The sequence below is a fragment of the Heteronotia binoei genome, chromosome 12 (genome assembly GCF_032191835.1).
Source record: "Heteronotia binoei isolate CCM8104 ecotype False Entrance Well chromosome 12, APGP_CSIRO_Hbin_v1, whole genome shotgun sequence".
Classification (NCBI taxonomy): Eukaryota; Metazoa; Chordata; class Lepidosauria; order Squamata; family Gekkonidae; genus Heteronotia; species Heteronotia binoei.
In genome coordinates, this window is record NC_083234.1 from 54,203,391 (window position 1) to 54,489,647 (window position 286,257).

Sequence of the window (286,257 nt, forward strand, 5' to 3'; positions counted from 1 at the left end):
TTAGACTTGTATCTTAAAGATGGTAAAATATAAGGGGAAAACTTAATACTAACGGGTAGAAAGAATTGGGTATTTCATTTGGAGGTAGAAATGTAACTGATATATTTGCATTTTTCTTTGTTTCTGATTTCCCACTTTGTATCCACCCTCCCCCTCATTAATGTTTCTGTATCTACGCTTATGCTTTTTCTTTTGGTACTTAAAATCAATAAAAAATATAAAACTAAAAAAAATTAAATGCCTTCCTTCCATAGGAAATAATGGATAGGGGCACCTTCTTTTGGGGCTCATAGAACTGGACCCCCTGGTCCAATCTTTTTGAAACCTACGGGGTATTTTGAGGAGAGGTACTGCATGCTATACTGAAAATTTGGTGCCTCTGCCTCAAAAACAGGCCTCCCCCAGAGCCCCAAATACCCACAGATCAATTCTCCATTATTTTCTATGGGAATAAGTCTCCATAGGGGATAATAAGAATTCCCAACAGACATTTCCCTCCCCTCCCGCTGCTTTCTGATTACCCTGAAGTGGGGGGAGGGCCTCCAAACCAGGGGATCCCCTGCCCCCACCTGGGGATTGGCAACCCTATCTCCAGCCCCCCCCCCGAAGAAAATGGCAGCTTTGGAGGGTGTACTGTATGCATGGCATTATACCTTGCTAAGGTCCTCCTCTGCAAACCGTGCCCTCCCTCGGCTCCACCCTCAAAATCTCTTAACTCAGAGTTGGCAACCAGTGTAAATAAGATAGATAAAGCAAACTTTCTTGTGCACGTTTTTAAAAAATACTTTTGGCATAATAAAGTTATTCATTTACTTATTTGGATAATGTCTACTGCCACTTAGTCTTTGAGAGAAGCCCATAGTTCTAGAATCCATGCAAACTATAAAATTACCGTCCTCAACAATTACTTTCTTCTAAGTCCACTGATTTAAAAGCACATAGAAGGGATTGTATGGGTGGTTTTGGGCCCTGGCCATCCTTCTTAACCTCTGCACAGTGTTTGGCCATAAGGATGAGATGGGTCTTAGAGAAGAGGTGGAACAAAACGTAATAAACTGTCTGCCTCTCAGTATATTGCAATTTGCCAACTAAAGTGTTTCAATTGCTGGAAACCTCTACCTACAGGTAGAGGTTTCCAGCAAAGGTTGTCTTGCATAGTATAATTCAAATGCTTGATTTGCGCTCAACTCCGGAAAATGTTCCCATCTACATTGGTGACATTGCTAGCTGTGCTGATCATGTCAGAGGAAAGGCAGAACAGAAATCTAACATAAAAACTTATGGCAGCAGTGACTTTCTTAAAGATTGTCAGTGGGTGTGTTGGTCCAATAGAACAATCCAAAACTTGACAGAGGGCAAGCCAAAGACTGGATTACCAAAAACCTAATAGGTATATGTGAGAGAAAAACACCCCCTCTGGCAGTTTGTAGTAGTCTGAAATACAGAATCACAGGCATTACAATTACTGGACAGGAGTGGTGTTGTGCATAGGAGACACTTTGTGGGCTGCTATGATTGAGCGGCCAGCAAAAGCTGGGAATTCACATATCCTCCAGCCAGGGCCAGTGCATGGGAGTAGGCAAAGTAGGCAGTCGCCTAGGGCGCCACCTGGCCTAGGGGGCACCACTGGGTGCCCCCTTCCAGATGCATTACGCTGGTTCCTGACCACTGTCACCTTGTCTTCTCCCATCACCAAGCTGCCCTCAACAAAGCCAAGCCTCCCCCCTCTCCCTGATGTGCGACTTGGCCTCCCACCTCATCCTATCCCACCACCCCCTTTCCTGGTGTGGCCAGCAAGCACTTAGTCTCACAATTTTTAAATAACATATCACATTTTTTAAAAAATAAATAAATAAAAATCAGTAAATTAAAAATGTGAAAAGTTTCAAGTTTGGCGCTCTTCATTTTCCCTATATTTTTTAATAATGGGGGGGCACTAATGGGTGATTTGCCTAGGGCGCCAGAAAGCCTAGCACTGGCCCTGCCTCCAGCTCTACATAAAGCTACCCATTGGCGTCTGTTGATTCTTTACCAAGTTCTGTTATTACAAGGACTACCATGCTGCAGAGTCTGGGGGTTTTCTGTCAAGCACTGGACAATTATAATCAACATGTAGCCCACCTGACAAAAGGGGATGGGGGGAATTGAGACTTTGCTCATACCCTGCAAAAATTTGGTTGGTTTCATTACAAGTTATTATACTACTGTACTTTTAGATTTTATTTCCACCATAGATAGATAGATAATTTTATTTATATCCCGCCCTCCCCGCCGGAGCAGGCTCAGGGCGGCTAACAACATCATTCAATTTCCCTTATACAAAAGACAAGGTTACATTAACATTAAACATTAAAAATTCTGATAAGTTTAAAATCACTTAATTAAGTTGATAAAAGTGCTAATGCTAATTGTGCTTTTATAATGGCGGTAATCATTAGCAATTTCTTTCTTCGTCAGCGAAAGCCAGTCGGAAGAGGAAGGTCTTGCAGGCCATAAATGTATTTCAACATACTGTCATCTTTGGTACAGTCATGTTCACTGTGCTTCCATACACATGCATGCAGACGCACACACCCTGGCGAAAGGTTAATCGAATACATTGTGAGGCTAATTCCCTACACACAAACATGCATAGGATCAAGCTCCAGGTATTAAATTGCATCCAAACCTTCCAGCTAACCAAAAGAGAGACCAACTGTTTGGTAATCTCTGCAGTCCAAGATGCAAATTGTTAGTTATGTGAATTTAGAAGCCCTGAACTGTTTTGTCATTCTTGCCCTAGATGGCAATTGAGGAAGATGGACTCGGCCCAGGAAAACAGGATGGCTGGGTTCCTCAAAGCCTTACATGCCAGCAGTCCCTCACTTGTTTCATAATGTTTAGAAAAATAAAGTGAAAAAGAAATTGCGACAATATTCATTGTACACCTTCCCCTCTAGGTACCAGAAAATATGGCTGCATTTCCACTGATGTTTTGTCATATACTTCTGCCATTCAATATGTAAACAAATGCTGCAAGTCCAGATGGCATATCTGGAGCATCATCTGGCCCTCTAGCCCAGGTACAGTGAAAAGAGAATGGCTGTTTCACCCCGCAAATATATATTGCATCATCTTATTTTCCATGGAAAGGTAAAGGCAGGAACCTATTGCTTTACTGTTTTATTCTTGTGATCTGCAAGTGCCTTTATCCATTCACAACATCATCAATGCAGGAGTTGCACATTTCAAAGTGATCTGCATAATGCAAAAGAATCAAAGATATTCCAGTACTTAAGAAGTTCCATGTAATCTCTGATCACTGCAGTTTTAATACACAAAAAAATCCAGAATATAGCCTCCTTTTTACCCTCGCTGTAAATGGATGTCAAGGAAACCCCTCCCTGAAAAACCCATATATAGCCTTCAAAAGCATTCAGACCAAGGCAAGAGTAGTGGAAATCTCCTATCACTCTGGATACCATTTTTATAAATGTAAAAGTACATTTCTAGTGTATATGAGAACAAAAAACTGTATGCAAATAGCCACTTCTTGATACTTCAGAAACCTGAAGCATCAGAATATTTATTACAAATAAATCTTAATGAATCCTGTATTTTGATCAACTTTCTTCTAAGAATCAAATCACACACACCTCCTTTTAGCACAAAGGAAACACATCTGTTGCTTTGCTTCTCACTAGCAGAATTCAGAAGATGACAGAGGGTGCAGAATTTGTTTAGCCTCTTCTAACTTTCACCTTTCATTTTTTTATTAAAATGCTTATGGCCAGGAAAATACACTTGGCAAATATGTAAGCTATGCCTACTGAAATCTCAGAAGCTGGAGCAGTGGCTGAACAGTATTTTAAACAACTGAGATGGTTTCATGCTCCTTATACAAGCAAAAGCATACTTACACACAAAAAAGTACAGAATACATTAAGCTACACACAATCATGCAAATGTGCTCAGACTGCATAAAATATACAAAATCAGGCCAGTTTTTCTTGTTACAGGATTTCTTTCTCACTGGATAAAGAATTAGAAAGGGTACCCAACCCTGTGTACCCATCAAGGTTTCAACAATCTGGGGGAGAGAAAACCCCCCCGATATCAAACTGCCAGCTTTCTAATGCCTTTCATTGTATTTTCTTAAGGCATCACTGCTGTCATCAAGCTGCTGTTTTTTGACAGGTTTTTTTTAAGGTACAAGTGTCAGCCCTGCTTTTAAAGCTCTTTTAAGATAGCACGTGCCAAATAGGCATAAGTATTTCTCTCCCTCCCTCCCCCCCCAACCCGCCAGCACATGCAGCATCTTCAGGGTAAATGGCACTTTTCCAACAAGCTGCAAAGAACACAGCATATTATTGTCTGGCGTCAAGATTTAGGAAAAGAAAAATTTATGTTCAGGCACCAAAATGCTTGCTTGGTAGTTGTGTGCAGACAGGATGTGTGCCAGTCATGTTGGTCCTGAGGCAGTTCTTCACCAGCCAAAATATAACAACAGCCTCATCAGTCTTAATAGCGCATCTCCGATCAAGCCAGCAATGCAAGTTAGACATTGACTTCCTGGGACTTTAGATGTCCAGTCTTCTTAGAGACTGGTTTCTCTTAAGATAACAAAGAACTACAACACCTCCTCATATTCTAGGGGTGGTGTCCTCTATTGCCTTCTTCAGCCTCATAGGAAGCTGTTTTTAAATGTTGAAACAGGCCACTCTCTCACACAACCATCTCCAGTGAAGCCGCTGCAAGTCCTCCTCTATGAGAGAATGGCTTCTATCTCAATTGGCGATTTCCAGTTTTATTATCACAGCTTCTAGTTTTTAATAAAGCTATTTAGCAACCAGGGGCAGAAATATAGAACTTCATATCCCGATACAAAACACAGTGAGGTAATTATGCTAGTTTCAGCCCTACCAAAAATATAGTAAGTGTTTGGCTCTAAATTAATGACAATAGAATGCATTGCTAGTGTCTGCCACTGAAGAACTTGCTACCATAAGAAATAAGTAGGGCTGCCAAGCCCCCAGGCCAGGCGGTGGTTCTCCCTCCCCCAACATCACCATCCACTCTAGGCATTTCCAGGAAAACTCTATGGTTTTCCCAGACGCTCTAGCAATTTGGGAGGGAAAACTCTATGGTACAATGTCCCCCGTCAGAGGCCTCAGGGGACTTGGCAACCCTAGAAATAAGGTTAAGAATTATATGAAAGAAACTTGAAAATAAGCAACTCCCCAGAAAAGAATGGTTGCCAGAGTTTATCTCCTGAAAGAGGTCTCCATCATTCATGCTGTGCCATGAATTTCACATCTTCATCCAGAAGAAAAGGCGACTGAAGTTTTTTTGCTTTCAGGTATGTCTCTAGACCCTTTAAAAAACAAAAAAAGAAAAGAAGGGGAAGATGGATAATGTAAATTATTTTGGAAGCACTCCCTAGTTCTGCCATGGTTATTGATCAGCAGGCCAACCCTGTGTCTCCTCTCAGAATTCAGTAAGGATACATAAATTAATTTTCCTATCAAAATACAAACATTTCTATAATATTGGTTACTATTACCTATTGTTTCCTAAATTTAATTTAATCTGATGCAGTGGGAAATGTTTCCAGCTGCAGAATTTCAGTGTTGCTTCATAACTCCAGATCCCCTTCTGACCACTTAAACTCACCTGCCTTGATTTTCCCTAGAACCATTTGCCATTGGACCAACAATAATTAGTGGAAATTCTGCAACAAGAAAAGACCTGTCCACACAAGTCTCTTCTGTTACAAGGTCTGTTTGACTGTGACTATTAGAAGGCTTCAATGACAGTTTAACATATCAAAGATTTCAGGTTTTCACGGCTGGTAACATCATTAGGGTTTGTAGAATCTTTCGGGCTCAAGTGCCGTGTTCTACTGGAGAAAGTTTTCTTTCCAGACGTTTCGTTCTCAGCTGCGGAGAACATCCTCAGTGGCGTTGCAGCCAGAGCAGGCGCTCTGACCTTCTTGGCTGCTGTGCATTGAGTCTCATTGAGTCTCATTGAGCCCGAAAGATTCTACAAACCCTAATGACAGTTTAACATATCTTGATACATCCTGACTTTCTCCCTTTCCTCCAACATCATTAAACCAGACCACCAGGCACCAGAAATACAAATTAAAAATCATTCTTTTATCCATCAGCGTCCTCATTCACATAATGAATGGTGCTTCTTTCGTTTGTTTTCCATGTTATTTTTCAGCCCCCTCTTCATCCATTGGTAGTTGGTGAAAAGCAGAAATACTTAAAAAAAAAAACCTCTAAAGAGGATGGAACTCCTTACTACATTTTATATTTGGATGCAACCAATTTTTATTAACACAATTCTAATCAACTATGCCTTTAATATCAATATTTTAAATAATTATTGTGCTGGTGTTCTAAAGATTTTAAAGTGTTTCATGATGCCCTAATGTCTTTTCAGAAGCATTGCAGAGGATGCAACTCAAGTTTGTTTGTTTTTTTAAAAAGCCAGAAATTAAAAAACAAATATTTTGTGTTCTGCTGTGTTCGGTAGGGGGATAATGAAATCTTCAGGAAATTTCAGGGAACCACACCAACTGCACCAGTGCAAAAGTGCATGTTTAAGCACAGAAACCTTAACATGGTCAGCCCTGACCTGGATAGTCCAGGCAAGCCTGATCTCATCAGATCTCAGAAGCTAAGCATGGCCAACCCTGGCAAGTATTTAGGAGGGAGACATCCAAGGAATATCAGGGTCGGGATGCATAGGTAGGCAATACAAACCACCTCTCTGAAAAATGTCCTAGCCCCTCTCAGGATTGGCCAGAAGTCACCATGACTTCCAGGCATACAAGTGCATGCACAAACACAAATACTATTTTAAAAAGTGAAATCTTAACATGGTCTACAAAAAAAAATCTATTCTTACCTCCCCAAAGTAAGATACTAGAGGTGAAATCTCACACACAACAGGTGACTCTTTATCTCCTGTTAAACTGAAAGAGAGAAAAATTCAGTTAATGTTTTTCTGCAAATATGGGTGCAATAAAACAGAAGCAGTACAGTCTGTACAGTGTGCCTTTCCCTCAGTGCAGGAGGAATCACAAGAAGCCCATACATATCTGGGATTGGGAGAAAGAGATTATGGATCACAAAGGGAAACATCACAGCAAGCTTCAACTTCCAAGCTTTTGCTTTAGAAGTCAGTTGCTGTATTCACACCAGTGAAGCTTCTTTCTTTCTCCCCCAATGTATAAGACCAGGATTGTCGAACTCATTTATTACGAAGGCTGGATCTGACATAAATGGGACTTTGTGGGGCCTGGCCATGCGTATCATGAAATGTAATGCCAGGCAGTGGAGACATAAAGGATACAGAGAAACACAAATATATAATTTTTTACTTAAAATACAAACATGCTTTTTACTTAATACAAAACTCTTGTGATGTCTTATTTAAAATGGAAACGCGGGGGAATAGTGGGATTTGACAATTCCATTTTAAAAATAAAACATCAAGAAAAAGGACAAGGATTGCAGTAGAAACTCAAAAAAATACACCAAAAATATAAAATGCTCTGGGTTTAGGAAAACATGAAACGGCTGGGCACTGCAAGCTCTTCCCCCTGCCCCCAGGTCTACTCAGACTGGCGATGGCTCTTCAGCGTAATATCTCCCTTTGGTTGTGGGTTCCTGAGACAGAGCACTGACTAGGCACCAGTTCTAAGGTTCATTCAGCAGAGACATGCTAGCTCAAAGCATCAGCCCTTTATTTGCAAAGCCACACAATTCCAACAAGGAATAGCTTCTAACTGGCCATATAAACACTGAAAAGTGAAACTGAGCTCCGCTCCATTAAAATACATTGCAGCACTGACAAAGGTCCAAGGAAAACGTGGAATGGATTTTCCATTAAGATCTTTGTGCCCAGATAAATTACTCCAAAAGTAGTTTATCTGGGCACAGAGACCTAAATGGAAAGTCCATTCTACATTTTCTTTGCAGCTTTGCAAGCCCAGAAATTGCTTCCTGTTTTAGCCTTTAAAGACAAGGAAGGATGAGCTGGGAACTTCTCCGAGCTTCAAAGGGTGAAGACAGGAGGAGGAGAAAAGAGCCCTGTGGGCCTGATTAAAGTCCTGGGCAGGCTGGTTCTGGCCCACGGGCTGGACATTTGACACCCCTGTTAATTAGACCATTTCTCAGAAGCTACAAAACATACTGGAAACATTTAGCACTGGAGACTGCAGTTTTCCAGTCCTCCTGCTCCAGAACTGCTTTACTGAACAACAGTTTCCAGAACTCCACTGCTGCAGGGTGGGTGGAGAACAGGAGAAGCAGCCACACCTACCTATATTTCTCAGGTATTCTTTGGCCATTGGCATCAACAAAGGTTGCTCCAGTCTTCACAGCCCAGCGGTAGTGCTGGGACAGAAGTGCCTGCCGTGCTGTGGTAGGCGTATCTTTGTCAGCGGTGTCGGCATTTTTCAGTGGGGAGAATTCGTCTTCTCTTGGGACTTCAAAGGCCACAAAATTCCTATCAATAGGGGGAAACTTACAGGCTTAAAATTGGCTGCCAAAAGTCAATGACATGCTTCAGAAGAGAGAGAAAATGTTAATACAGAATAGATGCAAAAACAAGAGATCAGAAAGGAAGCTTGGCTGTCATGATCTTGGATCTTCCCCTAACCCAGTTCCTTGGCAACAACTGGTTTGGGCTCCAGCTACTAATTTCTTGCTAGCCAGACTGAAGTCCCCGCCCCCCCCCCCCAAAAAAAAAAAAGGTCTGAAATGAATTTTGCAGAGACTTGGGGTTCTAACAGGATGCAGACAATGAAAAATGTAAGTGAAGGAAAACCGAAAACAGAGACGGGCTTTAAATTATTTTAAATGTTCCACTGGAAAAAAATGTAATGAAATAACCAAAATATTTAATGAAATATTTAATGAAATAACTTTATGCTTCCTTTCCTTTGTACCCTTAAGAGCTCATTGATTCACAGATCTTGAGCAGCAGAAGACACATTTCTTATTTTTTTGATGCAAGGACTAAAAGGACTGAGGCAAATTTCAATGCATTCAGCTACTTTCCAAGCCATTCGTCATGAAGTACTGATTAAGTAAAAGCCCCCTTGAAGCCCAAACACCCATTTACAGAAAAGGCTACCCCCTCCAACGTAATTTGGTCTTTGAATCAAGTACAATGGTGTTGAATGATCCCCAATAGAGCCACACAACCAAATTATTTCTCTTCTGTCTCTACATGAGTTACATCTCTGAACAGGCTTCCTTCCAATCAGAAGACACCTCCAGATCTGTGATTCACAAAGGAAAAGAGCCAGTTGGGGGTAGGGGTAGGGGTTAATCACTTTATAATTTTGCAAAGCAATTTTTTAAGAGGAGTCTTAGCTTTCTTCTGGTTTTTAATTCAGATAAATAAGTTATCTAAGGCATTGATCAACTGAAAGAAGTTTGCATCAGTTATCAGAAGCCACTCTTTCCAGCTGCTACTTGTCTCAAAAGATACCAGCTAATTCAACCTCTCCCATCAAAGAATTTTTTGTTGTTGTTGCCATCAAATCACAGCTGACTCATGGGGACCCCAGAGGGTTTTTGAGGTAAGAGATATTCAAAGATTGTTTGCCACCTCCTGTCTTTGCATCATGACCTGGGTATTCCTTGGTGGTCTCCCATCCCAATACTGACCATTGCCAGCCCTACTTAGCTTCTGAGATCTGATGAGATGAGGCTCGCCTGGATACAGAAGAAGAAAAAAGAAAGGGAGGGAGAGGTCTGCCACTAACTTAGAAAACTGGAACACATCAAACACAAACTTCTCCAGCTTTATCCCGTTGGGTTTTAGAGGCTTTACCAGATTGCCCTCCTGGTCGACAAATGGCACCTTCTTGATAGCCACATGGTGCTTCAGCTGGGGTTCGAATTTCCTAGTGGGGTGGAAGAAAGGAACCATGAGCAAATGTGAGCCCTCCTGCCCCCCTCAGCATTCTGAGGTTTCCACAGTACAAGCAATGCCAGACAAGTATTCTCAACAAAACGATTGTGCTTGTCATTACCCATCTTCCCCTCCAACATGCAGAGATGCAGCCACATTCTGGGACTGGTTGAAGCCCCATGGGACTCAAGAATGTAGCTTAAGAGTTTGTTTTGTAAACTTCTGCAATATGCCTAAACACTGGGACAAGAGCTGGCATGGTCTAACAGACTGCCTATCCTTGACTGGGCTAGGGTTGCCAGCCTCCAGGAAGTAGCTGGAGATCTGCCACTATTACAATTGATCTCCAGATGACAGAGGTCAGTTCACCTGGAGAAAATGGCTGCTGGGGAAAGTGGATTAGACAGCATTACACCCCACTGAAGTCCCTCCCTTCCACAAACCCTGCCCTCCTGAGGCTCCACCCCCAAAATCTCCCAACCCAGAGTAAGCAACCCTAGGCTGGTCTCATCCATGCCCAGCAAGCAACAGGGCCATCTCCCATTTCCTGCTGCAACACTGCAAGAGAAGGCCACTCTCGTAATCCTCTAAGCCCTGCTAGTATCTTGGAGGGCTGACTCAGCACAAGGGGACCACTGCCTCCCAATGTGAATCTCCCAGCAGCTGTAGACAGCTGAGCATGACTTCTGGCAGCTGAGTTTGACTCATTTTTTCTCCCGCAAGCCCCATCATTACTGGCAGGACAGAAAAGAGCCACAGTCCTCCTGTCAGAGGGAAAAGTGTGTATCTCTCTCTCTCTCTCTCTCTCTGTGGCAACGAAGTGCATTGAAAGGCATTTTGCACAGGGCTCCTCAAAACCTGCAGCTAGTACAGATTAGGACGGAGGCGGCCACTGTGAGCAGCTGGGCAGGGGTTCCTTGGTGAACTAACTGGTGTGGGAAGGGTGCCCATAGGCAAAGCATTCAAGCACACTGACCTAAAGAGGCAAACAAAGGGAAGGTACATTCCATTCCAGACCAAGCAAAACAATGCCCAGAGAGGCAAATGGAAGAAAGGTACACTCCATTCCAGACAACATGCAAAACAACTGACTGATCTGGACCTGTCAGTTCAGGTGCTTAGGATAAGCAGAATTCTTTACAATAACTAAATGTGCAGTTATGATAAGGTGCCAAAGAGCTACAGGAATTGGGGTGGTGGTTTATTTCAATAGAGCCTGAGACCAGGCTTTCAAACAAAAACTGTAGCCTTTTCTGAACCTCCCCTTATGCGGTAATGTAGGTCTGTCCTACAGCCTATATAAAAGTTGCTGGACAGGTCAAATTTCTCCCCTTTTCAGATGTCTGGCCAACAGCCACAGAAATACACCAGAAATTACACAGAGAAACTTTCTACATCTAAACTTATCTAGACTGCATTGTTCATCATAGAGCTCTGGAATTAGTGCATTTTGTTTTCTTCATATAATACAGGGGTAGGGAACGTCAGGCCCGAGGGCCATTTACAGCCCTCGAGATCACTTGGTCTGGCCCTTGGGGATCGCTGGGTTGAGCCTCCCCCTCCCTCTCTAGTGGGCATTGTGAAGGACTGCTGCTGGGGTATGTGGGTGCCTTTCAAGGTCTGCTGGGAGCAGCTGAAGGGGGGGGGGGGTTGCAGGGGTGAGGGGGTGGGTGCCAGCTATCACCAGTTCAATTGGTAAGTGATTATCCCAGATGGTGTGGCCTAATATGCTAATGAGTGTGTGACCTAATATGCTAACATTAGGGGATGTGGTCTAATATGCCTGAACCTAGGCATTTGCCCAGGGTGGCAGGCCAGGCTGTGTGTGTGTATGTGTGCTGAATTAGGCTCTCCCCACGTGACTTCAAATAGAAAAACAATTATTTGCATTAATTTTGCTGGCCTGAATCATTCTCCCTTGGTGCAGCACTGTTTGAAGTTGATAATTCTGTATGGCCCACAAATGATGTTATAAATATCCAAATGGCCCTTTGCAGAAAAAAGGTTCCCCACCCCTGATATAACAGCTAGAAAGCTGTTTAAGTTGCCGTCTTCTGACCCTAACAGCCCTCCCTCCCTGTTACAGCAACAGGCTTCTAATCAAAGGACTGAAATCGCATATATTTATTTACTTTGATTTTTATCCCGCCCTCCCTGCAATATGCCACAACACAACTTGCAAAACCTGACCTAAGGTGGCAAGCTCTTTTTGAATCCAGTGTTTTGCAACACTGCAGTTCCTGCCAAGTTTTGTGTCCCTTTCAAATATATATTCTCCACCTCCTGAGCCTTGAAGTTATCCATCAGGAATACACACACACCAGGACTCACTCTGCTATCTCCTGAAGGAAGCCACGGGTGAAGAAGTGATTGCAGATATTACCAGCACTGAATGTCAAGCGGCCATCGGGGTTCCGCATCTGTGCAGTTTCCAAGGTGATCTCACTGTATTCCACCACCTGACACACTCCATCCACACGACACACCACCCCAACAGGCTCTGTGGGGTAGGCTTTCTCCACTACCTGCAAGGAAAGGATTGACACTGGATCAGGAACTTAGCAAAGAAAGGGATGGCCCAAAATTCAGGATGGCTACGGATCAAAGCGAACTCTACGTCCAAGTGAACAAAACCAGCCTACTTCAAGTGTGCATCTGTCTGCTTATTGTGTATAAAATTCTTTAACTTGTGAAAACCATTGTGTAAACCACACAGAACGACAATGAGTTTTGCAAAATACCAAATACAACCACCTCCTTAGCATTTTTGCCATCACTTCCATGAAGCCCAGAAATTCACTTTTCATTTTTAAAGGGAGGACAAAATATACCCCATCCCCAAGATGTTCTGTCCTGGATGCCAAAGCTATAGACTTTTGAAGGACAAAGTTCCATGTGTGCAACTTTTTTTTTATTTGTCTGTGCATGTGCATGCATGTGAGTGCATGTGTGCACCTGGAGGTCATGGCAACTTGTGGTGACTGACCCCCTACTGGAGGAGATTCAGAGAGATGGCTGAATAAAGCCTGTCCCTGTCCTCCTGTCTGCTGGTATTCCAAGGAGGTCTCCCATTCAAATACTTACCAGAGCCAGCCCTGCTTAGCTTCTGAGATGTGGTGAGATGGGGCTTGCCTGGGCTATCCAGGTCAAGGCTCCAACATTTCTGAAAACCCCTCTCCCCCCGCCACCTTGCAGCAAATACATGAATTCATGTGTTAAAATAAAATAAATACACAGACTTTTAAATTGCACATAACTCTTCCGTAGATGTTTAGAGCAAAAAAAAAAAGCATACACACAAGCTATTATGTATAATCACTATCTCTACCATATTGAATAGTAAAGAAAATGAGTCATGCCAGCTCTACCAGAAAAAAAAAACACACCTCCCACAAACAAGGTATACGTTCCACAGGAATCCACTTCCCCAAAGTATACAGAAAAAAAGAACTGTAAATTATCCAGAGCCTCCTCAAATGGTGATATGATTGACCACAGAATGTTTGAGTTTCAGTCCCCCCACCAGGAGTAATTTCTGGGCACCCAGCATGTGCCTTGTAATAGAAAACTTGATGGTCAAGAGCCTATTCATAGGGCAGCCAAACAGGGCTATCCACACATAGGATTTTTGTATATTCAGTTGACTCCCCAGATTCATGGGCGGGGGGTGGTGGTGGTGGTGGAACAGATGGTCAATAAACCACACACACACAAAAACCAAGACAGTTTGGCCTCCTTCACCTTAGCACCACAATCGGCCCCTTTCAAGACACAGAAGCCAATGAAGACTGGATCTGCCATTTTGACAAGGATGTTGTCCACACAATACACGTGGATGTACTGAATGCCACGCTGATCCATATCTTCCAAGATCTTGTTGTCCACCAGAGCACGGTACAAGCCGCCATTGCCATCTGTAAAATGCGAGAAACGCAGAACCATTGTCACCTTTATCTATCCACATAAGGGTTAAGACAAATATAACATCTGTAGAGATGGCCTCGCCTCATTCAGGACCAAAATCTCTATCCTTCTCCAGGATTGAGGGCTACTTGTGAATAGTACCTGTTGACTAGTACCCATGATGTCACCAATTCCCAAAGTGGCTTTGCACTTTTAAAAATTATTAACACGAAAGGACAATATACGTATGGTATCAAAAATAAAATAAAATGGACAGGCAGCTTCCCCGAAATATGAGAGGGAAGGGAGAAATTGCAAAACTGTGGTCTCACCCTCCTAGTGAACCTCTAAGCCTCCCCCGCTCCCAGCCCCAAAAATTCAAAGCAAAGTACAGGCAGAGCATAGCCATACACACGAAAGGAAAACCCGCCTGCATCACAGAGCAACTTAAAAGTTATTAAGAAGCAGCAGGGCAGGAAAACCATCAATGAAGAGTAGTCCAAATCATTATTTTCCTTCTGTGCTTAACTGCAACCTGGCTCTACAACTATTGGAGCAGTGGGGAGTTCGTATTGCACACAAGACAAGCATAGACTCAGGAGACTACAGAATCAGCAAAACAAACTTATTACTGATATCATCAAGAAATTGATCTCTTTAATCACACTACCCCTGATTAGCAAGGGACAGGCTGAGTGAGAACGCTCGGCCTGCCCCTTGCCCAGCCCTCTCCTTTGCTTCAGAGGGAGCTGGCTGAGCAGTGACCACTTCCTTCTTCCTTCGCTTTGATTGCTCGGAGTGAAGAAAGGCCCGCCCCTTGCCCCAGCCCTCTTTTGCTTCAGAGGGAGCAAGGCAGGGGCTGTGTCCTTCTTTCTTCACTCTGTTCAAAACGAAGAATGAATGACATGGAACATCAGGGTCAGTGCAAGTGGGGACAGGGTGCCGGCCCCCGCAACGAGATGACACCCTAGGTAGCCGCCTACCTCGCCTACTCCCAAGCACCGGCCCTGAGTACAGGCATGTGTTTGTACCAAGAAAAATTTAATCACATGAACCTCCAAGAGACACAACCCAGCCTCTAGCTGCTCACCACAACCACTGCCTAAGGGAACTGAACTTGAGTTCTGCCATACAACAGTTCCACTGGTTCTGATGAGAAATTCATCCAGCCTTGTGTCTTGTTTCCTACCGGGCTATTCAAAGAAGCAACAGAACAACCCGAGAGGCACCAGCCCTCCCAGGGTTCAAGAACATTTGCATCCAGTCCCTGCTACAGCACAAAAGATCCACCTGTGGCACATAAAACAGCATACCTGGAGCCATGGCAACCTTGCCCTTCTCTTCTAGGATTGCCTTCCCATCAAATGTGACAGCAGGAAGCATCCTCTGCTCAAACATGATGATGTTTGACTTCTTCAAGTTAAAATAGTTGTGCTCCTGGAAGAACTTCTCAGTTGGCCTCAGTGTGAACTCACTTGTCATAATATACCTGCAGAGAAGAAAATAAAAAACTTCTGTATGGCGACGACACTATTAACCACATTGCAGGAAGATGCATTCAACTCAAAAAAGCATAATTCTGGCTCAGCTTTTTCCTTTTCTGGTAACTGGGCATGCCTAACATGTGATGGGCGAAACCTAAACACTTTTTTAAATCCAGGTAAAACTGCCTTATGTTAAGTCAGACCAATGGCCCATCTAGCTGTCGACTGTGAATGGCAGTGGCTCCCCAGAATCTTGGGCAGAAACACCTTTCCCATCAATTGTTACCTGGGATTCTTTTAAACAGAGACACCAAGAACCTTCTCCATGAAAAGACAGCACTCAACCACTGAGTTATAGCCCTATGAAGCTGCCTTATACTTAATATGAACATTAATCCATTGAACTCTTTATAGACAAACAGGCAGTGGCTTTCCAGGGTCCCAGGCAGAAAAAAGCTCTTTCCCATCCCCTGACAACAGAGTGTGTTTAAATGGAGGTGCCTGGGATTGAACCACAGACCTTCTGCCTGCAAAGGAAATGTTCTAACACTAAGCCCTGGTCTCTCCCACTATGAGAAGACGCTTTTTCCCTGAACCCTCATTTCATCCACTGCTTACTTTATGTGCAAGCTGTTCAAGGCAGAGACCTCTTTATTTTGTTTTAAACAGTTTATTGATAACATATGGTTACAATATTTAATTATATCCTTTCTATCTCTAACCCATATGTTATTTTCGATCCCCCCTCCCTCCATTACTAGACTTCCCCCGAAGTTATATATTTAAGTTCAATTATAAAGGTACCCCTAGCCAATCAAAGTTCAATGTCTTTCTCTTCCCATTCATACAAAAAAATTGTCCAATGTCTTTTTACGTTCCACTCTTGCTCTATATATCCTTTAAATTTCTTCCACTCATTTTTAAACACTTCTAAATCATAATCTCTTAAAGTTCTTGTTAACTTATCCATCTCACTCCACGATAAAACTTTCACAATCCAATCCCATTTCTCTGGTATTTTTTCTTGCTTCCACAACTGCGCATACAATGTCCTAGCAGAGACCTCTTTATTATAACCTTCTGTATAGCTCATTCTATATTCCCACCTCTGTTAATGGCTTTTAACGTATCCCATGCCATTAGATGCCTTTTAGATATTTTGGTCGGTCTGGAAGCAAAGCAGAACTCAGGAGCATCACCCCATATAACTTCACAGAGTAGTTTCCAATTGCTGGGAGTTACACTTAACAGACCTGAGAACCAGGCTACCCACCATGGGACGGTGCACTGTGTGGCAAAACGCTCGCCAGCCAGCTGCTCCACCCTGCGGATCCTCTCCGCCTGGATCTGATAAAGGGTCTTGTGGCTGGGCAGCCCCACATCATACATGCCCTTGGGATAAGGCACCCCCAGGCGCGTTCCTTGTCCCCCTGCCAGAAGAAGCACCGCCACCTTGTCCTGAGAGATCTGATGGAGCCCTGGGGGGAGGCAGAGAAAGACTGATTCATGGCTGGAAGAAACCTTGTCAGGAAAGGAAGCAGAAGCGGAGAGCTGCTGAGTTAAATGAAAGCATTTGCTGCTTGCCCATTCACAAGACATTTCTTCAGTTAAGTCAGTTTTTTTCCAGTTTTTTTTAATGCGTTGATTTTATTAAAACAAAGTGATACACCAGGGGGTGCCATACTGTGGCTTGGGAGCCGCCTGTGGCTCTTTCATACATAGTGTGTGGCTCCTGAAGCCCCCACTGTCCTGTTGCTGGTTTGGAGAAGACGTTTCTCTCTAAATCACTTTTCCAAGCCAAGCCAGTCGATGGCTTGGAGAATGCATTTAAAGTTGCTTTATTTCCACCTCTCTCTCCCTCCTCTCCATCTATTTGCCTGCCTGCCTTCCTTCTTGTCTTGTGGCTCTCAAACATCTGATGTTTATTCTATGTGGCTCAGCTCTTACATAAAGCAAGTTTGGCCGCCCCTCTGATTCATCAGCACATTCATCATACTTATCCTAATTTCAAACACAAATCAGCTGTTCTTGTGAAAAAGAGAGACTGATTAGAACCCTGTAATGAATTTTTTTTTAACTTCCAAAAATACTTGGTAAGGTTTCTGTTAATTCCATTCTACCATCAGAGGCGGAGCACACACGGAATTAAACCGCTCTGCCCTGGATTCATTATGCCCGGAAGGATTGGAAACCGACTGGCTCTGTCCATAGAAAGTCAATTTTAGCCCTCCCAGCGTTCAAGTAACAAAATTAAACAGGATCTTTCAGCTGCCGACGGGCACATCCAGCCCCGCGAGGGCGCCATCCCAAACCAGAGCACCGCCTACCTTCTTCCTCCCACCTCTCCAGCGTCGCCCTGTCGCTCCTGCAGACGCTGCCCAAGAACTGGGACGGGATGGGCTCCAGATTGCCCTCCAGCTTCCCTTGGCCACAGCCTCCTTGCTCCCGAGCGCAGGCCTCCGCTGCCCGCTTGCAGTGCTCGCTCAGCTCTTCGGCGTCCAGCTGCACCAGCGTCTCCCAGAGAGAGTTCCGCTGGGCCGGTTCCAACTCAGCCCAAAAGCGCAGCAGGTGAGCCTGGCCGATGCGCTGCAGGCGCGTCCGGAGCTCCTCTTCCCGGGGCCCCATGGTGGCCCTTTCCTACACTGCCCGCTGCTTGCAGCTCCCGCAGTAAAGTGGAAGAGATACAGCAAGCGTGCAAAGTCGCTTTTTCTTGACGCCGCGCAACCGAGTCCAGCGGATGGGACTTTGCTCGGGAGCGCGCGTGGGCCGTTGGTTTCTCGGCCGCCTGCAGAAATGTGGTTTTTCCGTCTTTCCCCTTGCACCTTGGCCTCCTCCTGCCCACCGAACTGCCTCCGTCCAATCAGACGGATGTCCCAGTCAGGCGGCCAAGAGTCACTGAAGGAAGGGGGAGGGATGCAACCGATCTGCAGGAAAAGCAGTAGGTGGAGAGGGCGAGAAGAGGACGGAGGAACTGCCGCTGCTCGCTCGCCTCTGACGGGTGAAACGCCCCCTTCCAACATCCTGTTTTCCGCCAGGACTCAAAGACAGCTCTTGTCCCCTAACGACGTGTCCAGAAAACTTTTTTTAAAAAACGGGGTGGGGGGTTTGGGTGGGCGTGGTGGAGTTGAGTAAAACCGCGGTGGACATCTGTAAACATCTGTCATCCTTCATTGTCAATGCACACAGGTGAGTCAGACCCAAAAGGATTTATTTATTTATTTATTTGATTTATATCCGGCCCTCCCCACTGAGGCAGGCTCAGGGCGGCTCACACAATGTAACTGTGTGGTCAAATAAAATAAAACAACAATAAAAACATAAAACATAATTTCTAAAAACATCTACTTATACTGGTATCAAGGTTTCAGACAGTGATCTGAATGGTAGTTAGCCATTCTAAGAGCTGCTAGGATCGCAATAACATAAAGAGGTAGACCATCGGTGATTTTTTTATGGGCCAATCCCTCTGCAGCAGATGTTATCATTATAGAAATCCTTGGCGGAAGAGTGCCATTTTGCAGGCCCTGCGGAACTGTGAAAACTCTCGCAGGGCCCTGATCTCTTCCGACAGCTCATTCCACCAGCTAGGGGCAGCAATGGAAAAGGCCCTGGCTCTTGTTGATTTGAGCCTCACTTCTCTGATGCTGGGGACTGTCAACAGGTTTTGAGACCCAGACCAAAGTGCTCACTGGGGCATATGCAGGGAAAGGTGGTCCCTCAGGTATGCAGGACCCTGACTATATAGGGCTTTAAAGGTAATAACCAGCACCTTGAAACGAATCCAGTACATTATCGGTAGCCAGTGCAGTGCTTTCAGTTTCAGCACAGGCTGAATCAACTCCCATAGAGGAACTCCCATTAACAGCCTGGCTGCAGCATTCTGCACTAGCTGGAGTTGCCGGATTTGGGACAAGGACAGCCCCATGTAGAGGGCATTACAGTAATCCAGTCTCGAGGTGACCATAGCATGGATCACTGTTGCCAAGTCATCGTGTTCAAGAAAGGGGACCAACTGCCTTGAAATCTGCAGCTGGTAAAAAGCTGACTTGGTAGTGGCAGCTACCTGGGCCTCTATTGTTAAAGAGGAATCCAAGAGCACCCCTAAGCTTTTAACCTTGGGCGCTAGTGTGAGCTGTGCTCCATCAAAGGTCGATAAGCAGACCTCTGGTCCCAAACCACGATGGCTCAGATACAGGACCTCTGTCTTCATCGGATTTAATTTCAGTCCACTCAGCCTGAGCCACCCCACCATAGCTTGCAATGCTGCAGACAGATCTTCCGGGGTGGAGTTGGACTGACCACCCATCAGCAGATAGAGCTGGGTGTCATCAGCATACTGGTGACAACCCAGCCCATACCTCTGGGTGAGGGGGCACATGTAGATGTTGAATAACATTGGAGAAAGAACCACTCCCTGCGGCACACCACAGATAAGTGGGTGTCGTCAGGACAGTTCATCTCCTAGTGCCACCCTCTGCCCCTGACCCTGGAGAAAAGAGGAAAGCCACTTCAAGGCCAACCCCTGAATCCCAGCATCGGCGAGGCAACAGGTCAATAGCTGATGGTCGACCATGTCGAATGCCGCCAACAGGGTCTAGCAACATCAGCACTGCCGAGCCACCTCTACCCAGGTGCCTCTGGAGGTCATATGTGAGGACAACCAGAACCCTCTCCATCCCGTGACCCGGACGAAAACCGGATTTATGTGGGTTGAGCACAGAAGCATCATCCAGAAAACTCTGAAGCTGCACCACCACAGCCCTTTCAATCATCTTGCCTAAAATCGGCGACTGAGACACCGGCCGGTAATTTACCAATTCAGCCGGGTCTAAAGATGACTTTTTTAGAAGAGGGCGAACCATGGCCTCTTTAAGAGGCTGAGGGAAGGTTCCTTCCAGAAGGCACCTGTTGACAATTTCCCTTAGGGGGACCCGTAGCTCCTCTTGGCCAGCTTTTATTAGCCAGGAGGGGCATGGGTCCGACCTACAAGTGGTTGGGCGCACAGTGGAGAATTCTGTCAACTTCATCCAGGCTGACTAGATCTACCAACAAAAGGATCTACCAACAACTCCCCCAATGAACCACTAAATGTTGGGGTGGGGGGCAGAATCCATGATTCCTGGGCCGGATGTAGACGGCAGGAGACAAAAGCCAGTGGGTGAAAGATAAAAGGCTTGCTTGCACTATATTGTACTTTATTTAGCTAAATTTCAAGATAAGCATATGTCAAACTGTACACATATTTATCAATAATAAAGAGATATCTTGGATGCCAAAATGGAGGGCCCAACAGACAGTCAGAAATGGCAATCCCAAGCCTTTAAAAATTTCTACCCTTTTGTTGCTAAGCATTTCCATGGTGGGTGTCACAAAGAATGTCATATCAGTAACAATATACAGGCCCTTCCTGCTAACAACATCATAGACCGCACACCACTGTGGGACTGATCAAACGTCATTTGGATAGCACTGGTCGGCCTGTCCTTAATCTATAACAGTTTACATTTGATGATGGTACACTCTATTCTTGAGGAATATAAACAATCTGGAGGGTACAGTTGGGCTAGTTACAGGGTGTTCATGAGACGCAGGCAGAGCTGGACTGCAATGCCATTGGGCAGAACCAGAGACCATTCTTACTTGAATATGGGCCTTAGCATCTTTAGAGAGTATATTGAGAGGAACAGAAATTCTCATGTCTCCACCTAAGCTAAAATTCTGCCATACTAAACAAAGGGACAGCTCTCCTTTTCAGACTTCTCCCCATGTGGACTCTTGGACCTTAGCCAGTCTGGGTGCCAGGATTTGGGGATCAAGCCCACCAGAACATGGACCATCCAATCATGATGTGTTAACACATCAAAGCGTTAGCATGTTTTCCCTGTCACTTCTAAAGGATGCTCTCCATCCAGAGAAGAGCACCTTTCCCACATTTTCCCAGTCACAGAGATGCCACTGTGCCCTTCCACCACCATAACAGTCACAACATATTTTGCTCCTCTGCCTCACCCACACCACACACTGTTAGAACCAACTCAGGAAAAGGCCCTCTAAAAAATATACATGACAGTGCTGCCTGAAGTGGATGAGAGACAAGGCAGTCCTGACTTCAACTGACCACTGCAGAAGGCATTCTAGCCCTGGCAGTCACAGATCTCACCTCTTCTAAGGAAGGAAAGGAGTGTAAACTCTGCATGTGTGTGTTTGTGTAGGTCTTAGACCAATCTGTGTGGCCTGTTCCACTTTCACCGCCTATGCAGTCCCTCACTCTTTCCCCTGTGCCTGCCAGCTCATTGTGGGGAGGCATTCACTGATGCAGCAGCAACTTCCGCCTGCTTTTCAGACCCCAGTGGTGCAAGGTGCTTCTGGGACATAAATAGCCAGGAGTTTGGATTCTGAGGGCCACACTATGGATGTCCTAAGCTGAGCCAGAAGCCCCAAACCAAGGATGCTCAAGTCTGTAAAAAAAATGACTTCAATGTTAACTTTTGTACAAAATTTGAATCCAGTGACACTTTTAAGATCAACAAATTTTATTCTGGGTACACACATTTGCGCTTATACCCAAAGCTTATACGAATTCAAAAGCTTATACCCAAAAGAAAACTTTATTGGTTTAAAGGTGCCACTTGCTCTTTTGCTTTAGATTAACATGACTGCCCACCTGAAAGTACACAAAGGACAGAAGGAAGTTCCTGAGAAACAAAGGTGCTTCCTAATATAATCACGGCCTTGCTGGATCAGACCAAGGCATGTCCCTCTAATCCAGCATCCTGTTTCATAGGGCGAATGTCCCCAGAAGGGCTACAGACAGAGGCCTATGCTCCCCATTGCTTAACCCCTAAGAACTGTTGTTCACACAAGCACTACCTCTGAATATAGTTTACATCACTACCTCTGAATATAGTTCACTCAATGCCTAAACTGCTTTCTCCCCTCACCCCAAATTCCTCAAGCAACTCACAACTTTTGGGAAATGAAAGTGGTTTCCTTTTTAAAAATAATAATTCCCTTTACAAATTAAAATCATACAAAAATGGATTAAGAGATGAAACGAGGAAAGAGAAAAACACTAATTTTAAAATGTTGAATTTCAAAGGCAAACAAAAGCAGCAGAAACGACTCTCCTAGGTGTCTATATTTAATTCTGCACATGTGAGAAGTTCAAGTGTTGACTTAGAGCTTGGGCAGGGATATAATGGTGAATTCACCTTCCGCCAGTGCACTCCTGAATCTCTAGTAAGAAGCAGTTGGCTTTGCAGAACTGTCATAAAGGATTCAGTGAACCTGCGGATTTCCCATCTGAGACCTCCATAAACTAAAGGCGCTTGCTGCAGCTTGTGATTGGGACCAGTAATTTATGTGAAAAAGCAATTTAATCTGTCAGTTCTGATTAATTCCATTTACCCTTTCCCGTAGCAGTGACAAGGAGGGAGGGCTCAAGCAGACATAGCCGGGCCTGAGGGAGCTCAGGGGCCTCTCAGTTTTTTTGCCCGGAGTTTAAGACTAACAAAAACTTTTTCCACACGGTATGGCAAAAACTACCCCGGGAAAAATCAAACCGGCTCGATGGTCCCTCGGCCAATCCGTTTGGAGGGCACTCCCACACCAGCCAATGAGGGAGAAGTAGATGCAAATAGCGTCGACGTCACAAAGGGAGGTCCCATTCATTCCTTTGGAACGTTCGGAAAACTTTTGGAGTCGGGATTTTGTGTAACAATTTTCGGAACTTTCCCCAGGACTCCGGAGACGAAGGAAGCGCGCGCCGTGCTGGCTACCATGGCGCCGGAGCGCGGCAGTGATGGGCGCTCGCTGCTCCCAGAGGAGCCGGCTTGCAGCACCGAGGGGCTACCAAAAGCTTTCCTACAAAGTTTGCGGACCCTCTTCGACATCCTGGACGATCGCCGGAGGGGCTATGTGCACCTGCGGGAGATCGAGTCCCGCTGGCTGCAGCAAGGAACTGAGGCCAGGGAGTTGCCGCGGGGCGTCTTAGAGGGGCTCCGCCGAGCCGCCCCGGCCAGCGGCTACCTCACCTTCGAGAGGTTTGTGCTGGGATTGCGAGCGTCTCTGCTCACCTCGGACAAAAGCCCCAGTCCGACGATCGGTAGCAACAGCAAGGGTCCAGGGCTCAGAGAAGAAGTCAGAGAGCCCGTTACAGAGAACCGACTGGGAAGAAGCGGAGGCGCTTCTCGAAGCCTGGAAAAGATTCCCAACCCTCGGGTGGAACCGAATCAATGCAAGAGAGAGGGTGAGTGAGGGAGAAAGGAGGAAGAGGCGATACTGAACAGGAACCGAGGCTCAGCCCCGGAAGAGCCCTGAACGCCTAAGCCTAGCTTCTAAGGACACACGCCATAGTTATTTCTTACTGTCGATGAGAGTGTCTTCTACCAAGTTCAGAGTTGCCTCTATACATTGGAGCTAATCTTTACATTAATTGTTCTCTCTCAGCCTGTCCTGCTTCACAAAAACGGGAGGGGCGTCGCTCCCTATAAGACGTGTGGGGGATGTTAATAAATTCGCCCTCACATACCCAGCATTAAACGCACCAGAACCTCTCTTTTTGTAGAGGAGACCGGGATTTCAAAAAGACCTGTTTTGAGATTGCTGGCAGTTCAACTGGGATCAGCATGTGTGAAGACTCTTTCGTTTCCATATATTTCCTTGGGTGTAATGCAGGAATCAAAAGAAATACTTCCTTCATGCTGGAATTGATCTGAGAAACAGACTGAGGGGCGTGGTGGTAGGGGGGAGAGAGTAGTATGTGGAAACAGCGAGATCCTCATAGATTCCTTCTCAGTGCATTCATGGTTCATTCCCAAGATCACCTTAACTAGATTACTTCTCTTGTAATGCTTTTAACATCTCTCACTTGCTGTCCATCCACAGCAGGAGATGCTGGGTGGAAGCTGTCACAAAACGAGACTGCCTCGAAGGGCCTGGGGGAGGCCCGAAGACAGCAGCGGGGCCGCTGTGGACACAGGAGACACACCCTCACGAATGGCGTGGACTATGGCATGGTAGGCAGGCCCTTCTGTCCAACGTTCTAGCACAAGAGATGGAAAATCTACTTGGACTTTCTTCCTGTTTCATGACATAAATGACAGCTAGGATCTGTAGGCTGCGTCAAGTCTGCTTGGACTGCCCTTGGTGCATTTCTGATTCTTCCCTCCCTGCTTCCAACCTCAGCCCCTTGTGCTGTGTTGCATAAAGATGCTTTTTGAAAATCCGCTCTGTTGCAAAAGCGGTTTTGCCATGTGCTGTGGCAGCCTGCTGCTGTTGGAGAGACATACGCTCAAAGCCCCCTTTGGTGCCAGTTGCCTAATCCAGGTTTAATCTGGATTGTGGGTGTCTTTTACAGTGCAGGTGTGTTCAGACTAGTACAGCGTTGCTAGGAAGATAAGTTTGGCACCAAGCTTCTCTTGCAGGTATCCTTATTGTGCGTGTTGTGGGTGCATCTCTGGTACCAATCATGTATTTCTTTGGATTACAGTCACAAAAACAACTGATCATTTAGGATCCCCATAGTCAGTGGTAGAGCAGTGATGCTAGGTGATGGACAAGAATGTGCAAATCCATCCTGACAGCAGTGTCATAAGCTTGGCTAATTTCTGGACTCACATATCCTTCTTATGGACACCCTCCTTGCCATCCCTTTGTTCTGCCAAATGTGCCTATCAGTGTGCTGGATGCATTGTGGGCAAAAGTATGCCAAGTGGCTACCCCAGAACTGTGGAACTCCCTTCCTCTTAAGACTTGCCAAAGTCCAAGACTGGGCATTTTCCCACCTTTGGGGTTGACTTTTTAGCTGGCTGGGATTAAACTGGAATGAGATAAACTTAATTAGATTAATTTTGGCCCAATCACATTGGTGGATTTTAAAAGGATATTTAAGCCCAAATAAAAGGAACTCAGCCTTTCTTTATCCCAGAATGTGAGTCTCTTGTTTCTCTCCCCCTCTTCAACGTGGAATATATTTCTCACTCCATTAGTGTGTTTCTGTGTGTTTGCTCTCAGCTAACAGCAGGCTTACTCACTCATCCCTCACTGATCCGGATTGATCGGCCTAGTGGGGTCTCTTGTGGCTTGCCGCAGCTGGGATGTGGCCTTTTGCTGGAGTCTGTTCACTCAGGTGGCCTCTTTTCCCCCTTCCTCCCTCCCTCCTCCTGTAGTGGGTACAAGCTCCTCTCCCCATCTCTCTATTTTCTCTGTGCCGCCACCTCCTCCCACATCCCCAGGATCTTCGATCAGCTGCAGACAGGATGCCCTCTGTCTCTGGCGGGATGCTGGCCTTTTCTCCTGTCACCATGGTAACAGGTCAGCCCTGGGCAGGAGGAGCCCGGGGAGGTCATTCGGTTGTGGATGGCCAAGGGAGCTGGATGGGGGTCCTTGTGGCATACAGCACCCTCTTTGTGCCTCTGACCAACAGCCTGCACAGCCGCAAAGCGCTCAGGTTTTTCCTCTGGGTACGTCCTTCTGTGGGTTGGGTGTGCAAGGGTGGTGTTGTGGTAATTTGCACACTTTAATTCTAGACTTTTGAGGGTTTATGTATACTTTGGGGCAAAGGGATAGGAAGGTGGTTGGCTGAAGAGTAGAGAATAGAAAGGAGCTATGGGTTGACACAGCCAGAGTGGTTAGAGCAGCTGGAGTTTTGGGTGGGAACTAGACAGATCTGGATTCTTCAAATCTCCACTTAGTCACAAAACTCCTTAATCTTGAGCCCATCACACTTTCTCAGCCTAACTTGCATGGTTGCTGTGAGGACAAAATAGAGGTAGGGAGCACTGTGGTTGTTGCCCTGAGCTACTTGTGGGGAGGGGAGGAATAAAAATGTGACAGATATATTTCTGTGGCTAACTTCCAAAAAGAGAGACTACTGAATATACTCGGATCTGTGTGTACATTGTGGGGCTATGGGAAGAAGCTCAGTGTGGTGATGGCCACATACTCAGCTTCACAAGACTTTCTGCTTTGGTGTTTTCTTGAGTTTGTTTTAATCCAAGCTTCTAGTCCTCTTGGTTGCCAGGGGACGCTTGAAAGTCTTTCAGCAATGGCATTTCAAAAGATGGGCACATTGCTGAAATAAGATCTGCAATTATCAGAGGTTTTAGCTCCAGACTTTGTTTGCACAACAAACTCGAGCTATTCCACATGATGTAAGTAACAAATCCTGATTCATGTGTAAACTACAAGGTTTTGTTCCTGCTTCGTGCCTCCTTCCCAATAGAGAGGACAACCCTCCCTGTGCTGCTGTCTCTGTGGCCAGGCAGCCATGAGTCAAGGCTCTGCTCAACAAACTGGTTTGTAAATTCAGATGTCATTAATAAACATAATTAGTACACATTTGTGGTTAAGAAATCAGCTACAAACTTGGATATTCTGCATTCAGAAGTCACAACTAACTAGGTGCAGTCAAGAAGACTCTTCCTCCATAGACCTTTGAAGGAAATGGCAGGTTGGTCGGGCTTCTTTCCTTTTGACTGAGACTGCTTTTCCTGTCTGAATTTTGGTTCTTGTGTCATTTGAATATATGTGTGTGCACATAGAGATGTTATGTCTCTTCCTTTATGAACTTTCTTGTGCATGAAGATCTTCGTTGGTGCTCCTCTGTTTTCCAATAGAGTATAGGTAGGTGGTGAGCAGAAACTGGGAGCTTTTCAGTGGCACCACTCTGCACCACTGGAACACTCTTCCCTGGGACGTAGCTTGTCGCCTTTGCTTCTGAGAGTCAGGTGCCAGACAAAGGGGTGGATGGGTGTGTGTCTCATTCTGATTGGGACCACATTCTGGTTTGGGCTCTTTGCTTTTGGTTCTGATTTTGATGGAAGGTCCTCTTCGTTTTCTGATGAATTTCATTTTGTTTTGGCATGCTTGGTGATGATTTCCTGCTGAGATTATTTTGACCATGAGGTTTGGTTGCTGCTTTACTGCTCCACCATCTCCAGCCATATGTGGCTCTTTCACACATATTATATCACTCTCAAAGCCCCCATCATCACCCCATTGGCCGGCTTGGAGAAGGCATTTCTCTCTTTAAATCACTTCTCAAAGCCAAGCCAGCCAGCAGTTTGGAGAATGCATTTAAAGTTAAAGTTGCTTTCTTCCCATCTCTCCCTCCCTCTCCCATTTGTTTTTCTCCCTTCCCTCATGTCTTTCAGCTCTCAAACATCTGACGGTCATATCTTGTGGCTCTCGAACATCTGACATTTATTCTATGTGGCTCTTACATTGAGCAAGTTTGACCACCTCTGATCTAGAGCAAGAGGGACAAAAAGTTTGATCTTAAAAAAAGATAAAGGAAGTGATAGAAACACTGTTGGGCCTCTGGCTCCCAAATCCCCAAGGGGTGATGAGTGAGAATTTAGCCCAGGCCTGAAATAATGGAGTCTCCAAGGGGCTTTTGGCCTTGGGAATAATTGTGGGTTTGAAAACACATAAAGAAGTAGATAGAAGGCAAACTGTCTCCTTGGACATGCAAATGCACACAATGCTGCTTCTGTGCTGTGATTGTGGGTGGGCACCTGAAACATCTTTGGCTTTGTGTCTTGGCAGCTGCAGCAAATGAAGGAGCTAGAAAAAGAGAAGGATTTTCTGCTGCAAGGGCTGGAGATGGTGGAGCAGGCCCGGGAGTGGTACCGCCAGGAGATCCGCATTCTGCAAGAACGCCAGAAGCAACTGGGCAAAAGCAAAGTTCACAGTGTGAGTAAAAAGGCTGCTGTTTAGTTGGGGTGTTTCCTGCAAGTAGGAGCAGCTTGCAAGGGATTTGTTGCCCTTTGACTTACCTCCTCATGGTTTGGCAAGTAGCTCCCCACAGTGTGACTTCATCCAATTGTGTGGCGTGGGTGGAGCCTGAAGGCCCGTTTGGGTGTGGCATGCCATTAGCACTTTCCCTGTTTCTGCTGGGGAGAGCTAACTGCAGAAAGCCAACAGGGTGCTGGTGCTAGTTTGTTTTGTTATTCCGTATGGCCATTGTTGGTTTACCCAATCCAATACCTGCTGCAGTACTAATGTGACTCCTCCCCACCCAGTCCCCTGCTTTTGAAAAAGAATGCAGGGAGAGGCTTGGGCTGGCCAAAGAGCAAAGTCTAGGAGCAGGAGACAGACTTCTTGGGAGTTATGACAGGCTCCAGCCAATCCTGCAGGAGTTCAGCCGCAGAATGTTGAAGGAGCCTCTGAGAAGGGAAATGAAGCATGCTGGAAGGTGCATGCTGGGACAGGAGTGGCACACTCCACCCCCTCCAGTGGAAAACAAGCAACCAGCATGGCAGCATGGCTCTTGCCTTGAAACTTCTCCTGTCCCAGACTCTGTGACTTGCATAAATGATGTACATTGAGCACATATGTGTGATTTATTATTCCTCATTGGTTCTGCTTTTGCTAGTCACAAGGAAGGCGAAAACTGATGTGCAGCAGTCTGATGGAATCAGGGCTTACCTGGTAATGTTGTTAACTCCTTGTCCTCCCTCCCTGCCTTCTCACCCAGGGCTTGCTTGCTGAAGGCAATCTGAGCCAGCTGAGCCACCTCCTGCCCAAGCTGCAAGAACTGAACCGCTGTCTCTGTGAACTGTGGTCTCTTTCAGCCAAGGTGAGGGGTTCAATTTCAGGGTAGACATAGGGGGAAACAGTGGAGCTTCTGAGATGGTGCCTCTTGCCACTGCCAGGCATTTTCTTTCAGTGACCCCTATGGCTTCTGAAATTTCGGTGGACTAGAAATCTAGAGAGCCAATTTGGTGTAGTGGTCAAGAGCAGCAAGCTCTATTCTGGAGAAATGGGTCTGATTCCCCATTCCACCTCACGAAGCCTGCTAGGTGACCTTGGGCCAGTCGCTCTCAGAACTCTCTCAGCCCCACCTGCCTCACAGGGTGCCTGTTGTGGGGAGAGGAAGAGAAGGTGATTGTAAGCTGCTCTGAGACTCCAAGTAGTGAACGGTCGGGTATAAAACCAACTTCTCCTCCTTCCTCTTCTTCCTCCATTCTAAGGGTCCTGAGCCCAGTGCCAATATCTTTGGCTGTGCAGAACAGATACAATTTTTTAATAAGCTGCCTTCCTTTCCCCTCTTCCAGCCTCCTAATGCCTGTTCTGCAGCTGTGAATAGCCCCGAATGTGCAGCCGTGTCCTCCCCTCCACTGGCAGGGCCCCAGCAGACCATCAATATGTTGAAAGAACAGAATCGGCTTCTTACCAAGGTGAGCCAGTGGTGGGCGAGGGGCTTGTGCTCTTTGTACAAAGCAGAAAATCCAGCTAATTCCAAGTTGATTTCTGCTGCCCTAGGCCAGTTGTGGATGGGTAACTGGCTCTTTGTTTGCTCTGCAGGAGGTGACAGATAAGAGCAAGCGCATCACTCAGCTGGAGCAGGAGAAATCAGCCCTCATCAAGCAGCTGTTTGAAGCTCGGGCCCAGAACAACCGTGAAACCAGCCAGTTGGATTCCACCTTCATCTAGATTGGGCCTTTGGCTTTGCTCTTTGGGGGTGGGGGGCGGCTTTTTGATAACCTCAGCCCTGGGTGTCAACTGCTTGCAGTGTCTGAGGTTGTAATTCACACCTGACTCTCATTCTGGGCCTTGAGACATTAGCTCTGTATCTTTGATACAGCTGGACATCTTAACAAGGCATGCCCATGTGCTTTTCTGGTCCATGAAACAGGAGTGCGGGACTGCGTTTCTCCATTCAGCTGACCCCCTGGATCCACCTTTTGTTTATTCCCCCCAAAACAAAGGTGTTCTCTTTTATCCTTTCTCTGACACTGTTCCACTGTGTGTGGTCACATAGCAGATCCTTTGCCCCAGTTTTGATGCACTGATTCTCTTCCTTGGTGCTGAAGTCCTCTCCTTCCTCTTTCCAGCAGCATAGCTTCCACTTTGTTGTGGAAAAAGAGCCTGCAATATTTCAGGAATATCAGGGACTCACCCCAAAGTTCCTAATCTGATTGCAAGACCCACACTTCAGATGAAACTCCGGAACATATTTCCAAAGTAGCTCCAATCCTAGAATAACAATTGTCATACAACATTGTGTGTAGTATAGGCAGGAGATCCTGAGAGAGTTTGGCAGCCGGAAGTTGTAGATCTTTTAGCATTATGCACCACTAGGTGGTGAGCTAGACTTGTTTTTAAGGCAAGAGAGGTTTCGGAGGTGGTCTGCCATTGCCTGCCTCTGCATCACACCCCTTGGAGGTCGCCCTTCCAAATAGTAGCCAAGGCTAACCCTGCTTAGTTTCCAAAATCTGACAAGATCAGGCTAGCCTGGGCTATCCAGAAATGAAGTCTCCTTTGCTAACAGGCTTTCCCTGCGTGCTAGACACAAGAGCTCCTGAGCCTATGCAGAGCAGCCTTCCTCAAAACAGTCCTTCCTGTAACTGGCTGCCTTGAACCACTTTCTCCAAACTTCCCCTACTATTTCTTTTCTTGTCTTTTTTTCACCAAATGCCCCTCAGACAGCATCAGACCCACAATATGAATGGACCTGCCTATAGCATGGTGGCTTGAAAGACTTGAAACTCAAAGAAGGAGGTGGGCTCAGAAGTGACTCAGCATTTCCCTTCTGCCCCCTTCAGCCAAGGATGGACTCTCAGCTCTGAGGGGAGGCTGAACAGAGAAGCACGCCCACCTTTACTGAATCAGAGCAAGAAGAAGAAACCAAGCACCATCCTCCGAGTCTTTTGCTCCTTAGACTCCAGGCCAAGAAATGATATCTTGACCCAGGATCATCAGTTCGACTGAGGACACTCTTGTCTTCTTGCACTGCTCCAGCTGAAGAAGTTGGCAATCGGAGGCCTAAATCCTGCACATGGCTGAAAATCAGCTCCATTGTTAATCTTCTTTTTTCTTCTAAAGTGCATGCAGCCTTTTCATTAAGCAAGCCTTTGCAAAATCCATGGTGGGGAAGCTGGGATTCTGAACTCCAGAGGGCCAATCTGACACCCTCCCCACCCCAGTGTTGGCAGCTCCTGTCATCACAGCCACAGTTTCCTTTCTTCCCCTCTATTTGCTGCTTCTTAGCTAACCAATGGCATGGTCTGGTAAAAGGGAGGCCACACCATGTTGCTGACCCTCTTGTCCAGTTTCCTTGGGGAGGGCTTGCAAACAGCTGATGAGCCAGTCCATTTAAACCCTTCCCCCAGCTGTTATCCAAAGAGGACAGAACTTCCCACTGCTGGAAGATAGGATACTGTGTGTATTGGCTTATTGGCCTGAGCCAGACTCACGCTACTTAAGGTCAGGTCTTTTGGTAACTGTGCTCTTTGCTTCAGCTTTGTAGTTCTCAATAGGCCCAAGAAAAGCCAAGTACAGAATGGCACAAGAATGTCCTTATGTTAAAATTCTGTGTACATAGGGCATATCTCTGCTGCAAACTAAATGCTCACTGGCACTGCAATACAGGTCCTAGCTTTTAATCCAAGCTGCATCTTTCTCTTGGTTCCTGGTGCCAGCAGGGGGTGCTGTGGAACTACATTAAAATTCAAACATGTTCTAACTTCTGGAACTGTTTTGAAAGCACAAATGAAGACAGGGTTCCTCCAGGCTCAGAAATAATTACAGGCAAAGTCTGGATCTCCTCCATCCTTGGATTCACCTATAAGTACTTAGAAACTGCTGGTATGTTTAGGTGCAGTTGATACAGTGGCAGTTGCTTAGAAATACAAAACATAAGGGCAGCAGGGTTGCCAATCCCCAGGTGGAGGCAGGGGACTCCCCCGCTTCTGGGTCATCAGAAAGCGTGGGGGGGGGAGTGTTTGCTGGACACTCCATTATTCCCTATGGAGACCAATGGAGAATTGATCTGCAGGTATCTGGGGCTTGAGGGGGGTGCTGTTTTTTTTTTAGATAGAGGCACCAAATTTTCAGCATAGCATCCAGTGTCCTCTCCCCAAAATACCCTCCAAGTTTCAAAAAGATTGGACCAGGGGGTCCAATTTTATGAGCCCCCAGAGAAGGTGCCCCTATCCATTATTTTCAATGGAGGGAAGGCATTTTAATGGTGTGTGGTCCCTTTAAATGTGATGGCTAGAACTCCCTTTGGAGTTCAATCATACTTGTCACAACCTTGCTCCTGGCTCCACCTCCAAAGTCCCCAGATATTTCTTGAACTGGACGTGGCAACCCTAGAGGGCAGGCAGAGAGAGAATGGGAGTTTCTGGGGCAGGAAGATTTGGCACATCTTGCTGCAGCCTTGCAGGAACAGTTATCATTGTTTGGTTCAAACTGGTGTGCAAATATCCATGCTTCCTCTACCTCCCCTTCCCAGATGAAAATCCAAGGGTGCATGCTGAGCTGTGTATCTCATGCAGACTAATTGGTTTGTTTATTTGTTTAAAACTGATAAATGTTTCCTGCCTCTTCAGCTGGACCTTCAGAAAGCTTGGTTGCAGAATGTTTTGATTGCTTCTGTAGCTGTGACTTTGTATATCTTTATAGAGTCTCCTGGGTGAAATCCTTTACCCACGTCATCCCTTCTTTTGTCCACCTACCCATCCTCCCATGGATCATTCAAGCTAAGGTCAGGGAGGAGGGTGCAAACAGGTAAGGCACTGCCCATATTGGAAAAGTGTAGGGCCAAGCCCATTTGAAAGAATCAGGTAGTATATTTTCTGATGCAGGCAGGTGATCTTGCATCTGTCAAGGTTATGATGTAATCCTCATCTTGAAGAGCCAAACCTTCTAGTCCTCATGAGGTAGATAGTTTGGCATGGGCTCTTTTAACTGTTATTAATCCTTCCCATTACTGGTGCAGTCTTCCTTCCTGGTTTTGGCTCCTATACACCTATCTCTCCTGCTTACTGCTTTTCGATACACTGTCTGAACTACCCCTCATCCTGCAACATTCTGCCTTTTCCATTCTCTCCCTCTGTTTTTCATTCTTTCAGCTTCCTTGCCAGTTTCCTGTTTTTTTTCTTTACCCTGCCAAACTGGCTTGTACCACGTCTCACCACTGACACTTTAACTGAACAGTTGGAATGTTTATGAACAGTTGGAATGTTTATGAGCATTATGAACATAGCACCTCAGCTATTAAGCTAAGGTCATTGAGGAGGGGGCTCAAGGACCACTCCTAATTTGTGTGTGTATGTATGTATGTAGAATAACATTTTCCCATGGTTGATATTTTTATATGTTTTGTTGTGTTGTTTTACAATATTCATGTACAGGACTGAGAATTTTCTTAAGAGATGGGCATCTATTGCCTTTAGATGTTTGGTTCAGATTCTCGTTGTGCAAAGACAAACTTGAGCTGCTTCACTGTATGATTCCTCAGTCTACACACAGCTGTATTGTACCTTAGCACTAAGATACTGTACAGATACTTTCCCTTCTTTCTCTTTGATCCATGGTACACTCCTACCTAATGTGTTTACAGTCTGAACTCCTGTATGTAGCTGTGATCTTATATGTAGTGTTTTTAACTGTTGTCTTTGGGTTTTTTAAAAAAATACTTGTGTATAAATGTGACTGTGGAGGGTTATGTCCCTACCCCGCAATAAAAACAGAAGGGAATCTTAGCATATTTTTCTGGATAAACAGAGACTGAACGAGAGATTGGATTTGAGCAGAATGTGTGAGACCACGAGCCAAAGGGCTGGATTCTGCAGTTGAATCTGGGCCAGCCTGATCTCTGGGATACGATTTGTTCTTGTCTTTTTTTTTTTTTGTATATGTAAATTGTATTTTTATCGTCTTTTTACTTGTTGTCACTTGCTTTGGGAGAAAAGCAACCAATAAATATAACTAGTGAACTAGTAAATATACTAATTGATGCAAGGTTTTTTTTCCTCCCTTCCAGTTGGACAACTGAGGTTGCCAAGGAAAAGATCCTCTTTCAGGCCACCAGAAGGAACTGCAGTCGCAACGAGATGAAATGGCCGTTTGCAGAATAAATTATATGAAGGTAGATGGCACAACCACCTGGGCACTTCCACCTGGAGTCTGCCCAGCTAATGACTCACACAGCTTTCCTAAACAAAAGTTTTAACTAAGCTTGCTATCAAATTTTGCAAACTTGCTGATTCCGTTCACAGATCCCTGTTTCAATTTGGCTTCTCCCTTAGGTGAATCAAACCCAGGAGTTTTTGATTTCACTGTTTTCCTCTTTTTTCACCATGAATCCATACAGCAAGAGATAGATACTTTCCCCAGTATTATCTGCACATCAGTAAATGTGCACTTTACATATATAATGTATATAAATGATATGCATTATGACATATGCGTATGCACACACACTTTGAAACACCGCTGCTATCTATGAAAAAGGGTAGACTGAAACCATTCATAATGACATCTGGAATTAAAAAGAAACAGAGCACATTCACCTCCTCCCTCAATTTACAAAAAACAACAACCAGGTGCCAAGTAAGCTTTACAGGCCAGGGAGTTTTGCAGTCTAGGGCCTACCACCAAAGAAAACCCTGTTTTGTGTATCTGCTCTCAGACTTTTCTGGGTGGGGGAATGTGAAGCAAAGCCTTTCTAGCAGATGAGCATACTTTATTAGACATTATTAGTATTTGCCCTGCTAGGTCAGTACACTTCTATTTCTCTATAACTTCCTAGTGAGATAGTTAATATTACTCAATGTGTTGATTATCATAATTCCTGCAATTTGATCCATTATGCAATTAAATATTCTGTTTTCTGGAAAGGGAAATGATTATGTCCAGGTTGCAAACACACTGCAAGCCAGGTTCTTGCACAAGAAATAGACCATTTTAGTAGCATTGTTTAAAATTGCTATAGATTTGTACAGGCCTCAGATTTAGTGGGAGCTCACAGGAGTGCAGCTCCTGAACCTTTCTGAGAGTTCCATCTCCTTGTCCATTGAATAGTATGTGCAGCTGCATAACAATCCCTGGATGAGCTCCACCACCTATTTTTCTACAAAATGACCCCTGTATTTGTGTCTTCTTGTTTCCTGCTTTGGCTGCTGATGACTGTCAGGAGAAAGACAAGCATGTAAATATTTTAAAGTACCCAAAGATGACTTTGAATATTCTCAGCATCTCTCTGTTTAGCGTATGTGCTGCCGAAGCAAGCACTGCCTCTCTCTGTTGAAGGCAGAATTGTGTTGACTCATCTGTTCTTTCCAAGAATGTCCTTGCCATTCTTTCGATACATGCATGCACACACACATACTTCTAGGATCTCAAGTAAAGGACTTTCACATCACTCATGGGAACTGAACCTGGGATCTTCTACATGCAATGCTGATGCTCCACCTCCGAGACACAGCTTCATCCAATAACCCCACTTACCTGAACACTGCTATTGTCTGTGCTCTGTCTTACTCCTGATATATATTTTAAAGCAAGTTCATAAATTACCTGTGTCATGCTGTAAGGCGTGAGCATGGAATTCTGCAGATTAAGTGCTGGCTCTCCTCCCATGAAATGTAGGTGAGATGAAGGAATTGCAGCTATATCAAGCTGTGACTTGTAAAGTAGACCAGAATGCTCTTGGCCTGGGAAGTCAGGTAACAGCAGACAGCCAGTCCCACGTCTCTGCTGGATTTAAATCTTACGCACCCAAATATTTTCTGCAGTGCTGCTGAATGAGACTACCAGGCCTTTGCCATTTGCCATGTCAGGTCACTGCCACCTCACCACTTGTCTGTTGACCTTCCTCTTTTTCTGCCAAGTGGTAGTTTTCTATCTGTTGTGAAGGCATTTGTTGATTATTTTAATCCTGGGTGGTGTATTAAAGCGAAAATGCAGAGGAGTCTTGGGGCTCTTCCAAGTCCAATTTTAACTGTAGCATTAAGCATTCATGGACTACAGTTCACTTTTGGCAGACATATATATGGGGTTATTATTTTGGATATCTCTGTGAATGAGGCTCCAGAATTATTATACTTGAAGGAGGCCCTGCTCTGTGTTGCCCTGTCTTTTGAAGTGAGGCAAGTGATCCACAAGACAACGGGGTCTTCGGTGCTGTGGCACCAGAATTCTGGAACTCGCAACCATGTTTTGGTTTGTCATTAATTTTTAAGCATCTTTCATCACCTCTGTGACTTGTTGAGATGATCTTGATGTTGGCTTTGTTGATACAGATCACTTCTTTTAAGCCATGTTTCTGTTGCTTATCAATATGGTTTTTAGGGGGTGGGGAAGACTTGTTTATATGAAGCTGGGGAGTGTTTTGTTGGTGATCATAACTAGGGCTTTGTCAAAGGCTGCAGGACCTATTGGCTGAATGGCTGGGCTGCAAATATTTGCAACAAATGGATCGCTCAAATGAGAAGCCTGCCTCTGAGCAGCTCTCTGGCAGGACTTGGGCTTCAGAAGTACAAAGACTCCTCTGCCATTCTCTCCCAGCTGGAGTGTACTTCCTGTTTCAGTCCTCTGAACATACATTTCCTCTCTTCGCAAAATTGGACGATCTTGTTCGCGGAATTTTCACTTCCTTTTGTGAAGCCCTTGTTTTCAACCACAAGAAGTTCCTGCTGCCCTGTGACAAACTAGTTGCTCAAGCCTGCAGGGTGACTCCTCCGCCTACAAATACAAGAATGAGCATCCTTTGTGTCTTCCCATCCAGATCCCCCTCCCTTGGGATGCTGTTGAGACCTAAATTCATTTCCTGTCCCCCACACACATTTCTACTTCCCTTAACAGTCTGTGCCTCCCAGAGGGCACGGAGTTCACTCAGAACTTCTCAAGCTATTTTGGGGAGGGAGGAGTTACTCCTGTATTTAACTGACTGTAGAGAGGCAATTCCCACCCCCTCCAAGCCTGCAGAGCTCCCCACTTTCTTGGTGGGTGACTCTATTCTGTTGCCCCATCAATAAGAGTTCAAGCGCTAAGCTGCAGCAATAATAAAGCTGTGGGGAAAGGGGGGGGGGCATAAGGAACACTGATATGACCTCAGTGGATTCTGCTTAGGACTCCACAGCCAGTGAGGTTGTAGCAAAGGCAGCATTTGAACCCAGGCCTTTGGGGTTTCCAGCTGCCATGAGGGTTTCCCCACAGAAAAGCTGTTAGCAAGGGCAGAGTCTTGACTCTCTTTTCTCAGTGCCTTCCTATCTGTGACTCACTCAATGCCAATCTGCATGAGATATGGAAATGCATGAGTGATCCAGCTGATTGGGAACTTCTTCCACTTCCCAGACAAACTGAGTAAGCTATTTCCAAATCATTCTGTATGGATTTTGGTCCACTTCCTCCCCCTTTCCCACTCCTTTGGGATCCATATCAGGACAGATGCTGTTTAATTGGTTCATAAATTATCTTGAAGTTGGTGGTGGGGGGGAGCAGTTCAAAGGTCAAGTTGGTGCTGGGCCTCAGAAGAAGACCACAGATTTATACCCCGCCCTTCTCCCTGAATCAGAGTCTCAGAGAAGTTTACAATCTCCTTTATTTTCTTCCCCACAACAGACACCCTGCGAAGTAGGTGGGGCTGAGAGAGCTCTCACAGAAAACTGCCCTTTCAAGGGCAACCTCTATGATAGCTATGGCTAACCCAAGGCCATTCCAGCAGCTGCAAGTGGAGGAGTGGGGAATCAAACTCCTCACAGTAAGGATGGTGCAAATTGTGAGAAACTGGGGCAGGAGGCAGCAACACAGCAAATTAAGAGTAGCAGCAGTCAATGCAATGCAAAACATTGCACACTGAAATCCTAATGGCATTTACATAGCTGGCTGCGGGCCTTGAATTCAGCAGGAGCTCACAGGAGCACAGCTCCTGAACATTTCTGAGGGTTCCCCCTCCTCCTTCCCACCTTGCACATTGAATAGTTGGTGCAGCTGCATAACAATCCCTGGATGAGCTCCACCACCTATTTTTCTACAAAACAATCCCTGGCTGGCAGCTATCCAAGTTAAAGGACCTCAGCCTCAGTTAAAACATTGGTGGGGAAAGAAACTCCAGGAAAAAAGCACAGGGAACAACCTTCATCCCTGCTTTTGCTGGCTGAGTGGTAGGGTTATCATATCTGTGTTGGAAAATACCTAGAGACTTTGGGGGTAGATCCAGGAGAAGGTGGGGTTTGGGGAGGGGAGGAGATTCAGCAGCCATTTTCTCCAGGACAGCTGATCTCTGCCGGCTGGAGATCAGTTGTAAAAGTGGGAGATCTCCAGGTCCCACCTGGAGGCTGACAACCCTACCCGAGGGGTGATCCCAGAGTTATGTGGCTTATCAGTATTGCAAAAAAGACTGCTGGACTAGGTGATTCTGACCCAGCAAGATTCTTACAGTTTTCATCCATATTCCCTGCCTTGCTGTTGGGAAGGTCCAGGACTCTGCTGGCAGCTGTCCACATCTCCCTCCCGAGGGGATTTTGCACAGGTCAGGAACTAAGCATGGACTGGAAAGAGCAGGAAAGGGCCTCATTCATCAGTCGGTCTGCAGGGACATGCTCAGCTTCAGCCTGGGGCCTGAAACAAGATCTTCTTTTCCCAGAACTGTTCTTCCAGATGCCTGTCCAATCTTCTTCTTATTTGCAAAGTTCCTCAGGGAAGATTTCACAAGCCTTTCTTGGCTGAGAGGTTGTTAGCATGTGGAAGTGGAGATGCTGTCGCCAGCTTACCCCCCCCCCCCCCCCCGCTGCTTTGAAAACTGCAGCTTTCCTCAATGGAGTGGCTACACAGCTCCCTCCCTGCCTCTGACAGCCTTTCCACTAGAAGCTTAGCTACAAACCTGTCAAATTTCTTCTCTGAACTGAGCATCCAGGACTTCTGCAGCCTGTCATCATAGGACTAAGATCCCTGGAAGACAGGGAAAGGCTGTGTCTTAGTGGAGAAGTGCCTGCACTTTGCACACAGAAGATCAGTCCTGAGCAATTCTGGTTATGGTCTTAGTCAGCAGCTGCTGCAGTCACAGAAGACCACAGAGACCTTTGATGTGGCATAATGGTGGCCAAACTGCGGCTTGGGAACCACAAGTGGCTCTTTCACATATATTATGTGGCTCTCAAAGCCCCCACAGCTTCATTGACTAGCATGGAGAAAGCGTTTCTCTCTTTAAATCACGTCTCCAAGTCAAGCCAGGCACCGGCTTGGAGAATGCAGTTAAAGTCAGGGCTGGATCGGGGGGGGGGGGGGGGCAGAAGGGGGTGCTTGCCCTGGGCACCACTGGAGCGGGGGGGGGGGGGTTTGCCAAATTGAGTATGGAGTCCATTATATTCTATGAGCCCATAAGGTAGAATGGGCCCATAAGGGGGTGCCATTTTTTTTAAATGTTGCCCCCCCTCAAAAAACATGTAGCTCCGGTCCTGGTTAAAGTTGCTTTCTTTCTACCTCTCCTCCCTCTTCCCTCCCCATCTATTTGTTTTCCTTCCTTCCTTCCCTCCCTCCCTTCCCTCAAACATCTGATGGTCATGTCTTGGAGCTCTCAAACATCTGACATTTATTCCATGTGGCTCTTACATTAGGCAATTTCAGCCACCACTCAGTTAGATTATCAGACTAGGGAGTCAAGAGACCAGGCTGTAAATCCAAATGCAGCCATGGAGCTTGAAGGGTGACCTTGGGCCAGTCACTCTTTCTCTCAACCTTGCCTACCTCCTAGGGTTGTTGTGAACATAAGACAAGCTGTGCCAATCATGTTTGCCACTGTGAGATTCAAGTTAATAAAATGCTAGATCATTTTTTTAAAAGTAATAGAAAAGGAGAAGGAGGGAGAAAGAAGCTACAAATACAGCCAATGAAGAAGAATATTCTTTCTGTTCTGTCGTTCCTTTTGACTTGCTAGAAAAAGTTAATGCTGGCTGGAAGTAGAGTGGGAAATGAAACAGAAGAGAATCCCTGAATATGTACTAAGTCCTCTTGAGTTATTGTGCTTTATAACAATATGATTGCCCTGCTGGAGCATGTCAAAGGTCCAGAATTCTGTTTTCATCACAGACCAATCAAATGTCTCTGAGCAGGCCACATGCAAATCACTACAGAGAGGTCTCCCTGTTTTCCCATAAAGAATTTGATGCTTATTTTTGTTTTGTTTATTTTGTATGTCTTCAATAACTTTCTTATATGGGATGAGGGTTTCTTCTTCAAAAGCCTTGTAAAATTCAATAGGAAGGCCATCTGGTCCTGGTGCTTTATTTGGTTTTTGTTGGTTCATCGCCTCTACAATTTCATGCATAGTAATTGAAACTTCCATTTTCTCTCTTTGTTCTTCTGTTAACTGTTTTAATTTGGACTTCAGAGTATATTCTTGCTGTAGCTGGTTGGGGATCTCTTGACCTTTATATAGATTTTGATAGAAATTTTGAATTATTATTTTCATCTGATTCATTTGTGTTGTCTCCTTCCCTTCTCCATCTCTAAGAGACTTTATGATTTTTTTACTTCTTTCCTTTTTTAGCTTATATGCTAGCCATCTACTAGCTTTGTTCGCACTCTCGAAGTGGGCTTGCTTCATCCACTTCATCTTCTTTTCCACTTCATCCATAAGTAATAGATTAATTTGGTGTTGGATGGCCAAGATCTTAAGTTTTGTCTCCTTCATGTTCTTTATCTTTAACTGTTTTTCTTGTTCGTTTAATTTTTGAACTAAATCTTTATAGGACTTCAGGCGTTCTTTTTTCCTGCCCGCTGTGTATCTTATTGCAATCCCACGAAGGAAGGCTTTAAAGGCATCCCATATAGTAAACATACTAGTATCCTTAGTTGAATTCAATTGGAAAAATTCTTTTATTTCCCTCTTAGTTGTTTCCAGAAACTTTGTCTCTTTCAAAATTTGCAGGTTTAGAGTCCAACGAAAATTTTTCGGAGGTCCTAATAAGTTGATCTGAATTGGGCTATGATCCGCGAAGGTTCTAGGCAAGATGTCCGCTTGTACAACTGACCGCATTGACTCAGCAGATAGCCAACACATGTCAATCCTCGACCAGCATTTGTGTACCGAAGAATAATAGGTGTAATCTTTCGTTGATGGATTCTTAGTCCTCCATACATCCAGCAAGTTAAACTCATCTGCTAATTTCAAAAATTCTTTCGGTAATCCACTTTGCAACTTCCTTTTTTTAATTTCTTCAAATTTCTTATCTTTTTCTACGTCGAACACCGCATTAAAGTCCCCAATAATACAACAATTCTTTGGTTCAATTTCCATCAATTTTTCGTGCAGAGTTTTATAAAATTTTCCCAAATTTTCATTAGGGGCATAGATGTTCACTAATATCAGCTTATTGCCCCAATGATCTATCTCTACTATTAGCATTCTTCCCTTGTTATCTGAATATAGACAATTTGATTGAATAGATTTGGATACATATATGGCAACCCCTTTCCTTTTTCTTTCCGGATCAGATGAGTGGTATAGAGTGCCTAGCTTCGCATTTTGTAGATATTTTGCATCTTTTTCTTGAATGTGCGTCTCCTGTAGACAAGTTATTGCAGGGGCAGTCTTTTTCAGTTGGTGGAAAATCCTTCTTCTCTTGCCCGGTTCATTTAGTCCGTTAACATTAACTGATATTATCTGTACTTCGGTCTTGGTTTTCATTTTGACAGGTCTATACTATCTGCCTTTACTTTTGAAACTTTTTTGGTTTGCGTCCTTGTCTTTATTCCTTTATTCTGGAACTTCTGCCCAATTCCCTCCTCAGCTTTACTTGAAGCCTCTTCTTCTTCTTGGTCTTCTTGCTCATCCCCCGTTTCGGATTCCCGGCTGCTTGGGTCCACATACTGATCCCAGAATTCCTCTAGTTTTTCCAGTGAAGTTATATTCTGTCTTCTTGCGTGGTATGTAAAGAACATCCCTTCCGGCACCAACCATTTAAATTGCACTGAATGTCGCGTCAGCCACGTTGCTAATTTTCGGTATTTGACCCTACGTTGCCGAACTTCCCAGGGAACTTCCTTCAGCACCTTGATACTAGTCTCCTTCCACTTCAGTTCCTGATCTTTGGTTTTTTTAAGGATTCTTTCGCATGTTGCGAGGTGGGTAAATTTAACTTGTACCTCTCTTGCCAGTTTATGTTTCCTCGTGTAGTTGGAAGAGACTCTTTTCGCCCACTCAATATCTCTCTTTCCCTCTTCCAGCCACTCTTCATCTTCAAAAGTCAACAGTTCCATGATCTTCTCTGTTAATTTTTCACCTTTTTCTTCTGGCAAATTTTGAAAGCGTAATATATACGCTGCCTTCTCTACCTCAAGTTTTATTACCCTTTCCTCTAATTGAGCCACCCTTTCTTCGTTTCCTCTCGCAATATTGGATACTTCTTTCTCTTTTTCTGCAATTTTATCTACTTTGGCAGTCAACCAGTGAATCTGTTGGGTATTCCCTAATAATTGTTTTTGAAATTCTTCAAGTTGTTTGTTTGTTTTTGTTATCTGTCCCATTAAGTCAGTTTTCATATTTTCTAGTGCCTCTTGGTTTTGCCTAAAACCATCCATCACAATGCTCTGTAGTTTTTCAATAGCTTCTTGATTTGTTACCTCTGGTGTTTTTTTGCCCCCTCCTGCCGCTGGGGTAGGAGAAGGGGTACCTTGCCCAATTTTTTTTGGACCCATTTCCGTTTCGTAAAGGTTTTCGGGGTTGTTAACGTAATTATTAAATACTAAGCAATATTAGTTAAATAATTGATCTAACCAGATTCTCTAAATCTTATATAAAATACAACCGTTCAATTCATTAATTCATTAATTAATCCCAACAATCTATCTACACCTTAAATAATTATCAACCCCTCAACTCATTACATTGGACAATCAGAATTTTAAGTTAATTGGTATAGTTCTCTTGGTTTCCTACTATATGGTTTTCTAATACAATAAAGTTTTCAGTAAGTAATACAATGCCTTAGTCTCTCAGAGGCTCTATTCAATGACAAATTACTTCCCTTGATGCACCAGTTATATATTGTCTTTCTTACCACTATTCAGCAGATTTACTAACAACAACAATCTTCAGTTCTTTATCAATCAGTTCAATTTCTTGACTATAATTTGTCCTACAGTCTTGCAGTCAGGTCCTCTTTCAATTCACTCCAGTCACTCTCTCTCTCCACCTCCTCTCTCTTCCTCTTCCCTCGTTCTTCTTCTTTTTCCACACCACAGCTCCTTCTTCTGCACTTCCTTTATTCCTTCTTCTTTTCTTCTTCTTCCCCTCTACTGTTTGGTGTTAGTTTTTATTATTTCTCAGTCAGCAAGTTAATCCAGGAAGCTTCCCAGCAGCTTTCAAAAGCCCATCTTCAGTGGGGAGACAGCCGCAGCGCAACCGCTGCTAAGAACTCTCTCCCCACCCTTTACAAATTATATGCCTCCAAGATCTTGTGTATAAATTCTCTTAACACCGTTTTAAACTGTTCGCCAGGTATCAAAACCTATACCTATTCACTCTCCGTACAAAGCGCCATTCTTCCCCCTTCTCTTACTTTCACTTTCAAACCACGTGGCAGTTCCAAACGACTTCCCTTTTTCTTTCTCTTTCTCTCTTCTCTTTATACCTTCTTTCCACTTCGACCACTGCTATTAATACTATGTTGTTCACTGCAAGCTTTTCCCCTCATTACTATAGTCCAAATTATTTGCTCAATCAAAATTCCAGCCTCTCGGGCTCCACAGTTCAGTCTCTCCTGTCACAGCCGCAACCGCGGCCGCTGTCCGCCATTAATTTTCTCTCAGCTCGTCTTCTCTTCAACTTGCCCGCTCCCCCTTTACTATAAACGTCTCAATTTCCCTCCTTCTTTCAATCTTTTAATTTCTTCTCCTCAGTTCAGTTTATCATAGACTTCCCTCCGACCTCTACCCATCGCAGTCTCGTACCTGCCATGTTTCATGCTGTTATTTTCTTACTGTTCACCCGCTTCCCTCCGCTTCTCTCCGCTCTCCGCCGCTGTCCGTTCTCTGTGTCTTCTTTGACCGTCGCCAGCAACTAAGACTCCAGTGTCCGTACAAGTCAACAGGAGCAGGGATTTCAGTTTGGTTCTTTCCTTTGTTATTTAAGAGGAATGAAGCTGTTGTCTCTTTTCACTCCCCTGTCCGGTGGCCCGGTTAATCGCTAGAGCGTTGCTGAGCATCGGCTGCGGGGACAGCTGAGGTTGAAAGAGGAGCCTCCGCTCCCCCCCCAATCCCCAGAAGCTCCCCAAACTTCGATGTGACTTCCGTCACTTCTTAAGGCGGTGCTCCCCGATGGAGAGCCCCCCTCAAATGCTCAGCAAACTGAGTCGTCTCCCGAGACTCGGGAAAAGCCGCTCAGCCGCACCACGCCATCACATGAAATCCCAATATCCTGGAAAGAGGCCCTTATCACACTGATACATAAAGAAGGTACCGATTCAACGGAAATTAGAAATTACAGACCTATTTCTTTACTAAATAGCGACTATAAAATTTTCGCTACGGTATTGGCGAACAGGCTAAAAAAAGTTATCAGTGCGGTTATACATGAAGACCAAACTGGATTTGTCCCAGGGAGACAAATGAGGCAAAACGTAAGATTTTTAATGAATGTCGTTGAATATTATAAAGAACACCCTGAGAAGCAAGTGGCATTTATATTCGTGGACGCTGAAAAAGCCTTCGATAATGTGAATTGGAAGTTTATTTTGAAATCATTGGAAGCGGTAGGTTGTGGAAGAAATTTTTGCAAATTGGTAGAATCTATATATACGGCACAAAATGCAAAGATTAGTTTTAATAGCACCAAAACAGAATTGATTGATATAGCTCAAGGTACAAGACAAGGCTGCCCCTTATCGCCACTACTATTTATTTTAACATTAGAGCTCTTACTGCAAAGAATAAGAGAGGAGGATAGAATAAAGGGTATTCGAATTAGGGGAGAGGAGTTGAAGATCCGAGCCTTTGCGGATGATCTGCTATGTATTCTAGAAGATCCTAATTCATCTATTGGTCAATTCAAAGAAACACTTAAACAGTACGGGCAAGTATCGGGTTTTAAAATTAACGTGCAGAAAACGAAATTTTTTACGAAAAATATGAATAAAGAACAGATGAACCAATTTGAAACCCAATCAGAATTCGTGTATGGAAAGAAAGTTAGATATCTGGGAATCCAAATGACGAACGAACTCAAAAATTTATACCGAGACAACTATGAGAAACTGATAAAAGAAATTCAAGAGGACTTAAACAGATGGCAAGACCTGCATATCTCACTCCTGGGCAGGATAGCAACTATAAAAATGAACATACTGCCAAGAATCTTGTTTCTGTTCCAGATGATTCCTATAATGCTTTCGAAGTCTTTTTTTCAACGGATCAATAAAATCATCTCATTTTTTATCTGGCAGAAAAAAAAGCCTAGAATCCGACTAAAAGTTCTCCAAGACAGTAAACTCAGAGGTGGTTTTGCCTTACCAGAATGGAATTTATATCATAAGGCCTGTCGTATTGTCTGGTTGAAAGATTGGTTTGCATTGGAGGACAAGAGAATGTTGGTTATCGAGGGGGCAGGGTTGGGAAAAGGATGGCACGGATATCTTTGGTATCAAAACCCTCCCCCCAACAGTCCATTCTGGAGGCATGAGATAAGAAAATCGCTTTATAGAGTCTGGATGGAAATTAGGAAATTCTATATTTATACCCCACTATGGGTCTCACCAGTTGAGGCTCATACCCATCCCAACATCTACGACTGGAACAAATTAACTGATTACCAAAGTCTACTAGATAAACAAAATAATCTAAGAATGGAAGAAATGACCTCAATAGATTGGTGGCTGAAGTGTCAAATACAATCTTGTTATCAAAAAGATAAAGAAAGAGGATTTCCCAAGAAACTGAATGACCTGGATCAAATTATTCAGACAGACCAAAAATTAATCTCTAAAATATATGAATGGTTATTGGGAGAAAAAATGCAGGAGGAGGTGGTCAAAGAATCATGGATAAAATGGCTAAGAGATATTGACCTTAACATGAGCTTAGATGATTGGGAGAAAATTTGGAAACGGAACGTTAAGCTGACCTTGCCGGCCCTGTACAAAGAAAACTTGTACAAAATGATCCACCGCTGGTACCTAACGCCTGATCGCCTAGCCAAAATATATCCCAGTTATTCCAACAAATGCTGGAAATGTAAAAAGACTAAAGGTTCTTTAATTCATATCTGGTGGAGATGTGAGTATGCAAAAAAATACTGGGCATTAATTAATATTTGGGCTCAAAAAATCTTAAAAGTTAAGATACCTCATTCACCAGAATTATACCTTTTAAATGTGTGCAGAGAAGATTTTCCTCTTAAAATAATTAAGATACTAATGTATATTGTTACCACCGCGAGAATATTGTTTGCTAAATATTGGAAAACACCCCAAACCCCCTCCAGGGAAGAATTTATGGCTAAACTTATTGAGGCTGCCGAATTAGACCTTATGACTACTAGAATAAGAAATGGAAACTTGTTGAAATGTAAAGAGAGCTGGGAACCAATCTATTGTTGGGTTAAAAGTAAAGGACTGACATGGGAATAACTGAAAAGGAAACAGTCTGTCTCTGATCACCCCAGGGGTGATTGAGAGTATGCAAGGGAGGTGGAGGGAACTAGGATGTGTGACTGGTATGATATGTGTAGGTGTCGGTGTTAGTTCTTTTTCTTTTTTGTGTGTTTATGTGTATTGTTTGTTTATTTTCACTTGGGTGCAATAAACTATTAAAATTAAAAAAAAAAAAAGAATTTGATGCCCGGGTTAAACTGCCCGTGACTGTGGATGTTTTACCATGCTTTATAACCTTTGACATAAAAGCATTAAAAGAGCCCTGTTGAATCCAGCTAAGATGAAGTTGTTCTGCGTTGACTGTATTGAACAGCTGTGCTAACAGTTCAACCAGCCATTCCTCTTGCAAGGGTTGTTGGCTTATTCTGGAGTTCTGCTCCTGGGCTTCGAATGGCAGACTGACACACTGAGAGGTGATGGAAAGAGGTTCAGCTCTTTCCCATCTGTATGTCTTGAATCTGGACCCAGTTAAAAGCACTGGAGCCAGTCTGGCAGAGGAGACTGGCAAACCTCAGTTGTTGCGGCTTCTTATTTGTCTATGCAGGTACATCTTTACTTCTACATAAATAAACAAAGCCAACCTGCAATTCATCTATAAATCCTCCCCCACCCTTTACTGCAAGATGACCTTTGTCTTTTCCTGTTGCGGTTGTGTCCTTAAAAGTACAGGCACATCATGGGCAAAGACCCAGATTATTAACAAACAGTGCTTTGGGCATAAGAGATCAGTGAGGCATATTTTCCATGGCTCTGTTCTCCTGTTTCTTTATTCACAACTGTGAGAAAATCAACGTATAAAACGGAGCAGGCAGAGGGGAGGGAACAACCCATAATGAAGCCTGGATGTTATTTTGCAAACTTTCCAAAATCTGTATTCTTCACAAAGTGTTCCAATTAAACATAACAGTTCAGCCTTGCTTGGAAAAAGAATAGATCACTTTGTTTTCCAAGAAAATACGGGTGTGGCCCAAGACGGTTTCTATATAAAATGCCTATGTGTTGAGCTTTTAACACGCTTGCAAAAATCATGCAACAAGCTTGAATTCCATTTAACACAGAGATGAACTGCTTAAAGCTTTCATTGATGACTTTGTGGGGTCAAATGTTAATGAGAGATGGCAAATTCAAATGGGTGATGCTGATTCTTGGGAGAGTATCCCTTGCAGGGAGGTGTCACAACTTCAATTGCTGGAGCAGCAGGTTGGGGTATGGATTTGTTGGCCCCACAACTGGACTTGCATAACTGTGATTCAGGGGTGAGCATCTGCTTGTTGCATTTTTATCCCACCCTTCCACTGTAAAGCTCGGAGCAGCTTACGTCTTGCTCCTTCCCTCTCCTAAGAGCTAGTGGCTAGCCATAGGTCACCTGGTGAACTTCTTGGCCTTTGCAGGGATTTTGACCCAACCCAAGCCCAGGAAGACAGCCCTGCTGGATCAGACCAAAGGCCTATCTAGGGCAGCGTAGTGGTGAGGGTGTCAGACCAGGATCTGGGGAAACCAGGTTCGAACCTGCATTCTACCATGGAAGCTTGCTGGGTAATCTTGGACCAGTTCATCTCTTCCAGCCTAATCTATCTCATGGCATCATGATGATAAAATGTAGGAGTGAATAAGGTCAGCTGCTTTAGGTACCCACTGGGGAGAAAGGTGGGGGAGGAATGAAATAAGTAAATATCCTCTTTCTCACCATAATACTGAGCAACACACCCAGCAACTAATATTTAGAGGTATAAGAGTGTAAGATGGACCCTTCTGGATCAAATGCACTAAAAATTGTCACGCACAGGTGAAAGAGCTGGAACATGAAGCCCCAAGGGGCAGCGGGAGAATGACTGGAGGGTTACTAATCTTCCCAGCAGTGAGCCAGGCTGGCTGGGAGAAATCTTTCCTTGTTTGCTTTCCATGGAGGCCATGCAGAAATGTCACTAAGCCAGAAGGGTGGCCTCTTTTTTGTTAAGAAGCAAAACACTGATCCATTCTCTTTCTGCCTTGCTAGCTCCCTCACTATTTATGGCTGCAATCACACCCACAATCCATTCTCAGTGCACTTTCCAACTGGATTTTACTGTTTGAACGGGCAAAATCCAGTTGGGAAGTGTATTGAAAGTGCATTATTTTAGTGTGTGTGATTGCAGTCTATGTTTCTCCTTCCTTCCCATTCTCCTTCAGAGCCCCACAGAGGGCCGAAAGACCTCACCGTAATCAAAGATAGGCTTATCAAAAGGGGCCTGGTGTGGAGAAACTGGATGGAAAGATTTCCTCTCCAAATACTTGAACATAGTGGCACCCACCAAAGTTGATAAGTCATGGCAGGCTGAAGGAAGAACATTCATAACATAATTAACCTGTGGCAATGACTGCAACAGATTTAGCAGTGCTGGTCAGTAGCTAAACCAAACAAGATGCTGGGAGGAATTCCATATATGAAGTTCCCAGTGCTTGCTTTCATTTAAATATCTGATATCTTTGGCCCTGATTTGGACCAAGACAATGTTGTGTGTATGGGGAGGAGTTATGCTTATCCTGCATGCTATTTGCCCACCCTTAAATAACCCCATGGGGTTATTTGTCCCTCTGGGAAAGCTAACATACAAGTCCTGTATCCCAGGACCTCCTTGACTTGGACACCCCTGGCTAGTCTGCTCTTGTCAGATCTTGGAAGCTAAGCAGGGTCAATCTTTGGTAGTACTTGGATGAGAGACCTCCAGGAAGCCCGGGGTTGTGACATGGAGGCAGGCAAGGGCAAACCACCTCTGGATGTCTCTTGCCCTGAAAGCCCCACGGGGTTGCCATAAGTCAGATTTTTTGACAGCAAAAAATCTCAGAACTTTTTAGCTGAGGGGCAGGATGTTCATCTTCTGGATTGACAGTTTAATAAGCAAACACCATCTATTGTTGTAGGAAAGCCATTTTTGAAATTTTCACCATAACTTACAATAGCCTAGAACAAAGTTAGAGTCCAGCGGCACCTTTAAGACCCAAACAGTTTTATTCAGGTGAGCTTTCATGTGCAAGCACACTTCATTGTCAGATAACAGCCTGGACCACCTTGACAAAAGAAGCTGCTGTCCCTTCACCTTACTAACAGGCCAGAGGAAATCTGCACTGCTGGACGGATCAAGGGAAGCAGGTCTTCTGCACTGCAAGTGCACCCTCTGCCAGCCTTGCAGTCTCAAGTGGACTCCAGAACAGGAGCTCAGAGAGGCTGCAAGGGCAAGAGTTGAGCAGCCTCAGCGGCTGATCGGATGCAGAGGGCTGGAGGTTGCCCAAGGCCTCGGTTGGCACAGGCTGGTAGAAAACAAAGGTCCGTGCAAAGGAAGGCAGTGCTGCAAAGCGGGCGTGGAAGGCTATGCTGAGCCCTGGCCAGCTCCTGCATGTGCAGCCCCTTTTGTGCACTCTCCCCCCCCAACATTCCTCACTCTTGTTCATGTATTTCTTTGCAGAACTTTAATGACCTGCTCACTCATCACCTCCCATTCAGATCATCCTGTTGACCTTGGCTGGGGGGGAGGGCATGCATCCTGCTGTTTGGGACAGGGGCAGGAAGGCCCCAGGAATGGGTCTTGGGTGGGGTAGGCTAGGGCGAAAGAAGCAAAATGGAACAGAAGGCAGGACCATGATCTGGAGTCTTCAGCTTGCCATTCCACCCCCCCCCCCCCGCCCCCAAGTTAATAATGGATTCAGCCAAGCTCTGGAAAATGTTTAAGTGTGTTTGTGAGACGTGTTGTTTATGCTACTTGCATGACAACTTCAGAAGTTTACTACTGCTTCTTCTGTGTGCCTGAAAGACATCCTGGCACCCCCGTAACCACCATTGGGCTTCCCTGAGGTCTCTGGCTGGTCACCAGAATGTGGTCTTCACATGCACAAAATTATTTTTATTTATTTAATTCGATTTATATATCCCACCCTTCCTGCAAAGCTTGGGGCAAGTTCCATCAGAAATGCACTTTCAATGCACTTTGCAACTGGATTTTACTGTGTGAAATGGCAAAATCCACTTGCCAATGGTTGCATTATGTAGCATGTGTGAAAGCTCCCTAATAAATGAACCATTGGCTTGATTCGGCAGGGCTTTTCTGGCATTCACCTTCCCTGAATTCTGAAGTCAGAGGAGAGGGCCAAGTGTATTCTAGGGTGCAGATTAGATTTCACTACAGCACCTCAGTTAAACTCAGAGCACATCCTGGAAGACTCCCTTAGAATCCATTGCTATGTGTGGTGGTTGTGGGTGTGTCGGTTCCAAAGAGCTGACAATCTGAAATCTGACATAAAAGAGACAGCAAGTGGGGGACATTCATTCCAATCACATGCACCAGGCTCAGACAGGAATCCTAAACAGGTCCACTCAGAAGTAAATCCCAGTTTAAGGAATTTTTTTTTTTTAAGGATTGCAGCCTTAGCTTCAGTATGGAGCTAGTGTGGCATAGAAGGTATAGTGCTGGACTAGGCTCTAGGACAGGGTGGGGAACCTTTTTCTGCCAAGGGCCATAAGGATATTTATAACATCATTCACGGGCCATAAAAAATTATCAACTTAAAAAACAGTGCTGTGCCGAGGGAGAATGATTCAGGCCAGCAAAATTAATGCAAATAATTGTTTTTCTATTTGAAGTCGTGGGGAGAGCTTAATCTGGCACACACACACACACACCCAGCCGGCCGCCCTAGGCAAATGCATAGGTCCAGGGCTTTTTTGTAGAAAAAGCCCAGCAGGACTCAGTAGCATATTAGACCACATCCCCTAACATTAGCATATTAGGTCACACACTCATTAGCATATTAGGCCACACCATCTGGGATAATCAAGTGCAAACTGAACTGTGACAGTAACTTTTCCAGGCTCTGCAGCAATTCTGGCCGGCCAGCCAGGCTCCAGGGAGGCTGCCGCACAGTACATCTGGGCCCCACGATCCCTGCCTGGCCCTGGGGAGGCTGCTGCATGGCGTGGCTGGGCCCCACAATCCTCGCTGGCCAGCCAGGTCCCAGGGAGGCTGCCACATGGCAATCTGTCTAGCCACCCCTGAGGGCCACACCAAGTGACCTTGAGAGGGCCGTATACGGTCCTTGGGATGGAGGTTCCCCACCCCTGCTCTAGGAGATCTGAAGTCAAATCCCAGTTCTGCCATGAAACTCACTGAATAACCGTCAGTCAGTCACTCTGTAGCTGTGTGTTTTAGCCATTCTGTAAGCCACCTTGAGCGCTCTAAGGAAAAAAGGCTGCTAATCAACGCTTTAAATTAAAAAAAACCAGCTCATCTACCTCACAAGGCTGTTGTGCCAATGAGAATCGTGCATGCTATGCAGAACTCCTTGGAGGGAGAGAGGCTAAAAATGAGATATGAACAGAGCGGCTGTGCAAATGCCTCCACAGAAAAGGAGGGGTCTGATGGAAGCAAAGGAGGAGGAGACCTAAGGCGGGTGCTCTGGGGCATAGTGCCAGGCAAAAGTGGCAGCAAGGGAGAATGGGCAGAGTCATCCAAAGGAGCAGAAGGTGGCAGAGCTGGAGGAGTGAGCAGGGCAGGTGTGTATCAAGACATGAGAGCAGAGAATAAGGGCCACACAGGACTTTAAAGGGATGGACAAGGAGTTTGGACTGGACTGCTATGCTTTTTTTGGGTCGCTAGTGGGCCTGACCTAGATAGCCCAGGCTAGCCAGATCTCAGCGGGGTTGGCCATGGCTAGTATTTGAATGGGCAGCCTCCAAGGAATACCTGGGCTGGGATGCAGAGGCAGGCAATGGCCAATCAGCTCTGAATGTCTCTTGCCTCGAGAACTCCACGGGGCTGCCATAAGTCAGCTGCGCCTTGACGGCACTTTCCACCACCACTCATAGGCCTGGAGAAAAATGGGCAACTGAAACTCTTCATATCATGGAAGTAAATAATATCCCGTTAAACCTCCATCAAAGGGACAAGATTTTTTCTCTCTCTACGCAGCTGGCAATCCTACGCTACTTTGGATCACAAAAGCATAGGCCAAATCTGCAATGGGCAGCAGGGGCTGAATTCCAAACAAGGAACTTGACCCCTGAACCTAAAGGGAAGCAGCGAGCGCATCAGTAATGTACGGCAAATCCTCTATTTAGGAGGCAGTGTCAACTCCCCCTGCTCTCAGTTTCTACCCTACTTCTTACTTGCACCTGGATCTGATCCTGCTCAGCCACACCCCACACCCTGCCCCTATATCCTGGCTGCTAGAAATTCATTCTGTGTGGAGGTGGCCTCTTCCTTCTATCCCATTTTAATCTCCCCTTCCTCCAAGGCATCCATTGTTCTTCTTTCAGAGGGTCCTGGCTGCCAGCAGGGGGCAGGGTGGGCGGGCTGCCAGCTCCAGGTTGGGGAACGCCTGGATATTTAGGGGCTGAGCCTGGGGAGGACAGGGAGGGACCTCAGTGGACAAGGTTGGCCTTGTCACTAGCCAAACTGGGTGATTGCCTAGGACGCTGGCTTTCTGGGGGTGCCAAACTGGGCTTTTCATTTTTCCCCACAATTCATCTGTTTCTGAAATCAGTGTGTGGGAGAGGCACCAGAAGTTAGCCTTGCCTAGTGTGCCAGACAGTCTACAGCCGGCCCTGTCAGTGGGGTACAATGCCATAGAATACACCCTCCAAAGCAGCCATTTTCTGCAGAGGAACTGATCTCTGTAGTCTGTGGATGAGATGATTCGAGGGGATCCCCCAGTCCCCTGGAGGCTGGCATCCCTAGAAGTAAGCTAGTCAGAGAGAATGTAACTGGCCAAAGGGCACTCACTCAGCTTCATAATCAAGTGGGGGTATGAACGTGGGTCTCACCCAGGGCGTTTTTTGAGCAGGAATGCACAGGAACACAGTTCCATCTGGCTTGGCATCAGGGGGTGTGGCCTAATATGTGAATGAGTTCCTGCTGGGCTTTTTCTCTCCAAAGAAGCCCTGGTCTCACCAATCCTAGCCTTATGTGCTAACAATACCCTGTAGTGTTTGAGAGCTGAGATCTTTTGGATCCTATCCGTATGGGGGATTAAGCGATGCAAGAATTTGTGTGTACACTGGTTCACTCTGGGAACAACCCTTTCTATTTTGCTGTGTTCCTTCTCCTCCTACAGTTTGAAGCAACAGAGGCCCCACTGAGAATTCAACATTTCTTATATATATAAACCTTTCTTCCGATGGAAACTGACCTCGTATTTAGGGAAGGAGCAAAACAATGTGTTTTGAAACCGTAAGGGAAAATTCTGTTGCTGTGATGATGGGAGCAAAGCCAAGAAAAGGAAAGAGGAAAATGGACAGCAAGGTTGTGCATGCCTTCTCTCTCACACACACACACACACACACACACACCACTTTGCCAAAGACACCACCAGGGCTTTTTTTGAGCAGGAACAGACAGGAACGCAGTCCCAGCTGGCTTGGTGTCACGGGGTGTGGCCTAGTATGCAAATGAGTTCCTGCTGGGCTTTTCCTACAAAAAAGCCCCATGTGAAACAATGGTGGTGTCAGGGGGTGTGACCTAATATGCAAATGAGTTCCTGCTGGGCTTGGACATCACACAACCACAATCATTTCACAGGTACGTACATGCAGTCCCCCCAGTTTTTATCCGGAGGATTACTGTACCCCAGATCCTCACACTCTGTCAAGCACTCTATTCGGTCTTTTGTCTATTGTATTCCAGGACTCTACCTTTTCCAGTCTCCAGGGACAGTCTTAGGAATTCTGGGGCCCTAGCAAAAAGTCCAGAATAGGGCCTCAGACTCACTGGCCCCAAGCAAGAGTTGGTCAGGCCCTCTTGGGATGCAGCTATGATCTAGACTCTAGGGTTGCCAACCTCCAGGTGATGCCTGGGGATCTCCTGATATGGCAACTGATTTCCAGATGCCAGAGATCGGCTCCCAGGAGAAAATGGCAGCTTTGGCAGGAGGATTCTACAAGGGCATTATACCCTGCAGAGGCCTCTCCCCTCCCCAAACTCTACCCTCTCCAGGCTCCACCCTCCAAAATCTCCAGGTATTTCCCAACCTGGAACTGGCAACCGTTTTGGTCTCAGCCACTGTGAGTGGGGGTGGCCAGAGTCTCCAGAGGGGCCCATCTCAATTATATGGTGAGTGGATGAAGTGCTGCCTGGGTGAACAGGCCAGTGGGCAAGGAGCTTGCTGGGCAGCTGGCTCTCCAGGGGAGTGGGCAGGAAGGGTACTTGCTGCCAGAAGAGCAAATCAGCCATCTCAAACCTGTGGGAGCCTGTTTGTCTCTCTCCTTGTTCTCCCCTCTATGCAGGCTGGGAGGCAGAGGCCTTTTCAGACCCATTTTTGCCTCTCTGTATTGTTTGAGAGCAGGTCCGACGGCTGCTGCTCTGAGGCCACCTCTGCTCACTGTGTCTCCAAAGAGGCCAGGCGTAGCTGTGCTACGGTGGGTTGCTGGCTGGTGCCCCTCCAAGTGTGGGGCCCAGGGCAGTTCCCCTGGTTACCCTTTGGCTAAGCCCACCACTGCCCATCCTGTACTGTTTCCAAATTCAAGAAAGAAGGTATTTGTTCTGTAGACTGAAGATACCTGAGGAACACCACTGCCCTACAATCTGTTATTGACAGGCCAATCAACAGGTCTCCTTGGTGATGCAGTATGTGAAATGACAGGTTGGGTGTGCCCTGGATGGCACCTTCCTGCCCATGTGCATTAGAGACAAGAGGCTTCCATTCCTCATTTCAGAGAGCTAATAAGACCTCCAAAGAGGCAGCTGGACCCTGACAAATGACTGTGCTAGGAATTTATGCTAACAAACCTGTAACAAATGTAAGGACCACTGCCAGATTAAACCCTGTGGAAGCCCCTAGGCAGTCAAAATCTGGGGGGGGCACCTTGCAAATTAACTCAGATTTGGAGTGTCCATCCTGCCACCTGCAGCCCCCACTGCAGCCTGCAGGCACTTCCGCAAAAACCCCTTTGACAAAGCTGCAGGGGAGAGGCGGAGAGAGGCAAACTTGGTGACCACGCCAGCAGCAGCCACACCAGGCAAGCTGGACAAGGAGTGGCTCAGTTGCTGCCTGCACGTGCAGGCTGGGAGCGCTGCAAGCAGGGAGAAAACTGGGGCGGGGAGCCAGCTTGGGGCCCCTAAAGCTGAAGGGGCCCATAGGCCAGTGCCTACTTGGCCTAATTGTTAATCTGGCCCTGGTAGGGACACATTCAGGACAGTGATTTATAGGGGGAGAGACCAGACAATGGGGTGTGTCCCACCACAGACTGATAACGTTGCTACAGTGAAAGAGGGAGAAGAAAATTCCGCACCAAGGAAAATAGGGTTCTGCAACCTGAATAATTATGAGCGGCATGAAGAAAACAGCCTCTTAAAATTGTAGAGCTGGATTTGGAGCTGTGGCTGATAAGAGAAGCAGGAAGCAGCATGGAGGAGAACATTTTGAAACACTTGGGTACTTGAGTCTACTATACATTTTTTTCTACTTGTGGTCCAGAACAAGTCTGATCAGACTAGCAGCACAGAGTGGAAGTAGCAGAGGCTCCAGACAGACAGGCTGTTGCTGGGACTTTTGTTTATGCATTTCTTTTTTTAAAAAAATCTGGGATTTGCAAGCAGGCAGCTCTCCCCTCTTCTAGGCACAACTTTTCTAACTTTTGTTATAAAGGTGTCTGTAAAAAGAGCCCCATGACGCAGAGTGGTAAGCTGCAGTACTGCAGTCCAAGCTCTGCTCACGACCTGAGTCTGATCCCAGCAGAAGCTGGGTTCAGGTAGCTGGCTCCGGGTTGACTCAGCCTTCCATCCTTCCGAGGTCAGTAAGATGAGTACCCAGCTTGCTGGAGGAGAAGTGTAGATGACTGAAGAAAGCAGGGCTTTTTTTGAGCAGGAATGCACAGGAATGCAGTTCTGGCTGGCTTGGTATCAGGGGGTGTGGCCTAAGATACAAATGAGTTCCTGCTGGACTTTTTCTACCAAAAAAGTCCTAAGGGAGACAATGGCAAATCACCCTGTGAAAAGTCTGCCATGAAAATGTTGTGAAAGCAATGTCACCCCAGAGTTGGAAACGACTGGTGCTTGCACAGGGGATTACCTTTGCCTTTAAAATGACTGTGCGCCCCATAATTCTGATGAAGTGAGATCTGATTTATGGAAGCTTATGCTGGAATATGTTTTGTTAATCATTAAGGTGCTACTAGGCGTCAGTGCAATTTTGCTGGAAGACACTAACATGGTTTCCCCTCTGAAATTATTATAGATTAGCCCATGGCAGCCATATGAATCCTCCATGAACACAGAGGACTAGGTTTCTGCCTCCAGGCCTGCCCCACAGGTCTCTTGGAGGCATCTGGAGGCCAGTTGTTGTTTCTCTCCTCCCCCCCCCCCCCGCCACCGCCCTCTTGATCCCCCTCAGGGAGATTCTGATGTTCTTATGGTGGAAAAAGTCTCCACATGACAAAGCCTTCCCGGGCTCTGCCATCTTTGCTGCAGGGCACAGTTTGCCAGATGCCTCTTCTGTTTTCTGTGTGGTGGATACATTGAGACTCATTGTCTTCCTGGCCTCGACAGTCATGCCCCCCTGGACTTTTGTCCAAGGCAAGAAGCCAACTGTGGGGCAGACTGTACAAGACAGGAGGAGCTTTCGTCAGCCAGTGACAAATTCTTTCCACAAGAGCCAAATCCTGTGAATTGGGGATATGTGGTTGGTAAGCTAATTATGGAAGATCAAACAAAAAAAATCCAAGATATGATGGAGACATTGCTATAATTTGCCATTTCCTTACCCATCAACCACGAAAGAAATTTTAATTTGTACAATGACAACTCTGTTCTCTTTCCCTGTTGGGCAGAGTTGGGCCGGCTCTTTGGTATTGTTTGGATATCTTGTGTTCCAATTTGACATGCTGCAGAAAATGCTGGGGCCTGAAGGTTAAACAAGTCCTTGAAAAGAGGTCCTTAACAGATTATCTGGACTGCAAAAGGTTCATGTTCTGCTCAGGTTATCACAGGAGGTTCTGCTTCTCAGTTTCCATTGAAGTGCAACAGGCTGCTGTAACAAGCAGGGCCTTCTTAGTTGTAGCACCCTCCTTAGATAATTCTCTATCCAAAGAGGATCAAAAGGGGCTTGGAATGTGCTCCCCCTGTTCTGTTCTTTTCAATATCCCTGTAGGTGTTGTTGGAGTGCAGGTAGTTTATGATGGTTTAAAAAAATGTAGCTGTAATCTGGGAGGTTTCCATTTCAAATGCTGTTTCTGACACCAGCGGACTAGGTGGTCCACAACAAGACCACTCGCTCTAAGCCTCTTATGTCTAGAATAAGGAGATACTGATATTTTACAGGGCTGTGGAGGGAAACAAACTGGAGATGAATCCAGATAAGACAGGAACAATGCCAGTTGGATTATACACAGCTTTAAACAGAAGAAGAAGATGATATTGGATTTATATCCCGCCCTCCACTCCGAAAAGTCTCAGAGCGGCTCACAATCTCCTTTACCTTCCTCCCCCACAACAGACACCCTGTGAGGTGGGTGGGGCTGGAGAGGGCTCTCACAGCAGCTGCCCTTTCAAGGACAACCTCTGCCAGAGCTATGGCTGACCCAAGGCCATGCTAGCAGGTGCAAGTGGAGGAGTGGGGAATCAAACCCGGTTCTCCCAGATAAGAGTCCGCACACTTAACCACTACACCAAACTGGCTCTTAGGATTGTTCTTCCTACTACGGTGTGTAGCTTTCACTGAAAGACTGTGCTTAGAGTTCTTGTTGGAGAAAAAAGTTTCCATGATAGCCAAAATTGCCCCCCTCCCTAGCTACATCTGGTCAGGAAGCTGGCTCCCTATTTGCAGATGTCCAATCTGGCTACGATCAGGGCTTGAATTCAGCAGGAGGTCACAGGAGCACAGCTTCTGAACCTCCGGCCAGGGTCTGCATGCAGTGGGGAGTTCTCTCCCTGCTGCACACAGATCCCGGGGCACATGCAAATGAGATATGCTACCGAGTTCCCGCACCTTTTTCCCTACAAAATGACACCTGGCTAAGCTGATCCATGCTTCGGTCACATCAAGGCTAGATTACTGTGCCCTGACCTGGGTAGCCCAGGCAAGCCTGATCTTGTCACTCCTTGGAAGCCATGCAGGGTCAACCCTGGTGAGTACTTGGATGGGAGACCTCCCTGGAATAGCAGGGTCAGGATGCAGAGGCAGACAGCAAGCCACCTCTCTGAACATCCTTGCCTCCCAGCCCCACTAGGTCAGCCGTGACTTCCAGGCACACACATCCCCCTCCTGTAACACACTCTACATTGGGCTGCCCTGGGAGATGATCTGGAAGCTGCAGCTGGTGCAGGGATGCCTGGGAGAAAAGCAGGTATATAAATATTGTTAAGAAATGCGTGCAAAGCACTTTTGAACCCTGAAACTGCTAGGAAAATGCTAAGCGTTCTGAACTTTTCCTCTCTGACGTAACTCTTCTCAGCTGTCCTATCATATCTGGGTGGGAAACGTGTTTTCAAGGCAGTTTCAAACATTCTGGAACCTGGATCCTGGCTCAAGGGAGGGCCTGGGGAGAATCAATGGGGAAAGAAGAGGAAACCAGCTGCACTGAAGCCTGCCAAGGGAGTGACCAAGGGCTAACAGTAACATTTCTCCAGAGATGCTCTCCTCATCCAGTGATAGTTGGATATCCGAAAAGCCTGTGCTTGTAAGTTATTATAGCGCTGGTTTACTTCCCCTCCCCTGCCTCTTCTTCCAAGAACCTTAATACACTGTAACTGCGACGAGGGTGCTATAGTGGTTAGCCTGGGAGACCTAGGTTCAGGTCCCCATTCTGCCTTGGAAACTTGCTGGGCATCCTTGGGCCAGCCATCCTCACAGGGTTGTTGTGAGGGTAAACTGGAGGAGGGGAGAACCAGGTACCTTGCCCTGAGCTCCTTGGGAGGAGAGGGGTGCAAAAAAAGTAGTCAGGGCTGGTCCTGCCACTAGGCAAACTAGGCAATTGCCTAGGGCACTGGCCTTCTGGGGGTGCCGAATTTGGCACCCCATGTGACTTGGTGAAATTATCAGTGTGAAGGGGTTGCCGGAAGTTAGCCTTGCCTAGGGTGCCAGACAGTCTAGGGCCAGCCCTGAAGAGGCCAGATCTAGGGAGGAGCAGAGGGAGCGCTTGTCCCAGGCGCCACCAGAGGGGGGGCTGGCAATTGGGTAGGGAGTCCAATCTATTTTATGGGCCCATAAGATAGAATGGGTCCATAAGGGGGCGTAATTTTTTAATTTTGCCCCCCCCCCCCAAAAAAAAAACACACGTAGATCCAGTCCTGGCCCTGAATGCAGTAAATGACCGTTAACAGGACAAAGACCCTGCAGGAGAGGTTAGTCTGAGCCAAGCTGACTGGCACAAGGTCTCCTAGGGAGCTTGGAGGCTGAGTGGTGATTTGAGTGCTGGTCTTTAAATCCAAGATGCTTTGCCATGTTTATATTTCCCCCTCATTGTCCCTCCAGGAAGCTCAGGGAGGAGACAGGGTAGGTGAGGCTGAGAGAGGGAGGGAAGAGGCTGGCCCCAGATCACTTGGACAGAATCTGAACCCGGATTTCCCTTCGCTGTCCCACATTCTGTCTCTGGGGGCAGACAGGGAAGCTGAAAAGGCCTAGAAGCGACCAAGCTCTGCAGCCCTTGCAGAGGAGGAGGAAGAGGAGGAGATGATGATATTGGATTTATATCCCACCCTTCACTCAGAGTGAATCTCAGAGTGACTTACAATCTCCTCTACCTTCCTCCCTCATAACAGGCACCCTGTGAGCAGTGTTCCCTCTAAACTGAGTTAGCGTGAGCTAGCTAGTTCACAGATTTTTGTCTCAGCTCAGGAAGGATGACCCCAGAGCACAATAATTTATGCAGTAGCTCACAACTTTAATGCCAGTAGCTCACAAAGTTGAATTTTTGCTCACAAGACACTGCAGCTTAGAGGGAACGTTGCAAGTGAGGCAGGTGGGCTCTCACAGAAGCTGCCCTTTCAAGGACACCTATGGCTGACCCAAGGCCATTCTAGTACCTGCAAGTGGAGGAGTGGAGAATCAAACCCAGTTCTCCCAGATAAGAGTCTGCACACTTAACCACTACCCCAAACTAGCTCCCTCTCAGTGGCGCCAACCACTCTGCCCAGACCCAGTCAGCAAGCAACACTGACAATAGATGCGGCTCACCCATGACCACCTTTTGCACCACCTGCCTGAGCAGCAGTGGGAGAAGAGGCAGCTGGGGAGTTGGTGTTGATTGCTGCTGCTGCTGAAGGGTCTGAGCTAAGCTGCCTCTGCAGTGCTGGCAGAGCTGTCTGGGTTTGGTTCTGCTTGCCTCTGGCCACCAGTAGCCCTCCAGAGCAGTGGCCCACCCTTGCCCAATCCTGCCTGGCTGGTTTTTCCTGTTGTTCAATTCCTGCTTGTTTTTCCTATTGTTCAATTCCTGTCCTTTAAACATTTGATTAAGATATCTTGAACCAAGGAAGATTCTCCGTGTGGCTCAGTGGGAGAGCATTTGCTTTGCACACTGAAAGTCCCAAGATCAATTCCTGGCCTCTCCAGTTAAGAGGATCAGGCAGTAGGTAATACAAAAAACCTGGACCTGAAACCTTGGAGAGTCGCTGCAAGTCATACTAGAGACACTAGTGGCCTCGAAGGGTCTGACCCAGTGGAAGGCAGCTTCAGGTATTTCTCTCTTATCAGAAGCCACCCTCAGTGCTACTACTTGCAGGAGAAGGGCAGTGGCAGCGTTTTAAAAACAGAGACACATTGAATGAATCAACATGCTTGTAGTTATTCATCATTCATGGAAAGGGACTCCTGCTTTTTGCATTCTTGAAAGAAGAATTACTCCACCACAATCAACCCCTGTTGCATTTAACGCAGTTACAGAACCTCAGAATGAGAGTCAGTTTGGTGCAGACTCTAATCTGGAGAACTGAGTTTGATTCCCTGCGCCTCCATACGCAACCTCAGCTGGGTGACCTCAGGCCAATCATAGTTCTCTCAGAACTCTCTCAGCTGAAAGGAAGGAGGTTGTAAGTAAAGGGTATTCTTTTTTCCCTCCTCCTCCCCTGTCCAAAGAAAGAGAGGGATGGCTCCCATGTGGAAGGGCTAGAGAGGAAAGAATGGATGTCACCATTTCAAAGTCAAAATATTATTTTTTAATAATCATGAAAAATATGGTTTATATGAACATTGTTTAATCTTTGCTTTTAAACTCTCTGCAGCTCTGCTTTCAGTGTTAGGTTTATTGTTTTATTCTTGGCAAAGTTCACTTGTGACCAATGCTTGATGTAGAATCCTTTCTGCCAGAAACACCCTCGAGGGCCTCAAGCAGCTAGATGGCACATTTTTAGTTTGTCATGGAAGAAAAACAGAAAGCCAATTGAATTTATATATATATATATAAATGCTTATGTTTATTCATTTTTGAGATCCAGTGCAAAACAGCAGCCATAAGACAGTGTGGCTGATCAAGAAGCAGTTCAAATGGTGCCTCTGCCAGGAATTCATCAAACACAAGCCAAGGACTCCCAGCCTCCCCAATTTGCACATAGCATATGCAGTATACAGCCATCGACCTACCTGTCAGGGTTGTTTTAGCAGGGCTTTTTTGTAGCAGGAACTCATTTGCATATTAGGCCACACCTCCTGATGTAGCCAATCCTCCAAGAGCTTACCATAAGCTCTTGGAGGATTGGCTGCATCAGGGGTGTGTGGTCTAATATGCAAAGGAATTCCTGCTACATAAAAAGCCCTGGTTTTAAGCAATATTGAGATGGTGCACATGAATGTTATAAAGCCCTCTTTGCCTACCAGAGGTTTGGGTGTCTTGACTGTGCGGCTGTTTTGATTGGCGGGTATTTTTTGTATTTGCGTGTGTCTTGCAAGTCATGGTGACCTCTGGTGACTGACCTCTACTGGGGGCCTGGAGGATATTCACGGAGGTAGCTGAATAAAGCCTGCCCCTGTTTTTCACCTCTGGTATTCCAAGGAGGTCTCCCATCCAAGTACTCGCCAGAGTCGACCCTTCTTAGCTTCCGAGATCTGAATAGACTGGGCTTGCCTGGGCTATAATCCAGGTGACGGCGACTGAGGGCTGTTTTTTAATTGATGTATCACCTTTGACACCTTCAGCACGGTGTGCAAATTTAAACAACATTCAAAAAAGCAAAAACTTCCAGTTTCCTTTTAAAAAAGCACCGGGACACAGGATCCAACCACAAGGCCCAGCCAGTTCTCTCAGGGTGTGAGGACAACCTCAGCCTTCCAAGAGCTGCGGTGTTTGCCTCCAGCAGCTGGCACGCCGCGGTAGACTGCCTCTGCGGCAGGAGGCTCCACTCCGCCCTGGTGGCTCCCAGACCGACGGCTGCGTGGGCAAGCGGACCCGCCGGCCCTTCCGCCCTCCTCCTCCTGCGCTTCTGCCCGCAGGAGGAGCTCACCTGCCTACCGCCTTCCCCGCGGGATCAGCCCCGCCCAGCCGGGCCCGGAGGCGGAGCAGCGCGTCTCGGCACCGCAGTCACCGCATTGCTCAGCCGGCGCTCGGCGTTGCAGCAGCAGCAGCAGCAGGAGGATGGCCGGCGGCGCGGGCAAGAAGGTGGCGGTGGTGCTCGGCGCCGTCTGTTTGGCTGCCCTGGCGGGCCTGCTGCTGCTCTGCGTGCCCACCAAGGACCTGCGCGAGACGGCCGCCTTCAAGGTAAGCCGGGCACCACCCGCCCCAGGCCAGGGCAGACCCTCTCCCGGGCGCGGACTCCCCTCCCGTCGGGGCCCGGCTGAGCGTCTTCTTCTCCCGGGGCGCAGCAAGCAGAGCGCAGCAGCCGAGCATGTGGTGCCGGGCTTGGGAACTGCCTGGCTGCGTTTCTCCGCCCCCTCCCGCCTCGCAATTCAAACCTGCTCGCTCTGCCCGGCTTTCTCGAGCCTGAAGCGGGGTGTGGGTGTGTGTGGAGGCACGCAGCAGTTTCACTGGTGCCCGGGCTCAGCCCCTAAACTTATTTTTTTCTGTCTGATTGTCTTGAGCACGAAAGAGGTGTACGACAGAGCATGTAAAAGTGCATCACCCCCTTAATGTAGAAGCGCCTTGGTGGGCACGACTAAAGTACGCCCTGGGTCCGCCTTTCTGTTTCCAGCACTGTGCAGCCAAATGCGCTTTGGAAAACCCCCCAATAAAGGGTGATGGCAAGGACCTTCTCCAGACCTCAGTGGTACACTGCCTCTGATCATGGAGGTTCCATTCAACTATCGTAGCTTGCACTGTAGCTAGATGTCCCTCTGAATTTCTCTAACCTTTTCCCCCTAATGTCTCAGGGCATAAACCAGGATTCACCCTTATACATCTACAGTTGGGGGAAGGGAGGTGTGTTGTTGCTTGGGGGAGATGATTTTTTTGTGTGTGCCTGGGGGGTAGAACAGACAATTTGCTCCTGGGGCCAGTTACCGTCTCCTTTTTCTTTGCAAACTCCATGGGGGGAGCTGTAGCTGAATCCGGAGGCTCTGCCAAGTAGAAAACTCCCGTCAGGCTTTGGAATAAAGGGCTTCATCCTTTGCTCCCGCCCTGGCAAGTTTTGTACTGGAGTGAAGGGGGCGGGAGGGCGGGCTAACGACAGGGAAAGTGCTGAGCCCACTCCAGAAAAAGACTGGTGAAATAGTAGGGTCTCACTAGGATGTTGAGGTGGTGGTGAGATCTGAGGGGCTTAGATCGAACCGTCCCCATCTGGCTTGCTTTCTGTTGAGCAGGCATGGAGAAAGGTGATCGTCATCTAAGGGGCATGGGATTATCACTGGGGATGAGGCTCTACTTTGGGTCATGCCCTGAACTTTAGCAGAGGGTGAGCTTCTAGGCTCCCCCTTGCATGTTGTCTATTGTTGTCCCCAGCAGGAATGCGGGGACTTTTGCTTCTAAAGATGCTTGTGGTGGTGGTGGTGGGGGGGGGGTTGTTGAAGGTGGGGAGGATGTTTTCCAAAAGAGCACCCCTGCATCAGCACATCTGGCCTTGGAGCATTTGGCTGTTCAAAGTTCCCTCCTGGAGCCATTGCGTAACAAACAAAACAAAATGCCACATTCCAAGATTTTGCAGAGGGGACAGGCGGTGGCTGTCTGATGGAGGGGAATTCAATGGAAGGTAGACCCAGCTCTTCAGTCCCTGACGCCGCCCCCCACTCCCCCCCTTCCTGGCACTCTAGGCAGATGCCTTTTCCTAATTCTGGCCCGGAGCTGCTTCCTTTAATAGGGGTCCACCAAACATTGGTGTGCAAGTCAATTATTTCTGCATGCAGTTATATTTAACATGAAAAATGTCTGTATATTTAGAGGAAACCAGTGTGTTTTTTGTCGCCCACCATATGATATGCATACGTGGAGTTTTACAGGTCTTGGCATGCAAATGTATCTTTCTTGTATGAAGAAGATAAACATGCAGATAGATTCAGCTGGGTAACTGTGTCATTCTAAAGCATGGCCAATGGTTGGGACTGATAGGAGTTGTAGGCAAAAGACATCTGGAGAGCTACCGTTGGCCACCCCTGGAAAGCAACAGAACAAAGTTGGAGTCCAGTGTGGCACCTTTGAGACCAACACAGTGTAATTCTGTAATTCTTCACTTGTACCCAGAATTACACTTTGTTGGTCACTGGACTCAAACTTTGTGCTGCAGATCATGCATCGGTGCTGTGAAGTGGGCAGTGCATGCAGTTAAAAACAATAGGGCTGGCTTCAGTTGTTCCCTTCTGCTAAATGGGCCCTTCTTACAAAGATTTCTCACCTGGGGAAAGGGAATTGGTAAGTCAACACAAGTTAAATCAGTGGAGGGCGGATACTGCTGTCAAAACCATTTGGGCTAGACTGACTTCATACAAACCGCAGGCTGAGCTGTCTGTCTCCCACCCTGTTTTCAGTGCTACTATGTCTTAATTGTGCTGTAGGACAAACAGTAATTAAACATATGAGTGCCTCTGAGCACATGCAGAGGGCCTTTCACCTTTGAACAACCATAATCAGCCCATATTATGGAAAAATAACATTTTTAGGTTGGGGATGCAGCCTTTCTTTTAAAAAAATTGACTAATCTATCATTAGGTTGTCTTCTGTCCAGCCACCAATAGCTGCTTTTTTTTAAGATTATGATCTCTCCCACCTTGTTTCTGGGTCTTGTGCAGACACCAATACATACTTGGTTTAGTCTCATTGGGACTGCCTGGTGAAATATATCAGGCTAATGCAATGGGGGGGGGGAGGGCAGAGGTATTCAGTCTGGATAGCTCAAATAAGATAGAGCAGAAGATATTCCAGCTGTGAGCCCTCTCTCCTCTTCATGGGAAAACAGTGTCTTGAGGTTTGAACTTGGAATGTGCCTTGGGTGCAAATCCCTCTAGCTGCAATTCTTCCACTTCAGAGGTACCGTATGTAAAATCCAGGCTGTGAGTTTGCAACATACACAGAACTCTTGTTTGCATATCAGTGTTCAAAACAAAAGAAAGGGGGCAATATAAATAAATGTTGAATAGGCAAATTTGAGTTATTTAGAAGAGCCAGTAAGAACCTGAAGGGGCACTTGAATTTAAGAACCCTGCAGCATAGCTTTGTTCCCTGAATCAGAAGTGGAGTGAATGGGAATCTGCAAAGAAAAAGAAAGCAACCTGATAAGCAAGCCTTTTTTTTTGGTCTGTCCTCTACAATGCTACTGGGTCTCAGTGTACCCTGAAGAAGCAATAATTTAATTTAGAAAACATGCAAGGAGAATGATAAGATGGCATTTGACTAGTGGTTTAAGGGCTTGCTCTGGGAGAACATATTTTTTTCTCATTGCTATGCACTTGCTGATTAGCTGCTTCTGGCTTCTTTCTGCTGCTGAGTTTTTCTCCTTGTAAGCAGTTTAGGCTAGAGATGACCTACCTGCCAAAAAAAGGTAGTGAGGATGGTAGAAAAGGGAAGCCAAATGAGGATACACTATCCATCTTTTGCTTCCCCCAGATCCTTCACCTTTCACATGCTTATCAGCAAATTCTCCCAATGCTCCCATGTTCTTTTTCCCAAGGTTATTTTATTTATTGTTAAATATTTGGCTTCTCCCTAAAATGATGGGCAAGGAGGTGGCTCATGTCCAGGGTAATCTGGATAAAGGCAAGCACAATGAAGGAATAACAATCAGGCACTAAAATTAATACGGCAAATCAGGAACATTTGTTCCTATTCAACTTGGCCAATCCCTTGAGTCTTCTTTCATAAGAGACTTGGGGCATCTGAAAGACAAATGTGCTTGCACACCTGTGTAGTTTGGCTGGATCTGGAAGATGGTGTATGGTTTTGGTTTCGGGTTGCCACCTCCAGGTGGTGGCTGGAGACATGCTATTACAACTGATCTCCAGGCAACAGAAGAGATTAGTTCACAGGAAGAAAATGACTACTTTGGAAGATGGCCTCTGTGTCATTATACCCCACTGAAGTACCTCCCCTCCCCAAAACTCACCCTCCTCAGGCTCCACCCCCAAAATCTCCAGTTATTTTCCTAACCCAGAACTGGCAACCCTATTCTGATTGCCCCATTTCTAAGAAGATATTGTGAGGAAAAACCCCTTACAGAACATCGTAGTCACCAACTTGGTTGCCAGAGCACCTGGAGAAGTAACTTACACACGTCTGGCCAGAGAGTGTGAGTGAACCTATCCAGGGGCTAAAGGGACTTATGCAGTACTAGCAGCCGTAACGCGACGAAGGCACTCAAGACTGGTACAAGAGTGCCCACCAGGAGAACAGAGGGCTTCCCGCGGTTCTGTATGACGTCCATCTCGGCCGTGGAGCGGAGGAGACTGCACCGCCAGGAGCTATCCAGGCGAACGGTTTTGAAGCACTGACCATGGAATGCACTGTGGAAGGCTAACACCACACGCAGCCATCTTCCTCCCAGGCCAGACTCCATTCCAGCAAAGCGAACGGCTCACGTACTCGCCAAATGTCACCTGTGATTGCAGGCAATCGACCCACCCCAGGCATGGCCAACTGTCCCACCGCCACTGTCTTTGTCCAGCAAAACCTTGGACAAAACAATAGAAGATTGAAGAAGAGGAAGAACATCTTCACCCGGACCCAAGTGTTTTTTTACCGACTGGGTGTTACCTTAGATAACAATTTGGCCATCTATTGTCACCCTCTTAGATAAGTGTGATAAACTCAAGCACACCTCCACCCAGTGATTTCCCCCCATTCTCCTCTGTACTGTCACCTTGGAGCACCCCCACCCTGGTCCATTTCAACCTGAAAGTTCACTCAGGTACCCAGGACCCAAGCCTGTTCATTGGTCAGTTATGGGCATCCAATTAGGTGCCATCAATGAACTTTCTACTGGCTATCGCAGTAATCCAGCCCTTATGGTCACTGCGAAGCCTCCCCTTTTGGGGAAGTCATGCATCAGCTGACCACCTTCCTCCTCCCTTGTACCTCCCATCTCCTAAGGGCTCAAGATAGTCCTTATAACCTGTGGACTAGCTACTCACAGGTGTGTTTCTAGCAGTATCCCAATTCCGCTGTCTAGATCCATCCCCGATTCTAAGGCCAAGTTTTGAGTCCCCTCTCCCACTTCCTCGCTCTTTGCCATTGGAGCCTTCCTTGAAGACTACGATAGGTAAATATCACCCTGTTTGTCTATCCATGTGTTTCTCTATATCTCTCTCTATTTTTCTTAGGACTGTATGTATGATTTTATGAGTATTTTTGATCTTGTGTGTGTGTTCTATAATTTTCTACAATACATTTTAATTGTTTTTACTTAAATTAGTGTCTCTGGCATATTTGAGCAATAGTTTCTGGACATGGAGCCTGTATATATAGACTCTTGTTTCTTTTAAAGTCAAGTGCCCACCTATCAATTCCCCAACCTCATTTTGAGGGCATTTTGGCTTACAATATGGTAGCACTGGAAAGGGTTTAGAAAAGAGCCAACGAAATGATCAAGGGGTTGGAGTTTCCCTTACAAAGGAAGGCTATGGGGAAAGGTTTAGGAGTTTGGGCTTGTTTGGTGTGCAGTTAACTTGGAGCGGGGGTGGCCAAACTTGCTTAACATAGGAGCCACATAGAATAGATGTCAGATGTTTGACAGCCGCAAGAAATGGATATTTGAGAGCTGCAAGACAGGAAGGCAGGCAGGCAAATAGATGGGGGAGGAAGGGAGAGGTAGAAAGAAAGCAACTTTAACTTTAAATGCCACCAGTTGTCTTGGCTTGGAGAAGTGATTTAAAGAGACACCTTCTCCAAGCCAGCTGATGGGGTAATGGGGGCATCGAGAGCTGCACAATATGTGTGAAAGCCACATGTGGCTCCTGAGCCACAGTTTGGCCACCGCTGACTTAGAGGGATGGTACGTGAAGGACTGCCTCTTGCTGTACTGGCCAGGTGACACATCCCAGAAGCCCTCACCTTGGGCCCCTGCCTGCAGTGGTGAAGTGGGTGATTCCAGAGAGGGAGTGCTTTTGCCAGAGGCACCTTGTCTCTGAAAGCCTTCTCCTTGAGTCCTGCTTGGCACAAACCCGGGCAATTATTTAGGGGCTTTATCTTTTTTAATTATCCTTTTAGCCTGTTTTTAGCCTGAGGAGTGTCATGTGACAATTATTCTATGTTCTTCAGTGTTTTATTTATTTATTTATTTTTGCTAGGGCTGTGTTTTTAATGGCTGTTTAATTTTTCATATTTTATTGTGTCATGTTTATGTTGTAAGCTACCTAAATAGGTTTTCTGGAGAGGTCGCGTATCCATTTTCCAAATGAGTAAATATCGTGGGGCATTATAAGATTATGTCTGGGGTGGAGAAAGTGGATAGAGGGAACTTCCTCTTCCCGTAATATTATAACTCTGAAGTACTCAGTGAAGCTGAGGGGCAGGAGATGCAGGATAGATTAAGTATTTGTAAAATAAGACTTGATGGTGGCTACTGGCTGAAGGGGATACAAGACTGGACAAATTCATGGGGGATGCATCTGTCAGTGGCTACTTTTCTCCCTCTCCCAAAATATTAGAACTCAAGGGCATCCAGTGAAGGTGATGGGCAGTAGATTCAGGACAGACAAAAGGAAATACTGCTTTACACAGAGAGTGATTGAACTCTGGACTCTGCTGTCAGAGGATGTAGTGATGGCTACAGGAATCAACAGCTTTTAATAGCAATGAGATAGATTCATGGAGGATCAGTCTATTAATGGCTACTAGCTATGGTGGCTGAGGGGAACCTCTGCCTTCAGAATCCCAGATTCAGAAGTCAACATCAGGGGAAGGCCTCAACCTCCATGCCCTAGTGTTGGCCATCCAGAGGAACTGGTTGACCACTATGTGAGACAGGATACTGGATTAGATGGTCTATTGGTCTGATCCAGCGGGGCTATTCTTATGTTCTTATGGTAGTTATTGGAGAACAGCAATACAGGGGTTTTTGATTTTCATGCCTTCTTGAAGGTTCTTTGGGAAGCATCTTGGTTGGCCATTGTGGGAAGCAACATGCTAGACTAGATGAACTTCAGGGCTTTTCTGTTCTTCCTAACAGAGATATTACAACAGATATTACAACAGGATTTGGTACCTTGGGTGTTGGGCTTTCTTTTCACTTTCTCTCTCACTTGGGGGGTCAAAAGGCCATGAAATGTAAGAAGTTTCTGCTCAAAGCTCAAATATAGACAGGATCCCCTTACACTTCTGCAACTTCCCTCTTCCATCAGGGCCACTTCCTTTTTTGAACATATGGCACTACGATAACCCCACAGCATCAATTAGGGTTGCCACACTCCAGGTGGCACCTGGAGATCTCCTACTATTACAATTAAGTTCCAGATGACTGAGATCAGTTCCCCTGGAGAAACTAGCTGACTATGTGGCACTATACCCTGATGAGGTCCCAACCCTCCCCAAACCCCATTCTGACCAGGTTTGACCTCCCAGATCTCCAGGTATTTCTCAACCCAGAGTTGGCAACTCCAATTGCATCAATATGTGTTGTCTACTCTGACCTGCAGTGGCTCTCCAGGACCTCAGCCAGGAAAGTGCCTTTTGCTGTCCAAGGGCCTGAGACCTTCTGCATGCTGAGCAGGTGTTCCAAAGTCCTTTTGAGGCAGGGCGATGACTGTACTTTGTGCAAGGAAATCTTTGTGTTGGTCCAGATCTGTTCCTATCAGGTGAGTATCTGCAATCAGAAGGCAGGTCCCCGGGGAAGCCTTCTGAGTCACCGTGATGAAAGTCCTTGCCAAGTTCTCTTGCCTCACTCTCTCTTCCCACAGTAAATAAGCCCTGCCTGAGGAAGAGTGGGAGTTCTAGACTTGCCTCCAGTCTTTTCAATCTTATTTTGGCATAGGTATCCACCCCCCTGTTTTTTCCTTAGATGGAAGAAGCTAAGGGTATAGGGTTGCCATGTCTGACTCAGGAAATACCTGGGGACTTTGGGGGCAAAGCCAGGAGACTTTGGGGTGAAGTCAGGAACAAGGTTGTGACAAGCACAATTGAACGCTGAAGGGAGTTCTGGCCATCATATTTAAAGGGACCACACTCATTTTAAAGGCCTTCCTTTCATTGGAAATAATGGAGGATGGGGGGGCACCTTCTTTTGAGACTCATAGAATTGGACCTCCCTAGTTCAATCTTTTTGAAACTTTGGAGGGGTTTTGAAGAGAGGCACCAGATACTATGCTGAATATTTGGAGCCTCAACCTCAAAAAACAGTCCCCTCCAGAGCCCCAAACAGCCATGGATCAATTCTCTCTTATACCCTATGGGGACCAGTCTCCATAGGATATAACAGAGTGCCCAGCAGATATTCAACCCCACTCCCCCAACTTTCTGAAAACCCTGAAGTGGGGAGAGGGCCTCCAAACCAGGGGATCCCCTGATTCCCCCACCTGGAGATTGGAAACCCTAGAGAGAAATGGAAGCCATTTTGAAATATAGATCAAAAATTCAGTATCTGTATGGGGTGTAGTGTTGCCAGCTCCAGGAAACACGTGGAGATTTTGGGGGTGAAGCCTGAGGAGTGGTGGGGGGTGGGGTGGTTTGGTTAGGGGAGGGGAGGGACTTCAGTGGGGTATAATACCATCAAGTCCATCTTCTAAAGTGCCCATTTTCTCTGGGGGAACTGATCTGTTACCTGGATATCAGCTGTAATTCCAGGAGATCTCCAGCCACCAACTGGAGGTTAAGTAAAGATAAAAGCAAACTATATGCGAGGTTATATTAACATATATTACACATAATAGTCCAAAAATTCAGAAGGAAAATATCCCATATGCTGTAAGTCTGTTGGTTGTCAGTTGCCAAACAAGTCCTCCTCTTAAGGTGCTTTTACATTCAATAGTCCAAGCAGAAGTTTTTGGCAAGCAAGCCTTCTTTGTATAATATTGTGGATCCAAAGAAGGAAAAAGTGGGACCGGTTTCGGTTTCTGCAGCCTTCATCAGCCAATTATTAATAATTCAACATCTCATGGCTTCCTGCTGTAAAAAAAGATCCAATAATAAACAACAACTCCTCTATACAGCAAAGACATCCATAACAGAGCCCATACTCACCCAAGCTCTTAAACAGAATAACACATTAGTGGGAGCACTAGCCCTATTCCATTCTGGGACTAACGTTCCATCATTTTGTTGCTGCTATATGCTTCTCCAAACACACCTTGCAGTCACTACTACATTTATTCTGTTGTTACACATCACACCCGGTGGACTAATTAATTCTTAAAGGGGCATTGCCATTTTAACTTAAATATGTCCAGACACTAACTCTTACACATTTTATACAGTTACAAGGACATATTTAGATTTACAGAAACAGTTTACAAAAACATGCTATAAAAAGCCAAAAGTTCCATAGCTTGATTTAAACCAAACGGGGTCATAGTTTGAAGGGTGTGGATCTAGTAACACTCACGACGTAACAAATGCTTCACATAGTAGTGTAGAAGGCTCATGGTATTTATCCGTGTGTTACGTTTTATCACATCCCTCCTCCAAAGAGCACAGGATGGCATATGTCCCTCCATTTTCATCCTTACAAGTGCCCTATGAGGTGAGTTAGACTGAGAGAGAGGGGGACTGACACAAGATGGCCCAGAGAGTTTAATGACTGAGCAGGGATTCAAACTTGAGTTTCCCCAGTCTTAGTTGTACAATCTAACTGCAACACTATACTGCTGAGACTATAATGGCACTAACTATTAGAAGCTTTCACAGTGCAGGAAGTATCTGCCAACAACTCTTAGCTACGATTCTGAAAGACAGCCTCCATGTTCAGGGGCAGTCTTCTGACTTGTGGGTGCTGGGAGACAAACAGGAGGTAGCCATTGTTTTCATGCCCTGCTTGTGGGCATCTGGCTGCTCACTTCTGGAAACAGGATACTGGGCTAAATGTAGTCCTGTTTGACCTGCATCCTCACAGGAGCTATCTGTCCTGACCTGGATAACTCAGGCTAGCCTGCTCAGATCTCAGATTTGAGAAGCTAAACAGGGTTGACTCTCACTAGTTTTTGCATGGGAAACCTCCAAGAAAGATCAGGGTCATGATGTGGAGGTGGGCAGTCAGTGGCACCCACCTGTCTCTTGCCTTGAAAACCCTATGGGGATGCCATAATTAGCTGTGACTTGATGGCAAAAAACAACAAAGGAGCTATATCAGGCTGCAGTTGCCAATCCTGCTTGGCCTCTTCTCTGGAATCAAAGATTCTATCAGGTATTGTTTTCATTTTCAAGCCAATCTCTGTAGCCAGGACTAGAAACTTGCTTTTTTATTTTTTAAAGGAAGTGCCAGATTATGATTACACCAAATGCAGATCCCTTGGTACAGGCTGACTTTAATTTAACAATGTGCTGAAGTAGGTTACCAGGTCAGAGCAGTGGCTGACAGAGTCTGCTTTGAACCAAGATGGGTAGCCGTGCTAGTCTGTCTGTAGGTGTAGAAAAGAGTAAGAGCCCAGTAGCGACTTAAAGGCTAACAAAATTTGTGGCAGGGTGTGAGCTTTCGTCAGTCACTACTCACTTCTTCAGATAACTTCTTTGAATCTGAAGAAGTGAGCAGTGACTAATGACTGCTCCTACACTGCCCCAAATTTTGTTAGTCATTAAAGTGCTACTGGACTCTTACTCTTCTCTACTGCTACAGGCAGACTAACATGACTACCCATCTTGAGCAAAGGAAATAAGAGTGTTACAAGGAACACCCACTACGGAGAGTAGCAACCCCCATTCCATTTGCAAACACCATGGGTGGAGGGAGAGCACGGAGGGAGAAACAAGACAGAGGAGAACCTACCACAAATTCCCAAACTGTGGCAAAGCCACATCAGGCAGATGTATAAAACTCAGACGCCATTTTTACTGGACTCTTACTCTTTCCTTCTGCTGCTGTGAACTATGTTTGCATCTTGGGTTTGCAAGGAAAGCCTTAGTTGGTGGCCCTGGGCAAATGGCTATCCTTCAGTCTGCAGAAGACAAAAGACATTGTAAAGAATGGTGAGATAATGAATGGGTGAAAAGGAGTCTTTTAGCATCTTAAATATTGAAGAGACTGAAGTTCTGCCCTGTGGAAGTTTCTTGAGACTCTTTAAGGGTCCATCATGGGACTCCTTCCTGCTTTTGCTGTGGGTGATACACACTTCTATGAGATAATGGTGCTGAGCCTTCTTGGATTCTTAAATGAGGCATGAAGGCCAAGAGCAAACTTTAAGAGGAACCCCTTCCCCCTCCTAATTTCCCCCCAGCTAAATTTCTGCTCTTAATGATGTTTACAGTTTTGGTTGCTAGGAGCTTTTGGAGAGGTGTTCTCTCCTTTAATTACTCATTAAGTGCTTCTTTACAAGACAAGTAATTAAACTGTGAAATTTACTGCCAGAGGAGGTAGTCATGGCCACTGGCATACATTTCTTTAAAAGGGGATCAGAAAATTTCATGGAGGAAAGATCCATCAGATGAGTGACTAAGGAGAGCCTCCATGGTCGGAGGCAGCAGACCACTGAATACCGGTGCTAGGGAAAGGGACAACCTCTGTGCCTTGTGTTTTGACCTTCCAAGTCAACCTTTGCGTGAAACAGGATGCTGGCTATGTGGACTACTGGTTTGATTCAGCAAGGTTCTTTTTCTGTCTTTTTCCTGGTCCTTTTCCTTTCTGAGAATCATGATTTTCCTGCCAGCACTCACTAAAATCTCCCTGTTCACTCAGGGGCACCCAATGATATTGAAATGTAGTAGTAGTAATAGTGAAACCCTTTTTGTATGCTGCCTTCTGTGTTTGGCACATAAATCTCTTGGGCACACCCTGGCCAAGTTTGGAAGTGCTGATTTGCCACTGTAAGCAGGGAGAGATTTTTAAAAGTTTGGGAGAAATCTTGCTCAATTCAGCTAAAGACTTCTGGGCAGGCTGGTATTAGGGAACCAGTTATTTGTGTAGAGGGTAGGGTTGCCAGCTACAGGTTGGGAAATACCTGAATATTTTGGGGATGGAACTTGAGAAGGGTGGGATTTGGGGAAGGGAGGGACTTCAGTGGGGTAGAATGCCTTCCAAAGTGGCCATTTTCTCCAGGTGAACTGACCTGTCACCAGTTGTAATCCCAGGAGATCTCCAGTCACCACCTGGAGGTTGGCAACCATAGTGGAGGGGAGGGTAGAGGAACCAGTTTTGCATGGGAAGTCCTTGGATTCAGTCCCTAGCTATAGCATCTTGAGAAGCAGATCTTAAGAAAGACCTGGGGCACCACTTCTAGTCAAAGTTGTGAGCTGGATAGACCTGCTGGTCAGAGCAGTTCCTCTTGGTGTGGATGAACACCAAATTTTGGTTGTCTGGGTGCTCTTGCTAAGAGTCTGTTCTCAAATGTATTTGATTTAGAAGTAAAGAAGAAGAGCTTGGCTTTATACCCCACCCTTCACTACCAGAAGGAGTCTCAGAACGGTTTACAATCTCCTTTCCGTTTCTCTCCCCACAACAGATACCCTGTGAGGTTGGTGGGGCTGAGAGAGCTCTCCCAGAACTGCTCTTGAGCAGAACAGCTCTGAGAGAGACCCTCTCGGAGCTTTCTACTCAAGAGCAGTTCTGAGAGAGTTCTTATGGGACACTGAGTTTAGTGGGACTTGATCCCAAACAGAAGTGCAGGCTAGTGTCTCTTGGAATTGCCTGGGTGTCCATTGTCACAAAGTGGAAAGTTGAAAACACTGGTGTGTGTTCTGGTGAGTGATCCTCTTATCTAGTTTTGGCACTGGGTTGTTAGTGAATAGGCTTGGATTACATACACATCTAAAACCAGGCAATTTTTTTTAAGTTGCTCTTAGACTGATGAATTGAATAAAGATATATAAAACAGTCCCAGATGTGGCTTGTTTATTAGGAGATTTATATCCCTCCTCTTAGAGATTATATTCCTGAGGTGGTTTCTGAATTGCTTAGAACCAGTAAAAATGCATCCAAACTAAGTCATAGCACCCAGAAACAGAATAGTCACCAACTGCAGCAATAAAACCATCCATCAGTTAAAAACTCACAGCATAAATGCAACAGAAGTTAGTGGGGGATGGATTTAGTCACACTGGCTAAAATGACTCTGTCTCCAGTGCTCATCCCCCTGATATCCCAGAGGTGGAGGGGGGGGCAAGGTTGCACAGAGTGGGGCCAGTGAGGAAAATGTAACAGATATGAACTGTGACCTCCCACTGGCTCAATCTCATCTGAAGCAAGAGGAGGGCACTTTAATTCCTTGCTTCTCATGTGGCGTAGCAGTTTGTGGTAGCAGTTTGTGCAGGCAGCTCCTTGCTTTCCTAGCTCAGGTCTTGGTTCACCTGGAGGAATGGGTTGTTGAGATATGTGATGGGAGGGAGAGCTGGGCCAAAGCATCTCTTGTAGATCATATGAAGGGCAATAGAGGGTTTTAAGAGCCCTTTGTGGCCCTTGCAGAGGAAATGGCTGGTATGCAAAATAAACAGAAGAGAAGATGATTAGGAGTCCTTTGCTCCCCAGGGAAAGTGGTCAGGGTGTGCCTTTTGACATAGAAACTATATGGGTCCAGATGGAAAGCACCCAGGAAGCAGACTGTGTCCTGAGTTTGCTACTTCATTAAGTGAGAGTCACCCTAAAGGGATCTTGTGCCGTGGTTCTCTTCTGCTTCTTGCCAGTCTGGGCCTTTCTCTGCATGCTCTATTCCTCCTTTCCTCAGCTTAACATTCCAGGCACTCAGAAGCTGCATCAATTTTCTGCCCCCCTCGCTCTGCTTCCGGCTGGAACTCCCCTCTTGGCTCAGTGTTGTCCTATAAATATCCCGAATTTGAATTCATACGCCCCCTTCCCAAGGGAGAGAAGTCTTGAAACAAGACTATGAGGAATCAGGAGATCCTGGCTGGGGGTCTGTGGGAATCTGTTGCAGAAGGCCAGGTTCTTGGTAGTGAACTGTTTGGTATTAAGGAGTGATAAGAAGGGGCTGTTCTTTTCTGTGCTTTCCAGGTTGGCTTCATCTCTAGAATGGGCTGCTTTGGGACTGGCTAGACTGTTGTCTTAAAAAGCATATCGCTCATTCTAAAAGAGAAAATGTTTCTCTACTGGTTCTTCCCAGTATTTTTTATTGAATTTTTATTTGGGGGGGGGGCTATAAAACGTTTCTTCCCAAGGCAACCCTGTAATGTGGTCAAGGGATAAAGTTCCCTGTCAATGCTTTCAAGGTCTGCTTGGTGCTCTATCTGACTCATCTCTTGGGGGAGGCATAACTTCTAGATTATTCTTTCAAGTTGGCTAGAAATGGCATTTTATTTCCTGTGCTCTGCACCCTCCCTTCCACTTGTTTGTTTAGCCATAAACCTTTTAAACAGAATCTTTTATTTTGCGAAGTTTGCTGTGCTGCTCCCCCTCACATGCCATTCACATTCACCTACGGAGGACCCTGGAGAAGGAGGCGGAGGCGGGCCTTATGGAGATGCTGGCTGTCTAGCAGGCAAAGGCTGCAAGATTCCTGCTGGGAACTCTGTTTTCAAGGCATGCAGGGCCCCAAGTCAGGACTGTGCCACATGGAGAGCAGCTAAAGTCTTCCCCCTTCTAGGAAAATGTCTCCTCCTGTGCCCCTGCTGTCTAAGAATAAGTCCAGCCTCTGCAGTGGATTGGGGCCCTCTTCAGTGTGCCAGCCTGAGTAGTCACTTGGTTGGCTGGGCTGCCCTTTTGTTCACTCTTTCAACCCCTTACCCTGACTGTGAGGTTAAATCGGGACAAGGAACGGCTGCAGCAGATGTTCTGGGAACCCCGGAGTCTTTCTTTGCAAAGACCATTCAGCCGCTGCCAGAATGATCCATCCTTGTGCTTGGAAAAAAAACCTGCTTTGCAGCTGATGGTGTGCCAGGAAATCTTTAAGAGATCAAGACTTGGGCTGTTTAGAAAGCAAGAGGCACCACTCTAACGAGGCCCTTTTGAATTCTCTCTGTGCCTGCTTCCTTTCAAGTGGTTTCAGTTGAGGAATGTTCTCTGCTCAGAGCCACCCCCCCCCCTCGTCCCAGTGCTATCAATGCAGCTACAGGAGTCTGTTACACATTGTTCAGGGCTGCGAGGTTTGAACAGATGAGTCAGTGCAATTAACTGACCAACACAGACATGTGCAGATTGTTTGCTGTGAGAGGGCTGTTGAAGAACTAGACATGGGGGGGGGGGTGTTGAGATATGGGGGTTAGGGTTGCCAACCTCCAGGTGATGGCTGGATATCTCCTGCTATTACAATTAAACTCCAGGCAAAAGGGATCAGTTTCCCTGGAGAAAAATGGCCACTTTGGAAGGTGGCGTCTATGGCATTATACCCCACTGAAGCCCCTCCCCTCCCTAAACCTGGCCTCCTCAGGCTCCACCCGCAAAATCTCCAGCTATTTTCCAACCTGGACCAGGCAACCCTAGTGGCAGTGAGGGTGTCAGAATGCTTCTCGGGAGACCATGGTCCTAGAGAGGTTGCCTGTTGCATCTGTGCATGAGTCCCTGCTTCTTTCTAATCAGCCTCTGCTGGAGTGAGAAATTCTCACTCCATCTGAATAGGCCATTCCCATGCAGGGAGTGGGAACAGACTGTTGCAGTTCAGTATGAATCACTGTTCTGAGGTTGTACATTTTGGGTTACATGGACAAAATTAATCTCATTTTGCCATATTAATTATATATCAAGGTTGGCATCACAAGGAAGGACAAGGCTGTGGCCACGTAGACCTTGACAAATGATTCAGCGAAAGTAGCCGTCAAGAGGAAATCATTCTTGAGGTTCTAGTTCAGACTTGGAACTCTTCCATGGATGCTGTATCTCGTGAATACACAGTGTCTTCAAATTCTGCTATGAACATGCTGTTCTACATATAGTAGGCCTCTTGCCAACATAGTGAGCACATATTTTACTCATAGAGAAGAAAAAAGGAACGCCTCCAAGATGCTTTTTTTTTTCCCTTCAGAGGATTTGGGAAGCGATGCATAGATCAGAATGTCAGACAGTTCCAAATAGTGCCTCTATGCTTTAAAATTTGTTGAGATCATCTCTCTCTGTTGCACATCCTGGCTCCTCTCCTAGGGACAATTGACAAATCTACAATACTTGCACATTCTTTGTCCCTGATGATCTGTGTGTCTGTTTCAGTGAAACTTGAATCCGTGAATTAGCAGCTTTACCTGTTAAGAATGCCTGCCTCTGCTTCTTCACCCCCCCCCCCTCTGAGAGCATACAGAATTGTGTTAAACCAAATAGCCAAGTATTGTCTGTCTCCAAGGTCTTACGAAGAAATCTCTCCCAGCTGTGCTAGCTCCCTGTCATCCTTTTAAGTGGAGCTGGGGATTGAACCTGGACCTTTTTTCATGCACAGCAGATTTCATTGGACGCTCTCAGATCTAAGAAGTGCTACTCTTGAGATTTGTTTTAGGAAAGTTGGGCTTGTTGGTCCAGTGCCTTGACTCCCACACAGGATGCCAGAGGCCAAGCTTGCTGGGTGTGGAGGGGGGAGGCAGAGAGGACTGCATCTTTTTGGGAGAGGCTGTGGCTCAGTGCAAGATCATATGCCCTTCATACACAAGAGCTCAGGTTCAAGCGCTGGCAGTTCCCATTGAAAGGATATTAGGCAGCCTGGGGAATGTTGAAAGGATGTTAGGTGGGTCTCTACCTGAGACCCTGGAGAATTGTTGCCAGCCTGAATAAGCTAATCTGGATGGACCAGTAGTCTGAATTGGTATAAAGAAGCTTTATAAATTCAGAGCGAGAAAAAGAAACCAGAATTGGTCTGACAAAGGAGAATAATACGCCAGAATATTAAAAATGAATCTTTTGTTGCTGGTTGCAGTTATGCAGCAGTGTGCTGACGTGTCTTGAACTTGGTTTGTTTTTTAAGAAAGCCCCCAAGGGTCGAAAACTCCTAGACTGAAGCAAGCCCAAAAGTGAGTGACCTTCTATCCACTCATCTCTGGCAAGGCGGAAGGTTCTCTGGGCAAGAATGATCTGGCAAACGGGAAGGAAGATGATTCTCCTTTCTTGTTTCAGGTCGCTGATATTCCATAAATGGCTCACATGAGAAGCATGACAAAGCCAGTTTGTACCTTTGGGGGGGGGGGTCAGTAACTTCTGTAGATTCATTTTGAAATGCTGCATTAAAGCATTCCTTAAAAATTAACAATCCTGGCCTGACTGTAACCAAAATTTCCTAGTAGCATTCCACCATGCTAGCTGCAAAAATACAGTATGTCCCACTTTGCTAAATCTGATGGAGAATGAAACTTCCAGATGTCCCTTGTGTCCTAGCAGGTATTTAAAGTCTGCAGAGTTTAAAGTATTTAAAGCCACTAACTAATGCACATTCAATCCACTTTCAATGCAACTAGATTCTGTTGTGTGCAATGGCAAAATCCACTTGCAAACGGTTGCTGGAGTGGATTGAAATTGCATTATTTAGCATGTGTGAAAATGCTTACTATGTGTTTGTTGAAGTGGAATTATTGCAGCAAACCTAGCAGCAGAGACCACAAGAAACTGAACGGTGGCAGGGAACTGATGAATTTTGGTGTTGCTTTACAACCTGGATTTTCCATTCATACTAACATTGAGCTTTGTTATTTAGAATGTCCTTGTGGCTCTGTTGTGTTAATATGATGGGAAAAAATACATTTTCAGGTTAACAAACCTTTAAGATATTAAGGTAATGTATTAAACAGAATTGTAGCATATAACATTTCAGATTGTTTCACTCTTAAAGAAAATATTCGCTCTTCTACAATGAGGGTTGCCTGTCTCTAGGAGGGACCTGAAGATCTCCCAGAATTACAGTTGATCTCCAGACTACAGAGATCAGCTCCCCTGGAGTAAATGGCTGATTTAGAAAATGGACTCTATGGCATTGTACCTTGTTGAGGTTCCCACCCCACCACTGGCTTCACCCCCTTTACTGGCTGCTGGTGGGGATGCTTCTCGCAAGTGCAAAGTGCACATGGCGCAATGACTTCACCCAGAAGTGATGCTATTGCACCAGGCATGTCACACAGGGAACGCACTAGCATTTGGGTAAAAAACTCTATAGTGCCATAGAGTTTTTACCCAAATGCTAGAATGTCCCCCTGCACAACATGGCCAGTGCAATGATGTCACTTCTGGGTGATGTCATTGTACTGGGCACATTGGGTGCTGATGGATCTTTTGGGGTGTGGGGATGCCCCTACCAGCCAGCTCTGTACCAGTGGGTTTGAGGCCCCAAAACCAGGGGAACCCCTGCCCCCAGAGGGAGGCTGGGAACTCTATCACCCCATATCTACAGGAATTTCCTACCAGGAGTTGGCAACCCTATCTATAATAATGGGATAACTGTAGGCCCTATGTTGGTTTGTCAATATACTTATGTAGTTTAGGTGTATTTGGGAGGTGGTTGTAAGAGAACGCAAACAATTCTCCTCCAAGTCTCCCTAATCTAGGAATGCTAGCCTCCAGATGGGACCTGGGGACCCCCCAGAATTACAGTTCATCTCCAGATTACAGCGATCAGTTCCCTTGGAGAAAATGGTTGCTTTGGAGGGTTCTCCCCAGGCTCCATCGCCAAATCTCCAGGAATTTCCCAGCCTGGATCTGGCAACCCTGCCTCCAATTCCGGCCAGGTGGGACCTGGCAGCCCTACCTAAGACAGTGCCATGGAAGCTTCAGGGACACTGTGTCTGCTCAGGGTGATTGTGTTGTCACTGACAGCCACTGTGGTTTCTGAAAAATTAAAGCTGTACTTGATGCTGGTGAAGCACTTGAAGACCAGCTCATCTTTCTTTTTTTAACTTAAGCTCAGGACTGTTCAGCCCAGATGTTGGGCTAGAACTAGATCATTGTCAACACAGAAATGGTTAACAGGATGAGTTCTGAGCTGTAGAACACTCAGAAGTATGCTAAATAATGACATCTCTGAAAGGGAAATGGAGCAGAGTTCTACAGTTGTTTGGTTACACTTTGGGTTTCAATTCCTCCTTTCTTGTTAAACCGAGCAGAAAAAAAGCACTTTGAGATGCAGAGCAGGGGAGCTTTTTCAAAACAGTTTAATAATTGCATGGCTTCCTCTTCCTGTGTTTCTCCTTGGTGAGATTCTGTTACAACCATAACCCAAAACCACTGAACCTAGTAGAGTTATGTGCAAACTCTTCTGCAGGGGCCCATTTCACACCTCACAAGGGAGTTTTCTTTGAGAAGTAATTTATGTAGTTAAAAGCTCCTGTGAGTCCAATATCTCCAGATTCAGAGGAGGCTGCCTGTTGCATCTCTGCATGATACATGTTGGCTTCACCTCCTTCCAGTCAGCCTCTGCTAGAGCAGGTAATTTTTCTGCATTGAGTATAGCTGCAACATTGCTCGTGATTCAGACTCACAGCAGAACGACTGAGCCCCAGAGGAGGCTGCCTGTTGCATCTTTGCATGAGTTGATAGGTATGTGCTTGCATCCTGTACAGCATGTCTATTTGTACATAAACTTTACTTGCACTGTTCGAACTCTCCAGAACTTCTTCCTCACAAGGAAAATCATCATGTAAAAACCTGTGTTTAGTAATTTCCCTGCTTTGGGGGAAGCTGAGAATATGAAATTATAACATAATTAGGACGCAGGCTAGTAACAAGAACCATGTGTCTGTTATGCTTATCAACTTTGGTTACATATGTGATGGCTTATTGGAAGTCGTTCTCTGTGGAGTTGGGCTCCAAGTTCTGTTTCTTACAACTTGGCTTGCAAAAAAGAGTCATGCTGCATACAGAAAGGTTTCTGGAGCTGAGCATTGTTTCCTTCTCTTTATCTTTTGCATCTGGCAGTCAGAGGCACATACTGTCTTGGGACACGAAGCTTTATGGAAAAGTTTGACTCCGCCCCTTTGAGGCAAGCTGCAACAGGGATGGCTCCTCTAGAATCCCCACAAGTTGCTGGGAGAGCTGGATTTCACCTCTCCAAGCTCTTTTGCATGGGCTGTGGAGGAAGTGATTTGGTAGTGGGGTCTGGGAGGAGAAGAAGAAGATGACTGCAGATTTATCCCCCGTCCTTCTCTCTGAACCAGAGACTCAGAGCGGCTTACAATCTCCTATATCTTCTCCCCCCACAACAGACGCCTTGTGAGGTGGATGGGGCTGAGAGGGCTCTCACAGTAGCTGCCCTTTCAAGGACAACTCCTGCGAGAGCTATGGCTAACCCAAGGCCATTCCAGCAGGTCCATGTGGAGGAGTGGGGAATCAAACCTGGTTCTCCCGGATAAGAGTCTGCACACTGATGCGATGATGCCTGAGAAGAAGACTGTCACAGCAATAGGTCCTGAGATGCTGTTTCTGGAAACATTAGTCCTGCAGGGCTGTAGCTATAGTTCTCCAAGGGAACTGGGCTTCAAAATAGAAAAATCTCTTGTTTCAACACTGGTTGCCTCTTCTTGTTTGATCATTGGAAATCCCTCATGGGGTCTGTGTTCAAAAAATGGTACCAGAAGATCTAGGAACAATTTTTGATGGGTAGAATTATGCATAATCCATTTTGGGGGGACTCATGCATAGTAGTTCCTTTTTGAATATGGTGAAATATGGAAACCAGTTATGAATATATGAAGTTGCCTTATACTGAATCAGACCCTCAGTCCATCAAAGTCAGTATTGTCTACTCAGACTGGCAGCGGCTCTCCAGGGTCTCCAGCTGCGGTTTTTCATGCCTACTTGCCTGGACCCTTTTTAGTTGGAGATGCCGGGGATTGAATCTGGGACCTTCTGCTTACCAAGCAGATGCTCTACCACTGAGCCACCGTCCCTCCCCTATGTTCTGGATTTCCTATGTGCTAGGGATGATACAATTCCCTTGATGCAATGAAGTATAGGTGGTTGGTCATTGTGAATCTTGGTTTTGTAACAGATTGTGAATTGTCACTTTTGTTAGAATCATAGAGTTGGAAGGGACCTCCAGGGTCATCTAGTCCAACCCCAGGAAATTCACAAATGCCTCCCCCTAAGTTCACAGGATTCACATTGCTGTCAGATGGCCATCTAGCCTCTGATTAAAAACCTCCAAGGAAGGAGAGCCCACCACCTCCTGAGGAAGCCTGTTCCACTGAGGAACCACTCTAATGGTCAGGAAGTTCTTTTTAATGTTGAGCTGGAAACTTTTGATTTAATTTCAACCCATTGGTTCTGGTCCTACCTTCTGGGGCCACAGAAAACAATTCTGCACTATCCTCTTCAAGTACTTTAAGATGGTGATCATGTCACCTCTCAGCCACCTCCTCTCCAGGCTAAACATGCCCAGTTGCTTCAACCTTTCTTTGTACGACTTAGTTTCCAGATCGTTCACCATCTTTGTTGCCCTCCTCTGGACCCATTCCAGCTTGTCTATATCCTTCTTAAAATGTGGTGCCCAAAACTGAACATAATACTCCAGGTGAGGTCTTACTAGAGCATCTTACATACCATCACTTCACATGATCTGGACACTATACTTATTAACCTCCATGATCTATATGGAGATTAGTTTGTGTTCAGTTTAGTTTAGTCTTATGTTTTTTTCCTGTTTGTATCATGGTTTCATGGTTTTTTCCTCTTCGTACCCCAGCTTATATGAGTTCAATAAAATAAAAAAAAATAGAAAAGGGGTGTTTGGGTACGCTCAAAGATGCACCAATTAATAGTAAATGCAAAGGTGAGTATGGGTTGTCATTTTGAGTGGTGCTTTGTGTTGGAATGTGTGAAGATTACAGGAAAAGATTGTGACACACTCTCAGCAAGTGGCATAATGCAGGCATATCATGGAGATAGAACAGAATCACCTCTCCTCCTTGGTTCTCGTGTTATAAACTGTTTTGAAAGGTACCAAAAGATAAGCAAATCCAAACATCCACTTGCACAAGCCCATTATAGTCCTATGGAATGTTCATTAATATTCTGCCTACCTGGGCTAAATTAACAAGAGTTGTTCACAGACCAGTGCCACTTTTGTAAAAGAAGAAATGTTAAGCTTGGGCAGAGTTTGGGAATATACGGCTACGATCACACACAAAAAATAATGCACTTTCAATGCACTTTCCAACTGGACTTTGCCAGTTCACACAGTAAAAGCCAGTTGGAAAGTACATTGAACGTTGATTGAAAGTGCATTTATTTAGTGTGTGTGATCAAAAACCCAGAGCAGGACAAGCCAGTCTCAGAAGTCCTAAAAGTTGTGTGACGAGGGAATTAGTGATACAGGGGTGATGGGAACTATATCTGCTTAAATTTCCTTATTCACTTGAGAGCTAGTTTTGAAGGTCCCAGGCTACAGAATTTTTATTGGGGGGGGGCATCTTTGAATGCTCCCTGGTTTTCTACACCCTGCTGTCAGTAGAAAATTAGCACAGCTAGGAACAAGCTGGATTACATCCTCCTTCCATGGTAGCGTGATTTTATTTAATTTGCCTGGAGGAGATTTAAAATTGACACACACACACACACACCCCTTATGCACTGGAATGGAGCTGGAGCAGACCAGGTTCTGGCACTTACCCAGGGCAGAAAGTTTGGCATGCTGCAGGGTAACTGGCAGTTCGGAGGCACCAGGAGGCAATTTCTTGAAAGTGATCACGTGTATCTAGGCATGGATGAAAGAGGCATCTGGCAGGGCAGGTTGGAGAAGGTGTGTTATTGGGCCAAGAAGAAAAAAGGGTTTGGGATTTTGTTCATTTTAAGCCTCATGGAGCATGAAGAATGGAGAGGTGTAGTGCCCTTGCAGATGGCAGGGCAAGGTGGAACCAAAGATATGTGAACAACTGATGGAAAAGTCTCCATGGGACCCACATTAGAACCCACACTGAAGGCATCCTCCATTTTGGTCTTTCAGTCATGGAGATGCACTACAGTGAAGGTTGGTTCTTTTGAAATATTATGCACCGCAGCACCACATAAAAACTTCCAAGATACCATAACCAGTCTCCAGGCACTGAAGTCCTCAGACACCACCAGGGATCAGGCTCTCGGGATGTTGTCTAACTTGACCGTGTGGGGTTTTTTTTACATGCTGCAGGGCCATCCTGATGGACCAGGCAACTTTAAAAGTATGATCCAGTCGTCATTTGAATGTGAACTGGGGAGGGGAGTCTTGCCTCCTCCCAAGTCTCAGCCCATGAGGTGTAAGTTAAAGAACTGTGCAGCAGTGAAGAAAAGTAATCTGTGAGCTTTTTTGAATGATAAATGAACTATGCCAAATTCTTGGTATGGTGGAGGCTCAAAGTGGGAGTGTTTGACCCAACATACCTTTAAAAAGACTCACTTGCCTTCGTACTCCCACAGGCTGAGTCTGGTATCCACCCAGCTTTGCTATGAACAGGGCAGGGGTGAATCTGATACTGTCACTGTTGTAGCCTTGCCCCCCTTCCCTTCTTTGGCTGAACTGCTCATTCTTTTTAGATGTTTAGAGCACCTCATGTGCACGCACTCAATTAAATGTATATTTGTCTCCCATGTATTGTGTAACGAAAAACAGGCACCCCCACCCCTTTTGTACAAAAAACTTCTAAGCTGCCAAATGGAGGTGATGGAATCGGAGACGGTGATTTCATAACATCCGTGTGGCAAGCCAATCAGCACTGTTCAGCCAGCCTTGTCTACAAATTGGCAGAACATTTAAAAAAAACAACAACCAAGCAAAGCTGAACTCAGCTCTAGAGAGAAGATTGTTCATCCAGCAGCTTTGCGGGGAGTGTACTTCCATAGTGCCTGCAGCGATATACGTGATCATTTGTCTATAGAGATAGTGCGGGAAATTTTGGAGTACTTGAGTCCTCCAAGGCAGAAATGAGTTGCCTAGAGTGCCCTTTTTCAAGGCACCCCTTGCTTGATTCCCAAGGAATATGGAGTCCCTGGTATTTTTCTTCTTAGCCAAGAGAACAGCAAGAGTCTAATCTGAGCTGAGATATGTAGGGCCTTGGAGCAGGGAAGGTACCCATTTCAGGTCCTGCCTCCAGTAGGAATTTAGCAGATGGCTTTTGGCAAGCCGCTGTGTGCCCCAGCTTCTCACCTGCAATATGGGGCCATTTGATACCAGCCTGGTAAGGATCACCGAGACGGCACGTGGAAACTGTTTTGAATACTCTCAAGGACTGTATGCCTACTTCACATTATTGCCGAGGAAACCAGTGCAAAATTTCTGATAGTGTTTTAGAGTTTAAACTGCTTATAAAGGGCCAATGCAGATGTGTCCCTTGGAAACAGAGAGAGAAACAATTTTGACTTCATGGTAGGAAAGCAGTGCACAAGCTCTGACAAGAATTGGTGTTTGTTGATGGGCTGCAGAACTCAAAGGAATGAAATCACGTCCGGCACCCTGGCGCTGAAGGCTGGTTGGCAGCTGTCCATCTTTGTAGGACAATCAATTTGCAGCCTTGAAGCTAAAGATGAACCTGCCTCTCTGCAGATAATTGCAAATGCCTGGAGTGACATGGAGCCTCAGCGTTTGCTAAGCGTTTGAACCCCCTCACCTGGAATTCCACAGGACAGCTGTGAATGCTGCTGGAGTCCCCTTGACTAGACTAGCACATGGTATACCTACCAGGGCATTTTTTGTAGAAAAAGCCCTGCAGGAACTCATTTGCATATTAGGCCACCCCCTGGCATCGCCATTGTTCCACACAGGCTTTTTTGTAGAAAAAGCCCAGCAGGAACTTATTTGCATATTAGGCCACACCCCCTGGTGGCAAGCCAACTGGAACTGCGTTCCAGTGCATACCTACTCAAAAAAAGCCCTGCATAGGACCAATCCAATGAGGATGGGCCCCCTTAAGCTTACTCCTCCCATTGGTTTGTGGGCTAATCTTTGGAGAAAGGCAACCATCTTTGTGGCAGCCTGTGCTTGCCAGGGTTATGTAGCTACTTGGTGAAGGTATGTGATGCCACTCAGTAGACCTCACACCTACTAGCATCTGCAGCTATCAGTCTGTGCTTGGTTATTTGTTTGGTCTCCCAACTTAGTTTACAACTAGCTGTTCCCATTGTCCATGGATTCACATACAGCTCTGTCAGAAGATCTAAGACAAAGCTAGAAAATAAGGTGGGTTTTTAAAATCTGTAAACTCCTTGGGGCAGGAGAAGTTCGTTTTATTTGCATTGTACATCGATGGCATTATATAAACAGTAGGAACAATTGGTCTGAGGGATGCCCTGGGTCTTAAGATCAGTGCTGGTTGGGGATGGTTCAGCATGTGCTCCTTCCAAGCTAGCTTGACTCCTGCCCATAGGAACTTGCTCCTGACTTGCATAGGTTCTGTTTTGGCAAAGTGTCCTAAAGGCAGCACTGGTGTTGTGTTGGATCAGCATCTGGGAGACCCATGTTCGAATCCATCCTCTAACATGGAAGCTTGCTGAGTGACCTTGGGGCCATCACTTTCTCTCAGCTTAGCCTACCTCAAAGGGTCGTTGTGAGGATAAAAGGGAGGAGAGGAAGACAATGCAAGCTTCTTCGGGTTCCAACTGGGGTGAAAAGCGAGGTATACATGAAATAAATACATTAAAAAAAAAAGGATTAATTCGTCTTCATTAAATGCACCAATAGGTCCCTTAATGTCTCTGTGGGTGATGGCCCACCCTGGCTCCTTTATTACCCCAGAGAGTGGGGATAGGGGACCCAGATTACTGTGCTCAGTTTTTGGGTGACTGGGGAAGCGGGGGAGGGGCGTGAACATGATGAGCTGTGAAGCATTATTGAAACAACAGTGGAGTTTGGGTTGCCAGGACCCCGCAGCCACTGGCGGGGTATGGGCGGGGGGGTGGTAGGGTCGCTATATCCAGACTGGGAAGTTCCTGGAGATTTGGGGGTGGAGTCTAGGGAGGGCAAGGACCTCTGAGGTGCAATGCCATAGAGTCCATCCTCTAAAGCTGCCATTTTCTCCAGGGAAACTGATCTCTGTAATCTGGCGATGAGCTGGGGGACTTCTGGCATCTCTGTGGGGTTGTGGCTGCTGATAATGCCTTGTGCCCTCTGCTTTACAGATCCAAGGCAAATGGCTGCACCAAGGAACATACAGTCTGTATTTCAGTAGACACTGTGCTGTGGGGGGAGGCAAAAAGGATATGAAAAAACTATGTCTAGATGATTCAGCTGGCTAAACTATTTGCCAATTTGGCAGAGATCACTTTTTATTTCTTTTCTTGTTTTTAAAGATCCTGTGTACTAGGATGATGCTATGCAAACAAACACATAATGATTTCCTTTCACACATTGTGTAAGCTGCCAATCATGCATTCAGAACAAAATCTTCAAGGACGTTCTTTGGGATGTTGCAAGCTTTTCTTGTTGCTCTGAGGAAGGGATACACCCTTCTGGGCTGCCACTGCTGCTGGCCAGGTGCAAGCCAAGTCTTTGTAGTAATGCTCAGGGTGCCAACTTCAGGCTGGGGAATTCAGGGAGATGTGGGGGTGATGCCTGGGGAGGAGGGTGGGAGCTCAGTAGGGATGTGATGCCATTGAGTCCACCTTCTGAAGCAGCCAGTTTATGCAAAGGGAGCTTCTGGAAATCAGTTGTAATACTGGGAGGGATGTGAGGGTGATCTGGCTGTGACATCTGTCACCCTCTGTCATGAAGATGGTGAGGGGTCTGGAGACCAAGTCCTAGGAAGAAAGGCTGAAGGAGCTGGGGATGTTTAGCCTGGAGAGAAGGCGGCTGAGAGGTGATATGATCACCATCTTCAAGTACTTGAAGGGCTGTCATATAGAGGATGGTGTGGAGGGAGGACCAGAACGAATGGGTTGAAATTAAATCAAAAGAGTTTCCAGCTCAACATTAGGAAGAACTTCCTGACCGTTAGAGCGGTTCCTCAGTGGAACAGGCTTCCCCAGGAGGTGGTGGGCTCTTCTTCCCTGGAGATTTTTAAACAGAGGCTAGATGGCCATCTGACAGCAATGAAGATCCTGTGAATTTAGGGGGAGGTATTTGTGCGTTTCCTGCATTGTGCAGATGGTTGGACTAGATGACCCTGGAGGTTTCTTCCAATTCTATGATTCTACCCCATTGATCACCAGGGTTGATTTGGCTGATCTGACTGGCCAGGCGGGTGTCCCCTACCTCCCTCACTGCTCCATGTGTGCACCTGGTGGTAGAGGATGATCATCCCAGATAGAAGGAATGTACTGTTCTCCTGCTGGTAGTTCTGGGAGATCTTCAGGCTTAGGGCTGTCAAACTCTCCCCTGCCCCGAGACCCTGAAAACATTCTATCTCAAGGCTCTAAACTTAAATCTCCAGGAGTTTACTCAGAGTTGGCAGCCCTATCCAGGCCCCATCTGGGGGCTGGCAATCTTGAGGGATGCCACTGGCCTGTGGGGGATGCCAATGACCTCCCAGGCTGCTGATGACTGAGATTGGGCCACTGGGACCCTCCTTGGTATGGTTTGATTTGCATGTAGTCTATGCTATCTATGATTGTTCCTGTAATCACAAAGATTATTATTGTTTATATTCTGCCCGTTCCCCCATTGGGAGATGATTATAAGAGTGTGGCACCCCCATGCATATAAATGCAGTTTTACTATCAGGGTTTTTTTACACTAGTGGAAGAGTGTGTGTGTGTGTGTGTATACAGACACATACATATGTACATGACGAAGCTGTATAACATTACTTTTTTTTTGTAATTGACATTTATATTCCCAAATATAATTTTCCTCTCTTTTCCCCCCAACCCTTTTGGTTACCAAGTCTGTTCTGGGCTGAATTCTCCCTCTCTCCCCCCCCCCCTCCTTTTTTTGTTTGTTTATTCTCCTTGTACTGCTATAAACAGTTGCTTAGAAGGAGAGCTGACCTTGAGAAGGGGAGGAAGCAAATGTACTTCATTATGCCCACCTGCTCTCTTCTGTGTTCTGAAGATAACACGAGAAAAAGAAAGGAAGGGAGGATTAAGAAGGGAATACACCAGGGGTGTCAAATGTATGGTCCGTGGAATGGAACTGGCCTGCCATGGGTTTTAATTTGATCTGCAGCTCTTTTCTCACCACCACCATCCCCCGCCTGTCCTTAACCTTTGAAGCTCCAGGCTGCCAAAGTTCCCAGCTTCTTCTGCCAGGAAGCTCTTCTGAGCTTGCAAAGTTAATGCAGAATAGATTTTTCATTGAGGTCTCTGGGGCCAGACAGACTACTCTGGGACCATTTCTAGCAATAGAAACAGTGCTCTGGGTCTGGAATGACAGCCCCCAAGTTGGAATAACAGTACCTAGCAATAGAATCTGTTCTGGGGTTGAAATGACAGGGTGCAGAGTGGAATGACAGCCCCTGGGAGTAGCAGCAGTATTCTGGGAACGGAATTTCACTCTGGGGGCCCTCGTTCAATTCCCAAAATGCTTCTGCTACTCCCAGGGACTGTCATTCTGCTCTGGGGGCTGTCATTCCAGTCCCAGAATAGTCTACCTTGGCCCAGAGACCTTAATGGAAAAGCCATTTTGTATTTTTCTTTGCAATATATTTCAATGTAGTGGAGCTCAAGTACTTTCACTTTCAAGTGTTTATATGTTAGCTGAAGCTGTTGCTTCCTGGAGTTGTCTCCTTGCAAATAAATGGTTGATGTTTTGAACCATCTTGTCTCTGCTGAATGGATCTGAGAATGGGTGCCTAAGTGAGTACTCTAACCTGGAAACCTGCAGCCAAAGATGGACGTTACGCTGGAGAGCTGCTGCCACTCTGAGTAGATCTGGGGTGGAGGGAGAAGCTTACAATGCCCAGCCACTTCATGTTTTCTTAGGTGCAGAGCATTTTATGCTGGATTGAGTCAGGGGTATTTGCTCCACAGGAGCAAAGTCTGTCGGCTAAAGGGACTCGCTGATATCTCCCTTGTAAAACTTTGGAGGGAAACGCGTTTAGTCTAGCCAACATAAATGCCCTGCGATGACTTGGAGTGGTTAGGTCTGATAGATAATTGGGCATTTTGCCACAAAAAGCATAAAGACCTAAGGAAGCTGGAGAGCAAATATAAGGGTTAGTTGGCCGTAATTTCGTTTCCTCCGATTCCCATAGTCTCAGTTTAATACATCTGAAGATATATGACTCATCAGCGGTAGAAAAATCATCTACCTCTAACCCCAATTGATTGAGTTTAGACAGAAGCACTGCTGTCCAGGACTAAATATCACAAGAGTTTTAAGCATGTTTGTGTTTTAATTTTTTAAAAAATATCTTTAATTGTATTTGTCTGTATCCTTTATAAAGTTTATATCTCTGCCACCTGGCATTACATTTTACTGCATGCTTGGCCTGGCCCAACAGAGTCCCATTTATATCAGATCCAGCCCTCATAACAAATGAGTTAGACACCCCTGGAATACACCTTGCCCTTTGTTTCCCACTGGTGTATACCAAGTGGTAGTCTGGGAAATAAAGTCTAGCCCCCATCCCATTCAAACCTGAAGTGATGAAAGGTACCATGTGGTCCTCTGTCAATGGCCAGATGTGGCATTGGAAGTTCTCTGCTCTGGTTACCTTGACAGTGGGGTTTTGGTAATCCTTGGTTCTGTCTGTACTCCTTAAAATAAGAATATGAGTGAATACGAGGACCGAGCAGAGTCCACTTTGGAGGCTTGATTTGGCTGGTGGATAAGGAAGCGGGCCTTGGCCCAGGGACTCTGGGGCTCATGATTCCTTCCATCTACTGTGAGCTGAGGATGATGGAGTTTGACCATATTGCTTTCAAAACAGTCTGTCATCTGCAAAATAGGAAGGATGGTACAAGAGCCAGCCAAAACTTAGATGGGGTTTGCTTTAAGGGAGAGGAGGGATCGTGTGCTCCCAGTGCTGGGAAAGGCCAGAAGAATCAGATTTCATATATTGTGTCCAAATCACCAGCTTGATCTTTGGCTGCTGGCCTCTCCTGGCAGTTGTCTAGTGCTTTTAAAAATTTTAAGAGTTTAATGTAATTGACGGATGATTTTAAAAGTACACAGTGCTGGGATTTAAGATGTTGGGACTCTTTGTGAGCAAAAAAAGAGCACCATTAAGAATTGTAATGTGCTCCCTCCACCTCCATGAGGTGTTCCCTTTTTTTGTTTTGGCAGGCAGTTGCATGAGTAAAAGTGAAATTTACTCCTGTGCCCTGATATTTGCAGACTTACGGTGGTGGGACTCTTAGTAAATAAAAGTTCTATTTATAGAATATGGCTGGCAAATCCTTAGATGGTCAAAAGCACAGGCAAGTTTGGGAGTCATGCCCTTCTTTGGTGCTCTCTGTTTTCATAAGAAATGTGTGTCTCCTCCCAGGTGATCTTTCCCTATCAGGCAGCCCTTTGCAGTTGGGCCAAAGAGCTGGGCAAATTCTTTTTTGCTTTCCTCCAAAGGGCAGAGGCTGGTAAATTAGCTTGGGCAATCCCACTTCACTTTGGAGTGACCCTTGCATCCTGTATTTCAAAGTGCAACTTGCATAATACATTAAAAAGTCCTCTGCACATGCTCTGATGCACTGTCCTTGCTCCAAGATACTGCTGGTCGTAATACTGCTGGTCGTAATCTAGTCCCTCTTCCTAGAATGTAGAAAGCAGAACTTGATGTTAGTTACTGGATCTTAGCAACCCCTTATTCCCTTTGTAATGCTAATGGGAGGGGGCACTTGTGAGTAAGTATCAAAGGGGGCTAAACCTTTCTTTGCATGCCAATTTCACTTCTGATTGCCAAATGTTTTCTTTCTGGAGGAAAAAGAGAACCATGTTTTTGTGACAAGCTATCCAGAAGGCATTTTGCTGGCAAGAGGTGATGGATATGCAAGGGGCTAATTCCCTCCTCACGGCACTCCTCATTCCTCCTTTGCAAATGCTCTTCCCACTGTCCATGCATTCCTGTTTTCTCAAACCCAGGGGATGGTTGGTGGCTTTGATGGAAGGCAAACTGTGTCCTTCAGTGCCCATCAGTTCATATCTACAAATACCTCTCCCCAACCCCACCCTTCAGCAGAACTCTCGTCTGAGTTCCAAGATTTTTCCATCCAGAGGAAAAACATGGAAAAAGAGGACCATGGTTTTGTGAGATGCTGCCCAGTTCCTCTATGATGCATGGAGCTGACTATACATGTTGTGGTTTTGAAGTTTGTGTCAATGGATTATAAATCCTTGACAAATGGGCACATGGCAGGTAATCCTTTTAAAAGCTGCATCTGGAGTGGTACTCATTTTTCATTCTGGAGCTTCAATAACTTTAACATCACACCTGGATTTCATCCTTCCAACAAGGTGCTTGCAGTAGTGAAAATATGTTATTACTACTTCAATCCTGGGGGTGGGCTAAACATGCAGCCTCAGTCTGACTCATGCTTCCCTGCACTGCTTTTTAAAAAACATGGGAGATTTTAATCTTGGAGCTTCTCTGATCTCATTTGTCCTTCAGGTTTATCTAATCTGACAGTGATTTCCATTGCCTTGGGATAGGGTGTCTTCCTCAATTCCTGCTCCCCAAGGTGTGGGACCTTCTGCATGCAAAGCAAGAGTTTTGTCATTGGACTGTGAGCCAATCTTGTGAAGTGATTCAGTCAAGAAGTGAAGGTCACTTCTTGTGTTTCATGTTTTGATCTGTAACCCAGGTGTCTGCTGTGGAGACTAGCAGATCAAGCCAACTAATGCCTCTCTTCTTTTTCTCTCTGCATGAACATAGTATGGAATCGTTATGGATGCTGGATCCTCTCACACTGCCATGTTTGTGTATAAATGGCCGGCAGACAAGGAGAATGATACGGGGATTGTCAGTCAGCACAGCATGTGTGATGTGAAAGGTAAACTGGATTTATGGGCTACTTGGCATTCATTTCATCAAAGGGAGCTGGGTTAGAAAGCCAACTGGGACTAAATGCTAACAATCCTTTTCCATTTTGCTGTAGCTCTGATAAACTGGAGGACTGGAACTGCAGGCCATAGTTCAGTCTTAAAAACATGTTTGGTGGCAAATAGATTCCTTGTAAGCAGAGGCAACAGCCCTGGATCTCAGCTCTCTAACAAGCTGTGGTGGTTTGTGGGCCAGTAACAGTTGTTAAGATCTGCCAAACGGTCTTGGACCTCTGAGGTGAAGAGTTGCTCCAGTTTAGCAAAGAGCCACATGTCACCTTGGGCCTGGCAGAAGGCCCTCCTGTTTCTGCTTCAGAACTAAGCTCTTCAGCAGAGAGCCCCACTGGCAGAAGTGAGGAGGGCCTTTCTTGTGGTGGGTACCTGTCTTTGAAATGCCTCCCCACAACTGTGGCATGCTCCTGGCACCTACTGTGTTTTTTGTTTCCAGGTACTAGTTGAAGACCTTTCTGTTTCTTCAGGCCTTTGGGTAAATTACATGCATATGGAATTTGGATGGATTTTTTTTGAGGGGTGATGTTTTTGTGCCCATTTTGCAGCTCTTGCTGGCTCTTGTTTTAGTACTAAGATTGTGGATTCCTGTTTCTAAGCATTAATTAAGTATCTACATTCCATATGGCATCTCTGTAGGTGGGCATTTTGGGTTCCGAAGCCTGATAGCTTCCTTTTTTGATCTGTTTCTCATGGTACACAAAGGAACACTAACAAAGCATAACTGAATTATGGGGCTGGTTGGTTTAGTCACATGCTCTAGAAGGGGCAAACTGGCGGCACCTTTGGTGGCAGCATGAGGGTACCTGGCTCAGGGATGTGCCCTGCCACACCTCCCACAAAACAAAGGGGTTTATCAATCCCCACCCCATCTTCCTTTGTTCCTTTTCCTTTTCCCATGGAGTCTTAGACAAAGAAGTCATCTGGATTGTGCCAACTTAAAAGAGAATTCTCTGTAGCCTGGAGCTGGCGTAGGCTGGGCAGCAGGGCACAAAAGGCCCAGATAATGATTTGAAAAACATAATAGAATTGAAAAGGGGAGGGATAAGGAAGTACCAGCCATGTGCCCTGAGTTGGGCACACTGCCCTTCCTAAGCCAAAGGCTGGCACTGAGATCTGAAAAATGCTTCCATGGGGCCTGTCTTGGTAGTGCCTGGGGTGCAGTTTAATCCTGACTTTGTGAAGCTGGGGCTTTATCAACAGCAGCTCCGGTCTCCTACTTCCTGGGAAGGCCTGGGGCAGGCTAGAGGTAGGAGAAAACCACCCAGCAAGAAAGAATACACCAATGGGTGGGGAACAGAGCTGGCAGTGGGGCTATGGCTTGGTCCTGGCATGCCAGCAATACTTCATAGGCAGCCAGATGTTTGAGTGCTCTCAGCTGGAGGAGGCTTGTGAAGGCTTATTGGCTCATTCAGTTGGCATACCACCTTCCTGCAGAGAATGCGTTTGGTTCTCTCCACTATTTTGTTCTTGCTACAGCCCTGCCAGCTAGGTTAGGTTGTGAGAGAACGATTCCCAGCCCTCCTGTCTGCTTGTTGGCTGAGTGGGCATTTGAGCCCATGTCTGACAGTCTAACCACTAAGCCAGGTTGGTTCTATTGTGTGTCATGTTGTATCTGATTGTGGCCCCTTTTCACATGCAAAACGGCGCTTAAGATTTTTGCAATCCTCAAGTGATGAATAAACATATCTGAACATATCTGTGTTTTGAAACTTCCCAGGATTGGCCAGTCTGACTAGAAGGCAATGCCCTTGCATGAGCTCTGTTTCCATGGCCGCTGGCTACTGCGGCAGAACCAGTTTGTAGCTTGGGTCCGCTACTGCATTCACCTTCCTTTTCCCCATTCACCTTCCTTTTCCCCATTCACCTTCCTTTTCCCCATTCACGAATAAACCTCCCCTTGTCGCCTTGAATCTACAGGAGGCGGAATCTCCAGCTATGCTGCAGACCCTCCGGCTGCTGGGAGGAGCTTGGTAGCCTGTCTTGATCAGGCGATGAAGGACGTCCCAAAGGAGAAGCACGCAATCACCCCACTCTATCTCGGGGCCACGGCTGGCATGCGGCTGCTGAAGTGAGAATGCACAGACTGACTTGGTACCTTTTGGACAGGTGCAAAAGATCCCCTTGGTTAAACATGGCCCCTTTTTTCACATTGAGACCTTGTTCTTGTGAGCTAAGAAATCCTTGGTCTGTCTGTCCTGCCCCTCTTCAAGAGGTCCAAAACTGCTCAACTGCTTTAAGAGTACAAGAAGCTCCACCACAGGATCAGTCGTAAGATCCATCTAGTCCAGTGTCGTGCTCCCCATAGTGGGTAACCAAATGCTTTCACTAAGCTTAAAGGCAGGATGGCCCGTCCCCTTTTGTTCATTCCAGCACCTGCTATTCAAGGGAATACTACCTCTGGTTCCATTAACCAGTATAGGTATCTAAGAATGTAACAAGGTCCACCTAATCTAGCATTCTGGTTCCCACAGTGGACAAGCCAGTACTCCTGGAAAGCCCAAAAGCAAGGCAAAAGGGCAACCATCCCCCCTTGCTGTTGACCCCTGGCTACTGTCATACAGAGGGAGAGCCAATATCTGAATTCAGAGGCTGCATTTAGCCTTCTTGGCTACTAGTCACTGATGGACTTCTCCTCCATGGATTCACCTTTTAATGACATCTGACCTATTGGCCATCATCGCATCTTGTGGCAGCACGTTCTACAAGTTAATCCTCTGTTCCATCAAGCAGTTCTTCCTTTCCTCTGCCTTAATATCAGGCAGATATCAACTGCACTGGGTCTCCTAGTATTATGAGAGAGGGAGGAAAAAGTTCTTTCTGCCCACACCTTTTGCAATTTTATAAGGCTGCATCATTTCTCCCGTCCCTGCCCTTTCACAGGGATAGGGAGGTCATCATACTTGTGTATGTATTCATGTTAACACATTTCTTAGGGTGCATTATGTAACCTTCTTTAAGGTTATGTAACAGACATCAGTAACCTCTAATCATCTGGCTAATCAGATGCTAGTTTGACATCCGGTTCTGTTCCACTGTAGGGTGTGAAGCCCCCTTCCTGACTGTGGTCCAGATTGATAGGGGTGCTCTGCTGCTAGTTGCTGCAGTCTTCCTAACAGTTGTGTTTGCACATTTCTGTTTGCTTCAATCCTTTCATCAGCAAGAGATGACTTTGCATGTGCAAAATGCCCACTGCAGATCACACACCGCAAGTGGGACTGTTCTGGTGCAGCTCCTGTTCTTTATGAAAGGGCTTGCACCAGATAATTTTCTGATGAATTTTGCCCACACCAAGTCAGGTCTATCTGTCTGCCTCTTTATCATTCTTCCTAGCTCTAGAAACTGGACGTCTGATGCTTCTGGACTTTCCAACAGAGTTCAGTCTCTACTATTCTAGTACTGAGATATATGGGCAATGTAGGTGAACCTGAAAAGGCCCCAATCTAGATTCTCTGTCTGTGAAGCTGTCACATCACAGTCAAGGCAAGTGAGAAGCAGAGGTAGTTTGCTATTCCCTTCCTCTGCAGAGCCTTCCTTGGTGGTCTCCCTTCCAAGTACCAGCCCTGCTTAGCTTCCGAGATATGATGAGATCAATACCATACTCACTTCCCTCCTTTGAGCTAGATTGCTGTATTTACTTTCCTACAGCCTCACTGACTCCCAGGCTTCAGACAACATATTGGCAGCTGTGGCTTCTACCCTTAAGGATTACCCCTTCGACTTCCGAGGAGCAAAAATACTATCTGGAGAGGACGAGGGTGTGTTTGGATGGGTCACAACCAACTATCTTTTGGAGAACTTCATTAAGGTAAAGTGCAGTTTATGTCTGCTCCTTCTGAGGATGCAGAAAAGTTGAGAGGCTAACTAATATGAGCTCTTTGGGTCACACTTGCTATTTATAGTGTGTGGTTAGGGGTGATAACAACACCATGAGCCTAAGATACGTTTTAGTAAATGTGTTTATGCAAAAGAGCTTGAAAAAGAAATTTAAAGGTCTGTTTTGCATGAATTTAGCCTTGTTGCTCTTTCAGACTGATCAGCCTTGATCAGTAGGTTCATCCATCTGTCTGTGGAAGTTTCCCCTGCACAAGTTGTGTTTGCATCAGGCACTGCAGGGGTGTCAAATCTAGTGACACATGCCTGTATATCTGTGTGGATAATATGTAGGGTGGGCAGGACTGTCTGTGACCCTCTGAGCCACTCTGTCCACAGTTCCCAAAGACATTTCACACCCCCATTTCAATAGGACGTGGAGTTGCAATGATTTTATCTACCTGCGTTCCTGCCCCCTACTATCATGTGCTTCTGTAAATTCAGTCTGGGTGAGGCATAACCTGTTCCCAAATCAGCCAGTCCTCATGTTCTGCTGTAGCCTAGTGCCAAACTTTCCAAGCATCCAGTGAAGATTTCAGAGGGTGTTAGAGAGGGCAAAGGGTAAGCTGAATGCCAAAGTTCTGACTTGTTTCTGATGAAGCCCCCGGCTTGCAGTGGCCATTCCAGAATCTCTCAGACACAGATGCATTAGCCTTGTGCTTTGGGATAGCTCTCTGCCTGAGGTGGGAAGGGTGGATGCAAACTGAAGATTAGGAATAGGCATGAACTGGCTCACAAATGAAAGTTTTGACCAGTTTGTGGTTCACAAAGCAATGTTCATGAACTGAAGAACAGCCACAAATTCCCATGAATTTTGAAGCAGTTTGTGGTGGTTCAGGAAGAGCAAAAACAGGTTTAAATGCCCTCAAGCCATTTAACCCCCTGCTTTCTGCTGTTCATGAAAGACAGCTGTTTGATTTAGATGACTCCAGCCAAAAGCATCAGTGAGAAGAAAGTAGGGGGTTAAATGGCTCTGAGCCATTTAAACTTCTGCTTTCTAGTCCCTGCCACAAATGGCAGGGAGCAGAAAGCACAGATTTAAGCTGTAAATGGCTCATGAGCTGATTTGAACCAGTTTGGTACACAAACCAGCATTATCGATTTGTGGTTCAGTTCATGGTTCAACCATGAACCAAACCAAACTGTAGAAATGCAGTTGTGTCCATCCATACTGAAGATGTTAAAAAAAAAGCAAGCAAGAAATTTGGCAAAAAATTAATAGCAGGGATATTTTCCTCCCTGGTTTCAGTAGCCAGAAGTGGAATGATGCAGCAAGTCTGGAGAGATCTGGGTTCTAATTCTTATCCAGGGCTATTCTATAGTATTTAAAACTATTACAAAAGTGAAACAATTAAGATAAAACTTGGAACATTTATGGAATGCCTTTATTTATACTGAGTATGATTATTCAGATTTTGCAAACAGCAGTGAGCATTTGAGATGGTGGGGTTTGAACTGGGATTTTGCAGGTGCATGTTACATGCTATCCGTTTGGCCATATTGGCTACCTTAAATTACACATTGTGGACAATGCCCATGGACATGCTGAATAAGGTATAGGGCACATGGCTGTAGCTTTTTTTGAAGGCAGCACTTAGTAAGGCTTGAGGGAAACACTGTAATGAATACCTTCCTAAGAAACTTTTTCTGTAAGAGAAACTCTTACCACAGCTGCCAATATAACATAGGAACTTAAGAAAAGCCCTGCTGGATCAGGCCAGGGGTCCATATAGTCCAGCATCCTATTTCACACAGCGGACAATGGGTTGTCCCAGAGAGAAATAATCAGAGCATAGAGGCTGAGGCCTTCCCTGATGTTACTTTCTAGCACTGAGTTAAAGAAGCTCGTTGCATCCAATAATAGGGATTATATTTAGTCGTCATGGCTAGTAGTCGTTGATGGACACACACTGCAGTGAATCTGTCCGATCCACCTTTAAAGCCACCTGTGATTACAGCTATTTAATTACTTGTTGAGAACATGAGTACTTCCTTTGACAATAGACTGAGTCTGTAGCTGCAATCTCAACAAATGTGAAACAGGAGCTCTGGATTGGGTCTCCTGAATCTTAAAATGGTTTTAAAATAGCGCCAAAGAGCTTTCATTCCCATTGAAGTAGCTTATAAGAGAGGCAGGAATATTTTGACCATTTCCCCCTGTAGTTAGGCCTACACAGGCAAAAACCCCCAACAACCCTTCATAATATTGCTTCTTTGAGCAGATGAACTGCCCCCCTCTGGTGGTTTTAATTTTTTCAAAAAAATTCAGAAGCCCCAATCACAGATAAGCCACTTCTGGTTTTGCCATAATAAGGTGCATTTCTTACTGACTGTTACTGACCTGTTCATCTCTACCCCTTTTCCTGCCTTCCTGCAGTATGGCTGGATTGGGCAGTGGGTCCGTCCAAAGAAAAAAACGTTGGGAGCCATGGACCTGGGGGGAGCTTCCACCCAGATCACCTTTGAAACGCAAGAGGAGATTGAGACTCCCATCAATGCAATGACCCTGAAGCTGTATGGGCAGACGTACAAAGTCTACACGCACAGTTTTCTCTGCTATGGCAGGGATCAGGTCCTCAAGAGGCTTCTGTCCAAGGTGCTGAAGGTAAGGAGAGAGGGCTACCAGACAGAAATAAAATTGGCATTCATTGGGGAAGTTATGAAATTTAATGGTCAGCCCATTTGTCTGTCTACCCCAGTACTTCTCCTTTGACTGACAGTGGCTGTGCAGTATCTCAGGCAATGAAAGGTCTTTCCCAACATCCCTGATCTTTTTAACCAGGGATGCCAGCAATTGACTCGATGTGCCAAGAATGTGCTCTGTGGTTCTTCTCCCACTACATATTTATGTATTTTGTGTTTATGAATTGTATATATGAATCTGCCTTAAGTCAGATCATTAGTGCGTCTCTAGGGCAATATGGTCTACTCCAGAGGTGTTGAACTCATTTATTATGAGGGCCTGATCTGACAAAAATGTTACTTTGTTGGTCATATAATGCCAGGTAGTGGAGATATAAATTTTATAAAGGACACAGGCAGCCCCAATTAATGATATTATTTTCTACTCAAAATACAAAGAAAAGCAATTGATTCCTAGCAGTGAAAGCAATTGGTTTACTGGGGAACCCACAAAAGCCCCAATAAGCATATTTAGTAATAGGCAAAACTAGTTTTTTCCCCAAGGGATACCCTAGCTCAGGAGTGTCAAACTCATGCCATAAGAGCCCTGTGGGATCTTTCTACTTTCCGCAGGGCCTGTAAGACCGAATTGTTCCAAGAAGCCTTTGATATCTAACCAGGAGAGAACTGCCACCCACATCACTATAGAGTTACTATGTCATCACCATCAGAAAAAAAAAAAAGAACTCGCTTATATTGTAGTGGTACAGCACCACAAAATGGGTTTAAATAGTAATTATGTTTTATTAGTTTTAACTTGTAAATATGAATGTTGTTAGCCGCCCTGAGTCCGCTTGCGGAGAGGGCGGGATAGAAATTTAAAGTAATAAATAATAAATGAGGGCTGGATCTGACATAAATGAGGCCTTGAGGAGCCGGACCATGTCAGGTTGGGCCGAGCCATGTTGGGCCAGGCCTTGTGTGTACCTATTTAAGATTAGGTTGCAGAGATATAAATCTTATAAAGAACACAAACACATTTTTTAAAAAAATTAAATCATGCTTAAAACATCAGCACTCATTGGTCTTAAAGGTGCTTTCTTTGTATTTCTCCCACGGGATCCAGGGAACTGGGTCAAGGAAAGTCTGTCACTTTACTTCCTTTCCCAGGGACTGGATGGGGGCGGGGGAGCCTCAGTCAATAGAAGGAAGAGAAGCTTGGCTCAGTAGCTCTGCAATGTGATTGAGAGCCTGGCAAGGCATGCTGTTCCTCCCCCCTTCTTCCCCAAGGGAGGAGCCTCAGCCAATGGAAAAAATAGAGGTTTTGCTCTGTAACTCCTGAGCAAGCCTGGCAAAGCAAGCTGTTATGCAGAAGGAAGCAAGAGAGAGGGAGAAAGAAGCAGATGACAGCCAGTTGCTCAAGAGCCTGATAGGAGCCCTCCGGGAGCCTGATTCGGCCCCCAAACTGCATGTTTGACACCCCTGCCCTAGCCATTTCCTTTCCATTTCTTGACAGCTTTGACCACACACACACCTAAACACATGTGCCCACTCGTCTGCTTGCCCCTCCCCCCAAGCAACCTCCTGCCTTCCCTCCCTTGCACCAGTCACTCACAGGCCTGGTAAGAGGCCTGGACTGGCTGGTTCTGGCCCTCAGGCCATCTGTTTGACACTCCTGGTCTATTTTGACTGGCAGCTGCAGTTCAAGTTCTCAAGTTAAAAAAAGAATTTTCCCAATACTTTTAGAAGGAGATGCTGGGGACTGAACCTGGGACCTTCTGTGTGCAAAGCAGCAGCTTTGTCTCTAAGCCATGACCTCCCTTTCAGTGAAGTGTATTGCAGTCATTGTTGTGGAAGATAGATTTCCCCTTCTCTCTCATATGTAGGAGGAAATGCCTCTCCTAAAGACGATGTTGGCCACTGTCATTTCAAAAATAATTGGTTGTTTTAAAAATAAAAGTTTTTTTTTAAAAAAAAGGCTTTTTCTTGATTGATCAGGTACATCTTTTAATCAATCAAAATGTTTATTGTTAACCAGTTACCTATTGCAGCCCTAATTCTTATTTCCACTTGCACCAGGCTGAAAGGTATGCACTAAAAGTAGAGAACCCTTGCTGGCCCAGGGATTACAAGAAGAATTTCACCATAGAGACTGCCTATGACTCCCCATGCACTTCTGCCGAAAGGCCCACCAACTACTTCCCCACGGCCAACGTGAACATGAGGGGCTCTGGGGACCCAGCCCTGTGCCGCCAGCGTGTGGAGAGTCTCTTCCAGTTCACAGGCTGCACCTACAAACGCTGCTCCTTTGACGGCATCTTCCAGCCCAGTGTCACGGGAAACTTCATTGTGAGTAGCTCAGAAGAGCCAGTTTGGTGTAGCGGTTAAGTACGCAGACTCTTATCTGGGAGAACCAGGTTTGAGTCCCCACTCCTCCACTTGCACCTGCTGGAATGGCCTTGCGTCAGCCATAGCTTTCACAGGAGTTGTTCTTGAAAGGGCAGCTACTGTAAAAAGTTCTCTCAGCCCCACCTACCTCACAGGGTGTCTGTTCTGTGTGTGTGTGGGGGGGGGAAGGTAGAGGAGATTATGACTGCTCTGAGACTCTGAGATTCAGAGTATAGGGTGGGATATAAATCCAATTTTAAAAGAAAAAAAATAGATCAGAACCTGTGGCTTAATGCTGGAGTCCACAAGGCCTTTCTTGAACCCACGCTTAGATACTGTTTTTATTTAGATAATGGTACCTCACTTTTCACCCTCAAAGGGAACCCAAAGTGGCTTGCAACATCCTATCATTCTCCCCTCTTTCCTGTTTTATTCGCAAAATAACAACCACCCCCGTGAGGCTGAGACTGACCCTCTTCTCACACAGAGGCAAAGGGTCTGACAGCAGGACTTTGTGGAGGGAAAAGGTCTATTCTTGAATGCCGGGATTAAGAAAGCAATTGCCCCCTTGTGGAGAGTTTTGCTGACAGAAGTCCATCTCCAGAACATACTGTTCAACTGTGCTCTGCAGGCTTTGCAGTGGCTTGTTCTGCCACTAGCATCTACCTGAGTGATGCTGATCATGGATCCTGTGGCCCATTGGTGATCCCCTGTAGAATTTCAGGAGATCTCTAAAGACACCAAACAAAACATTGGCGGAAAATGCTGAATGTGTCTGCTTATTTGCAGTGGCACAAAACCCACCATTGTGAGATTCCTCCTGGACAGGCAGGACAGAACTAGGGGCAAGCTGAGGGCTCTTGACTGGCTTGGCAGGACAACCCTGACTTCCTTTCTTCAGCTCTTGTGCTGTTGACTAATATTTGTTAGACCTATAAACCATTTTTTGATCATCTAATTCTCCAAAACAGTTTACAGCTTCTTAAAATGCAATTTCAACTTCATCTTACTCTCTCTGCCATTCTCAATAGTGTAGCCCTCCCTGTAGGCAGCCTCACCCTGCCACCCAGCATGGATGTTGGCAGGGCTTTTTTTTTTGTAGCAAGAACTCATTAGCATATTAGGCCACACCCCCGATGTAGCCAGTCCTCCTGGAGCTTACAGTAGGCCCTGTACTAAGAGCCATGTAAGCTCTTGGAGGATTGGCTACATCAGGGGTGTGTGGCCTAATATGCAAAGGAGTTTCTGGTACAAAAAAAGCCCTGGATGCTGCCAGTCATTTTTTTTTTTTAACTTTAAACATTTTATTAAGGCATAAAAGTAGCTTACAATCCATAGCGCAAGAAGTTTACCGTCAAGATTAACAGAAATAACATCGTAAGCTTAATAGACAGAATACAGAGCAAAAATAACCTTTAAAAACAAAATACAAACTGAAGGTAATAGTAATTATAATTATAATAACACAGTATTTGAAAATAAAATAAGATCAGGGAAAGGAAAAAGGAAGATATAATACACTTTAAATAACTTGAAATTAACTTGTTAAGAGAATTTTATAGCAAAAGGAAATCCTTATACATTTTATTTTTAGAATAAGAGTTAGCATAAAATGGATCGGTGTCAAGCTTTTCTAGAATGGGAAGCCAAGTTGCCAGATATTTAGCGTAGGCTTGGTATGGGTCTTTGTGGTCTATGGCTGCCTGAATTTTATCCATTACAATGTGTTCCCAGACTATAAGTAGCCAGTTGTCAAGTGTCAAATTCAATGAGTTTTTCCAGGACTGCGCAATCGTGGTTTTAGCAGCTGTCAGGAGTTTAACTATCAAGGATTTTTTAGAAGATGAAAGACGGGTATCGGACCAATGATTGAGAAGTATCCTTGTTGGTTCATCTGGGATCAAGACCCCAGTTAGGGAGGAGAGATGGGCACAAATTGAGGTCCAGAATGGTCTGATTTTGGGGCAGTCCCACCAGCAGTGAAAATAAGAGGCTTTGAGCCCACAGTTTCTCCAGCAGTCTGAAGAGCCTAACTGGGTCATATGGGAGAACTGGTTAGAAGTAAGGTACCAACGTGCTATCAATTTAAAGTTTTGTTGAGATATATTTATAATGGTAGATCGTAGGGCATCACTAGCCCATATAGAGTCCCATTGGTCGGGAGAAAGGATGATGCCACAGTCTTTATGCCATTGGGTGGTGTAAGAGGGTAAGGTTGCTTCGAGTTTAGACAATAAGATTCGATACAGCCGTGAAATGAGACTTTTAGGCGTTCTCTCTTCGTGAAAATGAAGAATCAGATGTTCGTAGTCAGATGAAGGGCGAGAAAATGAAGAGATCACTATAGGGTCCTGAAGAAAGTGCCTGATTTGAAAGTATTCAAACCAAGGTGCTGGCTTAGTCAAAACTTGGTCTACATCATTTTTAGGTAGAAGTTGTTTAGAAGATGAAAGAAGATTAAAGAAAAAAACTTTTGAGGAGTCTCTCCAGACCTTGAAAGAAAAGGGTAGTTGGGCATATTTTTGTCCTATAAAAGATGAGATAGTAGAGAGTCCTGGAGCCAGAAAATGACGCTCCGAATCCCATACTGACAAGAGCGCCCTGAGGAATGGGTTCATGAATTGCCACGGTGGGCGTTCATTTTTCTTGAGCCATAATAGTTCGTAGTATTTCAGTGGGGTAAAGTGAGCTTCCTCTATGGGCGTCCACGGCGGCGGGGGATGTTGGTACAATATTTTGGTCATCTGGGATAAAATAGTAGCTTTATAATACTTTGCAATGTCGGGAACTGCTAGGCCACCTTTTTGTCTTGATCGACATAAAGTTGAAACTTTGATTCTAGGCTTTTTATATTTCCAGATAAAGGAGGTCAGTATTTGTTGCCAGGATTTTAAAGTAGGCTGAGAGATCTCAATAGGAAGAGCCCGAAAAAGATATAAAAACTTGGGAAAAATAAAGGATTTAATTACATGGATTCTTTCCATCCAGGATAGTTGCAACTTATCCCATTGCTTGAGCATGGTAGTAATCTCAGAAGCCGTGGCCGTGTAGTTAGTTTTTAATAGGCCAGCTATATTTAAGGGGATTTTCAGCCCCAAATAGGACCAGGAATCAGAGACCCAATGAAAGGGGTAGTTTGCAACTATGTCTTTTTTAGAAGTATCGGAAATTTTAATCGGGTAGAGAATTGATTTCGAGTGGTTAACTGAAAGACCTGAAAGTTTACTATAATCAGACAGGAGAGAGGAAACGGCTTTAATAGACTGTAGTGGATTTGTAATATATAAGACTATATCGTCGGCAATTGTGCTCTAATTGTGTACAAAATTCTTGGTTCAGAAAGAGTGATTTATTTATTGTCCAATTAAATGAAGGCCTGTCCTGAGAACCAACATGCAGTGTGCACTCCAACCAGGCGTGGTCGGAAAGTGTCCTGAGGCCAATATTGGTGTAAGAAACCTGGTTCAATAAGGAGGGAGAAATAAGAAAATAATCAATCCTTGTAAAGGTATTGTGTAATGCCGAGAAGTAGGTGTAGTCCTTAACCCCCGGGTTATGCAGTTTCCAAACGTCACATAGGTTAAAATTATGAAGGACAGATTGCATAGGTGCTGGGGAAGAAGTCGGGGGAGAGTGTGGCTTAAAGGATCTGTCCCACCTGGGGTCTATGATTTGGTTAAAGTCCCCCCCTATAATGACTGCCCCTTCTTGGAAAAGGGCAAGTTTAGAAAGCGTGTCTTTTATAAAGGTAATTTGTGAGTTGGGAGCATATAGAGAAACCAGAGTGAAAGGAGAGTCATTAAGTGTACCTTTTATAAAGATATAACGTCCTTGGGGATCGACTTCTTGAGCCGACAAAACAAACCGGGTATTTTTTGAAAGTAGAATGGCGACTCCGCGTGATTTAGAAGAACCAGGAGCTACGTACTGTGTATGGAACCATTTAGATCGAAGTATGGTGGAGCTTGCCGACTTAATGTGGGTTTCTTGTAGGAAAAGAAGATCAGGTTGTAATTTGGTCAAAGCGGAAGAAAGCCGCTTGGCTTTAATAATGTTGTTAAGGCCTCTGCAGTTGAGAGAAATTAACTTTAAGTCAGACATAATTTAGATACATTAAAGTAAAAAAAAACATTGTTAAGATCCATATAACGCCTGTAGAACCCGGACTGGGGCTCTGTATAACAATGATGAGAAGAAGTAGAAAAAACAAGTAGCAATGACCAGATTTCCCTTGTTCTCACAACACAGAATAAACAAAGAGAGAACATTGGGGTGGGAGTACCAGGATTGGTGACCTGACTGCAAAAATCTAGGTTCCCAACGACAACCATATTTGTCCGAACCAAATTGAACAAACACAAACCACTTTTTAGTATAAATGTAAAAATTTCCAAAAACCCAAACACCGCTAAAGGGATCCACTGAGTTCGTGGGTCATGGCCAGAGTATACCAGAACATACCAGTGCTGGTCAAAAAGCACCGTCTGAAAAGGGCCATAAATAAACACCAGTAAAAGGTACCTTTTCCCCTTAAAAAAACAAATCAACAATATTAACAACATAAATCTTACTAAACTGTTCATTGTTTCCAACCAGGAAACAATGCAACTTTACTCAGTATATAAGAAATATACAATCTAATATGGAGGGAGCAAAAAGAAGGAACATCCCGGCTGTTCCCTTAACAATGTGACATAATAAGACGAAAGAAAGACCCCGCTCCCTTAAACCAGAACAAGATGGCATGGGTAGTGCAAATACAACTGTTCAGAAGCAGGAGATGGAAGTAGCAGGAGGTGAACTGAACGTCCGTGGAGAAGTCAGCGTCGTCTTCTTGGCTTGAAAGAAAACGGTGGGTTGGTTGAACGAGATGAAGTAGCCCTACTTGAGTCAGGAGATGAAGGAGAGTCAATGTTTAGTTGTTTAAGAATATCACAGCCGGAGGTGAAATCAGAAGCTGTTAGCCGAAGGCCCTGGTGAACAACCAGTATCTGGATAGGAGAAGCCCAGCGGAAGCGTATTTTGTGTTCAAATAGTGAGTTTAGAATCGGCTTCATTTCTTTTCTATGCTGCAGGGTTTCCAGTGAAAGATCAGCTAGAACCAGGATCTTTTTTCCCTTGTAGAGTAGACCCTCTTCAGATCGGGCTCTCTGTGAAATCAGGGTTCTGGTCCTGGAGTCTGGAACCGTGGCGAGTATGTCTCTTGAAAAGTCTTTTGACTTGGGCTGTAATGCCCCCAGACGGTAGGCAGAATCAATAAGAGGGGTGACTCCATCTTGGAGGTGGAGGGCTGAAGCAAGCCATGAGGCAATGAAGATTTTTACCTCCTGGTTCTCTTCCGCCTGTTCTGGCAGGCCTCTAAATTTCAGGTTAGCAGCCCTTAATCTGTTATCCAGGTAAAGCACCTTCTCATGGAGCCATAGGTCTGAGCTTTGCAGGGCTTGTACAGCCTCGTGGGCCACCGTAGCCATTTCCAGCGCTGAGTCTGCAGTTTGAGTGACTGCTGAAAGCGTTTCATTAATTTTTTTTAGTTCTAATTGTAAGGGGGTAATAGCTTTGCTGATCTTCTCCCCCATTGTGACCCCTATTGAGTCCTCCAAGCGTGAAATCACCGCTTGAAATGTTTGAGTTGTTAATAAAGAGCCCTCTTCCTGAGCAGGGCCGGGGGAAGGGCTGGACTCCATTTCAGAGAGAGGTAAGGGCCCGGGGCTCGTTGGAAGAAAGTTTAGTACCTGCTGCGTCGGTGTGGCTTTCGCAGGAGTTTTCTTGGCTGCCTTGGTGTTCCCTGCAGTTCGTTTGCCCATGCCAGGTGAAAGAAATAGTTGGGAACGGGAGCAGGAGAAGCGGGAAGGGACTGTGAGCCGGGAGCTGCCGCTTCAAGCGTCCGCCATCTTCCGCGTCGCCCTCTGCCCTCGATGCTGCCAGTCATGACCATGTCCTTGCAGGAGCAGACCACAGGTTCATCCAGAGCCGCACCATCTTTCTCATAGTAGCTACCCAGCCGCTTCTTGGATGCCACAAGCAAAGTTGAAGGCTCCAGCTTGACAGAGTTGTGTTAACAGTAAATTCTGACCCCAGACAAGGCTTTGGTTAGTTGGCTTGGCAGCTCAGCTTTCACCCTCCTTTTCATGTTTTTAATTTTTAACAGGCCTTCTCCGCCTTTTTCTACACTGTGGATTTCATCCAGTCCGTGATGAAGAGACGCATCACCACACCAGATGACCTTCAAGAAGCTGTGGTTGAAATCTGTAACTCGACTTGGTCTGAGGTGGGTTTCTTGTTACCTGGTACAGTTGAGGTGAAAATTAAATGCTGCAGGGCTTGAAAATGACTGGAAGGGGGGTGTTATAAGTAGAAATGGATACTTCAAAATTGGGAGGAACTGGGAGGCTAATTCAAAGTCTTTGTCCACCTTCATTTCTCTCCAGTGGGAGTTAAATCACTGGCCCTCAGGTGGAGTTTTGGCATGGTGTAGCGATTACAGCAGCAGACCAGGGCGTAGGACATCCAGGTTCAAACCCCCAGTTCTGCTGTAGAAGCTGACTGGGTGACCTTGGGCCAGTCATATACTCTCAGTCCAACCTACTTCAGGGTGTGGTGGATCTGAGGATAAAATGGAGGAAAGGAGGAAGATGCCATAAGTTCCTTTGGGTTCCTATTGGAGGAAAGCAGGGTACAAATAAACAAATGAAATCTTGTCTCTTGCCCATGATGCTCTGGAGCAAGTGGGATCATTGGTGCACATGCCCATTTATTCCAAGCAGTCTTTCCAGAGTCCCTCTGAGATAGATAACAACGCCTCCTGTTTCCTCTTGTCCTGTCTTTCTTTCTTTTCTTTTTTTTTGCCACTTTCCACAAATCCAGCTGCTTCAGAAAGCCCCTGACCAGGAGAAGAGGTTGCCTGACTACTGCTCAACAGCTGTCTTTATCCAGCTTCTGCTCATGGAAGGTTACCGTTTTGATGAGAACACATTCCCTGACATTGCCTTTCAGAAGAAGGTAGGTTCTTGGCAGAGGGATGGTATGGCTTGCTGCTGCTGGGCCCTAGTATTTTGGTAAAGGCGTTTTGGGACACAATCAAGGAACAGGAAAGGAGAGGCTGGGGTAGCTTCAGAAAGGCTACACAGGAGAAGGGCAGTGCATCTTAAGGGTAGATCCAAGTGGAGATTGACAGATAGATGGAGATGGAAGATGAGAGGAGACTGAGGATCAATAAGTATAGGAGACTGGGAGTTGGATGACAGTCCAAAGTGGGAACTTTGCTTCAAAGACCTCTATATATTCTGTGTATACACTATTCTAAAGCACACTTCCAGGATTTACTTCTAACCCTTGGAAGCCTGCTTCTTAGTTAAAAAAAATATAAGCATCTCTTCCAAAAGGAAAAGAGAAAGCTGAGATTCATAGCTGAACTCAGCACCCAGTCTCACATTCTACGTTTTGCTTGCCTAGCATTGTGGCTTGTATGCAGCCCTGGCTAGAGGCTTGATGGAAAGAAATTGAGGGGGATCTAATTGCTGACCAAGGTACTGGATGAGTACTTTCTGAAGACAGCAATTCTGCGGAATTCTGCTTTTGTGCCTAAAGTAGCAGCATGGAAAGAGGTGAAGAATGAACCTCAATGCCTGTCAGTCCCATGAACTGTTTGTGTTCTTTGGACAGGCCGGAGACACATCCATTGGCTGGGCCCTTGGCTACATGCTCAATCTTACCAACATGATCCCAGCTGAAGAGACCAGCTTCTGGAAGGGGACAGCATACCGCTCCTGGGTGGGCCTCATCCTCCTTTTTGTTGCCATCATCCTGGTCACATTGGGGGCCATGCTCTGCCTGCTGCGATCTTCCAAGGGGCGTGGAACAATGTAGGACCAGCTACCGAACAGATGAAAATCCAGGCTGGTGGGGCGGCAAGTGGATGGAAGGAGGTTCCACCCACAATATCCTGCCATCTCCAATCGAGCAGCTCACGTTGGCCATTTCAGGAGCTCAACCTCTCCCTGTGACTTGTTGGCATCAATCCCAAAGTGGAGATCATGAGGAAGGGATGGCAGAAAAAGCAGACATTGCCTAAAAGAGCAGGTCTCCATAGGGTTTGAAGATGTCCTCTTTTAGATTCTGGAGAAGTTGCACCTTCCACCTTCTGCCTTTATGCAGTGCAGTGGAGATCACAATTTCAGAAGCAAGGATGTTCCTTTTTTTAAAAAAGAACTCTATTCACAGCAAGGGCTTTTTCAGACCATCATTTGCTCTGGTCTGCCTGTATCTGTTACTTATTTGGGGGCTCAGGGATATAGAGCTGGGCTGATATTCTCCATGGACCTGTCACAAACATTGTTTCCTCTACAAGGCTTTAGTCTCCATGAAGTTTTGTGTGTGTGTTTGTGTGGGAGGAGTATTGCCATTGTTCTCTTGATTGTGAGCACTGGAAATGGGGGTAACCAAATCCACAGGGTATAACTGTGTGGCAGCTGCTGACAGCTTTCAGCTAAACAACAGAGGTGCCTTTTTAATGCTTTTGGTTTATCAAAAAAGCCTCATGACCAGTTGTTTTCACTGTGGGGGCTGAGCTGCGGCCATATTGGATTTGAGGCAGCATAGAGAGAAGTGACTGCCATCTCTTAGGATGTCTGAACCAGATACCACTGCCCTTGGAAACGACTTCCTTTTTTTTTTCTTATAAAGAAACTTATCTCAGTGACTTTATTGATCTTACAAGCCCCTCCGCTCAGCCAAAGCAGAGACAAATTGCGAATGAGCTTTATTGCTTCTCCTTCTTAGGCCTGTCCCATTTGTACTCAGATGTGAGCTTGCCTATCGCCTGTTGGAGCTGGGGTTGTAGGATGTGGGATCTGGCAGCTGGGGCAAGGACAGGCTTGAATGTCCATCACTGGCAACCTGGTGGGTAGTCCAAGACCTTGGCAATTCCTTCATCCTCATTTGATTCTTGGTTCTGCCTGAGGAAGCAGGGATTTCCAGAGTTTTTCTCTCTGGCTACCTGTATACTTACCACCATCTTTTGCCTCTTTATTCAGGGTTCAGGCAGTTCACAACCTCTCTTCCTGGCTGGGAATCTTTCCTGCTTTTTAAATGGAGCTGCTGTTCCTACTGGGAGAACAGCATGTCTCTGTTGCCTCTCTCTCCAGGCAGAAACAGTTTAAGGCCTTAGTTTGCCTCCTGAGTTTTTTATATTTGCCCCTGTGCATGGAGTTCTCTCCTCTCTCATTCCACACTGGGGTGGGGGGACCAGATGATACACTATGGTGGCTGGTGTTTCTGTAGTAACAATACCATAGCAACGGGTGCTGATGTGGGTTGCCCTGGACACCAGCATTTTTCCAGTAGCTGCCCTCCCTTCCTCCGTGTTGATCTCTTCTGGAATCTCTCCCAACATCTGCTGAGCTACAGAACTTGACACCCCTTCCTAGGGCATGAATCCCATTGAACTTGGATTACTTCTGAGTAAGCCTTCATTCTCTTCAGCATCATGGTGTTGGTTTACATCCTGCTAGTCTGCGTCTGCCTTTTTGGCAAGCAAGCAGTGGCATTGTGCCGTGGAAGATTTTTTTCAGAGCTAGATTTTATGGGAGAATCTGGTTTCTTACTGTAGGAAGAATACAAAACCCTTTCTGTTGTGTTTCCTGTACTTTTTTTTTTTGTAGCTTTCCTTAAGATGGTCAGTTGGCTGTACATGCCAAAAAAAGAGTGAAAATATTCCATTTGATCCACCTTTGGATCGTAATCTGTTTCCCATGTCACTGAATGTACTTCATCCATGTACAGTACAGGAAGAAGGCAATAGCTGCTAAACAATCATTGATTGTGTAAGACAAAGCCATGCACCAGGTAGGAGATGGATCACCTAGTTGCCACATTGCCAGCTTGGACCCTTACAGTGTCCAACCGACATCCCATTCCAATGTTCTTAAGATTAAATGCCAATTCAGAGACGCTGCACATTGAAAATGATAGCACTGGGACAAACTCTAAATTCTACACCAGAGAACTAAACTGGATCAATAGTCACAATCATAGAATTGGAAGGAACCTCCAGGGTCATCTAATCCAACCCCCTGCCCAATGCAAGAAATTCACAAATATCTCCCCCACACATAACCCCAGTGACATTTGCTCCATACCCAGAAGATGGCCAAAAAAACAAAAACAAAACCCCTCCAGGGTTCCTGGCAATAGTCATCCTGTCTCCCCAACTGTACTTGGAGGGGGAAGAGGAGTCCTCAGACATAGAATTATTACCTTCATCAGACTGCAATTCTCATCATTCTGTGGGGGAAGCCATGATGCAGTGAAATAAAGCTGTTGTCAGGGCAAATATGCTTTCTTATATTCTAGCTGGCACAAATGGAAAATATATTGAAATATGCAAACGAGGGTAAGAGAGAAATCTCTTAAGCATTATGTGGAGGACTGATAGGAACAGAAGACAGGGTATTTTTAAGGCAGCAAGATTTACACTCCAAGCTTGGTGCCACCCCCCCCCCCTCTTTTGTTTCAGCTTTTGCATAACGCTTTCCCATGCAAAATCTCCTCTGTCCTCACAGTTTGAAGAAGCTTGGTTTTTTTGCTAGCATTTTGTGTATTTGTTTCGATGATAACTAGCCTCCACTGTGCTCAGAAATGTTATATGCCTGTACCAAAAGGAAGACATGGTGTGTAAAGTATTGCTCTTAAGAAAAAAAGAAGAAAAGTTGTTTTGAAAATAAAAAAATCTCACTGATTATCAACATTTTGCATGAGTTCCCCTCCCCCCTGGGTTCTTGATTGGTTGTGTTGCGATGACTTAGGCATGAACTCAGACAGATCATGAGAAGGAGGGCAGGAAGTGATGCTTCAGTGCTAAGTGGGGTTTCCCCCCATCTTCTGGGCATTCAGCGGGGTAATGGGGTGTAGGGGGGTGTTTGTAAATTTCCTGCATTGTGCAGGGGGTTGGACTAGATTACTCTGGAGATCCCTTCCAACTCTGTGATTCTGTGACTTCACTGCAAGCCTGGTGGAGCTATAAATGGGTAGAGTGCAGCCTCATGAGATGTTGGCATTTGCTGACAACTCCTGGTGGGGATTACTGATAAATTTTGGGAGGTTTTGCAAAACTTCCTCCGTAGTAATTACAATAAAATTCCATTATTCCAAAATACTATTTATTCAAACATTATGCATCTGAAAGCGACGCATAAGAGAAATTTCCTGTTTTCCCTATATCGTCCCAGTGAATAACTATTGGAGATATATATTTGCTAATACAGCAGAGCTCATAGAAGTGTAATATTGCATGGAGTAAATAAATTCCCAAGAAGTATATTGCAAAAGTAAAACTTCAGGTGGATTCAGTTCACATCCATGTTGTAGTGGAAAAGAGAGAAAGAATAATAATCTAAGGGATACTGTTCTCTATCACAAATGGCCTGCTCATTTGGCATCATGTATGTGGAAACGAGAACACTGACTCCATGAAAAGCCATGAGAAGTGTTGGATAGAAGTACACATAGAGAGAAGCTCCCAGGTTAAGAACAAAGAGGGGCATGCCATTAAGGAGATAACACAAATACACATTTAGAGCAATGTAATGCTTCCAGTGTCCGGGCATCATCATCATCATCAAGAAGAGATTGGATTTATACCCTGCTCTTCACTGGGAGTCTCACAGTGGCTTACCATCTCTTTTCACTTCCTGTCCCAGGGCAGAACACCCTGTGAGTAGATGGGGCTGAGAGAGCTCTTTCAAGAACTGCTCTTGAGAGAACAGCTCTGAGAGACCTGTAATTGACCCAAGGTCACCCAGCTGGCTACATGTGGAGAAGGGGAATCAAACCTGGTTCTCCACATTAGAGTCCACAGCTCTTAACCACTACACCAAACTGGCCCTACAAACTTAACATTGTACCAAACAAGTTGCATTACTCCAACAATAACATAGAAAAAGACCACTGCTACATCCAATGTTCTTATAATATTTATCTTCAAGCATATGAGATGACAAAAGTGTTCAACGATGCTAGTGCTTGTGCGTCTGTGTTTCACTGTATCTTAGTGGTATTCAAGATAGACATTTCACCCAAATATACAGAAAACAAGGGTCACTCATTCCTGCGCTTGCCCTTATTTGCATTGCATACCTGCTTTCCGAAGTTACTTCCTATGTGGGAAGTGAGGCTCCATGGAGCAGGAGTAGCCTCAGGAAATACTGGTGCCTCCTTTCCCTTCTCCCTGGAGTGATAAAGGTAAAGGTAGTCCCTGTGCAAGCACCAGTCGTTTCCGATTGTGGGGTAAAGTTGCATCACAGCGTTTTCACAGCAGACTTTTTACGGGGTAGTTTGCCATTGCCTTCCCCAGTCATCTACACTTTCTCCCCAGCAAGCTGGGTGCTCATTTTACTGACCTCAGAAGGATGGAAGGCTGAGTCAACCTTGAGTGGCTACCTGAACCCAGCTTCAGCTGGGATTGAACGCAGGTTGTGAGCGGAGAGCTTGGACTGCAGTACACAGCTTTAACACTCTGCACCACGGAGCTGCCCCCTGGAGTGATAGAACTGCACAAAACCTGCTCACTGCCTCACCACAGCAAGTGAAAGAGGCAGGCATCCCAACTGGTGGCTTAATATTCCACAGTCCTCTCAGGGCTCACTAGTGTGCAAAGCACTGGGCTGAAAGAAGTGCATTTTGCATCCTCCCTTGGGAGGCAGGGTAAGGACATGCAGGCAAAATTGAAAGTAGAGCCTGGCTTCTTTTCCAGGTTCCCTTCTGGAAATTCACTAGGAAAAGCACCTTCAGGCTTAACACTTAAAAGATCAGTTTAGTGTAATGCCTTTTTGTTGGTGGTGGCAAGTGCCGGCAAGTCACAGCTGACATGGCAACCCCATAAAGTTTTCAAGGCAAGAGATGTTCAGAGGTGTTTGGCCATTGCCTGCCTCTGCATCAGGACCCTGGCACTCCTTAGTGGTTTCCCATCCAAATACTAACACCAGGACCAACCCTGATAAGCTTCCAAGATCTGATGAGATCAGGCTTGCCTGGGCTATTACTAGTTAAACCACCTTTTTATAAGGACCAACCAAAATCTCAGCAGCAGTGAGCAAACTTTCACATTCTCCAGGACTCATCATAAAACTGTATGTCCAGTTAAGGATGTGGGGGTGGCAGGACAGAAAAGGATATTTGCAGATATGATGGAGAAATCCCAGTTTATAGCTGCTAAAGGAGTGGTCTTCACCTTTTCCTTATCTGGGAGTCCCACCTTTAATCCCCATGAACATAAGAGAAGCCATGTTGGATCAGGCCAATGGCCCATCCAGTCCAACACTCTGTGTCACACAGTGGCTAATTTTTTTATATATATATACACACACACACACTGGCTAATAGCCACTGATGGACCACTGCTCCATATTTTTATCTAAACCCCTCTTGAAGGTGGCCATGCTTGTGGCTGCCACCACCTCCTGTGGCAGTGAATTCCACATGTTAATCATCCTTTGGGTGAAGAAGTACTTCCTTTTATCCGTTTTAACCTGTCTGCTCAGCAATTTCATTGAATGCCCACGAGGACAGCATGGAACCTATTCAGCTGTGAGCACTTGGTAGGGAGCCACGTGACATCACTATCTTCTGACAGAAAGAAGAGGAACCAGGGAAGAGATCAGCTCTGTCTTGGGAATTCCCTGAGGAAGGTGGAGTTTGGAGAGGGGCAAGAGCTCAGCAGGGATGGGATGCCATAGAATCCACTCTCCAGAGCTGCCATCTCCAGGGAAACTTGAACTGTGCAGTCTGGAGATCAGTTATAATTTTGGGGAAACTCCCAGCCCTGCCTAGAGGCTGGCATCCCTAAATTAATCATCAGCACTTCCTGTACTATTAAAAAACAACTCTCTCTCTGACCTGGATAGCCCAAGCAATGCCCAATCTTGTCAGATCTTGGAAACTAAGCAGGGTCGACTGTGGTTAGTACTTGGATAGGAGACTGTCATTGAAATACTCAGTTGCGAAGGCGGGGGCAGGCTTATTCAGCCACTTCCATGAATATCCTCCAAGCCCCTTAGTAGGAGTCAGTCACCAAAATTCAACATGACTTCCAGGTGCAGACACACACATACACATTACAAAAATACCTCCCCCCCCCCACTCAAAGCAACTCTCTCTATCCCCGCCTGATACTCTCTGCCTGAGCAAACTTCAGAGGATGGTGGAAGACAGGAGGGCCTGGTGTGACTTGGTCCTTGGGGTCGCAAAGAGTTGGACTTGAGTGTGCGACTGAACAACAACAACAAAAGATGCAAAGAGATGCAAGGTATTTTGGATGCAACTTAAAAAGGGGGGCTATGGCTCAGCAAATGGAGCTTCCCAGCCCTCCTGAGCATCCTGCCCCACAGCTTGAAGACCCTGTTCAGAAGCACAAAGGAGATGCCAGGTAAATAGGTGACTTCTTTGTGTGCGTGTTATTTAATTTCTATCCCACCCTTCCCACAAGCTGGCTCATGTTTGAGTGTGTGCACCTAGAAGTCATGACAACCTCTGGTGACTGACTCCTACTGGGGGCCTGGAGAATCAGCCCTGTAGCCAGCAATTTTTGGTTTGGGGGGCCCAGGGGATAAATTTTGGGTGAGGGGGCAGTGGGGCTTGGCTCCTTTTTCCAACGGCCAGCCGCCCAGCCCCAGCTCTCTCTCTCACGCGTTCTCTCTGTCTCTCTCTCACACTTTTGCTGTTGCTGCCTCCTCTTGCTCTCCCATGCTTTCTCTCTTGGGCTCTTGCTCTTCTCTCTCTTGCATATGCAAGGGGAGGGAGAAATAGCCTGGGAATGGACAGGCCCTACAGAGGGAAGGGGGGTTTACATAGAGTGGCTTGGCTCCTCTCAGCCCCCCCTGTAGCTACGGGCCCTTGGAGACCTCTCTGAATAGAGAGGTGGCTGAACAAAGCCTGCCCAGTGCTTCCACATCTCACCTCCTGCTATTCCAAGAAGGTCTCCTTTCCAAGTACTTGACAGAGTTGACCCTGCTTGGTTTCTGAGATCTGATGAAATCAGGTTTGTCTGGGCTATCCAGGTAAGGGCAATGGGTGGGTTCTTTGATTTTTATGTTCTTCATGGGAAAGTAACCTTTGTTCTGTTTGTCTTTGCCAGTAGCCTCTATGAATCATGAAGCTTGTTTGTATCTAACACTCCATAATCCTATTAGAACTGCCACACAGCCTGGATTCTGTTTTAAGAAGCTGAAGGGGATCTCCTCTATCATGTCCTACAACATTTTCTCTCTCTCTGCACTTTACCCCCCCCCCCATCCATCCTGATAAACAGCACAAGGCTTATATTTGCTTGCATGTCATTTCATATGGTTCTAATACAGGCTGCTTCCACCCAGAAGGTTGCTCCAGGTTAGCATTCAAACTGGGACCAGTTTTTGTTTTTTTCAGCATCCACATGGCATTTCACCCTAATTGTCAATGTGCTGGGTTTTCTTGAGCATTACTGGTCCAGGATAAAAGATGTTACCAGAGTCTCACGAAATAGGGAGTGCATTTTCAAATTCCTGAACTCTTCATCACGTTGCATGTTCAACAGGAGAAAAAAAAGGGAGGAGGGAGTCCTTCCCAGACCTGCCTTGATACTCCATTTTTGGGAAAAGGTAGTCTTTGGTATGTTTGGGGGAATTTTTCTGTGGATCAACATGGCTGTTGCCAAATTGCCCCACATATTCAGATAATATATCCCTTGCCCTTCTGTTCATCTCTCTCCTGCCAAACTGACCTGCAACGATTTTAAACCCGCAGTCCTAAAATGCAATAACCCCTAAAATGCAATACCCCTAACATCCTATACAAATGTATTATGGTGTCATTTTTCAGACTGGAGCCTGCTTTGCCAGAGGCACTCAGGGCTATTTCACTTAATAAGACATCTGCCCCCCCCCCCCCAGGTGCCAGAGACCTTGCATGCTGTTGTAATTGAGTCATTCGTTTATTGCCATTTATTTAAATTATTATTTTTTTCAATTTAAATTCCCCTGTCCTTTCAAGGATCTTTGGGTGCTTTATGTGATGCCAAAATGGCATATTTTTCCTTTTCAATTTTTTCCTCTCCCTCCTCCCTTTTTCCCCCCTCCTTTTGAACATGCAACTTGATGAAGAGTTCAGGAATTTGGAATTTTGCTCCCTGTTTCGTGAGACTGGTAACATCTTTTATCCTGGATTTTGTGAATTGGTTGGTAGTGGCCACCTGGTGGCAGTGTTAGGCCATGGCGAACAAACTGAGCCTGAGCGAAGTTTTGAGTCCAGCAGAACCTTTAAGACCAGCGAAGTGCTATCCATTGAATTTGTTTATGGAATAAAACTTCGTTGGTCTTAAAGGTGCCACTGGGCTCAAATTTTGTTCCGCTGCTTCAGACCAACAGGGCTGCCCACCAGAAACTGATGCTGGATTGCATTCAGGGCACAACCTCTAGTTCAGCGGTGGCCAAACTTGCTTAAAGTAAGAGCCACATAGAATAAAGGTCATATGTTTGAGAGCCGCAAGGAAGGAAGTGTGCGAGGAGAAAGAAAGCAACTTTAACATTAAATGCATTATCAAGGAGCCGGCTGGCTTGGAGAAATGGTTTAAAGAGACAAATGCCTTCACCAAGCCAGCCGATAGGGTGGCCGGGGGTTCAAGAGCCACACAATATACATGAAAGAGCCACATGTGGCTCCCGAGCAACAGTTTGGGCCACCCCTGTTGATACATGGTCGCTTTGCCTATTACCTAGCAGGCTGCATGGTAAGAGAAATAACGCATGATCGGAATTAAACAATCCCGTGTTTGACCATTGCGTGCATGGCATTTTCTGTGTGTTCCTGTGTACCAACATTTTTTTTGTGCGTTCCTGTGGCGCAAGAAATGATCCCATCCCAGTCCTGCCTCACAGACCGCGCACTCAGCCCCAAGTCAGCACCCGTTTAAAAAACTAGCGCGTCCTTGGAGGGCCTGGCTAAGCTACGCCCTCCTGGCCCACGTCAGCGCCCACGTAGGAGGAAGGGTGAGAGATTAAAATAAATGCTCGAAGAGGGGGAAATAAATAAAATGAGAATCAATTGATATCACTAAATGGACGTATCAATATTCCAGTGACACTTCCATTCTACTTCGCAGACATTTATCTCCGGCGTCAGGGCTGGGAAGGACTAAAACAAAGAACACACAGTGGCTTTAAATATATATATAATTTTTAAAAACATTAAAAATGTAGGCTTTACGGAACAAGCGGAACAAGAATTATGATTACGATTCGCGATCAGAACAGAATTTTTTTTTTTTAAATGCAGGTTCCCGGGCCACCGCGCGGGGCGCAGGCGCCCTGGTCCCGGCTCCCCATGCACCTGCCGGGATGCCCAGGTGGGCGTTGTGGGGCGGAGCCTGCCCGGGCGCTGCACTCCCATTGGGCCGCCGGCTCTCCCGGGCCCGCCCCTCTGGCTCGCTCCGGCTGTGCTCCGCTAAGCTGTGCCGCATCTGCGCCTCTCCTCTCGTCTCCAGTGCTGCAAGCGAGGGAGTCGCCGCGGCCGCCTCTCCGTCTCGGCCATGCCCAGCGTCGCCGCCGCTGAAGGATGAGCGTGGCCCTTCGCCACCGGCCTGGAGCCCTTGCCTTGCTCCCGTCGCTCCTCCGACTCCTGCCCTTCGCCTGCTGCCTCCTGGCTAGCCAGCCCGGTAAGCGCCTGGGGGGCGGGGGGGGGGTGACATCCTTTCCCCTGGGCAGCAGCCAGCGGCCCCCTGTCGGAACTGTTATGTACTTTATATCTTCTGTTCTTTATGCCCCCTCCCCCAACATATCTCGTTTTATCTGGGCATTGTCATCTTTGATCTTGCCCCCCCCCCCCAAAAAGCCCCATCCTCTTCCCCACCATACTTAGTTTTGGGCCACAACTCAGTCCCTCCGGCCTTCCTCTTGGCTACGGTTCTGTTGTCTCCCCCCCTCCTAAATCATTTCGGCCCCTTTCTTGAAGCAATGCCCGGCTTTGGTCACGCTTGTTCATCTTCTCTTCTTTTCTTTCCCTGTCCTCAGTCGTCGTGATTCAGTGCTCTCCCACCCCCACCTCTCCTGTGTTATGTACCTTCCCTCTCTCTCCACACTCCTGTCATTGGTCATGGGCTTCTCCCCCAGCTTCTCCTCTTCATCGTGATTCATGCTTGGGTCAGGCCTTCCTTGTGAAGAGGCGGCTTTCCCACCACCCCTCTCGGGAATGGGCCTTGCTGAGTTGTCTTTGCGTTGCCTCCCGTTCTTGGCCTCCAACTTCATTTGTTTGTATTACCTCTGATTCCCCCCCCCCCTCCCGTTCCCATCTTCTCCTTTCTGTTTTCCTTTGCTGCATCCCGGTGGTCTTTGATCACAGATCCACATTCTTTGGAGTTGTGATTCCAGTCCCCCACCCCTGACCTCATTTAGAAGAGATTTTGTATGAGCAACTTTGAAACCATCTCTCTCTTTCTTTTCTTTTCAAAAGCAACATTTTCAGCAGTATCTTTCACTGGAAATAGTTTGTGATTATGGGAGTTTCGGTCGGCACTGTAACTCATCCTTTAGACCTCCTTTTGCCCATGATTGATGTTGTGTACATGCCATCTAATCCCTCCCCCTGTCGCTGAGGAATGTACAACCTAAAATTGTTATTGAGTAAATGGTAGTGGAAGGTTAACAGAGAGAACAAAAGTATCAAACAATGGAGGTTGGCAAATGTGGTCATACATTTTATGACTGCTCTTTTTAAGAAAATTTAAGTAGTGCATACATATTGTTTAGAAGTTATTCTTTATTTGGGGGGCGGGCAGGAGATGAGGTTTGTTTGTTTGTTTTGCCTACAGTTATGTTTAGCAGTAATCCAAAGGCACAGGTTGGGATATTTCCAAAAGCTGTAATCCATTTGACAGTCAGCTTTGGAGCTTTGTATGTGGAAGGCCTCGGCTTCAGTCCTTGGGGTCTCCAGATGAAGGATTTCTAAATTACAAGCGCTGAAAGAGACCCTTTCTGCCTGACCCTGGAGAGCCCCAGTCTGTCAGGTTCAATGGGACAACAAAACATAAGGCAGCTTTGCCTGTTTGTGACAATATTTGTTCTGCCCTTCCTTGGTCCCTGGGGTTTAGTGACGGTAGTGGGGTCTGTGGTCTTGTACTTTTAGAAATGGAGTCTGAGTTTTATACCTCTTCTGTCTGATTTGTGGTAAATTTGTAGAGTCTGAGTTTTATACCAAGTTTGTGGTAAATTTGTGGAGTCTAAGTTTTATACATGGAGTCTGAATTTTATACATCTTCTGTCTGATTTGTGGTAAGTTCGTGGTAAATGTGTGGTAAGTTTTCCTCTGCCTTGTTTCTCCCTCTGTGTTCTTCCTCCTCTGTGTTTGCAAATGGAATCGGGGTTGCTGCTTTCCGTAGTGGGTGGAACCTGGTTGGATGACAGGTACAGCAGTAAAGACGAATGTTCCTTGTAATGCTTTTATTTTATTAGCTCAAGATGGGGAGCTGTGTTACTCTGTAGCAATAGAAAAGAGTAAGAGTCCAGTAGCACCTTATTTGTGGTAGGCTATGAGCTTTCATGAGTCACTGCTCACTTCAGATACAGCTAGAATGAGAGTCCCATATATTGGAGATTTCAGAAGCCAAATGACAATAGAAAGTGTGACTGGATTAGGTGTGATATGCAGAGAGGTAATAGGCATGGAGAAATCAGCATTTGTAATGAGACAGGAAACTTAGATCTCAATTCAATCCAGGTTCATGCATTGGGCCTGAGCTTCGTTGTCAGCTGCAATTCAACAGCAATCTCCCTTTTGAGATTCATTTGTAACATAACTACTACTTTTAGGTCAGCAACTGAATAACCTAGGAAGTTAAAATGTCCCCCCACTGGTTTTTGAATTTTGTAGTTTTGTTTTTACTTGCTATAATTTGTAACATTAACTTCCTGCGAAGGTAATCTTCAAACAGACCTTCTCTGTCAGAATCCTGATAGTGCTATCTTTCATGTATATGTGTTGATATTTAAAAGGAGGGGGCATCTCTATGCCTCTTCCTAGTTCTCTTTAAGAAATATAAATTTGGAAATAACCCTTTGTTAGTGACCTGTGGTATTAGTATAGAGTTTCTCCAAATTTCTGATAGCTAAATAATTTGGGGGATATAAACTGGAGACCTTGTATCACTGATGTGTCAAAAGGATCCCTTACAGTGTGGATGAATAGAAGTTTGTTTACCGTGCCCCCTTGTCTCTTGATCAGTTAGAGGCATAATCAAATCAGTTTATCAGCAGTCTAGTTCAATGCCTTATGCAGAGGGGCAAGAATAAACAAAAAGACTAGGGAAAAAACTTGTGCAATGACCAGGAAAGAAGCACAATGCTCACGGTTAACAAAAGCTGTACATTAAATATTTAAAGAAATACAAAAAATACGATACAATTGTAATTTTATCAAACATTCCAAAGGGGACAAGTTCCACCTCTATATTAGTTAAGTACAATGAAGACTCGACAACAAAGCACTGTTGCATGTAGCACAAAGCACTAAGTGCATGTAGAAATTATAGTCCATTTCAAGGAAACTTTTGTTCCTTATACCATACTGGTGTCAAACAGGAAAATGTCCAGTAGGTCCCAATTTTTTGTTGGTCCCTGCATACATATGTTGTAAAGCGACTGAATGCTAGTCACGTTGTTCCATTTCCCAAAGGCTTCCTCAGGCATGTGTGCTCTTAGGACATTTTCCAAACCATTCAAGCACTTCAAGTCGTGCAAAAAACCTGGCATCAATTACTGCTGAGTGGTAAAGAATTGGGACATTTTCCTGTTTGACGCCAGTATGGTATAAGGAATGAAAGTTCCCTTGAAATGGACTGCATTTCTACATGCACTTAAGTGAGTGCTTTGTTGTTGAGTCTGCATTGTACTTACCCTATGCAGAGGGGCAACAAGCAGCCTCCTCTGAGGATGTATCTCTGTCAGAAGTGATTGATCTCCGGCAGAACTGTGACAGAATTGATAAGGAGGAGGCAAGACCAGAGCAGTACATCATGCAGAAGTCCAGCAGGCAGCCTCATTTGTTGGTGAATAGCTGGGGTCCACAGTAGTCTGATTCCCCCTCCCCCCTTTGTAGTGGTGCTCTAGCAGGCCTCAAGCAACTGGCATTGTTGCACAAGACAAACTTGCTATTAATGCAGTATAAATTTTTTGCCCTTAGGCTGTTCTGTTTTGTTGACGTCTTGCATAGTCACCCAGAGATCTGCTATTTTCAGGGAAGAGGCGAGGCTGTGCTTTTCCCTAGATCGAAATCCTTGCCCAGACGAGACTCTGCTGGCAGCTGTCAAAGGTTCCCTCTTTTGCTGTCCCACAAGCTCAAAAGTTAACTGAAGGGGGGTGGGAAGGGCTGCTGTATTTGTTGAAGGTATCCCAAAGCTGTTGGCTTCATCAGTCTAGAAGCATAAGAGGAGACCGGATTCTTTCCTCTCATCTGCTGTTGATGCTTAGATTGTATGCGCTTTGGGGCAGATGGATGACTTGCTCTGGCTGTAGGGGCAGCCTGGGGGAGATGGTTGTTGCCTGTGTACTCTCCCTGTGGGCATCCTAGAGGCCTCCACTTGGCTATGAAGAGAAATAGGCTTACGGACTAGATGGGCCTTTAATCTGATCATGCAGGGCTGCTGTTAGGTTGTGCTTCTGCCAGCTGAGAATGGTGGTGGTGGGAAAGTGCCCTCAAGTCATGACCCTGTAGGGTTTTCAAGGCAAGAGATGTTCAGAGGTGGTTTGCCTCGGCATAGTGATATTTGATTTTCTTGGTGGTCATGCATCCGCATGCTACCAGGGCCAACCCTGCTTAGCTTCGTAGAGGTGAGCAAATCAGGCTAGCCTGGACCATCCGAATCAGGGTTGACAGAGTATTTATATTTCTGCATTCAAATTGTGTCGTGTGCTGTCTCATTTTAAAGTCTGCAACAGCCCTGTAAGGTTGGCCAGCATAATTCCCATATTGGATATGGGCCTGAGAGAATAGACCCTTGACAAAGACGGCACAGTAAATTTATAGTAGAAGGTAAATTGAAACTGGGACTCAGTCTTGCAGCCAGTACACTCCAGCACCAATTCCAAGGAGGGGCTAGAAGGTGGCTTTCAACCATTAGTGGTGTCAAAGAGCCTATTCAGGATGCTTGTGAGGAGCAAGAGTGCCTTTGGGACCCTCCAGCAGCTGTGGCTTGGACAGTTCAGGAAAGTGATTCTCCCCCAGCCCTTTTCTCAAGTCTGCTTCATTTTCTGAAGCATTGTTATGTGGACCAGAACAGCACAGCATCTCCCTGCACAGTTATGATGCATGCATTTCCCCATGTTTTGCTTTTGTTTTCATTTGGTTCCTTCACTGTGTTCTGTTGTACCTCTGTGTTTACACTCCATTTGTTCATCTGCAGCTTCCCTCCTTGTCTGCCTCCTGCAGCTTTCTTCCTTGTCTGCCTCTTGCTGTTACTTGCTGGGCTATAGCCTTTTCCAGGTGTGCACCACAAGACTAAGCTCCCCATGGTCTATTGAGATACATCGTGGTAATTATGTCCAAAGTGATGCAGAGAGGAGAGAGAGCACACATCTCCTGTTATCTCCCCACTTGTCTGGACTCACGCTGGAAGCAGCAGCTTGGTAAAGGCAGAGAGGAGATGAAGGCTTCAGGGCCAGACAACATGTTGATGTGCATTTATTTGCTCTTCACATATGGTGTGTTACTCAAACAAATGTATTGAAATGGAGGTTTCCATTCATTTGGAAACAAGTACATATCCCTCCTGTGTTCATTTCTTGCATTGTTTGATTCCACAATAAAGGGGATGTCATTTTCACAATTGTGGAGCCCATATTCTTGGCTCTTGGAGGAGAAGTTGCATACAAAATTCAAGAGAGAGGCAGTGTTGCTTTCTCTGACCATGCAAAACTTCTGTTTCCTTTTCTGTTCCTTGAAGTATTTTTGTTTAAAGTTCTTTTTTTTTAATTAAAAATCTATTTATTAAAACACTTCTCTACTGGCATTGTGAACCACACCTTAATGAAAAATGTGTTAAGGACGCTGAGAATGGACTCAGTTGAGGTGGGCCTGAATCTGGCTTGTTGTGGATTTATTATTTATTTTATTTATTACCTTTAATTTATACCCCGCCCTCTCCGCAAGCAGACTCAGGGTGGCTAACAGTCAGTTCCAAATTTCATACAATAAATACAAATTAAACAATCAAACTTCAAACAATAAACACTATTAAAACATTTTAAAACCATTTTATGGTGCTGTTAAATGGCAGTCTCAGTTTGGGAAATATGGGATCTTCTGTACCAGGGGTGGCCAAACTGCAACTTGGGAGCCAGATGTGGCTCTTTCACACATATTGTGTGGCTCTCGAATCCCCCACTGCCCCGCCAGCCAGCTTGGAGAAGGCATTTCTCTCTTTAAATCACTCGCCAAGCCAGCTGGCAGCTTGGAGAATGCATTTATTTTTTTTGTGTTTTAACAATTTATTAATAACATATGGTTACAATAATTAATTGTCTCTTTTCTATGCTAACCCATATGATATTTCAACCCCCCCTCCCTCCAATATTTGACTTCCCTGAAGTTATAAATTTAAATTCAGTTACAAAGGTATCGCTAACCAATCAAAGTTCAATATTTTTCTTCTCTCATTATTTATTTTTTATTTTATTCGATTTATATCCCGCCCTACCCCACCGAGGTGGGCTTAGGGCGGCTAATACTAATAAATTGTCCAATGACTTTTTATATTCCATTCTTTCTCCATATATCCTTTAAATCTCTTCCACTCCTTTTTGAATATATCTAAAGCATAGTCTCTTAAAGTTTTAGTTAATTTGTCCATCTCACTCCACGATAAAACTTTCACAATCCAGTCCCATTTCTCTGGTATTTTTCCCTGTTTCCACAGCTGCACATACAATGTTCTAGCATAGAATGCATTTAAAGTTAAAGTTGCTTTCTTTCCACCTCTTCCTCTATTTCCTCCCTCCGACATTCATGTCTTGCAGCTCTCAAACATCTGATATTTATTCTGTGCGGCTCTTGAATTATGCACATTTGGCCACCCCTATTCTGTACATTCAGGCAAGAGCTGAGTGGTGGAGAGTTGCCCTCAACACATCTCCTTGAGATACTTCTGTGATGGGCTTTGAAAAGCTGCCTGCCAGTGTTGAACCCATGCTGGCATCCTGGACAGTATACTTGCTAAACGTTGCTGTAAGAAGGTAGTTGGAGTTGGGGGGCTTTTGCTTGGGAGATTTTTCTGAGATATGCTGCAGTTCTCGCAGATAACCTGCTGGAAAACTGAAAGTGCCTTGCTGATTATGCCTGTTTTTCTCTCTGGCTGTTCACTCTTATTTCCAGCTGTATTTGAACTATTGTGTGTTGACTTTGCAGCTGCATGGCTGGTGGCATTCCCAAAGTCAGACAGGTGGTTGGAAGCAACCCTTTAATAGCACATGCTGGAGTCATGGGCAAGGTGTCGCATGGTTGTCTCGGCAATAGGATGCCTTCCCTCAGTTTCCAAGTGACAGTGTAGGCACACACATGTGCAAAATGCTCACAATCCATGTAATGAACTTTTAAAACCTCTGCATCTTTTGGATGTTCAAAGATGCAGCTCACAAATTGTGGTTCAGGCAGAGACGTGATCATCCATTACTGCCTTCTCCTGAGTCTGTCTTTGAGGAACAAGCTGACTTGGCACTGAAATGTCTTCATCCTGTGGTGAAGCTTCCTCAAAGGCAGGAATAGGGGCTGGGGCCTGATCTTTTAAGCTAGCGTTTCAAGTCGAAAATTGATGACTTTAAATGAAAATTTGGTAAAAGTACAAGGGAGGGAGCATTGGCTTGCCTGCGTTGGTGTTCATATACGAAAATGTGCACACTGTGCTATAAGGAAACCAGAATTCTGCTTCAGGAGCTAAATTCAGCAATCTGGACAAAGAACAAATTGGGTTGGCTTGTTGTGCATAACTTATTTAGCTTCTCCTATCCATAGTGGGTTAAGTTAGTTGCAGAGCTCTTCAATATGTAACCTCTTCTGATGGCCTATAGACCTGCTCAGTGCTTTTTTCTACTAGGCAATACCCCCCGAGTTTTTCAACTATATTTTTTCATTAGTGAGCATTAGAAACTTTTAAAAACAAGTCATAGCAAAGGCTCTGTGTGTGTGTGTGTATGTATGTTTGATGCAGGATAAATACAGACTTGATCACAGCTGGACAGGAGCTTCAAAGAAGTCTATCTTCAGGAATTGCTTGCAGTTAACTAAGAGTTTAACCTTGTGTGAATAGCAGTTTTTTTCCTTGGAGAGGTAACGGGTGTGTGCTCTTGTAGCTCCAGGGCATTACTGTCTTCTCTTTATTAAAAAAGACAAGAGATCTGCCTGTTCCCCACCCACCCTCATATCAGTGTACATTCTGTGCATGAGTGGAGAGGTAGGAGTTTTGGTTTATGGCTCAGTCATATCTGTCATGTCAGGACATTGTGAAGACTTACGGCTGATTCACATGATCAGAGTAGTGGCTTGCCAGCATCCGTTTTGGACTGTACCAAGAAGAGGTCTGTGTGTGAAAGACCTATTTGAATTTAAACAATCAGATTTGAGAACACGAGCACATTAGAAGACTAGGCTTCTTCTCGATGCCCTTGTTTTCTGCATGTGAGACTCTATCGTGCACAGGGCTTTTTTTGAGCAGGAATGCAAAGGAATGCAGTCCCAGCTGGCTTGGTGTAAGGGGGTGTGATCTAATATGCAAATGAGTTCCTTCTGGGGTTTTTCTTCAAAGAAGCCCTGTGTGAAACAATGGCGGCAGAAGGGGGTGTGGCCTAATATGCAAATGAGTTCCTGCTGGGGTTTTTCCTATCAAAAACACCTTGATCATGCACATGGCAGCATTTGACCATGCAGTTCCCTTTTTGCAGTTTGGAATGGCACAGTCTGGAAAGGACTATACTGTATATCAAGGGTGGCCAAACTGTGGCTCTGGAGTCACATGCAGCTCTTTCACACATGTGTGGCTCCCGGAGGTCAAGGAGGAACTTAATGTAGGCTTACTCTCAAGTAAGAGTGCTTAGCATTGGGACCTCAGTCAGGCTCTAAGGGCTGACTCATAGGTCAGCGGCTATTTCCACTGCATGTGAAATGGAGAAGGTGGAAATAGGCAGGCTTGTAAACTCTTCTCCTCCACCACAGAGGTCGCTGGAGACCTAGAGCAGGGAAAGAGAGTGCAAGAGCCAAGGGGCAGCCATAAGAAGGAGGGATGAAATTAAAGAGGTCCCCCCTTAGTTTCCTGGCACTTGTAGGAGCTGTATTTACTAACCTTGGTGTCAAGGCCAAGAGAGATGTATATGATGCAAATGGCAGTCAGTGATTTATATGATATATATTTTTTCTTCCCCTACTGGTGCCAAAAAGTAATTCCCTAATCTTTCCCTCTGCTGGTGTTATGGGAACTTTTATTTACAGGGTCTTTTTTAAAGTCTCCTTCTAGCATGGTCGTGTTATAAAGTGCATACATATATATTTTATCTTTCTGTGCAAAGAAAGTATTCAGAATTTTAGTGAATATGTGTATGTAATATTTGTTTATGTCTTAGGGCTCTCAAACATCTGACATTTATTTGATGTGGTTCTTATGTTAAGGAAGTTTGGCCACCCTTGCTGTATATATTTTGTTAATGGCATTCTAAAATGTTAATAAGCTTAGCTGTTACAAACTGCTATTGTTTGCACTGGATGCGTATACAGATCTCAGTAAGGGCTCCATCACCAGATTATGATTTCCATAGTGGTTTTTTTGGGGGTGGGTTGGCTAAGCAAAAAAACTGTTTGAGTTTTGCAATGGAGCATGGTGCCACCGCAAGATCCTTCTGTGCACTTGGTCAGCAATGCCTTCCCCACACTACCCTCTTGCTTTGGCAGTCATCATTCATAGGGGAAATTGCCTTATTGGGGATCTGTTTAGTTCTTCAACAATAACCTTGTTTTCTGGGGTGGAGACTGCAGCACATGATGGATGATTGGTTTAAACTGTCGAGGGGATTGATGGTGTTAGCACAGGCGGCAGAATCAGAAGGGGGCTGAATTCTCTTCCCCTTGTAACATGGAACCTCTGTAATGAATGTGGCTTTATGTCCAGCTCTTCTCTTCCAGAAAGCCCTGAAAAAAATGCACTGCTGGCTTTTCCCAGCTGAGCTTTCAGAGCTCTGTGTGGTATCAGCCCCACCTTCAGCGAGTAATGCTTTGCCTATATTTCTGCCAACTTGGTGGGCATGGGATGGTCATGAGCCCAGAGCCAATGTCCCTGGTGCTTTTGGGCTACCCTACAGGCATCTTGTAAGAAGGAAGTGTTGTCAGGTTTGGTGTGTGTATTACCTGGGCAACATATTCCTTCCAGTCAGGATCGGGCTGTCGCTGCAGGTGTGGGTGTTTCTGTGCGCAGCTGTTGTAGGGCAAGGGGTCATTCTTGCGAGCCTTCCAATCAACTGGAGGGAGAGCCAGAATCATAGCAGTGTGGGTTGGAACCGGCTGTCCTCTACATTCTTCCTCACCAGCAGCACAGGTTATTCTTCTGTGGGAGCGTCTTACTTGGGTAGGGGAAAGAGCGATGGGGTGAGAAGAGCAAGAGTTGGCTGGGGCCTTTGAAATCCTGACCATTGTGCAGTGAGTGAACAGAGGATGTGCTCTCTCAAAACCTGAAATTTCTTTATTTACTACATTTTACACACCGCAATGGGTACTCAAAGCAGCTTACGTTGTTCTGCTCTCCATTTTATCCTCTCAAGTCTATGAGGTAGGTTAGGGTAAGATTGTTTGGTCGGCCAAAGGTCCCCCAGCAGTCTTCCAGGGCAGAGTGGGGACTTGAACCTGAGTCTCCCAATCTTAGTCTGATCCTGTAATCACTACACAACACTGGCTCGCTTGGGTGAAACTTGGTGGTCTTAGGTGGGTGGGTGAATGGGGAATCTGAGGTGATTTTTTTTACCCTGAGCCTGTCAAGCAATGGTGCCTCAGGTCACCAGCCTATGAATTCCTCATTGTGGGATGGTGTGTGGGCCAGAGGTACACCAGGCACAATGGAGATGGGCTGTGGCTCAGTGGCAGAGCATCTGCCTTGAATGCAGAAGGTCCCAGGTTTGATCCCCAGCATCTCCAGTTAAAAGAACCAGGTAGCAGGAGGTCCATGTGAAGGTGCTTGGAGTGCTGCTGCCTGTCAGAGTAGACCCCAGTGGTCTTGAGTCAAGACACAGCTGTTTCATGTGTTAATCTGGCTTTAGACAGATACAGAGGCATGGAGGATAAGGCATTAATAATCTAGCCATAAGTGGCAAGAATGAAGCCTCCATGATCTAGGACAGTCTATCTTAGACTGCTCGATTCAGGGGTAAACTGCTAGATAAATGATGCTCTGCTTCTGAAGGAACATTAGTATCTGGTGCAATGGCTTACAGAATGAACTGTGATCCCTGGAGGTCCCGGTTCAAATGTTACCTCTGCCAAAACTGCAGACGGTCCCCGTCAAGACATACACACACTTGACCTCTGGCACTCCCCCGCTGATCAGTGACATGGAGGTAGTAATACAGCTCTAGCTTGGAGTGCTGTCAGAAGGGTTATAGCCAGATTTAGAAGTGCCTTGCTTGGTGCTGTGCTCAGAGAGAAGCTGAAGGAGCCTGTGCATAAAGAAACATGGACACAAGTCTCTATTTCCTTTGTTTATCTGGATTTCTGATCTGGAGTACCGGCAAACCTGCTTTTCCTGAAATACTTTGCAGGAGGCTACAGATTTAGAGCCAAAGAGACACCATGCAGGCTTGCATGTGACCCAACAGGATTTGAGGACAGGGAAAACTTTTTTATGATTGTAGTTCGGACGCTGGCTTTTCACTTCATGCTCCCTGCTTAGTCCTGATAATGTGGCTTAGAGAGAGACGGGAGGAGATGTCCCTGGCCATATTCAGAAGAACAAGAAGCTGCATTATATATGGAGTCGGACCACTGGTGGATCTAGGCCCATAATGTGTCATCTGATTGCCAGTGTCTGGGGTCCTGGCAGGGCAGGATCTTTCCTGACATCTGCTGCCTGAGGTCCTTTGACTGGAGATGCCAAGAACTGAATGGGGGACCTTCTACAGCCAAAGCAGGTGCTTGACCATTGAATCTAAGCGTGAATCGATGCATATTGCCAGACCATTGCTTTCTTCAGCTCAGTAATGTCCACTACAACAGTCCACAACAGGGTGCCCATGGGTTCCATGGTTCCTGCTGACACCTTTTGTGGCACCTGCCAATCATTTTCAAAAAGTGGGTGGGATCAGGTAGAGTTCTGGCCCACAAAGGCTTCTGATTGGCCAATGGAGAACTGATTGGTTGCAAAGGTTAAAATAGCATTGTGTCACTGGTAGCTGCCACTCTAGTGCTGGTTTTATCCTCCCTCATCCCTCTTTCCCAATGCATTTTTGAAATAACCCCTCTTCTCTGCATTTAGGCGTTCTCTGCCTTTGCAACTGTCATTTTGTGGTTAGCTTCACCTCCAGCAACAGCCATTTTGTGGTTGTGCCACAAGCTCAAAAAGGTTGGGGACCCTTGTCGACTATGTCTAATTCAGTGGTATTTGCTCCACTGGAGAGCCAGCTTAGTGATTACCATCAACTAAAACTCACATTTACTCCCAGCCCTGGTATGAAGCCTGTCCTTCACGGAAGCTCATGGCTTACCTGTTCTTCAGCTGTGTGTATTTCATGGTGAAAACCGTCTGCCAACAGCATGCCCTGCTAGAGAATGACATTGCCCACTTTCCTTCAACATGAGACAGGTGCTGAGCTGGGAGCAGTGGCCAGTAGAGTCACATGTGGCTCCCAAGCCATTGGGTGAGTATCACTGGTCTAGAGGGTCCTGAGCATCTGCTACCTGGATGGCTTCTTGCTGAAGATGCTGTTGAGTTCTGGGCTCTCCTATTTCGAGTGTGCCATGTCCAGTACTTTCTCACTAGAAAAGTCCATCTTTCTGTTCACTTGCAACTTTCAGTATAAACGTCTGTGTGCATCTGCCATATGCATCTGTTGAAGTGAACTGTGACACATACGCTGGAATAAATTTAGCTCATTGGACTTCTTTTTAATTTTCACACTAGAGGACTCTTAAGGAAAAAAAATGGAATCAGATTGCATATTTCTGAGGACTCCAATGTGTTTTGTTGATCTCTGCAGCAAATTGATGCACATCTGCCCCAAATGTACGATTGAAACCTTTATAAGTCATCTGTGCTGAAAAAACAACTCAAATTCTATTTTGGACTTCCCCTTCATAACAGAAAGTGAGTGATCAGCTCCATCCTAGCAAATACTCTGAAAAATCTGTTGTTCATCTGCCCACATTGCTGCCTCCTCCGTGTCAGTGAGCTGGTGAAGAGTGCACTTTAGGCAAGAGATTTGCTCAGCCCCCTTCCGTCTCTCCCAGCAATCTGTAATATGGTGGTGACGGTGCTTGCCTACCTTATAAGACTGTCCAAGAATGGCAGATATATGTGGAGGAATTTTCTATACTGAGCAGAAAATGCTATATTTAAAAAAAAATAGTACTGGCATTTTCCATCTGTCTTTCCCAGGAGTATGACGATGAAGGAGGGGGTGGTAAGGAAAATGATTGGAACTGGAGGAGGTAACTCTTGGCTCTCCTTTCCCACCTTTGTGGGGTTAAGAGGACCCATATAAAGGATGGCTGTCAGCCACAGCACTTAGGTTTTCAGAGGGATACTGTATATCAGTTCCCACAGTGAAACTGCCTGGCATATGACCATCCAAAGGTGACACTTACAGAGCGGTTGAGGCTTGCCGTACCTGCTGCTAAAAGCTGTACACCAATATTTGCAGAGTATAAGGTCAAGGAGCATTTGTTTGACTTTAATTTGTCTGCTGCTTGCCAAACAGCACTGAGGGAAAGCTTGAGAGCCCAAAGGCGTATAGAGTCTTACCCCCACTCCCCACACATACACACACACACAGCAACAACAACAACAAACTCCTTATAGCTCCACCAGCTGGCAGATTTTCTCTAATAATCCCTTAAGTAGGCTAAAGAACTGCCTTACCTGGAGTTCTTCCAGATACAACTTCCAAAATTCGTTCCAATCTAGGGTGCTGTGTTGAGGGGAAGGATGGGTTATGCAGCCCCGAGGTAAGATCCCTAAGCAGAAGGTGCTGACAATCATGGATCTCCTCTCCCCTGGCACTTCCAACCCCTGGACTGCAGGTGTTGCAGGAGCCTTGAGGGCTAATAGCCACATGAGAGGGGGGGGGCTTCTCTGAAGGTGGGGAAGGGGAGAAATAGGCTTGTGCATCAGCAGAACTGGCCGTTGTAGAAGGGGCAATTTTGTCCTTATCCCTGGCCTTCAATGGCATCTATAGGCCAATGTTCACAGGGGACCTGGGGATGAACCTTCCCAGGGTTAGGAAAACTTGGCCAGGGAAGAGAACACTGTAAAGATCCTTGCACCAATGGGCTGTGGGATCCATCCCATGGAGTCAACTCATAAGTATGTCCATGCTTTGGTGACACACAAATCTCTTGTTGGGAGTTCAGCTACTCCCACAAAAGAACACAAATTTTGAATCAGATAGTCATTTTGGAAGGAGAGCCTTACCTGTCCCTCTGCCTTGTACTAAATCAGACACTGGATCCATCCAGCTCATCATTGTCTCCCTGGACATGCAACAGTTTCTCAGGGCAGAGGAAGGCATTCCTACCCCACTTCATGATGGAGATTCTTTAATTGTACTTGTGTATCTTGCCTTGACCTGGGTAGCCCAGGCTAGCCTGATCCTGTCAGATCTTGGAACCTAAGCAGAGTTGGCTCTGGCTAGTATTTTGACAGGAGACCACCAAGACATACCAGGGCATAATGGCAAACCACCTCTGAATGTCTTTTGCCTTGAAAACCCTACAAGATTCCCATAAGTCAAGCTGTGAATTGACAGCAACAACAACAAACCTGTATATCATACATTTTCTTCTTGGCCTACCTCCAAGGGGCACAAAAGGTTTCCTTCTCCTATTTTGTCCTCACAACCAGCTTATAAGGTAGGGCTAGTCTGGGGGAGGGACATGACTCTCCCAGTCTCACCCAGTGAGTTTCATGACTGAAATGAGATTTGACCTTAAAATCTCCCTCCCTGTGTCTGACACTGGACTGGGACGCCGAGTGATATGTTGCTGATGGAATCTTGCAGTTGCAGTGGAAAGCCTCCGGAGCAAAGAACATGTAAATCTTGACTAGTCTTACAACTCAGTTGCTTCTGTACCCTGCGGGGCCCATTCCTGCTTGCTTCTCTTTCACCTGTCCTCTCTCTGGTTCCTGCAAGGCCCTGCTTCCCAAGTTGTCTTGTTTAGCTCTCTCTCCCCCCCCCCCTCAAAAAAAAGATGAGGTTGATGTGCAAGGGGAGCAGCTGCAGGAGGGCTCTTGGGTGGGCGGTGGCATGTGATCTGAGCATCTGCCGGAGGGGAGTCAGGCTCGATGGCACAGGGGAGAGGGGGAAGCTGAGCCAGACCTCTTCCTGGCACACTGTGTGGGAGCTGGATTCTGTCACCACATGAATTATGCACTAGCAGCCCACTGTTTATGGCAGGCAAGCGCTCCTCGACGGCTTTGCAAGCTGCCTCTGGCCACGGCTTTTTCACTCACAGGCCTTGTCAGCTTACACAAAAACCTTGTTTGTATTCTCCCCATCGCTGGAGGATCTTGCTTACCAGTGGGGCTTCTGTGATCTGGGTTGCAGTTGCAACACTCAGACTGGCAGTGACTCCCCAGGGTCTCAGGCAAAGGTCTTACCCATGACCTCCTGCTTGGTTCATTTTACTGGAGATACTGGGGATTGAACCTGGGACCTTCTGCATGCCAAGCAGATGTTCTACCTCTGAGCCATGTGGTCATGAAACCTTTGTCGGGGAAGAGGGGAGTTGCAGCCCATCCTTCATTTCCCTTGCCTATAGGAGCTACCCATGGAGGTTTACTGCTGTTTTACCTTGCTTTAGGGAACCATCTGTGCCTTCATGATATCAGTCATTATACCAATCCCTGCCATCATGGCAGACCTATCTGCATGCCTAGCAACCAATATTGCTCACTCGAAGAAAAGCAACAGAGAGTGCCAGGTTTCCTGGGCTACACTGGGGTCAAAGAAGGCTGCGGGCATAGAAGGATGATCAACAACCTATGCAGCTCCTTTTGCTAGTAATGTCATAAAGTGGTGACAACATGGTATGGCTGCCGTTGTGATACAGCAGAGTGTGCAAATCTGACTTCTTCCTGCAAGGGGAGTTGTCATCTTGGCTGTCTCTGCTGTCTTGCTGAGATGTACCCTTTGGGCAGAACAGTCAGATGCTGATGGGCAAGAGTGAAAGGGAAGGGCATTTGTGGCTGCATTTCCTGGGCAGGAGTGGAGAGGAGAAAAGGCTGTTTGATTTCCCAGGGGACAGTGGACTGAGAAATCTCTCCTGCCTGGTTTGTAGCATTAGAGGAATAATCAGCTTCTAAATCTCCTTGCCGATTTAGTTTAAAGGCTCCCTTTAGAGTGGGGAAGACTTAGTATTTAGCTTAGGGGGAATAAACTGTCAAGCTGGAGTATTAACAGAATCATATAGAGCTCTTCTCTCTTCCATCTCTCCCCCCCCCCCCATGTATTTGCTGTCAAATTTGGAATATCTTTGATAGGCATATAAGATTGTTAGTGATACAGGCAGAGATTTGCAGGGGTGGGGGTTATAAATTTGGTTCACGTCTCTGTGAGGTTAATGGCATTAACATTTGTGTATGATAGAACACGGAATTATTTTTTCTGGGAACTGTTTTTCCTTGTTAGGCTTATTGATTATAAAGATATGCTTTGCAGTCTGTGGATGTTGTGGGTGGAGGTTTAAACAAGAGTCCTGGAGGCAAAGGTGGTAGGACATAAGCGCTCTGCAAAGCTTCTCTTCCGTCCTTTATTAGTAGCAAAATGAGAACAAATTATGCCAACTAACTTAATTTGAGTAATATATACATGTCTTAGAATTCAACTAAATTATGCTGCAGAGGGCAGACTAGCTGCAAATGGAATTTTATTGACTTGGAACACAGTGTCTCCAAAGCTGTGACCACTCTGAACTGGAGCTGGGCTCTGTTGTTCAAGCCCCAAGTCAATGTGGTCAGAGGCCCAAGAAGAGGGTTATGCACCAGGAGGGTGCCCCGGTTGCAGCATATCCTCCCTGGCTGTGCCACTCACACAACTGCTGAGGCTGGCACAGCTGCCTTATGTGGATTTTTGTACCAGCTGAAAGAAAGTGGGCATAATAGGTGCCAGACAGAGCAGTGGCAACATGAAGCATTCCCTGTGCTTTAATCAGCAGGACCTCCTGGACCTAGTACAGTGTTCTGAAGCTGAAATGGGTCCATTCATTCTAAAGGCAGGAGAAGAGTGCTGCACTTCAAGATGGAGAATGAAGGAAAAAAAAGAAAGAAATGGTGCCTTGGGGGGAAAGGAGTTGTTTTATTCAGTACATCTGAGACAGTATATCTGAATTAAACAACTTCCTTCCTCCACTACACCATTTATTTTGTTCTTTTGCTCCATTAACTCTAACACATGTCTTTGTAGTGCCTGGGTCTATAGCCCAATGGCTTTGGGAGGCTTCCTGAGGAGTGTCTGACTTTGAGTCTATAAACTGAGATATCATCTTGGGATCCTAAAACAAGCCCTTGTGTAGTGTATGGGAGTTATCCAAGAGCACAGATGCTACTGCACCTTGCAGGCTTGAAGCTTAGTCTGTGGGGCAGTCATGGTTCTTTACAAAACGCTGTCATTTTACTTAGTGACTTGAATGGCAAGCAAAACAGTCTGGATCCTGTTTCAAAAAGCTTTCTTTCTAAAGTCGGAGAGGTGAAAATAGAAAGGTGAGGGAAAGCTCACTGTGCATTCGTTTCCAAGCTAATGAGCTGAAACAGTGCTGTTGCTTATAATTTGCTTGGGTAATGGAAAAGCAATGGGAAGAGCAAAGGATGCTATTTGTTTCCCTTGCATTTTGCTTTTAGTTGCCTATAAAGCCGGGGCCCTTTCCCTTCTGTGTCCACACCTTGGCTGGAAGAATCTCTTTGGAAAGGGATGCAGTCCTTGAGAAGTTCATCAACATTAGAGGGGAAGCAAAAGTTACAACCCCAGACATTTTTAGAGGAAATGGATTCAACAAATTAATAACAGGAAAAGTTTGCCCATCCTTAAACTTCGCCGCACTGAGTGTTTGTTGGGGTGGAGGGGGAGGGATGAAGTAGCTCTTGGATCACATTGGGTAAAACTTGGCTGTAAAAGGAAGGTCCCTTCCTTCCTTGAGCCCAGTGGCTTTAGGCGGGTCTGGCTATCATGAGATCCTTCGGGAGTTACCATTTTCAGAATTTCAGATTAGCCCCAGATAATGCTTCCTTCTCTCGGAAGAGAAGCCCTTCCTCGCTTCTGATCTGCTGCAGCAGCTGCTAAAGTAATGGAGGACGCTTAACAGAAGGCCCATAATTAGCAATTTCTCCCTGTAGCAATTCCCGTAATGAGGAGAAATGTGAGCATTCCCAGGCCCATAGATCGGACACAAGCTCTCATTTCTCGGTAAGAAGGGTTCCGGTTGCCGAGACAGAAGAGCTGCAGGGAAGGGTGTGCTTTCACTGGCTAGCTGGAGTGCAAACAATATTGTGGGCTTAACCAAATATTTAGCCAGCTGAACTGAAGGAGGGCCAAGATCTTAACACCTAGTAGTTGCTTAACCAGCTGTGATCCAGTCCAGAAGGCTAGCTAGAAATCAGAGGCCCTTCTGAATTAACATTTGGGTGCTTCTCTGTCACCGGTATTCTCATACCATGGGGTGCTGCACATGCCCCCTCCTCTGACACCTTTGCTTTGCCTGCTGTAAATTGCCTTTATTATAGCCTGCTATGCTCTCCATTGAAAGCAGCCTGTTTGCGTGAAGATGAATTATTTACAAAATGCAATCATGTTACAGTGGGCGATCTATTGATAGTTCAGAACAGGCAGGATTTTGTGTGCAACAGCAAGTGCCAGAGGGCACAGCTATAGTGTCACCCACATGTAGGCTTGCCAATCCCCAGGTCCCAGCGGGGGTTCTCCCTCTTTCCCAGGCTCCTTCCCGCCCCCAGTCAGCTGGCCGGCGGGGGAGAAGAGGGGGGGGGAGCCCCGCACCCACAGCTACCATGTGACTTTCTACCTCCCGAGGCTTCAGAAGTTGGCTGCAACAGAAATGTCTGCTGGGCACTTCACTGTTCCCTGTGTGGAGATCGATTCTCATAGGGTATAATGGGGAATTGATCTGGAGGCATCGGGGGCTCTGGGGGGGGGCTGTTTTTTGAGGTAGAGGCACCACATTTTCAGTATGGCATCTAGTGCCTCTCCCCAAAAGACCTTCCAAGTTTCAAAAGGATTGGACCAGGGGGTCCTATTCTATGAGCCCCAAAAGAAGATGCCCCTATCCTTCATTATTTCCTATGGAAGGAAGGAATTTAAAAAGTTGTGCTGTCCCTTTAAATGTGATCACTAGAACTCCCTTGGAGTTCAGTTATCCTTGTCACACCCTTGCTCCTGACTCCACCCCAGCACCAAAGCCCCAGATATTTCTTGAATTGGACTTGGCAACCCTACCCAAGAGTTTGGTATCAAAAGGTAAAGGTAGTTCCCTGTGCAAGCACCAGTTGTTTCTGACTCTGGGGTGACGTTGCATCATGACATTTTCATGGCAGACTTTTTTATGGGGTGGTTTGCCACTGCCTTTCCCAGTCATCTAAATCCCCCCCCCCCCCCCCAGCAAGCTGGATACTCATTTTTACCAACCTCGGAAGGATGGAAGGCTGAGTCAATCTTGAGCCGGCTACCTGAACCCAGCTTCTGCCGGGATCGAACTCAGGTCATGAGCAGACAGCTTGGACTGCAGTACTGCAGCTTTACCACTCTGTGCCACGAGGCTCCTGTAATTTTGCATCAACTAAGGGCCAAAGTTGGGATGGGGATGGGAAGCAGAAAGGTTGTCCCTGGTAAGGAGAGGCACATTTGGAGCATTTGAATCAAGCCAAAATTATGGGATTAATGAATCAATAATTGGATAATGATATATTTTTTCCTCAGCCTCAGTACTTGTTGAAGGAAGGAAGCACCCAATCTTCTCTTGTGATAGTTAGCTTGAGGAAATGATCATTGTGGGCTGGATGGTATTTCAACACATTTTAAAGGATATTGGAATGAAATGCTTGCATTGGTTATTGTTGCACTATTTGTACAACAAGGAAGTAAGAACAGAAGAAGGGCCTGGCCAGGTCAGACCTGTGGTTTCACATAGTGGCTAACCATTTGCCCTGGGGGACTAATGAACAGGATATAGAGGCCAAGGCCTTTCCCTGGTGTTATCTCCTGGCACTGAAGTTCTGAAGTTTGCAGCTCTGAATGTGGCAATTCCCTTGTAGTCACCTTGTAGCCACTGATGGATCTCTCCTTCAGGAATCTATGAAGCAGGGAGAGCTTAACAGAATATGTAGTCAGCTGATTCAAAGCAAATTTAAGGAGCTATTGTCTTAGACTTGCCCCCTCCACCCTGCAGTGGCAAGGTAACCCTGCCCTATCTTGTTGAGTGATTGTTAGGATAACCAACTAGATATTGTGTGAAGTGCTTTGAATATTTAAACTGTTGTTTCTGCTTCTGCAGAGGATGACTAGCAACTGACTCCTGGATGGTGCCCTCCACAGCTTTGTTCAATGCCAGAGCAGAAACTCTGATTTTGTGAGAGTAAAGGGTGCTTCTAGGCATGTACAGAGTGCTCTTCTTTTGCCAGTGGTGATTAACAGGGGTTCACACATTCCACTGTGTCCCTGAGGGTCTAGCTTTCAGTGGAACTTGATCCCCGGCACCTTTAAAAATAACTGGCTATTTATTAGGTCTTGCTGGGCAGCAATGAGTTAAGAACTTGCTGTATGCCGAAATCTACAAATCCTGAGTCTTCGCTGTACAATTCAGATGAAGGAGTGTTCATGGTGGGTGGATTTTGCATACTTGTTTGACCCACAGGCTTCTTAGCATTGATCCAACGCAAGGGAAATCCTTTAAATTAGCAAGGGAATGCAGCTGAACCCCTTAGCAGGCTCCTTGTCTGCCAGAGTGCCAAGCAGGTTGAGGGCTTTGAAGGTTACCTTGCTTTCCTTGCAGCCACTCCGTGCTGCAGAAAGCCCCATCAATAATTCAGCACTGCTTACGTGGCAAGGAGGCCGTTTCAGGCGCTGGTGGCAGGGCTTGGAAAACAGGAACCTTCCAGTGGTGGTTAGGAAATCCAGTGAAGGTTAAGAAACCAAGGATTCTTGAGCCAGGGGGTCATCTTAAGTTATTGCTATGTATGTTGGGTGATCTTATGGCTTTCACACAGCCAAAGGACAAGAAGCCTGCTGTATCAGATCAAAGTCCAGTACCTAGTTCAGGATCCTGGACACTGGATTAGTCCACAGGATCCTTCTAGCCCAGTATTCTGTTGCAGATGCTTTCCTATTTTTTACTGGCAGGAAATGAATGCAGCTACAACCCTCCTCTGGGTTTTGCCCTCAATATTTGGAGCACATGGGCATGGCCCCTCTGAACCATAGAGATTCCACTTGAGGAGGCACTTGGGCTAAGAGCTGTCCCTTGGCCTCTCTGCTGTGAATCTATAGTCATTTTTTTAAAGTAAATTCTAGCTAAGCCAGTGACGCTGTCATGCACTGCAGTGGTTTGCTTTCTATTTTTAATGGCAGCTTGGAATTCAGAGGAGATAAGAGGCCATGGCATTAGATTATCGTACTGCTATAATGATCTAGCAATTGCAGATTTTTTTTTTAAACCCTTCACCGGTTGGGGAAGAAGCAAGGAATTTGGTGCCAAAGTAGGCATGACCTTCAAAACCATGCACCTTTCCTGAGCCACACCAGCATGCAAAGGTGTTGTTGTCACTGCCGTCTTTTACAAAAAGGTGATATCAAAGCAGGGGGATACCTGGGGAACAAGTGATGAGGGAGCAGCATTGTGTGGATGCTTTAAACCCCCCCCAGCAAACATCCCGATCTACTTTAGATTCCAAACCGGAGCCCAGCCTTCATGCGGAAGCAACCCTTTTATCCACTTATGAAGCTGAAAGCTCCTGGGGTGGGCTTCGGAGCAGCTGACCTGATTCCTGATGACCCTGTTTGCTGGTCTCCTGAGATTGTAATCCTCCTCGGCAGAGTCTGGGCTGCTGTTCAGTTATGCAAGGCCAGCTGCTAAGGCTGTTTCAGCATCTACCTAGCTCAGTGTTTCCCAAAGATCTAAGACCTGAGGGAACACTCTCTTCTCCCCCACCCCCTCCCGCAGTGCCTAGTTAAACCTGTGGAGGCTCCTAGGCAGTTGAAATCTCGGGGCCCCCTCGCAAATTATTTCAGAGCTGGAGTGCCTGCCCCGCCACCCATGGTCCCCACTGCAGCCTGCAGGCACCTTCTCAAAAGCCCCTTTGACAAAGCTGCAGGGGAGAGGCAGAGAGAGGCAACCTTGGCGACCACACCAGGCACATTGGGCAAAGAGCAGCTCAGTTGTTGGCAGCATGTGCAGGCTGGGAGGGCTGCAAGCAGGGGGAAAACCAGGGGGGAAAGCTGTCTCGGGGCCCCTAAAGGCATGGGGGCCCATAGGCCAATGCCTACTTGGCCTAATCATTAATCCAGCCCTGCCCCCCGCCACCCTGCCACCACATTAAAACTGGAGGCTGTGGTCAGCATCAGGCGCTGGCTTGGTTAGTTACCTGCCAAGGCTTGCAAATTAATAGGGACTCCCAACTGGCTAGAGGTGTCATGGCTGCAGGGGAGAAAGCTACCCAGAGTGGCTCTGCTGACATCTCTAGGCTTCCTCGCAAAACACTCGAAAGCCCCTGAGACATTGCAGAGATTTCTGTGATCTCCTGTTAGGCTTGCCAGACTCCAGGCGGAAACTGGAGAACTCTTGGTATCACAGATAATCTCCGGACCAGGGATTTTTTTGAGCAGAAACACAGTCCTGGCTGGCTTGACATCAGGGGGTGTGGCTAATACTCAAACGAGTTTCTGCTGGGCTTTTTCTAGAAAAAAATAGCCCTGCTCCAGACTGCAGAAACCAGTTCCCCTGGAGAAAATGGCTGCTCTGGAGGGTGAACTTTATGGCATTATAACCGTCCCTCTTCAGGCTGCACCCTAAAATATGCCTGAATTTGCCAACCCAGAGTTGACAACCCTATCTCCTGTACACTGTAGGGAGTTGAGCAGCGTGTCTCTTATGCTTGTGTAAAAAACTGCTACCACCAGCATTGCTAAAGGGTGTGTGGAAAATCACACTTTGTTCCTTGCAGTGTAGGTGCAGAGTTTGTGGGGGTGGATGGTGGCCACAACTGAAGCTGAAGGCTGGCTTCATTCTTAAGTTATAACTGAGCAGGATCCTTTTGGAATAAGAGTCAGTGTAGGTGGGGAGCAGAACTCAGATGAACCTGCGCTTTGTTGTATGTGAGCACTGCTGATGTGGGAAAGCTCGGAACAGTGACCCTTGGAGAGAGACAGCAGGAAACATCCACTGGGGTGGGTAATTCTTTTACACTGGTAGCCGCTTAATGATCCCACTCTATCTGATGTGAGATAGGGCAGAATCAGGGCTTTTTTTGAACAGGAATGCAGTTCTAGCTGATTTGGTGTCAAAGGGTGTGGCTTAATATGTAAATGAATTCCTACTGGGCTTTTTCTACAAAAAAAGACCTGTGTGAAACAATGGTGATGTCAGGGGGTGTTGCCTAATATGCAAATAAGTTCCTGCTGAATATTTCTGCAGAATATTCCACCCTAGTGCAGGTTGACTTTCCACAGACAGAAGAAATCAAGCAGATACAGTTGCATCCTGATTCACAGCTGTGATAGCGAAATGGAACCTCCATGTAAATGGACAGAATACCTCAGTATGCTGGTTGGGAGCAACAACAGTGAGGCAGGGGGAGGGGTGCTGTTCCCTTTATGCCATCCTTGATTCCCTGAAGGGAACCTTTCTGCCCCCGGTTGAAAATGGGCTGCTGCTCTAGATGAACTTTTGGTTTGTTCTTGTTAGGCTGTTCTTACACTAGGCTTTTGCCTGCCTTGGGGGCAAGGGCTCCTCTCATGGGTGTCAGATTATTTCTCTGCTTCTGTTAAACTGGAACAGAGTAGGAGGAAGGAACAGATTGTGGACGGTAATGCGACCCTTCCTTCTGGCACAGGTCAAAGCCTAGCCATAATCTGCTCTGGGCCTCGGAGATTTCCCTGGCTCTTGTTTCTCAGCAACCTGTCTGAAAAATACCAACCCCCCACCCCACCCCCACTCAGCTATTTTCCTTGGGATTCTTCTGCAGCTGTTTACATTTCTTTTCAGATTGCATTTTCTTAGACTACTGTATCAGGCTTCATATGGAAGCAGTTCTGGCTCAGGTGATGGGAAAACTCTGCATGTAGTAGGTTCTTATGTGATGATTGCATGTATGAATTTTCCACCACAGGTATGACTATAGAAAGCTGTGGTCAGAGCCAAGGAATTCTATTACCCAGTAAATGTGTGCTGCAGTCAGAATTACATGGCTTGGAATGGGAGCGTATTCAACACCCTCCCTGCAATACTCTTACTAAATAATATTCACAACATAAAGGTTACCTAGTATAAATGTAAAATGTAGCTGAGCTGTTAGTGCCATCTTATTGCCTCTCTTCTCCATATGGTTGCCAACTCTGGATTGGGAAATTCTTGGAGATTTCGGGCAGTAGATCCTGGAGAGAGTGGAGTTTGGGAAGGGGAGGGGCATCATTGGGGTATAATGCCATAGAGTTCCCCCTTCAAGTCAGCCATCTTATCTGGGGGAACTGATCTTGGCACGGAGAACAGTTGTAATTCTGGAAAATCTCCGGGCCTCACATGGAGGTTGGCAACCTTGCTTTTCCAGTTGTCACAAGTGGACGTGCACAGATGTCTTAGAAGAAGCTACCAAGAACTGGCTGGTGGCCCTGTAATTTTTGTCTTCTATTAGGGTTGCCAGCCTCCAGGTAGTGGCTGGAGATCTTTTATTCCACCTGATTTACAGGTGACAGAGATCACCTGGAAAAAATGGCTGCTTTGGAAGATGAATTCTATGGCATTATACCGCATTGGAGTCCCTACCTCAAAATCTCCAGTTATTTCTCAGTCCAGATCTAGCAACCCTAGCCACCTTGCGGCTGCCAACTCTGAGATCCAACAACCTTACTCGCATAGGAGTGCTGGAATGGCTATGGTCCTTCCATACTAGGCAGGAAACACGAACTTGGTGTGTAAAAGGCTAAGAGGAAAGCAACAGCTTGATGTCTCTTCTGCAGTAGGCCTCAGTAATGAGCACCCCTCCAGCAGAGGCTGGAAGAAGTTGTTCACAAGGTGGAATGGAGGGAAGAGGATGCATCCATTCTCACCTGGACAGGTTGTTAATTTTCAGGAAGATGACTGCACCTGCAGAGTCACAAGCGGTACTGACAAGGAAATTTGTGTCCCTCTTGATTTTGTCCTCCGTTGTCTCTTGTAGAGGATTCCAGCTGCAAGAACTCAGTAGGGTTTGTTGTCTGTTTTGGATGGGGGCAGCATTCTGGGATCACCATTTCAGGGTCCCTTGAGATCTGTCTATCACTGGACCTCTAGCTCAATAATTTTTTTACAGGGCTTTTTTGTAGAAAAAGCCCATCAGGAACTCATTTGCATGTTAGGTTACACCCCCTGACATCACCATTGTTTTACACAGGGGTTTTTTTGTAGAAAAAGTCCATCAGGAACTGATTTGCATATTAGACCACTCCCCCTGATGCAAAGCCAGCCAGAACTGCATTCCTGTGTGTTCCTGCTAAAAAAAAAAAAGGCCTGATTTTTGTTTACTGTATTTGTTGCATGGTAGTACATGGCTGTGGAACACTCTTCTCAAAGGTCCAGGTGGCACCTTCATTGCTCCATTCCAAAATAGACCATCCTGTTTTGGTTGGTGGGTCTGGTTCTGTTCTGCCCTTAGCCTTTAGTTATATCCTACCCTGTGAATTTCCGCAGTTCTTTCCACCATTTCTTTTGCTGTTAGTTTTAGTTTGACTGTATTGATTTTAGCCCTGACCTGGGTAGTACAGGCTAGCCCAATCCCATCAGATCTCAGAAATGAAGAAGCATTGGCTTTGGCTAGTATTTGGAAGGGTGACCGCCAAGGAATACCAGAGGTGCAAGGCAGAGGCCGGCAATGGCAAACTGCCTTTGAAATGTTTCTTGCCTTAAAAACAGGTCTAGCTCATCACTAGGGTTGCCAAGTCCAATTCAAGAAATATCTGGGGACTTTGGGGGTGGAGCCAGGAGACATTGGGGGTGGTTGTGACAAACACAATTGAACTCCAAAGGGAGTTCTGGCCATCACATTTAAAGGAACTGCACACCATTTAAATGCCTTCCCTACATTAGAAATAATGAAGGATAGGGGCACCTTCTTTCAGGGCTCATAGAATTGGACTCCCTGGTCCAATCATTTTGAAACTTGGAGAGCATTTTGAGGAGGGTCATCAGATGCTATGCTGAAAATTTGGTATATCTACCTCAAATACAGCCCGCCCAGAGCCCCAGATACCTCCCAGATCAATTCACCATTCTACCCTATGAGAATCGATCTCCATAGGGAATAATGAAGTGCCCAGCAGACACTTCCCTCCTACCCTCGCCCCCCCCATTTCTGATGACTCTGAAGCAGGGGACTGGCCTCTCTACTTAGGAGTTGCTGAACTTCCAACTTCTTCAAAGTAACACAGAGCAACCAAAGGTTCAAGTTTACCTTCCCTATGACGAAAAGACGGCTGCCACCGGACATCACACAGAATGCCGGTGATCACTGTTTGGAAATTTAATCCCGCCTATAATGTATGGATTCAGCACTATATAATGGTTTTAAAAATTGTAATATGTTTTTAAAAACTGAAAAATGTAAATTATGGTTTTATATGTTTTATTGGTTTAATCGTGTGGATATGATGTTGTGAGCCGCCCTGAGTCCGCTTGCGGAGAGGGCGGGATATAAGTTGAACGTAATAAATAAATAAATATGCAAACAATCTCTGAAAACGGAGGGTTTGGGAGGGTCTGGGCCGTTTTCACAGCCACTGGGAGCAGCCATGTTGTTCTCTCCCTGCTTCCCCTGCCCCTATTCAGCCTTAAAGACACAGACCCACCATTCCAAGAGGAAGCCTTTTCAAGCCTCCGGAGGTGGAAATGCACATGGTGGCTTTGGGGCGGGGCTTCCCCCTGCCAGCCAGCTGACTGGGAGCAGGAAGGAGACTGGGAAAGCGGGAGAACCTCCACGGGGACCTGGGGATTGGCAAGTCTACTCATCACTACATACACTGCCTTACAATTATTATTGTTATTGCTGTATTGATTTTTATTGAGTGCCTGCGTGCATTAAATTTTGATGTGAACTTCATACAATTTGGAAAAACAGGAATATTACTCTATTCTGAGAAGCTGATCCCCTTTGGGCACCTGTATGGCATAATGAATCTTTGAGTCATAGGCTGTATCCATACCTTGTTAGTGCATGATCATTGCACCATAGTAATAATTCACTTCCTCGAGTATCTTGTCTGCACAGGAGACTCCTTGTGAACGATGGCTGTCCCACAACTGTTGTTTCATCATCTGCCTACAAAACAGGCCAAAGTGAACCTTTCCAGCTGGCAGTGTAGTAAAATGGCTGCCCACTCATCCATAAAGTTCATGCACATCCATGTACAGGAATGCTCTTGAGAGGCAAGATGCATGTGTGCCCTGCTTAGAATGGAACAGGATGCACAATGCAAAGGAAAAGTTTCCAGGCCATAATTTGATGAACTGCAAAGCTGCATGATTTATTATTGAGTGGAAAGGCAGGTACATAGGATTCAGCTTTCTAAAGTTTACAGATTCTTGACAGAGCACTTCCCTATGATAATAAGCATGTTTTTAATGCTATGTCTATAAGTCTTGAAATGTGTTGCATCTGGTTTTGGAGCCCAGCTTGGGGTAGCAGAGATCAGTAACAAAAAATGCCTTCCAGCCCCCATAATCAGGGGCAGTCTTCCTCTGCTGCATATCTGATGCTGGGCACAGGCTATTGAGGAAGAATGTTGCCGATGTAGCCTGCTTTTGGGCTTCTTAGAAACAGCTGGCTGGTTGCTGTAGGAAATCTGTTGCCAGACTCATCCTGTTGCCACAAGACACCATTCTGCATTTTAAGAACTTGCTCCTGGTAATTTCATTTACCTTTTAAAAACCTATTCATTTTTTTTTAATTCTGCTGTTGGCATGGGAAATGACCAGCATTGCCTCCTGGGCCTGCTCCACCAGGGTCATGTAGTGGTTAGAGTTTTCAGCTTGGATCTGGGAGACCCAAGTTTGAATCTCCACTCTCCCAAAGAAGCTGGCTGGGTGACCTTGGGCCAGTCACACCCTTTCAGCCTCCTACCTCACAGGGTCTTTGTGAGCAGGGCTTTTTTGTAGAAAGAGCCCAGCAAGTACTCAGCCCCTGACATCACCATTGTTTCACACTGGGGGGGGGGGGTTGGTAGGAAAAGCCCAGCAGGAGCTCATTTGCATATTAAGCCACACCCCTGATGCCAAGCTGGCCAGAACTCTTTTCCTGTATATTCCTGCTCAAAAAAAAGCTCTGGTTGCAAGGATAAAATAGAGGAGAGGAGAATGATGGCAAACCACTTTGGCTCCCCAGGGGGGGAAAGAGTGGCATGTAAATGAAGTCAAGCCCTTGCAGCACCTGGCTGGTGACTGGGTGCGAGGCAACAGCTAAGAGTTTGCATGGTTTGGAGTGACAGAACACTTAGAAACCTCCCATCATGAATGTTTCTTTCTGCCTGTAGTGAGGAGAGAGAAATCCTGTTCTGAAATAAAATGGCCTTCAGCCAGCTGATGTAACAGTCTCCGCTGAGGTGTTAACTGTTTGGCTGTATCCCACAAATGGGCTGTTAATTTCTCAGCACCTTTCAAATGTTGCCTCTTCCGCACTCCTTTGGTGGTGTGAAGAGTGACTAGTCACCATTCACAGTGAGAGTGTTGAGTTTACTACAGATAGGTGCTTTAAAAATACTTTTTTTGATTTAATTCTGAGTTGGAGAATGAGAACGGTTGGCACAAATAACACCATGGCCCAGTGTGGAGATATGAATCAAGGCTCTCCAGTCAATCCAGCCAGCCTATCCACATTTTAAGAAGGATACAGACAAGCTGGAATGGGTCCAGAGGAGGGCGATGAAGATGGTGAGGGGTCTGGAGACCAAGTCCTATGAGGAAAGGTTGAAGGAGCTGGGGATGTTTAGCCTGGAGAGAAGGCGGCTGAGAGGTGATATGATCACCATCTTCATGTACTTGAAGGGCTGTCATATAGAGGATGGTGTGGAATTGTTTTCTGTGACCCCGGAAGGTAGGATCAGAACCAGTGGGTTGAAATTAAATCAAAAGAGTTTCCGGCTCAACATTAGGAAGAACTTCCTGACCGTTAGAGCGATTCCTCAGGCTTCCTCGGGAGGTGGTGGGCTCTCCTTCCTTGGAGGTTTTTAAACAGAGGCTAGATGGCCATCTACAGCAATGAAGATCCTGTGAATTTAGGGGGAAGTGTTTGTGAGTTTCCTGCATTGTGCAGGGGGTTGGACTAGATGATCTTAGAGGTCCCTTCCAACTCTGATTCTATGATTGTATCCATCACATCACTCTGGGGCCAAATTGTTCTGAAAATCTGGCTGATGTTGGGTAATGGTTTCCCACAGCAAAGAGGTAGTTTGACCTGAGGTGGGGAGGGAGTGAAGGAAATCCACAGAGGTCTTCGTTATTGGGTGTGGCAGGGCAGGAGCTCGGGGTTGAGGAAGAGTCCCTACTTGGCCCTGATGCTCCTCGCTGGCCATGGGCCAAACACTATGTCTTCTTTCCCTCCCCTCTTTCTCAGAATTGTTAAAATGGAGGAAGAGGGCCCTGAAAGGTGGGATAGAAATGTGGGAAAGGAAATGGCTAACATAAAGCAGTCTGCGTGTCCAGAGGCTGTCAGCCTTGGGTGACCAGATGTTGCAGGAAAGCAGTTCACTGTGGTTATTTCCAGGGCCGGCCCTAGGGTGTGTGGCACCCCAGGCAGCCTCATTGCCTGCTACCCCCTTCCACGGTGCCGCTCCACACCCCACCGACCACAGTGCTGCACCCCACCGACCACACGAACACCCCGGCTCTCCAGCTTCCCAGGCTATTTAAAGCCTCACTCCTGCAGATCAGCTGATTGGTGGATAACATTGCTCTGGAGGCTTGGGCTCAATCTATAGCAGCATGGGGTGAGAGGGGGCAGCAGCAGCGGGAAGGACAAGCCACTGAAAGAGCGGCTGCAGCCTCAGCTGCCACCGCTTCCTCCTCCCTTTCTTCCCACGCAATCCAGGAAGGAAGAGGAGAGGAGGCGGCGCTGGCAGCAGTGGCCATGGCTGCTCTTTCGGTGGCTCGTCCTTCCTGCTGCTGTTGCCCCGTCTCACCCCGCTCTGATAGCGGTCGAGCCCGAGCCTCCAGAGCCATTTTACCCACCAATCAGCTGATCAGTGGGGGAGGGCTTTAAATAGCCCTGGAAGCCAGTGGCTGCTCCACCACCCCTCTTGGGCATTGAAATGGTGGGGAAGGGAGGGAGGAGGTGGCTGGGGAGCCAAACTAGGGGGTTGTCTAGAGCACGGGGAGGGCCAAATTTGGCACCCTTGCCCTGCTGATGCCCTAGGCAAATGCCTAATTTGCCTAATGGACAAGCCAACCCTGGTTATTTCCTTGTGATCTTTCCAAGGCTAGTGTTGGTGATGGAGTCGTGTTTTGTTTGAGTGCTTGGCTGGATCCAGCTAAGGTGATTTCTGTGTTCCTAAAAGGCATCAAGCCTGGCCTAGGCTAGCCTGATCTCATTAGATCTCAGGCGCTAAGCAGAGTCAGCCCTGGTAAGTACTTGACTGGAAGACTGCCAAGGAAGTCTGGGGTCACTATGCAGAGGCAGGCAGTGGCAAAGCACCCCTGGTCAAACGAACTCCAGAATGCAGCAGCACCAGTGTTGGAGACTGTGCACATCACAACTGGTGCAATTTGTTTTTCAGTTTCTTTGTTTTAATGTCTTAACTATTTATTAATCAGTGTATTTCCGTGAAGCCGAATGGCTTAACTGTTTGTCTTTAATCTGCCTCGAGCCTGCTTGTGGGGAGAGTGGAATATAAAATTGAAAAATAAATAAATACATAAATAAATAGTGAGTCGATGGCCCTTTCCTCTGCTAGAAGGCAGCGAAATGGCTGGCTGATACTAGGATGTCCACAGCTGGGGTCTGGCCCAACAGGGAAATGAGTTTATCTGTGACTCTTCTTCACAGGCTGACCCCATCCCAGTCTGTCCTGCCAGCTTCTTGACTCTTTTCACAGGCTTTGCACAGACTCCTTGACCATGGACTCCCTGGGAAGGCAGCGCTCAGGATAAGCTCCGTGGCTGAGCTGGAGGGGGTGTGTTTGTGTGTTTTTCCGATTGCTGACGTGGCCCATTCCAGGGAGGTGCCGTGACTTGTGCGTCTGACCTGGGCAACTCTGTTTGCCTCTGCTTCTCCAACTTAGCTTAGTGGAAGGCAGGCTGAGAATTTTCTGAGTCCCCTTTCCTTGTGGGCTTGAGGAGCTGATGTGGAGAGAGACAGATGCAGTGGCTGGGGCTGGCAGCGAGGCTATATCCTTTCACTCTTTCTTTTGGCCTCACCACAGAGGATTGAGTTCTTGCGCCTTTTCCCCGAACCCTAATCAAGAGAAGGGCTTCCTGACCATCTCAGGCAGAGCACAGGCTCTGCTTCAGGGACGGCTCTAATCCTTACACCGCAGTTCTAAACAGCATTACCCCCTTCAACCCATTGGCTTCAGTGGACTTAGGAAGGTGCAACTCTTCTTAGAATGGGGATGCAATTTATCTTAGTTGTATATAAGAATGAAATAGTTCTTTCTGCCCTCATCTTCATTGACATGAGGAGGGACTCCAAGGGAGTCTAGGGTTGCCAATCCCAAGGTGGGGGCAGGAGATCCTCCGGTTTGGAGACCCTCCCCCTGCTTCAGGGTCATTAGAAAGTGTGTGTCTGGGGGGAAATGTCTGCTGAGCACTCCATTATTCCTTGTGGAGACTGATTCCCATAGAGTATAAGGAAGTTGTCTAGAAGGAGGTGGTCCTAGGCTGGTTGTGTGGAGGGCACTGAAAAGCAAACCCACCAGTTCAAGCTGGGCAATCCTAGTTCTACCGAGGGCTGCTACAGGCAAGCCACTCTAAAACATGAACAGTGGCAACCCAGAGGGATCCACTGGAGTGTTGTCCTTAGTTAAGCGAGTCTTCCTTTAACTTGCCAGTGAACTCTGCAGCTTGCAATGAGGTGCACTGAGAGCACTTGGACAAGCAACCCTGTCTTCTGCTGCACTGCGGGGGTGGTGGGGTTTCTGAAACGTGTTTCAGATTGTGCACCACTTTAGAATGAAGCCATTAATATGGCCCAGCTTTGAAGCTGTGCTTCTCCTGTTGGCAAATATGAAGTTATCTTGGAGAGGATGTTGTGCTTCAGGCTCAGCGTATGCAGCTGGGCTTCTGCCAAGGCCCAACAGCTATTGTTCTGGAGCTGCTGGACTTCCCTGCACACAATGGCAGGATGGGAAGCTCCCCGCTGCTTCCTGCAGCCTTCCCTGCAGCGGCAAAGCAGAAGTTCTCAGTTTGTGCCTCTCCCAGCCAGGTTTTCACCAGCAGCCGCTATATGATTTCCTTGCTGCTTTCAAGCCAGTTGGGATTTTATCTGCAAACTGTCCCTATTCCTCTTCCTTTGCCAACTGCCTGGTCTCCCTTTTCAAATCTTTTAATGTCTCTTGGACTCTTTGCTGTTCTCTCTACATGAGTAACCAAAGTCAGTTGCTCTACCCGGCCATTTGCAGCCAGGGTGAAGCGAAGACTAGAAGACTTTGGGCTTGGGCAACATCTTGTTTCCATAGTGGCTAGCTGGATGTTCCCAGGCTGTCCACAAGAAAGGGCACAACAGCCAAAGCTTTCACCTGCTGCTCCCTCCAGCAACTGCGATTCTCAGTTATACTACCACTAAGCATGGAGGATCCATTGAGTCCCCTACTTCTGGTTATCGTGATGAAGTGTCCTCATCTGGGCCCAAGTGCATCCATTCCTTCTGATACTGCTTAGAAAACAAACTCAGTGGAAATAAGGGGGTGATGGAGAAGGTAGAGCCCCCTGCTTTGCATGCAGAAGGTCCCTGGTTCAATCCCTGACAGCAGCTCTAGTTATAAGAACTTGGAGCTTATAAGAACATAGGCCTCTGCCTGAGATCTTGGAGAGCTACTGCCAGTCACAGTAGATTGTAATGGGCTACAAGGGCCAATGGCAAGACTTGATATAGGACACCTTCATAAAGGCTGAGGAAGTCCAAGCCGATTCTGCTGGAGAACATTGTTCTGCTTGTTCAGATGCAAAATACACTGAGCCCAGCATCCTGTTGCCCAGCCAGATGCCCCCAGAAGCCTTTCATGCAGAGCATGCAGGTGATAGACATTATTTGTTGTTTGTTAGCAACATCTGCTTGTTGCCATTATCTATAAAAACACTCACTGTTGTCCAGGCACCGTTCAGGAATCAAATCAAATGGAGCCACCGTGGCTCAGTGGCACAGCATCTGCTTGTGTGCAGAAGGTTCCAGGTCCAGTCCCTGGTATCTTCCAATTAACACCATCCAGTAAGTAGGTGATGCAAAAGACCTCTGCTTGAGACCCTGGAGAGCTACTGCTGAATAGACAGCATGGACTTTGATGGACCAATGGTCTGATTCAGTATCAAGCAAGCTGCCTGTGACTCTTTCTTGTGGGGTCATAATCTTTAAAAACAAACAACTCCCTGTCTAGTTAGAGGTAGACTGTCTCTGAAAATGGAGGTTCTATTTCACTATCACAGCTTAATCCTTCTTAATAGAATAGTCTTTCTTCATTAATGTGTGTCATCTTTTTTAAAAAAAACCCCATTAAAACCCACCCAGGCTATGAAAGTTTGGTATTCACAAGGATAAAAGATCTCTTCCCCACCCCACTCCCCTGCACAAAGTAATTTCCAGCATTGTTAGCTGCTGATGTAGGAGGCACGTTTAATTGCGCTATAAATGGTAGTGTGATGATTGTACTAATTACAAAAGAAAGAACGGCAAATGGCTATTGATTACCTTATTAGAACCTTAACTGGGATGATAAAATGGCTATTCTGGGACAGTTTAGAATTTGAATCTAAGCAGGGGTGGAATTCAGGCAAGGCCAGGGTTTTGTTCATCTGATATTGCGTGTATTTCATTTACCCCTCCATGTCTTCTGTCCTCCTCCCCCTGGTTTTAAAATTTATGGAAACTTTACATCCCTGTTCCAGATGGGGCCTCTTGCTCTATCAGGAGGATGCAGCACAGGTTTTCCTTTTCTTCCTGTCTTAACGGAGAAGAACTCGGGACCATTGCCTTCTGAGTCACTTCTGTATCTGCCAGAAACTCTCAGCCATTCCTAATGTTTCCTGTCTTTCCCCTAATGGCCAACTTCCCACCCTAGGTGCATATGTGGCATAATTTGTATTCCAGTTTTCCTTCTGCAAAGCCAATTGCCTCTCCTTTTTGCGGCAGTCTCCGCTAGAACCGGAAAGCCAAGCATGAGCTGTGGGAAGAATGAGGCTAGATATGAATTCAGCCAGTCAACAGAACAAGGGCTTCTTCCACCGATGGCTTTGTGTCACTCCCACACGGAGCTCTCCATCAATCACCTCTCTTCCATTGTGTGGGCACAGCCCTATGAGGAAGGTTAGGCCAGGAGGAGTGACTGCCCCATCAAGCTCCACTGCTGGGCCCAAGGGTAGGGTTGCCAATCCCCAGGTAGAAGCAGGGGATCTCCTGGTTTGGAGGCCCTCCCCCCACTTTAGGATCATCAGAAAGCAAGGGGTGGGGAGGGAAATGTCTACTGGGCATTTCATAATTCCCTATGGAGACCAATTCCCATAGGGAATAATGGAGAATTGATCCTTAGGTATCTGGGGCTCAGTTGGGGGGGGGGGCTGTTTTTGAAGTTAGAGGCACCAAATTTGCAGCGTAGCATCCAGTGCCTCTCCTCAAAACTCCCTCCAAGATTCAAAAGGATTGGACCAGGGGGTTAAATTCTATGAGCCCCCAAAGAAGGTGCCCCTATCCTTCATTGTTTCCAATGGAGGGAAGGCATTTAAAAGGTTTGCGGTCCCTTTAAATGTGATGGCCAGAACCCCCTTCGGAGTTCAATTATGCTTGTCACAACCTTGCTCCTGACTCCATCCCAACACCAAAGCCCCAGATATTTCTTGAATTGGACTTGGCAACCCAACCCAAGAGTTTAAAGATGTACTCTGACATTCGAACCACTACACCACACTGGCTCTCTAATATTTGAAAACTGCACAACTTTAGACTTGGTCTAACAGTAATGCTGCCTCCCCAGGGAAACTTTGAAAATATACATATCTGGTTCTTCAGTTCTACTGACACTTAGTACTTCCACCAAAACTACAGTTCCCAGGAGTCTCTGGGGAAGAAGACATGACAGCAACTGTTTTTAACAATGATGTAAATCTGTTGCGTAGCTGTGCTCATAGAGTCTGAGCTGGTTGTGCTCTGCTCCGAAAGCATCCTATATTTACCCCAGAGAATTTAGCTAAATTGTATTGTTCAAATTACGCTTAAATTATTCACTTTTGAAACTGGAAGGCTTTAGAGTGTGAGCCAAGAAAACTGACCAGTCCCATTTTCCAGTTCACACAAAGTGACACCGTTTCATGTATGCCCTGTGGAGATCCATGAGATGTCTGGGGTCACTTGACACAAGCATTTTCATGAGCTTTAATGCCACCCAGATGGGAGAGAATGCTGGGAATTATTAGGAAGGGAATTGAAAACAAATCAGCCAGTATCATAATGCCCTTGTATAAATCAATGGTGCAGTCTCATTTGGAGTACTGTGTGCAGTTCTGGTCGCCGCACCTCAAAAAGGATATTATAGCATTGGAGAAAGTCCAGAGAAGGGCAACTAGAATGATTAAAGGGCTGGAGCACTTTCCCTATGAAGAAAGGTTGAAACACTTGGGACTCTTTAGCTTGGAGAAACGTCGACTGCGGGGTGACATGATAGAGGTTTACAAGATAATGCATGGGATGGAGAAAGTAGAGAAAGAAGTACTTTTCTCCCTTTCTCACAATACAAGAACTCGTGAGCATTCGATGAAATTGCTGAGCAGACAGGTTAAAACGGGTAAAAGGAAGTACTTCTTCACCCAAAGGGTGATTAACATGTGGAATTCACTGCCACAGGAGGTGGTGGCGGCCACAAGTATAGCCACCTTCAAGAAGGGTTTAGATAAAAATATGGAGCACAGGTCCATCAGTGGCTATAAGCCACAGTGTATGTGTGTATATAAATTTTTTTGCCACTATGTGACACAGAGTGTTGGACTTGATGGGCCGTTGGCCTGATCCAACATGGCTTCTCTTATGTTCTTATGTTCTTATGAGAGAACTCATAGAGCACTAGTGCAGGGACCTGGCATTGTTGGGCAGCTGTCCTCGTGAACTCTGCACCCGGAAAAGACTTCCAGGGGGTTGCTTTGACCTGGATAGCCCAGGTAAACCCAATCTCAGCAGATCTCAGAAGCTGAGCAAGGCCTTCTTTTACAGCTGTAGTTTATTTTTTGTGTGTAGGTCTTTTTTTTCTTTTTATTTGTACAAAAATTCTAATTAAAAATATTTTACCGGAGGAGCTAAGCAGGGCTGACTGTGGCAAGTACTTGGATGGGAGGCCTCCAAAGGAATACCAGCAGTTGGGAGGTAGGGGCAGGCTTTATTCTCTGAATATCCTCCTGGCCACCACAGTAGGGGTCAGTCCCCAGAGGTTGCCATGGCTTCCAGGTGCACTGTCTCTCAGACGCAGGCACACACACGCAATACAAAAACACAGACTTCCAAGGGGTCCAGATGACAGAGGCAGGTGATGGTGGTGGGGGAAGTAGGCTTTGTGGCGTGAGCCACCCAAACCACTGTCCCTGTACTAACTCTGCCCTTGCTCTGTCCCCAGCTTCCCTGTGGCTTGTTTTTCTCTATCCAAAGCTGCCCTTCAAGAGCTCAAGTTCTTCTGCAACATTGTCCTGCCTGCATGGAAGGGACTCTGCAGTCTCTCCCCTCATTGCTTCTTGCTTCTGTTTAAACTGTTTCCTTTTATTTTTCTATATGAGCAAATTATCAGGGCCTTGGAAGTCACGAAGCTCTTTAAAAATCTCCCCTTCCGCTTCCTAACGTCTTGCTTGGAGAGCATTTTAGAGACCACCCCTCCCCTTTTCCTCCTCCTGTCCCTGTGGCATGTGAAATAATATGACGAGCAAAGCTCATCAGAATTGAATCTTGCCTGCTGCTAGACCAGGCATCATCAAATTGAGCTAATTTATCTAATGAGAACTAATGTGAGGAGGAAGGGGAGGAGGAGGGGGGCCACCACCTGGCAAGAAACAACCAGTTCCGGGAAAGAACAAGGGTGGGGGTGAGCCTCTGCTTCCTATGAATTGCTTCTCGGTACAGCTAGGAGTACAGAGTACAGGAGAAACATTTCGTGCGCAATCGAGAGGATTCTGAGTTTTCTCTTCCCTGCAGATCCTGCTTTCAGTTTTGCTGCACAGTTGTTTTGGCTCAATCCTGTGATTATTTTTGCCCCATTTTGCTTCTTTGCATGGACCCCCCCCCCCCGGTTAAAATATATGCATTTTACAACTTTCTGCATTGGTAAATCAGCATTGTGCATATACATGATGTATCTTGTGCATATCAGTTGTGTTGAGAAGTCGTACAGCTTGTGTAGACCATTCCAACTGGTCTACAGAACCAAAAGAAAAAAGCAAAGAATACAAACCTTCAACAACAAGTGGTGAAGATTGGCTCACCCCAAGTATTAGCGTTCTTAGCCATGAGATATGTGGAAGGATGCTTGCTTTGGATACCTGCTCCCTTCTGGAGACCTTTTACAGATAGGAGTCACCATGGGAGCTCAGCATTGTGGGTGGGAAAAACTGGCACTGGAAACCGAATTGGAACTGGCCTTATACTCTTATACTGACCTCATACATACTCTCTTTTTTTTTTTAAGAACTACTGCAAGACAAACAGATTCCCCTGATGAAGCCTATCAGCAGACTGTGTAGGGAATTGGGGGGTATTTTAACTGAATAATAAAATATAGCATGGCCAATGGCTGGGGCTGATGGGAGTTGTAGGCACAAAACATCTGGATAGCTACCATTGGCCACCTCTGAAATATAGTTTTACTTGATTTTGCTCCATCTGCTATGGCCTTATTATTTTTTTAATCTCATGTCTATTACTGGGGCATTCTGTCATGAATTAAGTGGACTGTGATTTGAGGCCCAGCATGGGGTAGTGGTTACAGTGCCATATTAGGATCTCAAACCTTCAATGAGTCCCCAGGTGGCCATTGAATGCTCAAACCTGCCTCACAGGTTGTGAGAATAAAACGGAGGAGGGAACAATGTTGTAAGCGGCTTTGGATCCCCATAGCAGAGAAAAAAACAGATTTCAAATATTTAAATAATAATTGTGGGCATGTAAAGTGCCATCAGGTCACAGCTGGCTGGTGACCCCCATAGAGTTTTCAAGGCAAGCGATAAACAGAGGTGGTTTGCCATTGCCTTCCTCTGCAGTCTTCCTTCTATCCCACTACCAACCCTGCTTAGCTTCTGAGATCTGATGAGATCAGGCTATAGCACTATACCATTCCACATCCAAATTATAATTACCTAATTGGTATTTGAAATACCAATAGTGAAGATTTAATTTGATCTGCTGACTTGGAAGCCAATTCTGTCTCTACTGTCAAGGCAGAAGGCATTGGAATTTGGATATTTACACACAACTCACTCTTCTCCTCCTCTCGTTCCTAACAGACTCATGTCCTCGGAGCTTGGATTGTGTGCTGAAGAGGCGGCTCCCCTGCTCTCGCGGATCCCACACCTGTGGACCTTGTCTCACTCCACTTGTGGAAGATGAAGATGGTAGATGTGTCTCAAGAAAGGGTGAGGGGTGAAACACTTCACTGTTTACTTTTTTTGGTATTCCAAAGGAAGCATCCTTTTCAGGAAGTTTTGTGCCAGATTCTAAATTCACATTCTGTGTGTGCTCCCCAGTATTAGCTGCTGCTTCTTTTTTTTCATTTTGCAGACTGACAGCCTCCAGAACAGTGTGTGTGTGTGTGTGTGCATGCGCACATGCTCAAGCTGCACTGCATTATAGATTTTTTAGTCATGAATATTTTGCTTAATGTTGTGCTGCCTCAGGAGAATTGCAGGTAGTTTCTACATCTGATGCCAAAGGTGGTTAACTGATAGAGCATAGTAAAAGATAGATATTGCAGGAATATCAAATGAGATGGCCTGGTAGAGCGATTGCAAGGATTCAGAAAATGGCACAAAGGCATCATGCATGTTACAGTGCATCAGAATGGTACTGAAATTTGTGTCATAAGTAGGCAGGGTGGATTTGATCAAAATATTGCAGAATTGGGGTGGGGTGGGTGAAATCCCAAATTCTTTAAATATCTCTTGGGGCTAAAAATGAATTGTAGTTGTATTTCCTAGCATGTTTGTTAGCCCACAAAAGCTGTTGCAGGGGTTATGGCTGATGTGGACCAGGGTCATAGCATTGTAGGGGTTAACTCTTCTCCCTTACTTTATTTTTTCATTTGAAATGACCCCCTTTTAGGACTACATTTAGCCCCAGCAGAGAAATTGGATGAGCCCAAAATGGATCTTTTGCCCCTTCCACAACTTGAAGAACAAGAAGAAATTGGATTTATACCCCGCCCTCCATTGTCCTTTCCCTTCCCTTCCCCACACCAGACACCCAGTGAGGTAGGTGGGGCTGAGAGAGCTCTGACAGAAACTGCTCTTGAGAGAACAGCTCTGAGAAAGTTATGACTGACACAAGAGTCATTTCATCAGTTGCATGTGGAGAAGTGGGGAATCAAACCTGGTTCTCCCAGATAAGAGTCCATGCACTTAACCACTACACCAAACTGGCTAAAGCAGCCTGAGGTGTTCCCACAGAGACAAATTTCATGGTCTGAAGTTCCTGGATTGCCAGAATTGTGTGTAATTTCACCCTCAGTTGCCCTTGCTTCTTGCTGCGTTGAATTTCAGTGCTTCTAGTGAAAAGCATCAGCTCCAGGGGCTTCCCTGCCAGGTTTCCATCTTTCACAATTCTGTGGCTCCTCTTGTTAAACAAGGTTGCCACCTGTTGGCAGCTGAAAGAACTAACACTTGCACCCCCAGACATTTCAGTGCACTCTGGAGCTGCTCACTCAGTCTAGCCTAGTATAGTAAAACATTCCGGAGACACATGGGTGGCTTTGAATTAAAAACTTAACATTCCCTCCACAGAGTGCAAAGAACACAACTGGCCATTTGAAAATACCTGTTGTGTGGGGCACATCTGGGCACTGTAACTGGCCTGTTTTGAAAGAAAGCACTGATTCCTTATGTGTGAATGGGTAATGTGGTATGAGGAGGAATGAGGCAGGAAGTACATGCTTTGGCATTTTTAATAGTCTCTTTGTAGGAAGTGATACCCTTAATGACAGATGGGCTGCTTATATAAGCGCTCAGTGAAGGGATTGGCATTTGAATGGCTTTTCAGCTGTTCTGGAAGATTATCTGTTGTTTGCAGCCTTCCCTTTCTTCAGTGTCCTGAAGTATGTTGGGCTTAGACTGTGATACATTCATCTGGATCTACAGTTGGTGCTGGGGCACTCGTTTTGCATGCAGAAAATCCTTCAGCGTCTGCTAAAAAGATTGCTGGTGCTGGGAACTCAAGAGAATCATTGCCAACAGCATAGATAATTACTGAGCTGGGTGGACACAAACATGAATGCAGGAAACTGCCTTATACTGACTCCGATCCTCAGTCCATCCAGGTCAGCATGGTCTCCTTGGACTAGCAGGAGCTCTCCAGGGTCCCAGGAAGAGGTCTTTCATATCACCTCTTGCCAAATACATTTAAATTGGAGTTGCTGGGGACTGAACCTTCTGCCTGTCATGCAGGTGCTTTGCCACTGAGCCATGGCCCCTCTGTCTAAATTGGAACTGGAATCTGGGTTCTAATCCCCACCTTGGCTGTGATGTTCCCTGGATGGCAGTGAGCCTCTCCTCCTTAAGCCTAAAGCCTACCTCACAAAGTTGTTGTGAGTATGAAGCAAGGAGCCTTGGAGGAGTCATCTATTCTACCGCAACCTCCTTGGAACAAACATGAAGATTTGGGTTTTTAATGAAGAATGTTTATATGCTTCAGGAGGTTTAAACGCTCCAGGAGAATGTGAAAATATCCATGGAAAAAGCTCCTACCCCTGAAATCTGTCTGGGATTTTCCCTCCAAGGTCCAGCTGAGTAGGAGAAGCATCCCTTTGCACATACTCAGAGATGCCTTTTTTTAAATCATTACTTTCATCATTAATGGCCTTGAAAAGATCTTTTGAAATGAAGGCCTGGCTCAGATTTATTGCTTGAGGTTCTATTTACTATGATGGTGGTAGTTGCTATGCTGTAGTTTTTGTTGTCCCTGCCCGTTCTAGTGAAGAGGAAGGCTACAAAGGGCTAAAATGCATTAACTTCCATATTAATTGGTTGTCAGTTTACTTCCCAAAGCTCTTTGACAGGCAAGGTCTTGTTCCTTTGCAAAGCCAAGAGCAGCATTGCGAGAGAATGGAAGTCTGGACAATGTTTTGCATCTCTGTGTATGTTGAATTATTGAAGACGGTTTCTATGTTCCACATCATAAAATGCTGATGAGATCATGAAATATTTACCATGGTTTTTGAAGAATTATGCTTAGGGACATTTGTGCGCCCTAAAGAAAATTGGATGGTGTGCTCTGCTTATGAAACCTGGCCAGCAGCAGTCTGGCAAATGGGAGGCTATGCTCTGTGTTGCTTCCCAGATGCAGTGAGTTTCTACTTGGGCATGTCATTGTATAATCCACCTTCTAGGTTTTCCCCTGCTTCACTGATGTTTTTCCTCCAAAAAACCTCTTAGTATGGTCTTTCCTGAAAGACTATGCTCAAGTGGGTCTGGTCACCATACGTATGGGAAGATATGGGGTTTTGGACTCCCACATCTACTGCTGTTTCCTCCCCATCCCTACTCCCACCTCCAGTGGGATGTTTGGGTTTTAAAAAACAATAATAGGTGTATTGCTATAGCAGTCTACTTACAATGTTCTCCTTTGCTTGCAAGTCAGGAATAGGGTACTCAAGTACATGCTTCTAGGCTCACAAAGCAGAGACGAGTGCATTCCAAACAACATCCATTTATTAGTAAGGAAATACAGGGAGCAACAGGATTTAACAACAGGATCTAGGGCATTCAGGATTTTTGACATTTAAAAATTCAGGAGGACATTTAAGATTTAACTTCTTCTCCCAACTTATTTAATTTATTTAAATTGTTTGTACCCTGCTTTTCTTCCCACTATGGACCCAAAGTGTCTTACATCATTTTTTTTCTCCTTCACTTTATGTACACAACAACCCTGTGAGGTCAGTTAGACCAAGAGTGTGTGATTGGTCCAAGATCACCCAGCGAGTACTCCAGACGATGAATCAGCTTTCAAATCATCATCCAGATATTTCTTTTTCTCATGATTTTTCTCATAGCCTGTCCTTCCTCAGAGGAGCTTGGCGTGGTCATTGTGGAGGCTGCCCCTCTGTAGCCTTGTGACAACCCAATGAGGTGGACTAGGCTGAGTACATACAACTGGCCCAGAGTCACCTAGTGAAAGGCATAGCAGGTGGTGGCGGGGGGGGGGGGGAGAATTTCAAGCCAGGTGTCCTTGTTCCACCAACAACAACTGAGCATAGGATTATTTATCTAAATAATTCATTCATTTGTACCCCACCTTCTTCCCCAGTGAGGAGGCCCCAGAGAGGCTGATATCGTACTTCTCTTCTCTGCTTTATCCTCACAACCATCCTACTGTTCTTTCATTTCATCAGGGGTGGCAAAACTGTGGCTCAGGAGCCACACGTGGCTCTTTCACATACGCTATGTAGCTCTCAGAGCCCTCACCACCCCATCGGCCAGCTTGGGAAAAGCATTTATTTGTCTCTTTAAATCACTTCACCAAGCCAAGTCAGCCAGCAGCTTGGAGAATGCATTTAAAGTTGCTTTCTTTCCACCTCTCTTTTCCTCCTCCATCCATGAGCCTTCCTTCCTGCCTACTTGCTCTCAAACATCCAACATTCATGTCTTGCAGCTCTCAAACATCTGACGTTTGTTCTGTATGGCTCTTACATTAAGCAAGTTTGGCCACCCCTGCATTTCAGTGTTAATTTCATTTTTTAAATAGTGAAATTCTAGGCTGACCTAGATGTTCTGGGATGAATGCCAACTGCTCAGTGAATTGTTTTCACATAGGAACTTTACCTAAATGATTAAAGTTTATAAGAATTAAATGTAAAGTTTGCTTCAGACCAACACAGCTACCCACCTGAATCTAATAATTGATTATGGCTTTTTCTGAAGCTTAATTTTCTTGTTTCACAAAAATAGTTCAATAGCATAAATAATCACTGTTGAAGTATCATTTTTTTTGTATTAATAGCCAAATATTTTGAAAGCAATAATTATTATTTGACAGCAGACCAAATCTATTTTGACTAGTCAAACAGCCAAGGCTTTTTTTTAGCAGGAACACACAGGAATGCAGTTCCGGCTGGCTTGGTGTCAGGGGGTGTGGTCTAATATGCAAATAAGTTCCTGCTGGGCATTTTCTACAACCCCCCCTGCAAACAGCTACACCCATACCTTCAGACTGGATCTTGTACTGGCTGAGAACATACAGATACCATAGATAGCTATCAACACCACTATTATGTGTTCTGGGAACTTATCCCAGGTTTTTTGGCCACTGTGTGACACAAGAGTGTTGGACTGGATGGGCCATTGGCCTGATTCGACATGGCTTCTTTTATGTTCTTATCCCTGGCATTGAAAAGGGCTGTCAAGGTGGAATCTGGATACATATTAAGCCTTCCTTGAAACCTCTTATCCCCCTCAAACCATAGACAGGATAATGCCAATTTATTCACCTCCCGTGAATAATAATCTGAATGAATGTGATAAGAATTTAGGGTCAGGAGGAGACATATCACCTTCAGAGCAGCAGAGCTGACACTGAAACTCCCTCCCTGGGTTTCTGCACAACTGGGTTCTGACAGAAAGTTCTGTCACTTTGAAGCAGCTGCTGTTGACAGCCCCACTTGGCTACTGCATTGTGTGTCTCCCTGCCCCATGGTGCCAAGATGAGCTTAGCTATTGATCACTTGCATCCTAGGTAGCTCAGTTCCTCCGGAAAAGCTCATAACAGCCATTCCGTGTTTCTAACTAAATTAGACATGGGGGAATAATGAGATTTCTGTAGCAGCCAACCTTTCCGAAAGGTGGAGTTGTGCATTTAAACAGAGACTTACACAAGAGCTGAACAAAAGCTCAAGGACTTTCTCATTGTATGTTCCGGACATCCTACAGAAGCTGGTGGTCATAGTCAGAACCTAATACCGCCAGACTAGACTGAGATATTGTAATAGTTTTTAACTTGATAAATGTATTATGGTTTTATATGTTTTATGAAATTGATTGTTTTTATGATATTGTAAGCCGCCCTGAGTCCGCTTGCGGAGAGGGCGGGATATAAATATAAAGTAATAAATAAATAATAAATAAATTTTTGAAAAAGAAAAAAGCACTTGACCACAATTGCATCTATACAGTGTAGAAACACACTGTTGGTATGGAGGCAGAAGCAAGGGGTGGGGGTGAGAATGGGTCTGCATGCACATTCTTCACTAGCTGCTACTCTCACCTCTTGCTCCTGCCCCATTTCCTCCATTGCATGCGTGCAAATGCAGAGTGTGTCATAGTAACTATCCTGGGGGAGCCCCCTGCAGCGCAGAAACCATCCCTTTCTGAGCCTAGCCACTCTTTAAGGGCACAGCATGACTGGGCTTGAAAAGGCAGAGTGCCTCTAGGCAGCTAAAAGGAGAGTGAGAATGGCACCCAGCATCAGGCTGACCCATGCCAGTTTGAAAACTGAGGTTAGTTCAGGCCTTGAATTCAGCAGGAGCCCACAGAAGCGCAGCCCCTGGACCTTTCTGATGCCCCCCTTCTCCTCCCCACCTACCTGCCTTGTCCATTGAATAGCAGGTGCAGATGCATAACAATCACTGGATTAGGAGAGCAGTCAGCCAGCCAGCCACCAGGAGCTTTGCCATGTGCGAAGCTCTTTTCTCTGTTCCTGAACCTGTTGCAAAGAATCAGTTCCTGAATGTGCACTGTAGGTTTAAGTTTAGGATGTATAAATATAAGTTGGTAATCCTTGCTTGAATTTTCCTCTCCTTTTCAGAGCGACTTTCGTTTTCCAACTCAGAGAAAGAAATTAATTTAATAGCTGATGCACTATCCAGACAAAATGCTGCCCATTTGCGTCTCAGTCAAGATGGTAAGCCAAACACTACCCTGGGGCTGGGTAGTCCTCCTTTCTTGAACACATGAAGCTGCCTTCTACTGAATCAGACCATCGGCCCATTAAGGTCAATGTTGTCTACTCAGACTGGCAGTGGCTCTCCGCAGTCTCAAGCTGAGGTCTTTCCCATCACCTACTGCCTGCTCCTTTTACCTGGAGATGCTGGGCATTGAACCTGAGGCCTTCTGCATAAAGGTTTCTTCTGTCATGGAATTCATTTCCAGGCTTTCAGGAAATCTTGCATCCTGCCACTGGTTGGACCCAGACCTGGTTAGCTTCAGCAAGGTTTCTCATCTGGTCTGTCAGTATAATGGACCACTTCTGATTAGTATTGGCCTCCTTTCATCATTCAGGTTGTAACTTCATACATAAAAGTGTGGGGGGAAATTTTCTGCCTCTTAATGCTTCTCTCCCTTCTTTCTCTTCTTTGTGATGTAATTTGTCTTCTACAGAAACCGTGGCCTCTGCAGGGGAGCATTCCCAAGCTGATGCGTTGGGGGCCAAGTCCTCGCAAAAGAGCCAGCCAGGACACCCGACTGCAATGTCTCACCCTCCCTCTTCCACAGAGACTGTGAAGAGCTCTCCGTTGGAGTCTTTGCACATGACTTCAAATGATGCCCTTATCCTTGGTAAGGGATGGATGCAACTGGGTGATCCATTGTGGAGGCTGTTGGGGGGAAAGAGGAAACTTCAGTTCTGTTGCCAGCGTCTTCCTGGGATGATGGGGACTCTGGAAGTGTTTCTGGAGACTACAATGAAGGCTTTTTCATCCTCTCTCTGTGGCTTCCTGTGGTTCACTGCTCTACATAGCGGCTTACCTGTGTCCTGTGTTCTGTTTCCTTTTAAATGCCATTGATGTGTGGTACTTTTTTGGAGGGGGGGGGGATCTGTGATTAAAAACAATGGATTCCACATCATGGAAAACTGAATGCTATAATTTCAGTCATGCAGATGAAGCAGATTGAGCTATTCGCTATTTTATCATATTCTGCTTCCATTTAATACTGTGGCCTTGCTTTTTTTTGTGACTTGTAGTTCTAGGCTAGAAATGTTTCTGATAAACAAAAATAATTCCAATATATGTTAGCTTTAGAAATCAGGCCAGTCCTAGGTGTGATGCACCTGGATCATTGGGGCTTTTTCTGAGCAGGAACGCAGTTCCGGCTGGCTTGCCACCAGGGGGTGTGGTTCAATATGCAAATGAGTTCCTGCTGGGCTTTTCTACAAAAAAGCCCTGTGTGAAACCATGGTGATGGCAGTAGGTGTGGCCTAATATGCAAATGAGTTCCTGTTTCTACAAAAAAGAAGAAGCCCTGAATACACTGCTGATGTTTTTGTCCTTTCTTTCCCCCTGTCTCTTGCTTCCTCTCTAGGTATGATAATAGTGTGCACCATTGCAGGGATCTCTGCTCTGGTTGTGGCAGCAGTTTGCTGGTGCAGGTAAGTTTCCAGGAAATATTTCTTATCCCAATTCCCGTGGCTGTGTTTTTGACATTCTACAGAGCCTTTTACAGGAATCCTCAGCAGGGCTGGTCGCATTACAGGACTAAACACTGACATGAATTGGGTCTGGAACCCAGTTCCTCAGAAGCAGTGTTGAGGTGCATGCATTACCACACCCTGAAAGCAACATTACTGGCTGCCCCTTTTGTTCTGCAGCTCCATGCTTGAGCTGTCCTGAAAAGCTTTTAGGGCTGCCAGGCCCTACCTGGCCACTGGTGGGAGGCTCCAAGGTCTGTTCTGGGATCTTTTTGTGTCCACACTGCCATGACATCATCCAGAAGTGACATCATCATGTTGCTGATGTTGAGGATGTGCTTTAGTTTTTGGGCAAAACTCTATGGTTGGGTCCCAATTTTACCATAGAGTTTTGTCTAAAAACTAGAGCATCATCCCCTGACGCTGGCGACATGATGATGTCACTTCTGGGCGACATCATTATGTTGCATTCGGACACATTTGTGGGTGGGGTTTCCCCTGCTGGCCAGCTGACTGGTGGCAGAAAGGGGCCCACAAAAGCAGGGGAACCTTTGCCCAAACTGGGGCCTATAAGCTTTATATGTGTTTCCTGAAGAGGCCCTCCAAATCCTGACACTGCAAGGGTTTCTGATGACTGGAAAACATCTGGTTTTGGGCATGTGTGGTGAAATGAGCCACTTGTTCTCCTTCTGATGTTTGTTTATGGCTTTATTAGAGCTGCTGAAGCATCGAGGTGAGGAGAACAAACCCTGAACCAGGACACTCCTGCTCCAGATCCTTCTGTCACTGCAAACTTGCTCAGGTTGCCTTAAAAATACGTAGGGAAGAACACCAACCGTCTTTCCAAGGCAGCTCTGAGGATACATGGAAAACCCTTTGGGAAGCTCTTAACAGCAGTGTGTAAAGGCCAAGGATGATTACTTATTAACAGCTATGGCTTGGATCACATGGAATTGTCACATGAAGGGGCACGTTCCTAGTGCTGGAAGAAAACACTGCTGTTCATGGAATCAATGCACAGGATCCAACCCACACCGTTAACATTATGAATATGTGACATATTTTATACAGAGATATAGATATAGCTATTCTGCATCAATTACATGTTAAATCTTGCCTGCCCATCAGCACTTAGAAAAGAAAGCGGTTTAAAAACAATACCCAGGCCAACTAAATTGGGTCTGTGAAAATTGGGTCTCTGTATTCTTTAAAAGTCATTTGTAGAGCATTGGTGGCATTCTTGCTATCTCGCTGGCCCTGGCAATAGCCTTGTGATGAAAGCCACTAAAATCCCAGCTCACAGATGAGAAAATGGATGCCAAGAGTAGGGTGACCATAATGTCTGAAGGCCAGCCAGGGACACTGGGGGGGGGGGGGTGTGCCGCCGGAAACAGGAAGTGACGTCACTTCCGGTGACGTCACTTCCGGTGATGTCATGCCACCACCGGAAACAGGAAGTGGCATCACTTCCTGTGACATCATTTCCCCCGCGTCACCTGCCGGAAACAGGAAATGACATCACAGCACTTCCTGTGACGTCCCCAAAAATCCCCCAAATATCACCGCCGGAAACAATTTTGTTCTCAAATCCTGTATATACTTCATCAGTATATGGGATAAGGCACTTTCTCAACTGTGCTGCATAATGCAGCCTATTTATTTTGTCCTGTTGGCTCTGTTGGCTCTATCTGCGCCACCTTCATCACTTTCGGGGTGTGGATCCCCCAGTGGGGTGGGCTCCCGACTCCCTCCGCCGGCTGTTTCTGATAGCCCTGCGCCCCCTCTTTCATTTGATATGTGTCCCGTGCGGGTGCCACCCTCCTGCCGGGAGATGCCGCAAAATGAGCCCCCTTGAGGCTTATGGCGGCAGGGCTCGGGGGAAGCAAGCTAGACTGCTGTTCTTTTGAGGGGTTATAGAGTGTTTCGAGCCCCTCCCTGTGGCATCGGTCCCATCGTTGTGGGACCCAGGGGGCCGGCGCAGCAGCCTGCCGAAGCAGCCTGTCACTAATAACACAGGTCGAGATGCGGAAGTGACTGACAGGCTGCTTCAGCGGGCCGCTGCGCCGGCCCCCTGGGTCCCACAATGATGGGACCCATGCCACAGGGAGGGGCTCGAAACACTCTATAACCCCTCAAAAGAACAGCAGTCTAGCTTGCTTCCCCCGAGCCCTGCCGCCATAAGCCTCAAGGGGGCTCATTTTGCGGCATCTCCCGGCAGGAGGGTGGCACCCGCACGGGACACATATCAAATGAAAGAGGGGGCGCAGGGCTATCAGAAACAGCCAGCAGAGGGAGTCGGGAGCCCACCCCACTGGGGGATCCACACCCCGAAAGTGATGAAGGTGGCGCAGATAGAGCCAACAGAGCCAACAGGACAAAATAAATAGGCTGCATTATGCAGCACAGTTGAGAAAGTGCCTTATCCCATATACTGATGAAGTAAATACAGGATCTGAGAACAAAATTGCACCAGAAGACACAAACACAAAGCTCCCTTACACTGAATCAGTGCTTCGGTCCACCAAAGTCAGTATTGTCCACTCCAGTCACAAACACAAAGCTCCCTTACACTGAATCAGTGCTTGGGTCCACCAAAGTCAGTATTGTCACATAAGAACATAACAGAAGCCCTGTTGGATCAGGCCAGTGGCCCATCCAGTCCAACACTCTGCGTCACATAAGAACATAACAGAAGCCCTGTTGGATCAGGCCAGTGGCCCATCCAGTCCAACACTCTGCGTCACATAAGAACATAACAGAAGCCCTGTTGGATCAGGCCAGTTGCCCATCCAGTCCAACACTCTGCGTCACATAAGAACATAACAGAAGCCCTGTTGGATCAGGCCAGTGGCCCATCCAGTCCAACACTCTGCGTCACATAAGAACATAACAGAAGCCCTGTTGGATCAGGCCAGTGGCCCATCCAGTCCAACACTCTGCGTCACATAAGAACATAACAGAAGCCCTGTTGGATCAGGCCAGTGGCCCATCCAGTCCAACACTCTGTGTCACATAAGAGAAGCCCTGTTGCATCAGGCCAGTGGCCCCTCCAGTCCAACACTCTGCGCCACATAAGAACATAAGGAGGGAAGGAAGGGAGGAGGGAAGGGAGGAGGGAAGGGAAGGGAAGGGAAGGGAGGAGGGAAGGGAAGGGAAGGGGAGGGAGGGAGGAAGGAAGGAAGGAAGGAAGGAAGGAAGGGAGGAAGGGAGGGAGGGAGGGAAGGGAGGGAAGGAAGGGAGGGAAGGAAGAAAGAAAGGAAGGAGGGAGGGGAGGAGGGAGGGAAGGAAGGGAGGAGGGAAGGGAGGAGGGAAGGGAAGGGAAGGGAGGAGGGAAGGGAGGAGGGAAGGGAAGGGAGGGAGGGAGGAAGGAAGGAAGGAAGGAAGGAAGGGAGGGAGGGAAGGGAGGGAAGGAAGAAAGAAAGAAAGGAAGGGAGGAGGGAGGGAGGGAAGGAAGGAAGGGAAGGAAGGGAGGGAGGGAAGGAAGGGAGGGAAGGAAGGAAAGAAGGGAAGAGGGAGGGAAGAAAGGAAGGCCGCCCCCCCCCCCGCTTTCGGCCCCCTTACCTGCGGTGGCGGTCGGCGGCGAGTCGGGCGGCGGCGGCGGGTCGGGCGGCGGCGGCGAGTCCAGCGGCGGCGGCGGTGAGGCCAGGGAGGCGTCGGAGAGGCCTTCCTTGGCCGGCGCTGGCCCGGGAAGGCCTTCCAGAGGCTCTGGAAGGCCTTCCCGGACCAGCGCCGGGTGCTCCGTGGCCTCCCCGCGGCCTCCGCTGGTCGCTGGGGGCCTTCCAGAGTGTCTGGAAGGCCCCCAGCGACCAGCGGAGGCCGCGGGGAGGCCTTCGCTGGCCGGCGCTGGCCCGGGAAGGCCTTCCAGAGGCTCTGGAAGGCCTTCCCGGACCAGCGCCGGGTGCTCCGCGGCCTCCCCGCGGCCTCCGCTGGTCGCTGGGGGCCTTCCAGACACTCTGGAAGGCCCCCAGCGACCAGCGGAGGCCGCGGGGAGGCCTTCGCTGGCCGGCGCTGGTCCGGGAAGGCCTTCCAGAGGCTCTGGAAGGCCTTCCCGGACCAGCGCCGGGTGCTCCGCGGCCTCCCCGCGGCCTCCGCTGGTCGCTGGGGGCCTTCCAGAGTGTCTGGAAGGCCCCCAGCGACCAGCGGAGGCCGCAGGGAGGCCTTCGCTGGCCGGCGCTGGCCCGGGAAGGCCTTCCAGAGGCTCTGGAAGGCCTTCCCGGACCAGCGCCGGGTGCTCCGCGGCCTCCCCGCGGCCTCCGCTGGTCGCTGGGGGCCTTCCAGACACTCTGGAAGGCCCCCAGCGACCAGCGGAGGCCGCGGGGAGGCCTTCGCTGGCCGGCGCTGGCCCGGGAAGGCCTTCCAGAGGCTCTGGAAGGCCTTCCCGGACCAGCGCCGGGTGCTCCGCGGCCTCCCCGCGGCCTCCGCTGGTCGCTGGGGGCCTTCCAGAGTGTCTGGAAGGCCCCCAGCGACCAGCGGAGGCCGCGGGGAGGCCTTCGCTGGCCGGCGCTGGTCCGGGAAGGCCTTCCAGAGGCTCTGGAAGGCCTTCCCGGACCAGCGCCGGGTGCTCCGCGGCCTCCCCGCGGCCTCCGCTGGTCGCTGGGGGCCTTCCAGAGTGTCTGGAAGGCCCCCAGCGACCAGCGGAGGCCGCGGGGAGGCCTTCGCTGGCCGGCGCTGGCCCGGGAAGGCCTTCCAGAGGCTCTGGAAGGCCTTCCCGGACCAGCGCCGGGTGCTCCGCGGCCTCCCCGCGGCCTCCGCTGGTCGCTGGGGGCCTTCCAGACACTCTGGAAGGCCCCCTGCGACCAGCGGAGGCCGCGGGGAGGCCTTCGCTGGCCGGCGCTGGCCCGGGAAGGCCTTCCAGAGGCTCTGGAAGGCCTTCCCGGACCAGCGCCGGGTGCTCCGCGGCCTCCCCGCGGCCTCCGCTGGTCGCTGGGGGCCTTCCAGAGTGTCTGGAAGGCCCCCAGCGACCAGCGGAGGCCGCGGGGAGGCCTTCGCTGGCCGGCGCTGGCCCGGGAAGGCCTTCCAGAGGCTCTGGAAGGCCTTCCCGGACCAGCGCCGGGTGCTCCGCGGCCTCCCCGCGGCCTCCGCTGGTCGCTGGGGGCCTTCCAGACACTCTGGAAGGCCCCCAGCGACCAGCGGAGGCCGCGGGGAGGCCTTCGCTGGCCGGCGCTGGCCCGGGAAGGCCTTCCAGAGGCTCTGGAAGGCCTTCCCGGACCAGCGCCGGGTGCTCCGCGGCCTCCCCGCGGCCTCCGCTGGTCGCTGGGGGCCTTCCAGACACTCTGGAAGGCCCCCAGCGACCAGCGGAGGCCGCGGGGAGGCCTTCGCTGGCCGGCGCTGGCCCGGGAAGGCCTTCCAGAGGCTCTGGAAGGCCTTCCCGGACCAGCGCCGGGTGCTCCGCGGCCTCCCCGCGGCCTCCGCTGGTCGCTGGGGGCCTTCCAGACACTCTGGAAGGCCCCCAGCGACCAGCGGAGGCCGCGGGGAGGCCTTCGCTGGCCGGCGCTGGTCCGGGAAGGCCTTCCAGAGGCTCTGGAAGGCCTTCCCGGACCAGCGCCGGGTGCTCCGCGGCCTCCCCGCGGCCTCCGCTGGTCGCTGGGGGCCTTCCAGACACTCTGGAAGGCCCCCAGCGACCAGCGGAGGCCGCGGAGAGGCCTCCCCCACCGCTGCCGGCCCCGCGCGCGGGCGGGGAAGGCGGGGAGTGAGGGAGGGAGCGTCCCTGCGCGTGCGCAGGGGCCCTGCGCAGGCGCAGGGACGCTCCCTCCCTCACTCCCCGCCTTCCCCGCCGGCGCCCACGGCCCACCGGCTCCGGGGCTGGCTAAACCGGGACCTTTAATGGTCCCGGTATAGGCAGCCCGGGAGCCGGGATTGGGTGGCCAGAACCGGGAATGTCCCGGGAGACCGGGACGGTCTGGCCACCCTAGCCAAGAGGCTCTTCTCCTAGTCCTGCGTCTCTTACTCTCTTCCCTATTAGCAAATACTGTAAAGAGCACTGGCTTTATGGAGACCTGTCTGCTATAATTCACCTGCCTAGCTTTGCTGCCTCAGAAATGGGATTTCCATGGTGAGAGGCAGTTTGCTAGACTGCATGGGAGAGAGGAGGAGGAGCAGCAGGGGAGGCTATTGGCTGCCTGCCCTGCTGAAGGACTTCTGGGAGGCCTCTCCCTGGCCATTGTCGGCCACAGGATGCTGGGTTAAAGGTGATGTTTGTTATTTTCTTCTTCTCAGGCTGCAAAAGGAAATACAGCTTGCACAGAAAGTGGACTACCCAGCTCACAATCTACCAGGCCCTCTGTCCTACGATAAGATCTCGGTATGCCGTCCATCTTGTGCATCTTTTAAAAAAGCGGAAACTTAACGTGCTAAACTTGATGTGCTTCTCTGTTTTGAAAATGAAATGCTATTTTCCCCTTAACAATTCCAAACATACTGCCTCGAGAGAACTCTGGAGCACTGCAACAATAATGGAAAATTAAGTAAAGGCTCCCCATAGCCAGATATCCCTCCCCCTGGGGGTGTTTCCGCAGGATTCCTTGCTCTAGCTTTACTTCCTCCCCGTTACTCCCTGCATGTGTGATTTAGGGCTAGAGGACCCAGTATGATTTTAACAAGTCATCTGTGGGTTCTGGCTCCAAAATGGGAGAAAACTCTTCCCCCAGGCCATTTCGGTTTGGGGAAAATAGCACAAGGGGAAGATAACAGCACTTCCTACACTTAACACAGTCCAAAGCAATGTTCTCTCTAAGTTGCAGAGTCTTGCGAGCAAAAAATTCTACTTTGTGAGCTACTGGCATTAAAGTTGTGAGCTGCTGCATAAATTAGTGTGCTCTGGGGTCATCCTTCCTGAGTTAAGACAAAAATGTGTGAGATGGAGGCTAAAAATCTGTGAGCTAGGTCACACAAACTCCGCTTAGAGGGAACACTGGTCCAAAGCTAAACTGGGTTCCTGCAGGCTTTTTAAAATGGCAGTGCCCACAGCTGCTTTGTGGCTGCAGGGAAAGGGAGATGAGTCCAGGGAAGATGGAGCTAACTCGTTAAAAACTGTATAGTGTAGTTTGGCTCTCAGTCATTCTTAATGCAGCAGAATTACCGGCACTTAGAAGAGGCATGCGTGGGGTGTGTTTGCATAAGTCACTGTTCTGGGTCACAGAAAGCACTTTCAACATAGAGTCTCCTGCAGAAACACTGGGGGTTCACTCCTCAATGAGCTGGTGGTAATTATTCTGGAGTATGTGTGTCAGGTTTGTACCTGCCTTACACAGACTTCAGCTGCCAGTCCACCTAGCTCAGTGTTATCTATTCTTACTGGCAGTGGCTCTCCAGGTTCTCAAGCAGAAATAGGACCTTCCAACAGCTGAGTTCAGTTTGCGATAGGGTTGCCAGCTCTGGCTTGGGAAATACCTGGAGATTCTGGGGGTGGAGCCTGGAAAGGGCAAGGTTTGGGTAGGGGAAGGACATCAAAGGAATATAATGCCACAGACTCCACCTTCCAAAGCAGCCACTTTCTCCAGATGAACTGATCTCTGTTGCCTGGAGATCAGATGTAGTATCAGTAGATATCCAGCCACCACCTGGAGGTTGGCAGCCCTAGCTATGATGCCAGGTATTGAACTGGGAACCTTTTGCGTGCAAAACAGGTGCCATATCTTTGAGCCATAATTATAATTCCCATCATGCAACAGTATGCACACCTTTTGTGTTTTTCTTTTCCCAGCCTGGAGACAAAAAGTTGGCACAGAGTGCTCAGATGTACCACTACCAACACCAGAAGCAACAAATGCTCTCCATGGAGAAGTGAGTAGCTCACTCTTCCACTTCTTTTTTGTTTCGAATGTGCAGGACCCAGCTGTCTGGCTCTCCTTCAGCCATGAAAAGTTTGCTGCATTCCTGCAAATAGTGTAATGATAGAGAAGTCCTGGTCCAGTGCATAGTTCATGGTTTGTACCGTAGAGACTCAATGGATAAAGCAACATCCCTGCTTATGATGGTAGCAGCCAGTCCATGGCCAATGATGAGGTTCAGTTCTGGAAGTTTAGGCTGTGTGTTACTTAGATTATATCTTCTAGACTTGCCAACCTCCTGATGGGGCCTAGAGTTCTCTCAGAACTACAGCAGATCTCCAGATTATAGAGATCAGAGTAAAGTATGGAGACTGCTCTGTTCTCTAAGGACACTCTATGAAACAACTGCTGCTCTGGAGGACCTGGATAGTTCACATTATAGGACCAGCCCTAGACTGTCTGGCACCCTAGGCAAGGCTAACTTCTGCCCCCTCCCCCCCCCCCGCACTGATAACTTCACCTGTGATCCTGTAGTACATACCCTCACCCTTATGGAGAGGGCATTAAATAGTTGTGTTCCTACAGAGAGTGTTGGAAATAACACTTGCAGAGGAAGAAACTGTTTTCTTCATGTGCTGTATAATTAAATAGCTCTTGCAAGATGTGGTGGTGGTTGGTAGCTTTTACATGGCACTTTACAAAGATAAGACAAACTCACTGAGGAGTGGTAGATGGGTTAACATTGGCCAGGAGGTTCTCCGCAATTCAGCAGCAGGAGACCACCTCACAATGTACGACCACCCCTTTTATGACCTGCTGGTAAACTGCTTAGCCAGAACAATGGCCAAGTGGGTTGGGAATCTCTTTTATGGTGCTGAGTTTCAGAATGCTACAGGTTTGAATGCCAGAGTTCTACAGAGTCGGGGGCCAAACTGCATAATTCAGCAGGATCCATTGCTGTGCGATGGAGCACCTGTAGCAAATGGGAGGTTCTCCTGGTGCCTGCTACCATCTAGGGATTTTTTCACCTGTAGGCATAAAGAAGAGCCCAAACTGCCAGAATCTGCATCATCCGATGAGGAAAATGAAGATGGAGACTTCACTGTTTACGAGTGCCCGGGGCTTGCTCCTGTAAGTACTTTGGCAAGAGTGTACTCTGCCTTGATTAATGTTCTTCCATACACATTCTGGTTTTGACCTTGCTTGCTTTGGTGATGAGGGGTTATGACTTTGCCCTTCTGCTCCAAGGTGCTGCCAAAAGCAGATTACCACAAAAAAAAAATACTGTTAGACTAAAAGCTATAATCAAAGTAAAATAAATTAAGCAGCTGCCAGCATAATCCCAGAAGTAGCAGATTACAACACACTATTTTGGATCATTCAAAAGCAGCAAAGGGACTAAAACGGGTGGGACAATTTTAAAAACATCACAGCAGCTGTCTGGGTGCTCTGTCACCCCTGAGGTCTTTTAGGCAGTGTTTTTTAATGGTCTTTCTGATAGAGGCTGACTTTTTAAAAACTATTTTAAATTTTTCATGAAGTTCTCAGTACAGTACAAAAGATAACAAAATCCCTCTGCCATAATGCAAGACGTTATGATGTACAAAGAGAAGCAGAGCTAGTGTGGCGTAGCGGTTAAGAGCGGCAGACTCTAATCTGGAGAACCAGGTTTGATTCCCCACTCCCCCACATGCTGCAGCTGGGTGACCATGGGTCAGTCACAGTTCTCCCAGAGCTTTTCTCTCAAGAGCAGTTCTTTCAGAGCCCTCTCAGCCCCACCTGCCTCACAAGGTGTCTGTTGTAGGGAAGGGAAGGAGACTGTAAACCTCTCTAAGATTTTCCTTCTCCTCCTCTTTAAATGCTAACAAAACTAACTAGTTAACAAAACAGAGGATGAGATGAGCATACATACCTCCAGGGGGGAGAAGTTCCAGAGTTTGGTTGCTGCAGCCAAAAAGACCCTGTCATAAATGCCCATAGACCTGGCCTCTGACATCACAGGCTTTTGCTATAGGGTACCATTGGCTGATCTCAAATCCTGGGCAGTGTGTTAAATGTCTCTGGGCTTTTCTGACACCTACCAAACGAGCCCCACTTTCTCTGCCTTGCTATTGTTTCTGTGGGTGTAGAGAGTATATTGTTTCAGAAAGGCTCATCCCTATAATAATTGCTCCAGGGCCCATGATAGAAGGAAGCCCTCATCTCACCCTTACAAGCCCATTAAAAGGCTTTTCATCCCCCACTGGCCATATGCCAAGACAGCTAACCAGGTTTCGGTATACAATTTCATTTAAAACAAAAATGTTCATTACGGTGTTGGGGGTGGGGAGGTGCTGAGGCAATTGCCAGTAAATAATTAGTATGTAATTGTATTTAAAAACCAAACCAAGCCAAAACAAGATCAGCAAATCGAGTCAGCTCAAATCCAGCAATACTTCTTATTGCAAAATAGGATAGAAGCTTTGGTACAGGAGCACACAGAATGAATGTGGGCAGACAGATATAGTGTCTTATAAAAAAAGCCCTTAACTCTGAAGTTGATGGCTTCCTTCCAGCCCAGCCCTCCAGCCATGCTTTTTCTCCCAGCCACTGTTGGATGATCTATAAGTAAACAATTCAGGAGCTGCTAAACCAAAGCTTGGGGGGGGGGGGAGAGTCATTGGCTGCCTCCCATTGGTTAGAGGGAGCTGAAACGGCTTCATTATTTCTTCTTTGATATATTTGGAGATGCACTTACTGATTTTCAAATTGCTTTTTAATGTGTTTCTTCTGCATTTCAGCATTGTACGCTTGTGTGTCTGTTGAAAAGCAAGATTGCAAAATGGTTAACCGTTCAGTTAACGGCAAGGTGGGCTGTAGTTGCAGACTTCCTTGGGCAATATTGTAATCACCTGTGTCTTCTCTCTTTCCCTACCCACAATCTTCCTGTTTCCCCCCAAATTGCTGCAGACTGGTGAGATGGAGGTGAAAAACCCACTCTTTGACGATTCCTCCTTGCATCCTCCGCCCCCCAAGCTGCACCCCTGACCTCTGGCCGAACATGCTGTGGACTCTGTGCACCAAGCGCCCTGCATAGGAACGTTCCCGAACCACAGACCTCATAAAGAAAGTGCCCGTCGCAACGTGCTCAGACGCCCGACTGTTAGAAACCCCCCTTTGCATTGAATCTGTCGAATGAACAAGTGTTGTTGGCTTGGTGGGGGGGGGGCTTGCTTCACTCGCCAGCTCTTGTTTGCTATCGCCTCCATGCCGTCTGCTCGATCCGCTGCCTCTCGCTGTTCAGATGGCACCTGGACAATTAATGCATTTGTGATCTCTGATTGGCTTGCTTGTTTGGTGGGGGGGGGGGGAGAAGGACAGGGTCCCTTGCTTTTCTAGTTTTCCACAGCCTTTGGAAAACCCTATGTCTTATTGCAAAAACCAAGAGATGCATTCCCCATCAGCCTTTTGTGTACAAGGATGGAAACGGCAGAAATCAAAACATTTCAAATCCAAGGCTTCCCCCCCCCCTCCCCCAGGTTACTTTCAGTCTTGCTGATCCATCTGTGGCAAGTTCCACGTGTTAGATTGCTGCTGCCTAGGCTTATAACTTGTGTAGCTTGGAGGGGAGGGAGAGCCTGCAGCTTTTTGTACCAAATGGTTTTCCTCCTGTCCCAGTAAACACCCTGGGTTGGGAGATCATCACAAAGCCCATTTTAGAGGGGAGGCAATTCTTTATTGGAAAAATACATGATATAAGACATAGAAGATGCAGAGAAAATGCAAATTGCTATAGAATATAATGCCTCTATGAATTCAACAAAGAGTATCACAAAAGAGTATCATGAATTTTAAGACAAGTGGACATATACCACCATTTTCTTCATTTCCACCCCATCACAGAGTGGCTATTTATACATTTGTCTGATTGGGTGTTAGAATTTCTGAGGCTTCAGTGTCGATGTACTGGTTTTTGAATGGTTGTTGCTTTGTCCGTGCACAGAAGAGTTGGGGCAAAGGGGGGTGGGGCTGTGGCAAAGTGGGGAAGGGTCTTGGATATTGAGTTGGGTTTGATCCAGGGAATGATTTCCAGTTCTCCTCCCACCCCCCACCCCACCCCACCCCACCCCCGTGACTGATCTGTGAGTAGGTAAGGCTCAGCTGTTGCTTCTCTTATTGAATGTGGGTGGGACAGAACTGGAATCCATCACCTTGGGTCATATTCCCAGGTACCTCACTGCTGGTGGCAGCCTGGAGTTGAGCATTCTCTAGTCAGCTATCCAGCATCACTGGGTGAACACTAATACTATTTGTGCTGAACGTATGCATATGCCACAGTGCCCTCCCCTGAATATTTCCTTCAGACTTTATTCTTCTTGTAACTTCAATGGTTGCAACCTTTGCTTCTGTGTTTTACACATGGCAGTGAATCTCACCTTCATTATCCTTAATTAGGCACCAAGCATACCCCATAATTCTTTGCAGTGAGAAAGGGATTATGGGGGAAGTTTGCTTTTGCAAGAATTCACTTGTGAGTGGTTCTATCCAGAATGGCTGAAGGGCACCCAGTTCTGAAATAGTTGGCACTTCTGATGACACCGTCTCTGTGCTGCTGTATCTGTGATGAATGAGAGTAAAAAGAGAACTTCACGTGAATTTTGCCAGGTCTGTCTTCAAGTTTCAGTTATCTTTGCAAATCTTCCTCATAGTGGTTGAGGTCTTCAAAATGAAAAAGTTAGTTCTTACGCTTTTAAAGTAATGGGGTGGAGCCTACCCCTATCCTACCCTCCAGCTGAGCCAAGCATCGCCCCTTCCTCCAACGTCAGTGTCCCTTCCTCCAGTGGCAGAAGGCTGCTTCGACTGGAGGAAGGTTATGCCACTGTCTCGTCCAGATTCAAGAACTTAACATGGAAGCAGGCAAAGGTGCAGTCACTCAATAAGTACAGCACCTGCTTTACAGACAGAAGGTCCTGGGGGGTCAGTCTCTGGCACCTCACCCTAAGATCTTGGGGATCAGGGGGAGAGTCTGCCTTAAAACTCAGGATAATGACCTTCACATTCATATATGCACACCCTGTTTTCTCAAAACCCTCAAAGACTACCCTGGCTGTGATCACACACGTTAAATAGTGCAGTTTCAATCTGCTTTCAATGCACTTTCCAACTGGATTTTACTGTGTGAACTGGCAAAATCCAGTTTGAAAGTGGATTGAAACTGCATTATTTAGCATGTATGATAGCAGCCCTAAGTAGCATCAGTATTGATCGTTCATACTACTTTGTAGTTTTTTTAAAAAATCCTCAATCATGAGGTCTAGTAACTTGCTTTCACAAAAGGAGAAAGAAAATGGGGGAAGATTTAACTGCTTGGCATTGTGAGGGATGCAACCAAATTCACTGTGCATCTACTGTAAAGGAAATGTTTGTTTTTTTTAAAACCAGCATGGATTTCCATGAAGCACCTTGAGGATGTCCTAAGCTGCACGGCACCAATCCCATACAAGGGGCAGCCAAGCATATTGCGGGCTTGCATTGTGTGTCTTTGTGTGTTGTATTCATATATGTGGGTATGTTTAGAATTGCTTCCTTGGGACATTAAACATTTGCACGCGTGTGCTCCTCCTGGCCCTACAGAATGAGGTACAAGTAAGATGTTTGCAGAACTGTCAATATTTTAGAGCACTTAATGGTATTTAGCTGCACCAACCCTCAGCAAAAGTGGGTGCAATCCCCAGGAAATTCTGGAGAAGTCAGTCATTCAGCGTCATCAAACATTTGTCCATTGGATGATTCTTAAGGAGCTTCTCTGAGCATTTAGGGGATGGCACCCTTCCGCTTCCTTGTGTTTCACTTTACATTGTACCGAGCAGGTTTTTGCTTACATTGACCTTTACAACAACCCTCTGAGGTAGGTCACCATCTTCAAATAATCTTCCAGAGGCTGCACTATGAGTTGATGTGGGAGGTGGGGACCTTGGTCAAAGTACCTTGACCACACAGGCACCAAATGGGAGAGAAATCAGCACCTCGAAAGTCTGATGTTCACATGTTCTTCTAGCTCTGTAGAGCCCTGGAGATGAGGTTCCAAAGAAACAACCTTTGGAGGCAAGTGTGAAGCAATTTCACTGTGCAGGAAGTTGGGTCTGTTTTGGAGGATATTTTGAGCAACCCTCCCCCCTTGCACCATTTTATTCATGACATTTTTATTTCACCCTTCCAAGGAGCTCAGGGCAGCATACATTGGTCTCCCCTCCACCATGTTACTCTCATCCCAGCCCTTGAGGTTGGTTAGGCTGAGACTGACCCAGCAAGCTTCATAGCAGAGTAGGGATTCAAACCTGGATCTCCCAGATCATAGCCTGACACTTTAACCACTACACACCGCCGCCTGTCCTAGCTGTGATAGAACTGGCATTATTTCTCTCCTGAGACAGGGGGACACCAACAGCTCCATGGTTTGGGCTTAAAACCCTGTCCTGAATCTTACTGGGGTAGGAGACAAACTTTGGCTATTTTATTTCTTATTCTTTCTTCCCTACACATGACTCCCTTTCTGAACTAATTGTTGTATGGACTGTATTTAGTATTACCTTAAAAAGAGAAATTTTATTAAATGACCGACATTTCAAACCAATTCAGGATGATGGGTCTTGCTTCCCCCCACTGGCCTCATAAGACTACCTGTTGTTTTTGCCTTGATTTAAGTGAACTAGAAATTGACTTTCACGCTAGCTTGGGTCATAGAACCTTTCATCACATGGATATTTTTGCTGATGAACTCCCTGCAAGCAGACATTTCCAAGGATGTCCTCACAGATGAAGGAGGAGGGGGTGACATGAAAAAGCCCCATTTGTTAAGTCTGTTTTGGTAATAACAGAATGTTGTGCATTTTCTGTGTTCCAGATGCCTGCCAGGCTGGCTTAGAAGGAAGAGGGACCCAGGAAAGACTGGGAGATATGCAAGTGACATCAAAGCTTTCCAGAGTCAAACAGATCTTTTAACAAAAGAGAACAGTGCATTTTTCCTGCCAGGTTTATACCAAGTGGTGCTGGCTTAGAGGTTAGAATAGGAGAGGAGATTTCATGGTGTGAGAGTACAAGAGGTTGAAGAGAGAAATGCAAAATGGACACCAAATCTAGCATGACTGACAATTATTTCCATTAAAATGAATAAGAATAGCAATGACAAAACTTTTGCAAGGCACATGAATGTAACTTCACTTATCCATACTTGTAGCTACATGTTGCAGGAGGAAATTGGTGGTGATAGGCAAACTGGTGAAACTTGCACCATTGTGGATCTTTTCATTTAGGAGCCCTTGATAATCTGAGAAACTTGCACGGTTTCCCAATTGTGATCCAAGGAGTTCTAGTATAAGATAGCAGGCTGGTATTGGGTGGTGGACCACAGCTTTTGGATGCATAAGATCCAGGGCTAGTTTCAGGTGTTGGTGGGCCCTAAACAGACAATTCTCAGAGGCCCTTACTACTAACCCTCAGCCCCTTTCATGCCTCCCTTTCCAGCCTCCCACTTCCCATAGTCACTTGCATCGTCTGCACAGGCTTTCCCCAACAGTGCTGGCCAATGCAGCGCCAGCCAATCTGGGAGTTCTGCTACTGCAGTGCCCTTCTCCCAGTGATGCTGGGTGCATGGGTGGAGGAACACTCAAGCAAATACTTCAAGGGCATGCAGACATGTGGCAGGGGAGGTGCATGGGTGGGGATCAGTGGCAGCGTTCTGGTCCCCCGCAGCTGTCCCACTTCTGTGTACCAAGCACAATATGAACATGATTTTTTTTAAAAGCCATGGAGGTTCTGGGTAGATTGCAGGGTCACTTGCTTCCCTCAAAGCATTGAAGGCATTTGGAAATGTGATTGCATGATGTACACTCATCCTACTCTCATGGTTTGGACAAGTATGGCAGGTTTTTTGTTTTGTCCTATGTATAACTCTACTCCTCTGTCATATTTTCCAACACCTTTGGATGTCTTTTTTATTTCTAAATCAAAAAGCCCTGTAATGTGTCTTCCTAGGAAAGGAGCTTCAGTCCCCTCAATTAATTTAATTACCTTGACCAGCTCTTTGATATCCGGTTTAGTGTAGTGGTTAAGTGCATGGACTCTTATCTGGAAGAACCGGGTTTGATTCCTCACTCCTCCACTTGCACCTGTTAGAATGGCCTTGGGTCAGCCATAGCTTTCATAGGAGTTGTCCTTGAAAGGGCAGCTGCTGTAAGAGCTCTCTCAGCCCCACCCACCTTACAGGGTATCTGTTGTGGGGAGGGGGGAAGGTAAAGGAAATTGTGACCGCTCTGAGATTCAGAGTATAGGGTGGGATATAAATCCAGTATCGTCATCTTCTTTTTGAGGTGTGCAACCATAGATGTATACAGTGTTCCAGGTGTGACACAGGTCTTGTGTTACTAGCCATTTTACCTTTTCTAATAATCCCTAGTGCGATTTAATTGCCAGAGTCTGGTAATTAAATATTAGTGAAATCTTTTTTTCCCCCAGAACACAATTACTATTTTCTGACAAGCAGTGAGTCTTCTGCAAGCCCACCATGACCATGTTGACCTGTGGCTTTGCAGGATGTGAGAATCCCCCCAAGATTGAAACTATTTATTTGGAATTGTCCCATTGATTTCAATGGAAATTTGGAAGGAAGGTGGACTTTTAAAACACTTAAGATTTCTGGTCACTAGATGGAGCTAGGCACCCTTTCAACAGGAAGAGTTTGAACTCATTCGGAACAGGTATTTTGTTCAAATGTGCTGTTCACCAACCCCATCTTGTGGCTGACATGTATACAGTAGTAATTCTAAACTCTTTATTTTTATATATTTATAATCCTACTTTCTATCTGAGACTCAAGGTGGATGATGCAGTGTAAAACAGCATACCCAAATGGCATCAGTCATCCAACAAATGTCATAATAGGACTAGGTTTACACAAATGCAGCAAAAAAGTATCAGACATACTATGGCATCAACAATACAAAAACAATGGAATTACAAAAGTAGAAAGTAATGCTATAAAGGCAAGATAATGCATACAATAAACAGTAGAATAGGCTACAGACCCTGTTCCCAGTTTGCTGTAGTAATTAAGCCCTCAGACTCTAATCTAGGAGAACCAAGTGATTCTTCCTTCCTGCACATGCACCTGCTGGGTGACCTTAAGCCAGTCACAAGTTCTCAGCAGAGCAGTTCTCTCAGAGCTCTCTCAGCCCCACCTACCTCACAGGCTGTCTGTTGTGGGGAGAAAAAGGGAAAGGAGATTGTAAGCCACTCTGAGACTCCGAGTGAAGAGTGGGGCATAAATCCAATCTCTTCTTTTTATAAAAGCTTCTGAATCCCTCATACTACAGCCATATTCCATTAATAAACATGCCCTCCTAAATAATTCTATTTTAGTCTGTGGAATGACAAAAACCTTTCTGGTCTCCTCAGACAGACCATGTCACAAAGTGAGGGCCACAACAATGAAAGCACATTCACTGTGTGAAGGACCAGACCTGGCGCCTATCCTTTTATTGACTAAATGTCCACTACAATAAGGCTAAGAATCTTTCATTTGCCTCTAGACTCCTTTCTGTTTCTGTTGCAAAATATTGCATTGGCTTACCCTTCAAAGAAGGAAAAGGAAGCAGCAAATGAAGAAGCTTGGAACTGTGTGCAGAATAAATCCCTAATCGTGTACAGCAAATTCTATTAATATTCACAAATTGGAAAGAAATCACAGAATTAAATTATAGCTAGAAAGCTCCCCTGTAGCTGGCTGGTTTTTGTTTCTTCAGGAAGCTGAGCAATTGCAGATGGTTCTGGGGCAGCAGAGTGCGGCTCTTTTGCTTAGCCCTCTTGGGCACAAAGGTTTGGCTAGCTCTTTTCCAAAGAAGCACTATTTGTAGAATTTGACTCATGTGAGGCAAATGTGGCCACTCTTTTCCTTTCCAGATAACAGCTGCTTTGCATAACACGCAGTCACAAATGTGACAGTTAACTATATGAAAGCTGGTAATCTCTTAATTTTCCACTAGGTGTCAGTTTTGTTAAAAAGCATCAAAAAGTGTGTGTGGGGGAAGCCCCTTTTTCATGATTTTCCCCCTTTCTTTGGAGGGCAAATAGCACAATAATCTGTTCATCAGTGGGCCCTCCACAGTTTAGACACCCGCAATGCATCAACTGATCCACAGTTGTCCCTCTGTCTGTGATTCAAAGGGAATTCAGCTTTGTTTTCCCCTGCATTGCATCTCCAGCCAGCATGGAAATTGGAGCTTAGATGTCATGAGATCGCTGGACCACAGTTGCCATACTGGGGCTATGAACCTGTTAAGGTTTGATCTTGGTCTGTTAAATTAAGTGGCACTTTCCTGGATGCTTCCAAGAGCTCTCTGTAATCCTTACAGCCTAGCAATGATCAGTAATATTCTCTTTGAGATGCAGATGTAGGAATCCATCCTTATTGTTATCCTCAAGATCTAATTGTGAACTGGATGACTCCCTTCACTCAGAAAAGGCGGGATGGTGGCTCAGTGGTAGAGCATCTGCTTGGTAAGCAGAAGGTCCCAGGTTCAATCCCTGGCATCTCCAACTAAAAAGGGTCCAGGCAAGTAGATATGAAAAAGCTCAGCTTGAGACCCTGGAGAGCTGCTGCCAGTCTGAGTAGACCATACTGACTTTGATGGACTGAGGGTCTGATTCAGTATAAAGCAGCTTCATATGTTCATATGTAAAAACCAAGCCATTCAAGGATAAGGGAAGGATTTCTACCTCTTCTGAATTTCTAATGGGGACTCTCCAGTTATACAGAAAAATGGGATTTCTGTAAACTAGCAAGAAGGGAGGAAAGCTCTTCCCCTGTCTGATGAAGGCGGAGCATGCTGCAGAAAGCATGGGATTTTGACAGCATCTGGGAGGATGGAACTTGAGGCTCTTGTGAAGAAAGATGTTTTAAACAAATCTTTTAGGGCCTCTTAGTGAGATGGGGATACTGGCTTGCTATGGGTCCTGAAAATTTAGAGAATTCTGGAAGGGGAGATTTGTGTATCTGTAAACTTCATATTGTTTATTTATCGCCTTTCTCCACTCTGATCTGGATAGTCCAGGCTTGCCTGATCTTGTGAGATCCTGGAATTTATCATACAGCAGAGTTATATCCAAGAAGCATATAATAATATAAAACATATAACCAAGTTGATACAATGGGTATGTGAACTGATTGCGCAGTCCCCCTAAATACTAATATCTGAATTTTGAATCCACTCAATTGCAGCTGGGGAGAGTTCAAAGAGCTTCATCACACCACCCTGGAAATCACAATGCTCACATTCCTGTGACAGAGGGAAAACAGTATGGTGGGCTGCACCGCAATTGCATTCGGGTCCTGGTATTTTGCCCCATTTAAACAACAGGTCTACACACCTGCCAAAGCCTGTTTGTATTCTCTTAGCCATCTTCTATACTTTATGTAGCAAGTCAGATCCTGTGGGCTTCTTGTTGGTGTTTATCAGGTTATGGATATCAGTTATGAACATGGATGTATTCATTCCCTAGATTGAAATTGTGTGATTGCAGGATTTGTGCAGATTCATGAAGAACATCATGTATTTGAAGATGTGGGGGTGTGATGTGGCGCAACATGGGTAGCCAATAGGTCAGAGTGGGTTTAATACATTCGCAGATGGTTCTCACTGTTGTATGTAGACATCAGGTTTGTGGACATGGGGGCTGCTGAGCCACACTGAAGCACCACATTCCACAGTACTATACACAAACCCCAAAGCTAAGCATCTAAGTGTTGTAGCAGATGCACCACAAGTTGTACCACATAACTTTTGAAGAATGTTGGGGTGTGTGTGTATTTTTGCTGCTGTATTGGTAAGATGGTATTTATAGCTCCTGTCCAGGGTAATGCCAAGATTCTTAGGTGTATGGTTGTGAACAAGTTGGGTGCCATTAAGGTAGATGGTTGACAAGATTGTTACTGAGATGGGAGCTAAGCATGGTAGGCCATGGTTAATATTTGGATGGGATACTGCTAAGGAAGTCCAGAGTTGCTACATAGAGGCAGGAAGGCATTGGCAAACTACCCCAGAGAAACTTCCTCTGAATGTCTCTTGCCTTGAAATCCTCAGGAGGTGGAACTTCACGAGGTTGCTGCAAGTTGGTTGCATCTTGATTAAAAGAATTTTATTGGTAACATATGGTAACAAAATTATTTCTTAAATCTTAATGACTTCTTTTATCTACCCCATATATTACTTTCTACCCACCCATCCCCCCGTTACTTCACCCCCGCCAGTGTTATTTACTTATAATGTTAATATTTAAAGGTACCCTTAACTATTAAAACAAAAACTTATATTCTTCTTTTAAAACTTAATCATTATCGAAAATTGTCCAATGTCCTTTTATTTTCCACTCTTTTTCTACATATCTTCTAAACTTTTTCCATTCTGTCTTAAAAACTTCTAAATCATAGTCTCTTAATGTTCTTGTTAAAATTTGTCCATTTCACTCCATGTCATAACTTTTATAATCCAATCCCATTTCTCTGGTATTTTTTCTTGCTTCCACAACTGCACATATAATGTCCTAGCAGCTGAAAGCAAGTACCAAATTACAGTTCTATCTTCTTTTGGAAATTTTTCCATTTGTAATCCCAACAGAAAAGTCTCTGCAACTTTCTTAAATTCATATCCCAAAATCTTAGTAATTTCTTGCTGAATCATCTGCCAGTACTTTTTCGCCCTTTCACAAGTCCACCACATATGGTAGAAAGATCCTTCATGTTTTTTTACACTTCCAACATCTATCTGGCATCTTGTTAGGAGTCATGTACCATCTGTACATCATTTTAAAACAGTTCTCTTTAATACTATGACACGTCGAAAGCGTCACAGAATTTTTCCACAAGTGTTCCCAAGTTTCCATCTGTATTTCTTTATTTACATTAATTGCCCACTTAATCATTTGAGATTTCACTACTTCATCTTCCGTAGACCATTTTAACAGTAATTTATATTTTTTTGAAATTAATTTTTCATTATCTTCAAGCAGAACTATTCTTGTTGCTTATTTAGTTGCATATTTTTACATAGAAATTTTGATTTTTCTTTATTTATACAAAGTCCCGCCAACTCCCCATATTCTTGTATTTTAGCTAACAACAAAGGTGTAACTTGTATAGTGTTTTCATTTATAAACATATCATCTGCAAATGCTCTATATTTGTAAATAAATCCTTTTATTTTTAGTTCCTCTATTTCTTTATCTTCTTGAATCTGCATCAGTAATATTTCAAGAGTCATTATAAACAACAATGGGGAAAGCAGACAACCTTGTCTTGTGCCTTTGCTAATTATCATATCTTCTGTAAGGTCTGCGTTTATACATAGCCTTGCACGTTGTTCAGTGTATATTGCTTTTATCATTCTAATAAAGCTTTCTCTCAACTCCATCTTCTCTATTACTGCAAACATAAAGTCCCAGTTTAAATTGTCAAATGCTTTCTCTGAATCTGCAAAGAATAGTGCTACTTTCTTTTCTGGATTTCTTTCATAATATTCTACAATATTTACAACAGTTCTGATATTGTCTCTTATTTGCCTTTTGGGAAGAAACCCTGCTTGATCCTCCTTTATAACATTTATCAAATGTTGTTTAAGCTGTTCTGCCAAGATTCTTGTATATATTTTATAGTCATTATTTAATAACGAAATTGGTCTAAAATTTTTTACATTCGTGACATCTCTATCTTCCTTTGGTAGCAACGAAATAACAGCTTCCTTCCATGTGTTTGGTATTTTCCCTTTTATTCTTACCATGTTCATCAACTTCTGCCATTTCGGTATTAACTCATCTTTTAAGGTTTTAAAATATTTAGCTGTATATCCATCTGGCCCAGATGCCTTTCCAATTTTCATTGCATTAATTGAAGCCTCAATTTCAATTTTTTCAATTGGATCATTCAAAACTTTTCACATATTTTCTGTTAAGGGTTCTATTTTTATCTTTTGTAAATACTCATCCATCTTTTCTTTATTTATTTTAACACCTTTAAACAACTTGGCATAATACTTAAAAAAATCTTTTTTTATTCCCTCTTGACTAACCACCTCTCTTCCATCTACCACAATTTTATTAATAATTTTATTTTCTCTTTTTTTCTTCAGTTGCCAAGTCAAATACTTTCCAGGTTTATTTGCTCCCTCAAAAGATTTCTGCTGCAGTCTTTTCAAATTCCATTCCAATTCTTTATTTAACAAATGTCTCATTTGCGTTTGTAATATTGTAATTTCCCTTATAATTTCCTTTTTCCCTGGCCTTTTCCTCAATTCCCCTTCTTTTTTCTTTATTTCATTCTGAATGTCCAACAGCTGTTTTTCTTTTGCTCTCTTATCTTTATTATTCAAAGTAATCAATAATCTTCTCATTACTGCTTTATAGGCATCCCATACCGTCTGAAATTCCATATCCTCTTTATCATTCACTTGAAAGAAAGCTTTAGTTTCATTTTCTAGGTATGTCACTATTTCTTTATTCTGTAGTAAATCTTCATTCAATCTCCATCTTCTCAACTTCTTCGACAATTTTGTAATCCACATCATTGGGTTATGATCAGCCCCAATTTTGGGTAAAATCTCTATTTTCCTTGTTATAAGACCTAAATCTTTAGTGCCCCACAAGATGTCAATTCTGGAAAAAGTTTTATGTCTTGCTGAAAAAAAAGGTATAATCCCTCACCTCAGGGTTAAATTTCCTCCATATATCCTCCAAATTTTCTTGTTTGATCAGTTCAAAAAAAGACTTTGGCAATTTTCCTTCTTTGTTATTATTCCCCCCCCCAGACCTATCCAGAGAGTTCTTAATTGTTCCATTAAAATCTCCCATTATCAAAACTTGGTCATATGTCAATTCATCATATTGTTGTGTAATGTCTTTTTAAAAAGCATCCTTTGCACCATTAGGCACATACAATCCCAATAATAACGTTTTCTTTGCATTTAATATTATTTCTACTGCTACAAATCTTCCATCTTTGTCTTTAAACACTAATTTTGGCTCCAGTTCTTGTTTGATATAAAAAATCACTCCCCTTTTCTTCTGTTCAGCCAATGAAAAAAATTCTAACCCCAATTGTTTATTCCATAAAAATTTGTAATCCTTTTGTTTAATATGCACTTCTTGTAAACAAACTATGTTACAATTTTGCTTTTTAATCTAATGAAACGTTGCCCTTCTTTTTTGTGGTGAATTTAGTCTATTTACATTTCAAGACAATAATTTGTAATCCATCATGGTGCAAATTCTTTATATTCTTAATAAAAACTACGCAGTTCCTGTGCATTTTTTATTGTGATTCTTTCCCCCTGAAGCTCAAAACTCAAACCTTCAGGTATTATCCACCTGAACCTCATTCCATTGTCCCATAATTTTTCTGTCAGTTTTTTATATGTTCTTCTATCATTTATCACTTGCCTTGGCAACTCCTTCATGATTCTTACTCTGCTGCCTCCCACTATGAATGTCTTTTCAAAGTTTTTACTCATGATCTTTCCCACCATTTCTTTTGTCATGCATTTTATCACATCTCTTGGTAGATTATTTTTCTTGGCATAAAGTGAGTTCACTCTATACATATAGTCATACATGTTTTTAGTCCCTTCAGGATCTTCCTCTAAACATTCTGCAAGTATTTTTATTATATATTCTTTTAGGTCAACATCTTCCTTTTCAGGTACTCCTCTCAGACATATCTGAGTCTCCATCAATTTGCAATCATGGATTGTCACTTTTTCTTGCATTTTCAACAAGGTGGAATCATATACTTTCATTCTGCCTTCTACTTCCTGCACTTTCTTAGATGTTTCCTCTGTTTTCTTTCTGAGATTTTCCATATCTTTTTAAATCTCTTCAATAATTTCTTTTTTGGATTCATTTATCTCACTCATACCTCTCATCATTCTGGCCTCTATTGCTTCTAATTGGTCCTGCATTTTTCCCAATGAAGTAGCCCTTGTACAGGGCTGCTTGTGTTCTGACATTTAAAAACAGTGAAAATTTGGACCTCACCAATTTCAAATTTAAGCACCAGATTCAAAAGAATAGGACTTGCCCTTTATAACAAGCCTAATTTTGCTGTCCTCAGAGCTCCCAAAGCCAAGATATTTATTTTTAAAGTTTTTAAATCTTTCAAAATGGCAGTCGCAACTTTTTGCTGCTCCTTACATTTTTTCCCCTTTTAAAAACGCCTAAAATCCACACAAATAATATGTCCAATAGTACTTATCTTCTTGTCCTCTTCTCAATTAATTCCAACAATTTTTAATTTCCCGGACACTTTAAAAAACTTATTTTAATTTTGACCTCCAAGCAATGGCCGCTGCTATTTCACAATGGTGTTATATTCCTAGAGTAGGTTTTCCATCTGCTACTTCCTGCTTTACTTGTCACGAAGTCTCATTCACACTGGTAGGGAGATCTCACGATACTTGATGTACTTCCTGTGTTGCTTGAATATACTGCAGGTCTGCGACGATGGTGCTCTTTTTTTCAAAACCGCAAATAGACCAAACAATAAATTCCTTTCCAGTTTTTAGCACTGTCCTTTATATTTACAAAGTCCAAATTTCACCTCTTCCTCCCTTCTTCTTCCAAGCTTTCTAAATTTTCATTTCCCACATTTTAAATTTACTCCATTAAACTATAAATAGTCCCAGAGTGAAAGATAGTAATCTGTACCTTCTCTTCCAATTATCCAGGTTCCCACCGGTCTTGTGTAGCTTTAGATGTTTAGCAATGTCCAAGAAGGTTAGGATTCTGTCGAGCTTATGTCAAATAAATGACTCTGAAAACTTCTGCAGATGATGAAAATGCAACTCTTCCCGGAGATCCTGCAAAGGACCCCCCCCCCCCCCGGGACTCCCTTTTAGCCAAGGTAAATCTCCTCAAAGTTTCCTGTGCATATCTTGGACTAATCTCTGACTGAGAAAAGTAGGCAGTAGGCATTTATTTGCCTTCCACTACCCCGAACAGAAGTTCCAGCCTGCTCCCGTTATGAGAAGCAGCTCAGCTCAACATTTTCCTCCCCTGGAAGTCCCAAGTTGGTTGCATCTTGACACCCCTTTCCACCATATCTCATTTCCCTGCTTTGTATTATTTATATATTTATTTAATAGGCTTATATTCTGCCCTTTCTCATAACGGGCTCAGGGCAGATCACAACATAAACTGAACATCAATAAAAATCTACCATTTATATTTAAAACAATACAATAAAATTAGTAAATCAAACAATAGAACAATAAAACAAATAGGTGCATCATCAGGCTGGAAGGGGACATTTCACAGGATACAGCAGTTTTTGGCCCAAAACAAATGATGGTGATAATAAATAGGATAGCACCATAGTCTGTAAAGCATGATGTTTCAACAAGGGAGGCCAACTGATGGAATAGTTGCTGGAATAGGACGCCCACTGCCTCAACGAAAGGCCCAGTGGAAAAGCTCCATCTTAAAGGTCCTATGAAATTATAGTAATTCAGGTAGGGCCCGGATGTCGATAGGGATTCCGCTAGGCAGGGGTCAGAGCCGAAAAGGCTCTGGCCCCGGTTGAGGCAAAACAAATGTCCTTCGGGCCAGGGTTTGTGTATCAGACAGCAATGACCTCCAGGGCATGTATGGGGAAAGGCAGTCCCTCAAGTATGTCGGTCCCAGGCCGTGTAAGACTTTAAATGTCAGTACCAAAACCTTGAAGCAGATCCAGTACTCGATTGGTACCCAGTGCAATTGGTGCGGCACCGGTCGAATGCTTGTCCTTAATGGCAATGCAGTTCAGCCATTCTGCTGCATTTTGCACCAGCTGGAGCTTCTGGATCAGCCCCAAGGGCAAGCATTGGGTAGAGCGACTTACAGTAATCCAGCCTGGACGTGATTGTTGCATGGATCACTGTAACTAAATCCTGGGGGGACAGATAGGGTGCCAGCTGCCTGACCTGCCAAAGATGATAAAAGGCAGATCTTGCAACTGCTGTGACCTGGGCTTCCATGGTAAGTGAGGCGTCCAGTATCACTCCCAGAGTATTCACCTTTTGAGCCGGCACAAGAGATGCACCATTCAGAGTTAGGAGGCAAGGGCCTGACTCCATTCCCCATTGGTTCAGGCACAGGACCTCCGACTTAGCTGGATTGAGCTTCAGCCGGGCAACCATCCAGCCACAGCTTCTGGAGCCCCAGTCAGATGATCTGAGGCAGAATCTGATTGGTCATCCATCAGCAGATAGAGCTGGGTGTCATCTGCATATTGGTGACAACTCAGCCCAAAACCCTGAGCAATCTGGCCAAGGGGGTGCATATAGATGTTAAACATCATTGGCAAGAGAATAGTTCCTCCTTCTCCACATTCAAGCTGGTGATGCATGGAGGTCTGCTCACCAAGAGCCACGCTTTGTCCCCGACCACTGAGAAAGGAGGAAAACCACTATAAGGCAACCGCCTGAACTCCAATGTCGGCACATATATATTAGTTTTTGCTTTTAATGAATCAGGAGAAAACTCACTAGTCGCTTATATACAAAAATTTCAGCAGTGATAAGAAACACTAGATGGGAGGAAACCCTGATTTGAAAACGGGTGAGTCTCACTCTCCCTCATCCTGAGTCTGCAACAGGAAGATTGAATGAGGGTATAGGTGAAGTGATCTGTGTATTCTTAAATCCAGCAGTACTTTTCTATTATAAAAAAGGCTTTAGGAGGTCAGATGAGCCTTGCTTGAAATGAAACAGCTTAAAAACTATCTGCTTGAAAAGAACCCTGGGGAACAGCGGGGTGTGTGTCTTCCCTTCCTGCCCAACTCATGCCAGCCTGCCGTAAACAGGAAGGGCAAAGCATTTCACTGTGGAGCAAGGAGCTGTGTGTCTCAAAGGGAGGGCTGCAGTCAAAGAGTCAGATTCTCGCACTTGGATTTCTCTCAATTATTTTATCTCTGCATCTGCCACCCACACAGAACTTCAGTATGTGCAACCACATGCATACCCTTGGTCTCTATCTTCCTGTCCCTCAGCTGCCTCCCCCTCTCTTGAATCTTACAGTTGATAAGTTTCTTAGGACTCTTTACCTGTGGCCAGGCAGACCTGGGCAGATGCTGTATATAGGATCAAGACTTTTGCAAAGGGATCAAGCTGGCAGAAGGAAAGAGTTTGCGAGTGTACCTGAGAATCCTCCATAAATTCCAGTTCAATCAGCCTGCCCCTAAATGCTTAGAGAAACCTAGGGGTATAGTTGGAAGGCACCAGTTACAGCCAGCTAAGCAGGTCTGGTTCTGATCAGTGTGCTGCAATCCTACACATGAATGGGATTGTCAGGTGAATAAACTTCGTTTGAATTTCCTTTATTGCACACAAAGTGAGCTCCTGATTGGTTTACCCCAATGTTCTTTGACAAAGTTAGTGATGAAGGTGGTAGTGTGCTGAACAGCTGTGTGCCTGTGCAGTATTTGCTTGGCCTTTGCTATCCCAACTGTTTTGTGCAGTTCAAGAACAATGTCGTCTCATTAGAGAACAGCTAGGGTCTATTAGTGCCATAGATTTCTGGTTATTAAATTTGTTCTTTGTTTCACCAGTGTAGTTGCATATACATCCTTTAAATGGCCAACTTTGGCTAGATTGCATCAGTCACTTTTTCTGCTTCTGCAGTCAGTGATATCTATTTGAGAAGAGATCCCATGAACTGATAGTAAGAGTAACTGGGTTCATGGGCAGATACCAAAGGCACACAGAGACCCCAAGTAGTAAGTCTTAGCTTTTTTTAAAAAAACACCCTCAAATGGAATGTTTAAAAATATTATTACACACCCTTTTGAAAATTGGAGGTAGTGGCAGTGGCAAAAAAGGTCTAATTATGTGTGAAAACAGTCATAATTACACAAATGGACCCACCCAAATAGCTCTTTGATGCTCAGTTCCTTGTTTGTGACCAGTAAAACAGGGCATAAGATGACCTGGTGAGAACATAAGAACATAAGAACATAAGAGAAGCCATGTTGGATCAGGCCAACGGCCCATCAAGTCCAACACTCTGTGTCACACAGTGGCAAAAAATGTTATATACACACATACACTGTGGCTAATAGCCACTGATGGACCTGTGCTCCATATTTTTATCTAAACCCCTCTTGAAGGTGGCTATACTTGTGGCCGCCACCACCTCCTGTGGCAGTGAATTCCACATGTTAATCACCCTTTGGGTGAAGAAGTACTTCCTTTTATCCGTCTTAACCTGTCTGCTCAGCAATTTCATCGAATGCCCACGAGTTCTTGTATTGTGAGAAAGGGAGAAAAGTACTTCTTTCTCTACTTTCTCCATTCCATGCATTATCTTGTAAACCTCTATCATGTCACCCCGCAGTCGACGTTTCTCCAAGCTAAAGAGTCCCAAGCGTTTCAACCTTTCTTCATAGGGAAAGTGCTCCAGCCCTTTAATCATTCTAGTTGCCCTTCTCTGCACCTTCTCTAAAGCTATAATATCCTTTTTGAGGTGCGGCGACCAGAACTGCACACAGTACTCCAAATGAGACCGCACCATCGATTTATACAGGGGCATTATGATACTGGCTGATTTGTTTTCAATTCCCTTCCTAATAATTCCCAGCATGGCATTGGCCTTTTTTATTGCAAACGCACACTGTCTTGACACTTTCAGTGAGTTATCTATCATGACCCCAAGATCTCTCTCTTGATCAGTCTCTGCCAGTTCACACCCCATCAACTTGTATTTGTAGCTGGGATTCTTAGCCCCAATGTGCATTACTTTGCACTTGGCCACATTGAACCGCATCTGCCACGTTGACGCCCACTCACCCAGCCTCAACAGATCCCTTTGGAGTTCCTCACAATCCTCTCTGGTTCTCACCACCCTGAACAATTTAGTGTCATCCGCAAACTTGGCCACTTCACTGCTCACTCCGAACTCTAAATCATTTATGAACAAGTTAAAAAGCATGGGACCCAGTACCGAGCCCTGCGGCACCCCACTGCTTACCGTCCTCCACTGCGAAGACTGCCCATTTATACTCACTCTCTGCTTCCTATTACTCAGCCAGTTTTTGATCCACAAGAGGACCTGTCCTTTTACTCCATGATTCTCAAGCTTTCTAAGGAGCCTTTGATGAGGAACTTTATCAAAAGCTTTCTGGAAGTCAAGGTAAACAACATCTATCGGGTCTCCTTTGTCCACATGTTTGTTCACCCCCTCAAAGAAATGCAACAGGTTAGTGAGGCAAGATCTTCCCTTGCAGAACCCATGCTGAGTCTTCCTCAATAACCCGTGTTCATCAATGTGCCTACTCATTCTGTCCTTGATAATGGTTTCTACCAACTTTCCCGGTATTGAAGTCAGACTGACTGGCCTGTAGTTTCCCGGATCTCCTCTGGAACCTTTTTTAAAGATGGGGGTGACATTTGCTACCTTCCAGTCCTCAGGAATGGAGGCAGATTTCAATGAAAGATTACAGATTTTTGTTAGAAGATCCACAAGTTCAACTTTGAGTTCCTTCAGAACTCTCGGATGTATGCCATCCGGACCCGGTGACTTATTAGTTTTTAATTTGTCTATCAGTTGTAGGACCTCCTCATTTGTCACCTCAATCTGACTCAGGTCTTTCAACACCCCTTCCAAAATTAGTGGTTCTGGGGCGGGCAAAAAGTTCTCGTCTTCTACAGTGAAGACGGAGGCAAAAAATTCATTTAGCTTTTCAGCCATTTCCCTATCCTCCTTCAGTAGTCCTTTTACCCCATGGTCATCCAAGGGCCCCACTGCCTCCCTGGCTGGTTTCCTACTTCTAATATATTTGAAGAAAGTTTTATTGTTGGTCTTTATGTTTTTTGCAATATGCTCCTCATAGTCCCTTTTTGCCTGCCTGATCACAGTCTTGCATTTGATTTGCCACAGCCTGTGTTCCCTTTTACTAATCTCACTTGGACTGGTTTTCCACCGCTTAAAGGAGTCCTTCTTACCTTTTACAGCTTCCATTACTTTATTTGTTAACCACGCAGGCCTTTTCTTATGCCTGTTTGTGCCTTTCCTAACTTGTGGTATGTATTTTATCTGAGCTTCTAGGATTATAGTTTTAAATAGCGTCCAAGCTTTCTCAAGGGTTTTGACCGTATGTACCTTTCCTTTCAGTTTCTTCCTCACATGCCTCCTCATCTCAGTGTATTTACCCCTTTTAAAGTTAAACGTGGTTGTGGTGGTCTTTTTGGACAACTCCCTATTTATACAAACGGTGAAATCAATAACATTATGGTCACTGCTCCCAAGCGGCGCAATCACTTTTACATCTCTCACCAAGTCTTGGGCATTACTTAGGACCAAATCCAGGATCGCCCCACCCCTGGTAGGTTCTGAGACCATCTGCTCCATAGCACAGTCATTGAGAGCATCAAGAAACTCAATCTCTTTCTCTCGACCAGAACACATATTGACCCAATCAATCTGCGGGTAGTTAAAATCACCTATTACAACACAGTTTTTACGTTTAGCCGCTATCTTTAAGCCTTCCATCATATTATAATCGTCCTCTCTCTTTTGATTTGGTGGGCGATAACAAACTCCCATAGTTAAATTTCCTTTTGGGCCCTCTATTTCAACCCAAAGCATTTCTAAAAGTGAATCTAATTCTCTGATCTCAGCCTTACTGGACCGTATATCCTCTCTGACATACAGAGCCACCCCACCTCCAACCCTTCCCTCCCTATCCTTCCGATATAGCTTATATCCAGGAATCACCGTGTCCCACTGATTCTCCTCATTCCACCAAGTTTCTGAAATTCCCACAATGTCTATGTTTTCTCCCAGCACTAAACATTCCAATTCACCAATTTTACTTTGAACACTTCTAGCATTTGCATACAAACATCTATAATTTCCCAGGCTAGCTAGGCCCGCCACCTTCCTCCTGCCGCCTCGAGACACTGGCAGACAGTCCATATTGTTTGTCACCTTCACAGTGGACAACTCCGGTCCGTTACCCGGTAGAAAAATAGCAGCTAACCCTTCATCTCTTTGAGACGAGTCCTCCCGAACCAGAGACATTTCATCTCCTGTCGGCTTTCCCCCAAGATTTAGTTTAAAAACTGCTCTGCCACCTTTTTGATTTTAAGCGCCAGCAGCCTGGTTCCATCCGGGGACAAGTGGAGACCGTCTCTTTTGTACAGCTCCCGCTTGTTCCAGAAAGCATCCCAGTGCCTAACAAACTTAAACCCTTCCTCCTTACACCATCGTCTCATCCACACATTGAGACTTCTAATTTGTGCCTGTCTCTCCTGCCCTGCACGTGGAACAGGTAGCACTTCCGAGAAGGCTACCTTGGAGGTCCTGGCCTTAAGTCTCCCGCCTAGCAGCCTAAATTTTTCCTCCAGGACCTCACGACTGCATTTCCCCACATCGTTGGTGCCAACATGCACCACGACCACAGGCTCCTCCCCAGCACTGTCTATCAGTCTATCTACTACACGCGTAATGTCCGCTACCTTCGCACCAGGCAGGCAAGTCACCATACGGTCAGTACGCGGTTTCGCCACCCGGCTGTCTACTTGCCTAATGATCGAATCACCAACTACCAATACCCCCCCTCTCCCCCTGCTCAGGGATGGTTCCTTGGCGCGAAAGGATTCCCGCTCACCGACCGAAGAAGAGGTCCCTTCTGAGGGCGCATTCCCCTTATCCTCAGCACGGTGCCCTGTTCCCTCTCGACCCTCACGCTCTCTGGCAGCAACGGGGCTGCTACGTTCAGAGCGGGGCTCATCTAATACGCCCCCGAGAGTCTTCCCCAAGTGCCTAACTGACCGTCTCTGCTTCTCCAGGGCAGTCACCTCGGCCTCAAGGGTACGAACTCGTTCCCTGAGGACCAGGAGCTCCTTGCATCGAGCACACACCCAAGACTTCTGTCCTTTGGGCAGATAGTCATACATGTGACACTCAGTGCAAAACACTGGAAAGCCCCCAACCCCCTGCTGGCATTCTATCTTCATTGTATATATATATATATATATTAAAATATACAGTCCTCTTTAAATGCTGTTTAAGTGGCTCCCCTTCTGGCGGGTCAACTTACCTAAACTTACCTTATTGGGAACTTACCTTATTTGGAGAACAAGGAAGCCAGGGATCTGGGTTCCTGCTCCTTAGAGAGCCCCTAGCCGAAGAGCCACAGGCCAAGAGCCCTTTAGCTCTCGCCCTTCGGCTCGCGCCAAAGGCTCGCGCCTTTGGCAAGGCGCAGCTTAAAATGCAAAGAGGTGGAGCAGGGCACTCCTCAGCAATCACTCTCAATCAGCAGCAATCACTCTCAATCTCTTTCACCCTTAAGGCAGTCAACCAAACAAAGAGCAGTCAACCAAACAAAGAGCAGTTCCCCAGCTATCACACCTTAGAATTTTAGGCAGCCCCACAAACCTTAGAATGTAGTCCTTCAAAACTCAGAAATTCTCAGGTGAGGATTTGAGCAGAACTAATTAATGTCCAGATGTAGGACATTCTAGGTACTTTTCTCTTCCCCTGCCCATGCACTGTTCCATCGGCTGATGGAAGAATGGCAGTATACAGGTGTTGTACATGAGAGCAGATATCATGGGTTAGTCAACTTGAAACTTGTTCATCGGCTTCCTGTTTCAGAAACAGAGAAATTTCCCAGAATCAGAACCACATTGAACTTTATAGTTCTCTCTATTCTGCCCATCCCCACTGCCAGTGGTACAAAGGGGCTGTGATATGAAGAAGATTGAGGTGGTTGCCTCATGTGATATGTTTTCGGCACTCTTAAGGTGAGATTTGCCCCTTGGGATGTATGAACATAAGAGAAGCCATGCTGAATCAGGCCAATGGCCCATCCAGTCCAACACTCTGTGTCACACAGTGGCCAAAAAACCCAAGTGCCATCAGGAGGTCCACCGGTGGGGCCAGGACACTAGAAGCCCTCCCACTGTGTCTCTGCCAAGCACCAAGAATACAAAACATCCAGACAGAGAGTTCCAACGATATACTGTGGCTAATAGCCACTGATGGACCTCTGCTCCATAAGTTTATGCAATCCCCTCTTGAAACTGTCTATGCTTACAGCCGCCGCCACCACTTATGGCAGTGAAGTCCATGTGTTAATCATCCTTTGGATGAAGAAATACTTCCTTTTATCTGTTCTAACCCGACTGCTCAGCAATTTCATTGAGTGCTCATGAGTTCTTGTATTGTGAGAAAAAGGAAAAAGTACTTCACCCAAGTCTTCTTGCACAGTTCTCATCTGCCAATAAGGTGTGTGCAGGAGAACTTCTCACTAAATTGTGCTTCTTGGTCATTAGTTCTTGCAATTTTCTGCCTTGGACATCCATATGTCAAAATATCTATCCCCTTTTCTGATTTACACCCATCCATCTATGCAACAATGTATAAAAGAGCTGCATTTCTTACTGCTCACCAATCTGTTGCCATTTAAAATCTGATCCCACCCAATGAAGCCCATTCTGCTATACTGTAGCTCAAAAACAATTAAAAAAATCATTACACATGTAGTTCCTTAAGAGGAGGAGCAAATGTCCACACACATTGACTTGGACCTCAACGTTTAGGGCAGAATTTGAATGCAAGGTCTGGGAATGAATAACGAGTGAAGAATACTAGAATAACACACACAAATACACATTCTGGTTTCCAATTTGTTTTAGGAGATAGATCCACCTCTGTCTTCTGGGCAGGGCCTGCCCTGCTCAAAGTAGCACAATATCTTGGGTACGATCAAACACAATTGGTGGTACACATTGTAAACTTAGACCTGAGGAAGGTTGTTAATCGTAGGACTAGGGTTGCCAGGTCTGTGTTGGAAAATACCTGGAGACTTTGGGGGTGGATCTGGGAAAGGATGGGATTTGGGGAGGGGAGGGGCCTCAGCATGGTCCAATGCCAAAGAGACCCCCCTTCAAAGCAGCCATTTTCTCCAGGGGAGCAGATCTCTGCCAGCTGGAGATCAGTTGTAAAAGCAGGCCCCACATGGAGGCTGGAAACCCTAGTGTAGGACATTTTGGAGGTCATTAATGCATAGGCTGCCATAACTTGGAAGCAACTTGATGGCATTTAGCACCCACACAGTAGCGCAACAGCACTGCTGGGTAATAACTGATGCTACACCAGTGCAAGAGTTCATTAGGTGAAATCCTTTGTGCTGGCAAGCAGAGGTGCATGGAGCAATGTTAGAAGCCTGCTCTGCAGTGCCACTGTTCACCTGAATCCTTAGTCACAACCTGGAACAGGCTGGCCAACTTGCCTGCTTTGGCTGGCAACCTCCTGCCATTGACCTTGATCCTCCACCATTGCTCCATTGGGGGGGGGGGGTTTGGGAAAATGGGTGGGCTGTGGGTGAAATGGCACCCTACAACTCCACAGCATGACATCCAGCTGCATAACCAGAAGTCACATCACCCCATCATGAAGTACTCTAAGACTCTCTGAAAACTGTGGTGAAAAGCGTAGAGTTTTGAGGGAATCATGCAGCATCCCACAATGCAGTGAGGTCACTTCAGGTTATTCAACCAGAAGAGACATTGTGGGATATTGTGTGGGTAAGTCCTGTCTCTCTCCCCCCCCCCTCCCCAAATCTCCCTGTGGTTGCTTAACCTGCACATATTTATAATCCATCCAGGCCAATGGGCCGCCTTCTGGCTAGAGATGTATTGTTGGCTTGAAGGGGCCATAGCTCAGAGGCAGAACTTTTGTCTGACATGCATAAGGCCCCAGGTTCAGTCCCTGGCACAGCTCCCATTTAAAGGATCAGGCAGTAGGTGATGCAGAAGATCTCTACCCCCAGAGACTGGAGACAAGCAGCCAACCAGAACTGACAGTACTGACTTGGATAGGCCAAAGGTCTGACTCTGTATTAGGCTGCTTCATGTGTTCATTTGGTAAGGCAGCACTCTGCAGCCTGGACTGGCTCTCCTCAAGGGGGCGCTGTTGTACACACAAAGGCCTCCCCCCAGGTAACCCTGACATCTAGTTCCAGAACCAGTCCTCCAAGTTGGGGTAGACTTTCCCCCAAGGCAAGCTGGGATACTGATCACAGATGGTGCAAAACCGTTCCTGCCAGTTGTCGTACAACTTCACCGTGTACCTTTGTCTCCAACTGAAGAAGCTCTGGTAGTGGCTGTCATTCATAGTCAATAGGAAGGTGGCGAGCTCCTTCATGGAGCCGAAATCTTCTACATGTATGAAGGCTTCTCCAGGAATAAACTGCTGGTAGTTGGCTCGGGGCGGACCCATGACTATGGGGACAGTGCCAGAGAGCAGGGCATTCCTCCAGAGCTTCTCAGTGATGTAGTCTTGGTGTATGGAATTCTCAAAGGCAAGGTAGAACTTGTACTGGGAGATGGTTGGCAAGAGGCAGGCTGAGCAGAGAGGCTTCTTGCTTGCTTTTCCATATACATCAATCTTGATGTGTCTGGACAGTTCTTGGTACAGCTCTGCTCTCTTCTGGGTACGGCGGTAGTTGCTGATAACCCAACACACTAAGTGGGATTTCTTTGGGATGTCCACCTTGTCCGATGAGCGAGCCACAAGTACCCCATACGGGATAAAGATATCAGAGTCCTGTCGATACGTCATGACCCAATTGAATGTTCCGTTCCAGCCAGTCAGGTCTTTGGTGTTGGTGGGAGACTCCAGCGAAACCCACACCCAGTTTTGCCCTGGATTCTTTTTAACTGTTGGCAGGCTTGACCTGCTGCGCTGCAGTTCACGGTGATGGAATGCCACCACGTCAGCTTGGTCAAACCAGCTACGGTTACTGGTCAACAAACAGCCCTCCTCGTGATGGCGGCGTGAGGCACAAAGGTTGCCGCTGAGGTTCAAATTGTGGTCAAAGGGCAAGTCCCAAATCAGAATGGACAACGGCTTGTTGCGGGTCCTGGCTCCCCCAGTGGGAAGATGGAACTGCTGCAAAAGGAATCCCAGGTTCCAAAAGATGACCCCAAGGACGGACAAACTGCCAAACCTCTTCAAGGTAAGCAAAATGCAGGACATCCTATTGAAAAGCACCAGCCTCTTGCTCTTCTGCTTTGGGAACCCCTGGGTTAGTCTTGGGAGTGAATACTATTTTTTGTTGTTGTTGCCTAGTCTCTTCTTTCTGTGTGGTTGTCTTGCAAACTGGAAAAGAGGAGAAGTATGTCAACCGTGAGTCAGAAACAAGGCACAGATTGAGGAAGCATTTTCCGGTCTGTGATGTCTTTCCAGCACAGAAGAGAGTAATAAGGTCTGTCACAACAAGGGGTATGTTAGTACATTAAAAAAAAAAAATCCTGTTTCTTTCTCTTGTTTTTTCCTTCATAACCAAGCACAATGCCTGGGCCAGCCTGACTAGGAGGCCGAGTAAAGCAGAAGCAATTGAACCTCTTTCATTTAGCAAGTTTAAAGCAGTAATCTTGCTTGTCATGTGCCCTTATCCTTTTTCCTCAGGAAAGGAGATGAATTGATCTGGGTTGGTGGCCAATCAGGTCAGAGCTGAGCACACATGATTAAAAGACACTTGATCATTTCCCTGACATGTGGGGCCAGGAGGCCTGTGGGCAATGGGGAAAACTTCCAAGCACATGTCTTGCCTTGTCCTCAGCTTTACTGGCACCGGAGAGTGAAATGTCTACAAAGAAGCGCTGGTGTGGTTTCCTTTCAGCTGTAGTGGTGTGATATGGTAGCTAAAGGGCAGAGCTAACTAATCAGAATGTCCCCAATTTGAATCTCATATAGTGAAGCTAGGATGCTTGCAAATAACATGTTGGGAAATGGATCTTGCCTGGTTCTCACAGTCCCTGCTTTCTCTCAAAATCTGCACCCCATATCCTGACATCGTTGACTGTTCACAACTTAAAAGGAGGCTATTTGCATCTCTGCAGTTGGTAGCATTTGTCACTGCACAGGCTGGCAGCCAGAAGCTGTTGGTGCCATATGCTCATAATATGCTGGAATTGATGGGTAAATTTGGTTTTCTCAGCTTTCCCAGTCACTTTGGGAGACTGCAAAATTGCCTACCAATTTCTATATCCTGGTGAAGGATGGGAAGAATAATTCAGTTGTGGCCTGCCCTCTGTGTCCTGCCCCCCTCCCTGCGGCTGCAGATTCATTCGCTGTCCTCCCTTCTCTTTGAAACGGCAAGGTTTGTAGCTTGGGAAAGCGTGGCCCAGCTAGTGGAGGAGGGGCAGGTATATACATTTATTTATTTTATTACACTTATATCTTGCCCTCTCTCGCAAGCAGGCTCGGGGCTGCTCACAACAAAGTCAGCAGCAAAACATTTTAAACAAGAAAACAATCATCCAATCAAACCCCCATAATTTAACCACAAGATGGCAGAATAAATCCACAAAGTCCCCAGGAGCTATTGTGTGTATGCTCGATAGAACAGGTGTTTGGGAATTAGGTGAGAAGCACCATTAGTAAGATGGAATGCGGAGGACGAGGTGAAGCAGAGGAGGCTGATGTACCTCGTGTGCCCCACACACTTGCGAACTTCCTACTGTGTCCTTAAAAATAAGTCTCCACTGAGAACTTTCAAGTCTCTCTGACACAGATACTCATAAAAAAAGAAAACAATTTTATTATGTTCTCCCATCAACTATCATAATACATGATCTCACTGGGTGGTCTTGGACAAGTCTCCCTCACCTTGTGTGTGTGTCTGTGCACGTGCTTGTGTGTGAGTATCAGCTTTGCCCCCCCCCAGCCTTACATATTGGGATAGCATTGACCTACCCCGCAGGATTGTTGTAAGGATTACTGAGATAACAGGAAGTGATTTGAACACTTTAAGTCCTATATATGAGCTATGTATTGTTAGCTGGAAGGAGAAATTACTTTTTAACACCTTTTCTTGTTAATAGCAGTGATGGGGGTGATGTCCTGCAAAGAGAATGGATGAGCTCAGGAGAAAAGGAAAGGAATAAACTGGGAGTGAAGTGTAGATAACTGGGGAAGGCAATGGCAAACCACCCCATAAAAAAGTCTGCCATGAAAACATCGTGATGCGATGTCACCCCAGAGTCGGAAACAACTGGTCCTTGCACAAAGGACTACTTTTACCTTTTACTGGGAGGGAAGAGACGTGACAGGGACAGGCAGCATCTTGGAGCACCATTGCATGGGGGACAATGATGTGCCCAACCTCAGCTTTTTTTTTTTTGAGAATTAACTTTTTAAAATTTGTGATATCAACAGACTCTTTTAAAGAAAGACAGTCTAGCTTTAGGAATTTTATACTGTAAATTGCTGGTGTCCACAGTGCTCCAAATATCCCCCACCTTAACCTGCCAGGTTTGCTTGCACAAAGTATAAGAACATAAGAGAAGCCATGTTGGATCAGGCTAATGGCCCATCCAGTCCAACACTGTCACACAGCGGCCAAAAAACCCCAAACCAAAACAAAACAGGTGCTATCAGGAGATCCATCAGTGGGGCCAGGACATTCTCTATATATTCTCTGGCTCAAGAAGGAAAGTAGAAAAAAACATGTGGAGGCAAGGTATGAAATTTGATTTTTTTTTTTTTTTAAGGAAGGTATTTGTAGGCAAGTTTCTGAACTGGAAAAAGAAATCTTGTTCTTGTTCACTTTTTCTGATACTAACCCCGCAGAGATGCTAATATCCATCACTCTTGAGGTTGGCCACATAAATGTTACTTCTTGAGGCCTCCTGGTGAAGAGGCAGCCCCACCTACCATGGCAAAGTTGGCTATGGGCCAGAGTGCCACCAGCCACACATCACCCCTTTCCCAGATGCCCACCGGTGACCATCTTTTATAGTTCAGTTACCGTGTAGTGTCTTTCTCTTGAGATGTTCTGGTTCCTTCACGTCCTTTCTCAGAAGAAGTCTCTAACGGCAAGAGATGAGTGCTCCACAGCACAAGCCAGCCTCTGTGCTTGCTTTCTTAGAGGAAAAAGATAGCTCTCTTCTCTTTTCTTGGTTAAGATTTCATCATCTACACTTTTTTTTTTTTTGGTGCCTTAGTTGTACACTTGCTTCCTGAAAACCCTTTTTGTGCTGAGAGTGGTTTGACACCCTCCTACATCACCTTCAGGCCTTGTTTTGTGTGGCTAATTCTGAAAAAAAAGTGGTTACGAACAAACAAAAGAAGGCGGAGGGTGAGAAAAGCCACAAGGAGCCCGAAGGAGCATTGGGACTTGTGGCTGTGATTTCTTTATTCTGAAGTGATCATCTCATTGACTGACATATTTAGAGTCCCAGTTCTGATACAAGGAATAACCCATGTTCTGTCTTGCCCAACAGCTAGACTCTAGATCAGAAGTGACCAAACTTTTTAAAGAGCCATAGAGAATAAACATCAGAGGAAGGAAGGAAGGAAGGAAGGAAGGAAGGAAGGAAGGAAGGAAGGAAGGAAGGAAGGAAGGAAGGAAGGAAAATAGATGGAGAGGGAGAGGTGGAAAGAAAGCAATTTTAAATGCATTCTCCAAGCTGTCAGCTGGTTTGGCTTGGAGAAGTGATTTAAAGAGAGAAATGCCTTCTTCAAGCTGGCAGACGGGCGGTGAGGGCTCGAGTCACATGATATGTGTGAGAGAGCCACATGTGGCTTCCGAGCCACAGTTTGGCCACCCCTGCTCTAGATTAATTCATCAGGGATGCTAAGAACACCTTTCCTGGGAATGGGAGTGGAGGTAGAGCTGTGGCCTACTGGTACAGAATGTATGCAGAAGGTCCCAGATTCAAGTCCTGACATCTCAGAGTAAAAGGATCTGGCTGAAGGTAAAATTATCTGCATCAGGCTTATAGAGCATGCACACTATAAATGAACTTTTCAACTTAAGCGTTCTCTCTTGATAATGAGATTTCCCCCCTTATCTTTAGCCTTGGAACTTTTTTGTTTTTAACTCAGAGAAAAGAACACAGCTGGACTTGCTTCATATTGAAACCTTTCTGGTGGTTAATAAGCTTGTATTGAAGACCAGAATTTCTTGTTTTTTTCCTTCCTTTCTTTTTTTTAGAGATACATAGATCTGGTTTTATTATATGACAGATGTGATATGAATTTGGAGTTTGTTATCAAATATTTTGCAAAGTAGTAGGATTTTATAAAAATATTAAAAGGTCACAAGATGTTTGTAGAATCTAAAGGTAATGGTTATGTAATAATTCTGAATACTTGCAGGTATAATGTATATACTTTTTCTTCTTCTTTTAAAGTAGAAATAATTGAAATCTATCTTTTCCCCCTTTTGTACCCTTTCCCTTATTCCTTTCCCCCCAGTTCCCCAACTTTCCCTGTATGAAACTCAATAAAAAAAAAATTTGACTATGGAAAAAAAACGATCTGGTTGCAGGTGATGTAAAGATCATCTTAGGGTCTCCGGAGAGCTGTTGCCAGAAAGTAGGCAAGACTGACATTGACAAACCAGTGCTCTGACTTGATATAAGGTAGTTTCAAATGTTTGAGGTGTCTTGTACAAAGGAAAAGGGCAGAGGAAATGCTGCCTTACAGCTGATACAGCACTGAATTCCTGAAGGGGGTGAAGTGTGAACCTACTCAAATTAAGCCTTCCTGCATGTGCCACGGAGAGTGCTTAATTGATAAGGATGCTGGGACATGGTCTAGCATTCTCAGTCAGTTTATGCAGCCCTTCTGGGCTTCTATACAATCTGAGCTCACCTCTTACCTGCTCAAGGCTCTCTAGAGTGCTTATGGTGGGTGGCTTTCAGGAAATGGGTTAGGCTGTGGCTCAGTGGCTTAACACCTGCCTTGCCTCCCAACTGGCTCCCGTTTGGTCTGCAATATTTTTTTGCTTGTCCAGATTGCTTTCTTTTTTGGCTTTTTCAGCCAGAAATCCACTCATAAAACTTTATGACAAATAAAAACAAATCCCAGTAGCAAAATTAAAATACATAATTAAAATACGGCAGCTATTTACTGCTTTGATGCAGTTTGCTTTTATTATGTAATGTAATAGTTTAGGGTTGGGGTTTTTTTTAAAAAAAGATCATCCTTAAGCTTCCTTGAAGACTTGGTGAGTTCTCTTTCTTTGGAGGTTTTTAAGCAGAGGCTAGATGTATATCTGACAGAAATGCTGATTCTGTGAACTTAGGCAGATCATGGGAAGGAGGACAGGAAGGGTTGCATCAGTGCTTCGTTCTCGTGGCCCTTTCTTACACGCCCAGGGAAATGCTGATCACCATGTTGGGTTAGGAAGCAATTTTTCTCCAGGCCAGTTTGGTCAGGGATCCTGGAGATTTTTTTGCCCTCTTCTGGGAATAAAGTAGGGGTCACCGTGGGGGGGGGGAAGTATTTGTGAATTCCCTTCATTGTGCAGCAGGTTGGACCAGATGCCCCTGGAGGTCCCTTCCAACACTATTTGATAAAAGGTAGAGTATAAATTCTTTTCAGTAGATACATGTCTATTATATTCTAGTTATGTATTAAAATATTTATATCCTACCTTTCCCTTGAAACTCAAGGCAGTAAAATTCAAATAGTCAAATCATCCTTAATAAATAAAAGCCCAAACAAATAAAACATCTTTACAGCGCCTCCTAAAAACATCTAAAATAAAATTGGACAAAAATATGGAGCAGAGGTCCATCAGTGGCTATTAGTCACAGAATATATATGTGTGTGTGTGTATGTATATGTGTGTGTGTATATATATACACACACACACACACATATATTGACCACTGTGTGACACAGAGTGTTGGACTGGATGGGCCATTGGCTTGATCCAACATGGCTTCTCTTATGTCCTTACGTCTAAAGAAGTGCCCCCCCCCACCTTCCCAGGAACGCCATGGTCATCACCACTGCAAAGAATCAAGAGGTTCCAGTAGATGCCAATCAGGCCATCTTGACCTAGGGTTGCCAACTTTGGCTTGGGAAATTCCTGGAGATTTGGGGTTGGTGACTGGGAAGGGCAGAATTGGGAGGTGGAGGGAGGTCAGCAGGAAAGTGATGCCCATCACTCCACCCTCCAAAGCTGCTGTTTCCTCCACAGAACTGATCTCTGTAGTGCGGTGGTCAGTTGTAATACTAGGAGAACTCCAGGCCTTACCTTAAGTAAGTGAACAACTAGAAGATGACAACCAGAAGACCACAGCTGGTGAGTGGAGGGAAAGATTATGATGACCTACCAACCCCCTCTGAGATAGGAGAGAGGGAAAGAGAGAGAGAGAGAGAGAAACTGGTCCAAGGTCATCTGGTGAGTTCTTGAATCCAGTCCAAGTCTGACCCCTGGACCACACTGGCTCTCTGGCCATTGGGTTACAGAAACAGACAGGGGACAATCTTCAATTCAGTCTGAATGTTTCACAGTCCGATGTGAGTTTTATGCTTTGAATATCAGCCAGGGGAGTGTTTAAAAATCGGACTGGGGGAAGGAGAAGAAGTGCCTCAAGCTGCCTGCCGGGCAACAGAACGAGACCCCCCCGAGCGCCTTCTCTTTGTAACAGATCAAAGGCCCGCTTGTGCGTTCCGGCCGGCTTTCTGCATTTCCTCCCTCATTCCACTAGGGGGTGCTCCTGAAACAGCATCACCTTCTGCAAAGGGGTTGATTTAGTTTAATGACTTGTCTGCAATATGGACTCTCAAATCTGCTTTTTAAATTTTCTTCGCGTCTCTAGCGGCAGGTAACTCTTACAATGGCTTGAGCATTCCCTGGATTTGAAATGGTTCCCCTATCCTGCATTGGCAGTTGAGGGGTTCTACAGGGTTGCCAACCTGCAAGTGTGGCCTGGAGTACTCAAGGATTACAGCTGATCTCTAGACTACAGAGATCAGTTCCTCTGGAGCACATGACAGCTTTGGAGGGTGGCTAGTATGGCATCACATCCCAGCTGAGCTCTCTCCCCAGGCTCTGCACCCAAATCCCCAGCTGCTTCCAAAAGGATAAAACACGAGAGCACAAGAAAATATCAGTATCCTGTCCACTAAAAGGTGACATGGAATAATTAAATTACTAATGGTGCAATCTGTTAGAAACAAATCCTTAGGGGTGCTGAATATCAAAAGGATCAAACCTTCTTCCTGATACTTCAACAATTTGAGCGCAGGAATCTCTTTATTGTGCTTCAGGATTACCAAGAAAGAAGCCAGAGACTCAGTCTTCAGTAGAACAAACCTGCAGTTTTTACAGATTACAAAAATAACCCTGGCATCTCTCTCTCTCTGTCACTCAGTGGCTGGCCATGCCTGGTCTTGATGCTGACTGCTCAGGAGAAATCTGTCGGGATTTCTACCTTATCCCTGAGCAGCCTCTGATTTTATGAATATGCCCACTTGCCTAAAATGGCTGGCTAAGCTTGAGTCATCGATGCTGAACAGCCAGGAGAGAAGATCTGGGGGGCGCGAGATAGGATATAATCCTGAAAGAAGATCTTGGGAGGAAGTTCTCTGCCCTACCTCAGGTGCCTTAGGATTTTATAGTCCATACTTCTCTCCACTTTCATTTTCCTGTCAGGGGAGTCTTGCCAAGTATGGGTATCCTGGTCCCCCTCAATTCTGGTCCAATAGTCTTGTCATGATGGGCTTCACTCACAGACCTTTTGGAGCCTTTTAATGATATATGCATCCTTTCTCAAGGACCAGAAATTTCTCTTTTTTGTCCCCAATGGGGAGCTGACAATGTCACTTTCCAGGCACTGGGGGAGAAGTCGTCCAGGGATGTTGCAGCTGGTGGACTTCTCCACTGCTGCCTTCTAGCCTTGGCCTTCAGCCCTCTTATATTTTCATTCATTCCCTCTTGGCTCTACCTGGACAGTTGGCTTATAGGCTGTGAGTTGCATACACCCCAACTCTGCTACCTAAGTTAATTACAAGCTGCTAACATCATACTTTTATTTTTTGTGAAAATTTTCCGTCTCTTCAAGAGGAAACCATGCACACTGCAAATTTGCCACCTGCAAATGTATGATGTAAAATTATACTCCCATCTTCCGCATTTGCATGCTCTGTGACTTGTTGGCCTGAAAATCATTTTAAGCATTAGCTAGAGTTTGAAGTCCACTGATCTAGCCTGATGACCATTAGCTAGAAGATATATAACCCCATAGGTCTAATATTTTATATCTGACAAATCCTATGCAGAGTTATGCCAGTCTAAAACAATTGGTTTAAATTTCAATCAGTTTAGGCTGGAGTTACTTGGCATAAGATTGCAGTGTAAAACCAGCCATGGGATCTAAAAATGAATGCAGGGGAAGAATAGAAATAAACGCAGAGATAGGCAGCACAAAACCAGGTGGCAGGAAGCAAATATGCAAAAGATGGACAGATTTGAAAAGGCGTTGTACAAAGTGATTCCTTGAGAGCTGGAGAAAAGACACAGGTCTTTTATAACATAGCCTAATGACCATCAATATATGTAGGCTTGGATGGAGTAGGAAGGTTTGCATTTTAGTCATCTGTGAAGCTTACTTGGTAACTTGAACATACCACCTTCTGCCCACAATTGCCAGTTCCAGGTTGGGAAATACCTGGAGATTTGGGGGGTTGAGGCTGAGAAGCACAAAAATTAGGGAGGGGCATGACTTTTGTCACAGAGTCCACCTTCCAAAGCCACCATTCCCCCCCCACCCCTGGGCACACTGATTGCTTTCACCTGGAGATCAATTATAATCCTAAGAGATCTCCAACCATCATCTGTAAGGGCTGCGAACTATTTTTCCTGGCATGGCTTTTATGTTTTAACACACACAAAACTGCTGCATTTTAATTCTAGAAACAGTAAGAATGTGTTTCAATAAGGCTAGGGTGCAGTGTTGCCAACTTTGGTGTGAGGAATTCCTGGAGAATTCCAGTCCCAGCATGGGCATTGGCAACTCCAGGTAAGGTGGAAAGCCACTTCACAACATTATGACCTACTTGCTAGTGCGGCTTAGATTATTAATTGATTTTTGTCATTAACAGTTAATTCTGTTGTCTCATGCAAGGATTATTTCTGGTTGGAGACCTCTAAAAATGTACCCAGTAGCTTATTATTTATTGATGAATGTGGTGCTAATTGACTTCAGTGTTAATACCAATTTTTGTCTTGTTGACAATTAACTGAGTAATATACTTTAAAGCTTATTCTCTATTGTGACCTATTGATTCTTGTGACAATTGAAAGGAGGCATGCTCAATTATTCGCCGGTTGGGCTTGCTGTCCTGTTTACAGGTAACAATCACAGGAGCTGAATGACGCATGAACTGTTTGCATCTGAACAGCTCAAATGTGTCTCACTGGAGAAAAAGGATGACTGTGCGGGTGCGATTACATGCTGCTTTCTCACTGTTACCCTTAAATACCATACTGTTGAAATGGGGGGGCAGGAATAACACTTGACCAATTGAGAAGAAGAAGAAGAAGATGATATTGGATTTATATCCCGCCCTCCACTCCGAAGAGTCTCAGAGCGGCTCACAATCTCCTTTACCTTCCTCCCCCACAACAAACACCCTTTGAGGTGGGTGGGGCTGGAGAGGGCTCTCCCAGCAGCTGCCCTTTCAAGGACAACCTCTGCCAGAGCTATGGCTGACCCAAGGCCATTCCAGCAGGTGCAAGTGGAGGAGTGGGGAATCAAACCCGGTTCTCCCAGATAAGAGTCCACACACTTAACCACTACACCAAACTGGCTCTCCACAGTTGAAACTAGCCCCTCCACTCCAGAAAACTAGTGCTTGAGACTTCGTTGTCCACTTTTGAATAATATGTACTGACATCATGTCTCTGTGAGGAAGAATTAAGAAACAACTTCACAAGTCAGTATTTGTTAGAGGCTTGAATAGAAACCATCAGTTGAAAAAATCACAAGAGAAACTGACAAGGAAACACTTTATTGGAACTCCATAGGATAAGCACAAGCACTTTTGTACCTCATTTGAGAAGTTGTAAGTTGGCCATATTTATTTTATTTGCAAGGACTTAAATATCATTGCACTTTACTTATATTGACTTTTTGTGCCAGTGACTAATATATTATTGCAAATCATCTGTGCAAGTGACAAGGATATTATTGTAAATTATTGTTGTAATTGATATATATTCTAGTCTTTGAAATTAAGATTGTGGTGTATTAGTTACATATATTCATGAGTTTTTGTTTTGGTTGTAGTCTTTAGGTGCTGGCTCAAGATCTCTTGGAATTACAGTTTGTTTCTAGCAGGGCTAGAAACAATTAGGCCAAGTAGATACTGGCCTATGGGCCCCCACGCCTTTAGGGGCCCAAGGCCAGCTTCCCCCCTCCCCCCCCACTTGCAGCCCTCCCAGCCAGCAACTGTGCTGCTCTTTGCCCAACTTGCCTGGTGCAGCTGCTGCTGGCATAGTTACCATGTTTGCTTCTCTCTGCCACTCCCCTGCAGCTTTGTCAAAGAGGCTTTGGAGAAGGTGCCAGCAGGGTGCAGTGAGGGCCACGGGTGGTAGGGCAGGCGCTCCAACTCTGAGATAATTTGCAAGGGGCCCCCCAAGATTTTGACTGCCTGGGGCCCTCCACTGGGTTTAGTCCAACACTGGTTTCTAGATTAAGATTACAGAGAACATTCATGGCAGCTGACCAACCCAATCCAGGAAAGGCCTGCTATGTCCATGGGCCTGGAACAAGGACATAGCAGTTCCCCTGGAGAAAATGGCTGTTTTGGAGTATGGCCTCAGTGGCATTCTACCCTACTGAGGTGTGGTATCTGGTGAGGAGGCCTGAAAGAAAACTGATCAAAGGGATCAAGGGATCAAGTTTGCACCGAGGTTTTCAGCAACTCTGGTTTAACTACGAGAACAAGGGAAGAGCAAGGAATCTAGCAGGTGCGGTTCACTGTTTTTTGGGGAAAACCACTCCCTGAATTCCAGCTTGCACTGCAATTGTGATCTTCTTTGCAATGTTGCCAATTCCATGTCCTGAAAGAGTTCTTGATCTTCTAAAGTGTTGCTTAGATTGGTGATTTCTTGGCCAGGTGCAGCTTTCTCTTAGCAGACCTCGGGGGCGGGGGGGGGGGGGAAGAGGAGGAGAGAGGCTGTGTTTGCATGCAACCGTCTTCCAGCCAGAGAGCTGCAGAAATCCAAAGGGCAAAATGACACTGCAGAGCTTCTGCAGCTGGCCCTGTGACGTCCCTACGGAGCCCCAGATATATCCATCATTCTCCACCTAGGTGGGTCACTCCTGGGGGTCTGTTTCCAGCTCCCTGGAGCATGAGCTCCAGCTTCACGTGATGCTGGAAGGCCTTTTTTCTTTGCGCTTGAGACAGCAGTTTAGCCGGGTGTCTGAGTCCCAAGGGAATGGAAGCTGAGACATTCTGCTTGCTTGTGTCACAAGGGGAACCTGGGAAGAGCAGCATAGGCGAAGGTCTTCTACAGGGCTGACCTGACTGCAGTGGCCTAGTAGAGTCCTTGTTCCAGGCCCATGGACATAGTAGACCTTTTCTGGATTGGGTTGGTCAGCTGCCATGAATGTTCTCTGAATCCCTGACAGGAAGTAGAGCAGGCTAGATCAGTGGACTTCAAACTTTCCAGATCCAGCATCTGCTTCTAACCCCTAGGTGGCAGCAAGCAATCCTCTAAGCAGCAAGTACATGACATCATAGTCATATGACATCAGAGATATGACAGGAAGAGGGGCAGAGTTAGAACCTCACCAGTATCAAGGCCAGCAGCCAGCCAGGGACTTGAAACACAGGCTGAGCACCAATAGGTGTGAATAGCGCGTAACAAGCCAAGCACTAGAGCCAGGGCCGACCCTAGGCAAGGCTAACTTCTGGCACTGCACTGAAAATGTCACCAAGACACATGGGGGTGCCCAAATCGGTACCCTCAGAAGGCTGGTGCCCTAGGAAATCGCCTAGTTTGCCTAGTGGTTGGGCTAGCCCTGATTAGAGCCTCACCTTTGCTGCTGCTAGGGGACAATTTACACATTTAGAGAGTTCTCACAGCAGCCAACCATGTTTCCATTAGATGTGAATTGGGAGCTTTCCATGGAGAATTTTATTCCCAGGCATGCGTGGTCCTGAGTAGGATGAGGGCTGTAGGGAAAAGGGGCTTCAGCCTTTGTCCTGAGAAGGCTCAGAGAAGCCCCTGTGTGCTCCATTAGGCAAACTTACTTGTAGCCATGATGAGTACATGTTAAGTTTCTCCAGTGCGACAAATACCAGCTCCCCCCGAGGTCATCTCAGGCCAGGATCATGACCCAAAATCTGAGGGTGGGAGCAGAAGCCCTTTCTGCCTGCACACCATGGTCCTGACCTGAATCCGGACCATATGCATCTGGGAATTAAGGTGCACATCTGATCCAAAGTCCTTGTGGTAGACTTTATATTGTGTGCTTGGCCCTTACGGGGGTACCTGAGCAGATCTTCCCCAAAAGCAGCTAAAGACATATGGTAGATCTATGTAGGATCTCCATGACACAGCAGATGGGCTTAACTTATGCGTTAAAGCTCACTGGGCTCGATACTAACATCCTGTGGATCTCTGCACTATCATAAAGCTGCGGTTCGTAATCCGGGTGAGGCATAGTGTGATTGAATATCAGCTTCCCTTTGGTAATGCAGACATGGGTTGAAGTCCACGTAGTCATTTGTGTTATATACCACGCACATGGGTCATTTTGTAAAAAAAAAAACCAGAGGTGCCAGAGCTCATTAGCACAACTCATTTGCATAACTCATTTGCATATGCCACACACCACTAACACTGCTGGAAGGTGTACTAAATTATATCAGCTCAGCGTCTACCTTCAAATGCTTCTTGAATTATAATTGTCAAAATAAAACCTTACTCCCATCCAATACTCCCTCTAAGCTGTGGAGTCTTGTGAGCAAAAATTCTGCTTCGTGAGCCACTGGCATTAAAGTTGTGAGCTGCTGCAAAAATTAGTTTGCTCTGGGGCCATTTTTCCTGAACTAAGACAAAAATGTGTGAGCTGGAGGCTAAAAAACTATGAGCTAGCTCACACTAACTCAGCTTAGAGGGAATACTGCTCCCATTATATTTTTAAAATTTCTTTCTCCTATGTGGCCACAGTGGCGTGATGAAGATTTCCATTTATCTGCTTTATATGTTTTGGTTATTTCCCCATTTTTTGTGGGGGGGAAATATGAGAAAGTTTGTCAAATCTTAGAGTTCAGCAAAATTCTCACACAGGGTTTGAACAATGGAGTCCAGAAGCAAGTATTTTTTTTTGGGGGGGGGGGATAAGAAAGAAAGAACACAACAACATTTAGAGGTTCCAGAGCTTCGCTCCTGTGAGCTCCTGCCCAAAATAAGTCCTGACCATACACAACATTTTTCTTTTATTAGTACTTTCAGTGAATCCAAATGTGTTTGTACTTTGTTGCATTCCTCTTGCAGGGATATGGCTTTTTCTAACATAACTTCTAACACCAAAATGGGTTGTGCTAAGGAAAACATCATGTTGTTCTCCACAACAGAGAACATTCATTGCTTTTTCAGACTGTAAATGCCTCAGGGTGGGGACCTGTTCTTTTTTGCCTATGAAACTCAGAGAAACACTATTGTGCGTCAGTACTTTTGTATAACAAACAGCAATAAATTTTTTGCTGTGCGGTAGTTAATCATCTGGCTAAGCGGCTGTTCAACTGTTTAAAGGGTGGAGGCAACATGCCATAATATGGCAATTTAAAACCCCCTCCTTCATGTGGAATGTGGTTGCTTTATGGCACTTCCTGGATACTTCTTGTATAATTTAGTGATCAAGTTGAAATCCAACTGATGTAGCCTATTCTCACTGTGGCAGTGAGTTCCACAAGTCAGTTATACTTTGCATAAAGAAGTTCTTCCCTTTGTTTGCCCAGTGAAATTGCTCATCAATTTCAGTGGGTTCCCCAAAGTTCTAGAATTGAAGGAGTGGGAGGGGAAAGTTCTCTCTCTCCACTCCACCCCACACATAATTTTATAGTCCTTTGCCTTCTCACACTTGGTTGACATTTAATGTGATGGTTGTCTTCTATGTTGGACTGATTTTTAAACAAATATCTAGTATTTATTATTGTACTGTGATTTTTAATTATATTGCTTTCATAAACTTCCTTTTAAGGCTCAGCAGTCCTGAGGCTACAGTTTTAGGAATAAATAAACATTGCTTAGCTGCTTTAGATTACATTGTAAAACTTTCCTAAGTAAACAAACGGGAAGTCCAGGAATCTGTCGGAGGGAGAGAGAGAAATCGCAGTAGTAATTGTTAATAGGAGAGACTTTGTGCGTGATACAGGCAGAAATTCAACAGGTGAAAGCTCTCCCTGGAGAGAAACATTTTCAAAAACGCATTATCTTGTTTCGTTTCTTTTCCCAGCTGCTTCTAGACACAAGAGACCGCACGGAAAAAATAGGGCAGCTATTTTAGCCTGTGACTGGATTAGATGACCCAGCGGCTTCGCTTCTCCCTTTCCCTCCCTCCCTCCAGCTCAATCCGAGCGCGCTGCCGCTTTAAGAGGCCGGGCCTGGCTCTGGGATGGGGCCGGGCTTAAAAGGCTTGCAACGAAATGCAATGCAGTGGCAGGGAAGGAGATCACAACAGACAGACGTGCACCTGGGAAAGGGGGGGAGGGGGGCGCCCCGCAAAACGGAATTGACTTAGAGGCAAAATCTCGGGAGTTTGCAAACGCGGCCACTGCACAATTCTTCTTTTTTTTTTTGGTGGGTGGGGGGCGTGGATTTTAAAAGCCACCAGATTTCACTTTTGCATCGTATTACAGAGCCGGCCCGTATTTAAAAGTTTGGGTTTGGTTTTTTTTGTGGGGAGGAGCGGGGGCTTTTAGCTACTTTGATCTCTGCCTCAGATTTGCAGCAGACAAGGGGGGGGGGGGTTGCCGGATCAAGAGCCGAGGGGGGGCGGGGGGGAGAGGAGAGCAGCGCGGGCCACCCCCATTTTCCTCGCCAGCGCCCTCCCGCCCATTGCGCCCCCCCCCCCCATGCCTTGCAGCCGATAAAGGAGCCAAGATGGGGGTTTTGCACCAACTCTACCTCTTGCTGTGGAAGAATGTGACCCTCAAGCGACGGAGTCCGGTTAGTGCTTGGGCTTCGGGGGGACTGAGGGGAAGAAGGCGCGCCTTGGGAACGTGAGCGGCGAGCGAATGCTCGGAGGGGGCTGCAGGTTGGCCCGCCGCCGCCGCGGCTGTTTTGTATGGAGGGCTGCTGGCAGGCAGGCGAGAAGGAGGGGAGGGGGCTGCCGCGGAGGCAGGGATTGGACCGGCTTCCCTTCCCAGGTCTCCCTCAGCAGCAACAGAGATTCCAAGGCCTCCAAAGGCCAGGCAGGCTGAATGGGCAGCGAGGCTGATTGGTCCAAAGCCTTTCTGTAGGGAAAGGGGAGAGGGTTGGGAATAGCACCCCCCCCCCCGATAGCTGCAAGGCGATGGAGCAGGAAGAATCATCCCCCCCGCGTTGAGGCGGCGATTTGGGCAGATTCCTTCCCCCCCCCTTTCATTGCAAGAGACAGAGTTTTAGGAAAGGCCCCTCCCCCACCCCCTTCTAGTTTGGGTTCAGGGAAGGAACCGAGAAATGCCCCCCTCTTTCTTGGGAGGGGGTCAAGCAAAAAAGCCTAGCCTTAATTTGGAAGGCATTGGGGAAGATTCCCTGGTTTGGGTACAGGTGGCCAGCTGTGCATTTGGTCTGGAGCAGTGCTTTGTTAGCATCCCTTCCTCCTCTCCCTCCCCCCGCCCCCGTTTTGAATTTATCTGAGAGCATCAAATCTAGGGAAGGATCTGAACAAAAGACTCATTCCACCAGCTTTGTAGGGCCGGGTGTCTATATTTTTGAGGTTAGTTTGGCCAGAATTCTTCATTTCTTTGCAGTTATGTGGCAGAGATAAAGAAGGGGTGGGGAGAGGCTGAAATGATCTGTTGGGGCGTGAGTGGATAAAGGAGCCTCTTTTGTGAAGGCACAGTTGGATGATTTTCAGCGTGGGGGGGGGGTGGAAATGATTGAAAGGGACACACATGTATAATTGGATTTTATAAAAGCAGGCATGGCTTTCAAAGAGAGAACTGAAGAATTTATCTATGCATTCTTTAAGGGAAGTCAGGTAAACTGTAAAGCCAGAGGGCTGTTCAATATCATGACCAGGTTTCTGACTGTAGAAGGAATACTTCCTTGTGAAGCTGTGCACCTGTGGCACTCATTGCTACAGGAGGCTATGGTTTCTTTCGGCATAGGCGGATCAAAGAAAGGATTAATGTGGAAGAGATTCATTAGCTGGTGCCTCCACAATTTGTCACTCTACTTACATTTTTCTTAAATGTAGCTCACAGTAGGTAAAGAGTATCCCATCCTGTCTGCACCAGCAGCCCTGCATAAGGAAAGGTAGATTCCCGTTTTACAAGAGAAGTATACAGTAATGTATCACAACCCAGAAAGTGCATTGTCAACCCTGTTGCAACATCCTGGAGGAGACTGGGTGGATTGTACATGCCAGCATTACTGAGCCGCTGACCCTAGATATGCTTTGGGTGGCTGGCACAGGTAGGAAAACTGAGACTCGGATGGAATTTGAGGCAGAGTTTCCTATGTAGCTCCCTTATACTGAATAAGGCCATTGGTTTATCTAAAAAGGTAAAAGGTAGTAGTCCTCTGTGCAAGCACCAGCCATTTACAACTCTGGGGTGATGTTGCTTTAGCAAGGTTTTCACGACAGACTTTTTACGGGGTGGTTTGCCATTGCCTTCCCCAGTCATCTACACTTTCCCCCCAGCAAGCTGGGTACTAATTTTACCAACCTCAGAAGGATGGAAGGCTGAGTCAGCCGTGAGCCGGCAGCCGGCTACCTGAACCAGCTTTCGCTGGAATCGAACTCAGGTCGTGAGCAGAGGGCTCTGACTGCAGTACTGACTGTGGAGCCAGTTTGGTGTAGTGGTTAAATGTGCGGACTCTTATCTGGGAGAACCGGGTTTGATTCCCCACTCTTCCACTTGCAGCTGCTGGAATGGCCCTGGGTCAGCCATAGCTCTCATAGGAGTTGTCCTTGAAAGGGCAGCTTCTGGGAGAGCTCTCTCAGCCCCACCCACCTCACAGGGTGTCTGTTGTGGGGGGAGGAGATAAAGGCGATTGTAAGCCGCTCTGAGACTCTGATTCAGAGAGAAGGGTGGGGTATAAATCTGCGGTCTTCTGCTAGTCTGCAGAACTCATTGGCACAGGATGGTGTGTTTGTTTGTGTTATGTGTTTTGAAGGAAGCAAATGACTATAAGGAGATACAGATAGTTGGTTACTGGCTCTGCTGACTTTCAGCTGCCTTTTTCAGAAACAGTAAAATCTGCAATTACTGTTGGTGAGGAATAAGAGCAAATGATTCTGATCCTGCTTTGCTTAACCTCCCTGGGATATCAGAGTGGCCATTGTCCATGGGCAGATGCTGATCTGGCAGGCAATAGCAAATATGTCTGTGCTAAAAAATTATTAGACTGATTCTCACAATAACAATAATAATCTAGAGTTTAGAGAGGTGTACATATAAAATGTCAAAATCCTCATCGGCTTTTTTGCTTGACACTTAAAAACTTCAAGGTGCTAGTCCCTGTGGAATTTGCAGAGTGGGCCCAAGAGGACATTTTAATTCCTGGAACAGCTCATCCACATGGGTTTCCCTGGAGGTGGTAAAAAGTGTTTAAAAAACTTCTCCCTTTAAATCTGTTTTTAAAGGTACCAAAATACTCCTGATGTAGAGTGCTTTACCTTGTTTTGAGACTAGATCTGGCCCTCAGAATAGAGAAAATATGTCCATTTGTGTATGTCTCTGGCTGCTGTCCGTTTTCCTGAGTATCTAGGCTGCAGAATTTACCCCACAATATTTCCTGGTTGACTTTGGCTAGTGTCCTTCTCTTTGCCAGCTCTGAGGATGCTTGGCCTCCAACTCATGGAATCATAATGCGGTTCAGGCTAAATAGCTGGAAAGAGAGGGCTGCTGGCTCTTACCTCTCCCCCTCCCAGGTTTGTGGATCACTTTAGATGATGGGGTCAGAAACACTGTGACATCCCAGCTTCTTGGCTCCACCTGGCTATCATAAAAGTGTTTCCTGCCTTCATTTCTACCAGTATATCTGGGTAAAGTGTGTGTGTGGCTGCAGTGGCCCCAGTTCAGGCCCATTAATACCCAGTACCCCGCCCTCCTACTTTATTGCCTCTGAATCAGCCCCTCCACTGCCCAAGCCTTCAGGCATTCAATGCTCCTCTGTCTCAGTTCTTTTTCCTGGCAGTGCCAATGTACTTCTGTAACTGGCGGGACTTCTGCAATCCTTGCTATATTTAGCTTTCCCCCCAAATCTTATGTGGATCAGGTCTTACTGTCCCTTGCCTTGAATATTTTGATTTTTTATCCTTACTGCTTGCGCGTCCTACTAGCTTTCCTGGCTCTGGGGAGGCAAAGCTACAAAGCTATTTGGATTTTATCTGCCCTCCCAGTTCCCCAGATTATTCTCTACCTTCTGCCCTCGAAATATCGCATTAGTGGTACTTAAAAAATTCTAATAAGGGGTGGAGAGGCTCATGGCCAAACTGTTCTTTACCACAATCTCTTAGCAGCTAGGAAGGTGGTTTTGCAAAGAGCAGGAGGAGGAAGAGATGGTAGTCTTAAGCCCCCCCCCCCCAGCTTGCCTGCAACATTCTCTGTGAAGGCATAATCTTCAGTGGGCTTGATTTGATCCAGCGTCTGCTAGTTGCAGATCTATGTCATGTGGCAGCAGACACTGGTCAGTCATTTTGGAAGAACATTCTGTACATGCACAGGAAACCCTCTTCTATCGATAATATATATTCCAGGTTTCACACCAGGCATTTAAAAAGAGCCTCTGTGGCTTAGATATATAGTGCTTCCTGCACCGCTAGTCTCAAATCCTGCTCTTTCTTGTGTGGTGGGGTTCTCCTCCTCATTTTGATCCTTATCCTTTAGGACTCTGAATTAGTGTTTTGTTCCCATCTCATTCACTGCATTGGGTTTTTCTGCAGAAGCAATCCTGGAAGAGGCATTGATTTTTTTTTTCATTCTTTAATTTATGTGCATTACAATGAAGGAATTTTGCAGGATGAATCCACAGTAGTCAGATGTAAGGCTATTCTTCTGGGGATTAATTCTGTGGAAAGCTTTGCCTTTTAGTAATAAAGCAGTATTTGGTGGGGCTTGTATTGCCAGAACTCCAGCCTGAAAACCCGCTTTTAAGTGCTTACATTGCTTGAGTCCTCTGTGTATGCGAACAGTATGTGTCTCTTGCCATTGAGTAGCTTCTCAGAGGAAGCAGTTCGAAGCAGGTCTTTTCAGATGTAAGTTCCATGTGAGTTCAACGGAACTCACGCCTGGGAAAGAGTTCTTAGAATAGCAGGCAGAGTTTCTGGGTTAGTGCCTGTGAATTTCAGCGCTTGGCTCCTAGTACTTTTCCTTTTGAAATTAACCAGTGACAGAAAACAACCACTTGTAGGCTTCCTACTCCCCAGTAAGCTTGCATAGGCTTCCTTGAGTAAAACGGATGATCTTTGAAGACGTTCTGTCGACATTTGGCCAATAAAAGGTTAGTTGTGATTTGTGCGGCTCTTTCCCATATTTAAAACGATCTGGAACAAGGGCTGAATTGGGAAGCAGTCACATGGTATTGATAACCACAAACTGTTCTGGATGATGAAATCCAGGATATGGTGGTGGCCAGGGACAGGATCTAGGAACAAAACCAAATGGACTTGGAAGAGCTCCAGTGCGATCCTCTTAAACTGGAGTGTGTGCAGGGGCGCAATAACAGAACAAATCAAATTTAACATAAAGTGAAGCAGGGTAGGGGGGGGGGAATCTTAACTTGAAATATACGTTGGTGGTGTCTGACCAGAAAAATGGTTTTGAGGTTGTAGTTGATAGGATTGTGAAAGTGTGAACCCCATGTCAGACACTGTTGAAGAAGGCAACTTTTGTGCTTGGAATTATTAGGAAAGGACTTGAAAGCAAAACAGCCAGTACCTCAGTGCCCTTGTATAGGTCTATGGTATGGCTGTATTTTGAAAACTCAATATGGCTCTGGTTGCAATATTTAAAAAGGGATATTGTAGCAATGGAAAAGGTGCAGAAAAAGACAGCTTTAAATGATCAAGTTGTTGTAGTATCATTCCTATGCAAAAAAACTAAAATAATGTTTGAAATCGATGGTTTCAGGACAGACAAAAGAGAATCTTTCTTCCTACTGTACATAAACTGTGGAAATCACTGCCAGTTATGATGTGTCCTTGTTTAGATTACTTTAAAAGGGGATTAACCGCATTTATGGAAGGGGAGAAATCTAACAAATGGCTATAAGCCATAAAAGCAAAGAAGAGCCTCCATGTGCAGAGGCAGTCTACCTCTCACTAACAGGTGCTGGGTATGAGCAATAGGAGAGGACAATTTTCTTTTCATGGCCTGCTTGTGAGCTGTTGTAAGCTGACAACATGATGCAAACTAAGATAGACTTTGCTACAAAGCCAGTTTGTTCTATGGTTTTCTAGATCCGTTTTCAGAGCAGAAACCTAACCCCAGTTGCAAGCAGGAAGAAAACTGGCATGCATTTAAACTCATATGTGAATTCTGAATTTCTTTTTGGTGGGGGAGGGGGGGAGGGTATTGGCCCAGCAGCAATTAAAAGGGTGGTGCTTTTAACCTTTTGAAATTAGAAAGCTTAGAATGCATGTCTTCTGACCTGGAAAGGTGAATTCCACCTAGCCTTGCTCATGGATCTGGCTATGATCCATGAGAGAAAGCCTCCATGTCCAGTGGTAGTCTGTCTCTGAGCATCAGATGCTATGGAGAAGCAGCAGGGATGGCAATCACTGGCTATGCTTTCATTCTTAGGAGCATCTGGCTGGCAACCTTTGGAGCTGGTGTTCTGGGCTAGACAAAACTTCTTTCTAAAATTTCTATGAATTTGCCATGTAGGGAGTTTAAGGCAGGTGTTGGTGCTGGGTGCATTGTACTGAAGAAACATTGCAGGCTTTGAGGAGCAGGGACCTGGGCTTCTCTGGTTAACGTGACAGGGGCTTTCCCAGCAAAGAGAGATCAAAGTTGTTCCGCAGCAGGGCACAGATTTCCTACTGGTGTTTTCTCTGCCTCTTCAGCAAGCATCCAGGGCCCTGTGAGATCTGATCCTTGACTGATCATGCTTCTCAGCTGTAAACCTGGTTTATTCATTGCAGAGAGTGGAGACCATCGTAGCCATTCTCCTGCTGCCTCCTTCAGAAGAGACCCCTGCATCGGCTCTCTCTATGATGGCCTGTTCCAGCGGAGCTGCTGTAGCCTCCTCCTTCTGCAGCAGTGGGGTGCAGTGCTGAATGCATTAGGATGAGAGGCGCTGCAGCAGAGCAGAGTGACTCTATTGGACCGGTGTGTGTGTGTGTGGCTGGTTGTGGTTGTCTTGGGAAGTTGTGGATATCTGGTTTAAGGGAGAAAATACCATTTATTTCAGCTCATTCTTCTCCTGCTTTTGGCTTTGCCCCTCTCAAATGCATCGATGGCATTATTAGGGAACAGGCACACTGCAAGAAGTGCTTCCAAAAGTATCGACTCCAACTGACTCATGGAAATGAGACAAGCTGCAAGAAAAGTTAACCCTGCCTCCAGTTACGAGCCATTGTGACATTTGGAAATATGCTTTTCTTAAACTTAAACTCAATAGTACTGAGGGGAGGGGGACATGGTAGAAGTTTGTAGTTTGGGGTGCATAAAGTAGATAAAGAGAGATATCTTTCCCTCTACCATAATGCTAGAGCTCTGGAGCATCCAATGAAGTTGGGCAAAAAATTAGTACAGGGGAAAAAAAAGAAATACTTTACTCAGTAATTAAATCGTACAATTCACAGCTATTGATGGCCTTGCGTAGCATTAAAAAGGAGATTGGACAGATTCATGGAGGGGAGATCCATCAGTGGCCATAAGCCATAGTGACTAAAGAGAACCTACAGATTCAGAAGCACTAAACTTCTGAATCCCAGTGCTAGGAGGCAACCTCAGGAAAAGGGCTTGGCTTCTTGTTCTGTTTGTTGGCATCCTAAAGCAACCGGCTGGCCACTCCATGAAACAGGATGCTCAGCTAGATGGACCACTGGTCTGATTCATCAGGGCTGTTATAGTCAATCACACTAGAGTTTCCCAAACTGACAGTTAAGGTACATGCTTTGTCCCCTGTATCTATGGGTAAGAATAAAAATTACCCCGTTCCTTTAGAGGAGCCCACACCATGTTGAGCAGGTTGCCTCTTAATTGCTAGGAGCAGGGAAGCAAGAGAAGCAACAGGCAACCTCCCCTGAGGAAAGAAAGAAACTCAGATTGCATCTCTGCATCAGGTGTGAATGAACGAACCAGTCACACCCACTGCAAAGATGCTACAGAATTTCCTAGCCTCAGAGGAGGCTGCTTCTCAGGTTTCACCATGAGTCACTGCTCCGTCCCCACTTCCTTCCATTCCCAGATCATCTTCTATCACTTGAATGGTTCCAGTTGCAAAATCTGAAATTTATGGGAGGAGGCAGCCTAATATCCAGCAAGAATTGTGGAGTTTAGGAGGGTTCTGGGCATCTACTCATTGTTGCATATAATGCCGCTGTTTTGCTTCAGCGATTATTTGTGACTGGAGTGTCTTGTCCTCACAGGAAAATCCAGTTGCAAATTATTGTTGTAGCATATTGATAATGCAGTATCTCTTGATATAGGGCCTGGACAGTGTGTGACTTTTCATTGCTGACTAAAGCATGGATAGAACTTTTTAGGGAAGCACTTTTAGGTTAATTTGGTATGGCCAATTGACACATGTGACATTTAGGATGCATGTTGTGCTTATACGGTTGTCAGCATGGTGGAAATTGTGACCGATTTTGCATTTACCCCCACGTCGCTCTGACATTCCTTTTTTCAGTGCGGTGTCCTTCCGATTCCCCACTATCTGCTCCATGGCTTCAGCCTGCGTTGCCATTTTTGCGTGGCAAAGAGAAACTGGTTTTTAGCAGTTTCTCTTTGCTGCGCAAAAACGGCAACACAGGCTGAAGCCCCGGGGCAGATAGTGGGAAATCGGAAGGATGCCGTGCTGGAAAGAGGAATGTCAGAGCAGTGTAGGGTAAGCGCAGAATTGGTCTACGTCTCTCTAAAGGGGGCATCCTTGAACGTTGTGCATGCATCTTACAGAGGAGCAAGTAGAAGCCTTTCAACATGGAGAGTCAGCAACTGTTGACTTTGAAGCCAGTTCTGGCTGCTTTAGTGATGCTACTCTTTTGTTCTTCATTCTCCCCCTCCCCTCCCAAGAATGAGACTTGTCTGTGCTCCATCATGTGAAGGGCAGTAAGGTTTTGTGCTATGACCCAGTTCTTCCCATGTACTTCACCTGCCCGAACTAGTTGTTGACCACTTTTTGGTCTTTTCTTTGTGAGCCATTTGGAAACCTGTAGTCAGCCTGGCCTATGAAAGTCTTGAGTGTGTTTGGATGTGTATGTTTGCTTGCTCCTCTCATTCTCTTCATGTGCGTGTGGTTGCATTTAGTTCTCCCTATTTATATATTGAAAGTATTTTTACTCCCATGCTCTCAACTGTGTACAAGCTTTCAAGGCAACTTCTGTTGTAGTTGGAATAATAACGCCCATCCAACAATATAAAGACCAGCAAATAAATCAACAGTACAGTAAGCAGCTACATTCTGTAAGCAGAACATTAAGACATGTTCAAGACTGACTGACAGCAGCAAAATATGAAAAGACAATGACCTTTCACACAGAAGATGTCTTCAGCACAGTCCCCCCCTTCCTCTTAGCTCTGCTCACTCTCTCACCCAGTGTACATGTACCCCTCCGCATTCTCACTAGTGCATAGGCCAGGGAATGCTTTGCAGTTCTACAAGTGTATCATGTTAGATAAGTGAGTTTTTATTATTGTAATTTTTTAAACCAAAGTTTGCTCCATACCAGTGTTTGTGTTTTGTCTTCTGCACTTGCATATTTCTCTGTGACACAGTTTTGGGAATAAATTACTTATTTCCAAGAAACTGTGTTTGAAGGACAGCTGGAGAAAGAAGAAAAGGCATTCACTGAAATTTTAACAAATGTGCCCTTTCTTGGCTTGGTCCAGGTCTCTTGTTCTTCTGAGGAGTTTGGGGGTGGGGGCTGGTAGCTGAAGTTGACTTTGCAGCTGGAACAAAGGCTGATTTGTCTACAAGGCATCAACAGCCACAATTGGAGGGTTTCCCCAGTTGAGTTGTGAGGCAGCATGTGTGGGCTTGCTTAGAGGCACAGTGTATACTTATTCTGGGGTGCTGTTCATCCTCATCATGATGTGGGAGAAAGAACGTGCGTTTCTCAGTGGGGTTGCTGTTTGATTGGTAATTTGGATGGTGCCATTGATATACGGAGTTAACTGAGCCAACAATGCAAGACAATTTGCCCCAGGAGCTTCCAAATGACATTTTGATAATGGAGGGGTGGGCGAGGTGAAGAACGAAAGCGACCAACATGTGAGCCTTTCTGGCTTGTAATAAAAGATAAATTTTACAAGCATGCCCTGTGGCTTGATGGTGGCAGCTTTGATCCTCATGAAATGGCCCTGGTAGGACAGAAGGAGCTTTCTTTCGTATTATCTGCAGTGTAGCTCTATGTCCTTTTCTTGGCTCAGCTATGCACCCTTCAGTGATGTCAGTTACAGCCAGAGAGGTGGAGAGAGCATTAAATGGAAGGAATTGGAGTTGGGAAGGTGCTGCAAAGTGATGCAGAGACAGCGTAAGGAGTTCGTGAGCATGCTGTCTTTTTTGGGGTGGGGGGTTGGGTGGGGGTGGGGGGGGAGAGTGTCTTTGTGGCAGCATTTGAGGGCAGTAAAACAAAACTGAATTTGGTGCCCTTTAAGAGGAAGATCTGTGACTCTTTTATTCATATCATACTAAAAATATAGGAACTTCTCTCTCAAACATATATTTAAAAATTACTTTATAGAAAACTTGCTTGTCAGGTCATAGGAGTCTTGCTTAGCCTTTCCCTGGACATGCTGACTTTTGGAATGCAGGTGGTGGTGAGAGAGGTTGGTTGTGTTTGTAAGGAAGACTAACCAGTTACCTGCATCTCCATCTGTATTCTGGAGTGATACAGTCCAGAGAAGTTGGCCGTGGTGTTGTGCCCGAGAAATATGGTCACACAGTTCTGGATTTTCAGTCCTCCTTGCAGTAGAAGGATGACTATTTTGCTAAGCCTCTTTGCTGGATTGAGTTGCGAAGGCGGACGCTCCAGTTAGCGTGTGAGGAACAGGTGGCATTGGGCGGGCAGGACTGTACCCGCACTGTTGCCATGGCAATGCATGAGGAAACGGAGCCAGTGTGTGACAAATTAACACCACATGTCCATATCACAGGCTACCCCCCCTTTTATGTGGAAGCTTTGGAAGGAGCCAGCATGGTCACCTGCTTCATTTTCATTTTACTAGCTAGCAATTCTGACCCAGCGTGTTGGTTTAGAGAAAGGTGGCACTGTTTAATCTGGAGGGCACAGTTTGGACTGCAAACAAGGAATGAGATAGGCACAGCTGGTCTGCACATAAACTGGGTCAGAAGGCACCCAAGCCTGGGGAAAACATAACCCTCTGCTTGTTTGTGGGTGGAGGGTGACTGGCTGGCTGAAGCAGGCATCTGCCACGACATTCACATTACTGTTGTCTACTACTGTGTGAGAGGGGCTCATCTGGGACATGGTAGACTGCAAACAGAGATAAATCAGAGCAGCTTTGGATGCTAAAATCTCCCTGACTTATGTTAGCTTTGTATTACTGGCTTCTTTCATGCCCAAAGCAGAACTTGAACAGGATGGAGTTACAAGCATCAGGTGTACAACACTTTGACTTAATCATTCTCTTAGGGCCATTACCTCAGCAGCAGCATTGGGCGTGTCTGTTGGTGGCTTCGGGGCCTAAAAGGTCCAAAGCTTGGAATTGGAGCAAAAGGGCTATCTTGATCAGTCCTGACTTTCCATCTGTGGCAAGCTAGATGCTTCCAACAAACACACAGGCAGAGCATGATGCCACATAGGGGTGAGGGAATCCCAGTTAATCACTCTTTGTGTCCTACTGGACAAAGTCATGGTCAGAAGGGAGGCATTATGCTCTTGTTTTAGTCCTAGCAACTTGCCAACTTTTTTGTCCTCTGTGATACTTTTAACAGCTTTTTCAGATGATGTCAGCAGGTGACACCCCTCTGTAGTGAGGAAAAGCTTTACCTGTTGATTTTTTACAGATTGAGTGTCAAAGACACTAGAGATGTCAGGCTTATTTGTCTGGTCAGTTGGCAATTCCCCAACCCTTGCCCTGTAGCTTTTTGGTAGGTCTAAAAAACAATTTGTTACTATGCAATTTTTGGGGAGGGGAGTAAATGGCATGGCTGCTGCTTGCCATTCCAAATCTGTTTCTGTTGCTATGGTAACATAGAAAGAATATCTTCTTATAAAGCCAGCAGTTGTTCCATAGTGGGAGCTGACAAAGGAAAGTGATAGGGGGGTGCAGTGGGATTAAGGGAGCAGAGTTCAGGTTTGGCTGAATTTTTCTCAGGGGTAGCTGGGGGCATGATCTGAAAAGGCCACTTTTCCCCATAGAAGAAATGTCTGTCTGTGTCTTCTCCCTGACATCCCAGCAAACTTCTAATATATGCAAAATTCTTCATATTGGGATTATGCTAATGTGCCCCATTTTTGCATTTTAAGAAAACTCTGGGACCTGCAGGAACCATGTTTTGCAATAAGATACCCCTCCCTCAAGATCATACCATTATGGTCCCTAAATTCTGAATGCAGCCATTGTTGTCAAAATAGTTTAAGAAATAAACAAGCCTTTTGTTTTCACATGCTGAAGTATTGTTTGTGAAAATGGCTAGCTTTCTGACACCTTTCCGGGTGGCATAATGTGGTTTTTTTGGTGTGTGTGAAGGGATTACAATCAACACTGATTTATCTTGTCATTCTTAAGGCAAAAAAATTCACCTCAGGATAAGGACTCTTTGTCTCCCCAAATGTTTTTTTCTATCCTGAGACAACCATTCTGAAATTAGAAGGAATGGTTAACATCATGTGCTAGGTAACATGTCTGTGACATGATTCTCTACTATTCTGGAAATTTTTACCTCACAGTTTCTTCACTGTCTTGACTGCCATCTCAAAATGTACACAACAATATCCTGTTTTAAATGAAGTCTTAAACTGATTTAATAATGGATTCCTCTCCCCCCCACCCCCCGAGGAAGCTACAGTTGTGTGAGTGGAGTTAATGATTTTGAACTGAAAATGTTCAGCACACTTAATAAGAAACAATTCCCAGAATGTGTGGGGGGGCACACCATGACAGTTAAACCAGTATAAATGGTATAGATTAGTCACAGGCAACCTGTGGCAACTGCTATTAATGCTTCATGTGTACTGCATGTAACTATTTTGGAAGCCAGTTTTCTATGGAATCTGGCTGTGTGACAAGGGCAATGTTATTATACTCCTTGAAATAATATTTATGTAGCATTTCTCTTAAGTTCTCAGAGCTCTTCATATCTGGCTTCTTAGTTCAGATCTGTTGTAAGGATTTTGTCAGTATTAGCTATATTGTACCTATATTGAAATACTGAGATTGATAAAGCAGCTTAAAACTACCAGTGACTGAGGTAAGATTTGAATTGGGGCATTCATAGATCCTGCTTCTAACCACTCTGTTACACTGTTTCTCAGAAAGCAGTTTGAAACTCTCCTTGCCATGTGGCTGAAAGTGATGGATGAGATGAATGACCAGCTCTCCTTTACATCAGGAACATATGAATGTGCTAATATGTTGTTATTGTGAACCTTCCTTGTTTGCTCCTTTTCTGCTGCTGTGCTTCTTATTTGTTTATGCCATTTTAAAGCAGTTGACCCCAAAATAGCAGTAGACATTTGTGTAAATTTATTGGGGTGGGGGGGAACTGGTTCAAGGGAAGAGAAAATGGTGCACAAATTTGATGCACAAGTTCATTGTGCATGAAGAAGTGGAAACACAACAGGGATTTTGAGTTGGAATAATGGGTGGTGCAGTCTTGGGTTTCATCTCTAATGAAGTTTTTGAAGATACTGTGAGGATTTTTTTTTTATCATCTGCAACTAAGAACAGTGTAGACCAGGGGTGGCCAAACTTGTTTAACGTTAACAGCCTCATAGAATAAATGTCAGATGTCTGAGAGCCGCCGCAAGACATGAACATCAGATGATTGAGAGCTGTAAGACAAAGGAGGAAGGCAGGCAGGAAGGCAAATAGATGGGGGTGGGAAGAGGGAGAGAGAGGTAGAAAGAAAGCAACTTTAACTCTAAATGGATTCTCCAAACTGCCAGCTGGCTTGGTTGGAGAACTAATTTAAAGAGACAAATGCCTTCCCCAAGCCAGCTGATAGGGCAGTGGGGTCTTCAAGAGAAGCACAATATATGTGAAAGAGCCACATGTGGCTCCTGAGCCACAGTTTGGCCACCCCTGGTGTAGACCATGTGTAGGAGTTGGACAACCTGACCATTCTCAAGGGCCAGCCTTGTGTGTGGACTCTTGTTGTCTGGAATTGGTACGTGATTGATACGCAGTGAATAAAAGCCCAGGTCATTGCTATCTTGTGTCAATGAGTGAGATGAGGCTTCAGGGGAATTCTATTGTTGCAGTTGTGGTGAAACTGAGAGTGGTGTTCATAACTGGAGTGCTGCACTTGGCCACATGAGATCTAGTTTCACGTTTTGCCAGTGCAGTTGTTTCCTCCACTCCCTGTAGCCTATCAATGAAATGCAGGTCAGCTTTGGAGGGTTGTTTGTAGGCATGAAATATTGGAGCACCTCAAGCTCTTGAGGCTGCTGCTAGTTCCAACAACCTTGGTAAAGTTCTTTTCTTCCTTATTCTTTCTAAAGGAAGTTATCGATAACTCTTTGTGATGTCTTTGAAACCTCAAACCATAAAACAAAAACCAAGCCTGCCCCATCCTCAACTTGGCGCTGCCTGGTAGGAGCTGGCAAAGAAAGTGGGTGTTAATGTTTCATGGTGACAAAGTGCCATTGTAAGAGCCTTTTTCCAACAACTGGTAAACAAGAAGGAGGGGGAGACCCCAAGAACAATGGTGCAAGCTGAACCAGGGGGTGGTGGTTGACGAGAGGGGCAACTCCTCATTGGCTGTGGTTGGTTTAAGGATTGGATTAAGAGATACATTAATAGATTTGAAGAATGGGGGCTCCAGCCTGTTTGGTGTGACTGAAATACGCACCTTGTTTCCTGCATATTTCTGCTTAAAGTAATAACGAAACTCACTGTGTGATCTTAAACTGGCCATACACACTTATCTTAACCTAAATCACATGGTTGTTCTATGGATAAAATAGGAAAAAGGGACAACACTGAACCACCATGAACTCCTTGGAAGGAAGGTTGAGGTAGTAGTTAGCACTTGTATAGTGCTTTCAGTGTTCAAAACATATCTTGTATTATTGCTGTAATCCTTGCAAGGGTGGGCTGGGGCTGTTGTGCCCATGTTGTCCAGAGAAGGGAGAGCAGCTTGCTGAAGGTCACCTAGTGAGCTTGTGGCAGAAGAGTTTCCATCTAAGGACTCATGATTTGTAGCATGGCCTGTTAAACACTGTGCAATTTTTGAAAACCACAAAACAGGATTTACTCATCAATAAATGTGCTTGCCATCTTTTGAGTTTCTATACATGGGATGATATGTGCCCTGGACTGGAATCCTGTGTGGGGTTTTATGCATCCATGTCCAGATTGACTTGTTAGAGGTACCAGCTGAGTGGTACTTTCCTTGTGGGTAGGTGCTCTATAATGTGCACAGGAGCCCCTGCCTGCCTGCAGTACAGTATTGGGTTAGGGTGATGAACAAATTCCACATCATGCAACATTCTTGCCAGCAACTAATCTGGCAGATGTTTTAAAATATGCATGCAGTAATTCCTCACAGGCTTTGGTAATTTAGCTGGCAAAGTCTCTTAGCTGTGAGTTTGCAATGCTCCTCTTGTCTGCAGTAGTGGATATTCATTGTCTTGCCTCTGTCACTCAAGTACTTAAAGACAGCAGCAGCAGAAGATAAAGACTGCAGATTTATACCCCGCCCTTCTCTCTGAATCAGAGTCTCAGAGCAGTTTACAATCTCCTTCCCCCACAACAGACACCCTATGAGGTGAGTGGGGCTGAGAGAGCTCTCCCAGAAGCTGCCATTTCAAAGACAACTCCTGCCAGAGCTATGGCTAACCCAAGGCCATTCCAGCAGGTGCAAGTGGAGGAGTGGGGAATCAAACCCGATTCTCCCAGATAAGAGTCCGCGTACTTAACCACTACATCAAACTATGGTTTTCTTTCTCAGCAGTGTCTGTAGTGATGATGGGTTTATATTCCCAGAGCACAGATGCCAGGTTGATTGTTCATGGCTAAGGATGAGCTGATACAGCCATTTCTGCTCTTTTGGATTCCATATGTTCTTGTAGTCTATGGCTTTAATCTGTTTCATTTTAATTGCTGCAATTGATGGTTCTTTTGTTTCCTTTATTTTGTGCCATTTTTGTGCAGAAATAGTGTTGAAAATGTGTTAATTTTAATGGGAAAATGTTGGTGTAAAAAAAAAAAAGAAAATGGTGCAAAAGCAAAGGCTCACAGGTTTGTTTTTTGAAGATGTAAGTGAGACAGAAAAATGTAAGGTTGTAATTGAACCTGTAAATTTGTTCAAATCCACTGCTGCTGCCTTTGGCAAGTGACTTTTGGATTTTAGAACTAGTCCTAGACAGGGGAGGGGGGGAGGGACAGGTCCACACTCTAAAATGGCTTCAGGTGGTGGCCATGTTGGTCTATAGTAGAATGGCCAGATTTACCCTGAAACTCTTATTGCTTTCTAAGGTGCTCCTGGATTTAAATCTGTTCTACTGCATACCAGCATGGCTACCCTTCATGGAGGGCACCATCCATCCCCAAAAAGGTCTGTTGAAGGAACTTTGACTCTCAAAAGCTTATACCTTGAAAACATAGTTGGTCTCTGAAGTGCTATTGGACTCAAAGCTAACTACTGTAAAACGGAACAGTGAGTCCAGTGGCACCTTTAAAACCAACAAAGTTTTATTCAAGGTGTGAACTTTTGTGTGCACACACACTACTTCAGATACAATGAAATGGAAGAAAACCATTTAAACTTATAGACAGGATCAAACAGCAAATTAGCATATAACATGATGAAGACATTTTGAGACAAAGCAGGAACAGCAAGCCAAGTGTACAGGGTCACTTTGTTGGGCTTAAAGGTGCCATGGGACTCTATTCTGTTGCTTCAGGCCAACATGGCTACCCACCTGGATCTACTGTAAAACAGGGAAGAGTTTAAAAATGCCTAGTGCCTGACTGGTCAGGAATTGGGTATAGGTGATGTTATGTCATTGTTTTTCGTTGTGCTGGTTTTCTATTGCACCAAATTGCATTCCTTGGGCCAGAAATCTCTCTCTCTCTCTCTGTGTACTGGCTGACTTAGTGTTTCTTGTGGGAATCCCTGTAGGTGTCTGGGAGGGGATGTGGTACTTCAGAAAGAAAGCTATCTGTCAAAGTTAAGCCAACAAGTCTGGTGGATCCTTCTGTATCTTCTCCCCTTCTGGAAAGAGACTTAAAAATCATCAACTTTGGAAGGGGTGAGGGAAGCAGTGCTCATTTCAACAGGAAAAGGCCTGTGGTACCGTAAACTATAGAAGTATGTGAAATAGTGGTAGTCTTCAAAAGCCACAGTTATTGTTCAAGTTTCTTTACAACCTCCTTGAGAAGCAGTAGGGCAACTGAATGGATAGAGTCGAAGTATGTCATGAAGACTGAGTAAAATGTCATTCTTTATAATCTTTGGAGAAAGGTTCTTGAACATTTCATTTCTGCTCTGTACATAGGGGTAAGCTATGCCCCCTTCTGAGTCTCAGTTAGGTGGCCAAACTCTGGGTTATCCTGCTTCAGATGACAGGTGGACACTTTTATAACCAGACTCCTTCATTAACTAAAAACCATCTTGTGTGTATAGCATAATAGCTGTAATAAGGGACTTTTGTTTAGGTTACTTGTATAACACATTCTCTTTAAAATGATTCCCAAGATAGCTACTAACAATTCATAAATGGCAATAAAACATCTGTAGAACTCTGAATGCCTTAGAAAACAAACTAGTTAAAACAGCAGTACCAGAATATCAGTTAACAACACAGCAGCATATTACAATCCAACAATTTAAAAAGAGAAGAAATTTCTTCAAATACATTTGGAAGCATAAAGCAAGGATAAAATCCAACCAAGGAACTCTAGCCAAGCTTGACATGTTAGGTTTGATGTACAGGGAGCTCTTGCCCTCTGTAACTATAGCCATTGATAACAAAGTCTGCTGTTATCAGTATAGCAGCATCCAGGACTCTTTTTCCTGGTAACTCTAGCATAGAATTGCCAGCCACCCCAAAAACAGCTGACCAGGTCAGTTTTGCTTCTTCGTCTTTTTTTTTTTTGGCCAGTTGCCGAATGAGCAAGGCCAATGTATAGATCTTTAAAAGGTGGTCATTTTTCAACACTCTGTGTGGCAGCACGAAGCGGTTTGGAAAAATGTGCTGAATCATCACAGTAATATATTTTTATGAGTCAGGATATTTCCCTCCTCATCTGCAAATCGCTTGCCCAGAATTCAGTGCATCTGGCACATGAGATAAACACCTCTGTTTCTTTATTATTTTTTAAGCTCCTTTAAAAAATTGCAACAGTCTTCTGTGACTGGGTCAAACCCAAAGATTGGCTTATTTAACTGGAATGAGAAGATCTTTTTATGCTGCATGTTCCTCCAGCCTTTCTTTACCCTAATTGTGAGTAGGGATGGGCATGAAAAGAATTTTATGATGAACCAGGCCAATCCATTGGGGCACAAATTGTAATTAAAGCAATTGTGTTATTCATGAACCAGTCTGGTTTTTGGTTCATTTGGTTCGGGTTTGTAGGCTGGCACCCAAGGCAATGGTGGGCTTCACTTGCGAGAGTTGCCGTGGCTTCTGCTCGGGGATGAAAGGCATAGCTGAACTGGTTTCATCTGTTAGAGGGGCAGCTTGCTCACAGCAGCAGCAAAGGGGGGTTGGGAAGCGGACCCTGGATATTGGAATGCATTCCCAGGAGCATCTTTTAGATACTGGGTCACAAACCTAATGATCTATGAACTGGTTTGGCAAGTTGACAGGTTTGCAGAGATTCGTGGACCATGGTTCATGATTTCTCATGAACCACGAACCACCATTTTCCTGCTTCGTGCCTATCCCTAGTTGTGAGGATATATGAGCTTGCTTCTTAGACTGTGACCAGGGACACTGCTTAGCTAGGGCAGAGAGAAGCCATCTTTGTGTTCCCTCCTGATTTGTCACAGACAATATATTGTCCAATAATAAGTGAACGTATATAACTTTATACATCTCTATCACAGGGGTGTCAAACATGCAGCCTGGGGGCTGAAAGGTCCCCCGAGGGCTCCTATCAGGCCCCTGAGCAACTGGCTGTCATCTGCTTCCTTCTTCCTATCTCTTGCTTCCTTCTGCAGCACAGCTTGCTTTGCCAGGCTCTCATAGTCACACACCAGAGCTTCTGAGCCAAGCCTCTCTTTCTTCTACTGGCTGAGGCTCCTCCCCCTCCTGGTTCCCTGGGGAAGGAAGGAAAGAGCCAGAACTTCCTTTGCCCAGTTCCCTGGATTGCACAAGAGAGGTACAAAGAAAGCACCTTTAAGACCAAGTGCTTCTTTAAGCAAGTTTTAAGTTTTTTTTTTTAAATCTTTAATTGTGTTTGTGTCCTTTATAAAGTTTATATCTCTTGTACCTAATCTTAAAATAGGTACGCACATGGCCCAGCCCAACAAGGCTCGGCCCAACCTGACATGGCCTGGCCCAACAAGGTCTCATTTAGGTCAGATCTGGCCCTCATAACAAATGAGTTCAACACCCCTGCTCTATCATGTCCTACCCATTCCTGTCCTCTCTTTTTCTAAACTAAGGGTCTAGTGGCACCTTAAAGACCCACAAGATTTTTTGGTGTATGGGCTTTTGAAAGTCAAAATGGGATTCTGCCTCAAGGAGCTTCCATAAGAACTTAAGAAGAGCCCTGCTGGATCAGACTGGTGCTCCAACTAGTTCAGCATTCTGTCTCACATGGTGGCCAACCAGCTCCCCAACAACAGGTCATAGAGGTTGAGGCCTTCCCCTGATGTTGCCTCCTGACACAGGCATTCAGATGTTGGCTGCTTTGGAATGTGGAGGTTCCCTTTAGTCACTGTGATTACTAGCCACTGATAGACCTATTCTCCATTAATCTGTCTAGTACCCTTTTAAAGTCATTGAGGCCTGTGGCCATCGATGTATCCTCTGGCAGCGGATTCTGCATTTTAATTACTTGTGTAAAGAAGTATTACCTTTTGTCTGTCCTAAATTTACTGCCCACCCAGTCTAAGCAGAGGAGGCAACAAGCTTGAGTGAAAGACATCACATGGTCATAGCAATCTATTTGTTATCTGACTCTTCAACCAGAAGACCATCAAAGGTGTCCTTGCTAGAGGGTCTCCTGATTACTTAGCAATAGTTCAGAGGTCTGTTATCTTCCTTCCACTAATTGAAGGAAAATTGGCTGCTAAAGCAGGTTGTTGGAATCAAAATAATAAACTGATATGAGTAAATACAGAATATGAAGGAGAGCACTAGGTGAGCAGGATTCAGGTATGACAGGGGGAAGCCAGACTGCTCCTTGCTCACCTACTGGTGGTCTCATTGATAAACATTTGGCAGAATGAACTGAGTTCAAGTTGCCTAGTAGCCCAGAGAAGAGAATATCAAAGCAACTCTGGGTGTGACTTTTCTGTGCTGTTCCCAGGTGCACAGTGGACTTTCCATAGAGCCGATGTTTAAAATGCAGGCAGAGTTCAAGCTGTAGACTTTGTAATCTAGGTGCTCTCTGAATAAGTTTTCTGCCCTCTCTTCAGTAGGACGAGAAGCCGAAAGACCTCTGGGATTACATAACGAAGCTGCTGCCCTTTCACTGAGAGCAAACCTGTAACCGATACAGTGGCTATGCCTCTGTCACTTCAGTCTGCATGGCAAGAGATTCCATCGTTGCTTCCCCCAGTGGCACCTCCCCAAGCACAGGGGGGATAAACTGGCCCATGCTGGAGGAGGAAGACTGCACATTGATACTGCTTGTGCTACTGCCAGGGACTGGTTTTTAGGGGTTCTGAATGAAGCTGATTCACTGCTGGTGGAGACAGAGAGCTAGAGTAGTGTAATGGCTACAAGATACAAATCGGGGAGTATTAGAGTTTCAGAGAGCTAAAAGAAGTACAGGGAGCTCATTTTACTGAAGATTTATGAGCTTTCTGGGTATTGGTTACCTTTGATAATACTTCAGGACTATGTAAAAAGATGAGGTGAAAGCTGCAGTGTGGGAACTAGATGGAATTATGTTCCTTAAGGTGTAATTAAAAGGAGCGCTGGAAGTTGAGGGTGTACATGATCCCAACAGTTGAGCAGTGCTTATTGACGCCAAGCCAGTATATGATGCAGCGGGTGAAACAGGGAAGAAGAAAAGGCAATAAAAGGGAAGGGCATGTGCCTAAGGGGCAAAAAGTCCAAGGTTCAGTTCCAGACATATGCAGACAAACGAGATGATAGGAAGGATCTAAACAAGATGGCAGGAAAGGTCTCAGTCTGAGTTCCTAGAGAGAAAAATGGCTGTTTTGAAGAAAGCTAGAGTGGTCCAATGCAAAAGAGGGTCAGGATTTTGTCTCTTTAATATATATTGCTCAATAATTGTACAATGTACATATAGTGTTGGGCTGGATGGATCAAAACTCGTGACTTGATATGGCAGCATGTTATTGTGGTTCCATGGTCAGACAGATTCTTTGCCATTCAGTCACTGAGATCTCCAGAAGCAGGTGCTGGACTTGGTATAGCTGTTACTAGTTAGATTAGGCCATATTATCACTTTCTGTAAGGCAGTTTCATATGTTTAGAACAGAATGACCTGAGTTCAGTTGCTGGCACAACCAGCTAAAGGATCTCAGGTAGCAGGTGTTAGGAAATATCTTTCTCAGCTTAAAGAGTGGCTGTGTAGATAATATTAAACTAGTTGGCCAGTCATCTGATACTGTGTGAAGCAGCCTTATATGTTCATTTGATTTATAGCTTTTTAATTGCATACTAGACGTGTTATCTGGATGAGTTTATTTGGTGTGTGGACTTAACTGATGGAGGGAAGATTAACAACCATAAAGATAAAATGAACAGAAATCTTCTGGTAACCTTTTATTTCAGACCTGTTAGTCTCAAAGATGCCACAAGAATTGTGTTTGGTTTGGCTGCTCCTCTGAAGTCACTCTCATAAAAAGGAAGTTGGGGAGGGTAAAGAGGTAAAGATGAACAATAGTTTTCTGTATGAAAATATCTTGGTATGCATAATACACCAGCATTTCAGACAAGGCCATTCCCTATCTAATACATTATTTTATTCTATGAAAGTCAGGTCAACTGGTTTTCATTAACCAAGAAACAGAATCCACAGCAGGGATCTGCAAAAATGTGCAGAGTACTTGGTGTATAGCGTATTCAAAGCACTCTATGTTATACTTACAACAGCTCTGTAAGTTAGTATTAGGCGACCTATAAATTTAATAAAAAATAATAATAGGATAGCTTTATTGTCTTTATACTGGAAATTGGTGGAGGAGGAGTGTTTGAGGCTAAGACGGTGGGTTAGCTCTACTGTCTCCTCTCCTAAAAGCACAGCAAAGGCAAGTTTTGAAATGGAGGCTTCTTGATTAATAAACTTTTATGCTATATAGACTGGCTCATTTCTCAGTGACTCTTTTCTAGTTCATTGGAATAAACTGTAAGCAGGCTGAAGTGTGAGATGGAAAATGGAAAATTCTATCTTTGGCCTTAGCTGCTGGGATCTACCAGTTGCGCGAGGCAGGTTTAGCTGTCATCACTTGAATAACTCTTTGAGTTTTTTCTGTAAGATAGATATGAATGATGGGTATGTGGTATGGACTGAGATTCAGTGGTCAGGCACTAGCTTTGTTTCTGAAAGGTCCTAGGTTCAGTCCCTAGCATAAAACCTGCTGTGGCAGGTCTTGGGAAGCATGTTTGCTGTGACTGAGACCTTGTAGAACTGTGATGGGTACAAAAATCTGTCATGGACCCCTAAACTGGGGTCTGCTGACAGACTGATGCTCACTGTCTCCCAGAAACATCCTGTGTGCCATAATAATGGGTGTTGTCTCAGACTGGACTGAGGTGTGTTTTCATTCTCTTGGTGTGTTTCTTTCCTTGATAAGATGGAATGGGGCTCCAGTGATGGATAAAGGTGCCTGCAAAGAGGCCAGATTTCTGGCTAGATATTTGCCAAACTGAACAGGGTTTAGAATTGGCTGTCTCACTTTTATCTCTATAGATCTGTAACCATATTGGTTGTGTGTGTGTGAAAGGGATTGGCGCGCATAGTTTATGTCAGCCTCGAGTTCCTTGATGAATTTATTTTAAAATCATTTTCTTGTCCCCAGTGGGTGCTGTCCTTTGAGATCTTCATCCCTTTGGTCCTCTTCTTCATTTTGTTGGGGCTACGGCAGAAGAAACCCACCATTCCTGTGAAGGAAGGTAAGCAGTGAGCCAGGGTCTGGAAAGGAATCAAGATCTTTCAAGGCTGTATGGAGAGAGAATATTCAAATAGTTTCCTACCTGTCTTCTGGCACTGCAAAAGCAGTCATAATTTGCCCTCTACACCCAATGATAAGTATCAGTTATCTCTTTACCTAGGCCTTGAATGTGAGTGACACCAACCAAAATTCGTATCACTGTATCGATTTCCATATTGGGACCTGTTGAATGCTTGCCTTTTAGCCCGTTACCAAAGGCCTGGAAGCTCTTCTCTCCTTATTTTCCTAAATCACAAGTTGCAGACTCATACAGAGACTCAGTGAGCAACTGCCTTTGAGTGCCAGAATTCTACTGCATCTTCAGTGCCTGCCTTCATGCCCAGAGCAGAAAAGCGGCTGGAAGTTCAAAGGGAACTTAAAATATGCATGAAAAGATAGCTTATGGGTATTGGGAATGATGGCTAAATGGAACCTTCATATTCAGAAGTATAGTATTGGGAGGCAAATTCAGTGCTTTGGAGAACAGGGTGCTGGCCTAGATGGAGTCTGATCTGGTTCTGCAAAGACATTTTGCTGACTGAGGTTAACAGAGAGGCTATTTAGGAGAAGGTGAGGGCAGAGCAGAAGATCATGAAAAGATGCCATGGGGAACCTCCTTTGCAGACGGGTACTTTGGACTCATGGAAGTCTGTATATTATTTGTGTGGCATGCTATGAGTTTGACCAACCTGTTGCAGAGTTTGGGAATTACTGCTCTTGAGTTGAGCAATGGAAGCTGAAAGTAGCTGTCTTTGAAAAGAGCAAGGTGACTGAGGAATGAACTCTGCACTGTTAGAGCCACCCCTGTAGCAACTGAAGCCATTAAAGCCCCCTTCACAAATGAACTGTTCCCAAATAGGTCAGAATATGTGTGAAAATTTCTGTCCATGTGGTTTGACTACCAGGTGGTTTTACAAATTGTTGTAGGATGCTTGGGCCTTTGGCAGGTCTCTTGCTTGTAAACACCAGAATGCTGAACCACAATGGAGAGGGGTCATAGCCAGGTCTCTTTTCCAATCCCAGACAGCTCCATTTGTTTCCCTGGAGTATGGCTTCCAATTATAGTACTGTGCTTGGTGGACCAATTGTCCAATTTGGTACAAGTCATGTTCCTATGTCTGGTTGAGGGCAGAAATCTGTATGCAGGACACTGACTAGTGTTGTTATCACAGCAGAAAGTGGCAGCCACTCCAGGAAAGGTTACAAGAAGGTAAAATTCTCTGTACAAACGTGTAGGCTGTTAGCACTGAATTGCATCTCTTTATTGAAGCTGTCATTAATATTATTGGAAGTTATTTTCTTTGTCTCAGTTTCCTGATGCAGTGAGTGGAGATGGCGCATCAGAAGGCTGCTCATGTTGACGGCCTACGGTCAACCCTCTGTCTTCATGATTGACATGTGCCTCTGCAAAGCCATGGTCTGACATTCTTTGCTTTTTGGTTTTGTTTTCCGTTGGTCTCTTACGCATTTTTTTCTCTCTCCTTCCCACCCTCGTTTTCTTTTTCTTCCCTGAACCATATTTCTGTTTTGCCTTTTCTGACATATGACTGTTTCTTCTAGTCTGTAAGTGGAATTTCCTGCTTCTTTGCTTCAGGCAAAGCATTCTGGGGAAAAGGGCATCCATACTGACCTATTCCTTTGGATTGCTTTGACTAATACCTATTAACCCTCACAGTCTCGCCTTTCCTCTTCTCATCTTCTTGGAGTGCCATTGAAGGGGGATTTGGGGACAGCTGTTTGCAGCAGTGTAAACCTCTTGTGTGGAAAATTGCTATGAATGTTTAAACTTGGTGATTCGGTTGCTTGCTTTCCAAGATTATTATTTCTAAATAACCTATTAAAACTGAGTAATTGAGCATGCAAACTTGCTAGTCCCTGGATCCCACCACATTTTAATCCATTTACAGCTTAACTTTTCTTCCTCTTGAATCCCCACTAGAGATTTTTGCCTTGGCCATTTGTGATTTGGGGAACTGTCCATAAATATATCCAAGAATGATGAGCCAAAGGTGCACAGGCCAGGCAGAATTGTTGCTCCTTTACTGGTCTCTTCACATTCACCTTGCTGTGTTCTCCTAACCTGTCTTCCCCCTCCTTCCTGGATGTGCAAACTGCCCACAGGGAAGTGCTACTTCATCGGGGGAGAAAGGTCATTTGTCATCCTAATAACAATGTATTACATTTTCAGGTGTCTGTGGCACCTTGTGTACATTATCTTGTATTTTTTGCTGGCCCAACTCACATGATTATTGTGGTATTTCCCCTGTGTTAAGATGGGGGAAGCTGAGAGAGTAGACTAATGGCAGACTAATGAGTTTGTAGCAGAGTTCCTTATGGCAGACTAATGAGTTTGTAGCAGGAATGAGCTTTGAACCAGTCCATGGTTCATTGTTCAGTCTGATAGCTCAGACTATTGGGCTGCAGTCCAAGGAAGTGGATGGTGTGCTTAGTCATGGAATTGCTCGCTGGCTTGTAACCTTCAGAGTAGCAAGTAGAATTGATATGCCAGTCCTTGAAAACCAAGGCCAATTCTAGTTACCAAATTGACATTTTGACAGTATCAGTTGAGTGGATGTGTGCAACGTTTGGCATAGCTTCCCGGCATTCCTCTCCCAGATGGAAGTCTAGCAAGTCCAACCCACATTTAAGATGTTGCAGTTCACTCACCTTTCTAATGACCGACATTTGAACTGTGAATTGCTGATACACCTGGTGACGCACCTGATGACACAGCTGAATTCTGCATTTTAAAATCTGAATCTTCGAATGGGTATAACATGGGTTCCCGGCTTCATACTGGTTTCCAAGTTTGTGAAAGGATTTATATGCTGATGTGATATTTTGAAATTTATAATGGAGCAAGCTCATATTACATGAGTGCACTCAGTTTTGAAATGGTGTGATTTTGGGTTCTGCTTCAGTGGCAGTCTCATACCATTGTGCCATGTAGAAGATTCATGTTTATTCATACTGTGCCTTTCTGCCTATATTGACTGCAAGATTGGGGAGATACATTTGCTAAGTAGAAGGATGACCTCTGGTATCTGACAAAGGCAGCTGTGCTTTTTGAAAGCTTTTACCCCCAAAATTTTATGGATCTCAGGAGCACTATTGGACTTAAATCTAGGATGACCTCTGACCTTTTAAACCCTCTGAATACTTTTCAGCTCAATGAAGGGGGAAAGGGATTGAACTAACCTATAACAATAGTGACCCAGCACTTACGCTTCTCTTTGAACTGGATGTCTGTCTCTTCTCCCTGCCTCCTAATACTCCTCACCCCCTCCACTGTCTTCTTGTGATCTTCCCCTTTCTAGCTTATTACACAGCAGCTCCACTCACCTCGGCTGGGATTTTGCCGGTGATGCAATCCTTATGTCCTGATGGACAGCGAGATGAGTTTGGGTTCTTGCAGTACTCCAACTCCACGTGAGTCCAAGTTCTCTTCTTTCTGAATCTGCTTTCAGTTCTGTTAAATGTCTTTGTAATGATTTATAGTAAGAGAGGCACATTTACCATTAAGGCATTTTTCTGGCAACTAGAAAATGCACAGAAAGCTCCTGGTAGCCATTGGTTGCTTTAGAATCTGGTTTCTTACAGTCTTCTTAGTGTAGGAGTGTTCTTTTTTCAAGGATGCCTTATCGGGGGGAAAGATGTAGAAGGCTGATAGGAAGTGAAAGTGGATAATAGGTACAATAATTAGTAGTTACCAATTGGATGTCATCACATTTAGGTTTGTTTTGTTCATTTTTAGTTTTAATATGTAGGGGTGTTGAAAGACCTGAGTCAGATTGAGGTGACAAAAGAGGAGGTCCTACAACTGATAGATGAATTAAAAACTAATAAGTCACCAGGTCCGGATGGCATACATCCAAGAGTTCTGAAAGAACTCAAAGTTGAACTTGTGGATCTTCTGACAAAAATATATAATCTTTCATTGAAATCTGCCTCTGTTCCTGAGGACTGGAAGGTGGCAAATGTCACCCCCATCTTTAAAAAGGGTTCCAGAGGAGATCCGGGAAACTACAGGCCAGTCAGTCTGACTTCAATACCGGGAAAGTTGGTAGAAACCATTATCAAGGACAGAATGAGTAGGCACATTGATGAATACGAGTTATTGAGGAAGACTCAGCATGGGTTCTGTAAAGGAAGATCTTGCTTCACTAACCTGTTACATTTCTTTGAGGGGGTGAACAAACATGTGGACAAAGGAGACCCGATAGATATTGTTTACCTTGACTTCCAGAAAGCTTTTGATAAAGTTCCTCATCAAAGGCTCCTTAGTAAGCTCGAGAGTCATGGAGTAAAAGAACAGGTCCTCTCGTGGATCAAAAACTGGCTAATTAATAGGAAGCAGCGAGTGAGTATAAATGGGCAGTCTTCGCAGTGGAGGATGGTAAGCAGTGGAGTGCCGCAGGGCTCAGTACTGGGTCCCATGCTCTTTAACTTGTTCATAAATGATTTGGAGTTGAGAGTAAGCAGTGAAGTGGCCAAGTTTGCAGATGACACTAAATTGTTCAGGGTGGTGAGAACCAGAGAGGATTATGAGGCACTCCAAAGGGATTTGTTGAGGCTGGGTGAGTGGGCGTCAACGTGGCAGATGAGGTTCAATGTGGCCAAGTGCAAAGTAATGCACATTGGGGTCAAGAATCCCAGCTACAAATACAAGTTGATGGGGTGTGAACTGGCAGAGACTGACCAAGAGAGAGATCTTGGGGTCATGGTAGACTAAAAATGTCAAGACAGTGTGCGATTGCAATAAAAAAGGCCAACGCCATGCTGGGAATTATTAGGAAGGGAATTGAAAACAAATCAGCCAGTATCATAATGCCCCTGTATAAATTGATGGTGTGGTCTCATTTGGAATACTGTGTGCAGTTCTGGTCACCACACCTCAAAAAGAATATTATAGCATTGGACAAAGTGCAGAAAAGGGCAACTAGAATGATTAAAGGTTTGGAACACTTTCCCTATGAAGAAAAGTTAAAACGCTTGGGGCTCTTTAGCTTGGAGAAACGTTGACTGCGGGGTGACATGATAGAGGTTTACAAGATTATGCATGGGATGGAGAAGGTAAAGAAAGAAGTACTTTTCTCCCTTTCTCACAATACAAGAACTCGTGGGCATTCGATGAAATTGCTGAGCAGTTGGGTTAGAACGGATAAAAGGACGTACTTCTTCACCCAAAGGGTGATTAACATGTGGAATTCACTGCCACAGGAGGTGGTAGCAGCTACAAGTATAGGCAGCTTCAAGAGGGGGTTAGATAAAAATATGGAGCAGAGATCCATCAGTGGCTATTAGCCACAGTGTGTATATATATATGTGTGTGTGTGTATTTTTTATATATATAAATCTGGCCACTGTGTGACACAGAGTGTTGGATTGGATGGGCCATTGGCCTGATCCAGCATGGCTTCTCTTATGTTCTTATGTAAATTCATAAATAACTTTTAATAGCTGTTCCATCCAATTAACAATTCACTTTCATATTGTGTCAATCCAAGATGCAGCTCTATTTTTTTTGTAATTCAGACAACAAAAAGATTTAACTTTCATATTGGAATTTTCTTTTTCTTACAGACTTTTGCAAACTTTATTCTTGTGGCGTAATAATATGAAGGAGTTTAACATTTCTTAGTACAAGATTCAACATAATTTAACAAAAACAATTGTGGAGAAAACTCCACCATGTATTGAATGTCCCTTGAAAGGATGGTTTTAAGCATGCACAGTATCTTTGTATCCTTGAACAATTCCAGCAGATGTGGATATAATCAATGTTTAATTGTCCACAGTACCAACAATTACTAGTTACTGCTTTATACATTTCTGTGAGTCTAGCAGGGAAGAAAGCCTACTGGTGTAGCATCTTAATTGACTTTTAATGTAAAGTGAAGCTAACAAAAGACAGGCCAATTGAGAAAACTAGTTGCCTAGCCTGTATGTTGAATTCATGACCAAAGGCTTTAATGCCATAAAAAAAAAGATTGGCCTGAACCCCAAGTGGCAGAATATATCATTTTATAAAAGTTAGAAAGTGAACAATTACTTTTATTTTTAGAAATAAATTCAAAAGGATTTAATTCTCTTACGGTTTTATAATCTTGCAATAATTAAGCTCTTAATCTGGTAAAATTGGAGAACTGGGATGCCTCCATTAATATGTTCAGAGACTGTGGTAGATTTTGTACACTCTTTCTCTTCACCCCCCAAACCTCCCCCCCAAAAAATCTCAGTACCTATCTGAGCCAGCCCATTCCCAACATTTGCAATCCAATCCAGTCCATCCAGCCCTAGAAGCAAGTTTTCTTACAATGGACTTCAGAGGTGAAAAAGCTAGGACAGAATTTCATATAATATTTACCCCATATTTCTTCTATAGAATCTATAAAACAGTTATTTTTCTTATAGAAAATTGTTTATTTTGGTCTCCAGAACATTATCAGATTCTTTGTGGAATCTTCACATAGGATTACTCTGATAATAGTTTGCTGGAATCTTCCGCATCAAATCATGAGTCTAACCAATTCAGTCTATTTGCTATATAGTGTAATACAAAATTGTATTATATTGTTGCTTTCATTTGTTAAAAACAATCTCTTGCCCTGTTTTTTGGCACAAAGTGCCCCATGGATAGCTTACAAAATATAAAAGCATAAAAACTATATACAGCGAATACAAACAGCTCAGAAGTAAAGGAAATAGCATCACTAATTATTAAGACAATTGTAAACCAGTAGTTACATTTTCTATAGCCCTTCCAAATGTCCTTAGAAAGAATACCAGCTGTGCTGTAATACATTCTGTAATTCTAGTGCAGCTGCTAAAAAGGCCCTAGTGTGCATTGCCTTCCTCCAAAGCAGGGGTCCCCAACCTTGGGCCGCAGACTGGTACTGGTCCATGGCCTGTTAGCAAGTGGGCTGCAGAGTGAGGCAGAGGCACCGCACCTCCCCTTTTGCCTGCCCAGGTCCCAGGCGGCCAAAAGAGACAGTGCAGTCTCACTCCGAAGCACTACCTCTTTCATTCACCTGGGTCTCGGGTGGGTGGAAGGGATAGTGTGGCAGTGGCCTTCGCCTACCCCTCATTTAAAAACCCCCGTGGGGGGCAGGGATGGGCAGCAAAAACCCCAGCACCCCCACCAGTCTGTGGAAGAATTGTCTTTGACAAAACTTGTCCCTGGTGCCAAAAAGGTTGGGGGCACTGCTCCAAAGGATGATCTCAGTGTCCAGGTGGGTTTATGCTGCCTGGAAGTATCCTCTTTCCAAATTCTTCAGGGCTTAAACATCAAAATGAGTGTTCTGCATACAAATGAATTGGAAGTCAGTGTTCCCACATTGTTCCCTTGCCCTGTCTGGCCACCCCTAAGATGGCAGTCACCTGAGAGCTGCCAAAGAACCAATGAGCCGAGGGATCTTTATGCCCCAAAAACTAGGAAGTGGAGTGGAGGTCTGAGTTGGGAGTCTTTAAAAGAGGAGAGAGGGGGTGTTGTTGCCCTAGGAAGGTATAAGTGGGGGTGGTCAGCATTGTCAGAAGAGAGCTTGAATAGCTGCATGATGCTGAATTTGATCAGTGATTATGTACACTGCAAAGAAATAAGCCAAATAGTGCAGAAAGTCCATTGCAAAAAGTTGTTAAGGAATTGTTATGGAATAAATTTAATTTGTTAAGGAATAAATTTATGCTGCTATTAATCAACATATCAAATATGAAGGTGATATATTTTCAGTTATGCAAGTGAACGTTCCGTTATGAAATACAGATTGGCTCTTTATTGATCTATTGCTCTGAATTTTGACGTAATTTGGCTCTTTAATTATAAAAGATTGCCAGTCGCTGATTATAAGAGGTGAAGGTTTTGATCATGTGTCAGATCAAAAATGCTTGCTTGAATTAAGACAAGTTGGATAAATTTTTAGGAATGATCACCTTTCCCCTCCATCTAAATTTGTAACTTCTGGCTATAGTAGTACAATACTTGCCTTATCACAGAGAGAGAGGCAGAAATGGAGTAAGTAAGTGTTTAAAACTAAGATGTCAAACTCGTTTGTTATGAGGGCCAGATCTGACATAAATGTCACTTTGTTGGGCCGGGCCATGTGTGCTGTAAAATATAATGCCAGGAGCCAGAGACAAGCAGAGAGTCGTGAGTTGTGTAGACCACACAACTGGTTTCAAACAGTTTTGGTATTATAGCAGAATGTTATCAAATTTGTGTTGCATGGTTCCTTAGGGAATGATGTGGTGTGGGTCGATCTGGCATTGAACTTGCAGTTAGGAAGGTCCGATGGGACTACACTGTAGCCATTACCACTGTGTTGTACTCCTCAGTGCACTCTGTCCAGTGATATTTCCTGTACAGCTCAGCTACTATGAAACATTGAGATCTGTATCTTGTATTTTGTGCCCAAGATAAGTAGAAGCCATGCCAAGATGTAATCAAGTACTGATGCAATGTGTGCCTGAGCACTGAATAGGCATGGGGGGTGGGTGGGGCAGGATTGGCTCTCGGTCTTCAGTTTCTTGTTTCTGTAGCATTGTCCGTATACATAATGCTTAATAAAATGCAGAAGAATAGGTTGGAATTTAAAATGTAAAATTAGACACAAGGAAGAAGGTGGAGGTAGAGATGCCCATAGGAAGCGTCTACTTTCATCCTGACCACCTGTGTGTTAGTTGTAATAGATGGAATGGTTGCCATGTGAATGGCTTTGTGGCAAAGGTGAGTTTTAAGGAGGGACTTAAAGGAAGCAACCAAGGTCACACACAGCACAGATATTTTGGGATGCACTTACTATCCATAACTGTCTGTGTGTCATTTTGCTGTTCTAATTAGACATGTGGCTTAGTGGACATTATGAATGTGTAAAAGAATTGCTGATGAACTTCAGATGTGTGTGCATGGGGGGCGGGTGTGGTGTCACTCTTCCCCCTTGTGAAAATGTACTGTCCACCCTACACGTATGCCCTAAATCGAGACTTGGTTCATGGATATGGAGGGAATGAGATGTCAGTGAAACGGCAGAGATGTAAAGTTGCTCTATGGAGTATGACTATGGAGGACTACATTTTAGAATGTTTCCCTGCACTATATTCTTCTTGCAAATATAAAACCAGCACAGCAAACAGAGAGGATTGGGCAAGATCTTTCTTCCTCCAGTGCTAGTGCTCTGCATTTTGCACTTCACTCATGTGTGGACCAGAATTAGGGCCTGTCTAGACAGAGAACAAAACCCTTGGCAGCTCTCCTGTTACGATGCCAGGGATGAGGACATTGGGAAAATTTGTACAGATGCATTCAATAAAATTTACCTTTGCATGTTTTGTTTATCCTCTGGTCTTATTATCTGTTCCACAGGATTAGGAAGCAATGTCACTGGCAGCATTAATACATAGTTACATTTCCTTGCCTGATCCCTCTAGAGCCATTTACTCTGCAGGAGCCTTTTTATGTAGGCTGACCTTTGGCAAGACTGATTGATGGACCCGAGTTAAACCTGGACAGTACTGCTTTCATTATTTAAATTATGATTACATCCTTTCAGCTGCAGTGTAAATAATAAAACAATCAATAAAAATAACCATGTTAGAAAGGCATTGAAACAAAGCAAAAATAAAAAAGCAGCAGTAATAATTCTTTTAAAGGTAATTTAGTTTAGCAGAAAATGGAGATAATAATCTACAATAATAGCAGTAGATGATGGGGAACAGCAGTTTAAAATGAAAATACAGATACGCAACAGAAAGATTTCTGTATGCTGAGTCTGTGTGGCCATCCCACTTAGTACTTTTTTCTCTTCAACTGGCACACACTTTCCTTCCCAGCCCCCCAAGAATCTATAAGAAGTCTGGGACTATGTACATCAGGGGTGGCCAAACTGTGGCTCAGGAGCCACATGTGGCTCTTTCACACAAATTTTGTGACTCTTAAAGCCCCCACCCCACCCCATTGACTGGCTTGGAGAAGGCATTTCTCTCTTTAAATCACTTCTCCAAGACAAGTCAGCTGGTGGCTTGGAGAATGCATTTAAAGCTGCTTTCTTTCCACTTCTCCCCCCTCCCCCATCTATTTGCCTTCCTTCCTTCCTTCCTTCCTTCCTTCCTTCCTTCCTTCCTTCCTTCCTTCCTTCCTTCCTTCCTTCCTTCCTTCCTTCCTTCCTTCCTTCCTTCCTTCCTTCCTTCCTTCCTTCCTTCCTTCCTTCCTCCCTCCCTCCCTCCCTCCCTCCCTCCCTCCCTCCCTCCCTCAAAAATCTGACATTCACATCTCGGTGGTTCTCAAACATCTGGTGTTTATTTTATGTGGCTCTTACATTAAGCAAGTTTGGCCACCCTGATGTACATTCACTGGTAATGACTCTCCAAAGCATCAGGTTGAGATCTTTTCCCAGCCTGGTTACTGCATGCATAGCTATGACCTCCTTTAATGAGGTCTTTTGGACTGGAATTCTCTTGTTCTCTGTATTTAATACAAAGCCACCATTACCACCCTCCCCACCCCCTTCCCGCTGCCCCAGTCTCAAGCCAGGCTGTTTTACTACAGGCAAGCCAGTTGAGTGATTGTCCTTTCTCCCCAGTCAGGACTCCATCCCTCCCTCTAACAACCCAATAATGTTTCTTCCTGCAGGGTGACTCAGCTGCTGGAGCGACTGAATGAGGTGGTAGAGGAGAGTAACCTGTTTGATCCAGATCATGCTGGGCTGGAAGAAGAGCTGGAGTCCTTGCGGCGCCACCTGGAGTCTCTCAGCAGCAATGAACCCAGTGCCATGGAGACCCACTTCAGCAACCAGGCAGGTAAATGTGAAGGCTGCTCCCAAGTGCAGGAGGTCACTTTGTCTAGAGGGTAACTTGTATTGAACTAGTGATGGGAAGCTATATTCTTGGTCTTAAAGAGTGGCCTAGGAGGCTGACACCTAAGGAGCTAAAGCCACCTGAAGCCAAAAGTGTATCGTCTTCTCATCACATGAAGATGCCTTGTAAAGATGCCAGTGCTGTCTTCTTTGTTTGGCATTGGCTCTCCAGGCTCTCTTTCCCATTCCTGTTTCCTGATACCTTTTAACTGCAGATGCTGGGGCTTAAACATGGGGCCTTCTGAATGTCCTACAGGTGCTTGCCCCTGTTTTCCATATATACCTACTAGTCAAAGCAATTACTTCTGGAATAATTCTCAGTGATAAATCTAGTTGCCTGAACCCCCTTCAAAGTTATTTTAATAATTTCACAATGTCTTCCTCTTCTTCCCTGTCCCCAATTCCTCAGTACCTGGCTTCACGCTGGACTCTGCTGCCAAGGACAAGCTTGAATTCCATCGGTTTCTCATACGGAACCTTTCCCTGTCCAACGAGACAGCTGAGCTGCTGACGGGGTCCAACATTAACCTTCAAGAGGTGTGTGATTGGGTGGGGTTCTGGAAAAAATGGCAAGATCTCCTTTTCCTGGCTCTGTAAGATGGCATGGACACCTGTTGGCTCCAAAAGAGACCTGGTTGAGGCTTTAATGAATGGGCTACAACTGGCAAAGGAATCATGCCAGAATTTAAGCCTGCCAAGCGGCTGCCAAGAGAGGCTGGCTAACACCTGGTGAAGCTAGGAGACTGATGGACAGCGTTTTTCAGTGGTCACTTGTTTGGGCATCAATATCCTGCTTTGCTCTTTGAGCCTCCCCAAGGTTAGAAGAAGCAGAGCTGAGTGTGCAAAGTTACAAGCAAACAATCTTCAGTTTGTGTGACAATTTACATGGGTTGCAGAATTTGTGGTAGAGAGTTTGAGCTCATTTGATACAAAATGTAGCCTTTTACTGCATTAATTTTTGACACCCCACTTTTCCAACCTGATTGGCCCTCTCTCAGTGCACAAGGGTAGATGGGGAAGATGGAGAGGAACATTTGTTGCTTGCCCTTCTAGCTTGTCCATCATCATCATCATCATCATCACCACCACCACTACCATCTTCATCATTATTTATTTGAGATGCTGTTGTCAGTTCGGCTGATTGCATCTCTGTTTTCAATTAAAGCTGGTTGTGAAAATCACCATTCTTTTTTCTTTTTCTTTCCTGACACAATAAAATGAATTCCTAAAATACTGTGGCATCTGTTGTGCCTGGCAAAACATCAAGAAGTTGAGATTGTTGCTATGAATTGGCGGGGGGGGGGGCGGGATATGTCATTCCTCTTCTCATCCTAACATGGTAGGTCCCAGCAGCATCTAATTTCTGGGTACTATGAGGAGTCGCTGCTCAGCAGGAAGGGTTTGCATCCTGGGAGTGTTCCCCAATGACAATAACCTGAGCAGCAGCACAGCTCCACCTTCTCAGGGGAATCGTAGTAACTGTTAAGGCTTGGTGGGCTGTTCGAAGGTGGGTGAAAGTGTTGTAGGTCAGGTTGCTTTTATTGTTGCTGCCCTGAGCCTGCTTCGGTAGGGAGGGTGAGATTTAAATCCAATAAATCAAATCAAGAAAACTGAAGTTCTGAGATGCCTTTTAAAAAAAACCCATGAGAGATTAAAAAACCCTGTTGTGCTTACGTGATCTCAAAGGCTTTAATCTGCTTATTTGTGTGTGTGTGTGTGTGTGTGGCCTGCAGATAGCCTTTGGGAAAATGCCTGAATCAAAGACGCAACAAAATCTGGTTCTCACTAATGAGTCTCTTCTCCAGGTGTACCAGCTGTTCTTTGACACCTCTGCTGCCTCTGCAGATGGCTTTCACGTGCCCTGGGACCGATTTGGCACCGCCGAGAAACTGCTTCAGCTTGAGGTGAGATGAGTTGGCAGTGGGCCCATTGTGCATGAATGCTGGGGTGGGATGTGGCAGGGGTCAGAAGGTAGGCTGTGATCAGCGTCTGGTGAAGTGTCTCACACCTGCTGGTTGAAAGGAGATTTGTCTTGGTTTGATCCTTCAGAGTATAGAGCTGTGAGTGCAGAGTATAGAGCTGTGAGCTAGGATTAAGAAGACCTGGGTTCAGGTTTCCTATCAGCCTTAGGTCAATTACTCTCAGTCTGTCCAACCAACCTCACAGCATTGCTGTGAGGAAAGAATTCTGCATGCTGTTTTGAGCTCCTTAACAGAAGAGTGGGTTACAAATGTAGTAGATGTTAGGCCTTAACTGTTCAGAGGTCCAGTGTACACAGTTCTGTTTATTTAATTTAAATAATTACTGAGGTTTCTAATAAAGAAAGAAAACTAGACTGAATGGTTCACACCCCTTTAAGACTCTGTCTAAGTTAGGAATGAGAGGCTTGAAGGAACATGCTGTGAGTGGAAAATTTGTTCCCTCACAGAATATCACCAACTCCAGATGAGGAGTTTCCTGGCTATACCAGTACCATGAGTTCTTTTTCAGGATCTGGGGTACACATTAAATAACCATTGCCTTCTTAAAATGAAGATGAACATTTATTAAAAGAATGTAAATGAAAATACAAATATCAATACATGTTCAAGTTTCCAAAGCACACTGAAAATAAAAAGTCTAAATAAACTAAATTATACACCTTCCTAATTACAGGCATTAAAAAAAATAAGTCTTATGAAAACGAGATCAATAATACCTTCTTCTCCCATTCAGTCAAAGTTGGTAAAAAAAACTGGTACAGAGAACCTGCAAAGAAACATGCCTTAGCAAACTAACAAGTACACAATGATGCCCTTCCTTCACATGGCACCGATTACATCGCTTCACTGTATGGGAAAGGTCCTCTATCACTCTGCTGTTGAGGAATCTTATGGAGGGGGACATTTGGGGCTGATTGCTCTCTGAGATTTGTGAATTAAATGGGACACAGATGTACTAAACAGCACACCAGGTGTATCCTGGTGCTGTTTCAAAGAGATTAATGTCCTCCAAATATCAAACTCTGTACATCTTCTGTCATATGTGCTCCCCAACAAGTCAGGCCCTCTGTGAAGACTTTTTTCTGCATGTCTGTACCTTTGGAAGCGGAGCAGATGGGTACCAGAAGGACAGGGCCTTTCCATAGTAGCTCCTTCATTTATGGGATTTTGGCTGCTTGTCTCCTGCCTGAGCTTTGTTTTAGGTGCTGTGGTAAATAGTTCTTATTTACCCAAACGTTGTTTCGAAATCTGTTTTATTAAATTGTTGGGTTTTGTGCCAGCTAGTTGCTTCTCTGGAAACCTGAGGGAGCAACACACAAATCTATTTCTGCAATAAATGAAAATAAATGAATGCAAGCAAATCATTATTTCCCCCCTTCATGGCACTAGGATGCCAAAGAAGCAGGACACTATACCTTCTTATATTGACAGAGGAATAGAGAAGGACCCTGTTGCTGAAGCTGTTCCTCCTCTCCCCCTGCTAGAGCAATTCCTCCCTTTCTAAGCCCCCCATTTCTTACTGAACCTTTGCTTGCATCTTGGTGGTGCTGGGCTTCTTCTATCTGCCCTCTTTTCTCTCTCATTCATGCCAGGAAAGCCTTCTGGGCAGCTTGCGGACAGTGGAGGATGGGTTGGTGCGCCAGGCTTTGCGCTATCCCCAGAAGGGCCCCCCCAAGAAGGCCCTCTTGCACCTCCTGTCCCATGCCTTGGGCCTCACCAACCCCCCTGCAGAGCCCTCCGCTTCCTACAGTCCTCAAGCCTTTGTGAAGGACATGGAGGTAAAGCATTGGGGAGCGCGGATGAAACCGAAGCAAGAGTCCTTATTCTTTTTGGGGAGGGGGGACAGGACCAGGAAAAACACCTCTGGAATTTTCTGGGTGCTTCCACAAGCTTTCTTGAAATTGGTGACCAAAGTGGCAGAAACTGCTCCAGTAGCACTGTTGATGCCTACTGTAAGTCATTTAACACATGAACTGCCTTTTTTCTGCCATCCTTTCTTACCTGCATTCCAATGGTTCATTCATAGATTTGGCCCACATACTTTGAATCAGTTGCAGTTTAATTCTGGTTGTCTACCCCAGGCTAGAAAGGGTGAATATAGGTTGGTGATTTTCTAACTTTGGCATATCATTTCAGCTGGAAACTCCATTTGATTCAAACATGAGCTTTCAGCACCAAAACAAGGCTAGCATCCCCATTCCCAGATCTTTCTCTGGCTTGAACAGAACAGTTGATCCAGAGAAGAATTGCTTCTTGAGCATACCTAATGATGCAGTATTCAGGGACAGGTTCCTGTGGGCAGAAATGAAGCTTCTCTCTGCTTCCCTTTCTTCTTGTCCTCCTCTTCTCTCCCGCTGCCTGGGTATAATGATGTTCATGGTGCCTGGTGCACCCTGGGAAATGTAGTTTTGTGGATACCTGAGGGTTGAATGACATTCTAGAATTACTTTTTCCAGAATGCTCTGGTCACAGCGGCTAATATAATCAGGAGAGAAAAGAATCTTATCCCATTCTCTCTGACTTGCTTGTCACTACCTGCTTCTGCAAAGGGTAGGGGCATCCATAACCCTGACATGTTCCTGTTGATGTCATTAGGAAGTCTATAAATTCCATGTGCTCAGAATCAAGCCTGGGATTCCCCGAGCTGTTTCCCAGTGTATTAGGGTTTTCCCCCAACCTGCAGATAAATGATGTTTTGATTTTGTTACTTCCCAGAACATCCTTTTCACGCCTTCTGTGCTGGAGAGACTCACTTGCAGACAGAGCCAGGATGAGCTCAAACACATCTTGATGGTCCCAGAAAGACAACGCCCACTCCTGCGAGCATACCAGGCAGCTGTCTGCAACAAGACTGCTAGCCTGCGTAAGGACTATTTCAGCCAACTAGCCACTGAGCTGAAGGAACAGCTAGATGCTCGTAAGATCATCAATCAGGTGAGTGCATGAAGATGACGCTTGAAGCTTGGGACTCTTTAGCTTGGAGAAACGTCGACTGCGGGGTGACATGATAGAGGTTTACAAGATAATGCATGGGATGGAGAAAGGAGAGAAAGAAGTACTTTTCTCCCTTTCTCACAATACAAGAACTCGTGGGCATTCGATGAAATTGCTGAGCAGACAGGTTAAAACGGATAAAAGGAAGTACTTCTTCACCCAAAGGGTGATTAACATGTGGAATTCACTGCCACAGGAGGTGGTGGCTGCCACAAGTATAAGCCACCTTCAAGAAGGGTTTAGATAAATATATGGAGCACAGGTCCATCAGTGGCTATTAGCCACAGTGTATGTGTGTATATAAAATTTTTTGCCACTGTGTGACACAGAGTGTTGGACTTGATGGGCCGTTGGCCTGATCCAACATGGCTTCTCTTATGTTCTTATGAAGGCAGAGCAGGAGGGCTCTTGAGCTGGCAACCGTGATGACAGCCTGGTCTGTGCCTGCCTGTGCCAGCTGCTCAGTTTGGCATTCAGTGAAATTTTGTTTCTTGGCATCTAGAGCTATAATTGCCCACTTGCTTAATGCTGGGGTTACTTCTTTGCTGAACCACAAGAAGCTGGGAAATAGTCAAACTTGTATCCTTGATTCCGTGGAGCCCCTTCAGTGCCTGGTGCCATATTATCTTCTGATGTGGAGCCTGCTCACTCTAACCCGGCTAGCCCAATCTCATCCAATCATAGAAGCTAAGCAGGGTTGACCTCAGCTATTACTTAAATGAAAAACCTCCAAGGAAACCAGGGTCATGACCTCTGAATATCTCTTGCCTTGAAAACCCTAAAGGGTTGTTATAAGTCAGCTGTGACTAGATGTGGGGTAGGAAGGTGCCTGCTCACCAGTGCACATTGCGAGAAGGTGATTGCTACATGTAAGCAGGATGCTGCTATATTTCTTCCCCATCTGGTGGCTATTTGTGTGTTATTGTTACCACTATGTATGTATTATAGAGAAATAAAACAGAGCGAGAGCACTGTCTTTCTTTTCAATTTTTCGCCATTATCTGCCTGTTTCTGTACATGGAGGTTCCATTTAGCTATTACGGCCAATAACTGTTACAATAACAGCCAGTTTCCTTATCACTACCCTTCCAGGAAGCCCCACCAAACAATGGGCACATCCACAAACCAATTGCCCTTTCATCACACCCCCTCCAGCCTATAAATAGCAGCTCTCCAGCAGCCCTGGCCCCACTCAATGCACAGCAGCCAAGAAGGTCAGAGCACCTGCTCCGGCTGCAACGCCACTGAGGATGTTCTCCGCAGCTGAGAACTAAACGTCTGGAAGGAAAACTTTCTCCAGTAGAACACGGCACTTGAGCCTGAAAGATTCTACAAACCCTAACTGTTGCTGGGTTTGTAAGAACAAAAGAAAGCCTTGATTGAATCAGATCAATGGTCCATCAGGTTGGGTATAATCTTTCCTATAGTGGCCATCCAGGAGCCCCAAGCAGGAAATGAAGGTGCAATCCCCCTGTCTCCAGCAATGTCTCTGAATACTGAGGCTCTTTTTGTCTATTATGGCTAGTAGGCAGTTGTCTCTATTCTTGGATTTGTCAAATCAACTCTGAAATCATGCTATGTTAGTGGCTGCAACTTTCATTTTCTAGCAGGGAATTCTATAAATCAGTAGTTTTGATCCCCATTGATGTTTTGTGGAATGGACCATTGATAAATTCATGGATAGTTCTACCAATGACTTTTAGACAAGATAACTGTATGGAACCTCTATATACTGGAGCAGTACACCATCCGGGCACTTAGTTGCTGAAGTATCAGGAACATGAATATCTTGGTTTGTGGTTCCTTCTGAGGAACAGTGGCTAGGACGTGAAGTCTATTCCAGGAGAGGAAGCAGTGTAGCTCTGGGGAGAAGGCAGGAATTAGTGAGGTTGCTCCTTTGGAAAGTCAAAATATCCTGACATGAATTAATCCCATGTTCTTGACCCACAGCTGAAACTTGATGAGGTGAATAGTACAGCTGCTCGACGTCGCCTCCATGCTCTGCTGGAAGACCTGATGGCAATGGAGAAGGTCCTGAAGGACGTGGATATCCTCTCAGCATTGGCAAAACTGCTTCCCAAGGGAGCATGCTCCACCAAAGTTCCTCCCACTGCCTTAAACAGCACTGGCTCTGGAGGGAATTTCACCTCCGGCACTAATTCTAGCATAGAGGAAGGGAAAAGCGAGAGTGACCCACCCACAGAGAACCCCCAAGGGCAGTGCTCAGCCTTTATCCAGCTGTGGGCAGGCTTACAGCCCATCCTTTGCGGCAACAACCGGTAAGGTTTATGGGCTTGCTGTTGAGATTTTGCTGGCCGGGGCGGGGGTGGGGAAGACATTTTTGATAGTCTCAAGGAGCTATTCTATTTGATTAACACTTAGTAATTCTGAATGCTGGTTTTAATTTTTTTTTTGCAAGCCACTTTGAGTACTGTTTTAGAAGAAAAGAAAGATAAAAATAATCTAAAATAAATAAAATACAGCTCTCTTCTGCTCCCGAATCATTAGACCATCAGTGCAGAACACGCCAGTTTTCAGTAGCTGTATTTTTATCATGTTGATCTTCCCATGTTCTCACCTCCCTTCCCCATTTGGGGAGACATTTGTAAGAACCCTGAATGACAATGCTACTTCAGAAAAAGGGATGTCTGATTATGGTTCTCCCCTGTGCAGGACCATTGAGCCAGAGGCCTTGAAGCAAGGGAACATGAGCTCATTGGGGTTCACCAGCAAAGAGCAGCGGAACTTAGGGCTCCTTGTTCACCTCATGACAAGCAATCCCAAGATCCTTTATGCTCCTGTTGGTACTGAGGTGGATAAAGTCATCCTGAAGGTACAATGTCAGAATGTGGCTTAAGGCTTAGTGCACTTGTCTAATTTCTTGTACTGATGAGGTTTGAGGCTAAGTGAGCAGGAAACATCTTATCTAGCCCTGAACCGTGAACATTGGTGAGCGTTTTTTGCTGCCCATCTATTTTGTTTCCTATCCCTAGTAAATATTCCTGTCCTCCTGGGTAAACATAACTGTTTATGCATGGTTATTGGCTTGAATGTCTTTTGAAAAGAATTTAGGCCAATTCATGGAGAATTGGCCTATCAGTGGCCATCAACTATGGTAATGAAATTGAACTTATATATGCAAAAGCAGCGTATCTCTTAAGTGTGAGATACTGGTAAAGCAAGACATCTGGCTGATTCACAAACAGGACATGAAGATTGGGGAAATCAAGCACTACATAGACCTTTTTGTTTGATCCCTCAAGGAGGTTTTGAATTCAGAATTAAAAATGTGCTCTACTTCTTTAACCTGTTAGTGGAATTAATTTGTGAGTGGTTTATAAACACCACCACAGTGTCCCCTTCTTATTTTACTGAGTGTGTTTTACTTTTTGCTTGCTGCAGGCAAATGAGACCTTTGCCTTTGTTGGCAATGTGACTCGCTATGCCCTGGTCTGGCTGAACATCTCGGCAGAGATCCGCAGCTTCCTTGAAGAGGGCAGACTCCAGCAGCGGATACGCTGGTTGCAACAGGTACAGTGGCAGCTATCTTGAAGTGCGCCTCCCTCCCTGGGAAATGTTGGAACAGGCAGGAAGTGAACTATTCCCATAGCTATAACCACTAGGTGCTGGGAATTTGTATCCTAAACTAGAGTGCAAAACAGTTCAGAAGTCGCATGATTCAGCTCTGATACAGAATTTCAGTTCTCTTGCACATTACAGGAAACAGTGAGTCCCTCTGCTTCCACTATGGGTTGCAACTTCTCTCTAAATAGTATCTGAAAAGTGTTTATATGCCTGAAATACATTGCAGAGATGTGGCTACAGGCAGGCCTGCAAGTTACCACAAGTTCTATTTTGGGTGGCTTTAAAAGGAGATTAAACAAATTAATCAAAGTCTATAGTGGCTGTTATCCATGAGAGTTAACTGGCACCTCCATGTTCAGAGGAATATATTTCTGATTGCCAATTGCTGGGAGACAACAAGGGGAGGTTTTGCCTTTCATGACCTGATTATAGGTAGGCCTCTCAGAGTGTCTGGCAACCAGAGAAATAGGATGCTGTACTAAAGGGGTTTTTGGTCTGATCCAGGAGGACAGCTGGATGTGTGCAAGAGACAGTCAGACAGACAGAAAGAGAAACACTGGCCATCACCACCCTATCTTGCCATTTTTTTGTTGCACACAGGTTGCTGCAGATCTCAACAAACATCCTGAAATCCTGAATGTTTCAGACAGTGACCTGCTCCAAAGCTTCCTGGACAGCAACTTCTCATTGCCCAACACCAGTGCTCTTGTGCAACAGCTGGACACCATTGATAATGCTGCTTGTGGCTGGATCCAGTTCATGTCCAAGGTGGATGCTCCTTTGTTTGACTTTGCTTGCCCCTATCCCAAGTGTAGTGTTGGTGGCTGGCTCCAATGCAGAAAGGTGCTTTGGGCTGTTGCAAGGAAAAATAGGTTCTCCTTATTATAGAGAAAAAATCACCTGAGATGAGAGAAATGATTCCCATGCATTGTGAGGTAAACATTAACATAATCTCTGTCCCTGCTTCTAGGTCAGCGTGGATATTTTCAAGGGTTTCCCAGATGAGGAGAGTATTGTCAACTACACACTGAACCAAGCCTATCAAGACAACGTCACAGTGTTTGCCAGTAAGGTTCCTGTTTGGTGGTCTTTTCCCTTCCCGCAGTCACTTTCTGGCTTGTTCAGTTAAGGAGGAACAGAGTCATCCTCTCCTAACCTGCCATTCCATACCTTATGTCCAGGCCTATGTGTAACCATTACACCAGACATAGCTAGATTAGAGTCCAATAGACACCAACAAGATTTTTGGGGTGTGTAAGCATTCAAGAATCATAGAGACCGAGGGAGCTTTGATTTATACCGCCAAAATCTGGTTTGTCTCTTAAGGTGCTGCTGCTCTGGAATGTAGCTGTTCTGCACACCAACATGGCTAAGCTATCCTCTGAAACTATCTGCTTTGCATAGTATTTAATATATTTTTATTCTGCCTTTTCTGTGCTAAGGGTAGTTTTACAGTTGCCTGGCCATGGTCTGTCTTTTTGGAATTGTCAAGAAAATGATCAATAATACCGCTCAGCAGTAAACTCAACACTAAAAATCTGTACGAATACAAGTATCACAGTATATTGCAAAGTAGCCCAATAATTTATGGCAGTAAATCCTCCCCCCCCCCACCCCCGGCCCAAAATAAAATCAGAAAGCTAGTTGAAGATGTTTTATACCTTCTGCAGGGATATCGCTCTGATATTTCTCTAGAAATTGCAAAGCTAGTTGAAGATGTTTTATACCTTCTGCAGGGATATCGCTCTGATATTTCTCTAGAAATTGCAAAGCTAGTTGAAGATGTTTTATACCTTCTGCAGGGATATTGCTCTGATATTTCTCTAGAAATTGCAAAGCTAGTTGAAGATGTTTTATACCTTCTGCAGGGATATCGCTCTGATATTTCTCTAGAAATTGCTTGTAGCTTTCAAGCATATCTTGGTATCCACTACTAGGATATAAAGCTTCTTAAAGACGGCAGCTGAGATTTGCGTGCCCTTTATCCCATTCTGTTCTGCAAGTTTCTGATGTGCACACTGCCCCATTACACCATCCATTGCTGATATAATCTAAAGAACATTTTGCAGCCATAAGGATATTTTTAGAATGCTGTTCTGGTCCACATATGTGTTGTGTGCATAGCTCAACCTACTATTTCATTTAAAAAAATTTTTGTGGCCCTCATTATGTATTCTTTTCTTTTCCAACCTGCACCCCAACAAAGGTGTGATCTTCCAAACCAACAAAGATGGTACCCTCCCTCCCCACGTCATGTACAAGATCCGGCAAAATTCCAGCTTTACAGAGAAGACCAATGAGATCCGCCGGGCGTATTGGCGGCCAGGCCCAAACACTGGGGGCCGCTTCTACTTCCTCTATGGATTTGTGTGGATCCAGGGTGAGCATATACTGGCCTCTCTGTTGTCAGCCACCAGCAGACTCCTTCTCTGACCCCACAAGTGGAAACTGGTGCTAGGTTATATTTTTCTCATTCCTGTACATTGTTCAATGTTTTCATTCTCTCAAGTGTAGCTTTCTTAAAAGTACTGTAGATTTGCACTTACTGACCCCAAGTTCCACACTTGGCCTGCTGAGAAGGCAAGTTCGTTTACAGTAAAGGTGAAGAGCAGCATGACTCTTCATAATACATAATCACTACAGTGGAGATCAGAAAAAATCTAATTTGTATGCATGATTTATGGGTTATTTATAGTGCTGTGGGATCATAGCCTCAGAGGACAAATACAGTGATGGAATGCACTTGGGCAATGACTGGGAAGTCTGTTCAAAGTCGGAAGCTATATAGAATCAGGGGGTATCCTGTTGGTTCCTTGAGTCAGCTAGTCATTGCTGCAATAATACACTACGGCCATCTGCAGTGATGGTGCTGAAGTGCAGCCAGGATGCTGGCTGCCAATTCTATTCTCTGGCAAATGAGAAGAAGGCACCTGAGTCCTGCTATTAGTCCCTACTTTGAGACCTCTACAGCTGTTTAAGAATGAATTGTTTAATAACTGTGGCAGATACAATGAGCATAATAGTAACAGTTTTTATATTTATTCCCCTCTCTCTCTATATATATCTCTTCACCCCAACCCCCAAAAAGATATGATGGAGCGAGCCATCATCAACACCTTCGTAGGACATGATGTGGTGGAACCTGGCAACTATGTGCAGATGTTTCCGTATCCATGCTACACCCGGGATGAGTGAGTACTTCTGTGCGTGAGAAGTTCCAGGACAAAGGACTTCTTTGGACTCTAGGAGAACCTTTTGCTCCAAAGCCTGCAACTCTGACTTTTTCTCATTTTTCAACCTCTATCCCCAGAACTTAGGGAAAAAGCTAGTATACCCTGCAACAGCAGCTGAGGGTGGTAGAAGGGGCTAATTTATTTACTTCATTTTAACTACCTTTTATCTCCTGTGGGGACCCAAAGTGGTTGACATTATGCTCTGTTCCTCCATCTTATCCTCTCTACAACTCAGTGAAACTGAGTATGTGATCAGCCCAAGGTCACTCAGTAAGCTTCCCTGGTAGTGTGGGGATTCAAACATAGGTCTTCTCAATCCCAATACGCCACAGTGGCTAAGAGAGTGAGCTGTAATCCGGGAAATCCCTGGTTCAGATGGCATACCTTGGTAATAAATCCAGTAACAAAGCTGCCCTGAGCCTGCCTCGGCGGGGAGGACAGGATATATATTAAATAAAATAAAATAAAGAAAAATTAAGTGGCGGTAGGCACTGCCGATTTTAGATACGCATCTTTCCTCCAGGCAGTTATGTAGTATGTAGGAAACCTTTGAACACCCAAATAGTAGTAGTAAATAGTAAATGCTGCCTACATCTGAGACTACTGCACCTTGCCAACTGGGCTTTTTTTGTAGCAGGAACTCTTGCATATTAGACCACACACCCCTGATGTAGCCAGTCCTCCTGGAACTCACAGTAGGCCCTTTTCTAAGAGCCCTGTAAATTCTTGGAGGATTGGCTACATCAGGGAGGTGTGGCTTAATATGCAAAGGAGTTCCTGCTACAAAAAAAGCCCTGCTTGCCACCATCCCTTACCTCTGCTGGCCCCATGCTGCCTTGCATCTGGAGCAGCCAAGGCCTGTTTTATCCTTGCTTCCCAAAGGTGTCTAAAACACAGCAGGGAAAGCCACCTGTGCTCAAAATACAGCTTCCCAAATTAACACAAGAGGAGTATCCTGAGAGTTTGGGAGGCTCCATTTTTAGCTCATGCTTTGCCTTGTGTTTAGAGATTCCTGGGAGATCAAGGAGAGAAGGGTCATCTGCTGCTCTGGCTCCTGGGGGAGGGTGACCCAGAAAAAGTAAAAGAGGAGGTAGTAGCAAGGAGGGGTGGTATTGCAGGGTGATGAAGATGAGATTAGATTTATACCTCACCCCTCACTACCCAAAGAAGTCTGAGTGGCTTACAATCTCCTTTCCCTTCCCTTCCCCTCCCCACAACAGACACTGACAGAGACTGCTGTCTCCAGAACAGCTTCTGGCAAGGTCACTCCAGCAATTGCACATGGAGGAGTGGGAAATCAAACCTGGTTCTCCCAGATAAGAGTCCACGTGCTTAACCACTGCACCAAACTGGCTCTCATACACCAAACAAAGCTGCTGCTCCTTTCCCAAATCCCCTTTTCTCAAAACCAGTACCTCCCATTGTTGCATTGTATAGCCAGCTTTGTTTATCTATGGACTATGGTGAGCTGCAACTCCTCACTAGAGCGCTTTATGTAGCAGTGAATTCAAAGGAGTGTTTCCATTGCTGTTAGTAGTAGTATACTTCTTTCTCTCCTCAGCTTCCTGTTTGTCATTGAGCACATGATGCCCCTCTGCATGGTAATTTCTTGGGTTTATTCAGTGGCAATGATGATCCAGCACATTGTGGCAGAGAAGGAGCACCGCTTGAAAGAGGTAGAACCACTGCCTGGGTCTGTGGTGGGAAAAGGGGGTTGATGGATTCCGTTCTTTTCCAAAGGCCTGAGAATAATGTCTTGCTTTCTGAGTAACCCTTATTTAGGGAAAAATCCTTTTGTGTGTTGTCTGGAGATGCTTGCAGGAATTGAGGGGGTGGGAAGGGAGATAGGGTGTGGCAAGGCAAACAATATTCCTAGTCACCTTTTTGATCCAGATGGGTCTGTTTTTAATTATTGAGAATATTTCAATATCAGCTCTTCAAAGTTCTGGTTAGGGCAGCTTACAATTAAAAAGCATGGTATATTTAAAAAAAAACCCACCCAAGCTGATAAGATACACCCCGTAAATTAAAAGCCTACGTAGAAGATGTGTGTTAGTCTGGCACCTAAAAGAAAGTAAAGTAGGACCCAGGTGAGCCTCAAGGGGGCAGGATGTTCCAAAGTTGAGGTGCCACCATAGAAGATGCCCTGTCTCTGCTCACTACTTACCTCACTTCTGAAGGCAGATGCACAGAGAGCAGGGCTTAAGAGGTTAGATCTCCAATAACACTAAATACCATAAAGCTGATAATCATACGTTGTATAAATGCTATCGCCACCCTACAAAGTTGATAATACAGTCACAAAAAACCCAAGGATGATTTGTGTGTTAAAGGACTTACTATGCAGACCTAGGAACACCTTCCTGTTAAACAGAATGGGGCTTACTTGTATGTAGACCCATTCAGAATTGGTCCCTAAGTGGCATTTTTTGTCCTTAAAGCAGAGGAGAAACAAAAGCATTTCGATGGGACAGGCATGCTTAGGGAGGGAGTTTCACAACCTCTGTGCCATCTTTGAAAAGGCATCCAGTGTTGGGGGTACACTCTACTTCTGTAGATGACCCTATGCAGTTGTTCTTTTATACCTGTCCTTGGTAAATCAGTGTCCTTAATTGTTTTTCCCCCCTGCAGTAGGCTTCATCAATTGCAATTTCTGCCTCCTCTGGTCATCAGTAGTCATGCCTCTGCCCTCCTGTTTTACATCATTCTTTTACCAAAATCATTCTGTCTCTTTAACAGTCTAACTGTGTTGTTCCTCTCTGATCCCTTGTGAAATGACTTCACTGTCCTGCAAAGAATCCATGGTCTGCTGGTATTCCTGGCAAGGGCTTTCCTTTCCTGCCAGCCTCCTCTCTGTTTCTGTTCCTTGACGTTGGCACCGCCCACACTCCTTTTGGCTCCCCAGGCTGCCACTTAATGAGAGCATGATGAACTAGCGGGGGCATTGAGCCAGGCAGTGTTGGCTGTAAATCTCTGGGTATGTGCCTTTCTTGGCCAAGAGAAGGAGGGGAGTTGACAGAGCATGCCAGCTGCCAAGAGGGCTTCCTCCCAGTGCTGATCTATGCAAAGACTATAAGATGAGCTGCACATAAAACTATATCGGGGGAAGACTTCTGAATACAACACTGGGTATTCCTGTAGAGTGTTTAGCTTGCAAACAACCTCCGTAAGAATTAAATTATAAGTGGTTCTAGTAGGTTACATCAATGGAAAAGATTCCATACAGTTGTGCTTGCGATTGTCTTTGAAACATATTCTGAAACTGTAGCTGCTTTAGAATGCAGCCTTCCAGATTGCTCATAGGAGCCAGTTGCCTAGAGGCATGTTTCTCCCATCTAGATTCATCTGTGCTGATGGCCAGTTAGTTTCTGGACCTGATTCAAAGTATTTATGCAAAGCTGCCTTATATCGACTCTGCCTGTTAGTACAGCTAGCTCAGTATTATCTAGCCTGGTCAGCAGAGGCTTGAAACTATAATACAATTCATGGATCTTATACAGAGAAGAATTACAGTATGAACTGAGAGGACAATGTGGAAATATGTACAAAAAATTATCCTGCTAGATACCTCCCTGCATTCCTAATGCTTAATTTGATAATGCCAATGTTCTATGCTTTAAGGGTGTGTGCCATGAAAAATTTGTCATATTTTTGTGTTCAGGAAAGACCCCCCCCCCCCCCCCATTAATTCCTTATGTTCGTGGAGGGCATTGCCTGTTTGGGGTTCAATCTATGTGGTATTTCAGGTTATGGTGCTTTGGGGATCTTTACTTTGGGAGGAATCAGTTGGAGGGCCTGGGGCAGCTGTTTATAAAGATAATGACACCAAATTTGCACAGAAACAATGCTCCCTCTAAGCTGTGGAGTCTTGTGAACAGACACTCTACTGTGTGAGCTACTGGTATTAAAGTTGTGCAAAGTAAAGGTAAAGGTAGTCCCCTGTGCAAGCACCAGTTGTTTTTGACTCTGGGGGTGACGTTGCATCACAATGTTTTCACGGCAGACCTTTTACAGGGTGATTTGCCATTGCCTTCCCCAGTCAACTACACTTTCCCCCCAGCAAGCTGGGTACTCATTTTACCGACCTTGGAAGGATGGAAGGCTGAGTCAACCTTGGCCTGCTACCTGAATCCAGCTTCCGCCAGGATCGAACTCGAGTTGTGAGCAGAGTTTAGGACTGCAGTACTGCAGCTTTACCACTCTGCATCACTCTGCATAAATCAGTTTGCGTTGGGGCCATTTTTCCTGAGCTAAGACAAAAATGTGTGAGCCGGAGGTTTAAAAATTGTGAGTAGCTCACACTAACTCAGCTTAGAGGGAACACTGCACAGAATATAGTCTAATCTAAATAATCCCACCCCCCAAAGGTTTAAGTGAATTGGGACAAAGGGTTTGGCTTATTAGACACCTAAAGTAGGTTCCACTGAGTGTTGCTGTACCTTCTTCCACTGATTCCTATCGGGAAAATAGCTCCAGGCACCAGCATTGAACAACACAGCAACCTCACACATAAACCTGTTGGCATTCATTTCATTTTCCTACTCTTGTGCTAGTGACTGACAGTATTTCTTTTTTAGCCTTTCCACTGAAAACTCTGTGTTTGCCATCACTGTAACCACTTGAACTAGCAATTTCCAGTATGTCTTTGGTTTGAACATTTCATAATGCAAACTCCTACTGTGCACCTTGAGAAGCAAATCCCTTCTCAAAGCACTTTTAGCTGTTTTAAAAAATATATTGTCTGTCTCTGGCCCTGGAATCCAACCAGGTGAGTTGTGTGCAGGTGGCAGAAAGGCTCATCTGCTTGGGTTGTATTTTTTTTCTTTTTGCAAAGGAAATCTATTTTTAGGAAGGATGCAACCTCAGCCCCACATGAGACAATGACATTTGGTCTCTAGTTAACTGGCAAACATTGGGAGAAGAATTGGCTTAGAGCAGGGAAAGGGGAATGGGGATAGCAGGCCATGAATGCTGGTGGATCAATACAACAAATGGCTATTTAATAGCCTAGATATAGGCAGCACTTCCCTGGGGATGGTGAAGCAATGCTGAGTTGTGAACAAAATGCTCCAACCCACACGTTTTGCCTCTGCCTGACTCAGAATGTGACAGTTGCCTTGAAGGAGGAGAAGGAATATACTTAGAGATTTTCAGAGCACTTTGTGTGCACGGTTTTGGTCATCTATGGAACAATCTGGGCACAATTCATAATTTATGTTTTAAAGCCCTGATCAGCTTGGAACTGTGACTCAGCAGTGTAGCTTTTGGCTTGCATGCAGAGGGTCTCAGGTTCAATTCCCAACACCCAGTTAAAAGGATCAGATAGATGATGTGAAAGACCCCTAACCTGAGACACTAGAAAGCCACTGTCAGTCACATTACACAGTACTGATCATGATAGAGCAACAATCAGACTCAAAAGAAGGCAGCTTCGTGTGTTCATGTGACCAGGGCATATGAAGCTGCCATATACTGAATCCATCAAAGTCAGTATTGTCTACTCAGACTGGCAGTGGCTCTCCAGGGTCTCAAGCTGAGGTTTTTCACACCTATTTGCCTGGACCCTTTTTAGTTGGAGATGCCAGGGATCAAACCTGGGACCTTCTGCTTATCAAGCAGATGCTCTACCACTGAACCACCGTCCCTCCCCTTCAGTAAATCTCAAGGGCATTTGAAGAGTCACCTCCTCATATTGTTAAGATCTATGTTTCAAATCCTGCTGTCTGTGCTCCCTCCCATGTGGGTGAGTGGCAGCTAGGCTTCCTTAGTGGCAGTGCTGTCTCTCACATGCCCTCAGGGCTTGCCCAGCACCTGATTTGTGGCCATGTAGGTCAAAGCATTCTTGTTTGCCCAGGCTTTTAATCGAGCTTTATCCCATCTTCAGATTGGCTGGTTTTATATCTTCTGTGATGGCATATACATTTTCCAAATGAAATAAAAATCCTGTAAGCTAATTTAGTCTTGCTATATTTAGTCTTGCTGTTATAGCTGTGGGGTGGATGGGCTTACTCTGTACGTGTCTCTCCTGGCAGGTGATGAAAATGATGGGCCTCAACAATGCTGTGCACTGGGTAGCTTGGTTCATCACGGGTTTTGTCCAGCTCTCTATCTCAGTCACAGCGCTCACTGCCATCCTTAAGTATGGAAAGGTCCTGATGCACAGTGACGTCTTCATCATTTGGCTCTTCCTTGCCATCTATGCAGTGGCCACCATCATGTTCTGGTGAGTTGGGTGGGAACGACTGCATAGGCAGCCACAGAATGGAGGCAAGGGAATGGGAGAGTAGCACAATCAGAATGCATCTTGTGCATTCCAAGCACTTTCTGAACAATCTCTGTAATGTGGTGATATCACCATACTGTGAATAGGAGCGGTATTAATTTTAATCAAAAACATTACTCTCCTGTACTTTGGACAAACATCCTTCTATATCTCCAGCAATGTACACAATCAAATAATAAGATGATTTTGTGAAAATACAAAAAAACCCCACTGAACTGTGGAGGGTGGCTTGCCGAGGACCACCTTGTCTGTGCCAGCAGTGAGGACTGAATGGAGTTCACAGCTTTCTCTTTCTCTTAGTCCTCATAGGAGTAGCCAGCCTATGTTTTTATTGAATCTCCTTGAGATGTAGGCTGGGGCTCACAACACTGAATTCTTAATACAATCCCCTGCATTTGGCAAGCCCTATTCTAGTTCACCACCACCCTGTGTGAAGGGATTTTCTTTTGAATTGGGTTCCAAGCCCTCACCTGCAGTGCAGATTGACAAAACATAACCCAGAGATAAGTTTACCACTTCAGGGGGAAATAGCCTGAGTCCCTGAGTTGCTTTGTCCTGTAAATCTGACTAATATTTGCTTAATTTGAATACTTCACCCATACCTCTGCATTTCCTTGGCCTGGAATCTGGGGTCTCCAAGCCCTAGTTTGTGGCTCAGAAGCCTACCTTCGAAAGAGTGCACTTTGGGACAGTGCCAACAGTGAGTGCACTTCAGGACAGTGCCAACAGCCCTAGAATTTAAAGGACCCTCTGGCAAGACACCCAGAATGGGCATGTCCTTAACCTAGAAGAGGAAGAACATGCCATTTCAGAAATAGCTTGCATTGCCCCTGACTTTGTATGTAAATTGTGGGGGGAAGGGGGCTGTTGGGGAAGGTCTTGGAGTCCTAGCCCACAGAATAAATTGAGAAGGGGTTGTACTTGTTTTTCCTCTTGACTCAAGAATGTGGGTTTGTATTATTTTTGCTTTATTTAAGTTTCCTGGTGTCTGTGCTGTATTCCAAAGCCAAGCTGGCTTCTGCCTGTGGAGGCATCATCTACTTCCTCAGCTATGTCCCTTACATGTATGTTGCTATCCGGGAGGAAGTGGCCCATGACAAGATCACGGCCTTTGAGAAGTGCATTGCTGTGAGTAAATGGGAGCCTTTCTCCTTCCTTTTGATTATTTGTTTTTCTGAGGCTCTTTAGCAGCAAGGAGTCAGCAGGAACCTCTGTGCCAATCTGGCCTCCAGATGACATCACTTGCCTTCTCTTTATTGCCAGCTTAAAGTCCAAAGATGGCTGTGTGATGATAAGTGATGTGATCTGTGGTAATAAAACTTGCTAGCAAGCAACTGAGGGAGAAGGGAACTGGTTCCATTATTCATTCATTTGTTTAAATCATTCCCTCAGTCAAGAGGTTCTCAAGATGGTGTATTGCACCCCCATCCCCCGAATCCAGTGAATTCACAATCACTAAAACCAATAGAACTGGCAATAAACAACATTTATAACTATGATGGCTGCTGTGTGAAAAAAAGCTTTTGAATTATCCAAGATCGCAGAAGTTGAAAACCAAGATAAAATTCAACAGTGAAGTGTGATCAGACCCATCCAAACTTTAAAACGAGAACCATCAATGTGCATGACAAAACTACACCTTAGAACCCCAAGAAAACCACAATTTCACTTAGTGCCTGAAACTAAAAAGCACTTCTGCAGGATCTTGGACTGAGAAATGTTCCAGCGCCTGCCACATGAGATCCTTTAAGGGGCCAGGAACTGAAACAGGGGTGTTCTTTGTGCAAAGTGTTTGCATTCCCAATGAGCCACAGTTGTTCTTTTGTGGAAGGCAGTGAAGGCTGGATGTTTTGTTCCTTGCTTACCTACCTGTGTCTCAGTGAAGTGGTGACCATCTATCAGGGCAGTATAAATAATGTGACTTGTGAGCACAGAATTTGGTGTCAAATGCAGAAAGTCTGATTCCTGAGCCAGTTTTGTAAACTCTGTGATGAAGCTGCTGAAAATGTGAATGCCATGATCGGTGGTAAAATCTCAAAATCTCAAATTAAACATAAACAAACAAAAAGCCAGAGAGGTGAGCTTAACTGTATCTGCTAACCAGGACAATATTGGGGGGGGGGTGTTCAGCACCCTGGATAGTTCTTTGCTTCTTTTCAGGAGCATCTGTAGTTGTGCAACTTCTGCAAGCACGTGTCTAATTTTGCAAAATTAATTTCTTCTTGATATAGAATTTGTGCTGTTCATATATAGTCTGGAGAAGGGAGAACCAATTCTGTACATTGTGGTTGAGATGACACCACCTGACTTTCTGTGGCCCTCTTTTTCCCAGTCCCTCATGTCCACCACAGCCTTTGGGCTGGGCTCCAAGTACTTTGCCTTGTACGAGGTGGCAGGCGTGGGCATTCAGTGGCACACCTTCAGCCAGTCGCCTGTGGAGGGGGATGACTTCAACCTTCTCCTATCAATGATGATGTTAATTATTGATGCTGTGGTCTACGGGATACTGACTTGGTACATCGAGGCTGTACATCCAGGTAGGTATGGGATGAAGGTGTGAGTGTGCTAGTCTTGCAGAGCTGTCTATCTTTGCTTAGGAGTATACTGTTGTTCCAAGGTTGTACACCCAGGAGCAGTGGCATGTGGGTTTGCAGGTTTGGCCAACCTACTGTCAGCCAAACCAATTTCATAGGGTTAATATGATATGATGGAAAAGTGGAGAAATCTTCACCACACTGTGAAGGCAGCAGAATACAAATGGAGATAGATAGCTAAGAAAGAATTTCTGTGGTTCTTGATTCGGATGTCTTGTCAAATGTCTATGAATGTGGGCTAGCTTGTTCTTGCTTGCAATAGCTGTGTTAGCCACTTGTTGCGGCTCTGATGTTTGAAAGGAAGAGGCAGACTCATTTCCCCCAGATTCACCTGCCTGGCTAATCCACAGTCTGAGGTCGCAAGGCAAGTAGATATTTATATCCAAATCCTATCCAGAACATCAGATATAGGATGTGGCTTCTCAGGGCCAAAGTAACAAAAGCAAGAGCACTCATGAAGACTGACAACCCTGGTTGCATTGTTGCTGTTTCTTGATGTACAGTACTTGCACATCATCCAGCTGTCTCTTGATTTTTTTAAAATCAAAGTTTGAAGTGTTTTGCACACTAACATGTTGTAATCTTTATAAAATCTCAATATGGTAGGCCAGTAGTGTTAGGCCCATGTTCCAAGATGTTGATGAAAGAGGTAGACACGTGCTTAAAACCACATAGTATATTTTTGGCAGAGGTGAAGTTTGAATGGGGGAATCTTCTGGATCACACCTCATTCTCTCAGCTGTGAAGCTACTCCAGCTCAGATTTCACACCAGTTCTTGTTCCTCAGGAATGTACGGCCTTCCCCGACCTTGGTACTTCCCGTTCCAGAAATCCTACTGGCTGGGGAATGGGCGCACTGAGACCTGGGAGTGGACTTGGCCCTGGTCACGTACCACCCGTTTGAGTGTCATGGAAGAAGATCAAGCTTGTGCCATGGAGAACAGGAGGCTGGGTAAGAGGTGGCAGTGTAAGGTACTCTGCCTCTGATCATGGAGGTTCTGCTTAGCCACTGAGGTATCCATCCTTGTCTATTAATTTGTCTAGTATATGGCCATCGCTACACCTTGTGGCAGTGAATTCCATGAGCTAAGTATATATTCTGTGATGAATTATTTAACTTGAGGCCTTTGTTAGCTGCTTCTCTATCTCCACGTCTCCACCCCCAGATGCCTGAAGCAGCATGCAATAAAAGAAAAAAATATATCCCAGTATTTTAACTGGAGTATAACAAACATAGTTAACAGGACGAATGTTATCAATAATGTAGGGTCAAGCAACGATTACATAGAACCACTTCAGCCAATACCTGGATAAATAAAATAAACTGAAAGCAGTTAGCTGCATCAAAGCATGCATCAGTTTCAAAGCCCACAGCAAAATTTAGAATGCTGCATAATCAATAGTATGCCTCTGCAAAAGAAAAGGTTTTCAGCTGGTGTCTAAATGTTGACACTGGGTGATAGGTGGACCATTCTTTCTTTTCCCCATGGCCTGAATCCATTGCCAGGTATCTTTCTTTGCTTAGGGAAATGCATATTCTGGTGTATTTTAAATCATAAATGAAACTCAGGAAGCTTACATTATCACTGTCTAAAAATAAAAACTAAAAAAAACTACAGCAAATGTAAGAAAATCTAAAAACGACCAGCCATTAAATAATTTTTTTAAAACACCAGTTGCTGGATATCCAAAGAGACAGGTGAAACTAACATTTAAACTAACATTTAAGCAATGAAAAAAATTCTGTAGTTCTACTAGGCAGAGGTATTGCCTAAAACTAATCTTCAGCTTTGTTAATGTAAAGGTTGCCAAATGTTTTCCTCTGTTCTGTGCCCTAACTGTGAGACCCAGTTCTTCCAGTTACCACTGGAGACAGATCTGACGCGCTGCTGGCTTTTCTGTTCTCTGAGAGTGGCCATTCATTTGTTTTGATTCTCTATCCCTGTAGTCTTTAGTGTGCTTTGAAATCTGTTTTGCACCCAGCACTGTAGAATCTAGTTAAGTTTGCAATACATCCTTAATTCCATTTTAAGACTCCTCGGAGTACAGACCAGGGGTTTATTCATCATACATTGAAATTACTTTTCACTTTCAATATCCCCTCCTCTTTATTTTCTGTACTGAAATTTAAGCTTGAGTTATTGGGAACTCAGAATCATGTTATTTTGTCAGAATGTGATTCATTTTATTAGAAAGGTATTATGTGATGACTCTCTGGAATTTTTCTGTGGATCATCATCACATTCTTAATATTATAAGAGAAGGTGAATTGTTTTGCTCTATGCATTCCCTTTGCACTGTTTATAATTTTATAAACCTGCATTGCATCTCACTATAGTGAGTTCAGAATAAAGAGAAGCTTCAGACAGTGTAACCATGGAACTTAGCGTCATAGGATTTTACGACTGCATTGCATGTATTAGAGAGGTTTTTGTATACTGTTACCTACTCTGTTACAGCTAATAATAACCTGTATACTTCAATTTCTTCTGTTTACAGAGGAGACTCGTGGTATTGAGGAGGAGCCAACCCACCTTCCACTGGTGGTTTGTGTGGACAAACTGACCAAAATTTACAAGACAGACAAAAAATTGGCGCTGAATAAGTTGAGCCTAAATCTGTATGAGAACCAGGTGGTGTCATTTCTGGGTCACAACGGAGCTGGCAAGACCACAACCATGTGAGTAGCACAATTGTAGGGCATAGAAGCACCAAATGTCAAGGAGCCTGGGATCATGTTCTCTTTCAACAGTTGTTGACCAGGCCAGTTACCACCAGGGGGAAGGGGGGGACAGGCCCACTAGCAGTACTTTTTCATTGGTCTTAGATATACAGGCAGGCAAAAACCATAACTAGCAGCTTGAATATTAAAGCTTCCATATTTTCTGGGAAAGCTTATCCTTTAATGTGAGAATATGAGTATAGGGACCATGTCTTGCTAAGTTTTGGAAACTGACAGTGGTTCCCTGAATATTGGGGGAAAGTATTCAGACATGCCATCAACAGGATGGGTGTAGAAGGGTATATAGAAAACATCTTTCCACTTTCTGGGAATGTTTCTTCAGTTTCCAAAAGGTAGATTTACACTACAAATATTAAGCCAGTTTCACATTTGTAGAGCTGTTATGACCACCATTCAACAAACTCTAGGAACTGTACTTCTGTGACATGACTGTGGGGGTTATCTGTTGAAAAATGTTCAGAACTCTCTCAAGGCACTTCTTAGCTCTCTATGGAAGGGGTGGAAGAAAGGTAAATCACTGAAAGTATTAACTGGTTTCAAACCAGTTAGTATTGTAGGATTGTGTTCAGCATTACAATGAAGCTGTCCGCTTACAGTCAAATACTCCACTGTTACAAACTGACTACAGAAATTTCAATTTAAAAAAATGTAGGAATCCATGACAGACTGTGTGTCCTGATCATATTTGGATGTGTCAGCCCCTCATTTCTGCATGGAGATCAGAAGCCTCATTTCTTACATCCTTGTAGGCAGCAGGAGAGGCACTCCTCGATGGCCTCCCTGCACCCTTGATGTCATCCCCACTTGTTTTCCTCCTCTTCAGGTCCATCCTTACAGGGCTTTTTCCACCAACCTCTGGCTCTGCTACCATTTACGGCCATGACATCCGGACTGAAATGGATGAGATCCGGAAGAACCTGGGCATGTGCCCCCAACACAATGTCCTGTTTGACAAGCTGACTGTGGAGGAGCACCTGTGGTTCTACTCGCAGCTGAAGGGCATGGCAGAAGAGGAGATACGCAAAGAGATGGATAAGTAGGCACCTTTCTCTTTTTTTCCTGTGGTTGAAATTATTTTGGGGGGGGGCATCCTTGGGGGGATGGGTGCAAGCGTTTCCATGTCAGCACAGAGCTACTTGGAAAGTCAGAACAGTGTGACCATCTTGGGAGCCCCATGAAGAGTCTTACTCAGGATTGGAAAAGAGGAGAGAACCAAGAGACGGCTGGGGGTGGAAATGTGGTCTTGGTTTGTGTGCTGTGCACCCCCCCCTCAGCCCCCCGCACCAGGGGCTCAAATTGGATTCCAGATCCCTAGATGCAGCATGAAACTCCTCAGCATCTCTGATCTTTGGAGGCCCTGCTCTGTATGCGTTTGCCTACGGAAAAAAGGTAGGTGGCAACTGGAAATGGGGCCTTCTTTGTAGTAAATGCCCTCACTACAGCTAGCCTTCTTGTAGTCTTCTTGCAAACCAAGGCTGTTGAATTTTAGGTGGTGGTTAAAACATTTCTGTCTAAGATTTTTCTTTTGTTTTTATATTTTTCAATCTGTATATGGATTTTACATTTTTTATCTACTGCAGTTTCTGGCAACCCTGTTTTTATGTTTTAGTTTTCCCCTTCTGAGTAAACTGCTAGAGTGATTTTTTTTTGTTGGATGAGTTTTTTTTTGTCAGTTTCATTTATTATAACTGGTGTTTTTAGAGTGAGTGAGTGAATGAATTATTTATTACGGTCAAAGACCAGCCCAAAAATAGATGCAGCATCAGCATTGCTTACATTTAAAAAATTACATATTAAAAATAGCAGATAGATTCATTAATTTAATGCAGAACTCTTATAGATTCTAGCAGCCTCACAAAATCTAGCAACTCTAGCTGCCACCCAGAGCTCACGTTCTGAGAAAAGAAGGGAAGTTCAGGATTCCTTTGATTTGCCTATTTGTTCGTTGTTTGTTTGTTTGTTTTTGGAGGATAAGAGTAATGAAATCATATCTAACATTGCAATAAAAAAGTGCACTAAAGCATAAAAAAGCCCAAAAGTTTCAACTTCCACACTTGCACAAGGGCATATATGAGCATGGTATGGTACACCATGGTACCTTCCTTCCAAAAATACAGAGGATAGAACATTAAATTGGGCTTTCCTTTGTTTGGGAATTAATAAATTAGCCTGCTAAATAGACAGCACAAACTACTTGTCCCTGAAAAAAGGATTTTAAAAGTGTTGTTACCATTTGCTGTTTTTAAATTTATATCGTAAGTCATCTTGAAAATATACGTAACGTTTAAATTCAGAGATCACAGTTCTAAAGTAAGCAATTCCTGGTGCTAGCCCAAACTATCCCCATCCTCTTCCTTCTCCTCTAGGATGATTGAGGACCTGGAGCTGACCCACAAGTGCCACTCACTGGTGCAGACGCTTTCAGGTGGGATGAAGCGGAAGCTGTCAGTGGCCATCGCCTTTGTCGGGGGATCGCGGGCAGTCATCCTGGATGAACCCACAGCTGGTGTGGACCCTTATGCAAGGAGAGCAATCTGGGATCTCATCCTCAAATACAAACAAGGTGCACAGCCTAGAGGATTAAATCCATGTTCCCTCCCAGGATTCTACAGATAGAGACTGGTGCAAAACCTGGGGCATTATGTATTCTCCTGCACTATATGGTTTGCTGGTTTGTGTGAATTATCTCGCTTTCATCAGAGTTATCTAGCTCTCTTCTTACACAGGGAGGACCATCCTGCTCTCTACACACCACATGGATGAGGCTGACCTCCTTGGTGATCGCATTGCTATTATCTCACATGGGAAGCTGAAGTGCTGTGGCTCGCCCCTCTTCCTGAAGAGCACTTATGGCGATGGATACAAACTCACTGTGGTCAAGAAGCAGTCTGACTCCCGAACCAGTGCAGGTTTGTGCTCCTGATCTCTTTTCCAGTCTTGGAATGAGTCACCAGTGGGCAGCCCCAGCTTCTCTCCCTCTAGGCTTTGTCACAGGAAGGGGCTGCTGACAGTGATGGGCCCTGGTTGTGGTTCTGAGCAATCTAACTCCACCGCCTTCAAAAACTGCCTTTTGCATTGTGACCAGCCTGAACTACTGCAAATTAGCTAAATGTTTCAGGGCTCTGGAGACAGGGTGAAAATCATCTGCCCCCACAAATAATTTTATGAATGCCTACCTTTTCCCTTGTTAGTCATAGGGAAGGGCAGAATTGTCAGTCTTTGCATGTGGGAGTCTCAGGTTCAGTCCTCACTGTACTCAGCTAAAAAGGATGTCTAACAGCAGATCAGACCTTTCACTGCCAAGACTCAGTAGAAAAATGCTAAGCTAAATGGCCCATTAGTCTCTCTTGGAATGAGGCAGCCTTAAGTTCCTGGGGAGGGACTGTGGCTCAGTGGTAGAGCATCTGCTTGGGAAGCAGAAGGTCCCAGGTTCAATCCCCGGCGTCTCCAAAAAAAGGGTCCAGGCAAATAGGTGTAAAAAACCTCAGCTTGAGACCCTGGAGAGCCGCTGCCAGTCTGAGAAGACAATACTGACTTTGATGGACCAAAGGTCTGATTCAGTATAAGGCAGCTTCATATGTTCTTTATTTGTAAAACTAAATATCCCAAACGTATTTCTGCATTGGGAAGGTGCTCCAACTCTGTCAACATTTTAGTTACCCTTTTCCTGCTCTGCAACCTTGTATTCCTTCCAATTTGACTTTTTGTGTTTAGTACATTTAATTCCTTCCTTACATCTTCTCTTTCTCTGCCTTTGTAGCCCAGTCTCCGTTGCAAGGTACAGGCTGGTTTTTTAATGGCCGTTTCTCTCTTTCCCTTTTGTTTAGATTCTGGACAGACCCATAGCCCGCTGTCTCACTCTTCCATTAGCCCCTGCTCTGAAGTACGCGTCACACAATTCATCAAGAAATATGTGGCTTCCTGCCTGCTCATCTCTGACACCAACACTGAGCTGTCCTACATTCTACCCAGCGATGCTGTCAAGAAGGGCTGTTTTGAGAGACTCTTTCAGGTACCAAGCATTTCATGGGCACATCCTTTTAGGGAGCACAATGGAGGAGAGGCACAGAAAGGAATTAGGGGCTGATTATTTTGAATTAGCAGCATATTTTCGGTTCAAAGGCTTGGATAGATTTAACATTTCCAGAAATGGTGAAGCTGTGTGTTGGCGGGGGGGATGTTTTTTTGCAGGGGGAGGGAGGAACAGAAAATCTGGGAAAACTTGCAATATGTGCAATATTTCTTTCCTTATCAAACCTAAATTCATCTTACTCCTATTAGAACATTAAACACATTGTTTATAATTTAGCATATAGAATTTTGCTGTTTTGTCGTATTAATAAAATCTTAGCTTTAAGAGTATAACCAATACTTGGGAGAGAGCCGCAAACTGCTACACCCTTTGCTATTATAGTACATTTATCCTTATTTTTACCATTTGAGAGGTTGGAAAAAATAAAAGTTCAAAGCAGAAAGTAAAATTTTGTATTAAGGCAATTGTTTTGACCAGAAACAATCTTATAGCAGGATTAGTAGCATATTTAGATATCAAAGTTTTGATATCAAGTTTCAAGTTAGTTGCATCCCAACAATATATGTCTGCAGTATACAGGATTTATCATTTTCTGATGCAGACATAAAAACTTCATTCTGTGCATTTTAAGTGAATAAAAGTTTTATAAAAAGCATGTCACACTTTCTAAAAAAGGCAATATTTTGTAGTTCTTTTACTGTTCACCAAAATTTGCAACTTTTATATTAGAATATTTTTTTAAAAAGTTCTTAGAGAGAAAAACTCACATCCTGATTAACAGCTAAACATCTTTTTAAAACAGTAATTTGCTACTGGTTTATGATCCTCATCACCACCACTCCTTCACCAACAAAGCAATGCAAATAGAAGGGTTCCACAATCTCTGACTTTGGTGTGCTTTCAGTTATGAGTCGCATAATTGTACGGTATTCACAAGTGCATTTGTCTCTGTGATTTTCCTGTTTATGTTTGGTGTATGAATGATATGCTTGAGAGAAATTTTCAGCTGTTCTAAAATATCATGATGGTGGCAGAAAAAAAGCATGTAAGTTCTAAACTAAGCTTAGCCAGAAGCTCTGGAGATTATTTTCCTTCCTCTGGCTTTCTGTTTGTAGCACTTGGAGCATAGCTTGGATGACCTGGACCTGACCAGTTTTGGGCTGATGGACACCACTCTGGAGGAAGTCTTCCTTAAGGTCTCAGAGGAAGATCAATCACTGGAGAACAGTGATGTGGGTAAGGAAGACCTGAGTGCTTGTTTCACTGTCATAAGAGCTTGCTAATGATGGGGGTATGAAGTTGCATTATACTGAATGAGATAGTGGTTCATCCAGTTTAACATAATTTGGCAGTGGTTCTTCAGGGTCTCAGACAGAGAAAATCTTTACCCAGTACCTGCTACTAGAAGTCTAAGTGGAGATGCAGATGATTGAGGGATGGTGGCTCAGTGGTAGAGCATCTGCTTGGTAAGCAGAAGGTCCCGGGTTTTATCCCTGGCATCTCCAACTAAAAAGGCAAATAAGTGTGAAAAACCTCAGCTTGAGACCCTGGAGAGCTGCTGCCAGTCTGAGTAGACAATACTGACTTTGATGGACCGAGGGTCTAATTCAGTATAAGGCAGCTTCATATGTTCAATCCAGGATTCATTCAAAGCAAGGTGTTCTCTTATAGAGCCGTAGCCATGCATTAAGTGCATGGGATGCCAATACTGCAGCTTTAAAAAAGATGCTAGGTGTTGTGGGAGGGGCAGTGATCTTTTTGAGCCTCAGCAGTAGGAATAGGAAGCAATACCACTGGCGAACAAACAGGCAGTTGAACAGCCAACGATGAAAGACAGACCAGTGCATCTGAATGCCTGAGCTGAAAATGGTACAACCTTTTGGTACAACCCATTGGCCAACTAGCTGCCAGGGTACTTTTTTCTTTCAGGACCTAGGGACATGGTACACAGGTGGCAGCAAATGATAAGCTAAACAATGGGAAGAGCATTTCTGTGAACTGAATGTGGGTGTGTGCTAAAGCCATATATAAAGAGAAAACCTGAAGTGCAGTTATAGCATTACGAGTTTTTAGTTTTTCATGTAGTCTGGGTTTGATTTCTCACCACTAACCCCTTGCTGAAGTAGAATAAGCATCCATCCCACAGGTGCCTTTTGTGGGCCTCACAGTTTCTGTACTTTGCAGATGTAAAAGAGTCCAAGAAAGATTCTCTTCTCCTGCCTCTCCCCCAACTGGGCCCAAAGCCTGAGGCCAATGGAGAGCCTCATCCGGGTGCGGAAGTGCTTGAGAAGCCAGAGACAGACCACAGCAGCCTGTTGGCCTGCTCCCAGCTGGCCCAGTCTCAGATGTCGCTGTGCTCGGCTTCCTCAGCGGGCTCTGTGAGAGGCGATGAAGGTGGGGCTTATTCGGAGTTCTATGGGGATTATTCTCCATTGTTTGATAACCCACAAGACCCTGATAACGTCAGTTTGCAAGGTTTGTAACGCATTATGTGAGAGACCTTGCGTTATCACTGAAGGTGGGTGGTGGGTGGGTACTATTGTACTACCAAATTCTCTGGTTCTAGAGATGAGGGGGGGTGGTATATTATATCTTTAAAACCTATCTTTTGATGTATTAAAACTTTAGACAATATTTATTCTCCAAGCAAATCTGCTTTGATTATACATCTGGTGGTGTGTGTGTGTGTGTGTTTTATCTCCTCTGTATGAAATGAGCTTACTATTGGAATTCCCATAGTATCTACTAAGCTTGCTAGACCTTCTTGCAAATGGTATTTATTATTTATGTGCTGTTATCAGTGTGCATTGACACCTTAGAGAACTGCACAAGCCACAAAATGAGAGGTATCTGCCCTAAGGAGCTTCCATTCTAAGTACCAAACTTCACAATATTGCAGATCCATGATCAGATCCCCAGATGTGTATTTTGGTTGCAAAAACAGCTGGGAGACGGAGAATGATGTGGATTAGGGCAATGAAACTGTGGAGAGGGGGCTTATGCCTACCCCTGTGCCATTTCCCGTGTTAGAACCCCTCCATACCACCTGGAGGGAAACAAAACCAGCTTGGGAGAGCATATTCCATGTTCCCTGCCTTCCCAGTGCCCTATCTTTCCCCTTACAGTTTTTGCAGTTTAAATTCATATTTGGGGATCTGATCAAGAGTCCCCCAGCCATGTGTGTTATTTGACAGCAGGGAGACAGAGGAGGGGGAGGGGGAGGGAGGAAGCAAACAGGCAAAGAAAGTGGAATCTGAGTAAACACAGTTATATGTGCCACTCTATTGGGTGCCACTCCTCCTGACCTTGTAGCCTGTCCCTTCTTGGGGACCTTCCTTTCTGAGATTGTGAGGGCCCCTTCTCTGTCCCCAGGTGACATTTTCAGTATGTGGGTAAGCAGCATATCTTCTGTGATAGATTTCTTTTTATATCTGCATGAGGGAGAGAGAGCCTCAGTCTCTTCTGTGCCTCCTTTTTGTTCTTCCCCGCTGTAGACCAAGAGGCCGATTTGGAGGAGCCTGCACTATCAGGGCAGGGGAGCTTCAAGCTAGAGGGCTCCTGGCTCAAGCTGCGCCAGTTCCACGGGCTGATTGTTAAGCGCTTCCACTGTGCCAAGCGCAACACCAAAGCTCTCTTCTCCCAGATCCTGCTGCCTGCTTTCTTTGTCTGCGTGGCTATGACCGTCGCCCTGTCTGTGCCTGAGATAGGTATGTATGTCCATTGCCCTAGAATGGTCTTTGCTGCTGCCACTCTGAGATGCAGAACAAATAAGTACCAGGTTAGGATGACATAGAGACAATGAAAAGCCAAGCCGACACATAAGGAAGGTATTATAAAGAAAACTGGCATACAAATAACTCCTTCCTCTGATCCAGCAGCACCATTTCTAATATGGGTGCTACTGAAGTGGGTATTCAGGAAGCCAGGCTTGCTTTTTGCATCCTTGGTTCATGCATGTAAGATTTGGCTTGGGAGCTTGTTTCCTTTGGTTTCCCACTTGTGGAATGTATCCTGTCTTCTGGAATTAGACTTTCCCAGAGTAACCCTTTTCAAGAGTGTCCAGGGTGTAGCATAGAAGAGGTAAATCAGGCTCTGTTTGAGGATTCCTAATATGAACAAGAATGGGGGTATACATGTCAAAATTCTTGTTTGTTCTTCAACCTCATGAGCTGGTGTTGGGAGGGTGGGGATGAAGTTCTTTGCAAATAATGTTTCCTGTATGAGGCAAATGGTGACCTTGCCGTGAGGAGGTGAATTCATATAGCTGCTTGTCTGTAAAAAAAAAAAAAAAATGCATGAAGTTTCTTTCATGGTGACAACCTCCAGGCCTAATTCAAGTTGCCTAGCAACCATCATCCTCACTAAGCAAAGTGGCAAGGCTGGAAGTTGATGAAAGCCAGGGTGCACTTTGGTGGCTGAGGGGAATACATAGAGCAATAAAGGGAAATTAGGTTGACCTGGAGTTCCTCCTTTGCCTTTCTCCATTCTGGGTGGATTTGGCCCTCTCTTCGCCATGTTAGCACTTGGGCATCCTAGCACCCCTTAAGCATAACCCAGAACTCCAGGACTTCTGCTGACAGATGTTTATTCCATTTCCACAGGAGACCTGCCTCCCCTTGTTCTCTCCCCATCCCAGTATCACAACTATACCCAGCCCAAAGGAAACTTCATCCCATATGCCAATGAAGAACGGCATGAGTATCGGTGAGAACCTTGGCATTTCTTTTCCCTGCACACTGAGAAGGCTCTTGGAAAAGTTGCAAAGGAGGGGAAGCTGCCATTTGCAACTGTTTTGTGATCAGAAAATGTGACAGTAGAAGGGCCTGGCTGGATTATTTCATCTAGTCCAGGGGTGGCCAAACTTGCTTTACCTAAGAGCCACATAGAATAAATATCAGATGTTTGAGAGCTGCAAGACATGAACAAATACTACGCACACGCCTTTAATACTTTCTCTATACAGAAAGATAAAATACATATATATGCATTATAATAACATGACCATGTTAAAAGGAGACTTTTTAAAGAACAAAAGCTGGGAATAACAGTCCTCGTAAAACCAGCATAGGGAAGACTTGAGAGTAAGTCTGCATTAAGTTCCTCCTCGAAGACATTGAAGATATTGGATTTATATCCCGCCCTCCACTCCAAATCTCAGAGTCTTAGAGCGGCTCACAATCTCCTTTATCTTCCTCCCACACAACAGACACTCTGCAAGGTGGATGGGGCTGAGAGGACTCTCACAGCAGCTGCCCTTTCAAGGACAACCTCTGCCAGAGCTATGGCTGACCCAAGGCCATCCGAGCAGGTGCAAGTGGAGGAGTGGGGAATCAAACCCTGTTCTCCCAGATAAGAGTCTGCGCACTTAACTTCTACACCAAACTGGCTCTTCTGGGAGCCTCATAATATGTGTGAAAGAGCCGCATGTGGCTCCCGAGCCACAGTCCAGCCAACCCCTGATCTTGTCCATCATTCTGTTTCCAGTAGAGGACTGCCAGATTTGACAGGCAGTCCTTTTAGCCATTGTGGTTAATAGCTACTGATAGGCCACCTGCTCTGTGAATTGATCTAATCCTTTTTTAAAAAGTCAATAAAATAGGGGCAGGGATCCTACAAAGCTGCCTTATGCAGAGTCAGCCCATTGATGTGCCTTCCTGAGTACTGTTCATTCTGACTGCCAGCAGCTCTTCAAAGACTCAGGCAGCAATAGGGCTTTCCTAGTTACCCGCTGCCTGAGATGCTGAGGATGGAACCTCAGGTATTTTTGCATGCAAAAGAGGTGCATTGCCACTGAGCTGCCTGGTGTTCCTTCTTAGGAGGGAGCCCGCATGATCAAGTTTTGCTCTTTAGGCATTTCAGTCAGTGAGAGAACCTCCTCAGAGTGTGGGCACAGCAGTCCTGCTTGCTGTCCCCTTTATGCCTCTGCTCCTGTCCTCCATCTTGAGGGCTTTTGACTCACAGGTATGGATCGCACCGGGGAGGAAGCTTTGCCTTGGGCAAGGATAACCCTATAGGAAGCAAGGTATGGCAGTCACAATCCTTTTAATCTGAGAGGTTTCCTGAGGGTCTAGTGTGGGTGGCTGTAAGATGTCTAGGCAAAATACGTTGTTTGGCTGCCTGTACAACCTCCACAAGGAGGCTGCTGCTGCAGGACCTGCACACTCATGTGTGGTGGCTAATTAAGTAATTAATCTTTACAAAGGTAAGGAATTAATTGCCACAGGATCCTTGTGCCCAGAAAGTTCCACCAAGGGCTGGTGAAGAAACCTCCATATTTAGTAGCAGTGTATCCTTTAGTACCAAATCATTGGGGGCAAATAGGTAATGGCAGCTTCCCAGCTTGTGAACTTCAATCTTCCAGCCACTGCTGAAAAGGAAAACAGATGAGGTTAGGTGAACCTTTTCATTTTGTTTGGTATGAAATTTCTTGAGTGGAATGGAACACTCAAAAATGCAAAACAATTATTATTTGAAACAAAGCACAGATATGCCTACCTGCTAAGGCTGTTATTTTTCCAACAGTCTTATAAGGTAAACCATTATTTTTGTACTAATGTTGCAGATGGGGGAAAGAGTGGATTGTCACTTAGCTTCTGGCA

General features: G+C 45.4%; 6 protein-coding genes and 1 long non-coding RNA gene across 10 annotated transcripts in view; 4 read left to right on the plus strand and 3 right to left on the minus strand.

Moving 5' to 3' along the window:
- Positions 1-5,175: 5,175 nt before the first annotated feature.
- Positions 5,176-18,453, minus strand: UAP1L1 (UDP-N-acetylglucosamine pyrophosphorylase 1 like 1). The gene is made up of 9 exons (XM_060251291.1): positions 17,633-18,453; positions 16,579-16,783; positions 15,135-15,310; positions 13,660-13,832; positions 12,250-12,443; positions 9,770-9,910; positions 8,317-8,502; positions 6,898-6,964; positions 5,176-5,353 (listed from the first exon to the last, which is right to left on the minus strand). Exons 1-9 carry the CDS (start codon positions 17,928-17,930, stop codon positions 5,267-5,269), a joined length of 1,527 nt encoding a protein of 508 aa, XP_060107274.1. The 5' UTR covers positions 17,931-18,453; the 3' UTR covers positions 5,176-5,266.
- Positions 18,454-22,950: 4,497 nt separating this feature from the next.
- Positions 22,951-30,271, plus strand: SAPCD2 (suppressor APC domain containing 2). Of its 2 annotated transcripts, none has more exons than XM_060250896.1 (6): positions 22,951-23,553; positions 24,195-24,322; positions 27,855-28,001; positions 28,786-28,887; positions 29,366-29,488; positions 29,616-30,271. In XM_060250896.1, the coding sequence occupies exons 1-6, from the start codon at positions 23,085-23,087 to the stop codon at positions 29,742-29,744; spliced, it is 1,098 nt and encodes a 365-aa protein (XP_060106879.1). In that variant the 5' UTR covers positions 22,951-23,084; the 3' UTR covers positions 29,745-30,271. The 2 variants fall into 2 exon arrangements, with proteins under 2 accessions (XP_060106879.1, XP_060106878.1); XM_060250895.1 differs by having other exon boundaries at positions 22,952-23,553; positions 24,192-24,322.
- A 32,893-nt stretch (positions 30,272-63,164) lies between these two features.
- ENTPD2 (ectonucleoside triphosphate diphosphohydrolase 2) lies at positions 63,165-111,865 on the plus strand. Its single transcript, XM_060251111.1, has 9 exons — positions 63,165-63,335; positions 94,692-94,809; positions 96,788-96,938; positions 98,516-98,675; positions 101,118-101,345; positions 103,442-103,711; positions 109,899-110,018; positions 110,615-110,749; positions 111,413-111,865. Exons 1-9 carry the CDS (start codon positions 63,213-63,215, stop codon positions 111,614-111,616), a joined length of 1,509 nt encoding a protein of 502 aa, XP_060107094.1. The 5' UTR covers positions 63,165-63,212; the 3' UTR covers positions 111,617-111,865.
- On the minus strand, positions 71,817-72,309 carry LOC132580133 (uncharacterized). The gene is made up of 2 exons (XR_009556031.1): positions 72,168-72,309; positions 71,817-72,092 (listed from the first exon to the last, which is right to left on the minus strand). It is a non-coding gene; the product is annotated as an uncharacterized LOC132580133 (long non-coding RNA).
- A 9,329-nt stretch (positions 111,866-121,194) lies between the features above and the next one.
- NPDC1 (neural proliferation, differentiation and control 1) lies at positions 121,195-180,367 on the plus strand. The gene is made up of 10 exons (XM_060251391.1): positions 121,195-121,430; positions 159,860-159,995; positions 166,195-166,201; positions 166,367-166,460; positions 166,937-167,113; positions 167,858-167,924; positions 174,180-174,264; positions 175,666-175,745; positions 176,767-176,863; positions 178,682-180,367. The coding sequence occupies exons 1-10, from the start codon at positions 121,331-121,333 to the stop codon at positions 178,757-178,759; spliced, it is 921 nt and encodes a 306-aa protein (XP_060107374.1). The 5' UTR covers positions 121,195-121,330; the 3' UTR covers positions 178,760-180,367.
- Positions 180,368-202,744: 22,377 nt separating this feature from the next.
- Positions 202,745-203,770, minus strand: FUT7 (fucosyltransferase 7). The gene has a single exon (XM_060250601.1). The coding sequence runs from the start codon at positions 203,768-203,770 to the stop codon at positions 202,745-202,747; it is 1,026 nt and encodes a 341-aa protein (XP_060106584.1).
- A 14,808-nt stretch (positions 203,771-218,578) lies between these two features.
- ABCA2 (ATP binding cassette subfamily A member 2) overlaps positions 218,579-286,257 on the plus strand; it is an 86,550-nt gene continuing 18,871 nt past the window's right edge. Inside the window, exons 1-29 of one of the 3 annotated variants that reach the window (XM_060251758.1) lie at positions 218,579-218,723; positions 241,233-241,326; positions 244,682-244,793; positions 251,989-252,155; positions 252,621-252,748; positions 254,017-254,115; positions 255,786-255,971; positions 256,909-257,127; positions 259,138-259,466; positions 259,861-260,020; positions 260,590-260,718; positions 261,373-261,540; positions 261,743-261,839; positions 262,979-263,152; positions 263,861-263,963; positions 265,567-265,681; positions 270,038-270,228; positions 271,266-271,416; positions 272,621-272,825; positions 273,670-273,834; positions 275,382-275,562; positions 276,449-276,661; positions 277,992-278,188; positions 278,352-278,534; positions 279,453-279,637; positions 280,774-280,894; positions 281,843-282,133; positions 283,153-283,365; positions 284,260-284,362. In XM_060251758.1, the coding sequence (XP_060107741.1) occupies positions 218,658-218,723; positions 241,233-241,326; positions 244,682-244,793; positions 251,989-252,155; positions 252,621-252,748; positions 254,017-254,115; positions 255,786-255,971; positions 256,909-257,127; positions 259,138-259,466; positions 259,861-260,020; positions 260,590-260,718; positions 261,373-261,540; positions 261,743-261,839; positions 262,979-263,152; positions 263,861-263,963; positions 265,567-265,681; positions 270,038-270,228; positions 271,266-271,416; positions 272,621-272,825; positions 273,670-273,834; positions 275,382-275,562; positions 276,449-276,661; positions 277,992-278,188; positions 278,352-278,534; positions 279,453-279,637; positions 280,774-280,894; positions 281,843-282,133; positions 283,153-283,365; positions 284,260-284,362 (4,745 nt within the window). In that variant the 5' untranslated portion in view covers positions 218,579-218,657. The remainder of the gene's footprint in view (positions 218,724-241,232; positions 241,327-244,681; positions 244,794-251,988; positions 252,156-252,620; positions 252,749-254,016; positions 254,116-255,785; positions 255,972-256,908; positions 257,128-259,137; positions 259,467-259,860; positions 260,021-260,589; positions 260,719-261,372; positions 261,541-261,742; positions 261,840-262,978; positions 263,153-263,860; positions 263,964-265,566; positions 265,682-270,037; positions 270,229-271,265; positions 271,417-272,620; positions 272,826-273,669; positions 273,835-275,381; positions 275,563-276,448; positions 276,662-277,991; positions 278,189-278,351; positions 278,535-279,452; positions 279,638-280,773; positions 280,895-281,842; positions 282,134-283,152; positions 283,366-284,259; positions 284,363-286,257) is intronic. The other 2 variants (XM_060251759.1, XM_060251760.1) reach the window with 2 other exon arrangements.

What these genes read in the sequence shown, in the direction of transcription:
- UAP1L1 (XM_060251291.1), bottom strand. Translation starts at nt 17,930, where the DNA reads ATGGGGCCCCGGGAAGAGGAGCTCCGGACGCGCCTGCAGCGCATCGGC. An exon ending in ACACAGTGCACCGTCCCATG is followed by an intron (nt 15,311 to 16,578) that starts GTGGGTAGCCTG and finishes TCTTCTCTGCAG; the next exon opens with GTATATTATGACAAGTGAGT. An exon ending in TAGTATCTTACTTTGGGGAG is followed by an intron (nt 5,354 to 6,897) that starts GTAAGAATAGAT and finishes TGTTTTTTAAAG; the next exon opens with GGTCTAGAGACATACCTGAA.
- FUT7 (XM_060250601.1), bottom strand. Translation starts at nt 203,770, where the DNA reads ATGTCCTGCATTTTGCTTACCTTGAAGAGGTTTGGCAGTTTGTCCGTC.
- NPDC1 (XM_060251391.1), top strand. Translation starts at nt 121,331, where the DNA reads ATGAGCGTGGCCCTTCGCCACCGGCCTGGAGCCCTTGCCTTGCTCCCG. An exon ending in TTTGCGTCTCAGTCAAGATG is followed by an intron (nt 166,461 to 166,936) that starts GTAAGCCAAACA and finishes TGTCTTCTACAG; the next exon opens with AAACCGTGGCCTCTGCAGGG. An exon ending in GCAGCAGTTTGCTGGTGCAG is followed by an intron (nt 167,925 to 174,179) that starts GTAAGTTTCCAG and finishes TCTTCTTCTCAG; the next exon opens with GCTGCAAAAGGAAATACAGC.
- SAPCD2 (XM_060250895.1), top strand. Translation starts at nt 23,085, where the DNA reads ATGGCGCCGGAGCGCGGCAGTGATGGGCGCTCGCTGCTCCCAGAGGAG. An exon ending in ATGGCGTGGACTATGGCATG is followed by an intron (nt 24,323 to 27,854) that starts GTAGGCAGGCCC and finishes GTGTCTTGGCAG; the next exon opens with CTGCAGCAAATGAAGGAGCT. An exon ending in TGTGGTCTCTTTCAGCCAAG is followed by an intron (nt 28,888 to 29,365) that starts GTGAGGGGTTCA and finishes CCCCTCTTCCAG; the next exon opens with CCTCCTAATGCCTGTTCTGC.
- ENTPD2 (XM_060251111.1), top strand. Translation starts at nt 63,213, where the DNA reads ATGGCCGGCGGCGCGGGCAAGAAGGTGGCGGTGGTGCTCGGCGCCGTC. An exon ending in GCTGGCATGCGGCTGCTGAA is followed by an intron (nt 96,939 to 98,515) that starts GTGAGAATGCAC and finishes ACTTTCCTACAG; the next exon opens with CCTCACTGACTCCCAGGCTT. An exon ending in ACATTGCCTTTCAGAAGAAG is followed by an intron (nt 110,750 to 111,412) that starts GTAGGTTCTTGG and finishes TTCTTTGGACAG; the next exon opens with GCCGGAGACACATCCATTGG.